The sequence below is a fragment of the Phaenicophaeus curvirostris genome, chromosome 4, assembly GCF_032191515.1.
Source record: "Phaenicophaeus curvirostris isolate KB17595 chromosome 4, BPBGC_Pcur_1.0, whole genome shotgun sequence".
Taxonomy (NCBI): domain Eukaryota; kingdom Metazoa; phylum Chordata; class Aves; order Cuculiformes; family Cuculidae; genus Phaenicophaeus; species Phaenicophaeus curvirostris.
The window spans coordinates 39,722,730-40,011,087 of record NC_091395.1 but is presented as its reverse complement, the minus strand read 5'-3'; the positions used below and the strand labels follow the sequence as shown (position 1 = coordinate 40,011,087).

The 288,358-nt window shown below is 38.5% G+C and overlaps 7 protein-coding genes and 1 long non-coding RNA gene across 14 annotated transcripts; 5 read left to right on the top strand and 3 right to left on the bottom strand.

Moving 5' to 3' along the window:
- Positions 1-21,998: 21,998 nt before the first annotated feature.
- Positions 21,999-37,697, bottom strand: GASK1B (golgi associated kinase 1B). The gene is made up of 4 exons (XM_069855850.1): positions 36,432-37,697; positions 29,237-29,451; positions 25,795-26,021; positions 21,999-25,522 (listed from the first exon to the last, which is right to left on the bottom strand). Exons 1-4 carry the CDS (start codon positions 37,426-37,428, stop codon positions 25,315-25,317), a joined length of 1,647 nt encoding a protein of 548 aa, XP_069711951.1. The 5' UTR covers positions 37,429-37,697; the 3' UTR covers positions 21,999-25,314.
- On the top strand, positions 36,190-42,262 carry LOC138720079 (uncharacterized). Its single transcript, XR_011337362.1, has 3 exons — positions 36,190-36,464; positions 39,292-39,362; positions 41,690-42,262. It is a non-coding gene; the product is annotated as an uncharacterized lncRNA (long non-coding RNA).
- A 3,548-nt stretch (positions 42,263-45,810) lies between these two features.
- TMEM144 (transmembrane protein 144) lies at positions 45,811-61,379 on the top strand. Its single transcript, XM_069855851.1, has 12 exons — positions 45,811-45,869; positions 47,613-47,809; positions 48,998-49,120; positions 49,517-49,616; positions 50,131-50,211; positions 52,117-52,198; positions 53,790-53,863; positions 54,799-54,917; positions 56,245-56,364; positions 56,854-56,951; positions 58,942-58,995; positions 60,073-61,379. The coding sequence occupies exons 2-12, from the start codon at positions 47,671-47,673 to the stop codon at positions 60,154-60,156; spliced, it is 1,074 nt and encodes a 357-aa protein (XP_069711952.1). The 5' UTR covers positions 45,811-45,869; positions 47,613-47,670; the 3' UTR covers positions 60,157-61,379.
- Positions 61,380-129,320: 67,941 nt separating this feature from the next.
- On the top strand, positions 129,321-184,361 carry RXFP1 (relaxin family peptide receptor 1). Of its 4 annotated transcripts, none has more exons than XM_069855846.1 (18): positions 129,321-129,665; positions 146,958-147,113; positions 160,098-160,199; positions 160,967-161,072; positions 162,378-162,449; positions 163,981-164,052; positions 165,059-165,130; positions 165,946-166,017; positions 167,212-167,286; positions 167,568-167,639; positions 168,641-168,712; positions 169,465-169,536; positions 170,665-170,736; positions 174,014-174,082; positions 174,318-174,547; positions 175,950-176,360; positions 177,689-177,907; positions 183,866-184,361. In XM_069855846.1, the coding sequence occupies exons 1-18, from the start codon at positions 129,617-129,619 to the stop codon at positions 184,165-184,167; spliced, it is 2,295 nt and encodes a 764-aa protein (XP_069711947.1). In that variant the 5' UTR covers positions 129,321-129,616; the 3' UTR covers positions 184,168-184,361. The 4 variants fall into 4 exon arrangements, with proteins under 4 accessions (XP_069711947.1, XP_069711946.1, XP_069711948.1 ...); XM_069855845.1 differs by having other exon boundaries at positions 174,011-174,082; XM_069855847.1 differs by lacking the exon at positions 146,958-147,113 and having other exon boundaries at positions 174,011-174,082.
- Positions 184,362-186,385: 2,024 nt separating this feature from the next.
- On the bottom strand, positions 186,386-187,310 carry C4H4orf46 (chromosome 4 C4orf46 homolog). Its single transcript, XM_069856559.1, has 2 exons — positions 187,158-187,310; positions 186,386-187,069 (listed from the first exon to the last, which is right to left on the bottom strand). Exons 1-2 carry the CDS (start codon positions 187,308-187,310, stop codon positions 186,914-186,916), a joined length of 309 nt encoding a protein of 102 aa, XP_069712660.1. The 3' UTR covers positions 186,386-186,913.
- A 451-nt stretch (positions 187,311-187,761) lies between these two features.
- On the top strand, positions 187,762-207,175 carry ETFDH (electron transfer flavoprotein dehydrogenase). The gene is made up of 13 exons (XM_069855826.1): positions 187,762-187,810; positions 190,371-190,517; positions 191,318-191,547; positions 192,455-192,536; positions 192,823-192,941; positions 193,240-193,317; positions 195,575-195,721; positions 197,404-197,544; positions 198,538-198,681; positions 202,670-202,838; positions 205,303-205,485; positions 205,830-206,051; positions 206,366-207,175. The coding sequence occupies exons 1-13, from the start codon at positions 187,777-187,779 to the stop codon at positions 206,527-206,529; spliced, it is 1,860 nt and encodes a 619-aa protein (XP_069711927.1). The 5' UTR covers positions 187,762-187,776; the 3' UTR covers positions 206,530-207,175.
- A 143-nt stretch (positions 207,176-207,318) lies between these two features.
- PPID (peptidylprolyl isomerase D) lies at positions 207,319-223,194 on the bottom strand. The gene is made up of 10 exons (XM_069855827.1): positions 223,062-223,194; positions 220,792-220,932; positions 220,228-220,334; positions 215,149-215,337; positions 214,288-214,410; positions 212,571-212,677; positions 209,850-209,991; positions 208,232-208,318; positions 208,104-208,146; positions 207,319-207,546 (listed from the first exon to the last, which is right to left on the bottom strand). Exons 1-10 carry the CDS (start codon positions 223,144-223,146, stop codon positions 207,458-207,460), a joined length of 1,113 nt encoding a protein of 370 aa, XP_069711928.1. The 5' UTR covers positions 223,147-223,194; the 3' UTR covers positions 207,319-207,457.
- A 9,164-nt stretch (positions 223,195-232,358) lies between these two features.
- Positions 232,359-283,708, top strand: FNIP2 (folliculin interacting protein 2). 4 transcript variants are annotated; one of them, XM_069855837.1, is made up of 18 exons: positions 232,359-232,539; positions 255,244-255,370; positions 258,718-258,852; positions 259,915-260,015; positions 260,098-260,169; positions 260,822-260,922; positions 261,074-261,163; positions 262,299-262,370; positions 262,961-263,090; positions 266,280-266,481; positions 267,021-267,109; positions 267,966-268,112; positions 268,240-268,409; positions 271,622-272,945; positions 273,456-273,612; positions 274,778-274,978; positions 278,612-278,727; positions 279,912-283,708. In XM_069855837.1, the coding sequence occupies exons 1-18, from the start codon at positions 232,445-232,447 to the stop codon at positions 279,988-279,990; spliced, it is 3,408 nt and encodes a 1,135-aa protein (XP_069711938.1). In that variant the 5' UTR covers positions 232,359-232,444; the 3' UTR covers positions 279,991-283,708. The 4 variants fall into 4 exon arrangements, with proteins under 4 accessions (XP_069711938.1, XP_069711940.1, XP_069711937.1 ...); XM_069855836.1 differs by lacking the exon at positions 232,359-232,539 and adding an exon at positions 248,252-248,821; XM_069855839.1 differs by lacking the exon at positions 261,074-261,163.
- Positions 283,709-288,358: the final 4,650 nt, after the last annotated feature.

The following is a 288,358-nucleotide window of genomic DNA, read 5'->3' as shown; positions in this document are numbered from 1 at the left end:
CAGCAAGAATATATTTGATTAAGTAAATTTTGGTTTTAAATTTTCTTTTTTCTCCTCAACATACATTCAATGTTGATGAGTAGTATTTATATCTTTTTTAAGCTTGATTTTGTTGCTTTAAATGACTTTTTGCAATACATTTCTACCAACCATTGCACTTCTAAGGCAATGGACTTCAAACTGCTTAAATAACCACCAGAGGATATTATGAATACCTGCCTATTAAAAAAACTGAATTATATTGAGGTACTTCTGCATGTAAACCATAAGCAAATAGATCCCAGCTCTAGTTTACATAGTAATTTTTCTCTTAATAGGTAGGAGTTATTTTAGATATTTGTTATTCGGAATCTAGGGGCTTACAAATCCAAATACCTAAAAACTATAGTGACAGAAAAAGCATTGAGATCCTTTCCTCTATAGAGATCAAACACAAAATATATTTCTAACTCTGCAGCTTCCTAATACCCCAAGAGATTTTTTCTTCATTAGCACTGACATTAATTTTCCAGCAGCTGGGGTAGGGTAGGTAAAATACACATTTGTCTTCAAAAACCTCATCACTGCAGTTTAAGATAGCCACTTGTTTGAATCTCTAGTAAATGATCGGTTATGACAAGTAGCCCCTTAATCAGGAGCAAATTATAACAATGACACCACTTAGCTTGTGTGTCACTCCTGCCCCTTTCACCTCTTCCTGAGGCTACTAGTATTCCTGTCATTTTCTTTGGCATACATAACAGACAATTCATTATTTTTTGTTCTGTAATCCCCAGTAGATTCTGGGAAAAGCATTCATCTGCATTGTGTGGGCATAAAACAAATTATCAGCAGACAGGCAGGCATCATTAGCAACCACCAACATATGCAGGTTGAAATTTATACTTCTATATTATTTGGGTAATGGTTTAATGTCAAAAGAGTATTCTTTTTTTCATTCTTACTAACAAGGTAAAGTTTCTATTTTAACTTCCAGAGCACCTTTCAATGAATCACAGAAAAATTCATTCATTAGATAAATTTGAAGTTGCTACAATGCTATTTGTTTCAATCCAATGTGTGTGTTTGATAAATAAATGTATGAGCTTATAGAAAAAAAGTAAAATATTCCTGTTTCTTCTAAGCCTGTTCATTCATTATGACATAGTTAATTCTTACAAGAGAAAGTGAAAAAAATATCCATCAGTCATAGACCACTCATGCAAAAACTGAAATATAGATTTCTGAGGGGGTAGACAGAAATACAGCAAATGTTTGCCAAACTCAATCTTATAACAATAGTCCCTTAAAAACTTCTTTAGTTAACAGCTCTGTTTTCCAACCAGCTATTAAAGGGAGTTACTTTAATTTCAGAAGTTCTTTAAAATATATTCCCTTTAAAAACTGCCTTACTGATCCATAAAATATATCCTTCTAATGTAAATCTACAACTTCACTTGTCAGTACTGGATACTTAGGGCAAAATTATAGAAACCAGTAATATCTAAAATAATCTTGGTATACCCTTCAGTTTTACAAATGCCAGTGATTTACAAGCTTCTTGAGTGAAAGGCAGCATCCAGGCCACAATTTCCCAAAGAACCCATCCTATATAAGTACGTCTAATCCTTCAGCATCTTGTGTCTGCTATCTGGGTACGGAAGGGAAGAAAAAGGACAACAAAATGGGAAGCGAGTGTGGTAAAGGACAGTTTCACAGTGAGACAGAGCTGAAGCTGGCAGGAGCTACTGAAGAGACACAGGAGCACATCACTGATGTGAGAACTGAGAGCTATGCAAAGTCTCATGAGCCTTTAGTCTTTGTTCTCTGCCAGCTTGACTTCACAGCTGTTGCAACTCCAGCACATGCATGATGTGCAGCAGCCAGAGAGGAGTTAACTAAGGCCACCGAATCAAGGGTTGTGCTGCTGTAAACACATGAACACCATGATTTAGGGCTCCCTGCTGAGGTGAACACAAGCCAGACGGAAGCATAGAGGAAGAAAATTCCTAAAGGAATAGGATGTGAGTGCTAGTTAATTACCAACTTCTCACTTTGCAATTTATCACCAGATTCTGACCCATTACTTGTAATTTTTAGAGCTGTGGAATCTTGTGAGACAGTCTAATTTTCAGCCGCATAAACCTGTAAAATTCAGACCTTTCCAGTGTCACAAATAATCCCAGCCAGTGAATAATAGTACTCTTGTATCTGAGTCGACTGATCTAATTATTTCTTGTGGCTTAGCAGGTATTTCAGACATTCACAATTGCTTACACAAGGCATCACCTTTTTAGTATGAAAAAGCAGTGCAAAAATTTCACATGATTATTTCAGCTCAGGCTGAAATATTGCTGGCTTAATACTAGTCACACATTTGCAATTCACCTGACTCTTAAATGTTTCTCCCCTCCTCATCCTAATTACTGCTTTTATGACTTAAGGTGCTGCTTTCCCTTGGACTCAAAACACTCCAACTCTATGATCAGTTCATCTAAGGGATGTCTCACATTAGAGCTAGCTTTCTTTTAGGTGTTCACATATCTTGAAGTAACCTTGAAACACATAATAATTCACAAATAATGATGTGTAAAATCCTCGTTCTTATTATACAATCATAGCAGAAAGACATGAAATATATCCATAGTACATCCATTGTCTCTGCGACAGATTTAGACCTGCTTTATGAAAATTTAGGGTTTACTTTTTGCTCACATAATCTGCAGCAGTTGCACAAATATTGCCCACAGCTTCAGCAGCATCTATAACCTCTCCTGACTGTGTCTGACCATGATCATGTTCAGAAAGAAAAATAATGCCTATTTTCCCTCCTCTTCTGTACTATCTAGAGATGAAATCTAATAACACAATAGTTACTAAACGTCCACCAAACAGAATTGCTGCCCCCTGTCCTTCTCTACCCAAATTCTTGATCTAAACAGATTAGAGAACATCTCTAATGTCTTAATAAAGCTGTGTAAGTGTTTTTATATAGAGCTTACAAAGTGATCCATGTATCATTGAACTCCTGTTACCTCTGAAGGATACAAACACAGAATAATTCTACTTTCCCAGCTTCTTTATAAAACGCTTAGTTAACCTCCAACCTGAGGTTCCAGGAGAATGAGCAGTAATAAGTTACAGGTAGAAAATAAGCTTCAATTTTGATATTTTAAAGAGGACTCTTTTGGTTTGTGGTTTTTGTTTCCAGCATGGGGATGCTATGCTGGAAGAAGGCAGGGGACTGGCATTGGGCCAGCAGTGCCACCTGCCTCCAACTCAACACGCAAGTCATGGGATCTGAGAGCTGGGTCCCAGCTCCCCACTCTGATGGAGCCTGGAAGTAATGTGAATTAGCTCCCAGGTACAGCCCTGGCACTTGGCAAAGGCCAGTGCTGGGACTAGTTTCTGTCACATACTAAGCTAATGTGGTACATGTGCTGTAACATAAGATACATTGATTACCATTGTCAGGTATTTTGTTTATTATGTGCTCCACAATCACCATTGGTGCAATCCTATTGTTCCTAGTTATATTCTTACAAGCATATAGATTCACTGTCCCCCAGAGTTCATGGGCTATGACCAGTTATCTTATCCTCACTATGCTTTAAAAAGGAATGCTGCTCTGGGGTGGTTTTTTATCTTTTTTTCTTTTTCTTGCTTCACACCCTTCTTCCTGAAATTTTTCCAGATTCTCCATACCTTGTCTCTAAGGTAGTCCACTGAATTCAGTGTGATACTTTAAATTCAGAGGAATTAGATTAACACAGAGAAACACAGCCTCATTGTTTTATCAGCTGGAATTCTGATACAAGCACCTCAGAAAAGATTTGCAACTATATTTTGTTGCAGCCACAGCGTTCTGCAGACTCAGTTTGGCTTTGCATTCTTCCTCAGATTTAGGCTTTTTTCTTCACTTCACATGAACATAACGCTTTTTTTGAGAGATATATACAGATAGAGATATATATAATCCATAAACACTACTATCTCCTCCAGAGATTCGACTTTAAAAAATTATAACATCAACCTACTTATTTTCTACATAGTAATATTATTTTCTGTTGATGCCTGTTAGTCCTAGATTCTTTGTGTCTCTTCTTTCTTTTCATTGCTGCTTTCATTGCTTCCAATCATCATTTACCTTTCAATTAATTGTGATTATTTTATATCTTATTTTAGATCAACCATTACAAATACATCACATTTGAGAATTAACAATAAATTACTGAATACAAACATCTGGGAAGAATATAAAGCACATATAAATTGCCTCCTCATTTGCCTTACAGTTTTCAAAAGGGAACAACTAAGGCAGGAATTCTCACAACAAGGACTTTTAAGAATAGGATTATACTTCACTCTATATGTATCATCCCTGAACCTGTTCTTGAGATATTTGGGATTTGTGGAAAAAAATCCCCCAAACCTCAATGCCCTAATTCCAACTAATGAGCTGTTTTTCTGGGATAGCAACAACTCATACACTAAATCAAAAGTAGAAAACAGAAATTAATATTCCCAATGAGCAGCTAGAAGTGGAATGAGATTCAGAAAAAGAGATTTTTTTCCGCCTGGGAGAAGGAGAATAAGGAGTTGAGTAGAATGAGAATGGTAGAGACTCATATGTATTTATTTTTCCTCATGACTCAAAATGGGGAACTAATGCTGAGATACCCAACCAACTCAGCACCCTACTATTTGCTTTCCAAAAAATAATCTATGCTGAAGTGAGCACATTGTGAACAACAATAGGTCACTGAAGGCATTAATAAGTGTTGGTATGTGCATTTTAATCTGAAAACAAATAACTTGGTTATCTCAGAATTTTCATGCCTTGAATCTATCCATAGAGGTGGAAAATTAAACTATAACATTTGGTCTTACCTGTGTGGCAAAGTTTTTTCAGCATGAGTTATGCTATGACTTCATGTCAAAAATTAAGGCAGGAAAACCATATGGCTTGTGGCTTTAACTGCCATATTTCGTTTGGTCTTACCCTATGTTATTTGAAGAGGAGTTTTAGTATGCACAGCTGTGCACCTTGGCTCCAGTGGTAATTCTGCTAATATAACTGGCAAACTTCCTCTTGCAGGTAAAACCTTAGTTTTCCTAGACCTGATGCGTGAGGAACAGTCATGGCTTCAGGAACATCCTGAAACTGCCACTCCAACAAATCTTGCCCAAACAGCATTTTAAACTATCTACTGGGACATAGTAAATTGCTAGCTGAATGACACATTGTGATCATTCAATTAAAACAAAAATAAGGTAATTAAGTGAATAGCATTTATGTAGTGGCCTTTCATATTTTGCAGTTGTAGCCTTCTTACAGGCAACAAAAGATTTGTGCATGTTTGAATGAGCACAGAATTTGTGTGAAATATTTACACGCAATGAATCACAAGAAAAAAAATTTTCTTTCCATCTTCTCTGGCAAAAAAATTGTCCCTGTGTACTCTTCCTATACATTTAATATACATCCTTAAGCTTATCCATGCTTTTCAATGTATTATACATAGTTCACTAGACCACTAATGAACTAGCTACTGCTTTACTGCTTTTAAAATTTCGGCGGAAAGAAAATGTTAATCACCAGTGTTAACATTCCTGTATTTTTTAATTCCCTGTGAACAAGTCATTACAGTATGTCTGATTATTCAGAACAAGGAACAAACATTTCCTCTCTGTGAAGAATAGGAAACAATGTTTGGAGGACAATCAAGTCAGATCTCCGTGGAGAAAAAAATGTAGCAACAGGGGAGAGACTTGACATTTTTCCAATTAAAACAAAATAAAAAAGTATTTTCATCTGAAGAAAAAAAATCAGCTCATGTATTCACCCGATCTGACCTCTTTTCTAAAGATGTATGTTATTGTAAAGTATGTTTAAACATCAAGTATAACTGTGAAAGGAAACCAAAATACTAGGAGGTTTGGACTCTTAGTATTTTGGACTCCTTTGGACAAGTATTTTGCTTTAATCTTTGAAATTCTTGTTTGCATCTGCATGCCACTGTAAATCATGTTTTAAGTTGAACATAAAAAAATGTATGAGATACAAAGAGAGGACATTCCCCTGCTTGGAGCACACATGAACAAGCACTGCCACCTGCTCACAGCTGTAGTTTACGTGGGGGAGTTAGCCTGGGAAATAACATCAGCAAAGGCAAAGTGACTGCTCTGACCACAGCCCAGCTGTGGTCTTGTAAACATCAACAGTTGTCTTCTCTAGTTGGAGATTTTAGTTTTATTCAGTATTTTTTCCAATATTTATTAAATATCAGGGGGAAAAAAGGGTGAGACAAATGTGTATGGCAGTGGCACAGGCACTGATTCTATTAATATGACACAGTTTGAAGTCATATGTGTGTGTATGTATGCTTCCTGTCACTGGCCTCATCTAATTGTATTTCATACTCCAGATTTCTGTGTATTGCACAGTTCTTCCCTTTGGACTAATAATTAAATCTTCAGTGCAGGGCCGTATGTAATTTTGTTGCCACGGCTGCTAGGGAGTCACAATATGGTTCCCCATTTGGCCCAAAGGGAGGAAGTAATTTATGCCAATTTTTAACTGATGAACAATACTTCCCTGTGTGTCAGCTCACACATGTGGTTTGTGCATCTGGGAGCTAAACACAAGGTTTAAATGTTCCCACTTGCACTCCAAACAGCAGAAATTTGATGGAAATTCTTCTTCTCGCTGTTCTGTACAGCAGCTGCGCTGGTCGTCTCAATGTTGCCATTAAAATCCCTGGCCCAGTGCTCCCTCTCTGGCCCCAGAACAAGTGCCACAAGAACACTGACATTTCACTACATTACATTTCAGATGCAGTGATGTTGCAGGAGCTTACAGTTTTAGTATTAGTTTTGCCCTTTTGGATGGTGTTTCCCAACTTGCTGACCAACAACAGAATCTCAGGGAAGGGAGACTTTTTTTTTGTCCCTCTTCTCAAAGCATATTTCTAGATCTTTTTACTAAGAAAAAAAAAGGCTCGAAAAAAATGAAATACACACAGTTGTTAGGGCACAGAAAACAGGAGGTTGCAGGAAAGACTTTTGAATTCACTGTTTTTCATCTGAACTCATTTCCATGGACAAAGTCATGGTTTTTAGACATCTGAATCGAGCACTGCTGAAACAGCAAATGCTCCTTGCACTCTCTCTGCATGCTTAAAGCTGACATATTTCTCCCACTGCACTCCTAGTCTTTATGCTTTCTTGACAGGAACAGCAGAGCCACTCTGATCTTAGCATGTCCAAAATCAAGACACGAAGAAAGGGCAGGAAGAAAATCAGAACTGTTTATTCTAAGACATATTGCAAAGGAAAATGCAGTGAGTGGCGCCTGTCAACAAATTCCTACCCGCAGCTCACAGAAGACTGAGGAAATAATGTTCTTTAAAAGGCTGCATGCCTAAAAATTTCCACAAACTGATAACCCGTGAAACTCATTGCCATTAGATGCCACAGGGCCTAAAACACAGCAAAAAAAAAAGATTAGTGCATATAAGTGAATTCAAACACTGACATGTACAAGGAACACAAAGAAGCTTAGGAGAATTTGACCTGGTGAGCAGGAAGGTGTGAAGTAGTACCTGCAGTATGTAACGATTATGGGGATTTTTCCTACAGAAAATAATGCTTCATTGGTGCTTGCCAAAGCACCCAGCCATGATCTGACACCAGACTGAGCTTGTTGATTAATATATGTAGGATAACCTTTCTGGCACATTTATTTAAATTTGCTGGTCACATTGTAGCTGAGTTTCAGAATTTATGCCGTCCAGAGTCAGATAGTTTGTCAAATGCATTCAGCAAATAATGTTTACTGAGTTTCATGATGTATTAGAAAGCTATTATTCAAAGGAATGTTCTCAATGGTTCATTCAGCTCTGGTCAAGGCTCTGCCATATGGTCTGTTGTTGATCCATTTTGCAAATCCTCCTACACATGCAGCAAAATACCAAGGCATCACAAGAACAAGTTAACATTATAAATCTCAATCACCTTTTCACTTTGCTTGAAACAATGCTGCTGTTGTCTTATTTGCAAAATTCCTCCTGGGATATAATGATCTTTAATCCCAAAATATCACTGTAGTACCACAGAGATCTCAACTTTTACAGTTTGTTTGCAAAATTAAGCAATTAAGCTTGCAATTTAGTTCTTCAAATGTTTTTCATCTCAGAAACCTGATGTCTGGGGACTGCTTAATAAAACATAAAGAGCAAATTCTGTCAATAGTTGTTTCACATTGATTGCAGAGCAAAAGACTGATAACTGCATCATGGAGATTTAGCTGTACATTTATCACAAACTGTGGGAATACTCTTACAAGTTATAATTGGTATCCATTAATCATAAAAAATAGGTTAATTTATCTTTTTGCATTCCATCCAGGTTTTAATGCATATTATGGACTGGATTCTATCTACTTTGTGGGTATTTTCCATTTTAGCTCATTCCATTTCTCCAGTTAGATTTAAAAATCAAAACACAAGTTGGCAATTGTACAGTCCTTCATATCTCTGTAGTAATACTAAAAAACCCTACTTATTACTCAAAAAGTTAACTTCCATTTCCACTGGCACTGGAAAAGTGTTTCTAAATTAGCCTTACAGCAGAAAATCACTGCCATTCTCTTTTATTCTGTGAAGATTTACTGCTGGGTGTGCAGTAAATTCTTCCAACTGGTAGAATATTGAATCCACTGATCCAGGCCTTTTTTTTTTTTTTTTGCAACACTGGGCCTTGATCTTTTTGTATCTTCTGCTAAGTGTTATATATATTTGATCTTCTTGAATAATACAAAATTAAGACTGCCTACAGGCCTATAAAAGAGGCAAGGCTTAGTGAAAACAGTATCAAAATGCCAGTGACACTATTTCTAGTCTGGCAATGAGCCTGGCACCATGGACCAGTCAGAGCCTGTTGATTTTGGCACTAACACATGATAGAATTTGTCATAGGAATAGGCCATAAAAGATCTTTAAAAAGAAGACAATGTTTGCATTTGGTGTGTGATGGAATGAGAGGTTACTATAACAGTAACATCCAGAAAGAGAGCCACTATGGTCACAACATTTGCTAGTAGTATAATGAATGGCTGCATATAGGGCAACACTGCAGTTAGCAAGCATTTCCCACAGCAAAGGGTGTTTCAGGACTCCAGACATTGTATGAGAGCTTGTACAAAACCCTAAGGTATGGATGGAACAGAGCTTTCTACAGAAAATGCACAGAAGAATTGCAAAGCTGAATTTAGCCATGAGGTTGCAGGCCTGGGTGACAAGCCAGCAGGCCTGGGTGACAAGCTGGAGAAGAGGAGGCTGAGGGGTGACCTCATTGCTCTCTACAACTACCTGAAGGGAAGTTGTGGAGAGGAGGGAGCTGGCCTCTTCTCCCAAGGGACAGGGGACAGGACAAGAGGGAATGGCCTCAAGCTCCACCAGGGGAGGTTCAGGCTCGGCATAAGGAAAAAATTCTTCACTGAAAGGGTCATTAGGCAATGGAACTGTCTGCCCAGGGAGGTGGTTGAGTCACCTTCCCTGGAGGTGTTTAAGGTGCAGGTGGATGAGGTACTGAGGGGCATGGTTTAGAGATTGGTGGGAATGTTTGGACTCAATGATCCGGTGGGTCTCTTCCAACCTGGTGATTCTATGATTCTATGATTCTATGATTCTATGATTGATGTCATCCAGAGTCAGATGAGCTATCTGAGAGGATTTGAAGAAAAAAGATTAAAATCTTCATTAAACTTCATCTGCTGGCAAGAAACCCATGAGATGGTATCATGTAGAGGCCAGTCAAATCTAAATGGAGGCCTTGCATTTCAAGCCTGTTTAAAAATGGAGACAATGAAGAACTGTTTGAAACAACGGAGAACTTGCAAAATCTTTTTATAGTTTGTCTGGATTTTTTCTCAAAAGAACACTATCTTTATGTGAAAAGTGACGTGCGAAAGGGAAAAAATCATGCTTTTCTGTGTTTTCAAAGAACACACAAAGGTTCTGAATTAAAATATAATAAATGCAAACTTCTAATCAAGAATGCCTCATCTCTATAAGGATTATATGAAACATTTATTAGGATTATTAAACGTAAGTTATGATTTTCCTTTGTCTGCTGTTCAATTCTTTCAGGCATCTGGTGTATTTAAATCATTATGCACTTCACTATTTATTCATTGTCACTACTGAAAAATCTTTCTAAAGCAACAGCATGACTTCACTTTAGAAGCCTCTTAATTACAGATTCTTCTGGTATTTTTCTGGCTTTTTCTGGCATTAGCATTACCTCAGTCCCACATCCCATCTCTGCAGCACCAGGACATGAGAAGAAAACTACTTTATACAGGGCAGCTGGAGAGGAAGTGGAGATTGAGACAATAAGGCTCAACCGAAAGACTAGGAAGGAATAAAAAGCTTTGCCTCTTAGCTTCTTTTGCCTTAAAAAGAATTACACCTCCAATTTGCCTTATAGGACCTACAAGTCCATAAAGTGCCATAACTACCAAACAAAGGCTGCTATGCCCACTTTTGCCTCAGTGCACACACCCTTGAGGGTCCCTTCCACTCTTCTGCAAGCAAACTTAGCACCTCTCCATTCTACTGTCATCTCCCAGGAGAAACTGACATATTTTCATGTTCTCCTTCCCTAAACTACCTTCTGCTAGAGAAAATTTTACCTTGACTGAGATATTTTTGTATATAAGCTATACTGTATATATGCTGTCCCTGGCCTTGCGCTTTCCTTGGTTTCACTGGACCCACTCTGTTCCTCATGGCTAGGAATGGGGGCACAGCACTCTTTCCCTTGTAGTCCCTCAACTGCCAGCTTGCCTCCGCTTCCACAGACCCCTGAGATAAATGGCTAGGGACAATCTAATCTTCCAGTCTTCCTCCTTATTGCTTTCCCACTCTTAAGAAAGCAATTCTTTGTCTATGGATAGTAATGGGGACCTGCCTTTCAACACAATGTGTTCAGCTGGGTTGTGTTGAGATACTCTTAATCTTGCTCTTATCTTTTCTGCTTGGTTCCATTTTTGAGCTAAGTCCATGACAAGAAGCCTGGCCTAGATAAAAAATCCCATACATTATCTCATTCTAAAAAGGGCAGTTGTTTCCCTGTTTCTGTGTAGCTGGATGGTTACACAGATGCTGTGAACATCCTTCTGCGTGAAGCTTTTAGCTCTGGCATTGTGTTTTTCACAACTGAACACTCACTGTCCCAAAATATCTCCTTTATTTACACTGAATTGTTCAGCAGATTTACAAAGCCTTGCATTCAGTGTCTCCTTCACTTTCCAGAAGAGTAAGAGGCTCAGGAGAAGTTTTACTGACCTCTTCTGCTAAAGTGAGCAAAAGTTTTCAAGGATATGCTTTATGGTGTTCATTTTCCAGTGGCTGACTTGACTTGCCATGCTCCATTAAGACAGTCTTCTATACTAAGCAAGCCTCAGAAATGGAAAACTGTGTCTTACGGTAATTTAGACCCCACTCTCCCCCCAAATCAAGATTAATTCCTATAGGAGATGTGCTGGCACAGATCCCAGCAGCTGGGCTTGCACAAAGCAGCCTTTTTTTCTTTAATAGATTCTGGTGAGGTTTTCTCCCCGTCTATAAAAATTGCTAGTATTATCCTGAAAATAGAAACAATTGCGCTTTCCCTGACCCGATCTGGAGGAAACATAAAATAGCTCATTTTGTTAGAAAAGCTAATTAATTTATACTCTCAAAGTTCAGCACAAAAATTTTGTTGAAGAAGTATTTGGTAAAGCAAAGGAGGCCTCAAAAATGCTTTTACTTACAATCCATTGCATGACTGTCACCCATTCAGATTCCCAGAAACTTCTGAGAGTTTTCTATGACAACAATTGCACAACAGTACACAAAACAGACACAGGATTTCCTAATATTCTCTAGCTTCATGTTGGAGAACTACTAAAAATCCTATTTGCATGATTTTCTGGGATGCAAGGCTAGGCTCGCAGCATCATCACACTGCTTCTTACAATTGCTAGAACAAAAGCCAGGCTGCAGTGCTCATGCTGTATGACAGTTTTATTCTATACCAAGTATTACTTTCAGAAACAATCTCCCTTGTTGAGCAGGCAAAAGACTTTTAAGGATTTATTTAATTTTCATTTAATGTTTTTGTTCTGATTTTTTGTTTTCATTGAAGTCAACTTGAAAGTATTTATAAAGCTAGTTGGGACAGTTCAAACAGTGAATTCTACATGGCTGATTTATAGAAAAATAAACAAAACTTACCCTACTACTATAGTTACTTATCTGTCCTTTGGGATTTTTGATTTTCTGGGGGTTTAGGGGTCCCTTCCTCTTCCCATCTCCTTTCATGCCTCTTCCTCTTTGTGCTTCCCTTCCCTAATGTTTGTTATCAAAGTACAGCTCTATTTTGGATTTTACCTCTGTCTTTTGAGTAATTGCTTTTGAGGTATGTCTATAAACATTTGATTTGTAAGGACATCACTAATTTTATCCTAAAAGTTACATATATTTCAATCTCTTACCAGCTGTCTATTTACTGAATATGCTATCAAATCAGGATTAAGCAATTTAGAAGAAGAGGCTAACAAAGCATTCGATTAGACTATAGAAAGAAATATATACGTGATGTGTAGCTCCCTTTATTGTACTAAGCATTTTGATTTCTGAACAATGCAATCTATAGAAACAGATGATAGCTTTTAAGAAAAAATAGGAAAGATTTCACCTGCACAACTCCCATCAATCATAATTCAGTGGTGCCTTTGTTGCAGTTTTTTATGTAGTTACTCTTACCACAGGTCCATACATCAAGCAAAACCCACCATTTTACCAGCTGTGAATCAAAGTAAATAGGCAAATAAGTAAAGATACTGCCATCTAAATTATAGCCATAAGAATTAGACACTTAACTACACTTACTAATCTGTGCTCTTGCTGTTTGCATGGAGATGTACAGGGCACCAGAAGTAGAAGAGAGACCTGAGCACTTGTACACTAGCCGAAAACCCATTCCCAAATTCCCACAATATAGTCAGGTCTTTCTGCCAATATTTTGCATAAACACTCAATCATTCTTTTTAACTGCTTGCATCTTACTTTTGGGCTGAAAGAAAATGCCATGGAACACCAGATGTGTAAAAGCCATATCTCAGAAAAGCTCTACATGTAAAGTGAATCCTAGTTTGATTGCTTCCAAGTTAAGGAGTGTTTCCAAAATTCAAATAAAAAACATCTGATTTACATGTAATTTTTAAAATTCTCAAGTTTTTCAGTCCATCATTTTTCATAGAAGATCTTTTACGTAGCTGAAATGTTTTGAATGTGTGAGAAATTTTGTATATTTTAAGTCCTGAACTATATCAAAGCTCCAGGAAACAGGCCCATTTAAAAGGATGTACTTCTGTGTAGCTGTAAATAAACCATTTGACAGATAAAATGCCCATGACTCTGATGTTGGGCCTTAACACTGGTATTGCTAACTCCCAAAACACACTTTCATCTGCTCCCAGAGCTACAATAAAAAATAATCACTACAAGAAAGCAGCTGCCCATAGAAATACAGAAGAAGAAACCCACAGAAAAGTAGGAGATAAAAGGGAAATGTGTATTAACAGGACCCAGTGGAAGCACACAGAGATTCATTAACAACATTCTGGGCCCCTGGGGGCTTTGCTTCACAATTGCCCACACCTAAGACAGGAGATGGCAAGCCTCACCCATTCCAGAACCTGGCTCTGAGTCACAATGGCCTAATTAAATTTTAATGCTCTTTGCTGCAAATTAATAACTGCTTCACATATCTCAGAGAATGAACTGAAATCTTTTCATATTTTTACAAGTGAATTAAAGCTGTCTAATTGGATTGCAGCCTCAGGAATTGCAGGTATTCACCTGGACATCCTGTGGTGATTGTTTTAAAGCTGATTTGAAACTGTATTGTCATGAGTGTTTAAGAACTGCTATCAAATCCTAAGTCAGCCATAGCTCATATTATTTTTCATATTTTTCGATAGGAACATTAAGTTTGTGTGAAATTTTCTAATTAGCTTAAAAAATGTAACATCCTCATAAACTCAGAAGTCAAAGGGAATTCAACTGTTTTAGTGACATATTTTTGCTAAAATATATGTAAAATGGTAAGTAGTGAATGCCCCTTTTAAGAATTGGTTGTGTCATTTTGTAACAAATTAATTAATTTGATGTGGCATCTAAGAGTATGTCTTTGATGACAGAGAGTTCCAGCAAACTCTATGAAGTATTCTGAGGAGACAACATTGGAGTTAATGCTCACTTCTGCCTTTGCTACATTTTTCCTCTGTTGTGCCAGGCAGAAATAACTCCTATTTCATGATTAAAAGAATTTTGGCTCTTAGGATTCATTGCAGTGCTTACACATATATTGTTAGTGTACATTTTAAAACAAATGGGAAGATTTACTTTTCAAGTCCATTTTGACCACTCTGAAAATTGTTAAATGTTCAAGACGTTTCACAGCATCTGTGTGTCATAAGAAAACTCACCCACAGAAAACTGAGCTTTACCCAAGATAACTGCCTAGTTTCTAAATCTGTTTCATTCATTCATCTTTACCATGATTATAGACTCAGTTTGCTGCATTTCAAACGTTTGGTTTCAGCTTTGATTCCCTATTTGGAGCAAACTTCAGGATGATCTTACTCTATCTTTTTATCACGAGCCTGAGCCAACAGTTACTTTATTCCCTGGAACTGCTGTCATTAGGTCTTCAGGGAATGTTCTACCAGATTTGAAAGGAGGTATGACCTTTAGATAAAATAGCATCATCCAAACAGCCTAGACATTCTGTTTTAGCTAGAAATGTATTCTGAGCTGAAATGACATAAAGAACTTTTTTTTCCTGAAAAAACTATTTTGCCATACTTGATCCATACTACTATGCACTACAGAACTTCAGCATTGTATAAAATGTAGCATGTAGTTTAGTAGCTGTCAAACTTGATTGTGAAACCTCAACATGTAGAGAGCTTTCCTCAGACAAAAATTCATTAAATAATATACTAATATTAACGCAAGGGCAAATGATTTCCCAGAAAGCACGATTGTCCTTTCTCATGACCCACATTAGCAACTTCCAGTCTATCATATTGTTCTACAGAGGAGGCTGTTAAACTGTTTTAAATTAAAAACAGCTCTGAATTGTATTTGCAATATGCGTGAAATAACACTTCGTTGTTCGTTAAAGTATAGCTGATACAACAGTAACTACGGGTGCAAACTTCATGTGTAGATAAGACTATAAGGTTTTCATTTGCTTGTGTTCTTGCAAGACCCTCAGAGAGCATTCACAGGATGTCTCTGAGGGTAGATTTTGGATCTGGAATTAATGGAAAGATGTGTCACATCATGTCCAATCTATCAATTCACTGTTATTTACCATGCTTCTGAAAAGTTATAACTTATTTTAGCAAGTATAGAATACATTTCAGAATCATTAAATGTGCTGAAGACCCTTATGATAAAGTTACTGTAAAGAAGCCTCTATTAAAAAAAACACTAGTATAAATTAGAATAAAGATCCCATTAGGAATACATAAAAAGATAATGTGGATAATTCAAAGTTTCCATTTTTGTGAAATCACGCCCAAGGGTGTATTTAAGTATTGTTACGATTTCAGGAGGACCCAGGTAAACTGTGAGAGAACCTAGATGCAACCTCACATTACCTAATCCTCCATTAACTATGTTCTTTCCAAATTATATTGCTAGCCCTTTCTTCCCATGTGATTCATGATGTAAGAGACGTTGCAAAACACAGCATGCTGACTGGGCAATCTCCTAGCCAGAAGGAAATGATGAAAGCTGGATATCTACATAGAGGCTGGAGGAGATAAATCACCTATTTCCATTGGGAATAAGCAGCTGTGAACTTGGCCAATGTAGTAGTTTTCTAAAGGATCCTGATGGTTACAGGACCTTCATGGGCTGAAAAGCACTTGAATTTAAATCCTCCTCAGTTAAATAGTATGGGGAGGTCCCAGTTGTCTGGAAGTTAGCGAATGTGACACCTGTCTACAAGGGCCAGAAGGAGGATCCAGGAAGCTACTAAATCTAGCAAAAACTAACCATAAACTGTGTCGCAACACAATCCTATTGTGGCTCCAAGACTTGAGGCTGCTAGAGTGACCCCCAGGGATGGAGTCCAGGGGAGAGGAGACTAGAGCCACCTACACGAGAAAGTGTGGCCTGCCTCTATGCAGCTCAGACAGTGAAAGTTATCCAAAGTGCAGGACTCTTCCAGGATTTTGTCACCATACAGCAGCAGGAAGAGTAGCAGCTTATAAAAATTCTTGTTTGAGAAAATTCTCTTACTCTTCTTAAACATTTATCCAGTCCATAAACAGCAGAACAGCCATGATTTTGAGCTCTACAAGTTGTTCTTGTAAAATTGAATTAACATCAGAACACATTTTCAGATCTACATTTAGGAAGCATGCTTTTCTCTGATGATTTGCAGTCTCTGTCTGCAAGGTATATTTACGCATTTTTTGGCTGGACTTCTCCCCCACCAAAGAGGAATAATTATTTATTTTCTTTGCTAATTACTTTATTACCTATACATAAAGCCAGGGAAAGTGAATAGTCTGAAAATTTGACCCTAAATTATATGTAAAAGGCAGGGTGCCAAAAGTACTGAAACACATGTAAGTTCTGTTTGCTTAGCAGGAAAGGCAGCAATTGTGAAAGCTCGGGGATATCTACATTGAGCGGTAAAACTGAGAGCAAAATTCAAAGAAATCTTCGCACTAAGGCAACAGTGTAACAAAAAATACATGTCAGCTCTCCATGGTCATGCAGATTATCACTCAGATAAGACCGTGATAAAGGGTAAGAATTCTTTCCCAGTACGGTGTTGACACTGCATAAGCTTTAATCTGTTGTTCTTTGCCTTTCAGATCTCTTGCTTCAGAACACGAACACTAACAAGTTGACAAAAGCCGTGTTTGCACATTATAGCTACTTGCAAATTATCATTTCAAGTTCAAGTTTAGACATACAAGTGCACGAAGCAAAATGAAGTGAAAAGCTGTGATTTTAATGGGGATTTAATCTCTTTTGTTCTTCGACCTTTTGTGGCTCTCAGAATACATCAACACTTCTGTTGCATGAGTTGCCTTATAGGCTTAGCTCATGCTGATACAGCCAAGCAAGCATTCAAGTATGACTAGAAGTGCATGTTGATGGTATTTTGCACTCTTTCTAGCAGCAAGTACTATAAGCACTACCCAATAGAGTATAAATCCTGTGAATCAGCCCAGGCCCCAGCTGCAATCCCAAGTGCAGTGACTCCTGCAGCTCCATATCTCAAATAGAAAGCAACTTTAGAAAGCAATGGCTCAGGTAGCTGGCAGTGCACTGGGTCTCTGCAGAAGGCCAGAAAAAGGCAGAGCGGCACTGGAACAGAACTATAGCATCTCATAATACAACTTTTTCAAGTCTGATTATTAAGAAAAGAACAGATTGCAATTTTAGTGTATGTAATAGTCATTTTGTATTTACCCTTCCCTTTTAAGCTACAAAATTAACAACCCTGCAACGGAAGTCTCCTAGTTATAACTGCAACAGGGACTGAATGACCACAAAAGGAACCCACAGCAGAATGAACGAGCTAACTGAGGCCCTCTTGAACAGTGATGAGTCAAGACAGGGGCAGCAGTAATTTGTGGATTACCTATGTGATAACAGGTCTCACATTCTCTCACACCAGATGCTTCAATGAAAAAACAAACACCTTTTGGCTTCTGGGATTTCTCATCTCAATCTATCTCACACCTGTGCCTTCCTCTCAGAAGTTCAGCTAAATACACTCCAATAATGATACACATGAAAGAAATTAGGAAATTCTCTCCAGGCAGTTACGTAACCAAATTGCAACTACAATTATGGATAGTAGCAGTGATATCTGCTATAACAGGAATATTATATGAAATTAAAAGTTATGGTAATAAAAAAAAAGGTGTTACTTTTGTGTTTGAAATTTGAGAGATGATTGCTACCAGTGTTTCACATTATTGGAGATCTTAGAGAGAAAAACAAATGAGCATTTATAGCTGTAAAAGAAACTTGCATCTTGTAAGGATCAGACACAAAATAAAGCTGCAAGTGTACTGTTGGGAGCGTTTCAATTGAGTGGCTCAGCCCCAGAGGTAGGAAAGGTTAAACCTATTACATGGAAAGGTTAAACCTAGTACATGGAAAGAATCAGCAAGATTTAGGAGTATGCTGGGTTTTAAAAATTAGAGAGCTTTATGAGTTCAGTAACATTCATGTGACAGGCCAGTGTGAGCTGTGATGTTAGAATTGTCTATGTGATCATGAAAAAAGGAAGCAGAATGAGTGAACAGGAGTTTTGGGAGAGAAGTTACAGCCATGTGGGCTTGAGCATGCTAAGATAAAATTCCTCAGATGTTTTCCTCATACAGTGAGATTTTTAAGGCTACATCTTGTCATATTCAACAGGACAAATCCTTTTATCTTCCTTCATCATAATGCTTTTTTCAGGCACTTCTAGCTTCTGTTTGGGTATCACCAGTTCCTCCATGTTTACTGCAACAACACTAGAGCTGCTTCAGAGTATGCTTCGGTCACTTCTCAATTAAACTTTTTGACCACGTATTTCTTTTTCAGGAGACCTGAGGTAGGAAAAAATGAGGTGACCGGAAAAGACCCCGTCTCAGGTATTTGATATATCTACATATATCTGAAAATTAAGACATATGACCTGCTGTTGTTTCAGAATTCCCAAAACAGAGCAGCTTGCTGGACTGCCAGCTTTTACCATATGTCAGACATAGTTCTCACACTTCATAAGGCTGGCTTTCACACTGGTGCTATTTTCCATAACAAATTCCATTCAAATCTTAAAGTGTTTCACATAGCTAGCTGAACAATACCACCGATAAGGCATGCTCGTGCAGATTAACAGACCTCCATGGAATGCCATGCCATCTTTTCCATTGAAGGAAATACCGATAATGGTTGTGAACAGTGAATGCTAAAAACAAATGATTAAATAAGAAGTAAATGTACTGCAGAAGGCTAAAAAGGAAATAACTACTGAAACTGAACTAATTTTTACAGAAAGTCAGCCACTTTTTTCAAGATCTGATTAAGTTTAAAAATGGCATTGCTATATCCAGCATTAAATACAGGTAAAACTGAGGCGCTGAGGAGCATGGTTTAGTATTTGATATGAATGGTTGGACTCGATGATCTGGTGGGTCTTTTCCAACCTGCTGATTCTATGAAAACAAGGCATCATGGAGTAAGGGGAGGGAGGGAAATCTGCGTTTTGTGTGTATTTCATTTTTTTCAAAAGAAAATTGAGTGACTTGGCCTCAGAGGTAGGAAATGCTTTCGGAAAATCATCCTCAGGCATGAGAAGGTTGCTGTCTGCTTGTTGTCTTTTCTTTCATCACAGACACAGCAGACCCACAAGAGCTCAAGTATCCCCATCCTTGCAAATAAAGATAATTTTATATATTCTTATAAATAGGAAAAATTTTTGAACAGCTTACAGCATTGCAGGTGGTTGAACAGCCTTCAAATATAAGAATACATAGAATTCACTTTTAGATCACACCATGGGGGCCACCTAGCCCAGTAGGACAACTTAAACTGTGGCAATGTGAGATAAGCACTGAGCCTGAGACATTGTCTGTGTACCTTTTTGCCTATATTCCCCAGAATCCAGAATTGTTGTATTAGGAATGTTAAAGGATGAAAGCTTGCCTAATTCTTACAAAGACTGTACATAAAATTGCTGTCCCTGAATCTGTCCAATCCCTTTTGAACCTCCTGATACTATTAGTTTTCACAGTCCCTCATGGCAGCAAGTTCCAGAAGCTCAATCCCTGCTGTGTGAAGAACACTCTTTTATCTGCTTGAAAGAGAAACTAGTTTCACTGGGTGCACCACACTGATATTGCAGCATTTGTTGCACAGTACTTTCTGCATTTACCTAATCCATCATCATGAATTTGTAAACCTAAATGACCAGCCACTCCAGCTTTCTCATCTTCAAACTAAAGAAATCTCTCCTTACAAGATAGCTGTTTCAACACTTGGATCACTTCAGTTGCTCTTCTTTATAGGGACTCTTTCTTCTTGAGATATGGAGACCAGGGTGCGCACACAGTCCAAGATTTAAAAACTCTCCAAGGTTTTAAATAGCAACAGAGTAAATCCTTTACATTAATCCATAATGAAGTTCACCTGCCAGGTTTTTACCTGCTCAGTTTCATGAGGTTCTTCTAGAGTCCTTCACTATTAGCCTGTCATATGAATGTGCAAAAAATCTCAGTACCATTTTCATCCTTGGAAATTTCATTGTTCACTTCTTTGTGTCAGTGATGAAGATGATAAATAAAATCAATATAAACACTGATCGTTGGAGGACCCAATTGCTTGACCCTTTTCTATTCTGAGAAGATCTTCCTTTTGCTTGCCATCTTTCAGTCACATTTCAACCCACAAATAAAGAATTCTTCCTATACTATGGAAAATTATTTTTAATAATGTCATTTTTAAATATTGTTCTTATATTTCATGACACAGGAAAGAAGATGCCTCTGCACTGCTTATTTTATTTTTACTTCAAACACTTGCATTTGGCTAGGTGAAGGCTTTCCACAGAAATATAGGTGATCATTCTTCAAAGAAAACTTGTAGATCATGCTTTGACCCCGCAGATATTTGTTTAGAGAACTTGCACGCCAAGTTCTACACCCATCCCGTATCTCAGGCAACTCTCCTTCTTACTTGTTTGTCACTCTCCTTCAGTCTCATTTTGACTTCGGAGTTGAGTTCTCCAACCTCTAAGAATATGTATTAATCTAACTGTCTTAAAATATTTTATCTGGAAATGGGATAATTAAGTGGAATTGCAATGAATTTACATAAGTGTATCTGAGATAATTTAGCCTCAAGTATGAAGTAATGTACAAAAATAAATAACTTTTTAATCAAACAAATGAAATTACTCTGTGTGGGAAGGAGAATGTTTAAAAATGTTTCAACATCTTTGTGTTTCCTATTAGTCTCCTGGAAAAAATGTAAACTTTAATGACCAAAAGTTCTTAGGCTACTTTAACTCTGTGTAAGTCTCTTTTCCACATAGAGTTCAGTGTCTTTCTTCTATTTCTGTACTTGCTTATGGTCTGTTATAAAGTCATTGACCAATACTTCTGTTCTGGTATCAGTAACGGACATGGCCTTTACTGCTTAATGTTTGTGTAAGTAGGCATTATCAGAATGGCTAAAGAAGGCAGTAAATACTAATGCTGCAGTAACTGGAAGGTTCACAGCTACAGTGAGTCAGCTTAGTAAAAAAGAGTTACAAGTTTCATGAGTAAAGAGCTAGAAAATATTCCCACAGGAAGAGCTTCATAATCTGCTTTGGATTATTTCTCTGAAGAAGCAATTTCAAGGCCAGAGTTCTTACTAAAAAATATCTAATGATCCACACATCATATTAATATGTATTATGGTTTTCTTACTGCAGCTTAGGGATCTGAACCGAAAATCTGATGAAAGTATTATTTTGTATATTCCTGAACATTATATGACAATAGCAGCAGAGATTCAAATAATTCATTACTTGTGATAATACTTTATCACTCCTAATAAAGGACACATAAATTGATTTTTAAAATGCACAAATTCAATAAGAAAATGCAAATTCAATATCTAACAGAAGACTCAATAAAATCTAAGTTGATATCACTCTGGCAGTTTAGTTCAGATAAAACATTGCTGGTTTTCTCTGCAATTGTAAGTATGAAACTTTCAAGACATACAAATGTGTTAGCAAGGGAAGAGTTAATCCTTTGAGAACAAAAGTTTAATCCATAATAATGTTTTGTTTAAACTTCAGCTTGTGTATACTCCAAATTGGACTTATGCTCACAAATGCAATTCTACGTGTAAGCAGCAAATTGTATAAACAATTCTTTATTAGCCAAACTGACCATTTTATAGAAACAAGCCAAGCTATACAAACACATATATGTTTGTGTTCTCATATACACATACACATGAAAGTGTTCCCAGAATTGCTACTGGAATCTTGTCACTTAATGTACACTAGATGTGTACTTGCTCTTTTGAAACCACCGAATTTACATTTTTTTTTAATATCATTCACTACAGAATACAGACATAAAAAAAAAAAAGAAGTAAACCGCTCTCCAGTGTTTCACAAAACTTTTCATGTCCTCAGCTTCTGAAACATTTAAGATTATTAACTTGCTGGCAGGCTCCTGAAGAACTTTAAGGCATCTGTGCCTGTGCTACATATTTTAAACTCTATCTTCCAATGCTATGAAATCAGCAAACTCCCTGGACTTTCTTGGTAATTCCATTCCATGTGGTTCTGGCTTTCAGGCAGATACAAGAATGACATAATCGTCTTTTCCCACCCACGGGTTTTGGACTGCTGCCATGGGTTACACCCTCCCGAGTACTGTGCAGCGTGAGTCTTTGCCTGATCTCATACGCCCATAATGGAAGACAGCCCAGCAAAAACGACTGAAACACAGTTTCTTGGTTTTCTGTCAAACACCACCACAGGTAGAGTAAGGCTTCTTCAGGTTTTTTCCTATTGGTTTATCCTAGTGTCAGCTGGGATAAATTTAATTTTCTTCCTAGTAGCTGGTATAGTGTTGTGTTTTGGACTTAGTATGAGAATAATATTGATAACACACTGATGTTTTTAGTTAATATTATTTAGGCTGCACTGCAGGAATGTCAGTCCAACATCATGCTGTTTCAAAAGGAAGTGGACAGGTTTCCCAATAAACTTTACAACTGTTAGTGAAGGGAGAGTAGTTATCTTGAAAGTAGTAGCAGTGAATAAATAAGCTCTGCTAAGTTCTTCTTTTGTATTTTTTACTGGAGTATTTATACAAATGCACTCAAAAAGTACAGAATCCTTCATTTCTGGGAAAAAAACTAGAACTTGACTAGTATAAACTCACAGGCACTATCACAATCATACTTTGTATTATTAACAGTACTGGTTTCAAGTACCAAGCTCCACAGCAACAGGATAAACATTATGGAGAAAAGGCACTTTCCAGAATTTGTTCTCAGCATTAGAGAATTAGAAGCAATTTACAATCCAGTCCCACTGCCCGGTCTCACAAAGCCTCTCCTGACTTCTCTGAAGACTTTTAGTCTTAGAGGTTTTGTTTGTATAAGAAACATGACGTTAATACAGCACAGAAATCAAGGCCTCCAGATCTACGTAGTGCAATGTTAAGGCACCATTGTAAGGTGAGAGAAAGGGTGCAGAAGGCCTTATCCTAAACCTACCTATATTCAGACTTTTAGAGAAAGAACTATTCATTTGCCCTTTGGAAGGTGTAATGTGTGAAACAATGGTGCAGCTTGATCTGCTTTGGTAGTTTACTCTGGACTTACTGGTCCCTGCAGCAGTTCTGAGAAGGCAATGCCTGTCTGGTCCATACTGGACAGCACAAGGAGATACACCTATCCTCCCCTTTGTACTTCCTATGGAAGTCTAAATATCTAAATATTACTTTACTTTGGCACTATTAAAAAGTCCAAGGCACTCTAAAATGTGTCCTCGCAAAGCAACAGTTAAGTTCTAGGAAGATTTTACAAATTTAGCTGCCTTTTGCTGACAGACTAAAATAAAACATTGTTTAGATGACCAAGCTTTTAAAATTTTACTAAGTATCTTTTACTGTACCTATAATGAAATATATTTCTTTTAATAATGCAATTATTGCTAATTGCTGTCCTGACACTAGGAAAGAAAATCTGTTTCAGCTGCAGTGGAATTGCAATTTTTTTAAATATTAAATTCACCCATCCACATTAACATCAATGCAAAACATTTTAGTTTGTCATTAATACCATTACATGAGCACTTTGAAAAATATTTTAAACTCCCTATATTATTATTTTACGCTCTATACTTTTTACCATACATAAAGAAAAGAGTAGCTATAAAAGTATTCAACTTATGCCTTTATCTCATGGCAAGAAGATAATAGATATTTCTCTGGAAAGATAGTAAGACTATTCTTAACTAGACAGGTAGAAGGTACATGTCTTGATAGACTGTATCAGTCGATATTTTATTTGTAGAGCAGATGAAGGTTAAGAATCCAAAGTGAACATCCAGCCTTCTCAACAGTCTTACCTGTGGGAATACTTGATGCGAGTCATCAGCTAGAATCATCACCCCACAGTGGTCAATCTTATTTGCAAAACAAAGCCTGAATTGCTGTCTAGAGCTAAGCACACAGCACAAACATTTTCTGTGCTGAATTTAAAAACACTCACGTCCTTACTAGGTCTACTTTTTCATAAGATTCCTAATTAAGAAAGTTGCAATAACAAAACGTGTATGCTTATTTAGCAGCATATTCACACAAAGCTAAAGCTGAATTTCTTTTTTAAAATAATGATAATAAAAGACAATTTTATGAGTAACACCCAGTTAATCAATACACAAAACATACCAGATCATCCACACACATATCAAAATAATCCGTACTGAAAATAGTACATTGCAATGCGTAATTCATGATGAGCTGATGAACTGTAGTCCATATTGGACAGGTAAAAGCTCTATTTGTCAAATTAATTATTATTGTTAAAGCCATGTTCTCCTCATACTGTTCTTAAATTTCCTTTGTGTCCAAGGCAAACACCTCTGCCTTTAAAAGAGCTGAATTTAGTCCTCAAATTTCAAAAGATAAAAATAAAATAAAACAAAAGAAGCCTTTGGAAATGTCAGCATTTTAGTATTCATAATCAAAAAGACAATTTCCTCTACTAGATATGTTTCAGTAGGTAGATGTGATGACAGTTTTCAGCAATGTATTAAGTTCTTACAAACCTCTGTTCCCATTTAAATTTGCAATAAATCTTTTACTGACCTGCTTGAGGGAAGTAAGAGTAATCCAGGCTAATGTGCGGAACAATCCTGTTGCTAATTTTCAGTTTAACAGAAGAAGTGTTCATGGTACCTACCTAATAATACATTATTTATTGTACCATCTGGTTATTTTTCATTTAATTTCGCTATGATGTAGAAGAGACTGAACAGCGTTGAGCTGCACTTGACATTATTGCTTAAATTAAATGTTGCTTTTAAACCATATAACATTTTTTTATTTAAAAAGAAGCTTGAAAGTTTGGAAAAATAAAAAAATTAAATAAGCCTATGAATTAAGTCAATTTTACTGTCAGTTTTTGCCTCATACAGATTTTTTAAAGAATGTCTCTCACATGAAACAAGACAGTTTCATTCATTCATAGGCAATACTTTGGCTCCATGTGCATTTATATAAGTAAGTAGAATTTTGGACCTCCTTTCTATTACATCAATAAGCTTTTCAATTCCTTTTCTGCCTCCTTGGCTTTCCCAGTATATTTTGTCAAGGAATAAAGACTGAAGCAGCTTTTCACGTAAGCGCTGGCTCCTCAGCACTGAAACTGCAGATTCAGGGAATCTGGAAAAGCACAAAGAAATTCATCAGTTTTACCATCACTTTGAATTGCAAAATTTATGTTGTGGTTTAGCAATCTATTCTATGAATATAGACTGTGATTCAGCAAAGGAAGTTCAGGCATGCCTAATCACATGCATGTTAATTATATCTTTTACAGCAGTGGGTTTACTCATACATTTTCAGATGATAGCTATTCCAGTAACTTAGCGTCTCATGCTCAAACTCGGAAGAAATTATCAATCTTTTTACAAAATTAATAACTTAAAACTTACTCATTGATTCCTTGCAGTATTTTGAAGTCAAGATTGTCCTCACTTCTGTCAAAGAAACCCTTATTATTTACAAAGGCCAAGTGCCTTGGGTCATGCCTTCTCTGAACTATGTGTGTTAGGTCAACAGCATCCTGATCACCACATTTCAGCTTCAGTCCTTGCTGCATACAAGAATCCTCCCTGAGAGGTTTGAATCCACAGCAGTTTCTGTCTAGTCGATTATAGATCTAAAACAAAGTACAGCAGAGTGCCAAGTGAAAACAATATAAAAGTATTTGGGGCAAAGTGTCAGGGTAAGACATCGTTCACTAACAACAGGTGACAGGAAGCTCATAAGCTCAGAAGTATGATAAAAGTCAGTAGTGAAATGGCAGTGAAGACCCGTTCCTATACTTCACGTACTCAGAATGTGTATTTTATCCATTTTATAGCCATGATTTCTTATGTTAGTAGAAATTCTTTGAAAATAATTGAAAAATACCACTGTGTAACGGGAATAACAAGATGCTGAATACAATTCTATTTTTTTCCAGAAGGCTGTAGGATTTTTTACATTTTCTCTGCTGGAGAACAACAGAAATAGCACAGCCTGACAGACACAGAGGGTGTCCATTTTGTGGGATCTATTAGAGTAATAAAATGCAAAATAATTGAAAATATTAGTAAGGGGCACTGCAAACCACCAGAAGCTACAAAATGCAAGACGAGTGCATTTATAGTCATAGAGCAGCCTCCCTGAGTTACACTGTGGTATATACTTTAATAACATGATGGTCAAGGCTATTTATTCCCATGCAAACTCTCACTTATTTATTGCATACAACTTAGCTGCAAGGAATACATCTGGCCTAACCAGTAACATAAATGTTAAGCATCTCTTCTGATTTAGTTGTTTATGTTCCTTTTCATGAACCATGGCAAGAACAAGGCACCCCCAGAGCAAAGAATGCCATTTTGGGATAACCATCTAATTCAGGAAGGATAAATCACTCCTTGAAAGTGTTCCTGACCCTGTTGACTAGATGGGAGTAAATACACAATATTGCCAGAGCCCTGAATGCACAAATAGGCTTTAATTGCTTTGAGCAGCAACCCTGGAACCTCCACATACACGTGCTCTGCTTGTGGGCCCAGAAGCCCCATCTAAATTCAGGCTGGCACCTCAGCCCTCCTCTGAGCTCTGCTGTGCATGGGTGGTGGTGTATCTGCTGCTTTCCCTGCTCACTGATGCTCCTGGATTGCTATACATAGTACCATGGCCACTGGTCTTGGTGGCAGTGTTTGTTTTGAGCTGTAAAACGCTGAGGAAAGGAATGGATTTCTTCCTCCTTTCATGAGCAGCATTCAGCGCCTGCTGGTACTAGAGCCCTTCTTGCTTGCAGTGTTCTAGTTCATGGGATCTCTCATTCAAATCACCCAAATGCTTTCCCAAAAAAATGAAGCAGAGGCCTTCCACACAGACCCCTCGATGTACAGCCCTAACTCATCTGCATCGCATTTCATTACATTGATTAAATAGAGGAGGAGATCATGCTTTTATGGACAGCTTCTTCATTGTATCTTGCATCATTCCAGTATTAAAATACAACGATGAGACATTCTGGAATGTTGCTGCAACCTTACTAGTTCAATACTGGTTTTCACCGTATATTTATGTGCACGAGAGATCCAAATCCCCAAAATTAAAGAAGTCATTTTTCATTTAACTTCCTTCTTTTACTTGATTACTTCCAGAAGGCAACTGAAGGTCAGATATAAGCATTTTTCAGACCACTCCTATGTTGTATAGCATTTGAAACCACCCATTAGGAGCATCTACTATGGGCACCAAACCCATTCTTCTGGGAGAAGTATGTTTAGCAGAGAATACATTTCATCATTATTCTTTATTTCTGAATGACTCGTGAAGCATACATTTTTTTTTTAACTCAGAACTCTTGGATTTTTTTGGTTTAGAGTCTTGATTTTCTACTGCTGATAAACTTTGAAGTTATGTCTCATAGTATCCAGATAAAATTTTAATCTTTAAGAACCATAAGACCAACTTTCACTTACTTTCTAGTATGCACATTCTTGTCTGATAGGCAACTGAAAGTATAAATCAATCTGATACCCATTACTATTATAAGAGTAATTTGTTTCTTTATTTCATGTACAATTCAATCCTGTTATATCTTATTTTAACTGACCTCTCCTTCTGGATAATAGAAGTTCTATCATGAAGATTAAAAACTTGCCTTAAGAGACCTTAAAGTTAGAAATCATCATGGAACTTACAATAATTTTCAAACTATTCAACAAGAAGACAATGGCATGAAAAAATATACTATGACACAAGCTATAATATTCCTATAGGGGTATTACTGTTTAGCATCAGAATAATCCACATATGACTTTATATCAGCTTCTAAGAATTACTTACTTGTAGTGGTACTAAAGATGGAGTTATATGACTAGTGACTATTTTTATAGAAGAATCAAATATTATGTTTAACATAACAAGTCTGCCAAAATGTAACACAAAAAGAAAAATTTGAAAGCATCTATTCATCCTAGAACAGGACCAAGAAGAACAAAGATGGGCTATGTATTATCTAAGTCATGGCTTTTATATTTCAATAAACATAGCTCTGTGAAAAGCTTAATTATATGATCAACCAAACACAGTGCGTAAAATTAGTGCTTGCTGCAGTTTTAAATAAACAGGTAAGTGCTACAGGAGGCTCAGTCACCCAGACCTGTCTGGCAGGCGAGGACAGTTGGGAAAAGGGCCATATCTCCGGAAGCCATAAAATTAGCTTCCAGCCAGGTGATTCAGTTCAGTCCTTATTAATACGGGGAGCGTATTAATATTCTGCTACATAACTGCTGTATCTGTAGACACACATTATGATAGCACTGGGCAAAGCCCTAGTTTGGTATTACTTGGAGAGCTAATAATTATGTGTAATACCTAATTAAGGAACAGCAGATATATCATTCATCAGTTGCCGCTCAACTCTTTCCTTACTCAGTCACTGGCTAGATTTTTTAAAAGAAGGAAAATGAAACATTGCAATTGTTTTCTTGATCCATATTTCAGTTGATCAAACCCACCTAAATCACTCCCAGGGGCTGGAGACACACAGGAAGGACCACAAAGTAAAAAACAGTGGTTTGCAGTTGTGAACACGTTCAAGAACTATGTTTGGAGAAACATAGTGTCAAGGAGAAAGAGTATGCCTGCCTCAAGGTACAGTAAATCAAGATACCTCTAGACAAAATCCTTTGCTTCCTCTTTTAGAAAATGAGTCATCCAAGTTCCTGATTCTTTCCGTGATTATAAGTTGTGTTATGGATATTTTATTCATAAGAAACAACCAGAAACACCTCCTTTTCTAGGAGCCCCAAGTGTGCTCACATGGCTTTTGAGGCAGATAGTTGCATTCAGTAAATGTTTTACCTGCAGAAGAAAATCAAAGAGCGCCATCTTGGACCACTCATGATGGTGGATTTCAGTACAGCCCCACTCAGCTTTGGGAACTTTACCATTCTGCCAGCATTTCTGTTTCAACAGCTGCTGATATTGTCCCCAGGTTAATCTCACTGAAGAATGGGTATTATTATCTGTTGGACTCAGTGAAGGATCCCAGAGAATAACAGGACAGGCTTGACCATCTGAAAAATGAAAAATGGTTCATCAGTATAGGGCAATACTGTCAGACTTACATGACTGCTCTTCAGACATTGCCTAAGCATCAACAATTACATTGTACAGATGTGGCAGGAAGAACGTCCAAGGAATAATAACTTGACATCCTTTGGTTAATGTGGCCTTATTCCATGTATAAAACCACCCACCGCAGGAATGGAAGAGTCACAGACATTATAAACACCATCTGTGTACAGAAGGCTTTCTCTGTTGGAAACAACAGATTAATGTACAAAATCATATACTACACCAGACCAATAAAAAGTAGACTAAAAGCCTACCATGCCACTGTGAATCAACAATTTCATTTCCCTATGATTCCACTGAACTGACTCATGTCAAAGTGTTTTTTCAGCATAATGGGCATAGGAACACTATAAATCCTATACTCAAAGAGGGTTTATTTTGTTATCTTTAGTATTTTAGGCCATTAGCATACAATTTCGCAGCTCTGAAATTATATATAAGAATACTAGAGAGGGTGAATTTAGTGTGAATAAACAGCTTGATAAGTAATAGTTTTTTATCTGGGTATAACGAGAACTATTTTTTATAGCATCTATTTTGACCAAATTTTTTAATTTTTCTGTGTAAAGAATGTTCTGCTTTTCCCTGAAATTAAGCTAAGGGCCTTAGCTTTGGTGAATTCAAGTGTTCAGAATTCTCAATAGAAAGAAAAATTAGCAAAGAGTTAAAAATTAGCTTTCCCAGTAAAAGAACTGATAAATATATTTCACCCAATATCAAGTAACAGGCATATCTACCTCAGGAAAGCGGAACTCTCTTTTTCATTGCTGACACAATACTGCTGCTACTTTAAGCTTTCAAAGACCTAGGACTGACTGTGACTTGTATACACATTAGAACAAAGCAATCCTTTATACTGTTGGGCATAGAAAAAAAGTAAAATATGTCTCAGTACAGAGAAGAAGGACCATTTAGTCACAAAGCTGCTATTTACTAAACAGCAAGTGTTGGAACACATAGAATTCTTTAAAATTTATTTATATGTTCATTTTGAAGTTCAATAGACCTAAACCTCACACTACTGCACAATTTATCACATAGTTAAATGGAGTCTAAACTGTCTCTTTGTCTTCCACATGGGGCCAGAGATGTATCTGAAAAGAAGCTTTCAGAAACTTGCATGAAAGCAACAAGATCCATGGCACCTTCTCCAGAGGCAAATCACACAATGAATAACACATAGAAAACACATAAGGTTGGACTTGAAGATGCAGTGGGTCTTTTCCAACCTGGTGATTCTATCATTCTATATTCTACATCAGTGCCAACGGCAAGGTAAAACCTGACAACACAGATGTTCCATCTGTAAGCAGCAAGAATTGCTAAAATCAGATCTCCATAAAGCTGAACCAAAAAGCCACTTGTACAAAGGATGCTGACTGATCTAAAACAACAAGTAAGAAATTATCTTTACCCATACTTCACAGTGAATCATCTGGCATTTGCCAATAGAGCAATAGGCCCACACACAATCAAGCCCAAGAGAAAAACACTCCTTTACAAAACTAGAAAGTACTCAATCTTCTCTCTGCCATGGTTTGTACATACAAGGTAGACCTTCCCAAGCCAGCCAAATGTGCATCTCTATCACCTCTTTAACTTCCCTCCTAGTTGTCCAATGTTTCCTTAGGAATATAGAAAGTGTCCTTCCACTGCCTTGCTCTGTCTCCATTACCTACACTGTAGATGACTTTAGCCAGGTCATGTCAACTACTAGCTAAGCCTCTTTTCCAAACAAGTTGTAGAAAGCATTGGGAATTGTCACAAAAAAAGGACAGCTTTCTTCAGGACTAAGTCTGATCTATTATTTTTATATCTCCAATAACAGCTTATGTAACTATTCATGAATTCTTCCACAAATCAAATACATAAGCAGTTGCCTAACAAAACAAACATCTCCTGTCTACCCAAAAGCGACATGACAAACAATAGTAATATAAATACTTGAAAAATATTAATAATATCTTGTCAGTTTCTATTAAGACACAAAAGCATTTTTAAAAGACCAAGGCTAAATACAGGAAATGTTTGCATTTCAGAGGAAATGGGAGCAGAAAAGATGAGCCAAAACAAAATCATTCAACTCCGTAACATAAAATGAATTACAGGAATATGAAACAGCAGCTTCAGTAAAGAGCAATGACTCAAATTTTCGACATTTGCAGGAAAAACATGAAGGTGCTAAACTAAAGCAGACAATGGTCCTGATTCATAGCTGCATGAATTGGCACAAACCCACTGAATCAGTCCTCTTCTGATTCAAACCTCAGGAGAGGGGCTGAAGTTAACTGAATGGTGAAAAGTAAGGCCTGGCTAAGAATCAGAGTTTTCAGTTTGATGCAGCCAAAACTGAGGAAATTAAGCAGGCTTCAAAATAAGTCCAGTGTATTATACATGTGCTTGTTCCTAATCAGCTTTATATATTACCAGAAAGATCTACTGCTTTACTGTTGCTACAGCTGCACTGTATTGAATCTTGCCCAAAGCTGATTAACTTTTTTTTCATCTGCCATTTTAGGTCAATATAATTACTTGACTATCTAAAGATGATCTACAAAGTCATATGGGAAAGATTTTTCAAAACTTGCATTAGAACCAGCTTCCTAGTAATCCGTATAGATTTTTAAACATCAAAGTACTTCAAAAACTTTCTTAGGCCCTTAGGAGCTACTGGCTCAGGATATCCTAAGCTAACACAGATGAATCAGAGAATCACAGAATGGTCAGGGTTGGAAGGGGCCTGTGGAGATCACCTAGTTGAAACCCCAGCAGCTTGCTGAAACTAGACTACCTCATGGTACTCAAATTGCTTCATGTGCAGTTAAGTAATGTATCACTGCAAAGCTTCTTCAACAGAGGCATCATCTTAGTTATCCACATATCACATCACTTCAAAAATAGTCTGTATGCTACTTAACCACAAAATTGCTCTTGCAAATGTTACTCTTACATCTTGTGCTCTAACTTGTACCTACAGCATTTTTTCTAACTTCCTTGAAAGAACGTATTTTCAACCACACCCATGAAAGCATCACTAAAAAGAGCAAATCTTTCATGAGGTAGACAAAGCCCTTCATCAAACTCCTCATTGTAAAACAGTACAATTTTCCATTGCCACATTTAAAAGAAACAATTTAGTTGCCCACATACAAGCAGGAGTCAGTAATTTAGTGTGGAAAGATGAGAGAGACTAATATACAGAGCATTACTTGAATTTTAGAGTGTAAGATTAAGTCCTGAGGGAAAATACAAGAGACAGAATCAGAAAGCAGAGAGAAGATAGGCCATTTATTTTCCCTTTCTTCTCTCTGCATCTTATTTACAATGTTTCTGTTCTACACTCATACAGATGTCAGAATTAAGGAATGCATGAAATGTGCATCAGTTGCTCTCTACAATATGGACTGCATTATCGCTTATACATGAACTTCTCTACCCAACAAAATATTGGAAATATGTTCACTGGTACCCCTCTGAGAGGTACAACACAATGGTGTAAATTGTTTGGGTTGACAGAAAACAGGACAGATAAAATGAAGCATTTTAGAGCATTCTGAATGCATAAAGAAGCATTAAGTTCTTCTTATTGTTTGCCCTGACATTAGTGATTCATAATATGTTTTCCTGATTTTTCATAGCTTTTGGTGGGATGGCAAGGGCAGGCTGATAGTGCAGGGTATAACATGGAAAAACCCATGGCTCTATCATCACATAGAGACCAGTAAAACAAAATGACAAGTACAACCAGCGGAGCTTTCTATCACATGCCATTCATCTATTTGCACTAAGCCAACCATGGAAGATGTTACTCAAAGGAGGTTTCTTGCATATTTTAGTAAAAGAAGTGTTCCTGAGCAAATAGGAGGTTCAATCTTTAGCTTTAAAAAGCCCAACTGAATCAAGCACACCTTTACTTATTCTTCTCAGCAAACAATAAAACACGTTTAGCCAAACTTACAATATCAGAAAACCATGGAGAAAGAGGGATGGTTATCAGCATGCAGTAGTCCTTCAGCCAGTGGTACAACAAAACTGCATAGCAATAGCTGCGTATTTTGTAACAAAAGGTGAGTAAAGAGCTCAGTCTTCTTACTACTATCCAAGAAGCCGGAGTCCTATCCCTACAGCTGCCAGTTGCAACACAGGAGCAATCCTGCTCCAGCCCACATCATGCAGTGGTAGCTCAAGCCCACCATTCTACCCTGCAAATGTTGCTGCTGAGCTAGAGGCAATACATGCAGTTAATTTTCTTAGCTTCGTGGGCAGATTAACAACAGTAGGGCTGTAATACCAAGTAAGGTCACTTACATGTTTCTTGTTTCTCAGGGTGATAAAATAATGAAGATTCTCAATCCTATGTATTAATGTGACTATCTCAAGACACAGACACGCAAGGGTCAGCTTCCATTTCCTCCACAATATACACAATTTTATGATTGTTTCTTGTTGACTTACAGGCTTATCCTTTGTTTAGAGGAGGTTTGGAGCTCTCAACATCTTTCAGGCCTTGCAAGTAGCAAAGAGGGTAATGAGTGACAGCTTGTGCATGCCCAGAATCATCATATTTTACCCTGTAAAACTGAATTCAAAAAGGCCTTGTCCACCTGTACTCCTCAAGCTGTTCAGTCAATTAATTGCAAAAATATGAGTGGAAGAACTATCATACCTGATTTTTCCATGATGGAAAAATAAGAAAAACTATTTTAAAAAAGCACAGTCAACTCTTAAAAGGGTTTGTAATTAGCTAGGGAAGGCAAGTGCAGCAGACAGAGGACTTTCACACAGTATTTTGCTAGACCTTAAAAAAAAAAAAAAGTGGGGGATTTTGGGAATAGGGGGAACAGAACCTGTATAGGGATTTACTAAGCATTTTTTTAAACTGCTTTTGACAAAATGAATGACAGTTTTGAAAAGCCCATTTTTTAAGATTTTAATGCTACATCAAACATGTCTTGTTAGATCACATCACAACTGAGGCAAGCTAAAGGGATGTGTTTTGCAGAGACATGTCAGCCCAGAAATTGTGTACATTCATACATAAATGCACAGTCTCTAATCCTGTGTTGTTTGCTTTCCCATATGAATAACCATGATCCACACGAGCCGCTCTGTAAAAAACTTTACAGTACTTTTACGAATTTTAACTTAAATGCATATAGGTTATAGAAATGAGCTCACTAATTATTTTATATTATTTTCAAAAAGATATTTTTTCTGCTTTTTCTCAACATAGATGTTTTCCAGATTCTGCCAAACACAAGCATGTAAATAGTAATGAACTCAAGCAGATATTAGGCATCTAAGCTCTGGCATATTTCCAGGCTAAAGAAATGGAGAGAGACAAGGTACAGTAACAGCTACAAATGCTCTATTCACCCCTTTAGCTGGAAAAAATGAAGTGAGACCAAAACAATATTATTCCTCTTCTCATCACCTAGCAACATTCTTCTTGCTATAGGAACATAGACAGCTAGAAGGAAAAGAAAATTAAAGAGGGCAGAATGACAGTCTCTGTCCCAGACAGACCAACACATACTGTAAGGTGACAGATACTGAGCAACACAACGCACAATTAGCCTAACAGCAGTTCTTCAGAGGCTTGTAGTCTGTCAACTCTGCAGACACATTGTGCAGAGTTTCTCCAACCAAACTACCTTAATGCTTCATGACAGCTCTATAGCAATAAATCTTGTTCCTAAAAATAAACTAGACATAATGTATCTTCCATGCTCTGCAAGTATGAATAATATTCAGAAACCTCCAAACTGTTGCTCCTCGAGATTCATTCACATTGTGGTATAAGCTGCCAAAAGGAAGGTTTACAAAGTAGGAAGAAATCAGAGACTCCTGGGTCTTCTTCCTGCTGTCAGACTTCGGAAAGCTATTCTTGCACTGCTTCTATTTTTTAAAAAAAATGCAGACTGTTATAAAAATATTTTGTGCAAGCTAATTTCAGCAGCAAGAGAGGAACAGCAAAAACATAGCTAGCCACTTTAGCAATGATTCATTGAAATGCAACACAGTCCTTTTGGACTATGATTTCTGACTGTTCAAAAATAGCACTTAGGCTGGAGACATATTTAACAAGACAGCAATGTTAGAAATTGACTTACTTCTAACTCACATTACATGTCTGAATTCTATCTTTAATGTCACTAAAGAATAAAACCCAAAATTTTAACTGAACATTTTGTACTAACAGGTTGAGATATTTACTGTATATATTTCTTTGTCATCATAATACCTAGATGTGTGCAATGAACCTCAAAATATACAGCAGGATTCACTGAAATGTAGGGTTGTTTGAGTTTTCCTAATTACCAGGGGAGATGGAAGCGTTTTTTATCAGTTTTTCAGTTCCCAGAGGTATTAGCACCATGAAAGCAGCAGCAGTTTCTGCAGGAAGCTCCCCTGCCTCTCCGAGAAGGTTATCTGACTAAATACGTACCCTGTCTCCTACCATCTGTTTGAGAGGTGAATTCTTGTGCTCATTTTCAATAACATTTTATGAAAGTCAAATTTAAAAGATGAGAAAAAATTAAGAAAATAAAAACATCAGAAATAACCATCAAAACACAGGGTATTCTGCAATTTCTTTCACCAGTTTCACTTCAGACAGTCTGCATGTCATGTGATCTATGGATAACTCCTTTTTCTTCTCATTCCAGACTCTGGTGGAAGAGAAATTGTTACAGCCCTCAGCAGCTCAATGGTATTTGATACAAACTTTGGGGTACTGCATCCTTCAAATAGGATAATTGCACTGCAGGAATTAGATACCAGCTTTACTTCCCTGTAACAACAGGTTTAATTCTCAGCCTCACAGGAGAGGCTCCTGCTCTCTAGTTAACACAGGAGGAGAAAGGAAAGGAAACCTCAGCACCCCACCTGCAAGCGGAAAATCATAGGAATATCTTACCTTGGAAGAGCGCCGATCTCCTGCTTACTGAAGGTAAGCTCCTGTTGAGCCCCAAGATCCTGTCCAAATGAAAGGCAAACACCTCACTCATGTCAAGGGGTCTTTTGACAATGCCACAGCGCCCATGGTTACAAGCAGTTCCTGTAGTGCTGGTATCCCTTGCAAATATTGCCAGGACTGCTTTGTGAGAAGGTACTTCTTGGATGCTCTCTATCTGAGAATCTGCCAGCATGCGCATGTTTTGGATGTCATCTTTACTCAGCCAAGAGGGAGAACTCTCACTGTAAATCCTTATATTGCTTTCCTCAGGCTGGTGCTGTGCTTGAATTCCTCCAGAAATCCCCCCAGGTCTCCGGTTACCCCTCTCCCTGACTGCCATTTCTTTATTCCTGCGTTCATTCAGTTGGTGCTTTCTTGCCTCCAGAGATATTGCCGCTCCCATCGCACCCACAGCATGCGTGGCCTGCCCCAGATGTTGGGCAAAGACCGCTTCCTGACCCACAAAAGTGGCTTTTGGAAAGTGCTGCCCATAGGACAATGGGGTTGCATGTTTCTTCCTGCGCTTTGGCTTCACCGTGCCTCTGATATTGGCAGGCTTACTACGCTTGGACCGCAGAGTGATGTAAACGACATTGGGTGGCAGCAAGGTCCCATTGCCACCAAGGTGGCGTTCCTGGAAATCGGGTGGTGACAAGGTGCCATCCAGTGGGATGCCCAGAAAAGGAGTTTGGGCTGCATCTTGGAGACTTCTGGAGCTAATCTTTCGGTGTCCTCCTTTGTGCTGGGGTAAAACATGACCCACCTGACTAATGAGGAATCCCAGGTAGATCACGCATGCAATGCCCACTAGCAGGTTCCTTCTTGTCCTTGGGCGCCTGCAAGTCCAGAGCCTTAGCACCCGTGGGGGGCACAGGCAGCAAATAAACAAGTTTTTGATTGTACTTTGCTGATCAAAGGTGGTCATTTCTCTAGTGAATCCACATGATGAAAACAGCATAAAGTCTTCTGTATGTTCCAGCCAGGATGATGATGATGCATCATTTCCCTTCCCCAATTTCTATTTCTCCTTTTCCAAACAGTTTCCAGCATGGGTGATGGGCAGAAGTTACTGATATGCCTGGGAATGTGTTTAGCACTAAGGATGCTGACACTCCACCTTCTCAAGCTGTTAAATTCCTATCAACCACCACAGGGTGGTGATTGGCTTCAGAGAATGAATGGAGCAAGCTACGTAAGCAAAGTTTACTGACTTGTAGTCTAAAATATCTGAAGTATCTCCCTTGCAAACTGCAAAAAGAAAAGAGCAGTAGCACTTCATTTCATTATTCACATATGGCATCTGTGGTTCTATATTTTTAAGAGACAGAAGTTCTAGATGAGACAACCCAGAAATTTTTCAGGATACATCTTTCACTTTTTCATGACAGTATAAATTAAACACCAAAATCATGAAATATATGCTATATTTGCAATCTTAGCTAGCTGTATTCCAGCATCAGAAGAAAAGCTTGTCAAACCCAGATCATTATCAACTTTTTCTTATGAGATAAATATTTCAATAAGCTTCATGTTATGGAAGTGCTGTAAATTATACAATATTAAGTAATTATAGCAGTTAAATATGCACATGCTTACTAATAGAAAAGTACATTAGTAGTGCCAAATTCCCTAGCTGAATATGAATATAGTTCACATTCATAAACACACATTAAGGATGAAAGATGCTTAATTCTCTTCTCTCTTGAAGGCATAAATCTAGCCACAGATTTTCAAATAAAATGACAGTGGCTTATAAATCCTTTCAGGGAAACAAAGATGGAATAAGTGCACATTGTATACATACTGCTGTAAAAATACAAAATATCTTACCTATTCAGCTTGACAAAGCTTCGTTCTGGTAAACTCCTCAGGTTAATAGAAGTAACTTAGTAAAAGCTGACATTCTGTAAGTATTCTAGCACATATTTCAGTTTTAAGTGTGGTTCACATTTAGGTATTTCATTCCAAGCTAAATCCTGTCTGGAAGCTAACTGTACTGAGAGGTGGCTTGCATATGAACTGCTATAAACCAAAAAAAAAACCAAAAACCAAAGCAACAAACCAGCAACTTCTCATTTTAAATACTGTAATGAAAAGTCCTGAGAAGTTGCACCTTCCAAAAGTGCATTCCATCCATTTCTAACTCCTGAGGGCCCTCTAGTGCACTGCATGCAAATGTACTGAAGAAATTCCCATTTTCCTTGTTTGGGATTTTATAAAAATTTAAAATAACCCCCCGACCCTTGAATTATAGAACTTTCAGTAATCATATGGTGCATTGATGAGAAATGAAAAACAGACAGTGTCTTGTAAAATGCTACTAACATGCTATTAAACAGCTTAGGAGTGTTTCCTATTCCTTTCCAAAATAAGGCATAGCATAGCCACGGTTCAGATGGAAAAGTTGAGGCAGAGAGAAGTTAAGGTCTTGTGCAGAGTAAAGCAGTGAGGCACTGGCAAAGCTCTGACTTCTGACTCCTTGCCTGGTCTAAGCACAAAATAATAAACATGTTTGTTTGCTGTAATTCAACCTAAAGGAGATATTCTGTTATCCATAATTAATACTAAGGGGAATAGACAGTTAAAGAATTTTCTTATGTTTCAGATGGATCCAAACTGAATTTATAAAACATTGTGAGTGAATTTTTTCACTGGCCATAACTTTACTTTTTGTCTAAAATTGTACTATTGATTTAAGCTTTCAGCATCTGTGCCCATTACCAGGAAAAGAGCATTCATACCACTTGGTTTTTTTCCAGATCTGAGTTCTTGGAGGATATCTTGCTGACCACTGAAGTTCTCTCTTTTTTTTTTATTTCAGATTTGACTGAAAGTATATATCCCAAAGAAAGATGATTAATTCAAAAAGCTCCAGACAGCTGTATCAATAAAGTATGTAAAGATGTGGCTACTGCTGCTTAACATTTTTTATACTTTAAAGGAGTTGAAAGAGATGGACATTAAATCTGCCTTAGATGCTTGAGGGTACCTCTGAAAGGTCTGGAGACATTATTGGTCTCTACAACTACCTGAAAGGAGGTTGTAGAGAGGAGGGAGCTGGCCTCTTCTCCCAAGTGACAGGGGACAGGACAAGAGGGAATGGCCTCAAGCTCCACCAGGGGAGGTTCAGGCTGCACATTAGGAAAAAATTTTTCATGGAAAGGGTCATTGGGCACTGGAACAGGCTGCCCAGGGAGGCGATTGAGTCACCTTCTCTGGAGGTGTTTAACGGACGGGTGGATGAGGCGCTGAGGGGCATGGTTGAGTGTTTGATAGGAATAGTTGGACTCAATGATCTGGTGGGTCTTTTCCAAACTGGCGATTCTATGATTCTATGAAAGATGATGGGTCATTAATGAGAGTTACTAGCTTTGCAGCCCATTTGACCAACAGACACTGTATATGGCTCACAGTGAGAACAGCCTCCTATATCTTACCTAGCACCAGTGCAAAGTGTGTGCAAAATATCAGCAAAGTTATATGGCTAAAACCAGGGTAAATAAGGGTAACTGGGCATTGCAGCCTGAGAGCAGAATTTCACCCACAGTGTGTATTTACACGTACACAAGAAGAAATTCTTTGAAATGTCTTAGATAGGCTCCCCCTTTCAAGGAGAAATAATTAAAAAAAAAAAATTACACCACCTGGATTCTGTTTTGACTTACTGCTGATTTTGACAGCACATAATTCATCATGAAGCTTTTATTCTGCTATATGTCTTCCAAGTGTCTCTGATTTTTTTTTTTTAGTTTAGTTTTATATTGATAATGGCACAGAGTTGTGTGAGTTGGAAACACATCACACTGCAAAGGTTGTTTTCAAATACTCAGTTCTTGCATGTGGACAGTACCATGACCTGTCCTTTGCAAACCACCAGTACAAAAACACAGTACATTCCAGTTACTAAGAGTTTTCCTTTGATATGACATCTCTCTTAATTTAAAATTTTGGAACCTATATAGTACTCCTACTAAAACTCTTTAAGGATTGTCTGGAGGAAATTACAAAAGGATATGGAGAATTGTTCTTCACTTCTCATTTCCTATGTAGCCTAGAATTAAAATGTGGTGTACACAGTAATGTACGATGTTGACAGCTGAGGGGTTTTTGAGGCTTTCTGAATGTGATGATAACATTTCCTTTATCGTTCATGTTCAGAAAGGAGAATTCATTCTTTAAATGTTCTTTGGAATGGATGGTGGAAGGAAACCAAGTAAACAGGATTCAATACCTTGCTAATTTGGCATGCATTTACCTCTAATTTTATACCCTCACTACAGGGCATTACTGAGCTGAAAGGGTACTTCCTCTGTGGTCAGAAAACATTCAAGACAAATTTTATGAGAGAATAGACTGAACAACATTAGTTGTCTAACCAAATTCTGGCCTAGGTCATTGCACTTTGCCTACCTATATTTAGCCTGTAATGTTAGTTAGATTCTATACTTATTCCTTGCTCTAAATTATACTGTGGTACTGCCATCTGCATCCATTAAACTCAACTTCTAATGTAATTTCTTTATATACCTATATTTTATGGCTAGTGTTATCCAGTCCTCAGTTTAGGAACACAGGAACATCAGAACTAATATTGGAGAATAGCATTCTTGACATTCCTAGATATATTTGAAAATGTAAATGGATAACTGAATTGCAGATTTGCAATTATTTTCTTCCTCTAACTCCTGAAATTCACCTCCACCTATGCCTACATTTGTAAAATAAATCGGACCATCTTGAAATTGCAGGAAGGACTGTTTCCCAGGTTGCTGCTGATGGTGCTGTACAAGCCACAGACTAAAGCAGCTGGTGGCCAGCGGCACTGCCACCAGCCTTCCTAGCAGACAGTCTCTGGCCAAACTGCAGGAGATGAGTGGACTGAGCCAATGACCACCAAGCTCCTGCATCTTGACCTATGTGCTGGCAACCTCAAAGAGCGTGATACAGTTACTTAAATGCTCTGCTCCATTTGCAGACTTTTGAACACAGGAAGACTATAGTAACCCATTTTTTACAAAGTAACAAAAAATCACTGATTTACCAGAAAGTTCTCAAAACTCCTGTTCACATCGTTTACACACCAATCATCTCTCCTACGCATCCTTCTATAGCTTTTCAACTGTCCATCCTTCTTAATCCTACCAAGCACAGCTTCTTCCTTCTTATGTGAATTATTACTTATGTGAATTATTGCTTCTTTTTCACAATTTATTTTGTAGATGAACTTCTTCCTTCTTTAATCTGGACTAAGTACAGCCTTTTGGGATAGCAAATACTACAGCTGGAGAACTAAAGAAAAACACAGAGAAAAACACATAATGATACAATATTATTACTACTACAAAAAATCTACCTAGCAGCTAATATGATTCTCTCCAAAATAGATTGGGTGTCAGTTTTTACAAGTATCAGTTTTGTATTTTAAAGCAATATATCTCCTATTTCTTCATCTACCCCTCCTTCTTGCTCCATTCAGTCACTTAATGTTTAAGAGATATGGGACTTAAAAGATTTTTTTTTAGTTTTCCAAGATGTTTCAGTTTGGTTCTTCCCACTGCAGTTATGACTGCAGAAGTTGCTATGATTCAGCAAAGAGCCAAATATTGTCTATCCTGTTCTGTAGAGCATTTTGCAGCAAGAGACACTCTTTCAGTGGTCACTTGTCATATTCCTAGAAGGCTTTGAAATTTTAAATACTAATGTTGCCATTTTCCATTTTAGTAAACACTGTGCATTCATGGACTTCCTTTCCCATATATTTTTCATCTCCAACAACCTATGGTTTCAATAAAACAAAACAGCACAAATCAACAAATCAGTGACCTTTCAACTGCTGAGTTAACAAGAAAAACAATGCTCCAGACCAAGTAGGTTCCAAGAAATAGTGAGGAACAGATGAAACAGTGAGGAATAGACGAGTATCAGTTCAAGTGCAATAGAGACGGTAATTAGAAGTGATGGCTGATGACTCCTCTGAGATACATTCTTCCAAATGAAACCAGGGTCAGGATTTTTGGAAAACATTTTGTACAATATCAAGATGCTTCTAAAGCCAAAACTCAACACCTCTCTTTAGCTCTGGACACTTGAAAGGATGCAATTTCAGGCTAGGCTTCTCATTGTGTGCATTCTTGCTTCCTATGTGTAAGCACTTCATGTAAAAGATTAATATTTTTTATAACATTTTCTTTCTTTCTCACTAAATGTAACATCTAGAATCATATTGCCTTTAGAATAAAAAGCCCTTTTTTCCAGGCTACATTTGTGATTATCATATGGGGTGTTATTCCTCTTGGAACAACTGTTTCCATAGAGACTTTCTATAGTTCATGTCTCTTAATTGTCACACAGACAGACATTCACATTAAAGTGATTCATAAATGGTCCCTTCCTAGCTTTCCTTACTTCAAGAGACTGAGAACTTGTTCTCTGGAGAAAAACCATATGCCCTTAGTATGACTAATGCAGATTTGATTTGCAAAATATAAGCATTACTTTAGAAGGCTTCTGCTGTGTTTGTAAGGAGATCATTTTAGGCTGCCATCTGGAAACTGTACTCCAAGAGGACAGAAAGAAATGTTTGCTTTGTTACTAAACATGCTGACTAATAGTCTGCGCTTTAACTGATCTGAGTTAAATCCTTACAGGGAAATCTGACAAATCTCTTCTTGACATTGTGCAAAACTTTTTTTCCCCACCCAGTTTTGGTTATCAAAACACCACCAGCATTTCCCAGAGCAAGAGGTGACTATTTTTGTGGTTAGGGAAAACTCCCACCATGTACCAGCTGCCCTGACTTGGCAGGGAGCTTCCCCTGCCTTGCTGGGCACCACAGGGTAGCAGCAAGGCCTCGAAATGTCCCTGCTGCCCTGAGACACCGGCCTCAGGAGGGAGACAGGAGCCATCATAAGGCCACCGTTTCCCCTCTGACAGCAGTCCTGTCTTCACACCACACCCGCGGTCTTGGGTGCTCGGTGCCTACAGAAAGTTTGAAAGCAAGGTGCCTTTTTTTCTGTGGGTGGCATGGTAACAACAGCAGCTTATAATGTTCATAGAGTCACAGAATGGTTTAGGTTGGAAGGGACCTTAGAGATCATCCAGTTCCAACCCCCCTGTCATGGGCAGGGACATCTCCCATCAGACCAGCCTGCTCAAGGCCCCATACAAGCTGGCCTTGAACACCTCCGGAGCATCCACAGCTTCCCAGGGCAACCTGTGCCAGTGCCTCACCACCCTCACTGTGAAGAATTTCCTCCTTCTGTCTAGCCTAAATCTGCCCCTCTCCAGTTTAAAGCCATTCCTCCTTGACCTATCACTACAAGCCTTTTTAAACAGTCCCTCCCCAGCTTTCTTGTAGCCCCCTTCAGGTACTGCAAAAATTGCTATAAGGTCTCCTCAAAGCCTTCTCTTCTTCAGGCTGAAAAACCCCAACTCTCTCAGCCTGTGCTCATATGGAAGGTGCTCCAGCCCTCTGATCATCTTCATAGCCTTCTATGGACCCATTCCAACAGTTGCATATCCCTCTTATGTTGAGGATTCCAGAACTGGACACAGCACTCCAGGTGGGGTCTCATGAAAGCAGAGTAGAGGGGCAGAATCACCTCCGTCGACCTGCTGGCCACGCTTCTTTTGATGCAGCCTGGGACATGGTTGGTCTTCTGGGCTGCAAGTGCACATTGACAGCTCATGTTGTGAATGTTGGTGTCGTCCTATGCAAGGACAGCAGTTGGACTCAATGATCTTTGAGGGTCTCTTCCCTCACTGGACACAATTCTATGATTCTCTAAAATGCAGCCTCAGCAGCCGCCGTTTAAAGACCAGGGAGGGGGACAGGGCTTTTATCATGCTGTGGTTGCCTAAATTTACAGAATTACAGGATGATCTGAGTTGGAAGGGACCCAGGAGGGTCATTAAGTTCAACCCCTATCATAGCCTCACAGAGTCATTGAATGGCTTGTCCTGGAAGGGACCTTAAAGATTACACAGCTCCACCCCCGCCCGCCATAGGCAGGGACACCTCCCACTGGTTGCTCAAAGCCTCCATCCATCCTGGCCATGAATGCCTCCAGGGATGGGGCATCCATGAATCCTCTGGGCAACCTGTGCCAGCGCCTCACCACCCTCACAGTTAGATTTTTTCTTCCTAATATCCAATCTTAATCTCACCTCTTTCAGTTTAAAACCGTTACCCCTCCTCTTATCCCTGCATAGGTCTATCCCCAAATTTACACCACGTGTCTGAGCTTCAATTTACTGTCTCTTGCTGTCTCTCCCCCAGGACGCCCACCCCCCCCACCCCGCTCCGAGCCGCTCAGCTCGAGAGAGGCTCAGCTCCGCCCTCCGCCCTTCACCCCGCAAGCTCCGCCCTTCATAGAATCATAGAATAACCAGGTTGGAAGAGACCCACCGGATCATCGAGTCCAAACATTCCTATCAAACACTAAACCATGCCCCTCAGCGACTCGACCACCCGTGCCTTAAACACCTCCAGGGAAGGTGAATCAACCACCTCCCTGGGCAGCCTCTGCCAGGGACCAATGACCCTTTCTGTGAAAAATTTTTTCCTAATGTCCAGCCTAAATCTCCCCTGGCGGAGCTTGAGGCCATTCCCTCTTGTCCTGTCCCCTGTCACTTGGGAGAAGAGGCCAGCTCCCTCCTCTCTACAACCTCCTTTCAGGTAGTTGTAGAGAGCAATGAGGTCACCCCTCAGCCTCCTCTTCTCCAGGCTAAACAACCCCAGCTCTCTCAGCCATTCCTCATAAGGCCTGTTCTCCAGCCCCCTCACCAGCTTTGTTGCTCTTCTCTGGACTCACTCCAGAGCCTCAACATCCTTCTTGTGGTGAGGGGCCCAGAACTGAACACAGGATTCGAGGAGCGGTCTCACCAGCGCCGAGTACAGAGGGAGAATAACCTCCCTGGACCTGCTGGTCACACCGTTTCTGATACAAGTCAAGATGCCATTGGCCTTCTTGGCCACCTGGGCACACTGCTGGCTCATGTTCAGTCGGCTGTCAACCAACACCCCCAGGTCCCTCTCCTCCAGGCAGCTTTCTAGACAGACTTCTCCTAGTCTGTAGCACTGCATAGGGTTGTTGTGCCCCAAGTGCAGGACCCGGCATTTGGCCTTGTTAACCTCATGCCATTGGACTCAGCCCAGCGGTCCAGCCTGTCCAGACCCCTTCGCCCCGCGAGCTCCGCCCCTCCGCGCTCCGCCCTCCGCGCTCCGCCCTCCGCGCTCCGCCCTCCGCGCTCCGCCCTCCGCGCTCCGCCCTCCGCGCTCCGCCCTCCGCGCTCCGCCCTCCGCGCTCCGTGCGGGGAGCGGGCGGGGCCGGGGCGGAGCGAGAGGCCGGAGCGGCGCGGGGCGATCGCGTTGGGGCCTCGGCGGGCGCGGATCAGCGGGTACGGGCCCAACTCCGGCCGCCGCCCCGCGGGGGAAGGGAGGGTGTGTTCGGGGTCCCGCTGTCCCGCTTCTTAAAGCGTTTCTGTCATTGAAGTCAGGGCAAGTTGTTCTAGGCCTTGTCTGTTCGAGCTTTCTCTTGAAGGCTTTAAAATGGAGTTAGCCTTGGATCTGAAATTTAGACAAATCTGGGCCGAGCGCTCAGAACTGTGCGGTGTCTGCCAGTCTCCGGCAAAACACACTTTACAGAAGAGGCTGAAATACAATGAAAACTTCCTGGAGAAGTTTATCCTCTAGGTAGGCAAGAAAGACGAAAAGTAAAGGAGAAAGGATAGTAAGACTAATGGAAATGACCTGTGCCATTGTAAATTCATGGTGTGTCTTCTAAATGTCATCTGTGTTTTTTCAAAGTACTCATGTTAAAAATATACCAATGTCTTTCAAGAAGAAAAAAATGATAGAAATTAAATGGTTATACTACTTGTGGGATTGCACTTTTCACTTCCTAATGCAAATAATTAATTTTGGCTGGCGCTGGTGGCCCTGCTGAAGCTGTAGATTAAAGTACAACCTCAGCAGACGCGGTTCTAAATGTCCTAAAGGATCTGGAGAAGGTTAAGACGGGAGGGTAAAATAAGATAAAAGAACACACAGCAGCTCAGCTCTTCCTTTTGTGCAGAGTGTAGTCACAGCACCTCTTACAAGACTTTGCAACATTTCTGCCAGCTTTTTTTCTCTAGACGTTAGCTAGTCTGCCTAGACTGGGGAATGTCCAACTTCATTAGGCTCTCGTTTGATTCAGTATGAATAGCATTGCTTCAACAACAGGATTGGATGCATATCCCGATAAATATGCCCCCTTATAGTGCATTAAATATCCAGTTGCCATTTTAAGTTAAATTTCCAAATGCTTTTGTTATGTGTAGTCTTTCAGTTATGGTTTTACGGTTATGTATGCAAAGATCATGTTATTTTGGTTGTCCTCAGCGCCACTTTATCTGTTGAAGTCATAATACATATCAAAAGTGTAGATGTGATACTTCTGTTGGGTACAACTCAAGAGGAATCTCTGTCTGGAAAAAAAAAAAGGAAGGTGTTACGGGGTGGAAAACAATTTTCCCCATTCTTATTATAGTTATGTGAAATGAATGAAGAAACCTTAGAAGCGGCTTCTCCCACCAGAATAATGAATGTTTATTCATTTTTTTGTATCAGCTTGAGCAATTCCAATAGTTACCTTATGATCCTGTATTGATCCCACTGTAATATGTATTGATTCACTGTGCCTGTTCTTGGCTTCTAGGCAGTGGGACTGCAAATTGCTGTAGCTTTTCCTGCCAATTAAGATTTTGCTTAAGCCCTGTTTTTTTACACAGCCCAGTGTCACTCCAGTTTGGCTACAAGAATAAGGAATATTCTGATACAGCATTTCCATAAAGTGTCCGGGCTTCACAGAGGCTTCACAGGTCAAAGTCTTTATAACATTTGAGTGCATCTCTGTATTCATGATGTTGTATGTTTTCAGACTGGTTTTTGAAGCTGATTATGTAAAATACCATAGTAATTTTTTGTGCATCTATTCTTACGTTACACTTCATTTGTGTTTTATGGCAGTTTTTCATGGGATTCTACGGTATTCTTAATAATTCTTTCTGGCTTTTGAGAGATTAATAAGCAGGGTCCTCCTTAGTTTCGGGTTTCTGAAAGGAATACTCCACACCTTTAATTCCATTCTCTGGTTTCAGAATCTGTCAGGACCTGCAGCAAAAACCTCTGCAAAAAAGAAGCACCTTCAGAACGAAAATGAGCATCGAGAAAGCATACAGTACCTTTAACATCAGCAATGGAACAGATCTAGCTATTGGCTTTACGTCTTCTGCAGTAGCTGTCCTTCTGTTTGGAACAAACTTCGTGCCTGTTAAGAAATTCGATACTGGTGATGGTAAAGTTGTTTGTATTTTTTTGCTGGTTGTGGGGGTTTTGCTAGTGGGAATAATACTTTACCAGCAAATACTAGAGTTTCTGTAGCGAGAGTTATAAATATCATCACAGGCTTGATGCATGGAGCATGTTTTAATTTTCTTTGCTATTGTTTGGTTATAAATCAATGCTATATTGGTTCAGGATGTAGCAAATCTTTAAAAGAACCTTTGTATGAGTTGTTGTGCACTTTAGCAGTGATAATGTGTATTTCATGAACATTTAACAAGGGAAAGAGAAATGTCCTTTCTTTTACCCTTCTGGGGAATTCTCAGTTATATCTAGTGTTATTTATTCTATAAAAGTTGTTGTCTTCAATTTTGGACCTAACACAAAACCCCTCAAAAACTGAATTTTTACTGCTTTAATGTGATGGCTCACGAAGTGGAAGCAGTCACTTCTGTTTCCTACTTGGAATTTTATCACTTTATTGAACTAGATTCATATTATAGTTGCACATTTATATGAAGCATAGTCCATTACTCGATCCCTAGATTAATAAAACTGCCATTGTGTTACTGCAATGATAATGTCTATATTACAGACTGGATATAACCTCTCTTTCTTCATTGTGCTAAATATGGTCCTAACAAGACAAGGCTAGATTTTAAAGCGGCAGTCTTAGCTCAGCTGGCATAAACTTAATTGATCTGCCCAGCTGACCCTTAGTGAATACACAAAGGTAGCAGAGATCTGTCCAAGCTTCTTTATCATCCTCAGTGTCCTGGATTAGTGGAAAAGACTTAGCCCTGAGCTTAGAAGGAGTTTTCTTCTGTACAGTGATCTGTGTTCTCTGCCAGTAGGTGTTTGCTACTAGAAGTTTTTAGTAACCGAATATCCTCTTTCTCAGAAGCCTGTCAAAATTGTCACGTGTTTGAGAATCAGGGCTTCTGTTAACTTTGTCCAGCAAAGTCTCTTTTGCAGCAATGTATGGAGAATGCACAGTAAGGAGAGGTTGACAGAATTACACCACCTCACCCTAAAGTACATCTTTTAAATACATTGTGACATAATTCTGTGAAATTCACAAAAGAGGTGGCCACCTTTCAGTTTTTTTCTGTAGTGTTTTATCTAAAACATTGTACATTAAGAGATTGACACATACAGTGTTCAACAAGTTCTCTGTTGTTTGCATTTGATATTTCCATAGGCATGTTCTTCCAATGGATTCTTTGTGCCTCCATATGGATTATTTCTTTGTTGGCCAATTTAATTCAGAATTGCCCCCGATTTTGGCCTCTGGCTATGGTTGGGGGTTTCTTGTGGGCTACAGGTATGAATAAAGAGATTCTATTTCTTGAAACACAAAGTAATCCTAACTCTTTGTAAAAAATAATGATAAAAATGTTTCCATATATAAGGTAGCAGTTACTTTGTAGTTATTTGGCATTTTTAGTCTTCATATTAATGGAGTTTTAACCTTAGAGCAAATATTATTTTATTATGCTTCTTTTATAAGCAGCAAATTCACACAAACATAACTTTTAAAATGGTATTGAGGAAAAGTCTATGCTCACTATATTTAGTTTTAAAAACTACTATTGCCTACTAGTTTGTAGTTTCCTAAATTTCTTGGCATTCTGAATAGTCACAGAATCTAAAGCAAAAATATGCAAAATTGCAGTCTAGTTTTTAACTTATTTTAGTTTTGGTTTTTTTGTATTTTCAGGCAATGTTACAGTTGTCCCTATTGTTAAAACTATTGGCTTAGCTCTTGGTCTTCTGATATGGGCTTCTTTTAATTTGCTGACAGGTTGGGCAAGTTCAAGGTGAGAACATTTAAGTCTTAAGTAATACATAATTAATGTTGCCAACTCCCCATTAATAACTGCACTGCAAAAGCTATCACAAATAAAGAGGATTTATCATATACATAAGATCTTTTCCCCTTTCAGTGGAAGGTAGTCAGGGAAATTATTTTATACGTTTCTGTTTTCTCTGTCTCAATAGGAAGAAGAATGCCCAGTGATATTTGTTAACATAATTGAGTGAATGATTAATGTAATGTAAAACTGGTAGACTGCTTGTATTTCTCGTACCTTCTATGGTGTGGGCTGGTAAAATAATTCAACTTAAAAAAATCAATGTGAAATAAATTAGTTTAAAGATTATTTTTGTAAAGTAGACGTAGCTTTTTGCAAGTCAACAGAATCACTGATCCAAGACAGCAAATATAAACTTAAGCAGAATTATTTGTATGAGTAAGGATTTCCAAGACTAGATTATGATTTAACTATTTGTATGCAGTCAGTGCAACTAAGTGAAATTGGTTAAATATTCCAGGTTTGGTTGGTTTGGAATTGATCCAGAAGAGGTGTCAAGACCAATCTTAAATTATATTGGAGCTGGACTTTCACTATTGAGGTAAAAATTTGTTCTTACAGTAAATTTCTTTAACGTCAAATCTATATTTAGTAACCACAAGGACAATATAACTAGAGGGCAAATTTAGTGGAGTATTTTTTTCAAACTGATTTGCTTTAGAATTCTTGAATTATTCATACCTAACTGGTTAGTGTTTTATTTCAGGACAGAAACATAGATGATATCCAGTAGTGAAACAGTTATTCATAAACACAGAAATATATTTTTTTTATGCTGGTAGGTGTGTTCAAGGCAAAGCAGTGATGCATTAATTGTCTCCCTAGCCAGGTTATTGAAGTGGTTCACTTCCCCGAATTTTGTGAGAGAGGGAAAACTCACTATAAAAATCTTGGTAAGAAAACCTCTGTGAAATTTCTGATCTCACTTCACTGTTTCAGTGGTACAAAACCTTCCCCTTAGCTGTAGAATATGCCCCAGGACCCCTTCCCAGATCTTTCAGCGTCCATGAAAAGCCAGCGGCTTTGCATTATCTCTTGTTCTTAATAGTTCCCCATCTTGTAACTCTTAAGCCACGCTTAAAACAACTCCCAGACAGTGGATTCTTCTGGGGTCTTCAGGTGGACTTCTGCTCTTATTTTTTGTTAATTATTTGTGTGAGTGCACATTTTGGTCAAAACACAGAGGAAAGAAGGTCTTCATTATACAGCAGCGTTCTTGCAAGTTCTTTCTAGGTACATAATGGTGGCCATAAATCCCAGGAGCAATGGGCTTGCCATAAGTGTGCTAAGCAGCAGATGAATAGAAAGCGTTTAGGAAAGAAGGATGTTAAGAACATGGAACCATTCTTCATTGCTAGGAGAGTGCTGCTGCCTTAGATTCATGAGTTTTGCATTTGCTCTTACTCTTTCCTAAACGTTTGCAGCTTTTTATGCGTTACCGTTCTGTGTAGTATGTGATTTTGTGAGGTACTCGCAAAATAGTAGCAGTACTTCTATTCCTGCCTGATGAATTCATTCAGCTCACCACCTGCTTCCTGCCTATTTCTGAGATACCATGGAGGAGTGATCAGCAGGGAAAAAGATCGTGACTAAACGTGTTTTCCTGGCAACCTACACAAAGCCTGTGTACATTGCTCTGCAGAGCTCAGAAGCATGTATTTTGTTTTAGCCTCCTGTGTGGAACCTGTACTTGTTTGCCTAGTTGCTGTGGAGGAAGCTGACATCCTTTTATATCTGTCTCCTCATTCCTTCAGCAGGAGGTGAATAACCCTTCAAATGGAGGCGTTCTGTGTAAACTATGAGAAGGAATTCCTAAATCATTAAAATATCTTGCTTAAAAATAAAAGCAGATCCTGCCAGTTTTAATTACACATATTTACCTGACTTACTGGAGCTGGGGTTAAAAGTGGTAATGTTGCCCTTTCTTTTTATTCTCTTAGTGCACTGGAGCAATACTGAGCAATACCCCTTCTCCCTCTAAATATGCATGAGGCCCTGTAGGAGCAGTAGTCCCTCACTCACATGTGATAGAGGACTAAAATGTAATATTTTTCCTTGAGGACAGAGCCAATTCTCTGCAGGTTTAAGTCATCCTGTATAGAATTTTCATGCAAATATTCTTTTTTGTGTGGTTTAGTACAAATGGCGCTGTTAACTAAAGCTTAGTATGTGGTTGTAACTGCATCCTGTAAACAGGAGACATTTCAATACCATGACATAGGAGATCTATAAAGTGATACAAAGACTAATTTGTTTACTTACTTTCACTTAAGTTGTTTATTAAGACTGTTAAAAGCAACTGCATTTTAAAAATATTTTGAAGTGACTCCAGGTCAATAATTAAAATAGTGTAATATGCAATCAAATACAATTTCTGTCCCTGGACTCTAAATGTTATGTCCTTATGAATGACATGGTATTTATTAGTGTTTTTTTCTCTTCTGAGTGCTGTCATATTTCTTGTTATAAAACCTGAAGTCCAGAGTTCTTCATCGTCATTAGAAAGCACACCTTTACTGAGAGAAAGTGTAAGTACTCTATAGTTGTTCTTTTACAGCATTGAAAGTATATATCCATTTAAAAACAGACAAAAAATTGCTTATTTTTAACCAGATTTGCTCGGATTTATGGTAAACTACATAAAACTACATAAATATGCATTGCTTGTATTTACTTTGTAGATCTTGTATATCCAGTTGAATGTGAGCAACAGAAAAGGCTTTCCTAAATGTTCTTCTTGTGTTGTCAGCTTTAAATGGCTTAAAAGTCCTTTTTCGTTATGACGGAAGTTACATAAAAGATAAGGTGTATTACTTTTCTCTCTGAGAAGAGGAAGCAATTTTAATTTAAACTTAACTATGAAACTAGGAGGGTGCTTAAATGAAAGGCAACAGGGTGTTTAACCCTTACCCAACAGATTTGTGCTACATTAGAGAGGCGGGAGACTGTCAGGAGTTGCTGATTGTAAGCGTCAGCTGTAGCCCAGTTTGGACGACAAGGACGGATGCAGAATTGGCTGTCACTCACAGAATCATAGAATAACCAGGTTGGAAGAGACCCACCGGATCATCGAGTCCAACCATTCCCACCAATCACTAACCCATGTCCCTCAGCACCTCGTCCACCCGTCCCTTAAACCCCTCCAGGGAAGGTGAATCAACCACCTCCCTGGGCAGCCTCTGCCAGTGCCCAATGACCCTTTCTGTGAAAATTTTTTTCCTAATGTCCAGCCTAAACCTCCCCTGGCGGAGCTTGAGGCCATTCCCTCTTGTCCTGTCCCCTGTCACTTGGAAGAAGAGGCCAGCACCCTCCTCTCCACAACCTCCTTTCAGGTAGTTGTAGAGAGCAATAAGGTCTCCCCTCAGCCTCCTCTTCTCCAGGCTAAACACCCCCAGCTCTCTCAGTCACTCCTTTAGAAGCCCAAAGTGTGCAACAGAAGATGGAGAACAGTAGGCTCCTGCTACCATTGTACATTACTGTTGTGGGTCAGTGATGCATCAAAACCCAGTTGCTACCTGAACAGAGAGACCCTCAGAGTTTTCTAGCTGTTCAATGCTCACTAGAGGTTCTAGTCTACCAGGGCAAATCATAGAAGGCAGTCTGCAGGATTAGAATAAAGGGATGCTGCAGTTTCTTTATGCTGCAGACAGGGGTTTTAATTTCCGTGTTTGCAGGTAGACTGGTGTTCTCACAGTAACAGCAGAGCTATCAACAAAAGGCAAAAGCAAATCACAAATAAAATCTATAGGTTAAATCATTCATCACATTTGAGGAAGGGTGAAGTTTGAAAGTCAGATCTACCTGCATGCAGATTTAAAAAAAAATGCTAGTGAGTCCTCTATTGTGTAGTAAACACAAAATTCATATCCAAATACATACCTGTAAGCTTTGAGGTAGGTAGATCCTACCTAGGTAGGTAGATTATTAGGGTTTTTTTTGTTTTTTTAAAGTCTCCTTTCTTCAAAGTATTTATGTAAATTCCTTTTGTTCCTCCTTCTCTTCTATTTTTATCTTCTTAGAGCAAAACTGTTCTACTTAATACAATGTTTGAGATTTAAAAAAATAAATAAATAAACAAGCAAACCTAAACTTGAATGAGAACTCTTGGTTTTTTTACAGTCTATTAATGTTTCTGAAGATACCTCTGATGACTTGTGGTTGAACAGACTTGCTCCAGCAAAAAAGAGACTCATGTAAGTTATGAACAGTTGTTTTACTGTTGCAGGCCAAGTAGCCAGAGAAAGTAGTTAGAGCAGAATTTATGTCCTGTGATTGTCCTAGCACAGTCATGCTATAACACATAATATTTTTTGAAGTACTGTTATAGTGTACATATCTGTGTATGAATAGCTGCTGTACTAATTAGATTATTTCCTTCACACTGCTCAGTGTGCTTTACCTTACTACTTATGTATTAGTTACTACTACAAAAGAACAACATTTGCAAAGTAAATAACAATAGCAACTAAGTAATTACAGAACTGGATTTTTATCACCTGGTTGATTAGCAGTCCAGCATAGGTAGATTCTGTACTAATGACATACTTCCAGGTATGGTTTCCAGGTGAATACATCCAGAGAAGGTGTGGTAGTATGCAAGGAGACAGAAGTGCTCCAAGGTGGACACAGCAGCTAGCAAGGGACCAGCATGGGGAGTAGAGAGAGCCAAGGACATGTTGATATGGAACCAGAGAAGGGGACCATAGAAGCCCCTGGCAACCGGAGAAGGGGACAATAGAGAACCTGGGAATGGTCACAAAGAATATATAGACCGCCACAGTGAAGCTGAGGGTGGGAGCATTTTAACTATATTTTTGTTTGTTTTCTCCTAGCTCTGCTTTTAGGAGCTCTTAGTTAATATCTCTTGTTGTTAATCTAGACTCCAGGCTGTTGAGGCAGGAATTGTCTGTGTTATTTGTCTACAAACTACAGGAAAACTAAGTTACTGAATTGAACAATTTCTGTACTAGTAATAAAGGTGTGCTAAAATGTATTATTTTTGTAGTGCTGTTAGCAATTTTATTTGATATACGGTCTTTAACTGCAATGCTGGGCTTGTCTTAAGCGTATTGTCTACTTCCCTAATTAATGTTAGGCTATTTCCTCTAATTTTTTTTTGTTTTTAAAGAGGTTGTAGCCTGGCTGTAGTAGCTGGAATACTCTATGGTTCCAGTTTTGTACCAGTACTCTACATCAAGGACCATGGAAGAAGAAATGAAACCATATACTCAGGCGCAAGTCAATTTGGTAAAGGCTAATTAATTTCATCAGTATCTTGTGGTGTCCTGCTTTTGTAAAGGCATAGAGTGAAAGTCTTGATATGCCTGGGAAGGTACTGTGACAACTTATCAGTTCTGCATTATGTCATGTGTTGTCATAATCACAGTACTAGCACTCCCTTTTTCCCAGAGGTGAATTACACCATTAAAAGAACCGTGAGAAACAGCCCAGAGGATGCCATTCTTAACTCATCTAATTTAATGCCTAATGAAACATAGCTAGCACTTTCAAAATACAAATTTCATATTCCTGGAACATGAGGTAAACAAAGACATAAGCTGTACCAATTGCCCAATTAATACACCAGTAAAGGAAGAGGAGAAAGTTGCTCATAATTTATGAGCAGATGTGGTCTACAACAACATAAGTAATTAAAAATTTAATAGTTATTTAAATTAAAACCTTTTAACATAAGCCTAATCACCAATTTCAAACATTTCCCCAGAATCATGTTCTTTAAGATTTAGTATATAGTCTATTAGGTAATACCAGTAGCAACTTAAAAGCAGTGTATTGCTGAGACTGCATAATGTTGCCATTAAGAAATTGTTTGTTATGTCACGTACAGTTCCTCTCGAACACTGCAACTTATATATTCCCCAGCTAGACAAAATAGATATTATCCTTGCTGTAGCTGCCTTTCCAGTTCAGGATTTACAACTCCAAGGAGACAGAGGTCGCCTTTCTATATGCTTCTGCTTTGCAATGTTGGAAATATTCTCATTAGCACATAACAAGTCCATAAAGGATTTATTATTGTTAAAAACTATAGTGATCAAAATTGTCATACATTCTTCAAGATAAAAAAAGGACAAAACTGTGCTGTGTTTAGCTTACGTGATACATGCTGTTGTCTTATTCTTAAACGTACAGAAAAGAAACAAGGCTAAATATAGGAATACAAATGTAGATAATCAGGAGAGAATGTAGTTATGTAAAACCCCAAACCCAGTTTTGTAGCCTCACCTGAGAATTTTCTTAAATTTTTACTAAATTAATGCAATAGTTTAACTATTAATAGATTTCTGAAAATAACAACTCACGAAAATGCATAAAAGCTTGTAGTAAATGCTGGGGTCAACACAGCGGTAAGTTAACATTTAATATGTCTGTGATTGACCAAATCCATCCACAGTCAGACTGGCAGCTGTGTTCATCACAATCACCATTGGATTTGACTTGTTAGCAGTAGTGCTAGATGTGTTTTCATCTATGTGAATGCTATCAGTGGAATAAATTTAGTTAAAATTAATAACTGATCTATTCTAATACAATTTTGTAATTTCTCTTTCAGATTTAGATTATGTTTTTGCACACTTCAGTGGGATATTTCTTACAAGTACTGTTTACTTTTTGATCTACTGTGCAGTCAGGAAAAATAAGCCTAATGTTTATCCCCAAGCTATATTGCCAGGTATGACTTTTTTAAATTAGCAGTTAATTTTAGTTACTTGTTCTGACGATTTTGCAGTGATTAGTTTGAGCTTTGTGTGGGAATTGCAGTTTGCCTTTCAAGTCTCTTCATTTGACTATTTGTCTCTTTTGAAAGACCATTCCTATTAGGTTAATTAAGTAAGATTAGGATACAATGATAAATTTGTTCTAATCAGAAATTAGAACAAAGTGACATTGCATATGGCAGATTTTCAAAAACTGACTATGCCAGAGTAGAGAGCACATTGCCCAGAAAATTGTGAACCATAATTAATTTGCTTCTTTAATTGGAGGAGCTGATTTTATCTTTTGAGCTTTGGTTTAGATTATCAGAGCCAGCTTGTTAAAGTATTTAACATACCAAGGTACACACGTGCAGTTTCTATATTATACTATAAATATAAATGTTTCCCAAATTGCTGTCTATACCTCGCTGTGCATGTTTTTTTATTCAGATTTATTTTTCTAGGGTTTGTTTCTGGTGTGCTTTGGGCAATAGCCAATTGCTGCTGGTTCATAGCCAATCACTATCTCAGTGCTGTCGTCAGCTTTCCAATAATTACTGCAGTAAGTATATAAAAAAATAAAATCTGTGACTAGAATTAGAAGTGATGGGTTTTTTTCCCGCATTTGTGGAATTTAGTTGAAACGATGATGTATCTAGCACATTTTAATCAAGAGTATACATTGCCTCTTCCTCTGCTTGTCTGTGCTAGCCTTTAGTTTTTTAGGAAAGTACATGACTGTTACAAATACCATCTTGGTCAGTGGTAATCATTAAAAATCAAAGAACTGAAAGTGTGAGTCTTCAGGTTATGTAAAAACCAAAGCTCTATAACCAGAATTATGTCAATATTAAATAGTAAACTGAAGTGATTAAAAGGAGGAATGTCTAATGCTTTCATCCCAGCAAGTACAAGTGGTTTTATTTGTGATTTTTATCATCCAGTGCTCATTTTGCTTAATTAAGTCAGGTATTTTTACTTGAACACACAGAACAGATTATGTATTGCTGAAAATAATGGCCTTATGCAAATTTGGCCTGTTTTGTCTGTTTTACTTCTATTTCTGATGAATTACTTTTAAAGCACTGTTAATTTCCAGAAACTGCGTAAGTTCCATCACTAGGTAAAAATAAATTTTGCCTTTACTCTCTTGCCAAACTACAAGAGGGTATTGCAGAAGTGGATAACTTCTGGAAAATGAGAATTCATAAATATCAAAAATGAAGTTCTGCTGAACAGCTGTATTTTGGAAGCAAACTAATGAAACAACATTAATAGGGATTAAGCTTTGCCTCAAGATGCAGTAAATGAGAATAAAGTCTGCAGTATGCAGTATGCAATGAAAGAAAAGACTTGGGATCATTCTAATTAGTAACTGAAGGATTAATGGAAAGCAGCTTTAGTAACTTAGTTATCAGTATGCCTAAAGGGAAAGGGTATAAACTCGCAAAATGAAAAAATTTAAGGACAGCACTGATGAGAAACTGCCTATCTGGACCACAGGTTCGTAACTGCTGCTTTACTTAATCCTTGGGAGAATTTTGGACAGCTGTTCATCACATCCTTTTAACAATTTGTTTCATTTTTAAAATGCATTCCTGTTGCAGCATACATTGTCTAGAAAGTGAAATAACACCTTAGCTATTATTCAAATAATAGTTGGCAATTTCACTAGGAAACGGCACCCACAGATACACTCAGCATGAGACACTGCTTCGTGCTGGTCTAAATCTATGTCCTATCAGCTGTACTGAAGATGGAGAGAGGAAGATCACTGTCCAAACATCTGTCAAGCATTTCTGAGAGCAGCTCTAATCGAAAGCATTAACAGAGCCAGCTTTTGCTTCATATTCAGATAATATTTTCTCTTCGGTCATGAAAATTCATGTCATGACTCCCACAGGGGAAAAACCGTACTACCAAGAGCGGCTGGAAATTATCATTGTGTATCACTTCTTGCTGTTAGCTAGGAAATCTGTCCGACAACATCACAGATAATCAGTAGTTTTCCTGACCTATCTGGCTGGCTGGCTTTGTGCTGTGTCCGGATGCCAGTTGTACGGGAAATACATTTATGTTCCAGTCTCTTGATATCATACTGAGTGATAAAATCAAACTTTGTCCAACTAGTTACTCATGCTAATAAAGGAAATGTTAGGAATATCCATGGTAGCTGCCAATAAACCTGAACAGTCCTCTGAAATGTGATAACATTGTGAGCTGTAGTTTGGACTGAAGTGAGGTGTATTACTTGGAGCTTACTAAAAGAATGTAAACAGCCAGTGCAGACGCCACACTGTAATTTGGAAATAAATTGTGGCGTCTCTGAGAAAACAGTCTCTTGCCTCTTTAGTCCTTCCTGAAGACTTTGTTGTGTATTGCTTCATAAAGATTTCAGTGGTGTTTATACTTTTGCCATGAGTGCTGTAATTATAAGGAATGGGAAGGCCTAGATTTGTTATCCAAACAAAATTCAACCACACTCAGAACAATAATGAGAAGGCGGCACATTTTAATGAAATGTTGTAATGTACATGAATCTTATTCTTTAGGGTCCTGGTCTTGTTGCTGCAATGTGGGGAGTCCTCGTATTTAAAGAAATCAAGGTAATCTTATTAAGTCTCTTACCTAGTCTCTTTTTGCTTGTTTCTAACCCTAGGAACAGCATGAGTTGATATACAGCTGTATCTGTTAGGGTTTTGCCCCCTTACACTTATTGCATAACAAAGCTGAAAGTCCTATCATGCAATACTAAGTTTTCCAGGAAAGATGAAGAACTGTGAACAATTCTCACAGGAATGAAGACTTGAATTCCATAATTGTGTATGCAGCAGTGGGAGTAAATGAAGACTGTAGCAGGGCCAGGAGGCAAGATGCCAACCAAGTAGAGCCTGAAAACAGTTTTTATTTGAGCCAGTATTTTAAGTGGGTGCGGGGGCATGAGCAGTTTTCCTCATAATCACGTAGACAAGTAGACTCAACTTTTATGGTAAGATTCACCAAAGGACCAAAAAATGAGACAGAGGTTAGTTGCTAATTACAGTATAATATGGAGATTCCTAAACTGAAATGGCAGTGATTGCCTAAAATAGACTTATTTACTGAATTTTAACATATGTGGCAGAAACTTTTTTTCTAGTGGAATTTGAAGCACTGAATGCTAGTAGATTCCCTTAGCTAATCTGTCCTGGATACATAGATACCTAATTTGCGATTGGAGATCACCTCTCCCAGTACTTTTGGTGACAAAGTAAAATGTGCTAGGCATGCTTGGATCAGGAACTAGAAGTTTTCTTTCTCTCCCACTGTGGATTAATGTTGCACCGGAAGACCATCATGTTCATTATCCAAATCTTTGTGACTCACCAAATCTTCCATCCTTCTCATACATTTTAGAATAGTCTCTGCGTAAGTGCTCACTGCTTAAAAATAATCTGAAAATAGATAAAGTCCTTTACAACTGCCTTTAAAAATTGTTAATTTTGTCAATATTTTACTGTCTATGCTATCAATTATTTGTATTAAACTGTTTTGAAAAGCAAATAGGTTACAAACACTATATGAAATAAAATTGTAATTAAAAACATACCATTTCACATAAGGAATTTATTCATTTTGTCATAAAAATTGTGGTGTGTGTTATGACAAAATATTTTTCTTTTTATCCTCCTTTGCCTGTCCAGGGCCTGAGAAACTACGCATTACTCTCAGTAGCGTTTTGTATCGTTTTGGCTGGATCGCTCTCCACGGCTTTTTCTAAAGTTTGAAAGGATCTTCTGGACCAGTAGATGGTGCTACTGCTTAGTATAATCAGAAAGGCAATATTGGTATATAGCAATACATAATAATTTTCAAAATATATGTCCAACATTTACCCTAACTTGCTTCAGGCAAGTAAAAAGAAAACCACTGCTAATTTTTCCCATTGGGCGTAAAAGAAAATCTGGAAAAGTTTGTTTCTGCATTTCTTGGAACAGTAAGAATATCAAAGGACTTCATTAAATAAAGCTAAGTGAGTTTATAGGGGTTTTTTTTTCTGCTTTTGATACTAAATTTCATGTCATTGTAAATTGCAGTTCACTATTGTAATGGTGGATAAAGGGTTTTAATTCTTCGTCTGTAATGCTGCATGCATTTGCAAGCTGATTTATTTTATTATAACATTCTTTCTTACTTGAATATGAAAGAGGTCTTGGAATATTCTTTATGGACTGATAATCATGAAGATGTGAAGCATAATTTTACTTAGAGATATAAGTCTATAAAGTCATCAGTTTACAATAAATTTTATCTTCAGGAGTTTTAAGGAAATATAGAAAAAAAAGTTGCTGTAAAATAAAGTACTTGTGTTTCCTGATAAACTGTTTGTTTAGTTGCAAGAACATTACTTAGAAATCATAACCAGGATTCGAATAGTTGGGGAAGGTTGGTTTTTTTTATTTAAGTTGTATGGCAAGTCAACATTACATTTCTGTAACTTGTGGTATTGCAATATGAGCCAAATATGAGCCTAATAATTTTGGGCATTTTCTGAATACTTACTTTTCTATGTAGCATATTCATATCATATAAATTATGTTTGGGAGTAGCATGAAGCATTATGCCAAAACAACCCAATCCTGTCTACTCATAGCAAGGTCATCTCTGTGTAAATCACGTTGTCTAACTTGTTTCTTTAAAAAAAAAATTAATAAAAGTAGGTTTCATAACATTTTTAGGCAAACTGAACATCTAACTATCTGTCCTGCTAGAAAGCCCTTATATCCAAAGGAACTTCCCCATGAGGTATGTTATGTCCACCATTCCATGACCATCACTAACCTTGAGAACTGTTTATTTTCTCACTCATGGCAGCTAACCTTTATATATATAGGAAGCATGCTGTCTGAGCCTTTGCTTAGTCTTTTCTTCAGTATGTTAGACAAACCCAGCTCTTGCAGTCTTCCCTTGTTTGTAGTGTGCTCATCATTTTTCCCTGCTCTTCCCTGGACTGTTACTAAGTGGACTGCCTCTGTCTAGAAAATCTAGACATGGCAGTCAGGATACAATCTTACAAAATCAAGAAGAGCAGCAGTAGAATTTTATGGGTTTTTTACACTATTTACAAGGTCTATTCATAGTTACTCATCATAGTAAGTTACTTTTTGCCATCACAGCTTGATATTGTTAACATGTTCAGATGGCAACTGTAATTTCTCCTTTCTCCCTTCCACCCTTCTTTATCTACTATTTGTTAGATTTGATCTTAGAACTCTTACGTAGCCACTTCTTTCCAATCCCATATTGTTTGTTCCTACCCACCTGTCAGAAATTGGTGTCTTGACAGGTTTTTACTTAAGGCATTTCTCTAATTTTAGTCTGTGTGTTAACTCTGCCCTCCAACAAGTTGGCAGCATTTTCCAGCAAGATGCCATCCACTAATTTAATAAACATACCCTCTAATCAATGAAATGCTGCATGATACTGGCCTTTGCTTTTTGGACTCTATTGCAATACTTCTTTTCACTCTGACATGGAACAATTGATTGCTCTTATGAGTACAATTTCCCTCTGTCCTACTATGGTTTTATTTAGATTGCATTCTCCCAACTTTTATATATCATCTGATACAATTGTTCAAGCCAAGATACGTGATGTGTACCACCCTAATACCTGGTATTGGAAAGAAAACAGGACAGTTTTCTTACCTGGTATTCAAGTCAGACACGATTTCTTGACAGATCTTTGACTGTTAGTTACCTAGCCGTTATTCTGATGACTCAGACAAGGAAGAGTAATTTGTTCACACGTTTTTGAAATAACTTGAATTAAATTGGACATTTATAATTTCCCTGGATATGTTCCCCTCCTTCTTAAGAATCACAAGAACTCCTGTATTCCTGGAATACAGCCCATGCCAGAAAATTACTGATAAAAATTGTCAAAACAAAAATATGGTGTTCTTAGAGTCCTCTACTTTACAGATATGCTTTGAAATGTCAGTTTTTTCCTCAGTCAGTATTAGCTCTTACTGCTGTGTCAGTGTTTGCAGTTGTGTTAACATGACTGTAATCTTTTTACTTGAGAATGAAAGTAACAAGGGTGGTGGGTACTTTAGTTTATAATGTCATTGCTGAATAGTGGCATATTATCTCTTGTTTCCACACAGTTACTGACAAAAAATACTAGACTTGTAATTCACTATTTTGCTAAAATAATTACAATACAATACAATATTGATAAAGTTAGTGTGATTACACCATCAGTCCACTTCAATACACCAATGCAAGTGCTGAGGAAGGATCATCAGTTTAGTTGACCTGTAGGTCACCTTCCACATTTAGTTGAAGTCTGCAAGCATAGTCTACACTATTCAGGTATCTCTTCACTACTTTATGTTAGGTGAATTACTAATGCCTCAGTATGGAGAAATAATTGGGAAACATTCAGCCAGAACTCTCAGTGAGAAGAACCATTTCTGTATGGGCTTGGACAGTGAACTAGCTTGCAGACACCACTGCTTCCAGGCTAGAACTGGCTTTTAAGGAGTAAGATCCATGTTGTACAACAGGTTTCAGGCCCCAGGCATCCCTAGAGCACCTTCAGAGGAGAACAGGAGCAAGCAGAAACAAAGGTCAGACGCTCAAGAGATGCAAGAATGTATGGCATAGTTAAAAAAATGAGCTCAACATCAGAAAACCAAGGATGCCATTTTAACACAGTAAAACTCTGGGAGGAAAAAGGAACAGGGGAGCAGACAAAGCTGTGTGACGGTGTCATGAGGTTTGGTGTTTTCTTGTCATCTTCCACAGCTGGGAAAGCCACAGAAGAGTCAGTGCAGAGAAGCTGTCATGCAATTGCTGGTTGGCCTGCACCAGCTGTGCGAGGAATGAACTAGTAGGATTATTCAAGCCGAATTACTGTGGGACCTACTTTACCCCTAACTTTGGCCACCTGTTTCCTTCCTTCACTACAGCAAAGTGCCATGAGCTTTGTCTACTGCTGCAATATGCTGAAGCTTTGTTTTGTTTGGTGCTGTGAGTATCCTGAATTAATGCGTTTTGGGTTTTTCAGATTTTTAGCCCCTAACTTTTAGTGATGGGACAAGCTGGTTACTGATGCTGTAGTGGAAATGTTACGACAGCTTAGCAAGCAGAAGAAAAATTTTTCCTGGCAGTGCCTGGTTTTACGGCCTTAGTTCAGACTGTCTTTTGCTTGCTGCATTTGTTATTTGTTGTGGTTTTAAGATAAATCAAAATGGACAATGAGACCTGAATCTGCTATACCCATCCCTTATTAGAGGATTGGCTCTGACTCATGGTTGTTCAAAAAAATGAATCTGGCTTATTGGCAGTTGAGTGAGATGTGTTTATGTCTATGGTTTAGGTTTAAACCATTACTACATGCTTCAGATTGCTTTAACTGAAGAGTCCTTCTAATGTTATCTCAAGTTTCTATTATCTTTCTTGAGGGATGCTATTAATTTAATGTCTGGTATGGACCCAGCACTCATCTGCTGGATGAGATTACAGGGAATAGTTGAATCTTCCAAGACAGGAGCACCTTTACATTTCCTGGGTTTTGTTCCAGGTCATTGGTTGTCTGAAACAAACCAAAAAAAATTAAGTTCTGACCATAGCAGTTGCCATGCAAGCATATGTAGTTCGATGCCGTTCTACAATCTATATTATAAAGCTATTGGATGTACAAACTTAATTGCTGACTGCTAGGGCATTAATTAAAATTCTTGTTTGCAAAGCCTCAAGCATGACCTTTATTAAATGCTTTCTTAGCAGATATCCTATTGGATTTGTCTTGTCAACAGCAAAAAAGAAAAAAAAAAACCACCTCTTGCAGCTCTTTTCTGTGAAAAAATCCCTTGTGGTAATTCATCTGGATTTATACTCTTAAGTATGTATTTGTTCTGAAATATTTTCTTATTACTTTCACTTGGAATATATTCGATAAATATACCATTCATTTCTGAGATTTTCTTGCTCTTCAGGTTTCAAGTTTGAAGTTACAATGGTACTTCCTTCGTGTTAAAATGCTGGATTAACAGATATCTATTCAAAGAGCTGCTTATACTAAACAGTCTGGCAACAAGTGAGTCTAATAAGAGAAAATTCTACAGCTAATATAAATTATAATGGCTTTGTTTATGTCAGCATGTTTCTGTATCAGTGTAAGAATTAACACAGCATATTTCTAATTCTTTCCTTTTTGAGGGGAGTGGGGTAGGGTGGGTTAAGTATTTTTTTTATGGTATAACTGAAGAAAAAAAAAACAAAAGTAGGACCAAGGTGGAAGAATCACATTTCTAGGAGGAAATTATACTTTCAAATAATGGTTTGTGTCCATTTAATAACTTCTGAGACTATATATGTGCTTGCTTTAAGAATTTTTCTCTAGGAATAATTGGATGTAAACTAGACTTTAAAATATAGGTAGACTGGGAGTTTCCAAGTAAGATTTTTGTGCAGTATTGGGAACGAGGGGAGTCCATGTCACCTTTTTTAGATTACCTACCTGTTTTTTCCTTTCTCTATTTTATTATCAGTTAATGTTCTGAGACTTGCTGCCTTTCTTCTATATTTTTATTCCTTCATATTCTTAGTTTTGAAATAACAATTTCTACTAATTTAAATATATTAATTCCTATGTCTTCAAATGTAAACAGTGAAAACTGGCATTTTTTTATCCCTATGTAAATTTTTATATTTCATCTATATCATAATTTTCATTTTCAACTAAGATTTAAGACAGAAGTTTTATACTGTGTTCTGTAATTACTGAATGACTGATGGATTCCTCTTTAGCTATATAAAATGCTGATAGGTAGTGACTATGAAGTGTTGTATTTCAGATGATACAGCTGAAGAGATGGTTCTTACATTTTATAAAAAATCTAAAATATATTTTGTCTTTAAAGTAAACACTGAGCAATTCTTGTACCTCTTAGAGCATCAAAGTTTGAGAGTCTAACTTGAGAGAACAAATAAGACTCAAAGGAAACGGCACCTGCGTTAGTCCTGCTAAAATCAGTTATTCAGGCAGTTTGAAGCCACTGTGCATTTTCAGTTCTGTAACTCCTAGTGATCTTAGGATTTGGAATTACATAGGTACTAACGCAATAGTAATGGAATATGTTACACTTAAGAGATACATCAGTTATTTCCCGTGCCATATTTCATGCTGTGGATCTTCTAAAATAATTTCCTGTAGAACTGGGAGACAAACCATACTGTTCCCAAGGCCAAAGCAAGGAAAGGGTGAGGAGGGAGAGGGTCGTCACCTCATTAGGAAGAACTGGTGGCAGTAATGTTTCTGTGCCCTTTGGATTGCTGCAGTGAAGGAAATAACTCTGAGGTAGTCTCACTGAGCCCATAGGCAAGCTTCAAAGGACATTGTTTAGTTTTACCATTCATGAGCCAAAGAAAAAATATAGCCTCTAACTGGTAAGTCATTTTTCCGTTTTATTGGTTGCAGATGGAGGCTGGGGAGAGGAGCGCTTGTTCCGGAGTTGCAGAATGATAGCTACTCCCCGTCTGTATTTAAACATCTGAGCTTTGATCCTAGCCAAGGAAGAGCCCTAGGAATGCGGAGGTCACAGGCTCTTCACAAATCCCGCTTAGGAGAAGGACTGATCTGGTACTTTAACTGGAGAGTAATATTTCACATCAAGCATTGCAGTTCATTTTGCAATTGATTTTGTGTAAAATTGAAAGGTTGGAACTTGATGTATAAAACAGTATCATGATTTGTGCTCCTGGAAGCACACTACTCATCAAGTTCAAAGGAAATAGTTTAGACTGTTAGCTTGTTGCAAGTCCTCCAAATGTATGCATAACTTCATCTTCAAATTCTGCTTCAGATGTTTATGTCTAGCATTTTTAAGTGAAGTTGAAATTTAGTTCATAAATCCATGCAAAAGCTATTTCTAGCTAACTGTATGTGATTAAAAAATGTTCTCATTTTAATATTTTTAAAGGTTGGCGACATTTCATATTATGTAATGTTTGTAGTACAAACAACAAGATATTTCTTGCATTTCTAACTTGTGACTCCTGCGACATACATTGTATTAATATTTTCTTGGCTTTCCAGAGGCTAGTCACCATAAAACTTTCTTCTTGCATTCTTCTAACTTTGCAGACGTTGAAGTAAAATGCTTGCCTTTTTTCCTTCTCCACTGATTATACTTACAGTTTCGAGCCTGATATATTCTCTTTTATAACTTAGTAAGCACCAATCCATTCAATAAAGCAATAGTGAATTTCACAAAAAGGAGGATAAGCCAAACTGTGTGCAAGGCATGTACAATCTTATGGTCATGCCATGCTATTGTTTAGCAGATCACACTTTTTGTTCTAAATTACTTTTATTTTGCAATATTGGTTCATCCTCCATATCCCCTTTGTTTAAGGGAAATGGTGGTACCATGAAGGCAGGCTGATCCAATTAATAGACTTAAACCACTGGGTCAGGATTTCACTTGTGTTTCTCATAATGTGGGTCATGTCAATTTAAGATGCTGCCACTACCCAACTGTTTGCTAGTAGCAGACACCTTGCAGCAAAACCAGTGGATAGGATTGTGAGGGTTTACTGTGTACTTACGGGCAAAAAAATCAGTTACCTTGACTTGCTTCTCTGTGAAAAGATCATCTGAGGAAATTCTGGGAAGAGTGAATGGCACCTCAGCCTGCCACTTTGAGAAGTGTATGTTCCTGCTACTTTTTATCTGATTGTTGTGATAGAAATGCTGTGTCTTAAAACCCTTTTTTTGTTTTGTTTCGTTTTCCTTTGGTGAGAAGGTTTAGCATATATTTTTACCTGAAGATAAGCAATTTGCAAACGTCTGTAAATTTGCTATGCCTTGCTGAGCTTGCAGATTTGTTTGCTGCCTGTCCTACTTAGCCCTATTTCCTTGCCTTTATAGCTAATATCTTGAGTTTACTAGAAATTCAAAATCTTGGCTGCTGTAAACATGTTTTTGCATATGATTTGTTCTTTATCAGCTATGCCTTAGATGTTGTGTATTAAATATTTTCTGCTGTTTGTGGTTAGGGCTGTTTAAAGATTTGATGTTTGGTGGTTTCTTTCAGTTTTAAGTCATCATGATATGTCAGTGTAATAACTGGATCTGAAAATGCAAGAAAATATCTATTCACTGACTCTCCATGAAATATGGCCTGACCAGGATTTGGAGACTACTTTCATCCAAAGCAACATGTTTGAACTCCAGCAAATGGATTTCTGCATAGCTGAAATGCATAAAGGACTGGTACACCATGAAATTGCTTCTGAAAATTTTAAAGGAAGAGACCACTACAGCAAAACTGTTCACCTTTGTCTTAAATTAATTTGTTATGTCTTCATATCTGATGCTAGAAGCATTAGCTTTTAGATTAGTGGTGACTTGATGATGGAAACCAATTCTGAATATCATATTTTAGGGCTGCCATGAAAGCATTGCAAAGAATGTCACGGAGCCAAGTGACCAAGTTGTGTATATCTGCAAAATACAGTGACACTAAAAGCGTAAATGTCGGGATGTGTGTGTATAGGCATGTAAGGACAAATTCTAAATTAGATGTTTATAATTAAGAAACATCTGGATATTGCTGCAAGTAGCTATCTGAAAAAGTCAAGTCAGTGATTAGCAGCAGTTGAAAAAATGCTGCCATTTATTAAGCCAAGAAAATTTCTGTGTTTACCTTATTCCAGAATACTGCTACAACTTGAAAAGTGTCATTCAAAAAAAGTGTCATCAAACAGTAGGAGATTGAAAATCTTATAAAAGTAGATTTTTATTTTACTATGTCATCACTGTATAAATAGCAATACAATGTAATGGGCATGTCGTAGTAATACTGTAGGAGTTATACTATATACTATACTAGTTATACTCAAATTAAAAATGTAATTAAGTAATCAAAAACTCTTTTAGACAAGAAATTAAATTTTCCATTTGGGTATGAGATTGCTGGTATTGATCAGCAACGTTTTGGGATTTAATGTGTCAGAGTAAATTTTCTGATTTCTGGTTGTTTTGTTTTCTTTCTTGTAATGAGTGTGCTATGTAAAACCTGATATGAAATAATACTCAATATTGATTTTTATTTCCCTTACTATAATAGATTGTCTTGATTCTTAAATGCCAAGAAAAGAAAGAAAACAATCATGTGGAGAAAAGACAGTACAGTGACAAATGCTAGTTACTATGCCTATTTTGTAATCAACACAATTTATCTCTTGATTCTTAATCTACTTGTTCTGAGGAATGACCAATAAATACTGGCAGACAGGTCAATTCTGCCTGAATTTTCCTGCCCAGATAAATGCCTAACAGCATGAAATAACAGGAGCAGAGACTCCTGTGGTTAATTGTGCTCTTATAAATCTTATTATATTAAAAACTTACTTAACTACTAAAGAAGGGATCTATGGTTGCAGTACATATTTTTTCTGAGTCAAATAGAAGCTGAAGATGCTCTACATTAAAAGCTAAAACTGCTGGCTATTGACTGAAAATACAGAGGTACAGGTCTTTTCTTTGCAAAGGTTATTGTTCTCCCCCTGAAGTTAGCTAAAAAGAGAGGAGAAAGTTCTTTCTGTTGTAAAAGAAGTTCATATATCAACAGTATTCATAAAGCATTGGTAAACCTTGATACTGCAAGTACTATTAACTCATGTTCAATCTTTTCAGTTTTCTAGATGGAAAAGAGGAAGGTGCAGATAATACTAATATTGGAATATAAATTATCAGATCATTAGATTTTTGAATGAGTCATAAGATATGAGTTACCTTGAAGGCATTTTATGCCATGTCCTTTCGGCAGATTTGTTTGATTTTTAGTGTCTAACTACTAAGATTTGACATATCCTTTCTCGTTCAAAAACATCATCTTAAGAAGAATATGTGTTAAGCTGCTGGCTATTGCTTCAGAACTTCTTGAAGTCATAGATTCCCAGATGCATTACTCTGCAGGATTTTCCAATTCAATAACTTTAGGATTATTTAGTTCACAGAATCACAGAATAACCAGGCTGGAAGAGACCCACCGGATCATCGAGTCCAACCGTTCCCATCAAACACTAAACCATATCCCTCAGCACCTCATCCACCCGTGCCTTAAACACCTCCAGGGAAGGTGAATCAACCACCTCCCTGGGCAGCCTGTTCCAGTGCCCAATGACCATTTCTGTAAAGAATTTTTTCCTAACGTCTAGCCTAAACCTCCCCTGGCGGAGCTTGAGGCCATTCCCTCTTGTCCTGTCCCCTGTCACTTGGGAGAAGAGGCCAGCACCCTCCTCTCTACAACCTCTTTTCAGGTAGTTGTAGAGAGCAATGAGGTCTCCCCTCAGCCTCCTCTTCTCCAGGCTAAACAACCCCAGCTCTCTCAGCCTCTCCTCATAAGGCCTGTTCTCCAGCCCTTTCACCAGCTTTGTTGCTCTTCTCTGGACTCTCTCCAGAGCCTCAACATCCTTGTTGTGGTGAGGAGCCCAGAACTGAACACGGGATTTGAGGAGCGGTCTCACCAGTGCCAAGTACAGAGGGAGGATAACCTCCCTGGACCTGCTGGTCATGCCGTTTCTGATACAAGCCAAGATGCCATTGGCCTTCTTGGCCACCTGGGCACACTGATGGCTCATATTCAGTCCATACAAAGTATGCATTTTCAAGTAAATTACAAGTGCTCTTACAGTGAAAAAACTGAACTTCTTTTTCAGGGACTTCAGAAAGGTCTTCCCATTTAGGTGACGCTCCCTTAGGTTTTTATCTTACTTGACCCAATGCCTTATTTCTTCATTAACACAGTACCCGAAGTTAAATTTTTGGAGTTCCTTGTATACATATTCAAAACTAAATAGTATTTTATTGCTCTATACTTTTCAGATTTTTCTGATGTTAAAAATTACTTTATTGCAAAATATACATATATTTGTACCTTTATGAGAAACGAATAGAGATAGTTATCCCTATATTATTTGCTTTGAATAATTATTATTACAAAGGGAACTACAGTATGTGTCTTACTTGTTTCTTCTTAAAGGAATTTTTGAATTGTCTGCTGTGGTATAGAATAGCTGTGCAAGAAGACTTGAAAAAGAAATATAAAATAGCACAGATGGATTCAAACTTCTCCTGACCTTTTGCAAATCAGGGACAAACCCATCTTATGGGTTTAGGATCAAACTTCTTAGGTGATCCCTCCTCCATGTAATTATTGAAATCAAAACACTAAATCTGAACAACTGCCTCAAAAGTCAACTCTCTCCTTGAAGTGTTAAACCTGGACCTATCTGTAGTGTTTCATGACAACATGGGTGGTAGTACCACAAGTTAAAATGTTTACCTGTAATCAGTGCGTATCAATTACAAATACTTCACATGGCACCATGAATGATACATTAAAAGTAATTATTATTACTGCTTTACACCCTGAAGAGTAATATGGTAGGATTTGAGAAACAAAGTAATTTTTGCATTCCTCCATTTCAGGGCTGGAAGGGTCCTGTGTAGAAAAGTATTCCAGGATCCCTTCTGTCTTTTGTGAAAACTCATAACCAGGTAAGTAAAACATGAATGGTCATATCTGGTCTGAGAAGAAAGATGACCATTCACTATGATTCAGAGCTGTTGTGCTGCTTCAACTTCTGTACCCTCAACTTCCGTCAAAATACCAGACCAGATACCTCACCTATGGGATAGCAAGATAGAAGTGACACAGAAAGCCAAGTATTTTATTGCCTTTATGTGACTTTTTTTTTTACTTTAAAAATGTTTATTTTGAAGGAATGAATAATTCCAAAGTACTTTGTACAGCTTTATTCATTAAAATGGAATATCAGGGGAGAGGATTACTTAAACTCAACACACAGAAGAAATTCTTGGCATGGCACATTCTTTTCTAATGTGACATAAAACAGTGTTTCATTGCTGTGGCTTAAATTGTATAGGAGGCTTACTTTGTCGAAGTTAGTTATATAGATAGATGTTGTTATTTCTTTAGGCTTTGTATTTAAAATCTTATTCACTGACATAATCACTGCATAGCCCTTTGATGAATACACTCAAGGTCTTCCAGCTGCACAAGCTTTAAGCATTCTACCATAGCTTATGTCACAACAAGTCAGTGTCTGAGCTGCATTTTATTTAGCTATTTATTTCAGAGATGTATTCAAGGACCTTCTAAGACAGTAATTAAAAGTGAATTTTCAGGTTGATTCTTTCTTTCTTTCAGCCTCCAGCAAAATCTATAGTGAATATTTTTTTTTTTCCTAACATACTGGAACGAAAACATTACTTATGTACGCGTTTTGAAATGTGAACAACCACTTGATGAAGGTCAAATAAGTAGAAACTGCTAAATGGGGGAGAAAAAAAAAAAGTGTTGGAAATCAGAAGTCCAGTATGCTTTGTAATTCAGTATTAGTTTTACATAGTATTTGGAACAGCTTTTAGCACTGATAGTTCTGCACCACCACACACAGACACACGGGTTTCTTTTTACCCCAGTGTGGTCAGAGTATGGTTAGAATTTTTGTAGACTCTGGCCCCTATAGCCAAGAGCAAATGAAGATAATTTGCCCAGTAAAATTAATTCAGAGAAAAATTGCTATTCATAATTAAAACTAAGCCTTTCTTAAAAAAATATGCTGTTCTGGTTTGTTGCATCTGATATTGTGTTTTCTATAAAGATAGCGTAAGGCTCAGATTTTATAGTGTGGTATACACAGAGCAAAAACCCACAACCAGGTAAATTGCTCAGGCTAAAAAAGCAACCAGGAGCACAAGGAGAATTTGCAGACTTGTCAGATGTTCGCTGTCCCTGCAGTAAGAGCAAAAGACAAAGAAGCAGACACAGATCTGCAATGGAGGTTGTAATTTGTAGCTCAAACCTTTTATTCCTTTCTGTAGAGGAATTTCTGAGTGTGCATGGTGAGGGGAGTCCTCTTTCACTTATCTTTTTATTGATAGGCTTAACTGTTGTTTACCAGCAGGAGATGAGAAACCTGCCTTTGAATGAACACTAAAATTCTTCCTTCTGTAACAGATATAGTTAGTCATCTTCGCTGCTGCCAGCCAAGATGCTGAGCTTCAAAAAGGCTGAAGCCTGTGATTTTCCTGACAAACATGTCAGGACAAACTGGTGCAGCAGGTTCTCATGCCATGAAGACACATAATTTGAAGTTTCCATCTCCCAGGGCACACAGCAGAAGTGTTTATATACCACGAGCCTGATGAGCCACACTGGTAGAGGTTAGAGGCAGGGAAAAGAGATCACCAGTAAAAACAGAAATTAAGGAGAGGTACCACATAAGATATTTTTTTTCATCCAGCAAACAATCAAAATCATTTTAATAACTGCAAATTTTCAGGAAAGACTTGTCACCTGAAATTAGAAACTTATAGCTTACCTTTATTGGGCTCTTAAATCTTGAATTGTAATTACAGAAATAAGGTTTCTTTGTCTTGATACTATGTACATTATCCATTCCAGTCCCAGACAGGAAATCTTACTGAATTTTGCTAAGAAAAAGGTGTATTCTACCTTAAATACACTGTATGTTAGAGTTGGAATAAGTCTACAGCTACAAAATACAGTATCATCAGAAAAGACATGGGTAATGAATGTAATTCCTTGTAAAAGGAATGACTTGTCTGAACTGTAACATTATACTTTCTCTATTCCATCAGTAAATCAGTATTTTATATGTGGTGCAATTACATGAGTATGCAAGTTCTCCATCAAGCATGCAAAATTCTGAAGACGCTCAGTTTAAACCATGCAGTTCCAGCCCTGTTATTTTGTAGTGGTTTGAATTCAGCTGGGATTCTATTACACCTTGTGTTCGGGCAAATTAACATCTGAACAATTTTCATTGATCTACAGAGTGATTCATTGCTAGCTACAAAATCACAAGTTCCTCTGGGAAGGCTTGATGTTGTTAAAGTGAAACTTGCAGTAAGTGCAACTGCTGAGATAATTATAATTTGAAACTTGAAGTGTAAGGATAAATTCAGTACAAACACAGGGAATTGAGGTTTTGAGACGTTTAGTTGAATCCATGCATAATAAATAGAAATGCTGGCATGCTTATAAAATATTTTTTTAAAATCCAAATATAAAATAAACAGACAAAAACCAAACCTGCACAAGCCTTGGCTGGGTTAATATCATCAGGAAGGTAACTGACAAAAATAAGTATGCCTCCATTACACTAAGCAAGTAATGAACACAATCATCTTTTTCTCCTAGCCCATTATGTGTTACTCTCTGAAAACATAGTTGCACTTTTTTCAGAAATATTGTATCTAGCTGCACCATGGATCATTAGGGAAAAAATAGAGTTCGTAAGCTGATAATGACAAATATTAGAGTAAAATTTTAGTTTTGTAAATAAAGAATCATCTGTTCAGCAATGTTGCTTTTCCTGCTCTTAACGTTTGCATCATAAAGATAGTAGAGTTTTCTCATTGGTTTTGAGAGTTTTAGAAATCTCCCTTTCTCAGACTTTCCTTAGATTTTAGTTTTCTATTATAAGGTGTTCTGATGAAACTAAGTCCAATGTTAAGCTGAAGTTAAGAAGCTCACAAATTGGAGCTGTAGAAATGTTGGGTTAGGGGTTTTTAGGTCCCTAAAATGTTTCTAATGAAATATAGGACAGCTGCTCCCACATAATAAATTAAAGCCAATTCCTTACAAAATTAATGTGGAAAATAATTCAAGCCTAGAATTTTAATTGCATACTTAAAAGTCAGATACTTATCTATTCAAATTCTGTACTGTGTCACACAACGATTTGCAGCTAATGCTATCTGTAATGTTGCAGTAGGAGGTACAAAGAACAGCACGATGTGCTGTATACTCTTCTACTTCTGGAGCAGAGGTGTAAGTGGGACCTGTTGTGTATCAATCAGGTGTCAGCAATGTAGAAAACTTTCTAAGTAGGGTATTTGGCCCTTTCTGGAGGAGTTTCTTTCTCAAGCAGGTTGCTGGCTTGATTATTTCTAGTGGCAAAGCCTGTGCCGGTGAATGTTATTTCACTGGGTGAGTATCCTTGGTTCTAAAAGTTGTTCTCTTTAAATAGCTTAGAATTTTCTGTTTAGGAAGAAATGGTGAATCCTTTCAAAGTAATTCCTGATTTACCCTCTTTTATGCATCCTTCCATAAAGAATTTTAAACTGGAATGATGTAGACTCAAGCCTAAAATGGCATGGTAATTCTTAAATTCCTGTCCTTGGATCTCTTCTTCCACTATGTAGACACATGGAACATGACTATTTTTAAGAGACTACCTAGACACATCCTGCCATTTCAAACATCAAACAAAACGAGATATTTCTCACTAGTGTTATAATTTATTTTTAGTTAGGAAATTTATATGTTTTAGCTTCAAATGCTGCCAGTAGCATTGGCAGTTTTATCAAACTGCTTATGGTACTTCCTAGACTAAAGAACCTGGTATTTAATTTTACTAAAATTGTAATAAGGTAAAATAATTTATTTAATGATTGCACTGGGAACCATAGCATACTGGGAAGGTAAATTTGCAAGAGAAATATTTCAGACTTTCCTATATTTGTGAAAAATGTAGTGCTTGAGACTACACAGATACTCTTGATTTTCAGGGAGAACTTTGTGTAAATTCCCTATGTTAAATATGACAGTCTATTCATAAACAAATTACACTCCAACTTTTTACAAACACCAAACTACTGATCTTGAAAACTAAGGCCTTCTCAGAGAAAAAGAGGAACATCACCATTAATCCATTAATGGCCATTAATTTCGATACCCGTGTGATATGTCTTCATTTATAGAATATGGTCTGGAATTAGGCTATACTTGAGGCTTAAGTATAACCTAATTCCAGAAAAGGGAGATGGGACAGTTTGTGAGAAGTGGGAGAAAGGGGGAAAGTGCTGAAGAGAAAGGCAGACAATAGTTAGAAATGGGAAAGAGCAGACATGAGAGTAAGAGAAGAAGTATAACAGAAAGAATAAACATCATGGATGGAAGCGTAAGAGTAGAAGGAGGGAGCAAGCTAATAGAGACGTTATATATACAAAGAACAAAATTAGAGGGATGAAAAGGGAGCAAAAGGTGTATGGATACAGCAAGGAACAATGTTATAAAGAATAAAAAAGAGGGGGGTAAAAAAATCAGGAAAGGGAGATGAGGAAGGACATCTTCTACACCATTATGAAGCAGAAGAACTTAAGAGTAATAATAGGATTGCTCAGTTTTGATATAATGCAATAAAGCAGTGCATAGGTTTATGAGTGTTTGACAAAAAGGAAAAAGAAAGGAATCTATACACTTCCCTTGTACCATAGGTCTGCTTAAATATTTTAGAGGTTTTCAAAATAAAAGAAAACAGAGAACAAGAGAAATCATATACAGAGTGCTAGATGTAGTTCCTAGAAGACCCAGATTTGACCTGGCCAGTCTTTGTACCACCTAGGGCTCCTAGGTGTCTCACCAGCATGTGAGATTAGGGACCTCCTAATCATTTTATCTTCAGCCACTGAAGAAACCTGGGGGAGGAAAAAAAAAAAAAGTAGGAAAATGTGAAACATATCAGAAGCCTGTATTTGCAGGTTTTACATTATTTAATACAACAGTATTTCTGTGGATGGGGACAGAAAGGGACGCTGGCCTGGGAGTGAGCAGCAGGGAATGCTTCTCAGAGCATCCATTTAGAAAAAGTCAGGCTTCAGTGTGGCCTGTGTTTCCTGATGGTCAGTTTCAGTGTTTTTTTTGTGGTTATTACAGTGACATGAATGTATTGTTGCAGTTCACCAAAGAAATAACTGACTTACTCTCCAAAAATACCAATTATCCATGTTTTATCCTCCTTTCTTTCCTTTGATTACTTGAAAGTTGTTTGAAATTAGATTGAAGAAATAAATATTTATAAACATTTTAATTCAATTGTGCAAATGAATACAGAAAGCGAGAACCCCAAAATACATCTGAGACAACATCTTTGTGTTACTTCTCAAGAATACAAGGGAAATTCACAACTGAGAACTAGTATGAGTTCATTTGCAACAAAAATTATTTCTGATTTTTATTACAGAAAGTAGAGGGTTATCCTCTTTATGTTAGCAATACATCTCAAAGATGAACTTTGATTCTGTTCTACCATTGCATTTTTCCCTTCTCTCTTTTTTAATCATTTTTCCAGGCCTTTTGTTTTGACAGTACCAGTTTTAGGTTTTTAGCCTCTGAAGTGCAGAGCTCTCATAAAGCTCTAGGTATCTCCACCTTTTCTTACTTAGAAGGTCCAGACAGTGTGCTAACAGCATGCTGGTTGTCGCCTTAAACCAGAGGACCTCAAACGAACCCTATGTAAAGTCTCATTGACTGGATTAACATATGGCACTATATAGTTATAGATCAACAAAACAATAATTTTAAATTGCGTTCAACAGAAAACAAAGAAGTGGTTACATCTTTTAGCAGTATATCATCTTCTGCTTCTTGCAGTTAATGTTGTTTACTGTACAATAGTTATACAATTTCTGATATGAAAAGCAGTAGGTATGGAAAGAAAAGACTTCTGAATGAAATCTTCATATGTCTCTAGTAAAAATCCCTGAAACAAAAGGAATGATTTCTGTAGCATTCTGAGACTTTGGGATCATCCCATGTCCTTTTTCCTTCTTTCTTCTTCTTGCTTTTTTATAATTCAAAAGCAAATGCTGGCACATGTACTTCTCCAAATCACTGCAAAATGCATTAGCTTAACACTCCCCCTTTACTGATAAGTTAATAGAGCAGCCTTAGACTGCTGAGGGGTGCAAAATTATGTAGTCCTTGTTGAATTTAATTATGCCCCCCTGAAGTCCTTACAATTGACAAGTTAGACCAGCAAAACCTCATTTTTCTCAGTAGAGCTCACATTACCATTTACCACATCAGTACAGTGTGATGGCTTTGATACACCTTCATTTATACCAAGACTGTTTTGCTACTGCAATACACAATTATGCTTACATAGTAATGCACTACTAAAATTGAGAACACTTAAGAATCAAAATACATACTATTTCTCAACCTTAAAAAAAAATCTATGTAGATAGAACAATATGCTCCATTGTGAGCAAGTTAAGCAAGAGGCATGTTTTCACTTTTCCTTTTTTATATCTGTTATCCTCAGCTTAGTTTAGAGAATTTTTATTTGTTGTAGTTCCCTATTGGCATTTTTGTTGTTATTTATATTCATGGTTGTATTTTAAAATTTATTTCTTTAAAGGAGATTTCTGTCAAAGAGATTGTATCAGCAGGATTAGCTTCTTTTCCTTCATGCTTTGAAACAAAGTTGGCTTTGAAAAAATCTGGTTACTCAAAGCAAGTTAATTAATCTTCAAATGCATATTTAATCACACATCCTATGCATTTCAGCACCGCTCAAGCATTAAGTACATTATTCATTACTTTTTGGTAAAAGATGAAATGAACAACATATAAGATTTGGGAAATACGAATTTTAATCAAAAGTACATTAAAAGTATATCATCTGGGATCTGCAAGGCTGAACCTCCAGATGATTGGCTTCAGTTACATATCAGCATGAAAGTGGGTGAACATTATTATTACCTGACAGCTGCTCTGTGTCTGATGTGAATGAGCTACTAGTCACAGTTCACATCAAGCTGGCAAGTCTCTACATAATAATTACCACTGAGTGCCACAAATCTGCAATTTACTTGGGTGGCGATTCAGTCAAGAGATCAAAGATCAAACTAACAGCAGAGGGGTGAGACACAGAGGCAGGACAATCAATGTGTGCTGCCTTTCCCTGTAGTGTTTTTTTTCCTCCTTCAGAGCTAATAACTTAGATGTTATAAAAAAAATCAGACAGAAAATTTTTGGGGAACTTTGAAAACTCTTAAGTTAGATGCCTCTATTCAATTCATTTTAGCAAAGTACTTTCAAATTTATGTCCATTACCAATGTATCCATTTACTTAATTAATTTGCTTTAAATAGGGGCATTTCTGCTAATGTTTGTTCCTTTTTTGCCTCCTATGATCATTCTACTGTTTTAAAGAGATAATATGAGTTTATTGTTTTTAAAAGAAGCAATTTCTAAACTTTGGATCTGGCTAAAGCAACTGTTAAAAAGCATGTGTCTGTTTTAGAAAGGCAGTTACAAAGTACTTTCATTCCCTTTACCATCTTTTTTTTTAAGTATAGCAATTTTCTCTGACACTTTAACTAAATAACAGGCATTTTTTATTTTCAGCTTGATGACAGACTATAAAAAGTCAGCTTTCAGCTGCTCCCTATTTTCGTGTAAAAACCTCATACCATTTTCCATAGCAACATGCTATGATGTAACAGCTTTTGAATTATGATCACTGCAAGAGACGATGAATAAGGAAAGTCTCACAAGCAAAGTAAAGCAATAGCAAAACACATTTTCTTTGTACAAATATAGTCTGTTTCAAAATGTTTCTATGAGCAAGTTTTCCCTTAATAAGCATTGTACTACAAACATATGACATTAGTGGTAGAAGATTGCTCGTTCTCAGAGCCATGAAATTATTTAAATTGACCATTTCTTAACACAGCTGCTCCTTATGAAAGAAATTAACTCTCATGTAAACATATGAGAAATGAACTCTCTCCAGTACCAGCTGGAAAAGAATTAATTATATTCTCATCCACCTGTAGAGCCCATTAGGCTATTACTTATAAATAAGGCACCTGACAAGCATAAGACTTCCATCTTAAGGTTTTTATTTATAGAATAGTTCTGCACTTAATGGGTATTTGTGAGTAACAATCTTCTTAAAACAGGTTGTTCAGTTTCAGCTCCTGGAAACTGCACAAGCCATCTGCTGACTGGTAGGTATTATTTAGAAGATAATATGGGTAATTTGGGTAATGTTTTACTATTCCTTTTGCCTGCTTGGAAGACGGAGGTATTCAGTTGTAATATCATGTCTAAATTCTGCTGGGAGCCTCCTATATTTTACATACATATTGCAAAGAACCTGAAAACTCTTTGATGCACACCTATAATAAACAAAAAAGTACTGACTCCTATGACTTATTTCCTACTGTTTCTTCAAGAAGAAATTAAATCTTTCAGGGTACAAATTTAGAATGCTTTTAGTATTCAGGCTGCTTAAGATGGGAAAGGAATGACTGTTTCATAGGTATGACATTTCCTTAAAAACACAAAAAAAATTAATATAAATAAATGAAAAATGCCTTATATTTTAACAAAAGAGAATCAGCTAGTAATAATTAATTGCAAAGCCACTCTGAATCTTGAAGCTCACGATTCTGCTGAATCTAAAGGGACTGTCATTGGAAAGATATAATGGAAGAAAAGCTTGGCTCAAAAAGGACAGACTATGACAAGGATAAATTAAACAGAAGTCATCAAACAAGTTTTCAGTGTCAGTTTTTGCTGCTTATATGAAGGGATACACTTGTCATAAAACAGAATTTTTTTACAGAATGCTTTTCCACAATTCTAAAGAAATAGGAAAACTAGTGCTGTATGAAAGCTAACAGGCATAACCAATACGTTAATTGTCACAATGTTTTTTTTTTAATATAGTGCCTTCATTTCATTTCATTTCTTTGCCTTCTGTTTAGTCATGTATTTTCAAGCACATGTAGTAGAAAATTTGGATTTTAAAAACTAAAAGCTTTTTGTGAATACTGAGACCAAATTATCGAATAATTTGAGCAGATGCACAAGATTGTATCTATCAACCTTGGTCATTACTTAGGAAGTCTTTTGGAAGTGGGTTATTTAACTGTTTATGGAAAGATTTATTCCATCTTGTTCTAAAATGGCTGCTACTGTCCCTAGAGAACAAATAGGAAAAACTTACATTTATATTTGCGTACTTATAAAATCACTTATTCTCATGTATGTATTGGACTTGTGTCTGTTAAACTATGTAAAAACAAATTAGTCTTGCCAATTGGAGCTAAGCACTGCTTCTTCAGCAGCACCCGGCAGCAGGACGGTGAGTTCTGTGGTGGGATGGACGTTTTGAGGCGGTGGGAGCTTCCCCGAGCCGGGAAAATCCCAGAAAAACGCAGGCGGGGGTCCTGACAGCCCCACACGCTGGGCCCGCGCGGTGCCTGACGGGAGGGGGCGGTCCCGGCGGCCACCGCGGGAGATTTAAACGGGCCCCTGGGAGCACCGAGGAGTGTGGTAAAGAGGTGCAGGACAGTTCGAGCGGGCAGGGCGCAGAGGGGACCTAGAGACTAGACAGAAGACACCAAAGACCACGGTGGTCACCCGGCAGAAGATTAAAGCTGTTCCGTGTGCTGCAGCAGGCAGGATGGAAGCTGCCACCCAGCCAGAGCCACAGTGGGTGCAGGCAGCTCCCCAGACCCTGGGCTGCAGGCAGTGCCCCCTCCCACACCAGCTCGTGCCTCTGGTACTGGCTCCACTTGTGAAAGCTGCGCTCGAGTGGGGGAACTCCATCGTATGGTGGAGGAGTTAAGGGAGGAGGTAAAGAGGCTGAGGACCATCAGGGAGTGTGAGAGGGAGATAGACCAGTGGAGTAGTGCCCTCTCACTAACTCAGCAGCCTGCTGGAGCTGGTGTGTCCAAACACCATCCACCTGCAAACTGCAAGGTTGGGGGAACAAGAGATGGGGAATGGCAGCAAGTTCCTGCCAGACGAAGGAAACCTGCTCCCCTCACCCAGACAGCAAAACCCCACATCCCCCCTGGTGAGCAAGTACCATGTGCTGCAGGTAGAATCCAATCCTGAGAATGAGGATGATGGCTCCCACAGCCTGGAATCTTTCCCTAGGCCGCACCATCCTCATAAAAAGATAAAAACATCCTCCATTAAGAAGAGGAGGAGGGTGATTGTTGTAGGGGACTCCCTCCTAAAAGGAACAGAGGGACCCATTTGCAGACCGGACCCACTCCACAGAGAGGTCTGCTGCTTACCAGGGGCATCAGTGAAGGAGGCAGGTAGAAAACTTCCTTCCCTGGTCCATGAGACAGACTACTATCCTCTGATAGTAGTCCAAACTGGTAATGATGATCTAGTAAACAGAAAGACCAAAGCCATCAAGAAAGACTTCAGGGCCTTTGGGAAAATGATGGAGGGCTCTGGGACACAAATAGTATTCTGCTTCATCCCAAGGCTAAATAGAGAGGAGCTGGAAGTCAGGAAGAAGAATTCGATTACTGCCTGGCTCCGAGCCTGGTGTGAGGAAAGGGGCTTGGGTTTCTTTGATCATGGGGTGGCTCACACACCCCCAGGCTTTCTTGCTAAGGATGAGACACATGTGTCTCCTAGGGGGACTAAAGCCCTTGCTAAAAACCTAGCTAAGCTCATAAATGGACCTTTAAACTAGATGTGAAGGGGGAGGGGGTTGAGACCAGGCTAGACAGGAGCAAGCCTGGACATGGGGCACTGGTGATTGGGAGAGGGTGTGCTGGAGAGGCCCACCAGTACCTCACCACACAGAAAGTGGGGGAGAACACACCTGAGGGTGCTAAGGGAGATACAGGCACTCTGGAGCTAGCTATTCCAGTTACCAGGCAATTGGGAATGAACTCTGTTCCCTCTAAGAGGGCTGAAGGCTTGGCAGCTCAGCTGAAGTGCATTTACACCAATGCACACAGCATGGGGACTAAGAAGGAAGAGCTGGAAGCTGTCATAGGGCAAGGAGCCTATGATGTCGTTGCCATCATGGAAACGTGGTGGGATGGCTCATATAACTGGAGTGCAGCTATGGTGGGGTACAAACTCTTCAGGCAGGATAGGAAGGGTAGGAGAGGAGGCGGGGTAACCCTCTTTGTAAGGGAGGACTTGGACACTGTTGAGATGGATTGTGGTGATGAGGAGATTGAGTGCCTGTGGGTTAAAATCAGAGGAGCCCACCAGAAGGTGGATTTTGTGATGGGAGTCTGTTACAGACCACCCAGCCAAGGAGAAGCAGCTGATGAGCTCTTCTATAAACAGCTGGGGTTAATCTCTAGATCAATGCCTCTCGTTCTTGTGGGAGACTTCAATCTTCCTGATATCTGCTGGAAGTACAATAGAGCAGAAAGGAAGCAGTCTAGGAGGTTCCTGGAGTGCATGGAAGACAACTTCCTTGCACAGCTGGTGAATGAACCAACAAGGGAGGGTGCCCTCCTGGACCTGCTGTTTGTGAATAGAGAAGGCCTTGTGGGGGATGTGGCAGTAGGTGGACGCCTAGGACAAAGCGAACATGAGATGGCAGGGTTTTCTGTTCTAGGTGAAGTGAAGAGAGTGGTTAGCAGGACAGTAGCATTAAATTTCCAGAGGGCAGACTTTGAACTCTTCAGAAGGCTGGTTGGCAAAGTCTCATGGGAGACAGTACTTAAGGGCAAGGGAGCCCATGAGGGCTGGGAGCTCTTCAAAAAGGAAATCCTAGCAGCTCAGGAGAAAGCCAGCCCCATGTTCCGGAAAAAGAGCCGGCAGGGGAGAAAGCCATCTTGGTTGAACAGAGAGATCTTGAGTGGTATCAAGAAGAAGAGAAACGTTTATGGGCTCTGGAAGAGAGGACAGGCCTCTTGGGTGGACTACAGGAGGGAAGTGAGATTGTGTAGAGAAAAAATCAGAAGGGCTAAGGCTCAGCTAGAAATTAGATTGGCAAAGTCTGTGAAAGGTAACAAAAAATCTTTCTATAAATATATAAATAGCAAAAGGAGGACTAGGGAGACCATACAGTCCCTATTGGACGCAGAAGGAACAACAGTGACAGGGGATGAGGAAAAGGCTGATGTACTTAATGCCTTCTTTGCCTCAGTCTTTAATTGTAAAGAAAGTTGTTCCCTCTGTGTACAAACCCAGGAGCTAGAGGAGCAAAATGAGGTTCCCATGATCCAAGATGAGGTGGTCAGAGCCTTGCTAGTCCGACTAGACACCCACAAGTCTATGGGGCCGGATGGGATTCATCCAAGGGTATTGAAGGAGCTGGTGGATGTGCTGGCCAAACCCCTTTCCATCATCTTCCAACAGTCCTGGAAGACGGGAAGTTCCACTGGACTGGAGGCTGGCTGATGTTGTGCCCATCTACAAGAAGGGTCGCAGGGAAGACCCAGGGAACTACAGGCCTGTCAGTCTGACCTCAGTGCCAGGGAAAGTCATGGAGCAGGTGATCTTGAGTGCTATCATGAAGCACATGCAAGAGAACCGGGTGATCAGGCCCAGTCAACATGGGTTCACAAAAGGCAGGTCTTGCCAAACTAACCTGATCGCCTTCTATGACAAAGTGACTCGGCTGCTGGATGAGGGAAAGGCTGTGGATGTGGTCTTCCTGGACTTCAGTAAAGCCTTTGACACAGTTTCTCACAGCATTCTGCTTGAGAAACTGTCAGCCTCTGGCCTGGATGTCTGGCCCCGGAGAGTGGTGGGAAATGGAGTGAACTCCAGCTGGAGGCCAGTTACAAGTGGGGTTCCCGAGGGCTCAGTGCTGGGTCCAGCCCTGTTCAATGTCTTCATCAATGACCTGGATGAAGGCATTGAGTGCACCCTTAGCAAGTTTGCGGGCGACACTATGCTGGGTGGAAGTGTGGATCTGCTGGAGGGTAGGGAGGCTCTGCAAAGGGATCTGAATAGGCTGGACTGCTGGGCAGAGTCCAATGGCATGAGGTTTAACAAGGCCAAGTGCCAGGTCCTGCACTTGGGGCACAACAACCCTGTGCACTGCTACAGACTAGGAGAAGTCTGTCTAGAAAGCTGCCTGGAGGAGAGGGACCTGGGGGTGTTGGTTGACAGCCGACTGAACATGAGCCAGCAGTGTGCCCAGGTGGCCAAGAAGGCCAATGGCATCTTGGCTTGTATCAGAAACGGCGTGACCAGCAGGTCCAGGGAGGTTATTCTCCCTATGTACTTGGCACTGGTGAGACTGCTCCTCGAATCCTGTGTTCAGTTCTGGGCCCCTCACCACAAGAAGGATGTTGAGGCTCTGGAGAGAGTCCAGAGAAGAGCAACAAAGCTGGTGAGGGGGCTGGAGAACAGGCCTTATGAGGAGCGACTGAGAGAGCTGGGGTTGTTTAGCCTGGAGAAGAGGAGGCTGAGGGGAGACCTCATTGCTCTCTGTAACTACCTGAGAGGAGGGTGCTGACCTCTTCTCCCAAGTGACAGGGGACAGGACAAGAGGGAATGGCCTCAAGCTCCGCCAGGGGAGATTTAGGCTGGACATTAGGAAAAATTTTTCACAGTAAGGGTGATTGGGCACTGGAACAGGCTACCCAGGGAGGTGGTTGATTCACCTTCCCTGGAGGTGTTTAAGGCACAGGTGGATGAGGTGCTGAGGGGCATGGTTTGGTGTTTGATAGGAATGGTTGGACTCGATGATCCGGTGGGTCTCTTCCAACCTGGTTATTCTATGATTCTGTGATCTCTCAAGGTTTTTAAACATTTACAATAGAGTTACTGATACCAATACAGCCAGCGTGTAAACATTAGCTATGAGGTTGATCACAGGCTTCCTCTTCCATTCTTTAATTTACCCAGACAATCAGTCGACTATTTCCTTTGCAAATGTATTTTCATTCTGCTCCTCCTCCTGTTATCAAATGAGTAAACAAGTTTATGCCGTTTATATAGAACGAAGGTGCATTCTGTTCTGTTGGTGACGAAGACAAATGTGTTACAGAAGAATCCTTCAAAGCATCTCCTCTTTGGATGAAAGCCCAGAAATATGATAACTGACTGTCAAAAGTGCTGGTCGGATCTCAGCCCTCTGTGGCGAACTGTTCCAACAAACAGCTGTTAAGCTAAGACCATATTTTGAATGACTGAGAGGAAAAAAACATCATTACTTCCATCCCTACAAACTGACTGGAGTATTGGCTCAGATTAAGCTGTTGCTGTGCTCTATATTTATTTATGTAGATAAAATCTGATATCAGGAAGATCTTTTTGTCCTTTCTAAACTCTCTTGGTAACACTTCAGACGGAAGACTGTAGTAGTTCTATACAAATAAAAGCACCAAACTTTTTTTACATTATACTTCTTGCATTCCCAGATCATAATAAATGTTAATATGAATCCAAGATTCCTTAGCCAAAACCAATCTGATAATATTTTGCTTTCTTGCAGAGCTATTTATATGCCTTCTCTTTCTGATGCCAAATGTTTTATATAGACTTCCATTAAGGTTAACAGATATAAATTGTACAGCCTCATTCCCTTTCCAGTAAGCCCTGACTTAAAAGTCTAGTTCCATAGGCAACACAAACAATACACACTTGCTCTGTAATTCACTACAGATAAAGGAAGGGGGGAAAATAAGAATTTGTGTTAATACCTCCCTTTGTAAAGCTGTATGTAAAAGTATTACTTAAGAATTCTGCATTGCTTGGGGCATATTAAATATAAGAAATATTTTAAACTGCTGGTGGCCTTTCTAATAATTTTCAAGTAGTTCAAATTGCTCCCGCTAAAAGTATACACAGGAGAGAGTACTTCAATTTTTCAAGAATGTACTCTAGAGTATAGGCTTTATACAAGTGCTTCTCAAAAGGCCACCTTGCCCTTTTTACAAGATAAGTGTAATAAATATTCAGTTGCTAACTAAATATTACTTGGAGCATGCTCTTCCTCTGTGCTATGTTGTCTCTGGATGAAGAGTGTGTTACCTTTAATGCCATTCAACGCTGCGTTCTCCTTGTATTGTGGTTAGTAAAAGGGTCTCTGTTCCTGCAACAAAAAAAAAAAAAAAAGAAATATCACTGATATCTTTGCTTCTTCCAGAGTTTTGTGCTCAGCTTTGGCACAGAAATAAATCTAAAGTGTACTCCTTCCCACGTCAAATGAGTATCTGAAGTACTTCTAGAAACTTGGAGGTCTGCTAGAGATTTTAGTGATATGGATACATCTTGCTTTTTGCTGTAGGAAGTAGTGAAACACCCATGCTTTCAGGAGTGGAAGAATTAGGTCACTTTGACGGATTTCAACTTAATCAAAATAGACCTTTAACTCTACATATTTTCATGCCCAATAATGGTCTGTAACTAACTAATATAAAGTGAGAAACTGAGTCAGATTTTGCCCAGTACTGCTCTTGACCCAGACCTTGATAATAATTTTATTTCTAGGTCAGGACTCGTGCAACAACTTGAGCTGTGTGATGTTATTCTTCACTTCTCTCATGTAAAATTAGCACGGGTGTCTTTCATACTTCTCAAAGCTTTTTTCACCTTTCCAGATCCTCAATTACTATTGAAAAGAATGGGAAAAATCCAAAAAGACATTCTATAAAATAGAGGTCTGGAACTCCAGTTATATATTTACTAATTAGTTTAATTATCCTTACAGTATCAATATTGCAACAGACAATGGGGCAAATTTTGTGAGTCCTTTTTCATATATGCTTTTGCTTACCTTTACCTATAAGCTATCCACTACATTTTGGAACACTCTTGATAAGCACTTTATAGTTCAATTACTCATCTTTTAGATGAGTTGCTAGGAAACATCGCTACTATGCAAGTTCTGGCTTTCCATAAAGGAAATAAGAAAGGTGCAAATTTAGAAGTAGCATATATAATGAGAAAATAAATTCTGTATCAGCAGTTTAGTACATCAGAGAAATGCTTAATCGGTAAAGATACAAAGAAGGATTGTTCAAGCCATGCAGGTACTCAACCAAAGCATACTTTCACATTTTATTTTAACTATATGCTAAATAAAACTGTTATTCAAGAAGAATACAATCTTTACCTGTATCTTACCTAATGCTGGAACAGATCTAGGGATATTTGCACCACAGGTGATGCCATAAGGGTATAACAGTTTCACAAGATTATTTACACAGAAACAATATCTTCCTTGTTGCCAAAACCCACCATTGAAGTAGGATAAAAATGTCTTAGTCGGACTCTGGAAGAGTATTAAATACTTTGGTCTTCTCCTTGTCCTTTGTGCAATGCCAACAAAGCCGACTGTTTCCTGAGATGAGCAGCTTAATGCAGGTCTTATTCTTGCCACAGAGCTAGACTATTGATCACTTTTCTGTTCTTAGAGCTGGAGAAGGCTGTTATTTAGAGATTTTCTGAGAAAGTAACAAAGATGTAAAATCATGAATGTAAACAAAGCAAAACAAAACAAAAACCCTGAACCCCAGCATTTACCTAGCAAAACTATGTTGACAGTTACTTAACAAGTGCTTTATTTTAAACATATTTGAGCTAGCCCCTTCTGCTTCAAGAAGTATGTCACTGTTTGTTATCGCAGAGGAGAGAATATTGGCACCACTGTACTACAAGATAAGAGTGAAAACAAAACTTGATATATCTCCTTCTGTAATTTAAAGTGTAAAATACAAAGAAATTTAATAACACATATGTTATAAAATGGGCTAACAGCAATACAATTAGCATAGTCATCTAGATTCTCAGTATAAGTCAGCCTAACTTCATTATTTGCAACAGTGCTGGATCAGTCCAGCTCACTCTTGGAGTGTAAGATTTAAAAAGTAGGTTGAGAATAAATTTTGGCTTCTGTTGGGTCAGAGTTTCCCAGAATGTGTTTTCTGCTCTGAGAACAGAGTAAGACTGTTTTTAAACAGCTGTTGATATGTATCATTTAATGAAAGAAAACACAATATTGCCTTAGACTGAGACTTCTAGGAGATATCATGCCTAAATAACTGAAAGGGGGGAGAGGGGTGAAGGCATCCAAATTACAGGAAATTCTGTTTTCTGTGAGGTTTTCTTACTGCTTGTTAATCTGATGAGAAATGTAAAATATAATGTGGTAGACCTTGATTCCTGAATTCTGTGACTGTCAACAAAAAATTATGCAGCATGATTGGTCTCGAGGGTTTGGCTGCAGAGGATAAATTAATTTTTGCAGACACAACAGTAAAACCTAAATCTGAAAGAGGCCTTGCAGTACCTTTAAACTAGCTTGATGTTTGGTTTTTTGTGAGACTGTATAATTTACTGTTTGCAAGTGAATTTTCATTTTTGTTAGACTATCATTCAGATTCAAAAAGGAGAGAAATTACAAATTTTAGTTTTCTTCCTTTTATCTGAGGGCTGGCTTAAGGCTGCTCTGATCCCAGCCCAGTTCAGTTCATTTGATGGCCAGCTTCGGGAAGCCCATTCTAAAGTTAAGGACAGCTACAATTCAGTGATAGGGTCGCATCAAAGGGTGTCCACAAATCAGAACTGGAAGACCATTGCATAGCAGCGACTGTGTGGGCTGACTGCCTGCTCCTTAGGAGTTTTCTAAACACTGGAAAAACCCAACAAACAGAATAAATAATCTTCTGGTATACCATCTGCCAGTATACAGATAATGAATTAATCGCTAGAGAAAATAATAATTTGTGATCTATAACATATGTTGTAGAAAAATGCTTTTCAGTCTATGGGCCATTTTAAGGGCATCCGTGAAAGGTAACTGCTTTATGGTAGGCTTGAATTTGCTGTAAATTGTTTACACCTTCACTACTTAGAACTTCACAAATCAAGAACTGTTGGATTCTTCCATGGAGAGATTTTATGATGCAGTGAAGGGGCAATATGCATGAAAGATTTTAGTCCTAGATCAAGAAAAAATAGCACTCCACAAGCACAATACCATTGCTAGCAAGTGATTTTGTATGTAGATGCACATGAAAAGCTATGGCGGAAGAGTTTAAAAAAATATAGCCTAAAAATCTGAGAATATAGCAAATGTTGAACTCCTAAGGAATAATGAAAGGGAAAAAAAGAATAAAGTAATGAGCAATGTATTCTTCTTTAGGTGATTTCTTGTTTATTCTCTCCCTTGTAAACAGAAGCAATTTATTCCCTACAGCTCTGAAAGGTTAGTCACTTGCAAAATAAGAATGTGGAGAGTAGCTAAATAAAAAGAAAAATGTCAAATACCTGGGGATAAAACAAAATAACAAAGCAAACATTTTTGTGTTTTTTGAATTGCTGGATATTGTGTCTTTGTGCATTAAGCATATTAGTTTAAACAATACATTACCTTTTGCATAAGGGGAATGGTAACTGGATGTGAAGACTATGACCAGTATTCAGCTTTCTAGTGAGCTACCACAGTACAACAGACGGTGAGCTCCTCTACTGCTGGAAAATACACTTCTGTGCATGCTCAGCAACAGGCAAGCACCAGCTAAATTCTTTGCCGAGTTGCCAAGCTGTGCAAGTAAGTTCTGCATGAGAGGACACTCAGCAGCTTAATGGTAGAGTATATTCAAGGTTATTATACCACCCCATTCCTGCCATCTCACTGGGCTAGGAAAATTAATTGGATCATTACAGGTAGAAATCTGTTTTCAAAACACATCGTTTCTCTTCATAGCAGCCTTGTCTGGGTCTTTCCGAGATGTTAAAAGGAGTGGTTTTCAAAACTTGCTCAGAAATCCTCAGGGTGGATTTGCACCTGGAAATTGCAAGCATTATCATCTAGAGACATTCAAGATGTAATATTCAACCTATAACTTAAGGACAGAGGGAAATGAAGAATTTTTCAAGGTCTATGACAAAATTCCTGAGACTTAGTCCGAGATTTCTCTTTTCAGTAGATTAATGTATTTACTTTAGCTTTTCCAGGTGCTGGACACAGAAAAATCAGTACGTTTCACAGATTTTGGATATAGGGCCCAAGAATGAAAAAGTATTTTAGAACTCTGGCTGATTATTTCAGAAAGTTGATTTCAGGTTTCTGTAGCAAAATATGCTGAGAGACTTCTGATTTGCAATATGCACATTTGCTGTTGTATGGAAAAGTCTGAAGACTATTTATTTTATTTTTTTGTTTACTTTTAAATTATTTTCTTTCTGCTAATTTGTTTTGTGCTGCTTTAAGTCTACATGAATCCCATGCCCAAAAAGCATGAAAATTTGGAGAAGAATTTTTGTAGAAGTGAAGATTTGACCTCTGTGTTCTTCTGTGGGGTTTTACCACTTTCTAATCTACAATTAAATGATTGGAAGAGACTTCCTTAATGGCAAATACAAATTTAAAGAAAGACATTGTTAATCATGTTCTGATTACACACTCTAATCTGCTTTGTAAGTCATGTTCTTGCTATGTGTTGTAGCCTGCTTTCATTCGCTTGATCCCTACAGATCAGTTAGTGTTTCTGCACTCCAAGCCAATCCCAAACCAGACAGAAAGAGAATGAGGTTCTGGCTGCAGACCACTATGTGGCTGACAATGCAGACATTTAAATAGAAAGAGGATTTTCCACGTAATACATTTTGTGATGGAAACCAGATTTATTGCTTAAATGACCTGACCCTTGTCAAAGGTGGGCCGGATTCGATTAATTTTGTTAAGGATTTCAAGTCCTAGGGCAGCATGTCCATTTGATACAGTAATGATCTGTCCTATATATTAGATGTATCAAAGAAACATTTAATTAAAATGCATACATTCTGTATAATGTAACAATAGAACTAAGGCCAATCCTGACTCCCAAGGAAATTATCTAGGCTAAACAAAAGTTATTTTCCCTCTACACTGTGTAACAATTTCTTTATTAAACTCTTAAAAGCATTTTATGCTTTGATGTTTTGCAGCCTTTGGCTGACGTTTTCATCAGACATTGTCCTTCCTCCTAAGGAATATGTTCTTCATTCAGAGCAAAACCTGACACTACTTAGTAATTTATTCCTGTTTTAAATTAAGTGTATTTAAAATGTATCAAATTGATACAAATTATAGTCTTCCATGCACTTCATGCACAGGATAGAAACAGCACACACTGCAGTGCTGTCAGCTTTTCTTTATTACCCTAACCTAGCACCTGTGAGGAAAGGGGCTTTGGCTTCTTTGATCATGGGGTGGCTCACACACCCCCAGGCTTTGTTGCTAAGGATGGGACACATGTGTCTCCTAGGGGGGCTAAAGCCCTTGCTAAAAACCTAGCTAAGCTCATAAATGGAGCTTTAAACTAGATGTGAAGGGGGAGGGGGTTGAGACCAGGCTAGACAGGAGCAAGCCTGGACATGGGGCACTGGTGATTGGGAGAGGGTGTGCTGGAGAGGCCCACCAGTACCTCACCACACAGAAGTGGGGGAGAACACACCTGAGGTTGCTAAGGGAGATACAGGCCCTCTGGAGCTAGCTACTCCAGTTACCAGGCAATTGGGAATGAACTCTGTTCCCTCTAAGAGGGCTGAAGGCTTGGCAGCTCAGCTGAAGTGCATTTACACCAATGCACACAGCATGGGGAATAAGAAGGAAGAGCTGGAAGCTGTCATAGGGCAAGGAGCCTATGATGTCGTTGCCATCATGGAAACGTAGTGGGATGGCTCATATAACTGGAGTACAGCTATGGTGGGGTACAAACTCTTCAGGCAGGATAGGAAGGGTAGGAGAGGAGGCGAGGTAACCCTCTTTGTAAGGGAGGACTTGGACACTGTTGAGATGGATTGTGGTGATGAGGAGATTGAGTGCCTGTGGGTTAAAATCAGAGGAGCCCACCAGAAGGTGGATTTTGTGATGGGAGTCTGTTACAGACCACCCAGCCAAGGAGAAGCAGCTGATGAGCTCTTCTATAAAGTGCTGGGGTTAATCTCTAGATCAATGCCTCTTGTTCTTGTGGGAGACTTCAATCTTCCTGATATCTGCTGGAAGTACAATAGAGCAGAAAGGAAGCAGTCTAGGAGGTTCCTGGAGTGTGTGGAAGACAACTTCCTTGCACAGCTGGTGAATGAACCAACAAGGGAGGGTGCCCCCCTGGACCTGCTGTTTGTGAATAGAGAAGGCCTTGTGGGGGATGTGGCAGTAGGTGGACGCCTAGGACAAAGTGATCATGAGATGGCAGGGTTTTCTGTTCTAGGTGAAGTGAAGAGGGTGGTTAGCAGGACAGTAGCATTAAATTCCCAGAGGGCAGACTTTGAACTCTTCAGAAGGCTGGTTGGCAAAGTCTCATGGGAGACAGTACTTAAGGGCAAGGGAGCCCATGAGGGCTGGGAGCTCTTCAAAAAGGAAATCCTAGCAGCTCAGGAGAAAGCCATCCCCATGTTCCGGAAAAAAAGCTGGCAGGGGAGAAAACCAGCTTGGTTGAACAGAGAGATCTTGAGTGGTATCAAGAAGAAGAGAAACGTTTATGGGCTCTGGAAGAGAGGACAGGCCTCTTGGGTGGACTACAGGAGGGAAGTGAGATTGTGTAGAGAAAAAATCAGAAAGGCTAAGGCTCAGCTAGAAATCAGATTGGCAAAGTCTGTGAAAGATAACAAAAAATCTTTCTATAAATATATAAATAGCAAAAGGAGGACTAGGGAGACCATACAGTCCCTATTGGACGCAGAAGGAACAACAGTGACAGGGGATGAGGAAAAGGCTGATGTACTTAATGCCTTCTTTGCCTCAGTCTTTAATTGTAAAGAAAGTTGTTCTGTCTGTGGACAAACCCAGGAGCTAGAGGAGCAAAATGAGGTTCCCATGATCCAAGAGGAGGTGGTCAGAGCCTTGCTAGCCCAACTAGACACCCACAAGTCTATGGGGCCGGATGGGATTCATCCAAGGGTATTGAAGGAGCTGGTGGATGTGCTGGCCAACCCCTTTCCATCATCTTCCAACAGTCCTGGAAGACTGGGGAAGTCCCACTGGACTGGGGGCTGGCTGATGTTGTGCCCATCTGCAAGAAGGGTCGCAGGGAAGACCCAGGGAACTACAGGCCTGTCAGTCTGACCTCAGTGCCAGGGAAAGTCATGGAGCAGGTGATCTTGAGTGCTATCATGAAGCACATGCAAGAGAACCGGGTGATCAGGCCCAGTCAACATGGGTTCACAAAAGGCAGGTCTTGCCAAACTAACCTGATCGCCTTCTATGACAAAGTGACTCGGCTGCTGGATGAGGGAAAGGCTGTGGCTGTGGTCTTCCTGGACTTCAGTAAAGCCTTTGACACAGTTTCTCACAGCATTCTGCTTCGGAAACTGTCAGCCTCTGGCCTGGACAGGCGCACACTCTCCTGGGTGGAAAACCGGTTGGATGGCCGGGCCCAGAGAGTGATGGGAAATGGAGTGAACTCCAGCTGGAGGCCAGTGACAAGTGGGGTTCCCCAGGGCTCAGTGCTGGGTCCAGCCCTGTTCAATGTCTTCATCAATGACCTGGATGAAGGCATTGAGTGCACCCTTAGCAAGTTTGCGGGCGACACTAAGCTGGGTGGAAGTGTGGATCTGCTGGAGGGTCGGGAGGCTCTGCAAAGGGATCTGAACAGGCTGGACCGCTGGGCTGAGTCCATTGGCATGAAGTTTGACAAGGCCAAATGCCAGGTCCTGCACTTGGGGCACAACAACCCTATGCAGTGCTACAGACTAGGAGAAGTCTGTCTAGAAAGCTGCCTGGGGGAGAGGGACCTGGGGGTGTTGGTTGACAGCGACTGAACATGAGCCAGCAGTGTGCCCAGGTGGCCAAGAAGGCCAATGGCATCTTGGCTTGTATCAGAAATGGCGTGACCAGCAGGTCCAGGGAGGTTATTCTCCCTATGTACTTTGCACTGGTGAGACTGCTCCTCGAATCCTGTGTTCAGTTCTGGGCCCCTCACCACAAGAAGGATGTTGAGGCTCTGGAGTGAGTCCAGAGAAGAGCAACAAAGCTGGTGAGGGGGCTGGAGAACAGGCCTTATGAGGAGCGACTGAGAGAGCTGGGGTTGTTTAGCCTGGAGAAGAGGAGGCTGAGGGGAGACCTCATTGCTCTCTATAACTATCTGAAAGGAGGTTGTGGAGAGGAGGGCTGGCCTCTTCTCCCAAGTGACAGGGGAGGGAATGGCCTCAAGCTCCGCCAGGGGAGATTTAGGCTGGACATTAGGAAACATTTTTCACAGTAAGGGTGATTAGGCACTGGAACTGTCTGCCGAGGGAGGTGGTTGATTCACCTTCCCTGGAGGTGTTTAAGGGTGGTCGAGTTGCTGAGGGGCATGGTTTAGTGTTAGATAGAAACGGTTGGAGTCGATGATCCGGTGGGTCTCTTCCAACCTGGTTATTCTATGATTCTATGAAATTATAGTCTTCTATGCACTTCATGCACAGGATAGAAACAGCACACACTGCAGTGCTGTCAGCTTTTCTTTATTATCCTAACCTAGCACCTGTTAAGCAAGATGATGGTTTGTCCTTTTTTATTTATATGTATACACAAAAGTCCTTCTTGCATCCTTTTGATATGGAATCTTGGCCAGCATCCTCTCCTCTTGTTGGTTTTAATAACATATTACCATGACTATCATTATACCTATTTGGCTGTGAACATTTATCAGCTTAGTTAAGTTTCGTACAGATGAGAAACTAATCCTGGAGGGTGATCCCTTTCATTCTCCTGTGGGCAAGCACCATAGAAAGGATACTGGTAAATTTATTTAAAAAAAAAATGTTAATGAAATTTGATGCTGTTCTGGGAGGCAATGGCTCTACAACGAGAAGACCAAGCGAATTTTGGAAGCAATATTGAATGGAATCCGTAAGATTACTTCAGAAGCAAGAGCAGGGTTAGGCCTGATACAGAGAGTCATGCCTCTGAATTTTAAGACTATCTTATGAAGAACATCAGAACAGTCTTCGTTTGAAAACCAACAAACACTACTTTTTGCTTTGGACATATGCATAACATTTCCAGATTGTATTGCTTTTGCGAGGATGGTGTTACAAATCTCCATTTACAAACACAAAGAGATTATTCATTTCTTCAGGCCAAAGGACACAATATTTTTGGTGGCAGAACTCAAATGTGCTACAGAGGTTTGTGACTGCTTAAAGAAATTGGATTCAGACTGCCAAAGGCCAAATTGCATGTCTAAGTGAGTGTAATACACTGGTCTTATGGCTAGATACCACATTTTTGTTTTCTAAGCCAAAACTATGCTTGGTCATTGTCTCTATTATAGTTACAGATAAGTAATATTTAAAATTTAAAATGGGCATCTATGTACTGTAGAGCATCAGACACTTATCAGATAGAGTATGGGATAGGTTACATGAGAGACTTCATTGCTCTTTCAAGCACTGTTAGTAATAAAGTGGCTTCATAGGTTTAGACTGCCATTTTCCACTGCCTTCTTGTCACATACAACCATGTAATATTATCACTACCGGACATATAACAAGTACATCTTGACTACAACTAGTTTTCTCATTGCTGCCATTTCTAACAAGTAGAGGATTCCACAACTTTTTTTCCAGCGTGGTTAGAAACTTCCTCTTTATATCTGTCCCAGATTTGCATATGACCACCAAAAGATCATTTATCCTTAAACTAGTACTGGTTTATAGCTCTTTCCCTTCTTTAGTGTTTAACTCAGCAGATATATCTAGAGTGGTTAAATTTATTCCCCACTGGCCTTCTTTTTTTTCTATGTTAAATTATCCCGGCTTCTTTTCTGTCCTCTTATGCAAACAGACTGTATATCCCTTCTGCTAACTGTCCTAATAGCCCTTCCCTGCTTGCACTGACATTGCATTAAAAATTACTGCCCAGAAAGACAGATAGACTTTCAGGTTAATATTTTTAATTTTATCTTTACGACCTAAGTGAACTTTTTCGGTGGGGCATGCAAACTGAGAAGTGGATAACAAAATATCAACAGTCCTAAACTGGACTCAATAATCTGAACAAAGTGTCTGATGTGAGAGAAATTGAGGAGGGCAGTGAGCAGTAATCTGGAAGCTGAACAGAGGAAAAATGGGTACTTCTCCTTTCTAAGGCTGTAATTCAACAACGGCAGTAGAGCTTCTGCTAAGCAGTGATCACAGGAAGAAGCTACCCTGGGAGGCAGGTTGTCTGTCTTAGAGGGAAGGTAGTGAAGTGACCTGAAGCAAAGTTAGAAAATTGAACACAGGTCACTTTCTGGTTTGATTTTTTTCCTGAGCTGAGCTACGACCCCATAAAAGATGAACCTTTTACAGTGTCTGGAGTGGAGTGACTCTATAAGGATTGTCGAGGCATAGAAAACATATCTGAAGGGTCAATATGGCTATGCAAAATGGCTTTTTGATGTTTAACATTTTTTTATAAATTCAAGTACACTCAAAATAATACGTCTTCGGGGATGCTGGATGGGGAGAAGATCTGAAACTGAACGTAAATAGTTATTTGGTCTTGTTTTTTAATAAGTCGAAATTTGTTGTAAATATTTTTCCTTAAGAATAACTCCAAAAAGAATCAAAACATGTTTAATTATAGTCCATGGTGTCATAGCCAAATTCTTAACTCAGGCTATTAGCATCTCAGTTTTCCCTATAACTTATACCAGAAGAAACAAACTTCCCAATCTGTCTTAAAGATCTTTTGAGCTCTGTTGAACTCTATCATATAATATACCAAAGACACATTGTTGAGGAATGTCTGACGTAACTAGTACGTTGCTTTGTGATGAGGGAAAAGATCTCTCGAAGGACAAGCATAATGTAAAATGAAAAACTATATTTTCTCATCCTCAGGATAAAAGACTTCCTTAAGGATTATGTATGTTTTGACCATTGATAAACCTACACTTTAATTTTCGGTATGTGATAAATAGAGTCATGTTCTAGAATTAGCCTGTTTATTGGCTGGTTTTATTTCTGTTGTCTATTTCAATTTCTTTTCCTGTTACAAGAATGTTACAGAGAATTTATTGTAGAACAAGTGACTAGTTTTTTTCATTGTCACAGCTGCTGCTTGTAAACGAAATCTTTTGACTGCTTTAAGTAAGTGCAGTAAGGTGCAGCTAGGACTTCTGCTGATGCATTCTAGATAAATATAGCATGAAATTAGTTACAGTCTGGGAGCTTAAGAGCTTATTACAGCTGTGCTAATGCCTCTGTACGCCAGAAAAGAGACAAACCATACAAAAGCAGAGCTCAGAAGTTGTGATGACTGAATTCTGGCAGCTGTTGGGCCTGCCCAAAAGTGATGCAGGCATCAGCTTGATCCCCACTCTTCCCCTCTGACAGTAGTGGATGCAGTACACATGGGAGTTGTTTGAACATCTCTATTACCAACAGTCTTGTTTCCTGCAGCTTCAGTTACTGTAGAAGTAAAAAGAAAAAATTGAAAAAAAATTCTAGTAAAGCCTGTTCATGTTGAGTGCCTCTGTGGAGGAGGCACCAGGCATATTTTCCGATTCTTACCTTTTAAGATAGCATTGGTTGCTGATTCTTCCCTACCACGCTGCTGTGCGTGATCTGAGAACACTAACAGCACTCCAACATTTTGACCTTTTCTGCTTTTCATTTCTGAAGAGCTAACAAATACTTCTTCTCTCATCCAAATAATTCTTTTCCAAGAATCTATCCTCTTTTATCCAAAGAAAATAAACTGCCTTCTTATTTTGTAAACTCTCATCATTTTGACTCCTCTTCTTCTGGACTCTATCTGTCCTTCTCTTTAAGAACATATTTCAAACTGGATGTCACCTTGGTCCAGTGAGGTCCCACCAGTATCAAATAGAGTAAAATATAAGCTCTTTCTTGCATGGTTATTAACGTACAGCAGAGTTTCATGTTGAGATTTACTTTGTTTGCAACATCTTATCTGCTTTGGATTTTTTGGTTCACTATAACACCAAAACAAATTTTCTGCCCTACAGATCCTAGTCAGTTATCTCTTCACCCTTCATCTGTGCTCCTGCCTCCTCCTGAAACACAGCTTTTAGTCTCTATTGGCTTACTCTTTCTATTTCCGGACTATCTGTCCAAGTTTTCAGTCATTATTGGCCATCTTCTTTCCTGTTTGCTCTATAAACATACATCTCTCTTGCTATTCAAGTGCTAAAGAATGGTAGGCATGTGAACCACCCTCCTTCCCATGGGATGTTGCAAATCATATTTTCTTTCCTTTAGGATGAGACATATACAGTAACTTTGTACAAATCTTTTGACTTGCTTATAAAATTCTCCATGACATTCTTATAAAGTCTTGCTACAAACAGGGTATAGCTAAAGTTGCATTGATCTTGATGAGTTTGAGATGGACCTTTCCACTTGGCCCCCTTCCATGGCAAGAAGGAGGAGATATGAGACTTCACTAAGACATAATATGTACAGGAATAAGAGTGCAAGAGTGCTCAGTCCCCAGAAGTAGGAAATAAGGCAAGGAAGGGAAGAGATCAATGGGACTGAGTTGAGACCTGCTGGTCACACTGAAGAGCATGAGGGAACTGCACAGACCGTGTAAGCAGGGACAGGGAACCTGGGAAAAGAATAGGGATGCTGCCCAGTGTGGGGATGGGGTCAGGAAGGCCAAGGCGCAGCTGGAGCTGAACTTGGCAAGGGAAGAAAAGACTGAGAAGAAGGGTTTCTACAGGTACATTAGTCAGAAAAAGGATGGTTAAAGAAAGCGTACTCACATGATGAATGAAAATGGTGACCTCATATCAACAGACAAGGAGGAGGCTGAGGTACTCAACAATTCTTTTGCCTCAGTCTTCACCGACAACTGCTCTCCTCACCTCATTTGTTTTTCTATAGGGATTTGTACCAAATCAGCTGTAAATTTTGAAAACCTAGCTGAAGGAATAATATTGTGCTTTTATGTATTCTGTCTTTCTGGCATGATTGTAACTTAAATTAAAAAGTTCAGACTTACATTTGACTGAAAAGCAACATGGTTAATTTCATTGAATTGAAAAACCAGAATTATTAGATTAATTCAAAATACTCATTGTCAACTGCTCAAAGTCCTTCAAATAAAACTGTAACTGAATCTGTACATAGTCCAGCTTTTTTAAAAAGGGAAAAAAGGAAAGCTTAAATACTTCGAACTTCACCTCCATTTCTTTTTTAAGTGAAAGTTTAAAGAGATTTTCCTCTTTGTGGAAACTGTATTTCTTCCCTCAGTGAAACTAGCAAGCAAGAATTGAAATGTTAGTTCATCTTGTTTGGCTTCATAAATCACCAATGAGTAATTTTTTTCTCAAGCTACTTAATTCTAAGTTTCACACGCAATATGCTGGGTCTGATGCTGAAGTAAGTCCAGGCAATTTAATGTTATCTTCATCAATTTTGTGGGGTTGGTAATTTAATAACTAAAATAACCCCATCAGAATTCTTGCATTTATTGTCCTGGCTTATAACTTTCCATTCTTTTAACAGATTAAGAGGACAGCATTTTTTTCTTGTACTTTGTCAAACATCACCTCAGACCACCATCACCACTAAAATTTCAAGAATCTCAAACCATGAAAGTTATGTCCTCTGCTTTGTTTCAAAATTGTTTTATGGGGTTTTAGCGCAGAGGACAGTTTCCTGGAAAAATGAATGTACATTTTTAGGCTGCTTTACCCTGAGAATGTTGAGGTCTAGTCTGAACTACATCACAGTTAATGAGGACAGTTTTCTATTACCTTCGATGGGGATTTATCTTGTTGCCCCAAACCTCCTCTTTCTTCCCCTAGAGAGAAGGGCTATGAGTATATATGCAATGTTATTCTCCTGTTTCCATGAATGATGCTCAGAGTTGTACTGCACCACTAACATATCATAGTAGTCTCCTGTTTCCATAAATGATGCTCAGAGTTGTACTGCACCCCTAACATTGCATAGTTCACTTGTTTAAGACTGAAAAATGTAGTTCTTGTATCCATTGCCTATCCTGTGTTTTGAAATAAAACAAGGAATTTCCTTCCACTGGAAAATAAGTAGCTCTTTTATTGCTGTTAATTTGTTGCAACAGAGTTGCTACACATTATTATGCATTGTTATATAATGCTCTGTTTTTATTATGGGAATTAGCATAATTTCTTCAAAAACAACATGCTACATAAATAAATTTATATAGCCCCCTCTCATTCTTGAAATGGATGAAATATGATGCTATTTTTGTTTAATTCAGCAGTTACGCAGGGATCTGAAAGAGTTCACTGAAAAAGACATCTCCGAAAAGGATTTGCTATTCCTAGCAAATCACACACTGCCCAGCATGTTTTGACATGCCATTGGGTAAACAACCAAATCAGTATATTGTATGAAGATGAAAATCTTCTGAAGCAATTACTCAACAAATGTTATGGCTCAAGAAGACAACTTGATCCCTGACTTTATACAAGGGTAGCGTTCTTTACAGTTGAACTAAAAAGTATGGCAAATAACTAGAGACTACGGTGACAGGTGTGTTACAAAATCAGAGTCAGACAAGCACATGTTATTGTTAAAAGTGACTGGGCAATTTCTACAGCAGCAAGGAAGGTCAGCTCCTCCAATAACTCAAAGCCATCCTGCTCACCTGGCACAGTGCCAAATGACTCACTGGTTTGCTATGGTCTTGCTAACTGGTTTTACAACTTCTTTGTATGAGCAGATTAATCTATGTGTTTCAGCCATTTGCCTGAGGTGTTTTTACTATTTCAAATGTGACGTCCCCAAATTAATACCAAAAGACTAATACCGGTCCTAGACAAAAGTGCAGATTTAGATGTATCCTAAGTTTCAGGGAGCGAGGGGCAGGTATCATGTTCTTTTGATTTTTCACTGCAGATCATCTGATTGCTGGCAAATTAAAAGTAATGCAAGAGATAATGTGGAACAACTAGTCTTGGAAAAGTTTTGTTCAAATCTCTCTGTTTAACTATTCTTCTTACAACAACATACACAAGACTTGTATCTGTTGTGTTTGTCTTTTCTGTCCCTTTTATTTTTTTTTCTTATATAGGCTCCTTTTGTTCTCAGCAGGAAATAATTCAAATTGCTTTCTCCAGACTTGGGTTTCCACTTCTGCTTAACTAGAAATCATACAAAACAATTCTATATCTTATGAGAAATGCACTCCGTATTTCAAATGCCACGTTTTCTCCTTAGCTAGAAAATACTGTGCTGTCGTATGCTGTGTTAAAATGCTTACTACTCTCATCTTGTCAATATCTACTTTTATTTGTCATTCAATAAAAGCCGTAAGAATTTTTTGCATGAAACTCAGACTAATTTGAAGATCACAGATCTTAATGCAAGTATGGTGGCTTTTTTCATGCTATTCAATTGCTTCTGCACTGTGAGGGTAGAGTTCCGAAGCAATTTCAGGAGGGGAAAATGAAAGTGTTAAAAACCTGCTTCTTACATATCATGCTGTGCAGAGGATCATCTCAAGAAAAATACAATCAAACTTCCTTGTGCTTATGAGATTGCACAACTAGCTTTATTCTTTAGAACAAACTAACTGGTTTCTCTAAGTGCAGGTGGCTTGCTCTGTGGGTTGTTGTGGGAGAAAAAAGCCATTGTCCCACTTAATTTTTAGTTCCTTTGGGACTGATATCCATTTGTCCTTTACATGTATATAACAGGAATATGAAGTTTTCCTTTCTTTTCAGTTACAATCTGTCCTAAAACAAAGACTCCATAAGCTAAACTTTCATGATCCATTCAAGGACCCATTCTGTAACTGCAATTATTTTCAACTGAGAGGCATCTACTCCTCCACTTTTGTTGATTGTCCTGATTTTTACCTTGAAGCTTGTAAGTGTTGAGTGAGAAGTGTGAAATGTAGGCTTAGTTTTAAAATCGGTTTGCCTCTTTTTTTTTGAATCTGTGATTTCTGAATACTTGGACTCTGAGTAGCGGAAGGAACAAAGGGTATTAAAAGTGTAAATCTGAACCAGTGTTCTGTCTATGATGGAAGTTACTAAAACCAAAAAACAGCTGAAAATGTCCCAGGCTTCTTATCCTAAAATTATAATAGCCTCTGGTTTTCTTTTACAAATAGCACTGCACTAAGACAGTGGTTATTAAAAAAAAAAAAAAAAGAAAAGAAACATGCTATGAAGTCCAAGCTTTTGGAGTTTTTCTTTATTTAAACGTGTATCCTGAACTTCTGTTCCTGGACATTACTGCATCACAAAACCATGCTGCTGTATATCCTAAAGATCACTGCTGACACTATTTCCCACTGCTGTCATGTTATGGGCACTCAGGGTTTGTAAGTCAGTTGTATATGTACATGTCAAGATCAAAGCAAATAAATTATTCACTGTTAGGCTTTAAGGATAAATTAATAATTTTTTTTATGAAAGTTATTTGAGTAACTTTTGAGGGAATAAAATTAATCATTCCTTACTCACTATGAAAACGCTCTAAGGAAATACAAAATATCTGTATGTATTCCCTGCATCATTTCCCTTATCATTTCTAACCATTTGAGACTGGTCAGTCATTGAGAGTCTTCTGTCCTACATGTAAGCCCATAGTGACTCCCTTCTGCAACCAGGTCTCTGCCTCTTGCCTGGTTTTACAGGCTTCCATTGTGAAACATGCCCTACTCTTTCATTCCTTTCCTATCACTTGAGAGTAACACCTTTACAAGTATCTCAAAACTTGAGAGCCTTGAATTAATAAGCCTTAAAATCTTGAATTTCCAGGTGTTCTCTTTGTCCTGTTTCTAAGGAAATACCAATGTTTTCTAAAATCAGAGTAGACTAGACAGATTTCACTAATTACTAATGCCAGAGTCTTGGTAACCTTTCTCTTTCCCTAGGCTGAAAAAGACATGACAAGTGTTTGACTTGATATGCATTAATAAATAGTGTTTTCAATTATCTAACAGTTTAATATCCTCAACTAGAACTTGTAAACTGCACACAGGTGTTCTATTTAACTGACAACTCCTACATGTCAACTTTCCGGTCATTTTTTTTAAACAGCATTCTGTTATCATTAGAAAAAAAAATCGTGTAATTTGATTTCACTCCACGTTTAACTTGATTTTACTGTGAATTATCTCAGAAGAGACAAGCAGCAGTTCTAAGTCCCTGCAAAAGAAAATGAGAAAAGATATTAAAATCACGTCTACAACATTTTAATGGGTAGATGGAAATGGGCTAATCACTCCAGTTCCAAGCCCATCAAAGCAAAAGCACATCAAGTAGCGGAGGTTCATAAAGCCTAGATAAAAATCCCTTTCTGTTAGTCTACGTATATAAATTTAAATTCTTAAATAGGCTTAGATACCACAAAGAAAATAGATTCAGCTCTGGGTTATTAACATGAAATATAGTGGCACATCTATTTATAGAAAGCAATTTCAATATCTACTTATCTAAAGTCAGTAACCAAGTAATTCAACTTTGAGACTCCTAATGGTGTTAACAGTGTGATTTGGTGAGTGTGGAGGGGCTTGTTTTTCTATTCTGCTTTGGGGTACTTTTGCAACATATAGGTGAATACTGGACTTCAAAAAGAGTAAATAAAACAACCTTTACTTCCATATATTCATCCAGAAAAGCAAGTTTGGAAAAGCTTTCTTGGAATTTTATGCAATAGTTTATTTATGGACATGATTATATCTGAATAGTCAGGTTATACATGAAAAACATATAAAAGAGATCTCTCTGCCACACTCACCTTAACTTTTCAAATTATCTCTATCATGGGACTTCTCAAAGATTGCAGCAAAGAATCTTTCCCTGCAGCTAAGAGCTGCTTGAGAAATGAAGTCATATGCACCTGAGATATATGTTATAGAAAACCTGAGAATAATTTTATCCATTTATCACAAGTACCTTTGAAGAACTTTGGTGTAGTAGGGAACTAATAGCTTATTCCTGCTGTCGCCAAGACTGTGTCATTGTTCTGCTGTAAGTGTTCAACTCCTTTTCATTTTGTAGTCAGAGGCAAAATGGTATGTCTTGTCTTCTAGTCAGAATAGTATTTTTCTACTCTTAATAGAAAAGCTCCCTACCAGTTCACATCTACAGAATTATGAGCACACACCTATTTCAACAGTCTCTGTAATAACTCAGCTGGATCAGACAATGAGACATGAGGGCAGCCTCCCCTTCGCTTTTAGATTTTTATGACATTTCATAAGAAGACTCTTGGGGAGAATTTTTTTTTAATTCATAAGTAGAGAATGCCAGAAACAAATTAACTCCAGTCAATGTGTATTCATGAACTCAAAACCTCGTGAAAGTCAGCAGGAGTATCCTCAAAGAAAATAAAAAAAATCATGCTGTACAGGTGAAAATTACCTTAAAGAAATTCTTTACTTTCCTTTTTATTCTATTTTAAGTAGCATGTTATTAAAGTCCTTCTGACAATAATAAAAAATAGCATATATTTCTTACTGTTTGAATGTGGCTATTGCCAAGTAGCTGCTTTCCTGCATTCCCTTTTATAATGCTATTTCAATATGCATACCATTTCCCTCTTATTAACTGCACTGTTAAATATTGTCATGCTGTCTAAGCAATCCACAGGGAACCTTGTTAAGCAGTGACATCCAAAAGACAGACTGCTCAAATTTCCATGTCCCCTTAATCCTCAAGCCTTATGTCTTGTATAGGTTTTTAATTAATTTTCTTTTGAAATATTCCTCTAATACTACATATGAAAAGAACACCTAGAAGGAAAGCCCTGAAAAAACTTTCATACGTATTTGCAATCTGCTGTAGATTTCTTATGTTCAGGGCCACTAACCTAGGAGGAAGTTTTTTGGTTATCTAACCAAGATTCTTGATCGTGCAGATACCTATATCACAAAATCTATCACATACTCACCAGTTTTCATCTTAAAATCACTTGGGTTCCCACATTTATACTTAATTGGAAAGCTGTTCTATTATATTATTTCTATTTAAACTCTTCCATACCATTTGTTAAGTATGTGTTTGCCTGCTAGTGTGGTTTGTTGGCTTAAACAGGTCTTTCACACCTTCCCAGTCCCTCATGACTTTCAACCCCAGCTTCTTTCTGTCTTTTGTTTATGAAGCCAAGAAACAGTCTCTTTTTTGCCTTTTTCTCCTAAGACAGGTTTTCCAGTCTCCTCATCATGCTCATAGTTTTTCTGTGTAACTGAATCTGAATAACTTGGATTGACACTTTGCACAAGAGTAACTCTGAGCAGTACCATCTATAAGAGCATTAATATTTTTCTGCCATACCAGAAATACTCCTTCTGAAGAAAAACTGTAGGTTTTTTCCCCCAAGAATGTACATTTCATTATTAATAGGGCAACTATGATCATCGTTTGCTTTTAAATAATCAAAGTGTGCACAAACTAAAGTTAGCTGCCATAATATCATTGAGTTCGTGAGGTTAAATATATTTTTAAATTTCTCTAAAGCCGCACAGTTAAAGGTTGGAAAAAATACTTTTTCATTCTCCCAAATCCAAATTTTTCTGCATGTGCAACTACTGACAGAAGACCTTTGCTGTATTGGTTTTGTTTAGGATGACCTTAATTTTGGCCAAATTGAACAAGGTTTCAGTAGCTATAGTTTATAGCATGCCCGAAATTGACCACAGGTTTCTTCTGCATTTCTATGAAAAAATAAGTCAATGTAACTTGTTCATATGATCTGAAATACCGAAACTTGATAGAAAAGACAACAGAGCTCTGAAGTTGCTGGGAACAGCTCTCTGCTGTGACTTCCCTACAAAGACTTGGTACAAACTAAGTTAGGACTGGTATTTTAAAAAAAAAAATCTGGTGAGGCAAAATGACACTGTCTACTGCCAGAAAAGCCTTTCAGAAAAGCAGCTTAAAACCTGGGAGTTTCATACAACAGAGAAAATGGCAACTACTAATTAATTTGTTTTCTATTAAATATGCAGTTGATTTTCTTTCAAAACTCTCAGCTACATTTGCTTCTAGGAACTTCCAGATAGTCTTGATTTTATTTATTATTATTTTTATCCTAATATCATGTTACTTTTTAACATGCAGCTTTTAACCACCTATAAACTGACTATTCATCTCACACAACTCTGGGGACACAAAGTTATTCTGTTTTCCTCATCAGATATTACACGGTGTAACAAAACACATTGTTTCAAAAATAAAATTATCTAAAAATTCTTACTCCCTCAAACAGGCTTAGTTTTTTTTTTCCTGACTAATTACTGGCCAATTGGATGACCATGAGTAAGTCAGCAGTGTTTTCTGTAGCTCTGTTGTAACTAGCACTTGTAGTGCAAGAATTACTGTCAGTTAGTAAGGTGTTGCTGAACCATGAACACCCCATTGGAGATACTTGCAGATACCCAAACCATGGGGGCAGAAAGAGGACATCGCATCATTGATGCATAAGGAAGGCCATGGGATTATATTTGGCAGAAAACATAGAATAGAGCTTGTAAAAAGGAAGCAATGCTTAACAGAAAGTAGAGAAGTATTTAAAGTATGAACTGCTATGAGTAAAGATGTGAAACGTAGGGAGACAAAGGAGTAATAAGTAAGGACTGAGTAAATACAATAGATGTAAGGTGCAGACAAACCATTTAGGTAACTCAAGGTTTAGACAAAACGAATGAAACTTGAATGAAGGAGGAATTTAGCAAAAGGTTTAAAACAAACTGTCATTTTGAAAGAAAATCTGTGTGGAAGAAGAAACTAATAGAAAAATTTTCAATGTAGGTTGTAAGCACAGCAAACATTTGAAGAGTAATTGGAGTTGAGTTTTCACTCCACAGGAAGTGTATGGTGATTTAGCTTGGTAAGAACAGGTGGAATGACAGAGACAGAAGCATTACTGGAGAAGATAACAACAGAGATTAATTATGTGTAAGAAGTAACAGGAATTCTGGGGAGATGGAAGCACACCTAAAACGTTAATTTGAAGAGTCAGGTGGTGTTAGGAGGAACAGCAGGTCCTGCATCTGTCTGGCACAGACAGTCCAGAGCCCCAGAGCTTGTCTTTCATGCAGACTCATGCGAAGGCATCGCCAGCTTTGTTTTCTGTGTAATTAATGAGGTGTTCTGCAGAAGGTAAAAGGAAGCTAGCGAAAAAGCATAAGGAAGGTGAGGGCATGAAAGCAGGAAGTCATGGGTAAGGGGACAGAACAGGAGAATATGTAGGCATTGGTAGAAATCTGGAGGAAGGTTGCAGGAAGAAATAAAATAGATTAAAACACACTGGAATAGAATGAATAAAAGAGGGGAGATGGGAAGGAACAACAGGTTTCAATGATAAAGTGTACTATTCCTATAAATACTCTGAGAACTATACGAAAGGAAAAAAGTACTCTGTGCTCTGGTATATGGGAGTGAGTTGGAGCTGAATAAAGGGAAAATTAGTCCCTCATGAAAAAGCAAATTTTTGACTCAAAGCATAGAATTATAATAAATGGTTTGATTAAACATTTCTCACTAGATATCTTGTACGTGCAAGATATGCGTAAGTCTTCCTTATCTACTATTTTGTTAACCAATTATTAACCTGTGAGTCTGTTAGATTCTGAGACTTGGTATTAAAAGGGAATAGGAGACAAACCTTATTTATCATGTTAATGCAAATGCTTCATGTAAAGCTTTCTTGCTGACAGTATAAATTGCAAGTTGGCCAAATGGCACCTCTGCCTGATCTTTTTGCTTTCTTCCTCCCTTCTCCCCATCCTTTTTAAGGTTTGCAGTCACACAGTAAATAGACACAGCAGAAGGCTTTGTTTATGAAGGCCACACTTTCATACCATCTTATTAGTTTCTACTGCTTCTGAGAATGCTTCCTAGGTGCTACAAAAGATCAATATGTTCTAAGAATAGTTCAATACTATTCTGGACCCTTGTTATGCACCCTTAGACATCCTACAAAGAGCAAGACAGTTCATTAGAAAGTGCTTTTAATTTTTCCCTTAGGAACTAGGGTGAATTTGGGAGTCAATATTGATTTTTACTTGCATAAATCCTACTTTTAAAATTCTGTAGTTTGGAAGAGGACAAAAAATATAGATTCTAAATCCATTTATTCTTCCTGTTCTAATGTTACCCCATATGTCAAATCATTGTGCTAAAATGAATCTGCTGAAGTACATATTTTCTAATGCTAAGATTTCCAATCTTTTCAATAGGGGCAAGAGAAAAGGAAGAGAAAATTAAATAGTTATCTTCAAAGCCCACCTTGCATAGAGCCAATACGTGACCTGAAATCTACTTTGGGGGAGTTGATGAGCAAAAATTACATCAGTTGCTTAGTGTCTATTACTTATGATAAAAGTTATTGAATCAGATAAGGAAATAAATGCAAATAAAGAATATAATACTAATGTTTGGTATGTAGACAAATGGTGTGATATGTGTCTTTTCATAACTTTGTTTTAAAACTTGAAATCATAGTATTATGCACAGACCCATATATTAGAGTATATGCCTATCTCCAAACATGCGAACAGTTCTATAGTACTTGAAGAATTCAGGACATAAGGAACAAAATAAACATTAGAATATACATAATACAAAAATATTTTCAGGTAAATGTTCATTGCAACCCCCTATCTTTATTAGTGAAGACATACTGTTAAGTGCAGACAGGCTAAATTCAGAGGATGAAGGAAAGTGAATATTGGGAGAGATAAATGTTATATCATTTATGTCCTAACCATAATATAGCAATCAGTAAGGTTATATTATAGTTCTTCAAAGTGAGATTATATGTTTTCTCTATAATCAGTTAAGTTCATTCAGATGAATTTTTCGTTCTAAGAATGCCTTTAACGTGCTTGAATATTTTTGGCTGAGGTCCTTGATATTCTGTTCGCTCGTGCACCAAAATAAAGCAAAAATCATAACTATCTTTGTACATCAGAATTCTTCATCACTGAACATCACCACCTCTATTCTATTAAAAAATGAAACAGTTAAAAGTGCTAAATAACATTCAAATTATTATCAGCACACCTGACAGAGACAATAGTATTAATATGATAATAAAATTTCTTGGCTCATTTCATAGACATCTTGCTGTCATTATAATCGATTACCATAACTGAGGCCTTTTATCATTTCAGTGCATAAGGAAATTCTTTGTTGCTTACAAGGTGAAGTATTTTTTACTCTCCCAGGATCATGAACCATATGGTACCAGTTTTAGAGCAATACAGGTGCTTGTGTGATATACAAGAAACTGGCAAATAAAATGTTTGGTTTTTCCTCTGGATATAAGAACAAAGGAGAATGGTAAATGAAGTTTGAAAATTTAAAGTTTTTTTAAGGCTTATTTGAACATAGAAAAAGGTCCTTGCCTGAAAGATACTTTGTAGATGACTGGTGTGGTAGAGGGATATATCACTGAAGACAAAGATGAGTCCTATTCAGCAAAAGACTGACAAGGTGCTACTGCATTTGTGCAGGTGACAAGGAAAACAGAAAACAAGCCTGTTATCAACAGAGGAAATACTATGGAAAGAGAAAGTTGGAACAAGCTGCAAAAATAAGAAAAGGTGTCTCTGTAAGATAATCCTGTTAAGTATGCCATTACTAATTAAGAAATGGATTTTATTGTTTTAAGGGAAGCTTGCACTAATTAAGATATGTTAATATGTACTGAAATGGATGGTGTTTCCCCAGAAGGGAAAAAAGAGAAGACTTATGAGCAGTGTTAAATGAGGCTCATGCGTGCAAGAAACTTCTGGCAGGTACCTAGAAATTCAGGAGAAAATGGAAAGAACATAGGTTTTTATATTGTCTGATTTCAGTCCATTGACTTCTTCAGAAAAAGTTCAGAAACATTAAACAGAATTTCTTGGATGAGCAAGTAGAAAGAGCTTTACTTTTCCTGGCCAAACTTCATGTTAATTATAAGAAAAACTCTGGGGACTGAAAATCTGTGAATGGTTTAGTGACAAGGTTATGATGTAAGGAAAAAAACCATTCAAGAAGAGTTTTGCAAGTCTAGCTGCTCAAATCATTGATCTATTTATTTTTGTTCTCATTGCTTTCATTGTTATATTAACACATTCTATAGCACTGTGGGATCTGTATATTTTTCATGTGCTACTTGAGTGAAATGAATCAAGGGAATGTCTGAAGTTAAAATTCCAGTTTAAATCAACTACTTTCATCGTCTTTGCCTTTATATAAGTGAAATTATTACATAAATAGAATATACTTTGAGATCTGGCAAAATCAAGAACAGGGCTAACTTATAGATGTGTAGTTCACAAGTTCAAACCAGAATTCTTCCTGTTCATCTGTTATGATAATAAGCTTTGAACATATCACATCTATATGCAAGCATACCCATGCCTGAGTCAGGATATCGGAAATCAGTGTTCTTTCCTTTTGAAGCAATATTTAGGTACTGGGTTGTTACTTTTTCTCACTATCAGTTTCATACATTCGTAAGATATTTCGCCTGCAAACAAAATGAATCAATCTAGTAAGAACATCCATATTGTTTGTACAAATAACTAATTTGAGATAATTGTGAGCATTCTTTCAACAGGCCAAGATCCTGTCTTCTGGAAAAGGTCAGCATTGCTATTCGCTAAATGGAGTATGGGGAAGAAACAGCAGCACCTCAGTTAAATAAAATAACTTCACAAATGTGGCTTTCATAGCGACCACTGGGCCCATCACTAAAGTCTGGCTGTGCCGTTGCGTAGAGGGTTGTGAAAAACTACTCCATTTGCAAATGTACGCTGCTTTTATTCTAATCACTTATAGGGACACTATATTACATCATTATATTGCTTCATATATCCAAGAGTATTTATCTTCTACACTATATAAATTTGTCTAGCAAAATGTAAATCTTTGAGTATCTTTGAATAAGATTTTGAAACAGCTTGAATTTCTGTTCCCTTAAGAAGATGGAGGAAAGGCAGTTGGTGTGGCCATCAGCCATAAGCAGAAGGCTTTGGGGTTGATGTTTTTGTTCACTGATCCCAGTGGCTGTTCTGCAAAATGCACGTTACCTCCTGTCCTCCCACTGTGCAGTTCACAGAAGGTTTTATGGAGTAGATGGGGAAATTGACTTTCTTAACTCCATCTCACTTGCCATCATGAGAGCAACAAGTGTAATTTTATTAAGGCCCCACATCAGTACTACCTATTCAGCCTACTGTAGCTGAGTAGTGTTACAGGAAAAAAAAAGACTTCTTGAGGATGTGCTTGCATTAATACCTAGAAGGTTAGGTGATAACTGTAGCTATATATCAGAGGCAAAATCAAACACTTTGCAAAATGTTCTGGTTTGACCTAAAGCAGAACCAATTTTCTAATGTTTCAGCTAAGCCTTTTTTGAGTAATTTAATTTTCTGAAAGTTAACTACATGTTTTTCAGATAGTGTCTGTCTCTAGAAGTGATAACACTTAAAATTTATAGTTGTCAGCAAAGTAACATGGTATTAGTATGCAGAAAGGCAATTGCTTATACTTATTTCTAGAGAAACCAAGGCCATCCTTGAGCTGGTGGAATGCCGTATGTGAAGAGAGCAAATAAGGGTCACACCTACTGGGAGGACTGGACAGGACAAGTGACTGAAAACTGACCAACAGAATATTCCATCTCATATGTGTCATACTCACTATAATGCTGAGGGATCTTCTTTGATGGCCAGCATCCAGTAAGGATCTTATCTATCCCTCTGCCCCTTAATCCAAAATCCATGCATTCATGAACCCAGTTTTCATATGTCGCTGAGTCCAGGCCAAGATCTTTCTATGTGCTTGCTCTGCAGCATCAGTGGTGTTGTATAGTCATCAACAGGAAATTTGATTTTTTATATTTGTACATATTTTCTTTTTAATATTATTTCCCTTTTTATTATTATTGTTTCATTAAAGCTGTTTTATATTTAGTTTCTGACCCATAGTGGTACTATGTGACAGCTGCCTGCATTTAACTGCCAGCCAAGCCAGGAGGAGGGCTAAACCATGGCACAAAGCAACAACTATTATTCAGATATCAGTCAAAGACAATTTAGAAAAGTTAATCACAATTAACATAATCACTTTGGTTTTAACAATATTCAAACAAATACAGAGAGTGTAATTATCAGATGTTCAATACTTACGGTTCATGATCTTTCATTTTAATTCATCTCTATTACTAGAAGTTGCTCTATGTGAAGTACATTCTGACATCAGATATTGTGCATTAAACAGTTATTAAAGATCTAAAAGAGGAAAATAACCACTAAATCAATGACTTAATGCAGCAATTGTCCAGACAACACAACAGAAACCTTATTCTAAGTAACACCAAGGCTGCACTGAAGGAAATACTGATTAGAAAATTTCAGTCCTTTTCCTGTTTGAGGGCTGCTAATATAATTAATCTTCTCCAATGACTTTGCTTACAAGTCAATGTACACAAAAAGTGGTTTAAAAAGGTCTTTCTTTTTAATGCCCTCACTTTGCATTTAAGTCCTACATGGATTTGGGATTTTTACATCCTCTCTTTCATGCTTCCACAGCGTTCTGAGATAATTTAATTGTCTGCATATCAAGGCAAGGATATGTTGCTGCTATTTAACATACAATTTTAACTAAGCACAAGCATATTGTCTTTATTTTAGAACTCTGTAATATTAGGAATATGTAAACAACCCTTAGTGTAGGTGTACTCTTGTAGACATTAACCTCATCATCCAGACTAAAGAAATTCTGTTAGCTTAGTGGCTTGGACTATTACTCAAGACTATCATAGGAAGAAGAGATAGAGGTTTTAATACCCATTCTGCCTTACCACAAGTATTAAAATTTTAGGAATGGAAAAGGGATAGGATTTCCTGTAAATATTGTATAAAAATAACAGATATCAGTAACAATAAAATGAAAAAAAAGAATAACACTATTTCTTTCTTGAGATGGTAATGGAATTAAAGAACTGGTGACCCACTTAATGTATGAGGGAAAGACTATGGATGTTGTTTACCTAGACTTTAGTAGAGCTTTTGCAATCATTTCCCATAGCATTCTGCTGGAGAAACTGGCTGCTCATGGCTCAGACAGGCATACTCTTTGTGAGGTAAACAGATGCCTGGATGGACAGATCAAGGAGTGGTGATGGATGGAGTTAAATCAAGTTAGTGGCTGGTCACAAGTGGTGTTGCCCAGGATACTTTTGAGGCTGGTTCTGTTTAATAACTTAATCCATGATCTGGACAAGGGGATTGAGTCTACCCCCAGTAAGTTTGCAGAAAACACCAAATTGAGCATAAGTGTTCATCTGCTTGGGGGTAAGAAGGCTCTACATAGGGATCTGGACATGCTAGATCAATGGGCCGAGGTCAGTTGTTACGGGGTTTAACAAGGTTAAGTATCCTGCACTTCAGCCAAAACAACTCCATGCAATGCTACAGGCTCAGGGATGAATGGCTGGAAAGATGACCAGTGGAAAAGGGCCTAGGAGTATTGGTCAACAGCCAGCTGAATGTGAGCCAGCAGTGTGCCCCGGAGGTCAAGACAGCCAGTGGCATCCTAACTTGTATCAGAAATAGTGTGGCCAGCAGGACTCAGGAAGTGATCATCCCCCTGTACTTGACACTGGTGAGGCCACATCTTGTATATTGGGCTCAGTTTTGGGCCCCTTGCTACAAGAAAGACATTGGGGTCCTGGGGCATGTGCAAAGAAGGGAAATTAAGCTGGTGAAGGGTCTGGAGCACATATCTTATGAGGAGCAGGTGATGGAACTGAGGTTGTTTTGTTTGAAGAAAAGGAGGTTGAGGGGAGACCTTATCGCTCTTTACAACTACCTAGAAGGAGGTGGTGGTGAGGTGGGTGCTGGTTTCTTCTCTCAAGTAACAAATGATAAGACAAGAGGAAATGGCCTCAAATTGTGCCAGGGGAGGTTTAGACTGTATATTATAAAAAGAGTTGTCCAGTGCTGGAAGAGACTGCCCAGGGAAGTGGTTGAGTCACTGTCCCTGGAGGTATTTAAAAGATGTGTAGATGTGGTGCTTCAGGACAAAGTTTACTGGTGGGTATGAAGCACTGTTTTCAAATAGTCTTGCACATCATGACAACATACATGCTATCCTGTTGCAACAATGCGATAAAAACCAGTTTTTCCTGAATTCATTAAACTGGTCTCCAAAGTTCCTGTACCAATGAGTCTTCTATTGCTTCCTTAGGATAATGATTACTATAACATTTGGTAAGAAAATTAAACTAAAGGGAAATTCATGTACTCCTTACAATATTGAAAGGTTGTAATTCTAGAAAGACAGTAAAACAAAATGAAGGTTTATTTCACATCTCTGCCAGAACCAGAGTATGTTTAGCTATTTAAGTCTTAGTTCATTAAGTCTGGAAAAATGGTGAATGGATCGATAATGGTGAATGGATCAATTCTGATTGCTCATCTCTACCACTGTTGACTTGCCCAGCACACCTGCAGAGAGACAGCATAGTGATTTTTCTTGATGGTGTTTCTTCAGATTTAGAATGGATTTGGTATGGATAATGTCTTCCCAGGAGAGTGCTGGGCTTTTTAACGAAGAGTGCAATACAAATCTGCTTTCCAGTTCTGCAGTTCATATTATTTCCCATCTAAGTACTAGCTGCAATTTCATGCTGCCAAATCTGATTGCAGGATCAAAGTCATAGTCACTTAACTTTCCTCATGGGATGAGTATTGCGCAAGATGTAATCTTCATTCAGCTATCCCTTGTACTTAATTGTGTTCTGCAAATAAATAAAATAAAAAAAAAGAAAAAAATTCAGACCTCCAGAATCTCCAGGGAACTCACTGCAGCTCTTTAAGCTAAAAATTTCCTCAGCTAAGCTACAGCAGCTCATGGCAATTTTCACCAACAGACCCCAATATTGTTTCAAGCAAACTTTAATACCATCGTTATGGTGGGTTCTCATGGGAAGCAACTGCCAATAAATCTTTTTGCACATAAGCCCATGTAAGAAATAAATAGGAACACCACATGATTACTCATTAAAAATCTCTTTTGACATCCCCTAGCATTAGTATAACAACAACAGCATAATACATTCACTAGCAAGTGGTATCTTAATGTTAACTAAATTTTATGCTTGGTTGTACTCTGAGGATGATAGCATTTTTCCTCCGTGAATTATATTACATCACTACTATTTTAATTGTTATTTTCTAACTTTAATATATAGCTGTCATGACTAACGGCTAGAAACAGAACGAGAAAAATGGCTACATAACATGAAAATACCTTGATTGCATACAATCCCGTGTATAATGTAAAGCTGCAGATTTCAGGGTAACTAAGCATAAGTTTCTCTTACCCTTTACTGCTACTTTCTCTCCAGCTCTAAAAAAGAATCAAAGTAATGTTTGAAATACAAAAAATTCTTTTCTGAGAAAATTGTTGTTCTGAGGAACAACATTAAGTAAAAATTATATGTTGCTTAAAGACTTAAGTGCACTATATAAACTTGAATATTATTTATTATTTTTTGTAAATTAATGACTACAGACTTTCTCACTGAGAGGATGAAAGCACACCGGTGCAGTCAGAAAAAGATTCAGTTGGAAGCAGGTGAAATTATATGGCCCTAGCAGCCAATTACTCTTAAAAAGAAAATAGAAACCAAAATGTTGTTATTCTTGCTTTCTTTTATTACTTGCTGTTAAAATAATTGTGTGCACCTAAATATTTTAAACCCCAAAATAAAATAAGTTATACTACTTAATGTGAATTTAGAAAATAACTTTCAAGATAACTCAGTCAATTATTTTCAAGCAATACGCTTAATTTAAAGGTAGTTCTATGCAAGAGCTTGTATCATTTCCAATACAAGAAGACTGAAATGTATAATACTTGCTAAAAAGGAATTCTTTCTTCAGGAAAATACATCTGTCATGTAAGAAAGGAGGCCATAGACAGAGAAAAAAAAAAAGATGAATCACCATAAGTATTCCAAGACAATTATTTTCATCAAATAGATTAACTCGAGCCAAATTGAAAGCAGCCTGGCAGACTTAATGTGTGGTGTTAGCAACAGTATTTGATGAGCATGAGAAAAAATGTAAACATAGTTAAATTTTACTTTTTGCTTTTTGGCAGTCTCTGGTATTTTGTAATGACAGTCTAGAGCTTCTGGAAAAGCACATATAGAAGCTAACTCTAAGTACCCTATCACAGATCCCTGCAGTCAGTGTTTACTTCGGAAAAATCCAGATTTAGAGCCTGGTCAGGGTTATATAACTCGATTTCACATTTAGTATTTGCAATAGTGTTAGGAGGTCTTCTAGGTATTGCTCTTTCAATTGTTACAGGGCAGATGATTTTATCCAGATGGCCTTAGTCAATGAAATTGTGGTAGAGCTATATACAAGCTTCATAGGCATTATGTGTGAAGAGGTTTTTTATGTTATTGGTGTGCTCGGTTCAGAGCCTTAGATCTCTTCAAAAACGCCTTGTGATTGAAGCCCAGATTTTTATGACTGTTGCTTGGAGAATTTACAAACTGGTTGGTCAGTAAGGATGCCAACATGAACTATATGAAGTAACGCTGAATATAATGATTTCTATTTTAACTCCATGTATGAACTGGCATTTCTTTAGCAGGACAAGCCTAATGGCTGTCCTATCATCTCACAATCAGGAACAATTATTCACCATTGGTGGCCTACAACATATACTCAGTCAGGAAACTGCATGAGGTTCAGTAGTCTCACAGACATATGGGTGAGCCTGATGCATTGCCTGCAATTGTTTTTACATTCCTACTATGAGGGGGAAGACCTGGATCTGTTGATTAACTGACTGAGTTCTCCCACTAATGGGAACAACAAATGTAGTGAATGCAAGAGGAGCTTCAGGCAGATGTCATGGAAAGTTTACCGCACTCATGAAAACCACTGAACAGCACATGACAATAGAAGTCAGAGGAAACCTAGCATGCAAGTGCTGGCAAATGTTTACTGTATGCTTGTGGCATGCAGCATCTTCCACAGTGTCCATATTCTCTACGTAAATAAGCCCAGGAAATCATTGTCCAATATAGTAAAACAGTTTTCATGTCTCAGGGTGGTAAAGGAAATGAGAGATGAAGCACACAAACACTGTCCATGCCCCACACAGAGATTTTAAATGATCAACTACCGTGTCACGTGCCATTTTGCCAATTTTGAAATATGGCAAAGCACATTGTACTAATATACTTCAGAGCTTTAAAGTGCCTGCTGATCATGTTTTTTATGCCCCTACAGAGAGGGAACTGCATATATATATGGGGCACACAGTATCTGGTTAATTTCATAGAATACATTGGCTTTTGTCTTTGCTGAATAAAATTTCAATTTGAAAGTAGCTCTCTGCTTGTTAGTTTGGAAACGTTGAGTTACATTTAATTGGCTTGCATTGATTGTTTGAAACTGCTTATTAGTTTAATATGGTGTTTTGTCAAAACTGTTAGCTTTCTTCTTCCTTTCAAATAAATGGAGATGTTACTACTAACATAGAATTCTATTCAACTTTTCCATTTCCAAATGTATACATGTACAAAAAGTGGGTTTGTAGCCTGTAAATTTACTGGGTTTTTTTTAAATTATACACAGAATTGAAACCTGAAAACAATGAAAACACAGAGGCTGACAGAAAAGCATTATTCAATTCTTCTTTATGTAGTGCTTGATCTACCTTTGTCCTAAGGAAATACTAATGATTTTGAATAGGAATAATGCACCAGGAGAATGAGAGGATGTGAGTCTACAGTATCTCTTACATGCCAGTAAGCATTTATAAAGGTTTATATGCAACACTGGAGACAAATAAATTAGTTCCTCTATTGTACAAAGGTTTTTCAAACCCACTGACCATTATTAGTGCTATGTTCATGTAAAAATAACTTTGCCAGCTTACTAAGCAACTAAATATTCTGCAAATAACACCTGCCAAAGTAGGGAGACAGAAAAAAAAACCATAAAACCAATTAATTAAGTGCCACTTGATTGCTTTGACTTCCTTTGGTCTCATTCCCAAGAACCTCTGCCAAAGAGAAAAGGCAAAACCTGACTAGTCTGCATAGTGCCTCTAGTTCATCTTTGGAAAAACTGCAATACTCAGGAGATTTGCTGAAAAAAAAATCAGCATCTGTTGACTGTTTCCAAGGGAAGAAACCACTCCCTGGAAGTCACAAGTTCTGCCTCTACCACTTGACAGTAACCCCTTCATCGTGATGTCATAACACAACTTTTGTATTTAAGTCTTTGAGGTGTATACAAACAGAAAGAGACTTCTTGCTACCTCATGTCTGGTTAATAGGTATTGTCAGAGCTCCTATCACCACAAGTTCTGCTTCAAAGCAAGTTTTCAATGTCTCTATTGACTAAACTAAATTTGTTTGTTCTATTTTTACATGAGCCTTGCCTGCTGGCTCCAAATAAATTACACATTCACACCTGAAGATGCCCTATCTTTTCTTCATCTCTTGTTCACGCTTTTAATTGACAACTCTTTTGAACTATTGAGTAACAATACCCACTAAGCTATTATGTGAGCTATACTAAACTTTAGCTTGTTATATTATGAAACTTGCAGGTTGTATATTGGGTTGGACTTCTGCTGAAAAGGACTTAAAAAGTCCACACTAAAAATCATCATCTTCTTTGGGGTGGTATTACTGTTCTCATGCTTTTAAGTAAAAAGTATTTCCAGATTCTCAGTGGCATCTACACAGCATCTGTGCATGAATGTGATTCTATGTTATAGAGTCTGCTGTGATACAACTATATATTTGTACTTGACAAATCGTATTTCAGGCTTTTATAATCCTATTATAATCCAAATAAAATATTCTTAGATGGAAAATAGTCAAAGTCTCTGATCAGGTAATAAGTAGTAAATGTATATTCTCTATTCTGAGATGTAATCTAGGTCTCCTGTATGGCATCATGGTCACAAATGAAAAAGTGTTCTTATGTTGTTGGTTTTGGCCACATGGATAAATGGGAAGAATTTCACAGGTTTTAAGTCCACAAGCAATAGCTGTAGGGAAGAGCGAATATAGCACACACAATTCTACAGAAATTTCACCCAAATTATATGTGTGTTGACTAAAGCATGGTTTATCTACTGCTTCCTGTGGTTATTTATTACACTGATTAATTATCCTTATTATTAGAAAGCCATGCGTTATTTCTTGTCTACACTTGTCTGGCTTTCGGCTCTTAACTGCTGCTTCATTTAACATATTTCTTTGTTATGGTAAAAGCCCATTAGTACCCAGCAAAAGTGACTCTGCAGGAAAGTGTTTGTATACCATAATGAAGTTAACTTTTTATCTCTATTTTGATAAACTATAAAGAATGACTCATGAAAGCTCCTCTATTATTTTTCAGTATGTTCTCAGCATATTTCTTTAGTATTTAATTCCCATGATTTTAGTTTATACAAACCATTAGGAAAGTAGGTCAAGTATTCATGCACTTGCCTGTTTGCAATGATAACCATTAACTTCTTTAATTGACTTAGCCAGACATTCAAAGCACTTTAGGGTGACTATCATTGGGCCAGGACAGTAGAAGGATATTATATCTGACTTATTTACATATACCTCAAAATGTTCTTTACTTTCTTGCCCTTTTTTGTTGCTTTTATGTTGAACACCCAATCACCTTGAACTTTTGAATGAAAACATCCAGATAAAGAGCATTAAACCCTCTAAAATGCAATTATACTTCATAGCCTTCAGAATACATTTATCAGTAAGCACAGTCCCAACCCTGTCCTTTCTTTTTAAATTATGTGTCCGACAATTTATTTTACTTCTTGACGTCCCTTGTTAGTTTCACCTCATTTTGTCTTTTTTGTTATCTGATTTTGGCCAGCATGCCTGAGCTACGGCTTTGTACTCATCTTCAACAATCTGATTTCATTTCAATTTCCAGTACAGTCGCTTCTTATATTAGAGCACCACAAAAAGTTACTGATCAAACCCAGCTGATATCTTTATTACTCTGCCTTTCTTCCCCAAGTACAGTATCTTTTGTCCATTTGTTTTAAATACGCATCACTAAGGAGCTGTCAGATTTCTTTGGCTTTTTTTTTTTATCAGTATCCTAAAAATGTTCACCCAAGAAATCTCTGATTTATGAAGTCTGCATTTTGAAGCCTGCTATCCATGAAGAAAATCTCTAGAAAAATCTTGTGGATTGAGTTCTTTTATTAAAAATTACTCAATCTTACATCCTGCTTGATGATGAGTTGTCCTAGAACAGATTTGACCTGTAACTCTTGACAATGAAAGGGGTTCCACAGAAACAGAAAGAGCAGATACTTCATTTAATGTCTTGAACCTTTCATTCATGTGAGCAGATTTTGAAAACTTGAGAATAACTGCTAACAGTCGACTGAATTTCTCTTCTCTGAATCCTGTGCCTTATGAACACACACAAAACCCTAGAATTTGCAATGGCTACCAAGAACTTTCAAAAATGTATTCAATGTTTGGAAGTCTAGTCCCTCAGTCATTTACAAGAATTTTGATCCTATAATATTTAGTTTCTAAAAAGAAGTAGAATAATGGAAGGATTTAATAGTAAAGGTCAGGCAAGAATAAATTAATCCTCACACAAGATTATCTACTTAAAAACCTTCCTTCAGAAATGTGAAGTGAGAAAGTGTTATTCTTTCATCCTTGTTGTTTCTATGTTTTTCTGAATTACAACTTTCCTGGGTTAGGTTTATTTGTAATTAGGGGAAAGTATGAAACACATCATGCAGCCTTCTTAGCCATGGAGGAGGAAACTGTTGATATTCAGGAACTGTGCTCATGCTTCTTAAACATGTTGTAATAACCATATTTTAAAAAAAAACCTTTTCATCTGGATCAGCAGATACTAGTGAGAAACTGAACTGCATTTTGCTGATGCAGGTAAAAGAAAAATGCAAACTATTGTGCCACCTATCTCAACAAATTAACCACTAACCTGATAGCTAAGCATCATGTATACTACACACAGAAAACAGAGAGATGGTATTTGGGCAGTGCACAGAAGTGCTTAAATCTCCCCTCATCCAGAACTGCTGAATAAGATGAGTCAAGGCATACAGCCCTGCTGCGGCATTGCCCTTGACTTTGCCTAATCTCTTTTGAGCTGCAGACACTATCAAGCTCCACTGCAAGCTGAGTGTCTGCTGAGAAAACTGTCTGGGCTGAAAGCAAATGCACAGACCCATGACCAGTCCATATTAACACACCAGGACACAAGACTGGTGGACACAAGATGAGAAACTGCTGTCTGTGAGAGATGACGCTGTAAGAAGCTGCTAAAGGTCAAAGATTTCATGAGAGGGGAAGGTTGGGGAACCTAGCATCCCCATGTCCAGGCTGGTCCCAGGTCTGATGGCACGCTCCCAACTGCTTCCTGACTTAAAGAAGTATCTCCTTCTCCCTGACTTAGAGATTCATCTCTCAACATCTGCAGTACTGTAGGATTTGCAAGAAAACAAGGTTTGAGTTTAGAGCAACACGCTATTAGTGAATGGTTAGAGAAAGGCATAAAAACATAAGTTCTTTTTGTCCAATGGTGTTTCATAAAGAAATATGTAGTCTGAGGTGAGGAAAAACTATTCATAGAATCACAGAATCACCAGGTTGGAAGAGACCCACCGGATCATCGAGTCCAACCATTATTCCAAGAGACATTCAGGGTAGCAAGCACTGCTTGCTCCAGACCTGGAGCAGGATGGCCTATAAGGCACATCTCTCTCCTCAGCATTTCCTGATGGCCACATCAGGAGGGGTCCTGCCTCAGACGGTGCCATCTTCACCTGTCTTCATCTCCCACATGTTTCACATGGCTGTGAATTCCTAAAGGATGCAGTGGCAAAAGTTTGGGCACTGTAGTTCTTCAGTGATGGCAGGGATGTAGCATCAGCTGTGACAAAATGTGTTAATAGAGTTGATGAAATGCAGACAGTAATCTATGTGACAGCTGAAGGTGCTGCTGCTAAGTTGCATAGATTCACTTAAGCAAGCTTTGCATTAGCCAGGATAATTGTTGTTGCACTTGGAAAGACATATCAATAGCTTGACTAGTTTTACACTTGAAAGAAAATGTAACTGTTCTCAGTTGCACCATTGTTAAAAACTAGCCATCTGATTTTAAAACAAAGTATATGCTTCTATGGATTCCTATCACATTTTAAAATCACAGGTTGCAAATACTTTTAAAAAAGATTTAAATTTTCCGTCTTGTTCTGTAAGAGTGCCAGTACACCTCTAGCTGTGCTCAATGTGGACAATATTTACAATGAACAGCTTCTGCTTAGGGGTTTGGATTTATACTCTACATTATTGGAATTTAATCATTTATGATAAAACTATTTCAGCATGCAGTTATCAGTTCGTCTGTTATAATAACTAATTGACGACTTTTACATATTGATAGAGAAATACAGATCTGCAGGGCACCAACACTGCTACCAAGGCATTTAAATGATGCATGGATAAAACATGCATAGATCAGAAATACAATAATTGTTGCTCCTTAGATTTTTACCCATCATTTCCTATTTAATTTTTTTAACATTTGAGGCAATTACAAAGTCAAAAAAAGGAATAATAACTATTAATCTGTGTTTCCTCAGAGGACTAAAGATAAAACCAGAAGGGTAGAAAGGTAGGTAGTCAAAAAACATACACTAAATTGTGCAAGATCAAAACCTGTAGAAATGTACCACATCTTTTAAGCAAGCAATAAGGGCTAAGCTAAAAAGAGCATCAGATTTTTGAAATCACGTAGCATATATGCAAGTATAATTCATTGTTAAATTGCTGCTTCCAGGCCACTGGAGACACAATTATCTTCAGGTTAAAGCACCTGCAAGTTTTATTTCACTTTACTTCAACGGGATACAGGAACAAGGCATTCATCTTCCTGAGTCCTCTGAAGACTTAATTTCAGAGCACACCTATACACCACAATAGAGTCGGCTTCCATACAAACTATAATGATGGACCCTGCTGTCACCTTCAACATAAGTTGTATCTGCACCAAACAGTACTGATCGTATTGCCTCCTTTCATGTTATAGCCCAACATTTAAAGTGGAAGATTTCATTTGATTCTCTTATGTCTTACAGGAGAGTACAAGGTATCAAGAGGAAGAGGATGAGCTGTTTCTTTTACTGAACTTATATTCCTGAACAAAAAATAATCTCAGACTGAACCACAAAGAGAGCACAAGACATGCGATGCTACTAGAATGCTAGTGATTCAAGTACTTGCCTAGGATTTTTGTCTTATCATTTCTACCACAAGGACAAGAGGGAATGACCTCAAGCTCCGCCAGGGGAGGTTTAGGCTGGACATTAGGAAAAAATTCTTCACAGAAAGGGTCATTGGGCACTGGAACAGGCTGCCCAGGGAGGTGGTTGAGTTGCCTTCCCTGGAGGTGTTTAAGGCACAGGTGGACGAGGTGCTGAGAGGCATGGTTTAGTGTTTGATAGGAATGGCTGGACTCAGTGATCCGGTGGGTCTCTTCCAACCTGGTTATTCTATGATTCTATAATATATTCTAGAATTAACGTGGAAATAATCTTGGGATTAAATACAAAAACAGTTTAAATGTGTTGTTTAAAGTTATCTCACTATCTGTTAAGATTATCCTTCATATTCTTAACAGTATTAGAACATTCAAGATAATTAGTAAAAAATATCAAGAGGAAAATAGATATTTGTAGTGTTAGTCAAACACTTGAGGAAAATACCAAATATCTTTACATTAAATGTTTATTTTGTAACACTGTCACTCAGTCTTGCAAACCTAGCAGTTTCAGCTATATTTCAAAAGAAAATCAGAAAACAAACAAGTAAAAACCTGGAGGTCATAACTTACAATGACTTAACCATGCATTCTGCAGTTACTCTGAAAATGTTTTCTCCACTGATATCCCTCCCAGTGCTTTAGAACTGTATGATTAATATTGAAATCAATTCTTCATTTTGTCTCAAGCTGCTTATAGAAATATTGACACTTTCATGCACAATTTAGATGGAGGAAAGGTAGAAAAGCTCATATAAATAAAAATAAATTCTGTTAATACAAGCTTCTTCACCCCAGGATATTAGCTGCTCCCAAACCCAACATCTTTCCTAGGTTCAGCAAGCAATTTCCATTTCACGCTTCTCAAAATCTGCAGTATTAGATATAGGTAAAAGTTGTACTTTCTTTGCTGATTGCATCTAATGTATATCTGCAGAAAACAACAAATCTAAAAAGCACTTCAAACAATGGACTCAAAGGCTCAATGAATGTAGGCCCTGGATATTTACTAACATTAGAAGAATGCTGTTTTACTGGTCACTTGTAATTATATAGCAATGACCTTTGCATTTCTGAATTTCACAGCTCTCTTCTGCTTTCGTCTCTGTTTTCTGTAGGCTGTTGCAGAAATACAAAATTTGAATTGTAAATTAAGTTATTACATAAAAGCCACTGGGTTGGAAATCATATCTACTCCACAAAAGATGGGTTCATTTTACAGTTTATTTTCTTCACAGCGGTGCAGTGGCAACCTTTGGATGTGGATAAACCTACAAATAAACTCTCAAATGCATTCTTGATTTCAGTGATTCCTACCTTTGCAGTGTCTCCTCATATTATATATTTGCACTTTAGTAAGCCCTGCTTCCTCATATTGTAACTATCCTCCCTTTTCTTCTCACTTCTTTTTTTTTAATTATTATTTCCACTTTATTGTGAGTTTATCCTACATGTCTAATTAGCTGTTCCTTTTCTTTAATCTCATTTAAATATTTCCTCAATTCAGTTTATACCTTGCAGGGAAAGTTGTGGGTTCACATGTGAATACATGGATGAGTAAGCAGTCCAGCAGGCTCTTGGAGTGCACTGAGGATAATTTCTTAATCCAGGTGACTGGTAGACAGCCCAACCGCATGACTATTTTGATACCACACATCTATTTCTCTGTGACTTTAAAGTTTACTTTGATAATTCTCTAACACAAAGACTCTCATAGCTGAGTTATCAAAACAGCTTGCCTCCCCAAAACTTTAGCAATTGCATCTTTTTAGAGTTCACTCTATCGAAGTATGAATTAATTGTCAATGATGGTATGTTTGGTAGCATCTCATATTAAAATATGTAAATATAATGCTAATGAATATTTTATGAACTTCACATTCAGCTATTTCTATCTGGGAAGTTTGCCTTTTCTTCTGGAAGCTTAGGTGCTGTAAACAAAAATTCCAACCCCCCAAATATGACAACAATCACATGGAAAAAGAGTCAGACTGAAAAATCACGATTACACATACAATTCCTGTGACATTCCTAAACATTATAGTAACTTACCAAAGCCATTAACATATACACAGTCATAGAAGTACTGCTACAATCTTAAATCAATCAACAATCTGAAAATGGCTGCGTAGGAAAAGATAACATAGGACAATCTTAAATGTTTATTTATTTGGAAACAGAGGTACTTTCTGCATTCCAGTGTCAGCTTTGAGTCAGGGACACTGGTGAGGTTTTATTTGATTTAGTCAAAACACTCAGCTGAAACAGACATCTGGAGAAATCTGGGGAAAATGAGGGAGGTCCTTTAGTTTGCTTTGCTCTGAACTGAGGCACCCTGGATATAAGTGTTAAATAAGGAATATATCCTCCAAAGTAACAATTGTCCTGTAAAATATGGTTGAATGGTTGGACTCGATGATCTGGTGGGTCTCTTCCAACCTGGTTATTCTATGATTCTATGATTCCATGATTCTATGATTCTATGATATAGCTGTCTTATTCTCAGTTACACTGTCCACAAAGTGTATTAATGGAGCTTTGGAAACAATGTAAATTAAATATAATTAAGCTAATCACTTCCTTTGCACAGTTAAATCGTTGGACTGTAGGATTTACGATTTAAATGATATGTTCTGAAACCTTCTCTGTACATTAATTATTCATATTGCTATGACGCAAAACCTAAAGTTTGGCCATCAAATGCCTGAAAAAGAAAGAGTTTCACTTCTTGGAGTACCGTTTCTAGATCTGAACTACGTGGCCTCTGTTACCATGGATGGCAAGATGGGCCTGGTTTTCCCATTAGAGCTTCATTTTACACTTCTTGTATTTCACTAGGACAGCAAAGCAGCTGACAATCTAGTCAGCATTCTCAGCTGGAAACGTTCTTAGCTTAATGAGCAAGTCTTAATTCTAAAGTCACTATTGCCATATATTTTTTTGTGGGTCTTTGATTTAGTGCATGAATAAAGCATCCTTCAAACTATTCTTAATTAAATCAAAAACAATTCCCACACTAGGAAAACAAATAATATCTCTGAGACCCATACTATGTAGCATTTGGAGCAGCATAACAGGTAGAGTTTGCATGCATATGTCTGCCCCATATAGACTAAAACTTCAAGATATATTTGCTCCCAGCTGTTCAGAATCTGCTTGAAGCTTATCAGCTCTAACATTGACTGTGGTAGTCAGAGCTCGAGGTAAAATATTTGTTAACCTCCAAGGGAGCAGCTGCAGCTTGTGGGTAAGTAAACATTTTTCTTCAAGACAAAAATGTTTTCTGATTTATTTCCACAGTAGCAATTATTTACAGCTTAGTTTGTTTATATTTTTAATGACATTAACGATGTTGATGATGCATACAGCTATGATTTGATTACTTGTGGGATTGCAGAAACTTGTACGCTTCTATATCATCCCTAATGTGAATTACAGAAAAAAATTACAACGTGCAAGAACTTTGCTAGTAATGCTTATCTGAAAGTGCCTCACAATTACCATTGTTTAATTCTAAGTCCTGCTTATTCAATTTCTAACATTTTGTAGTAGAAACATATCTTCTCAGAAATAATAGCCATAATTATTCGGATTTAGAGAAACAGTTCATTAATGACTTCTAAGTATTTGTGGTGCTAATGGTATATTGTTGGTTGAATGTTTGAACCTGGGGGGTTTCCCCCATACATGAGACAAATAGGTTCATACAGTGTTAAAACTGCAATTTTAGACCAACTTCTTAGACTGGTGCCAAAAACTGTAAAGACAGAAAGTCAAACTGTGAGCATTTGTCAGTAAACAGTAAAGAAGTCAAATAGTACCTTTTAATTCCAGAGAATTCAGTTTAACCTACTCGTTTCTTGGAACTCAGAGGTACATCTGCATCATAATCCAAACCATAATTTTCCATTGCTTTTATTTAATTTCAATTGTAGAATTGCTGTATGTAGAAATGCAAAAAATGTTAACCATCCAAATGAGATTTAATGTCTTCTCAAAGTGGTTTGAAATGTACAGCTGTACAGTGGTAATGTACAGTGGTACAGCTGTAATTCCGATGTGTTATTTCTTTGTTCCATAAGTAATTAGCATATAAAGCCTATTGTTTTCTTGAAAAGAGTTCTAAAACACCAAAATGTTATAGCTTTTTAAGTTTTAGACAGGGGGAAAGTGCTTATTGCCTTTCTAGTGTACAGAAGCAATTCTTCAAAGAGGTTAAAATGCTTTCAAGTAATGTGAGCCGAAACTATTTTTCAGAAGCTATTTCATGTTTTGTTCTAATAATAAGCTTGCCTCTCCTCCTTCTTCTGCTCTGCATTCCAGAGTTCATAATTGTGCATGTTTGCAATACTAGCTTCTTGGATTAAATATTATTACATTGAGAGAATGGGCTGGAAAGTGCTGGTGCTTTATGTATGGTTATTATGAATGTATAAGAAATTTAGAAGAGGGAATATGTCATTGGATTTTCTATAAAGCAAGTGTTCACAGCAAAATTAACTTTAGTGAGCATCCTTGCTAAAGGCCCTTGAAAACAAGGAAGGTTGGAAGGTGTTAACTCCCATTGGGGCAAAGATTCAGAAAATCTATATGGGTTGTATATACCACATTTTGGGATTTTCCCTGTTTAGCCTGAAGTAGAAAAGGTTTTGTAGCAGGTGTGACTACTTTTGAAGAAACAGCTTACTCGATTTATTGTATTATCAGATAAAAATAGTATATTCCAAAAACTTATATGGTTCCTACATATCTCAAATGGAGGTGACTAAGTCAGAAGCAGAAAGCCACATAAGAAACTACACTAGAAAAAAAACTTTCTCTAGAAAATCAATTCTGTCTTATCCTGCATTAAAGAAGTAGGGCTTTTATTTTATATTTCTCTTATTTTTCACATTCTTGATTCAGTTTCTTCCTCTTGTTCTTCCACCTTGGAAGCCCTTTTCAGCTTAAACATTAGACCTACAGTACCTAGATGTTAGATTAACTCTTGAATAATTGTTTAAAGGCAGTTGTGGTTTTAGTTCATATGCTCCAAAACAAGTCCTTGCCTTACAAAATAAACCTTTTGTAGGACCCTAAATCCATTTAGTCATTTAATCTGGTTTTGCGTGAACACTGCCTAGTACAGGTGTTGGTGCAGTAAATACCAACAGACTTTCAGGGGCTTCCATAGATAAGATCCATTTGGTTTAACATTTAATATATTTTGTATTGATTTATATTAGAAATCCAGAGAGTGACAGTTCGTAATATATGTTTTACAGGCAAGTTTACCATAGCAACAATGTAGGTTTTGCTTTTGACTATGACATAGATTTTTCTCTGTATTCATCACTTCATATATGCGTCCATGCATGTACGTTTTTCTTTAGTGTTAAGTGGCTTTCTTCCTTAGATACCTATTGTAGCTGCTGGCACGTTACCAGTGCTCCCTGACCTTTGTCGTCCTGGCAAGCTGGTGAATCTATCAAGCCTGTTTTAAAACAAAAATAAAAATTTAAAATCTGAACCTCTTTGAGGGCAGATAAAATTTTATTCCTTTTCTTGAGTTCATCTCAACTGACCCCCTCATTTTGAAATATGTCTTTCTGTGCTGATGAGTGTTAGCTTTCACATGGTGAAAAAGATCATTAACTGTGTAAGAGTATACCATGATCTACTTGTAACAGCAAAGTCAACAGCCAGGGAGGAATTTCTCAAAGTATACGGAGAGAGTCTGTGAAAAATCTTATTCCCATGTAGTTTATGTTTCCAAACATCCTTTGCTCTTTCAGCCTGTTGTCTTAAACCTTAGTCATGAAGAGTGGTTAATGTGCAAAAATAGTGACATGTTGTTATTGGAAATAAATTACATTGTACGTTTTTCTGCATTTCAGTGAGTGACACTGTTTATAAATTTCACTTCCCCTTATTTGAGAAACCACCAGGTTTCATCTAAACTATAGCAAATGTTTAGTTTTAAACAGATTTGCCTAAATAAAACTGTACTTTTCAGGCTTCTCACTGTATTGTGACTTAAGGAAAAAAAAAAATTGGACTATTGATGACAATTCTCCGGACTTGGCTGTGTTTTGTGCAGCAGCAGTTTTCTTGGGGCAGACCCATGTCCATGCACAACCCAGACTTCGCCTGCCGCAGATCAGACCCCATCCTGTAAAGGAGAGCCTAAAGAGCCAGTGTGCTCCTGGAAACTTTAGTGTCTGCATGTGTGTGTGCCAGAGAGCTGGGAGAGAGGGAGACTTAGCACAAAGGAGAGTACGGGAGGAAGGCAGGGGAGACAAGGGAGCTTGCTTCATGCACTGCTGAAGACTGTCAGAAGCTGATTGTATAAGCAGAGCTCTGGCTGGAGTGCAATTTAAGGGTCAATGTTCATTGACTTTATTCGTTGAACTGCTGAAGGACAGATATGACATCCGACTGCTGCTTCTATATGGTTTTGCTTATTGGTACCAAGGGTAAGTGTATCTGGCTTTTTTCCTTGTTTTGAACATTGTAAAGAGAGCTGATAGTGGATTTAAAAAACAAAAAAAACTGTTATATCTCAGTGTTATTTTACAGTTCTCCACATCAATTATTTCTTGACAGAATCAAAGTGTAATGCAGTCTCTCAAGGCTACTGAATACATATAAGGATCAATTTTTTTTTCCTTAATGCTTTAAGAGTTACTACTAGTGGCTATTAGCTGAAATTAAAAAATAGTAAACCACTTAAAAATTGCATAAATATTTGCTGTAAATATTTAATGTGGGTACATATAGAACTGAATTATTTCAGATGCCTCGAAATCCACATTTTAGACTTGGTTCAGTAGTTTGTAGTGATACTGTGCAGTGCTACTTTTATTGGTAGCTCTCAAAAGCTAGGCTGGAACAGGAATTTTTCAGGTAATGGGAATTTTACCCACTGATTCAGCATGATATGTAATATATCATACAAGATGAGGACTGAATTAAATTTAAGATTTCCTTCAGATGCAAATCCCTTCAGTGTGGTAGGAATTACACCTGACCTTCTGCTTCCTTTCATAATGTTCTCTTCATTCTATTCGAATACCCTGTTTCTAAGTGCTGCTTTTGACTCAGGTAAAGCTGTCACTGTGAAGCTGCTGATACTGATCCAAACGTTGGATTTCCTAATGCATGTTATTTTATTTAGTTGTAATTTTTACATTAAAAAATTTTTTTTGTTGTACTGCATCAATACTGAAATGATGTTTTATTCATTTTGTAGATGAAATAGTTACCTATTGCTCTATCAACTGTTTTGTTAAAATAATAGGAGTAGAAGGTTTAATTTGGCCATCTTGAACAATAGTTTGTTCTGTTTCCTGCTTTTAAATTAAACCTTTTTTTTTTGTTTACATGTGCGTACTGTGCTGATTAACATCAGATTTGTAAGAGATATTGCCCATGTTAGGATCTTGGGAAATAGAGCTCCACTAACAGTTATTTTTATAGTTGCAAAGCTTATTGAAATCTGTGGAAAAACTCTAAGCAGTTCTATTATGGTCTTGAGGAATACTTAATGTGTGAGCTACAGGTATGAAAAAATAGTGATATTAATGTATTTGGAATTAAGCAGGATATGATAATAGGATATTATCAAGTCTGTGAGCTTCATATGCATTCCTGTTATCCATGAGCAGTAATCCAATATTTATAGAGATAGTACTTCAAGGTATGCTGCATAAAAGCTAGAACGTTTCAAACAAATAAGCCTTTCACATTACTGCTTTCTATATCAGAGCAGTAAAATGTTGAAACATTCATGCAAGATGTGCAAATTATTATTTGTATAATTTCTCCTGGGTTAAATTAGTCTCAGCTGTGGAATTTATGAAACATTAAAATATATTCAGGTATATTTCAAAATATGATAGCAGATGAGGACTGTGAATGACTACAGGCCTCCTGGTATTATGCTTAGGGCTATTACTTTCTTAAGGTATTTATTGGCTCATCATACACAGCATATTACAATACTTCTAAGAAAACCACATGGATCATCTAGACTTGCTAGAAAAAAGCAGTGCACTCATAGATTAAAGCATGTGCACGCTTGGAGTCTCTGTCACCTTTTAGTGTTCTAGTTTGCAGCAAAATGGGGTCCATTTTAGTGCCACTTCTAATCTCACTCAGTGCACAGTTAATAGTTTCACTGCCTTTCAGAGTTTTAGCTGGCCATCTGGATTGTAACCACATTTAGAAGTTGGCTGATTTCATCCACAAAATAGATTTAAACTTCACCCGAGGCTTTAGGCTGACTGATACTAAAACAAACACTGCTAAAGTATAATTGTGCTTAGAAACTGAATTTATGGTTTGTGAACTGCTAGAACTTCAGTGGTAAAGTTTTGTTGGATTTGGGGTTTTTTTTTAATTTCTACAACTCACAGATGCTCCTAGTTCTTTAAAAAGTAAAACGAGAAATGTATGTCATACGAAAACTACTCTTGCCTGACCCATCCATATCAATTCACTTTATGTCTGCTTAGCTTTGCGTTCAACAGCTAGAGTTGCACATAAGTAATTCCAATAGCTGCTTTATTTTTCTCTCTTCCTTAAGAAATTTCATTAAACCTTTTTTAAACAAAAAGCTTTCCTTCCAAAATCCAAATAATCAAACTAATCCAAATAATCTAGCTTCTTATGCACCAACAACTCTCAGCAGTTTTCTTCAAAAACAAAGCAGCATCCATACCATGGTTTTCACCATCACAACAATATCAGTTGTAGCATGGAGAAAAGTAAATTTCAGACTCCATTTGTGGAACTGGCAATGTTGGATGGCCAGGACAAACATCTGCCTGGGTGGCTCACCACACTTGTGAAGCTAGCAGGTGTCTTGGGCACGTGGCAGCATTGCACTGGCTGCTGCCGCATCTTCTAAGTAAAATAACCAGCTGTAATGGCTGCAACAACAATAGTGCACATTTGTGTCTTTAGAATCACTTCTGCTAGCTTTCTGGGGACAAAAAACTATTTAATCCTCCTGGACTTTGGCTTAGTGACAGATTCTCAAACAATTCCTTCATCAGTCATTAAGAAAAACAGAAGAACATTACTATCTCAAACTATTCAAAGTGAATTCCAAAAGGGATTTGGCAAGCTCCTTGTGGAAAACAATTGCAGTGGTTACTATTTTAACTCTGCATGTTCTGTCCCCCTACCCAAAATTTTCAAATCCTATTCCTGCTTTTGCCACCAGTTCCCCTTATCTTCTATTCCTCTTTCTGTTCTTCTTCTCACATATTTTTTCAATTCCCTTACCCTCACTTCAAAATGCCAAGGAAAACTTTCTTAAAACCATCTGAAACATTTTAGCCCTTCTGGTGCTGCATGCACATGACAGCTGTTCTCAAGGCCAAGATCTCTTGTACCAAATGCTTTCCGTCAAATGTGGGAAAGAGAGCATCCCAAATCATTTGGATAAGTGCAACTTTCTGACTGTGAAGGATACTGCTCATTTTTTGTTTATATAATTTGGAAAAAAAGTTGTTATCCCTTCCAGATTTGTAAATAGGGAAGTAAAATTACTTCTATTTTTGCAGAAGTTCAAATAATTATTGTGTAATGATAATTTTTGGTTAATTTCTCTTTGCTTTCATTTAACTTGGGCATTAATCTGACTGACTTCCCTGTGGCTAGAAGAATAATGTGTATCTTTTATATCTATGCATAAAACAAAAATTAACATCAATATGATGTTCTGGGGAAATTTTACTTTAATATCAGTCAGAGAGTAGTGAAAACTCTACACAGAGTTCAAAGCCTAGTCACAGTAGTGTAAAAATTATTTAATGGATGTTCCTGGAATGGTGAGACCAGTGTGAAAACCATGAGAGGAACTGTTACCAGTAGTCTTGTTGAGTGTTTCCTAGTGGTGCCATATTTGAAGCTATCAAATTAGACTTTGAAGTGAGAGGTTCAAGGCAGGGAGCTGTAGAAAGCTCAGGGGATTAGGAAATTGTTGTGGCTATTTCTGAAAAAGAGGAAGGTGAAAATACATTGAGAAGGACCGAGCAAGGAGACTGAAAGTAGAGGCTAAAGTGAGAGAAGGGAGCAAAGAGGTGAGAGAAAAGGTTAGCATTACAGAGAAAGGGAAAATGGATCAGAAAGGCTATTAGTCTGAGAGACCAGAGACTGAGGAAAAGGACATGTGAGAATGAGTCAGCAGGGAACAGTGAATTAATTAAAGGAGAACAAGGAGCTCTGAGAGAGGTGTCAGAGGATGGTGAGACCAGAACTAGGACTCTATGTTGACAGGAGGGACAACAGGTGGTGAAGCTGGTAGTGCTTAGGCAAGAAAGGATGGAAGTGAGGTAAGCAACCAAGGCAAGGAAAAGATGAGACTGCACAGAGAAAGGACCTGTCCTTGGTGCAGTGAGCATTGTGCTACAAAGATAGAAAGAAGCTCAAGATTGTTCTGTTTCTTGCTGTTCCCTTGCAAAATGTCTTATCTTGCTGTGTAACACCTCTCCTGAGAGGCTGGTAATTAAGGGTACTGGATCACTCCACCCTCTCAAATGCCAAAAATTTAATCAGAAACCTATAGTGAACTAGGTTGCCTGTGTAATCTCTTATTCATTTGCTGTAGAAGATAGAGATAAAATGTGAATGAGGCTGAGGATTACAAAATGACAGCCATGTGAACTGAATTCTGCTATGGAAAACTGATTTCAGTTCCTCCTTCTTGTCCCTGACAGTGATGTTCTAAATGCTGCATAAATGGATAATAATTATATGGCAGAGTTTCTAGGTTGTTTTTTTTTTTTTGCTTGATCATCCTGATGTGGTTTCATTTCACAGCTGCCACTGATAACTCTAAAAACTCTGTTTTAAGTAATCTGTGAAGCTGATTCTGAAAATAGGAACCTAAAATTAGATAAAAACCACTTCCCATACATATGTTAATGTCTCAGCTCTCCATCTGAGCAATAATGCCATATTCTAAACTGTAATCTAAGCAATCTATGAGGACTTAAAACTGAAAGGTCCAATTATTGTAGCTGTATGACCAAACTAATGAGAAATGTAATATTGTAACTTCTGAGTGGTTAGATAGTAGACTTAAGCAGCAGGATGTCAGTGATCCCTTAAAAAACTCATCAAAGTGTAGGTGAAATGCCTGTAGTATTATGGGGAGGTGCATTTGCAGAAATGCATGAAATTTGAAGATACATGATGGATTTTGAACATGCATTTCTAATAACTGATGTTTGCGTACCGTTCTTATCATAGGGAAAAACAAGGAACTCTTTGGGAATTGTGTGATAGCTGAGACCAGAAAATAATGTATGATATAAAGTAGTGTCTTTGTGTGTGCGAAGAAGCAACACACAATATTTTGCTCGCTACCTGCTGTGTCTGGAGCCACTCACTGTAGCCTGTTGGGGAGAACTGGCTCTGGGAGGGAAAGTTGTCCCCGTAGACCTGATGTCAGTGGAAGAGGGTGGCTGGGGAGTGAGGAGAGACAGCCCAGAGGCAGCTACACCAGTCCTGTGGGACTTGTGTAAGTGAGATGACTTAACAAACTTTGTCCAGAGAGGACATTAAATTACCCAGTCCTGTGTACCACAGGTCATTGTGTTCCATCTGCACACCCTGTATCAATCCCAAGGCTTTGTTTGATCAAAATGTTTACTCTGAGTAAACGATGTTCCTACGGAGAAGAGCAAGTGCCACTATGATACTAAGAATGGTAGAACTTGTACAGCCAGACTGGGGCTTGAAGATGCGCATAGGCCTGTCAGGTCAATATTATTCCTTTCTCCTCTGTTCTGCAGAGAAAATAAAATCACTTGCTAGACTTGGGAGAAGAGTCTGCTTTTCCATCACAAGCATGATTGTCCATGCTGTGTTGGACGTGGGAAAAATGGAAAAGTTATTGGAAAGACTTTATTGTTGCTGGTTTTACATAGAAGTATATATTGTTTTCTGTTTCACTTTACTGTCTATTTCAGTTGCAATTAAAAAAATAAGGTAAAATAGATGAGATAGCAATAGACAAGCTCCTCTTCAGAATCAGCTACCAAGAAGAGCATCCCTTCACAAAACTTAAAATCTGGCCACAACGTAGTTAAAGCCAGAGTTTGTACTCTATGGAGAAAATAACAAGTTAGGTTAAAGATCAACACCCACCTCTCTACGATCTCCTTTCAGGCAGTTGTAGGCAGTGATAAGGTCTCCCCCATCAGCCTCCTTTTCTCTAGGCTAAACAACCCCAGTTCCCTCAGCTGCTCCTCATAAGGCTTTTTCTCAAGCCCCTTCACCAGCTTCATTGCTCTTCTCTGGGCACACTCCAGGACCTCAATGACATCAATTACGTTAAAAATTGTTTGAAGTACTGGGATAGGATCTTGTAAGATACAAACATTACCCTGATATAACTACCTTATTCAATCTATTAAAAAAAAGTGTAGCCAGATACTGATGTCTGGTAACAGACAGCTGTGTACCAATACTGTCTTCTCAGTCCCCTCTCTGATGCCACGGTGCAACTATTTTAACAGCCGCTTACAATTCCTGCTGAAACTGGGGTCCCATTTTTCTTGGCACCCTTCTGCATGCCTTGCCCTGGGAATCCCACAGTTTGAGTCATGTGGGGTGAAGAGAGACCCGACAGGAAGGTGTTGCAGGACCAGGGTGATGCAGCAGTTCACCCTTGGAGCAAATCTCTCCTCTTCCCACCCCTGTGTCCTGCCTCATATGCTACACTAGAGATGGATTGTGAAGTCACTACTCTAATTTAAGCTACGTATCACAGAACATGCTTTCATTTGTGTTGACAGTGAGAAAGCAGAATGTCAGGAACAGGCATCATCTTGCGTTGAATTAGCTGGAGTGGGGATGAAAGGAAGAGAAGGAAGAGGTATGGACTATGTGGAGGTGAAATCCACCAGTAATCCATGCAAATCACTGTTTAGCCAAACTGCATCTAAAATAGAGACAAACTTCTGAATGCGGTTTCTTGTTCTCTTTTCTAAATTGATTGGGAAAAATTAGTATCTATATAACTTAAACCAATGTACTGCTAATGCAATGCTCCTTTATGTATATTAGTAATTCTACAAAATCTAAATGTTTTCATCTTAAAATCTAGAAATCTTAATCTGCACGTGTTTTTTTATATAACCTGCAAAAGAAGAAATAAGCCAGATGTCTCTGATCATGGTTCAACCACCTAAAATTATTCACTTTAAGAAAGTCAGAAGTCCTACTAGGTTGAGATAATTTCTGGTTTATGGCATTTTAACTGGAGTGTCACAATTTTCAGCAGTGAGTTATATTTAATCATAGTAAAATATAGTAGATATTGGCAAACTTGTGGTTTTTAAAATGAACTAAATATTCATGAGTCAGAATCCACTAATGATGCATTTATTTAAGCACAGTATCTGCAAACTGATTTTTTCACAAAATAGTCCTGTGAGCTCTCTAAAATATTTTCAAATTATTTTACTTCAAAACAGAACAACACAAAGGATTCCATTTTTATAATACTTCAAGTAGGTGGAATCTTGTAGATTTATAGGGTGCAGCAATCTCCCAAATCTGAACTTGTAGTTCTATATTAAATTTAAATTCTTAGTAATTACAAATGGTTCTTTGTTACAAAAGTATGTGAGGAAATAAAATGTATCAGATAATCCTGTCTCAGGCTCATCAAGAAATGATATATTATTATTGTTATAAAACTAATCTTAAGTATGCTTTAGAGCTTCAATTTAAGTTAGGCTGCCTTAGTACCATTGCAAGAACTATCATTAAAAACCTTTTAGCCTTTAATAAAGGCACAATGAATGAAAAACACAAAAATGCTTCACATTTCAAACACTTTGTGTAGGGCTCCCAAAATACTTTTTTCCATTTCTCTGTCTGGAGTACTAGATAGAAAAATCTTGCCTGAGAGTATTTTGCAGAGATTTATTTAAGATTACGTTACTTGGGAGAAGAGGAAAAATATTGTGACTCTGAAACTGTGGCATGGCATGCAGCTTGCTTAATTCAAATGACCCTGTAGCAAAAGAAGAGACTGAAGAGCAAAAGAAGATGGAGAAAAAGAAAATAAAATTTCCCACTCCTACCTCCCTTTGCTTCTTTTCCTCAGTCTGTGGGCCCAAGTCAAATTTGCTGTCATAAACACTGCAAGATATTCATTCTACTAGTCTTTTTTTTTTCCCTTCATGAGAACATACCAGAGTTGGTATGAGGGAAGTTACAGCTAAGTCATGCAAATTTTCACTGGAGCAGGGGCAAACGAAAAAAAAATAGAAAAAAGGAAGAGATTTTTGCCCTTTTTGACCTAAGAAAAATGGGCAAAGTGTTATGATCTTTTAGATTGTTTTCTGTTAAGAGAAATTAAGGAGAGTCATGTAATTCTTTGTTATTCTGCTCATTTACAAATAATGTATTCTCAGAACATCATACGGTTCAAATATCAGCAAGTAATTTCCCTGTTCATTGCCTTTTTAATTTCATTCCCTTTTTCACTGCAGCTTTCTCTTCCAGCTTTGTACAAGTACTTTCTGTCTCATCATCCTGGTTTTCTTTTCACTTCCATGCATGAATTCACATGTACACAAACTCCTCTCCTGTATATGGTATTGTGTTACGAAAGTCACTTAAATTTGCCTTTTCTTTATGGAAACTTAAGAGATGTATTACAAAAGTACGTCATTTGTTAATTTAAATAATTCAGTTTTCACTAATCAGTGTTTCACTTTGGCTTAGTTTACGTATGGCTGACTGGATTAACTTGTACAAAGCAACAAGTCCAAAGTGAATTTCTTTACAGTAATCTATAATAACTATAATTATGTATTTAAATTCAGATGCTAGTTATCCAGAAGAGGTGAATGACTGTTATTTGAGGGACACTAATTTAGTGATAACCAGCTGTTCTTGATTCTCTTGGCTAAAGTACATTTTAAATTAGGTGCTTTCTCAGATTTAAAAAAAAAAAAATTAACCAAACCTACATTATCTTACTATTAAGCATATCAGATAGGAAATATATGTAAGTATCATGGCAAATTGGGCTAAATAATAAACTTTTTCCCTGGGATTACAATACATCAAAAATAACATTCCTACTGTGAAGCTTCAGAGATTTTTTTTTATACATCTTCATCATTAGCTCTTACAAATGCAGTGTTTCAAAGGACAAAAAAAAAAAACTTATTTGAAACTGATTTCTTTTAACTCTGGGGCTTGAAAAGCCAGCCCAAGCTCACTCTTTAGTGGCTGTGAGGAAGAATCAGCTCCTGGCAGGGGAGTTTTTCTTTATTTTGATAGCTCACCATCCCCTTTTCTGAGCCTTTCAGGTGGGATGGTACTGACTAGAACAGTCTATTTAACACATTTACATCGACACTTTCATCTTTGTTCTACATCTAAAGCCACCCAAACAAAACCCTAGTGTTTCATGTGTCTAGGTTTAGACTTGATATTGCTCCAGTATGAAAAAAATACTGAAACCAAAGGACTTACACCAATGCAAAACACTAGTGGAGAAGACAGCATACTTTAACGTATTTTCTGTTGGAAGTCATGTCAGAATACAGAGGTAGATCTTATTTCTAAACAGAAATAATACTTAGACGTCATTTAAATTCTATATATTTGGGGAGACAAAGAAAAGGGGAAACGAAGCAACAGAAAGGTTTGGTTTTGCTCATTAATTTAAGTCTTTGTTAGACACTGTGCTGAACCCCTATCCTCTGAGAATGCTCTACAAAATTTGAGTTTCTGTTAAAATTCTTTATACTTTGTATTATGGCTTTTTCAAAAAATGCCATCTCCTTCAGCTCTTTCTGTACATCAGAACCATTTTATTCTAAGTTCTTTGTAAGCAGAACAAAAAGACAAATTAATAAAAGGTATAAGAGCCAAATCCCCTGGCAAGGTGCCACGTGACCAGTCTGAATTGCTCTGCTGGCAGTTGCTGGCCCTGGAGCAGATTTATCTGGCAGTTACACAAAGGGGATCTTCCAGCACTATAGCTGGATTAATTAGACTGAATTATCTGTGGCATAACTCATAACTAACTTTAGTAATGTTGTGAGAGTGGAGTCTGTATTTTCCACAAGACAGTACAAGTCATCCCCTTTGGAAAATGTATCTAAAATGAAAACATTGTGAAACACACAGCAAGAAATAAAGGTACTATATGAAATTTAAATCCAAGATAGTGACCAGATTGGCATGTGATGTAGGCAGTCATAACAAATGCATCTTTCGTGTTAACATCGTTTACACTATATTGCATTTACTGAAAGCAAACCTCATATATAGTCAGTAAAAAACTTCTCTGATTCGAGAAATACATATTCCTGGAATGATATCTGATATGGCCTACTAAAGATAAATGTGCAATAAAAGTGAAAATGTAATTCTGAGCAACAGTCAAAATACAAAAAAATTCCTAGCATTTTAAAAATGAAGCAGTTGCGATTATTTGGCATTTTGAATAAATGGCACTGTGTCACTTGTACCAATTAGAACATAAAATTACGAACATAGAATCATAGAATAACCAGGTTGGAAGAGACCCACTGGATCATCGAGTCCAACCATTCCTATCAAAATGATTCATATGTTATTTAGAAAATGCTATAGACATCAGAGATGAACAATTAGCGGAGGAGGAGAGGAGCAAATTACACTAAAGGCAATGTAGTGTTAACAGTTCATTCATACTCCTGTGGGGATCCTGTACAGATGTTTAAATCTTTTAAGCCACTCATGCTTTGCCACGAGGGTTAATGCTAAAGTATCTATCACCACTAGAGCAAGGTCTGTTTTGCCCAAGGGGTTATTCCAAATGTTGTATATTAACAGCATTACACTTCAAGTGCATAAACAGTTTCTTTTCCCTGTATGAAAGAATCTATTTTCAATATGTTATTTATGGAAAGATTTTAAAGTTAGTAAAAACGTTTTCACTAGTATGAAATTCCTATTACATATTCACAGAATTTACTAGAAAGCATTTTCGAAAAATATCAGGTATATGAGAGTTTTACATGCTGAAAAAAATCACGTTCCACCTGATAAAGTTGTAATAAGTTAAGCATACAAATTTCAGCATTTTGTCCTGAAGTACATTGAACTAACTTCATCCTAGTTTATCATAAATTGCTAAAAAATTCCTTTTTTAGTGTGAAGAAGCTGAATAATACAGAACAAAACCAGGAAAATTAACGTAAGACTGAACTAAATAACATTAAATTCTAGGTATTATTGAGATAGACAAATTCAGACATCAAATTATTTTTTTCAAATAAGATATTTTTAAGATGTCATATCTTTTTTCTTTCTGACATTTGGTTCAATGCTTCTGGTCAGAGTTGGTCAACCACTTGTCATTACTATTCTTTGCAACCATTAATTAACCGTCTTTTTATTTAAAGGATTTCACAGTTATAACCTCAATTTATAGTCTCATTCTGATTCATCTTTGAAAATAAAGGCTGCAGGCCTATGAGGACTCCTCCTTTATACTACGCTAAAGGTTTTCCAAAGCCAGTTCACATGCCCTTCAAATAACTTTCAACAGAAGAGGAATTTTTTAATATGCTGTCATCTTGAATTATTGAGGCTAGCACAAAAATAATGGGCAAAATCAATTTCAACTTTAACACTCCCTTTGTTGACAACTTCTGTTTTAACTCAAGAAAATATTCTGGTTTTTAACAAGCATTTCAAATTAAAATTTTCAGTCTTCTCTTGCTCTAGCCCATTTCCCACTCTGACTAGAAGTACAGAAACTGAAACAGGAGGATGGGAAAAGTCACATCATCTGATAAATTTGCATCGGTCTCTGAAAAACTTGGGCTTTTGTAGGTAAAATAAATTCCCATCATAGAAAGTTTAAGTAGAGTCTTCAGTACTGCGATCATTCCTTGGCCCTTGTCATCTAGGGAGTCCTTCTAAAAAAAACAGTTGGATTTCATCAGGCCCAGTACTTTAAATCTGATAACTTAATCATAGTGAAGAAAAACATTTTAGCCTGTTTGGCTGGTGGAATTTGAGAGTCATTTTGGACTCACAACAGTTGTCTTCATGTGATTCAAATTTTTGAAAATACAAAAATAATTTCCTGATATTATGATATGCCCTTATCTAAACCTGTATGCAATACAGTTGAGACTGGTGTGAACAGCAATTACCAAGTGATGAGTATTCTGCTATGATTAGTTTAATTGCTTATGACTCAGTCTAATCAGCACAGTATTGTTCCCATTATGGAGTCATATCCACTTGTTTCTTGGAAGCTAAAAGTAGCTTGTTAAGTTCATGTTCTTCTACTGTACATATCTCTTATTTGGTTTTTCAAGCAGCATTCATGACCTAATCTCTGTTTTCAAATTTTTGTGCCATTTTTCAAAGAATGATTCATGAATCAATTTAGTTGGAATGAAAGACGTGTTCTTCTGGGAATATCTTGTCCTTGACTTCCCTAAGTGTGTTCCCTCTTTTGATTTCATTTTATGAGAACTCGAAGAGTGGCTGCCACATTCTTTCCCCAGTGTTTTTGCATCTATTCAACAAAGAAAAAAATGGCAAAGCAGCTCTTGCTTATTCCTTTAAAAAAAAGGAAAGCAGTGGTAATTTAATCTTATTTCTTAAAGACTAGCAGGAAATGTGTTATCCGCTTTCTTCAAGCTAGAGAAAAGATCACAGATTTCTGCCTTAGCAGTAAGTGTCTCAAAGCAGTAGGTCTGGGCAATCTTAAAAGGTGCGCACTGTGAATTCTTGTTTTATTTTCAGAAGTTTTAGAAGAACTGGAGAACAAACAGGGTTCCTAAGTGTGTGAATAGTCAGAAACATTTAATCTGCAGAATCTTGAACAATTCTACTGGGCAGAACATTATTCTGTATTGAGATGGCAAACATCTTGTCAGAAAGATGCTTGTTTGTGGTTTTGTACGTGTACTGATACCAGTTCAACTACTTCTTTTCTATGTGCTCTAGAAATACTGAAAAAATTTAATATTTACTCTTATCATTATAAGAAAATAAAATTTTGCTGGTACAGTATGCATGAAATAAATGTGTGAAATTATCTCCACATCACTGGAAGAGCAGGAGATCGTTTTCTGTGTGAGGTATACAAAGAAGAGAGTTTTGTACTTGGAGTATCCATAAAAGCAAAACTTCTGACATACTCAGGTCTGTCACAGTTTTACACTGTTCATCTTCACAACTGAGGCCTCAACTCTTAGTAAGTTTGCACCTTTAGTAATTTTGTAGACGACACTAAGATGGGTGGAAGTGTGGATCTGCTGGAGAGTAGGGAGGCTCTGCAAAGGGATCTGAACAGGCTGGACCGCTGGGCAGAGTCCAATGGCATGAGGTCTAACAAGGCCAAATGCCGGGTCCTGCACTTGGGGCACAACAACCCTATGCAGTGCTACAGACTGGGAGAAGTCTGTCTAGAAAGCTGCCTGGGGGAGAGGGACCTGGGGGTGTTGGTTGACAGCCGACTGAACATGAGCCAGCAGTGTGCCCAGGTGGCCAAGAAGGCCAATGGCATCTTGGCTTGTATCAGAAACGGCATGACCAGCAGGTCCAGGGAGGTTATTCTCCCTCTATACTCAGCACTGGTGGGACCACTCCTTGAATCCTGTGTTCAGTTCTGGGCCCCTCACCACAAGAAGGATGTTGAGGCTCTGGAGTGAGTCCAGAGAAGAGCAACAAAGCTGGTGAAGGGGCTGGAGAACAGGCCTTATGAGGAGCGGCTAAGAGAGCTGGGGTTGTTTAGCCTGGAGAAGAGGAGGCTGAGGGGAGACCTCATTGCTCTCTATAACTACCTGAAAGGAGGTTGTGGAGAGCAGGCAGCTGGCCTTTTCTCCCAAGTGACAGGAGACAGGACAAGGGGAGGTTCAGACTGGATATCAGAAAGAAATTTTTCACAGAAAGGGTCATTGGGCACTGGAACAGGCTGCCCAGGGAGGTGGTTGAGTCAGCATCGCTGGAGGTATTTAAAAGACAGGTAGATGAGGTGCTGAGGGGCATGGTTTAGTGTTTGATAGGAATGGTTGGGCTCAATGATCCAAGAGGTCTTTTCCAGCCTGGTGATTCTATGATTCTATGAAATCTGTCCTGAGTTCTACCTTTTCTCTAGTTTCTACATACGTAGCTGAATTCTTTATAAACTGTTCAGAAATGTTTAGACTTCCTTTACCTATCAGTCTACATTTGTCATATCTCCGAAGGACATCAGGTTTTTTTTCTGTTCGCTGTGTAAGATAATAATTTTGGCCTAAATTTACTCAATATAAGACACAAATAATTTATATTAATCAAGCCATGTTAGGGTTCATATTGATTGTTTATATAATTTGCTGATGGCACTTCTTTTGTATTATAGGGATTCTCATTCTTTTATAATACTAATTTGCTAGTAAGAAGCAAAGCTGAGATGTTCTTTCTTGGATGAGCTGTGAATGAGAACCTATAAAACAATAAATGTACCTCTGAAGAGTGATAATGTACATGGGTCAGAGACATAACCTGTGGATTAATAGGAGTACAAAATATTTTTGTTTTTCTTGATTTAACACCAATATGAAACAGCCAGGGGCATGATGTGATGAAATAATCATTAATCAATATTTTTTAGAGCTATTATAACAGGAGGGTTAGTTGCTAAAAAAAATGCACAATGAAACAAGAAATTGGAAATGTGGTTCAACTTTTTTTATAGTGGAAAATCAATAAAATGTAGAAAAGTCTACACTTTTAATTCTTCATCACAAAGATAGCACAATAGATCTTTATCTTGGCATGATAAGCTCCATTGTCAGTAAAGTTTGTATTTGAAAAATGAGAAACGTAGTTTTTTATTGCTGTTGTTTCAGTGCTATCTATATCCATTTTCCTCACATAAAAGACACCATTTTAACAGCTCTAATCCAAAAGAGAGCAATCTCAATGTTGTCTAGTATTTTACAATGGATTTTACTGTCTTATTTCCTGTCTACCTTTGTCAGGTTTGCCAAATGTTCCCTCAGAGGGTTGAGGGTTTCCCCATTTATAAATCTTCTATAATCTGCAGAATTCTAACTTCTGTCCTTTTTGGCATAAACAAAGTGATGTTAACCAGTCAATGGACAAAGACCAGTGCTTTCAATGATTGGACGAGGATGAAGTTGTTAATTGTTGATGCCTCGCTGTCATCTTTCGCAGGCAGATATTTACGTGACAAGGCAATCCAACATAACACAAAATGAATAATGCAGAGATTTACAACAGATATCATCAAGACTATAAATTTAGAGAATTCAAAACATTAAACCCATGAGGGATTATGTATGCTTTCACAAAGAATGATTTCTAAACTGTGACAGTAAATTCATTAATTAGTTCAGGGATTAATAATATTCGACTAATTAATAATCATTTTTGGAAAATGCATGAAAATCCACTGAATGGTACTGTAAGAAGATAAATGGCATAATTCAAAATTTTAACTACACAGAAATCAACCTTTTAAGCACAAAGTCTGAATATGTCTCCAGTATGTAGGGAAAAAGGCTTGACAAAATGGAAGGGAATGTTTGGTGGTTGGGTTTGTTTTTAAAATTTATGTTCTGTTTTTCCATATTGTTGTCATTTCCCAGGTGTTTTGGTAGTTGCTTATATTGTGACAAACTGCACTGAAGGGCGCCTCAATTGCCTGTGATTTCTTTTCACAATGTGAGACTTCAGACACTGAGTAAAACACATTCAGTTTGCTTAATACTATACTTGCATAAGATTTTTTGCTCTCTGTTTTTTGGATGGAACAGGTCAAACCTAATGTTCTGAATACAAGCACAGAGTGGCAGAGAGATTTATGAACAACATGCAAGATTGAATTCACCCTGGGTGTAGAATAAAGCCTTATTTTTGGTACCTACACATAGCAGGGGCAGGAACTTAAAGCAAAAGTCTCTGAGCAATTGCATAGGTGATACTGTTGTGGATAAAACCAAATCGGCTTTTCAAAATAATATGGTGTTTGGTAGCTGGAATACATGACTTTCTATGCTTCTGACAGTAAAGATAATTCTGTGCATATGGGAGTAACACAATATTTCTCTCTGTTTCCTGCAGATACTGCTCCTACATTTCAATTTTTCACAGTCATAAACATTGTCAAAAGTTTAACATATGAAAGCTCTTTCAGAAGAAATTCCTTATGAGTCTGAAGTACTTGATTCAATTTCAGGTGATTCCCATAGCCCAGGAGAAAAATGAGTACAAAAGCCAGATGTGTGATAACATATTCTTTGTTAATCAGAGAAAGTTGCATAAAAGGTTTATACTTTGTCATATGAAAATAGCCTGGAAAAATAGTTTCATGTTTCAAAAGTGGCAATTTAGTATCTAAACAAGCATCACATCACAGTTAATGAAGTTTCAATAGAGTATTTCAAGTGCTCTAAGACAGCACTGAAATTTAAAATATAAATTGTATCGGATTTCTTTTTTTCTTTTTTTGTAGCAGCATCCACTAAGTCAAACACTAGATATAACAAGGAAGTGATACTCTTTTTTGAAACTACTTCAAAAAATAAATTAGCAGGCCCTTGCAGAATGGTATTTCACAAGCTGGGCTTACTGAAGCTTTGGGAGCATGAGAAGCATTAGACAATGCTCTGTGCTGATGATGCCTTTCTCAATTTCTGCTGTATTGGAGAGTGAACAAATTGCATTCTAGAGTGATTTAAAACCTTCTCCATCTTATGCTCTTGGGAAGAAATTGGTCTTGTATGACAAGAAATCTAAGCTGGCATCCTGCAATCCATTACAAAAACAGCAGATCAGTCGCACTTACCGTGCACAAAGTGATGGTGGCAGAATTTGTCCCTCAGGGCTGCTGCAGGGATGGGTAAGGCATCAGACGTCTGCAAATGTTGGTAATCGAAGCTGCTGTAGTATAGAGAGCTGAGGAACAAAGGGCAAGTAGAGTCCTCCATCTGCTCTGTCTGTCCCTCACCAATGTCCCTCTACCTTCTCCCTCAGCTCTGCTCGAAATGAAATCCCTGTATTCTTCCTGTAAAGCATGGGCTTAACAGAACAGTATCTGTGTATCTGAATTTCAGACTGATAGATTCTGAACAATATCTCCATATTTTTTGACCAGGCTGACAGCTCTTCCAAAGGATTCATAATGACATCTTTCCATCATCTTATTCATTCTTCAGCAAAACTGCACTGGAGACTTGGTCTTTCTTTACTTGTTCTTTGATCTTTGATCAGTCTACTCCTAGTAATTGCCTTAAAATTAGAATCAATTTTTAAAAAGTATTTCTGACTTTGTATAAAGAGGACTTATCTGTCTGGGTCTAAAATTTCAGCACAAATTAATATAATCCATATCTGCATAGCTTATCTGGTATATTGCTATAATAAGTTAATTTCTAGTGCAAAGAGAAATAATCCTTTTAAACAGTTGCTGTAAGTAATTTGTCTTGTATGATTAGCATTTTCATCTTATTCCTGGGATGCATGGGGAGGAATTACCTGGTTACTTTATATCGAAGCAAATTTTAATTAGCTGATGATAAATTTCTTGACAAGTTAATACGTACTTAATACACTATTGTAATTGCATGTCCAATGAACTAATGCATATTTATCACTTGATATTCCTATTCAAGTGTAAATGAGTATTTTTACAAGCATAACCTCAATTTTCTTTAAACATCAACAGCGTATCTTAAAGTAAGCATATTCTTTTTGTTTCTATTTAGCTATCTGTGACTCTTTGGAAGATCATGTTTCTGGAAATGGGTTCAGGTGCCCCCTGGGCTACTTTCCGTGTGGCAATATCACAAAGTGTTTACCCCAACAACTTCACTGTAATGGTGAAGATGACTGTGGGAATTGGGCTGATGAAGACAACTGTGGTAGGTGGCTGAGACTTTTCTTTGTATCTGGCATCAACAGTCACTGAAATCCAGGCACTGCTCACATTAAGCAGGGTTGCAAGGTGTTAGCAGTAAGAAAGTTAAATGCAGAGGATACAGCAAATATTGGTTCTGCTAGGAAGAAACGACCACATTTTTGTTTGTATGTGTATGGTATCTGTTTATCCAATTTTATCCCTGTTTTGAATTTCTTTGCATGTGTCATTTTGATGTGCACAAACAGATGGATGCGATCTGACAAAGATTTCTTTTGAGTGAAGGTAAAGGTATGCATTAACGGAGTTTATGTTAAGCTTTATGTGACCTCTAAAGTTGGTTGGGAAATGTAGTTTAGAAGTATATTCAGATTTTCCAGAAATCTTTTATGTCTTAACTCAAGAGAAAAACTGTTAACACTGTGTGTGTGCTGGACAAGTTGCTCAGCTACTGGGCTTCAAGGTTTGGAAATGCCAAAGTCTGAGGGAACACACGCTGTCAGGCCACTGCTGTCTGCTGTTGTGACCCTTGTCACCCCTGGCCTCACTAGATGGTAGCTATAAACTTGCCTTGGTTTATAGTCTTTACCCCAGCTGCAAGGAATGGTCTTTGCACTTGCACTTAGCTGTCCATGCTACTTATTTGTGAGCATAATGCCAGCGCGTTTCATCTATGCTGAGCAGCATCTCTCGTGTAGTCCCTGGACACAGCTCAGAGGGTGGTACAGAACTGGGACAGTCTGGGAAAGGCCTCTATATATTTTGTGAGAAGACAGCTTACCCATTTGGCTGTGAGCTATGACCACAGGGAGAGAAAATCAGCCCTAGCATGGTTTATTTGCTGATATTGTCAGCTTACTAACAGCCTGGATCATTTCAGAGCTACCGATCCATTGTAGACGGGGACAATAAACTTCTTGTTCCTTAGTAGCTTGCCTGGAGCCATGGAGCGCAGCCAGATGCATGGCACCCTACACACTGTCTCCAGTTCCCTGTGGCCAAACAGGTGAACAGTCTGCCTCTCCCAGCCAGGCACACTTCCATCAGAGCTGGAAGTGAAGGGAAAAAGAATTAAAATATGAAGTGAAATTTCCAAGGTATATATACTGAAAGAATTTTTCTAAAAGAAATTTCAAACAAAGTATGGTGAAGGTATTTTTCACAATATTGCCAGCAAAGTCAGTGAGTTTTAAAATATTTGTTCTCATTGTGTAAACACAAAGATGATTTTTGTACGTATGCGTAGTACTTTATTCTTATGCTTATCAAAATTCAGCATCTAAGTTCATTTGAAATCACTTTTAATTCTAATCTCATCTATTGGATCTGCAGAATTTTCTAGGTTTTCTTGTCATTTGTTAGTGCCATAAACATATTTGCTATTGCTAGTAATCAATTGAAATCCTGAAGAAAATTGTCTATTAGTCTTCTGCAACTATTTTGCCCTATGGTGGCAGGGATTGCTGACAGTGGTGCTCTCTTATGTTTAAGTTCAAGCACTGTAAACTGTTGATTTATCCACGTTTCATTTCTGTATAGTACCAGAAAGTCTATCACAGAGCTTGCTAAAATGTACAGCTTGATCAAATGACAATTAGGATATACACAGTTTCATAACGAGATGTGCAAGACAGAATAGCCTAGAAGACAATTCAGCTGTGATACTGAATCCTCTTCTGGGTATAGTAGCTCAAGGATGAATTAGCCTCAATTTCTGAAAGCCTAAATTACAAAACATGAGGAGTCATTGTATTGACTTACTGGGAAAACTATGCTCTTAGTGGTTTTCTCATATCTTGACCCCTTGTTCTCATTTAGAAACACATGCCATGCATAGTACATTAAGGTTATATTCAGCCGTAATGTTGCGTCAAAAACTGGTGTTGCCGTCAACCTTTGCTGTTTGAATAAAGGAAGAGTTTCTTCCTTGCCTAAAAATAAAAACACCCTGATTAGATTTTCTGCAATGCCCCTACACTGTAGTAGTAAGTGTGAGGATCTTTATGGGATAGCTCTGGTTTGTGACCAAGGATCTTATTTAAAACCCAAGGAAAGAAACCTCATTGATTAACTCCCAGAACAACAAAACTATCCAACTATTCTTTCTGGTGCTTTTTCCCAGGACTGTTTCAGTATGCCTGCCTTATGCCAGCAATTATATCTGTCTCCTTCTACCTATGTTTTAAATTTACAACTAGTTTTCAGTTGCTGGTTACAAAAACTTTTGCTGGTTACAAAAAAGCAATTCAAAATGAGATTATTCCAGAGTAGTAATTGTTTCATGCAGCAGCACTGGAAATTTTAATCTCATCCACAAGGCACTCTAAGGAAAGCAGCTCAACTTTTAAATTCTTGCACACTTCCGTTTTGCAAAAGTTTGAATAAGAGCATTTTGGTGGCCAGTTTACAACATTAATCCCAACAAGTGTGGGAAGAAGAAAAAAACAGTGTAGACCCTCAAAGGGGTTCAAGAATACTGGGGTTTTTTTAATGCATGTATCTCAACTGCAGCTAGCTAAAGCAGTGCTTTGCTAGTTTTCTTCAGTAATTATAAAGCACTGTCTTAAGCCTACAGGAAAATGTTATAGTGAAGACTTGCACGTATCTTATGTATGTACCAGTATTATAACATGGTGAAACACAAAGCAAAAATCTGTCATGAACAGTAGTTCTTTCTGTAATGAAAAGGACAATACTGATGAAGAAGAAAAGGAAAAGCAAACAAACAAACAACAAAAGACAAAGCACACACCTTTTGAAAGCTGTACTACTGTTGATTTGGGGGGAAAAACAAAAAAAACAACCCCCAAAAACCCAAACAAAACCAAACTTGGTGCTCTGAACAAAAGGAAATCCAAAGTCCAGCTGTTTAGTATAAGCTCCTAAGTGTGCTGAATATTAACAGCAATTGCAATTACTGAAATAGCTGTTTTGGGAAACATCAGTAAATGAAACAAGCAGAGAAGCAACTAGCGTAAAAAGCACACAAGAGACTTACTTTGTAAAAGTCTTTAAACACCCTTGAAACAAAAAGTAAAGGGCGTGTGTGCAAAACAGACCAACGTGCCTCTGAAAATACTGCCACTAGTCATTCCAAGAATCTTACAGCAACTCTGACCCTTTCCTCTGTTAACAAGTTCTTGTTCTTCATTTAATTCCTATAAAGATTGTTGTTGCAATTGTTTAATAATTATGTGTAATAATTATTGTTGTAAACTTTGCAGTATTAATTCTTTTTTGCACTGCATCCCCGATAATGGCAAAACTTGGTTATAAATATGTGAAATTCAACCAAACCTTCATTGAGATATTTATTTTCAGATGTGCTGTAATCACTGTTCACATCCAACTCAGACATGTAAAGAGTGGCTTCATGGTGCCTTCTCCATATTTGCTTCCTATTTCACTTCCACCATGCTTTCCATGTCCAAATAGTATAATAAATATAAAACTGTGGCCTGGAGAAGCAAAATGACGTGAAATTAGGAACACAGGCAGAGCTGGGAGGAGAATCTTTGTCTCAGAATGCCATGCTAGTCCCTAACCTCGGAGTGCGGACATCCTGCTGGTCAGTTCAACTTCAGCATTTCTGCTGCTTCTGGAAAGGGATGAATTGTAGACAATATGTCACAGTAGAGTGAAGCCACCCATCTTTGAAAATTCATGTGCTTTTTTTACCCAGATGGGTTTCCAAAACTGATAAAATACTGTGTGTGATATCCTGATGGAGAAGAGATTGAGGCAATAAGGTAAACAGCAATAAGAGGACCAAGCTAGCAATATGTCATGCTCAAAGTGATGGGAATTTTGTTTTGAACTCTCAGTAGATAACCTAAATGTGCATGGAAAATACAGTCTTACATTTTGAACTTGACAACATTGTCTATCAAGTAGAAGTAGGTGTCTCTGCAATTAGTCATAAATACAAGATGTTAAAATAAAAAATATTTATTTACAGTTTCAGGCTTTCCCATAAAGTCTTATGGGTTTGAGGACTTCCTTTCTTAGGCTTGAGTGCAGAAGTAAATTTTTCCCTGCTGTCCCATGCTCATCCTTACTGAAACATTAAGTTCTTAAAAAAGCCAAGTGCCATGTCAAACAGTTTAGCCTATATAGCATGTTTCACTTGGAGCTATTTTTGTATCTATTAGCAACCTCCAAAATGTGTTAAAAAATAAAGCAATTTCAACATCCTTCTGTGTGCAATTTTGATTAAAGCTCAAGTTGGCAAAGCAGAGTGGATTTGATAGTGCTGTTTCCTACTGAGACCATGTTTGATTTCAAATGTAATGGCTTCAGCTTAATTTTCAAAGGAAAAGCTTTATTTATAGCTGTAAGATTTGGTTCTGCAGCTACATGATGTTTACAGAAGGGAGCTTAGAACATTTATTTACTTCATTTCTTTTTTAAATATGAGCAGGAAGGAGGAAGGACAAATACTAGGAATAATCACAAATTCTGCTCACCTAAGGCTATGGCAGTGTTGACATGGGAATTTCTCCTAAAACAAGTAAAGTCTATTTCCTACATTGAAGACACTACTGCTGTAACATTACTGTTTACTCATTTTAAATAATCTCTAGGCAAAGCCTGTTGAAGCCCAACATAGTAGGAGTGACCAGTACACATTCCCAAGTTCAAATTCACAGAAAGAAGCATGTTATGCCCTCCACTTTGACAGGGACACTGATAAACAATAAATAAATATATAAACCGACAAATAAAGGTAACAACAGTAAACAAAATCAGTGGTTGATTCATGCAAAACAAAAAATAACAAAACAGTAGTGTTTGTAATTTAACTTTTCACTAAGTCCACATGTGTTTTGTTATCTTAAAGTGCACATTTGTTTAGATGAACAATTCTGATGTGGAAAATTGCAAAAACATACAAAAAGTTATAACATTAATGTCCTCTATAAATTTGGACAGGAGGCGAGAAATGTTGCCAGTAATCATCTATAGATTTTTGAGTTTTTTCAAAATATCAACTCTCTGAGTAGCTTTAGGAAAAAAATCCTTAATCTGCTCCCTCATTAAGTATTTACATTTTTAAGCTTACATGTAAGCAATTTATGTTCTTTTAAAGTTCTCTGGTATGCCCTCTATTTTGAGGGTTATATGAGCAAACTTTTGTCCTAGATAATGGTCAGATTTCTCTGAATAAAATATTCCTACTATTACATGCAGTAATAAAAGAGTGATGTTATCAGTCTAACAACTTTTGTGTAATTATCTCTTCCAGATACATGACTGGGTCCATTATCAGTTTGTTGTCTTATCATGCTAATTACAAAATGGTGCAAAAATTATTAATGTAATTAAATTATAAATCATTGAGAGGGGAAACTCTGGACTTAATATCCTACATGGATGACTTGAAAGCATATTTTATGATGTCTTGAAGTATAAGCTTAAGACCTACTGCTTTATCTCTGACATATTTAGTGCTATATGTCAGCATCCTGTAGTTAGAGGTTCTGGAAAACCCTTGGATGTAAGGTACAGGTGCACTCACTTCTTTATAAACAGTCCTGCTTTCAGATTAAAATGTTTTTGCTAACTTCCATTCCTGTTTGTTAGTACCTAAACATACAGTCAAAATCTGTGTGGATATTGGATTTATGATGCTATGTTCTAATTTAAAGTACAAACAATCAGACCAATATAAAGTCTTCAGTCATACCACCTGGGCTTTTGACCACAACATGTCTTATAAAGCAAGGCTGAGGCTGGTAAGAACTGACCTTGACTGACTCCACTAAAATCACTGGGAAGGCTCCCACTGTCTTCAGTGAGCAAAGAATCACAACTTACCTAACTTAGGAAACTAATGAAAACCTCATATGTTTCAAAAAGAAATGTTAGTGAAGTGCTAGCCTTCCCAAGCAGTACTGTTCAGAATCACTGTGCTAGCAGTGATTTTTTTTCCTCCCACCCTTAGATGAGATGAAGAAATCTAAGTTGTGAACTCCTGCAATGTCACAGAAACAGAAGATATAAAATACAAGATCTTACCATGTATTCTGTGATATATAATTCTCATAAATAAATGCCTTAATTCTTCTTTTCTTAAGCTTAATTGGGAATTGAGTAGATAAGTAGATATGGTTCACGCTTTGTTTAAAATAAGGGTTACTGTCATTTCACGCTACTGAATAGTTTTTATGCTACATCTCAGAGCTGTTTGTCTTAGCTTTTTACTAGTAAATCTCTAGAGGAAATCATTGTGCGCAAATAACACAGGTATAAGTCATATCTAGAATAAAATGTATTTTAGCATAAGAATTGTTATGGCAAACACTGCAGAATTCTTATTGATTTTAAACCCAAAATCACATGCATTGGGCCTAATCACCTGCACCGCTGTAGACTGGATTGTTGCACTACGAGTGGGGCATTAAAAAAAACAGTGACTACTGTTACATATTCGACTACCACTGTACTTACTCGCAATAACAAAAGGGGAATAAAAAGAATACCATGCTAGGATGTTTCATTTTATCTTTTCTTCACAAGCATAGTCTTTAATTATGCAATAGTTAATGGAACTAAGTAACCTTAGCTATTTTAAGAGCACAAGTCTTAGTGTTTAGCAATTTGGCTTCTGGACAATTTTACTGATAGTTCTGCAAAACTGTTTTTTTGGCAGTTAAGCAATGATTGTAGTATGCCTGCATTTTCTTTTTAATTACAGTGTCATAGCTACATTTTTCCAGTCCAGTGAAGCAAGAACAGGCATGCAGATTTAATTTAAGATGTTTCTGACTCTCTGGAGGAGTTCTTCTCTGGTTAAATGCATTTACCATTGTGCTGCTCCCAGCCCCAAGAGATCTCTGAACAAAAGACAGCATTCAGGTCTCCAGCTGTAAACCTCACTTATAGATGTTCATTAAGCTCTGTCTAGCTCATAGGCTGAGAATCACAGACAGGTTTCTGAAAGAACTAAGGCAGGGAGCGGCTGTTTGAAGTCTTCCACCTATTTACCTCTAAAATCACAGATCTCTTCTGATACTGTGTGCCATGCAGTCATCAGGTGACTGGCTTGCCTTATTAAATGTTACAACATACTACCTTTTTTTTAAAAGGGCCTATAAAATTCAAAGAATGGAAGTATGAGCAATCTAGATGCCATGCTGGTTTTGTATGTGTTTCTTTGAAGGTCTATAAACTTGCAGAGAATTATTGCAGTTCTATAGATTCACTAAATCATCTTCTAGATTTTCATAGCAGGAATCTGAATTTCTACTGGGTGTTTCAAAGCATCTAAAGAAAAGATATATGTTTTAATATTACAAGATTGCTCATCGGGGATGAGAATTTTCAGAGTCTGTATTTCCCATTTTTGCCGCAGAGCATTGCAGAAGAGCTTGATGATTTTATGTTTCAAATTAATGCTACTAATAAGTAATACTATAGTTAGTCTTACCTTTTCATAGTATAACATTTTTTCCATCATACTTAAAATGTGAGATTTAAATGTATTGTTAAATGTATTTAAATGTCATTAAGTTTTTAGCCCTAGATAGTACATTCTATTTATGAAGCAAAAAGAAAAGAGTTGAAAGTCAGCAACAAGCTCAGAATGTAGCAAGTATCTGATAAAAGATCAAATTTTCAGGCTTTCATACATGCAGTTGCATATGGGCAGATTTTATTCTCACTGTCATTGCCATTCATCCCCAGGATATGGCAAAGAAATAACCAGGTTTACACTGATGTCAAAGTATCAGTAAATAGAATAGCTTTGCTGAAGTTCTGGAGGCCTTTAATCAATTTAGTTATTGAGATCTTTAAATAGTGTTGATAACTCAGAGTAAGTTCTACATTTCACTAGACTTTTGTCTCTTCTGGTCTTCACAGTAGTAGCTTAATGTTAAGGGTACTTTGAAGCAACACGAGGTTTTATAGAGGTATTCATGCTATTAGCTTATGTTAATCTATCCTGTCACATTTATTTTTTAAAAAATTGTGAGTACTTGAAGAAACAAAGAATAGAAAATTGGATTAATCTATATAGATTAAAAGTACTGTTATGTAAACTAGAAAACTTCTCTATTCAAGTGTTTCACGGGAATACAGCTACAACATAGAGATGGGCTTTTTTTCAAAATTTAAGCCTGCCTATTCTCTTAAAAGTTACACTGGCTTAATTATGTTGTTTTTAACTCAAGAATAAACTTGCATAATCTAGCCCATCCAGAGAAATGTAAACCTTGTTTGAACTGATTCTGTGATTGCATTGTCACATATAAATAGGCACTCTACGTTTAAAGTAATCCACAGGTACAAGGAGCATCAATATACAGTAACGCACAGTCTGGTGTGTGGCAAATTGTCTTTTCCCTGACTGGCAGGTGTCCAGTTCATAGGTTCTTCCTTTTTGACTTACTTGAATAAGATTTTACTACAAGGTGCTAAGCACAAAGTGCAATCATCGTGAAAGCCCAAACTCTCAAATACTCGGTGAAATGAAGTTTTACTTAACTTATTACAGCAAGAAAGGTAACAAACGATTAGTAGTGATTAACAATCAGCTAACAATAACAGCTTTACAGGCAATGCATCTAAATATTACTACAAGAAAATAAGTATAGTAATTAAGAAAGATACATCACCAATTGCCCTATCTTTATGCCCTTTTGCAGCGAAGATTTGGGAAGCCTATCCTGGAGAACTAGGGGTCTTATGCAGTGTGTCCATTCATAGCGGGGAGGGGTCTCAAAAGATCACTGCAAAAGGGTCCAGGTTTTATATCATTAAGTAAACAACTTACCTTATTCTAAAAGTGTGGGATCTCTGGTCTGCAAGTACACATTTCCCCCGGCCCCTGGAGCATGGCCAAGGCCTCAAGAGAGAAGATAAGGAGCAACTGGATATCTCTTATCTTTAAGCTAAGGGGCCTGCTGCGATGCAGCATTCCTACATGGTTCTCCTTTCACACATTGTTCATGCTTGTGCGGATATGTCACCCAGGGTGTTGATGGTCTTTTTCTTGTCCACTGTATGCTGGTGAAGATACAATTAAGGTGGCACAGCCCAATTCTACCGATAATGCCGACTATGATGCATTTTCTCATGCTCTTATGTATAGAGAATAGAATAGCGCAATCCTACCAATAATAGCAATGCAAGAAGTTACAATTAAACAGTACATATAACAATGCAATACAAATTATCCGTGGGTCACCTACATTGTTTTGGGCCTGTCAAACAGGCTCTGTCACTTGAAGTTTCTAAACTGAGGCTGTAGAATTTATTCACAGAGCCAAATCCTCCAGGCACTGCAACACTCCTCTTTGTAAAATCTCAGTGTGGTTTTGGTCTTACTGTAAACTATTAGATTGTGTCAATATGCCCCAGCACTCTGGAAAAGGGCAATTGTATTCCTTCATCTGTAAGCATTTCAAAAGGAATTGCGTCTTGTCTGGAAGATACAGGTTTTCCTGTAAGATATCTTTGTGAAAAGCCTCAAGTCTTTTATTATAGCAAGAGGAAGTATTTTGAACAACCGGCAGAAGGAAACATGTCTGCAGGTTGTGACCACCAACAGCAAAGGCAAAATCAAAGTGTGACACACTGTTGCTTTCAAATATCAGGCAGCAGTGCTTATGCATTTAACTGATAGCATTTCTCTGTATAATAAACCATGAATACATGGTTGAGAGAACGGGAAAGTCATATAGCTAATGCCTCGTTCATAAGCTCCATAGAAAATAAGAGAGGTGTCTTTAGTTGAGCAAAGCTGATACATTCTTGGACTTGACACTGAACTTATTATTCAAAACTGTAGCTTATTAGGATTAACATACTCATTCTCTTCCCATCAGAGATGACAATTGACAAAAAGAACAATTCATTAATGTGTAGTCAGATAAGTACTGTTTACAATTATTTATTTCACTTATCCCGTGTACAGAAAGATTTGCTGATGCCTTGTTTTCTCAGATCTCGTTTTTTACAGAGTGCAGCCAACATAATTTATTTTAGAAATGGCTCGGAAAAAAAACAATTTCTCATCTGAGCTGTACTCCCCTAAATGATAGATTTGGGATTCCTGGACCAGTACCATTAGTAGTCATTTCTAAAGTGTTTAGAGAACCTCGTCTCAACAGAGGTAAACAGGTCACAAACCTACCATACAAACTCTAAATGATCACAAAATGATTTACAATTCTGGCGTTGAGTCCTTCACCAAATGGCTGTACTAAATGTAGTTATTTGCACAATGCATTCTTCTGGGATTTGACAAAACAGTTTGTATAAAATAAAGACTGTCCCAGGCTTGGGCACAAAACTTGACCCAAAGCAAATGTTGCTAAAGGTCAAGAAACTGAATAACTTTATATTCAGATATGTCTTTTTATTTATAGAAAAAGGCAGAAAAATCAAAGCCATGAGAAAAGCTTGTTATTTTGATTTTACTGACCAGAAACTCCAGACAACTGGAATGCTTCCAGTACAAAATAATCTATCTTCTCCCTTCTCTGGGCCTCTTCCCTCCCCTTCTCTTTTATGGCCTCTTTGCTTCCTTGAAAACACTAGTGAACTGTCCCTTTGTAGTGAAATGCTCCCTTGTTACCAGTAGTGTAGGAGGCACTGCTCATGTATTTTCTCTCCAGATGTGAACCACAGTGATGGTCACCCGATGTACACTATTTGTCACATGGCAAAGCACTTTAAAAATACTAAAATGTGGAATAAAATATTCTCTATCCGCTCTTTAGTGTCAGAAGCACAGAAACAGAGAAAAATTATACTTTATACATTCATTGGCTAACAAGAGGATTAAAAGCTATGTCTTTATTCAGAATCTGCAGATAAGTAGTTAGTTGTCCAAAACTTACCATGAATGTAATTAAGAACTAGAAAGTCCAAATATATTTTGAAACTATTCCTCACTGAAAAGAATGTTTATTTGTTATGCATATACTCCAAGGATAATCTCATTTTTAATAATCTTTACAAATTTCTGTTTAAAAATGGAATGAAATATTCATTTCTTCATAGATCTCACCTCCTCTGTGTACATAGTATCCCTGCTATTTAGTTCAGTTCCTAGCTGCTAGGTCCAGTCTTGCAAATGAAAGTCAACGGATGTGTTTCCGTTAAGTATTTGGAAATACCAGTCGGGAAAAATCTTATTACAGCCCTAGCTACAAGACAGTAGGTTTATAAGGCACTCACTACTTGACAAAGGTTCTGTTCCCATCACTTCAGCAGTTACAGATTCCATGTTGCAGATAGTCCTAAGACTGAACTTCTACCGAATATTTCAAACAGAGAGTAGCAATATTTATGCAGGTTTGCAATACCCTTTCATTTTTTCCAAAATGCATTAGGCTGCTTCTGAATATCAACTTAATGATCTAACCTTGGCAAAACTGCTAGTGGATATAGGGACATTAGTTGCTCTTGAGGAAGTTAATAAAATGTACTTAAATGCCTTCTTTAGATAGGAAGCTGGCATTTTTGCAGTGCATAAATTAATTCACATTAATTTTTGAGTTAAGAAGATGCTTTACAAGTCTGTGTTTTCTCTTTATCGAGAAATATCTGACGACAAAGATTTTGGTTTGCTTTGAATCTTTTATCTTTTCAATTTTTATATAACAAATGACTAACTAGATAAGTGATAGTTTGCCTGAAGTTAATCTTTCGTGATCAGCATGTCTAGTAGATCTTTACAGCTTAGGCAGTGACAAGGAGGCACCTGTTAGAACAGCTCCATCTGCTGACACTGCACAGGCAGGCTTTGGGAGATTCTTTTAAGGCAATTTCCCTACCTAACCGAGAAAACAGTTAACTGAGTTGTAATGTGACATGAAAAATGAGAAACTATTTCAGAATGGGCAAAGTTGTACAGAAGTAAATGTATTTTATTTCTCCCTGCCCATTTTGAAGCCAATAGATACAGTAGTAATGCTTGCTTGAATATGACGATTTATAGAGAAATGTCCATGAAGAATGGTATTTGAGTATAACTAAACTATTACCATTTGAAAGGACCAGGAGGAAGAATGTTGCTAGCATATCATAAAAGTGGAACTAAGACCGTAGTGACTAGCAAAGCAGAGATATCCTCAGGTTTCTCATATAAATCTTGTTTGACAGTCAGTCATTGCAAAGTAACGCTTTGAACTACCACTGATGCTTTGACTGACCAGGTAGTAAGTGCCATCCTAAGGAGCATTTCTGCTATGGATGTGTATTCGTTACTTGAGATGCTTTAAACTAAAAGAATGTGGATGTTGTCAAAGCTGAAGAGAGATCTTTTTTGCAAGTTAATTTACAGTTGTCAGATATACAACAGACTTCCAAGAAACAGGTTTGTAGTTATTTCCAGCACCACAGTAACTGGAAATGCCCATTTGTGGGAAAGAACTGAAAGATCTACTCTTCCATTTTTGCCTTTATGGTCATAACCACCCTGTTCCAGTGCATCTATGCACAGTGACCAAACTGGAAATATGGAACAATGCCTTGTTTAAGAAGATGCATATTAAGATGAACTTAAACACACTGACTTGGACATGTTACACCATATCACTGTTATCTTGTGAGGCAGTGTTCTTTCTGTCCTTATCTAGATTTTCAGGAAAGAAATTATAGATTGTGATCGTGTAGCCGTTTGAAAGAAGTAGTCAAAGTCATAGTAATCATTTAAGCTTTGCTGGACAAAGTGACAAACCTGCTCATTTAAGGAGATAAGTTAATATGGTTGCCTCTCATTTTTAGACTCTTATGTAAACAAAAAATTCTGAAGTGAAAGGTTATACTTTTTTACAGCAACTGTCAGAAAAATGTTGTTGTAGGAAGAGGTTATTATACCTTCTATGCAGATCATATCTCTGTACACACCTGTGATTAGGCAGCTCTATAAAGGTAAGGTCGTACTCATACTATTGAGATGAAAATTGAGGCAAAGAAACTGATGTAACTAAATTTCTGTTCTAATGTGTCTTCTATTTGTGTTTTCTTTTCTTAGAAGACAACAATGGATGGTCTCTGCAATTTGATAAACATACAAAGGAGAAATATAATAAACTCAAAACTTTGTATGCATTTCAGATAAAGACACTTGAGTGCTGTAAGTAATTACAGACGTTATTTGTGCGAATATTATTGATGATTCCTAGAAAGAAATAGTTAGCAAATATGCCTATCAGAAAGAAATACAGTGCCGGTTTTTTATAGCAAAACAGAATTAATGTCTCAGATAAGCAAATGCATTGAAGCTAATTTCAGTTGCATCAAGAATGATTCATTTTTTGCCAATTACAAGAGCTGTATAAATGTTTGTCTGAATGTATTAATACAGCTAGAATGACCATGAATATGCATCTTTCAGAGTGAAATAAAGGTGATGTTCCTCCAAATTCACTTCTTGGTACATCAAGTGATTCTTGCAAACCTCCTCCACTTCTGTGTGCACTCATCCCTTCGAATAGATGGGGCATAAAGGGGCCAAAGACTTCCTGACCATTTTCATCCTGTTTTCAGTTGGATAGAATCGTGCTCATTCTAGTAAACGTAAGAGGACTGAATAATTTAAAAAGGAGCCACAAAAAAAATCTGAAAACTGCTACTATGCGAGATTCCTGTATATCAAGCAGAAAGCTCAAGAGCACAGAGGTCAGGAGATAACATAATTTTTTGTGCCATTTTATATTTATTGTTAGGGTCTCCCCATGTCTAAACCAGTTTGTAAAAACAAATGCCTTAATTTCTGTTTAACGCAGCTGGATATATCTGTCTTTGTGCTCATTGTTCTTTCATACCATATTTCTTTTCTCTCCATACCATCACGCCACCCATCCCACATTTTGCCACAACCACATTCACTTTCTGACACAGTGGCTGGTGCTGTGCCAGCAGAGTGTACCTGCCAAGGGCTGGAGATCTTCTGTGATGCTGCCAAACTGCGTGCTGTCCCATCAGTCTCTTCAAACATAACCATAATGTAAGTAGAACAGAAAAGTGGTCACTTGCTCTGTTAGGGTTGACTACCAAACCTCCAACCCTTCCACAGCCACAGCCTTATAATTCTTGAACTCTATGTGAAGTGATCATTTCATGTTTGAAATAGTGACTTGAGCTAGCAGCAGTTTCAGGAAATCTAAAGAAATCTTCAAAATAAATGTTTCCTTTTAATACACAATGCTTAGGATCTTTTTATTCTTCTGTGATCCTGCCAACATTCCATAGTCCGTAGTCCATATTCCTGCCAACGAAATCAATAACTTTGAACTTGGTGGATCTAACTGCTTGAGAAAATCTTTTTAGTTCTCATTTGATGTTTCTGAATACACTATTATTTAAAAGGATTTAATCTGGGATATCATCATAGAGATACAAAGTTGTAAGCCAAGCCAAACTTTTTGAAGGGATCAGGGAACGTTTGATATAGCTTTTAGTTTGCACATCACATTTGAGAGGCCATTTTCTATGTGGAGACCAGAGGGCAGCATCATGTGTCCTTAACTAAGGATCTCCCCAGTGGTACGGATCTTTCTGTTTGGTACCAGCTTGCATGCAAGGGTGGATGAGGTTCTCCTGGTTGGGTCTGTGTTTGAATATCACAATACTTCAAAATGAATATTAATGTGATTATCAAATATACTAGATGGGGCCTTGGGCAGCCTGATCTAGTGGGATGTATCCCTGCCCATCACAGAGAGGTTGGAACTAAATGATCTTTAAGGTCCTTTCCAACCCAAACTATTATATGACTATTCTATTCTATGAATATTTAAACTGGCTGTTGGTTCAGGGTCAAGAAAGACTTCAAAAGTAAAGGCCCAGCTCTAGCTTCAGAAAAAGTAGTGAGTTGGTCCAGCTTCCAGGCTAGACTCTCTTCCAATCTACCTATGCCCTGAATGATTTTTCTTCTTGACAGGACACTTGAGTTGGTGCCAAGTGGAGGTGAGGACATAGGGACACATGCACTGGGAAATAAGCTTTATATGCATTTGAGGTTTGCAATAAATCTCTTGCTTTACTTTATACTCAAATCTTTATGACTGTTAGATTCAACTATTATTTTTATTTGCTCTGGAGGTGTGGAAGATTATTTTTCTAATGAGAAGGTATTTGGCTCACTGTGTAAACAGGTACAAGTATTCAGGCAAACAGAGGTAGCATACTCAGGTAGTTTTATGTTGCTTTTTTTATTTAACAGTGTGAAAGAGAGTCTTATTTAATAACAGAAGTGACAGCACTGTAGGAAGCTGGAGAGTAGTTTTATGGTGTGCATTCATTCCTACAGGTCTCTTCAGAGGAATCTGCTAAGGAAACTTTCTGCTGACATTTTCAAGAAACACCAAGACCTTAAAAACCTGTAAGGGAGTGCTTCAACTTAAAATATCTTTTTAGTGCCTTAAATATTCATCCTCTCCCTTGCATATATACACACACACAGAGCTTGTAAGTGGCAACCCTTAGTTTATAATCAAAATTCTGTTTTGTCTTACCCTTCAGTACCTGATCTAATTGTGTAACCTATTTGGATCAAATAGCTTGATTTGACATGTCTGTTTTTGCAAAACCATAATTTAATTTTTTTATATTGACACTTTTATTCAGAAAAATGCTACATTTTCATTCTGTCTGGAGGAAGTTGCATTTATGATACAAGTAAGATGCCAACTTATTCCATTTATTTTGAAAACATGTTCATTCACATGGTGCTCAGTTTTACTCCTACTTATGCCTGGTGCCAATTTGGTAATGCCTCAACTAGTCAAATTATTACAGAAACACAATACAATGTTATGTTTTATGTTGTGTAACACATATGTTGCTTAAAAATTATCACCTTTGACAAGTTTGTTTTATATGGAATTAGTGAAACTAAGAATTAAATGCAAAAGTCTCGAGCAGGGCTCCCGTGTCACTGGTTCAAGGCACTTAGTACTTCTAGAAAACTTATTGGAGTGTAACTTTTATGGAAACTGTGCTGTACAGCAGCACCATCATGTGTTCAGTAAGTTAAGTGCCAGTATGAACTTAAAGATGGGTTTTTATTAAAAGGCATAAAACCATATCTGCCTGTTCAAAATATTTGTTTCTAATATTAATTTCCCACCTTTCTGATTGATAGCTGTACATTTTCAGAAAACTCTTGAGCAATGTTGGACACTTTTGTAAGAGCCAATGTTAAATTTCTTATTGCTTTTTAATAGAAATGCATCTGGATGCTTTATTAACTGTAATTAAAAGTCTTTATATTTAAATATTATTCAGACAATAACACTGTAATGTTTTAAAATTATTATTTATTATTTGCCATTTTTAGTATTTTTAACTCATTTTTTCATCAAAGTAGATAAAGGAAAAACAGAAAGAAAAACATTAGAATTCTATAGTTTACAGAAGATTAGTAAGATTTGGTTTGCGTTTTTATTATTTTATCTTAAAAATGCAGAATTTTGAAAATCCTTTGATACTATAAACAGAAAATTCAAAAATATATTATAATTTGACATTTTCAATGCAATATTTTACTTGTAGCAGGGTTCTGGCTAAACATAATGATCAGGTCACACAGGTGAGAACTGCAAGGCTAGGACCTAAAACAGGAGTTCTCAAATAACCACTTTGTTGTTCATGTCAGTTAAACCAAGTGTGCTTTTCAGTGAATTTTGTAATTCTGCTGGGGAGGTGGTCGTATTTCTTTTAAAATACCTTTGCAGTCTTTGCAGCTATAGCTGTGAAATTGTTATTGTCAAATTTAAGGTGTAGTAAGTTTGAAAGCTTCTTTTCAAATATCACCATGTGCATTCAATTTAGTTGATAATTTTAATTGGTTGTTTATGCTTGCTTTGACTTTGCATGCTTAGAGAATTGTTGTTGGGTTTGTATCTTCTAAGGTATCTTCAGAATAATAAAATCAGAGCTGTATCTGAACGTGCTTTCAAAGGTTTATACAACTTGACAAAACTGTAAGTATTGCTTTTCAAATGTTGAAATAAAAAGCAGCAGGATTAACTCTCAGGAGTCACTAGGGTGGCCTTATTTGATTCCATGTTAATAAGTTGCAAAGTGGTCCAAATCTTTAGCTTTATCCAACAGGACAATACTTTGAAAATACAAGTGAGCTCCATGCTTCATTCCTAGTCCCCAAATCCTCAGAATGGAAGAAGGGGACAGTAGGGTAGTTACCTTGCAGAAAGTCAGAGAGTGAAAAAGGAGTAAAACAAAAGTGAGAGCTTGTGACACGTGAAAGCTTTTTAATGTTGTATTTTGGTTTACAGAAGCAAACCAAACCAGTACTGGTAATGAAAATAACTCTTCCTTTTTTAACTACTATTTTGCAGCAGCTTTTTGAGAGGTGTTTCTGACTTTTAAGGATAATGCTCAGTGAAAGAGCTGACACATAAATTGCATTGTTTGGTTCAGGTTTTTGTTTCTGCAATGTTTTTAAAAGGAAAATTGTAGAATGCTGTAACTCTTACTTTTCCACCACACAAGTGTGGCTGATTATCTGTTATTACAGCTGCTGTTATTACCTTCCCAGACCATTTACAGTGTACCCTCCCCCTTCATTTCTAAGCCTTTCTTTTTCCATGATTCTGTTATCTACATTTATGACTAACGTCCTTAACAAAGACTGAATGGGATCCAGGGAACATTTATGAGAAAAATCACTCCACAGAAAGAAATTGAGAAGGGGCTGAAATATGACAATGTGAAAATATTCAGCTTGTTGTATTTTCTTGTATTGGAGACAAAATGTTCTACATAATCGTTCTCGAAGTCCCCACTAGAGAGAGTCCCATCCTGCTGTATAAGAAGGGCATGAATATTACTATAACAATAAGTTAGAATTATGGAAATAATTAGTGGTATTCTGATAAATTATCAAGGAAAAAATCTTAAAGCTAATTTTCATGTGTGTGACACTAATTAATCATTCCATTAATTTCTCTTTCATTGGTCTTGTTTTAGATACCTAAGTAACAACAAGATAACGATTTTGAAGCCTGGTGTCTTTGAAGATCTCCACAGACTTGAATGGCTGTATGTTGTTTTCTTATTTGTATGTTTATTTTTTCAAGGAATAATTAAAGCAAGACAGAGAAACATTCGGATTGTTTTCAATTTTGTGCATAGCAATACCTTATACTAGATAACAACTAAGGAACTCTGTGCAAGGTAAAAATCCAATTGACTTTGGTGAGAGCAGGAGTTAGTTCTTGGGCCTTAATGATTCCAATGACTGATGCCTTTTACAATACTAAATAATCATTAGTAGTAATTGCTCGTTACAAATTAATACAATAATTCAGGTACTATGAAGCAATAGAAAGATAATTTTTGGGGCACATCTGTACCTGTAAATAGTGCATGAAATATCCCAGCCAAAATGACTATCATAACTTGAAATACTGGTTTATTATTGCTTTTCAGACAGATGATAATGAAATACTATTTTGACTCAATAAAGCTACTAAGAATGAGCAAATAATACCATGCCTAATGTTTCTCTCTGCATTTGGAACTGCTAGATTGTCACAGAATACTGTTACATGGTGCTGCTTGTTTTCACAGAGAATCCATTTAAAGTGTTTTGATCAAAGAATTTTAATAAAATTCAAAGGAAAACACTAAATTGAAAGTAATTAATTCCTCTTAGTCAATTTTTTAATTAAATAATTCTGAAAGGAAATTAGTTTTATATATGCCCTGACCTGTTAAGTAGTGCTTTAATTTTTTATGTAGTTTTAATGGGCATTTGAAAAAATACGCTTCAAAGTATGTTACTTTTCATCGTCTGTTCAATTTAAGACTGCAGTCAATTATCAATCTGATAGATACTTTACTGTCATTTATAGGATAATTGAAAATAATAGGATACATCGGATCTCTCCATTAACATTTTACGGACTCAAGTCACTTATTCTCCTGTAAGTACTGAATAAGAATCTAAAGTGTTATTTAGAAGAAAAGAACATAAAGGGCATATGTATATATAAAAATATCTTCCTAACAACTATGCTTGCACACAAAGGGGTTCTGGCAACATGCCTGCAGCTTTTTCTTGCCCCCAGGCAAAACACGCTCGAGTAGGAGGATTTGGGCTGTGGAATTATAGGGACATGGTGTCTGGGAAGTATAGGGACATAGGTGGTAAAACTAGTAAAAACACAGCATCACTGACAGAGCAAGGACGCAACAGCTATAGTAATGGTGCCAGTTGCCCTCCCACAGTGCAGGCAAGGGCCACAAAGCTCCTGCCCGCTGGCAGTAGCCCAGCCTCGGTCCCCAAATCCCTGTCCATAATCTGCCACTGCCCTCTTCAGCACCAAAGATGAGGGATTCTCTTCCCCTGCAGCCTGAAGGGAAACCCCCCTCCACATCCCACTTCCTCTGTCACCCACAGAAGCTACATGTTATGACCAAACAGTCAAAATATAATACTTGTAGTGACTTGCTGTGTTTTATTTAAGTAGCTGTGAAGTGAACATCTTTCTTTTACTGGGTAATTAAGAAGGATAAAATACTGTTCTGCAGGGTGCCACAGGGAAAACATGTGGAAGTTTAAGAAAATAATACTACCTTCAAGACTATGAGAAATGAAGCAAGCTCTGACTGCCTTTTTTTCAGAAATACAAACAAGGGGCTGGAGAACAGGCCTTATGAGGAGCGGCTGAGAGAGCTGGGTTTGTTCAGCCTGGAGAAGAGGAGGCTGAGGGGAGACCTCATTGCTCTCCATAACTACCTGAAAGGAGGTTGTGGAGAGGAGGGTGCTGGCCTCTTCTCCCAAGTGACAGGGGGCAGGACAAGAGGGAATGGCCTCAAGCTCCACCAGGGGAGGTTTAGGCTGGACATTAGGAAAAAATTTTTCACAGAAAAGGTCATTGGGCACTGGAACAGGCTGCCCAGGGAGGTGGTTGATTCACCTTCCCTGGAGGTGTTTAAAGCACTGGTGGATGAGGTACTGAGGGGCATGGTTTAGTGTTTGATAGGAATGGTTGGACTCGATGATCCGGTGGGTCTCTTCCAATCTGGTGATTCTATGATTCTATAATGATGCGACTGTTTTTCTATTCTGTAGCTTTTGGCAAATATAGTCAGCTGTTCTATTTCTCTTTTTTCAGAGAGATGATGAATAATTCTCTTTCTCGTTTGCCTGATAAACCTCTGTGTCAATTCATGCCAAGACTAAACTGGCTGTAAGTCTGCCTTATTTCACTAGAAATATACTAATTTATTGTCTTCGTACGGCACTTATACACCACTTCTCCTAAGGGGATGCTGGATTTTACATAGTGCCTGCTGGGCCACTGCAGGGTTGATGATCTAAAGTCATCAATTATGTAAGAAGAACTATTACATGTCTCGTTCCTACTGTTTTCTGTGCAGTTATGAAGTTCTAGTACTATTTTTCTTTGATTACCTTAGAATAACTCCCTGAATTTATTTCACTGATCGATGTTTTATTTTTATGTACCAGAGACCTTGAAGGCAACCATATCCATCATGTAAGAAATGTCACTTTCATCTCCTGCAACACCCTAACTGTACTGTAAGTAATAGAATATGCTAGCTACCTAGAGTGAGCTGTGCTTGTGCTGAACATCCAACTGATTCATTACAGCTGATATAAACATTTCATGAGTAACATGGTTTTAAATGAAAGCAATACAGAATAACCACTGTTTACATTTATAGCAAAGTTCAGCATTGATATATGCAACTAAATTGTACTGAAGTAATTCTGGCAGATATTAATATTTTGAAATTTTCATTCTAACCTTTGCTTGGAAAAGGAGGCAAAAATCTATTAAAAAGCAGCAAACACACAAAACGCATAGCTTGATTCTTCATTTTTAAAGAGGTTGATTGGCTGGTGGTTTGGCTGTTTCATCATTTCTAGAATTTTGCCCAAAGTTTCTTCATTGATGATGTCATTATCTTCAGAAAATCCCTTCCACTTCTTGATTGATTAGTAGGCTCCACAGTACTTGTCACTTTCAATTTTTAACTGTTTCGCAGTACCCATCTTCTTGGCTTCCCCTTTGCTTTTAAAATCCAAGTTGATCAATTAACGAGCAAGCTCTGGGCAGATGAAATACAAGTGAAGAAAAAGTTGCACAGCCATGTGTCTGTGTCCTAAATGTGGTGAGGTCACAAGCCTTCCAGCCCACTTAATCTCCCTCCAGCCCTCAGTTAATTTATGCCAGCCTCCTATGGTGGTGGAGGTGGTGGTGTATATATATAGACACAAATATGTGTATATGTATGTATATGTGTTTTTATACAGATATATACATATATGTCTATATACGTGTGTGTGTGTGTATGTACATATACATATATGGGCACAAATACCTGCATGTATAGGCAACAAAAGTTTTTTATCAAATGGTAAAATGGTAAACTTCTAGATCTGATTACCTTGTTAACTGAATTGGGTAAGTATTTGAAGATGCAGAGAAAAGAGAATTATTAAAGTTTATAAAATGTTTTCTCAAAAACCGTATAGATGTTAAGAAGCAGCAACATAAGTTTGTTTTGTTCTTTCAGGGTGATGAGGCAAAATAAAATCAGCTCTTTAAATGAAAACAGCTTTTCTTCTCTCCAGATGTTAGATGAATTGTGAGTAAATCTTTCACTTGCACAAGTCACAAAGTTTTGTAATTTATATTGCAAATATCATTTATCATAAATTCTATTTCAGATAACATGCTCTGAAGACAGCATCCATCCCGAGGTTTTCTTCTGTTTGTTTAACAGGGAAGGGATAGTAGATTAAGTACCTACTCTGTATAAATAATATTGGGGGTTTTGCTCACAAGATCATTATGTTCCCTGGACAGAATACTATTAATTGATCTTACATCGCCACAATACAAGAGTGTGCATGTCTTCAGTGGCTTTAAGACCAGTTTGCCAGTTTCACTCAGACTGAGGCCTTTACTCCTCTGTTCACATGTATTAGGAAAATAGGGAGCAAGGTAAAGAGAAGAACTAAGGGTTAGAACTAAGAATGTGCCAGTTAGCCTGTGTGAAAGAATTCCCATCACAAAACACAATGTGTTTATTTCCAAGCTTCTATAATCCATGTTAAGAGTATGTTGCTTTCTTTTTGCTGTAAATAAAATAATAATATATTATGTATATAACAGCATATCTGAACTAACTAAACAAAGGGAGATCTGATAAATCTAGCTACCCACCTTGTTTTAACAGCATTTTTTTTACAGTCTAGGTTTCTGATGACCTACACAATAAATAATATCTTATTTGGCAAACCAATTAAAACTACATTTTGTAATTGCAAAACTGTTCGGTAAAATTGCTAAGTGTAGTAAGAACTTACTGTATTCTCCCTGTCGCTGTTTCTGCAGAGATTTGTCTAGCAACAAGATTGAATCACTTCCTGCATATATATTTAAGGACCTAAAGGAGCTTTCCCAACTGTAAGCATTCTTGATTATTGTTGTTATTATTATATATGAATGCATATTACGCATTTGATATGATGATTTCAGTCATGACTGCTGGGAAAAAAAAGAGCACCTTTGTCTGTATGCATCATTTAAGCTCTGCCTAAACAATACTTATACAAAAGTAATTCTGCACAACACAGCTTTGTAAAATATGTGTATTTCCACTTCCCAAAAGACAGCAAGTTTAAATTCTACCTTTTCCTAGATCTTGTTAGTATATACAAAATTAGTTATGTTAGCTATATTGTGAGAAATGAATAATGTGATGGGAGTGTTTAATGGCATATTGAGATATGGCTCTAAAAATAGAACATAAGCACGTAAGAGCATCACGTAGATGCCTTAGTTTTAATTGCTTTTTTCCTGTGAAGGAGTTCCAAAAAAGCATAAGGTATTATAAAACCAGAAAGACAGTCACTTTTTTTTCCCCATGGCGCGTATATAAGCAAATTTCTCAAATGCTATTACTGGAAAGTCCCATTGTTGCACAATCCAAAAGAGGAACTTAGTCACAAAATTGAAAACCTATCTGGAGGAGAGGAGACGCTATGTGGAATAACGTATTTTTGTGTGTTTCTAGCATCCTTGGGAACCATCACAATACACTGTACACATGTGTACAATATGTACACATGCAGCTGCATTTATTGAGTTTGCACATTTTAGTTAGAACATCAAAATGAAAAAATAAGGAAAAGTTATAGAGAGAAGAAAAAGAGGATGTGCCTAGAAACTACCTTGCACAGAGCAGAGCATCTAATGCTAATGTTTATTTTTACATTCCATTGCCTTTGTCTCTTAAACGTTTATGAATGATTACAAAAAAATAGATTTTAGCAACTAGCAAAATCAATTGTAATTTATTTCTAAATGCATGCAGTTCAGCTAGGTTCTTTTACTTGAAACACAAGTCCGGGAAGTTTAATAACTAAATATTTCTATAGTCAAAACCTTTAAGGATCAGGTCGGAGAAGGCAGTTGTGCATGCGTGTGCCTGTGTGTGTCTTTGGCAATCGCATGCCTGCAAAGCATCTGACTGCTCTTTCCAAGCTGTAAGGAAAATGTAAAATGTTACTTATGTTTATGTTGTATTTACAGGAACCTTTCTTACAACCCCATCAAGAAAATACAAATAGACCAGTTTGATTTTATAACTAAACTCAAATCCCTGTAAGTGTCAAATTTTTATGTTTTAGCTATATTTTCTCTGTGATTATGCACATCTTCTTCAGCAAGACATGATCTAGAATGTGTTTTGTAAGAAACTGTGCTTGAAATGTTTTATAGTTATGTTGATGATCCTCAATAATTAAAGCCTGGAAAATAATTACTAGCAATATGCAAAATTTCCTTCTTGAAAATGCCAGTTTCTCAATGGAAATTTTTCCAACAAAAAGAGTCATAAATTAGGCTGAGAGAAAGACATTGTCTTTTCTGTTATTACAGAACAAGATTAATGCAACCTTCATTTGACCTTGCACAAATTGTTCACAGGGCTTAAGGGTTGTGCAAGGTCCAGTTGAGGCTATTAACGCCATGGGCAGGTATCATTAAGATATGAAAAGACAGGAATTATAAAAGGATTTGGTACATGTACAAGTTTGGGTAAATATTTCCATTCTTACAGAATCTACTGTTAGCACTATGAAAAAAAAAAACCAAAAAAAAAGGTATGATTCAGCTGCCATGTCAGGTTATCCTCCCTCTGTACTCGGCATTGGTGAGACCGCTCCTCGAATACTGTGTTCAGTTCTGGGCCCCTCACCATAAGAAGGATGTTGAGGCTCTGGAGAGAGTCCAGAGAAGAGCAACAAAGCTGGTGAAGGGGCTGGAGAACAGGCCTTATGAGGAGCGGCTGAGAGAGCTGGGGTTGTTTAGCCTGGAAAAGAGGAGGCTGAGGGGAGACCTCATTGCTCTCTACAACTACCTGAAAGGAGGTTGTGGAGAGGAGGGTGCTGGCCTTTTCTCCCAAGTGACAGGGGACAGGACAAGAGGGAATGGCCTCAAGCTCCACCAGGGGAGGTTTAGGCTAGACGTTAGGAAAAAATTCTTTACAGAAAGGGTCATTGGGCACTGGAACAGGCTGCCCAGGGAGGTGGTTGAGTCACCTTCCCTGGAGGTGTTTAAGGCACGGGTGGATGAGGTGCTGAGGGATATGATTTAGTGTTTGATGGGAACGGTTGGACTCGATGATCCGGTGGGTCTCTTCCAACCTGGTTATTCTGTGATTCTGTGATTCTGTGGATGTGGGACCTTTACAAATAATGTTGAAGAGTTTAGGGGGAGTTTTGTGGGTGTACTAATCCAGCAGCTCTAACATGAATTCTGCTAGCACAGCTTTTCTTAAAACTCTTCAATAGTGCAGTGACTATCTTGCAGAGCTGAAATTATCCCCAGGTAGATTTAAGTACATCTTTGCAGGCCATTGCATATCTGGAATAACCAGCTGGATAGAGTACAGCATTGGCTCTTGTTGGTCATCATTTCACAATCATAGACTCATAGAATAGCTCAGGTTGGAAGGGATCCTTAAAGGTCATCTAGTCCAACCCATCTGCAATAAGCAAGGATATCTTCAACTACATCAGGTTGCTCAGAATCCCATCCAACTTGACCTTAAATGTTTCCAGGGATGGGGCATCTACCACTTCTACAGGTAACCTGTTCCAGAGTTACACCACCTCCATTATAAAAAAATTCTTCATCATATCTATTCTAAATCTACTCTTTTTTAGTTTAAAACATTAACCCTTGTCCTATCACAACAGCTTCTACTAAAAATGAAGATCCAAAAAGATATGTTTCTTTGGACAGAAGCACAATGAGAAATTATGATTTGACCCCTGATATGTAGCCAGTACTGCATGTGTGTTTGTTGATAATTTCAGCTTCCTCACAGTGATTTGGCATCCAGTGGCCAAATTCAGCAGAATTTGGTTTATAGTTAACAATCTGAAATTACTAAATCTATGCAAGTTTCATAAAAACAAGCAGCTGAGCACAGAAAAGAATAATTAATTACCTCCATAACAGTCAGGCTACAGCATATACTTTATTCATTGTTTATCAAAGAACTCATGTAATTCAGTGACTATGGCCTTTCATGTTTTTAAGTTAGAAAGCTGTTGAATCTTGAGACAGATCTACAGGAAAGTGTATATTTCAGCAGTTTGTAGAACACCAGTTTTCTCTTTGGCAGTTTGAAATAGTAAGAAAAAAAGTGAGATTCATGGCAGTGCTAACACACTTCTGCGTTGGGGCCTTATTTCTTGTCTCCTAGCAAAACCCCTGCCCATCAGCTCACAGCAACTAACCTGTAGGACTGTTACTTCTCTCCACTCTTACCTAAATGTGCTCAGAACTCACATGAACATTGCATATAAAGTATCGAACAGTGAATTCACCTAAGGCTCCTCAAAAGGAGAACCAAAGACTTCTGACTGGTTGCACATCTAACTAGTGGATGGAATCACAGAATCACACAGAATCGTAGAATAACCAGGTTGGAAGAGACCCACTGGATCATCGAGTCCAACCGTTCCTATCAAACACTAAACCATATCCCTCCGCACCTCGTCCACTCGTGCCTTAAACACCTCCAGGGAAGGTGACTCAACCACCTCCCTGGGCAGCCTGTTCCAGTGCCCAATGACCCTTTCTGTAAAGAATTTTTTCCTAATGTCCAGCCTAAATCTCCCCTGGCGGAGCTTGAGGCCATTCCCTCTTGTCCTGTCCCCTGTCACTTGGAAGAAGAGGCCAGCACCCTCCTCTCTACAACCTCCTTTCAGGTAGTTGTAATGGACTGGAAGAATACAGAAACTGAAGTTCTGAAAGGGCATCTTACACAGTTACACTTTACTGATATAGCACTGTAGGGGAAACAATAGAGCTGCTTTCAATATGTATTAAAAAAAAAAAACTAAAATAAAAAATCTCATCTGTGTCACAAGAAATTCAATGTCTTCCTTTACCTGCCATGTTCTGTGCCCCAGCTTCCTGCTGCCCTTGACACAATGAAGACTGAATTCCTGCAACATTTTATTTGTCTAGAGCAAAGCAGTGCCTGGGATAAAAGGCAGAGGGGATATGTAAAATATTACTATTGGAACAAGTTATTGTTTTCCCAGAGATGATGAAAGAATATCAGTAGAACAATACTTGGGAAGGGCAGCATAATAGAGACTGCACTACTGAGAGCGCTAAAGAGCCTCCTTTGTGATTTTGGAAGAACGAGAAGTTACTTAGAATTAACTGCAATTTATTTTATTCCACTTTAGCTTTTATGCAGACTTTCCATTCAAGCTTCAAATAGATGACAGATTAGATGCAATTAAAGTTCATCATCAGTTTTCTATAATCACAGAAGCACAATTAAATTTTCATAAAGTTTGTGCTTTTGCTAGTAAGTTTCTATGGCCTTTTACTGACAGTATATTGTTTACAGCAGCTTGGAGGGCATTGAAATTGCAAACATCCAGGGAAGAATGTTCAGACCCCTGAGAAATCTTTCCCACATGTAAGTAGATTATTCCAGTTTGCTTTGTTTGGTATGAATTTTACAATTTACAGAACACTGGATAAGTGAAAACAAATGTATGAAAAGCAGCATATGAGAAGTTGTCAAATCTCAACAGTTTTTAATTAATTATTCTTCTTTCAGAATATATTTTCTGAGTAGTTACTAGAGAGTTTTGATAATCTAGCAACCAAACTAGAACCATCTCTTATCTGCTTTTCTTTCTCACAACCAGATACTTTAAGAAATTCCAGTACTGTGGATATGCCCCCCATGTGCGCAGTTGTAAGCCCAATACTGATGGGATTTCATCTCTTGAGAATCTTTTAGCAAGCATCATACAAAGGGTTTTTGTCTGGGTTGTATCTGCCATCACCTGCTTCGGAAATATTTTTGTTATCTGCATGAGGCCTTACATCAGATCAGAGAATAAGCTTCACGCCATCTCAATAATGTCTCTCTGCTGTGAGTACTGCATGTGTAAAAGAATATTGGTTTAGTCTGCTCATTGTGTGTATGATATTTGTTGTTATAACACAGTGATGTATTTCCAGTATTGGATTTACTGATCTTTTGTACTGTTGCAAAAGACATTACAAAATGCTGTACCTTATGCACTAGGAGGTCTTGCTGAATGCTGCCTTTGGCAGCTGATAAATTCTAAGGGTTTCACATTCAATTTTAATGTTGCAGGTATCGTGTCAAATTTCCACTTCTTCAGCAAGAAGAAATAAAATCCTAAATTTTTCAAAGACCTATAATCCTAAATTTTACTATGCATTTTTGAGTAAACAGATATCTGTTCCATAACCATCGCTGGCACTGAGGTCAGGCTGACATGTAGTTCCCTGGGTCCTCCTTCCAGCCCTTCTTTTAGATGGGCATCACATTTGCTCATCTCCAGACAGTTGGGACCTCCCCAGTTAGCCAGGACTGCTGGTAAATGATGGAAAGAGGCTTGTTGAGCATTTCTGTCAGTTTGCATATAAATATTGCATTCAAGATAGTTATTATATTTTTTACATAAGCAAAAGCTTATTTAAGCAAATATAGGAAATCAATCACTCCTAGATTCCAAATATTCTGAATTAGGGGTTTTTATTTTAGTCCTAAAAGCAAGACAAGTTTATGGATGAATTATTTGGCATAACAGTCGCTGCAATCTTGAGTACCCTGTCTCAATACAGGAGTCTATAAGTATTTCACAAATGCAATTAGTTGCATTTTGAAAAGTAATTGTCAACAACATACAAAATTATTGCAATTGTCTAAATACAGAATGTCAGTGATTTTGACACTTTGTTGTTTCCATGGGAACAATATGAATACTATGCAAAACTTCTAGCCAAAATAGCTGAGAAGCCTTCAGCTCTGTATTGATAGCTCTTCTTCCTTTACTAGTCCTAGAAGACCACGCACATCAGGTTTGCACTAGCATAAGGTGGACAAGCCTAAACTTTAATCCAGCAGATACACCCCACTCAAAGCAAATTATCTTAAGCTAAACGTCAATATCAAAAGGAATAAAACCTAATTGAAAAAGGGGTGCAAGACTATTTCTATAAATGAAGCCACATCTTTAACTACTTGCAAAACAATTTTGTCTGAGCTTCAAAAAATCAGATTGGAAACAAAATGAAGTGCAAAATGACTGCGCAAATTTTTATTATTTTCTAAAAAAATATACTGCCTTAATTGTAATTCACAATACCATTCCAACTATAACATTGATTTCATATCTATATATTAGCCGATTTACAAGTGGATACTCCTGTATATGTGTGTATGTCTGGTTTACAGCATACATATACAGAGAGAACGGGAAATTCAGATGTGCAAATAATGATGTTAAGCACTGTGCCCACAGGTGCTGACTGTCTGATGGGAATATATTTATTTGTGATTGGAGCTTTTGATCTTAAATATCGTGGAGAATACAACAAGCATGCTCAGCTGTGGATGGACAGTATTCATTGTCAATTGGTGGGATCGCTGGCTATTCTGTCTACAGAGGTGTCAGTATTACTGTTGACTTACCTGACTTTGGAAAAATACATCTGCATAGTTTATCCTTTTAGGTGTTTGAAGCCCAGAAAACGCAGGACAATTTCCGTTTTGGTTCTTATCTGGATAATTGGGTTTGCTGTTGCGTTTATCCCACTAAGCAATAAAGAATTTTTCAGGAACTACTATGGCACGAACGGCGTCTGTTTTCCTCTTCACTCAGAACAATCAGAAAGTTCAGGAAGTCAGATTTATTCTGTTGTCATTTTTTTAGGTAAGTTGCATTTCTTCTTTATATACGATTAGAGCTGCAAATCAACTTAATTTTTGGACATGTAAGGTAGCATTGCTGTGATGTTCGCACCTTGTATTTAGATGCTCCAGTAAGCACTCAAACACTTTTTCCAGCCTGAATATTTTACTATACTAGATAGATACTTACATATTTTTAAAGGTGTGAAGGGCTGAAAAACTGGAAAGAAATTAATGAACACTAAGTTTGTGAATGAACAGACTTCGTAGAGCAATGATAAGAACAGAGAACCACTTAGTTTGGATCCATTGGCTGCTATTTGTCAGTTGTCAATGGATGAAACAAATACCAGAACAGAGGCAAAAAGTCAGATGAAGACCAACCCAGATTTTCCTGGCCATTTAATTCTATGGGACTGAAGTGACAGGGCCTGATCGACAGCCCTGAAATTATATGTATGACCCATGGACAGTTTGTATTCCATTGCTATGCGCATTGCTCAGTCTGCACATTTCCACATTGTACTGTGGAATTTCTAATACACAAGAGTGTGATAAAGTGTTTCATTATCAGTAGAATTGTGCTGTGTGAAAGAGAGAGGAGCTGAACAGGAATGTTGTGTTTCGACAGCCCCTTAGCTTAAAGATAAGAAATATCCAGCTGCTTACTCCTTTCCTCTCCTGGGACCTTGGCCACATTCTTGGAGGAGGAGGGGCAGTAAACAGCTGGGGCCAATCTCCACTTTTTGGGGTGATGTAATTTGTTTGTTTAATGTAGAAAAGTTAAGCCCCTTGCAGCAAGGGTTGGGAGACCTCCGCCACAGGTGGATACACCACGTGATTTCCCAATTGCCTCTCCAAATCCACGCTGCAAAAAAGTAATCCCCCTCCCAGCGACTGCAGATCTGAGTGACATCAAAGCAATTGGTAATAACCACTGTACTTATTCTCTTACAGTAATGATTAGACACATTGCCTTTTCAAGCTGTTACTGTTAACTTTTAATCGATCACTACCAATCATTTGTCTTCTATTTCATTGTAATAACTTGAGTAAGAATTTGATTGCACAGAGTTTGGGCCTTTATGATGATTTTTTTCTAAGGGCTCCTGAGTATTACACAGTTTGGGCCTCTTCTGATGCTTTATTTTTCTAAGAGTTCCTTGATTTCAGAGGGTATTTGAGAGTTTGGGGGCTTTTATGATGATTTTGCTAAAAGCCCCCTTTCCGGTAAAACAGCAACTAACAGTTTAGGTGAGACAATTTTTCTTTAATACCCAGCCTGAAAATAGGTGATGTTGAATTGTCATTATCCTGTTAAATTATGACTAATTTTAATTTCTTAAACAGGTGTAAACTTGGCAGCTTTTATCATCATTGTGTTTTCCTACGGGAGTATGTTCTACAGTGTTCACCAAACAGCTATAACAGCTACTGAAATTAGAAATCATATTAAAAAAGAGATGATCCTTGCTAAACGTTTTTTCTTCATCGTATTTACCGATGCACTATGTTGGATACCCATTTTTATTTTGAAACTCCTCTCTTTACTTCAAGTAGAAATACCAGGTACATCCTTTCTTTTGTGTTTCAACTGTGTCTGTATGAAGTGTTGTTATTACTTCCAATGAAAAAAAGTTTCATATATTGAACTACATTACTGTAATGAAATTTGTTACCTATCTATATATATATGCACAATATAATGAACTACATAGTTTTACCATTGAACTATCTTACTATAGCCATCAAAGGTTAGTTACCTTTGAGTTAAAAAAAAAAAAACCAACCAAAATTCAAATAATCCATCTGTCTCCATAGAATATCTATAAAATCATAGAATCATAGAATAACCAGGTTGGAAGAGACCCACCGGATCGTTGAGTCCAACCATTCCTATCAAACACTAAACCACGCCCCTCAGTACCTCATCCACCCGTGCCTTAAACACCTCCAGGAAAGGTGAATCAACCACCTCCCTGGGCAGCCTGTTCCAGTGCCCAATGACCCTTTCTGTGAAAAATTTTTTCCTAATGTCCAGCCTAAACCTCCCCTGGCAGAGCTTGAGGCCATTCCCTCTTGTCCTGTCCCCTGTCACTTGGGAGAAGAGGCCAGCACCCTCCTCTCTACAACCTCCTTTCAGGTAGTTGTAGAGAGCAATGAGGTCTCCCCTCAGCCTCCTCTTCTCCAGGCTAAACAACCCCAGCTCTCTCAGCCGCTCCTCGTAAGACCTGCTCTCCAGCCCCCTCACCAGCTTCGTTGCTTTTCTCTGGGCTCGCTCCAGAGCCTCAACATCCTTCTTATGGTGAGGGGCCCAGAACTGAACACAGGATTCGAGGAGCAGTCTCACCAGTGCCAAGTACAGAGGGAGAATAACCTCCCTGGACCTGCTGGTCAAGCCGTTTCTGATATAAGCCAAGATGCCATTGGCCTTCTTGGCCACCTGGGCACACTGCTGGCTCATGTTCAGTCGGCTGTCAACCAACACCCCCAGGTCCCTCTCCCCCAGGCAGCTTTCTAGACAGACTTCCCCTAGTCTGTAGCACTGCATAGGGTTGTTGTGCCCCAAGTGCAGGACCCGGCACTTGGCCTTGTTAAACCTCATGCCATTGGACTCTGCCCAGCGGTCCAGCCTGTTCAGATCCCTTTGCAGAGCCTCCCTACCCTCCAGCACATCAACACTTCCACCCAGCTTAGTGTCGTCTGCAAACTTGCTAAGGGTGCACTCAATGCCTTCATCCAGGTCATTGATGAAGACATTGAACAGGGCTGGACCCAGCACTGAGCCCTGGGGAACCCCACTTGTCACTGGCCTCCAGCTGAAGTTCACTCCATTTACCACCAGTCTCTGGGCCCAGCCATCCAACCAGTTTCCCACCCAGGAGAGTGTGCGCCTGTCCGGGCCAGAGGCTGACAGTTTCCGAAGCAGAAAGCTGTGAGAAACTGTGTCAAAGGCTTTACTGAAGTCCAGGAAGACCACATCCACAGCCTTTCCCTCATCCAGCAGCCGAGTCACTTTGTCATAGAAGGCGATCAGGTTAGTTTGGCAAGACCTGCCTTTTGTGAACCCATGTTGACTGGGCCTGATCACCCGATTCTCTTGCATGTGCTTCATGATAGCACTCAAGATCACCTGCTCCATGACTTTCCCTGGCACTGAGGTCAGACTGACAGGCCTGTGGTTCCCTGGGTCCTCCCTGCGACCCTTCTTGTAGATGGGCACGACATCAGCCAGCCTCCAGTCCAGTGGAACTTCCCCAGTCTTCCAGGACTGTTGGAAGATGATGGAAAGGGGTTTGGCCAGCACATCCACCAGCTCCTTCAATACCCTTGGATGAATCCCATCCGGCCCCATAGACTTGTGGGTGTCTAGTCGGGCTAGCAAGGCTCTGACCACCTCCTCTTGGATCATGGGAGCCTCATTTTGCTCCTCCAGCTCCTGGGTTTGTACACAGACAGAACAACTTTCTTTACAATTAAAGACTGAGGCAAAGAAGGCATTAAGTACCTCAGCCTTTTCCTCATCCCCTGTCACTGTTGTTCCTTCTGCGTCCAATAGGGACTGTGTGGTCTCCCTAGTCCTCCTTTTATTATTTATATATTTATAGAAAGATTTTTTGTTATCTTTCACAGACTTTGCCAATCTGATTTCTAGCTGAGCCTTAGCCCTTCTGATTTTTTCTCTACACAATCTCACTTCCCTCCTGTAGTCCACCCAAGAGGCCTGTCCCCTCTTCCAGAGCCCATGAACATTTCTCTTCTTCTTGATATCACTCAAGATCTCTCTGTTCAACCAAGCTGGTTTTCTCCCCTGCCGGCTTTTTTTCCGGAACATGGGGATGGCTTTCTCCTGAGCTGCTAGGATTTCCTTTTTGAAGAGCTCCCAGCCCTCATGGGCTCCCTTGCCCTTAAGTACTGTCTCCCATGAGACTTTGCCAACCAGCCTTCTGAAGAGTTCAAAGTCTGCCCTCTGGAAATTTAATGCTACTGTCCTGCTAACCACTCTCTTCACTTCACCTAGAACAGAAAACCCTGCCATCTCATGATTGCTTTGTCCTAGGCGTCCACCTACTGCCACATCCCCCACAAGGCCTTCTCTGTTCACAAACAGCAGGTCCAGGGGGGCACCCTCCCTTGTTGGTTCATTCACCAGCTGTGCAAGGAAGTTGTCTTCCACACACTCCAGGAACCTCCTAGACTGCTTCCTTTCTGCTCTGTTGTACTTCCAGCAGATATCAGGAAGATTGAAGTCTCCCACAAGAACGAGAGGCATTGATCTAGAGATTAACCCCAGCTGTTTATAGAAGAGCTCATCAGCTGCTTCTCCTTGGCTGGGTGGTCTGTAACAGACTCCCATCACAAAATCTACCTTCTGGTGGGCTCCTCTGATTCTAACCCACAGGCACTCAATCTCCTCATCACCACAATCCATCTCAACAGTGTCCAAGTCCTCCCTTACAAAGAGGGCTACCCCGCCTCCTCTCCTACCCTTCCTATCCTGCCTGAAGAGTTTGTACCCCACCACAGCTGTACTCTAGTTGTATGACCCATCCCACCACGTTTCCATGATGGCAACGACATCATAGGCTCCTTGCCCTATGACAGCTTCCAGCTCTTCCTTCTTATTCCCCATGCTGTGTCCATTGGTGTAAATGCACTTCAGCTGAGCTGCCAAGCCTTCAGCCCTCTTAGAGGGAACAGAGTTCATTCCCAATTGCCTGGTAACTGGAATAGCTAGCTCCAGAGTGCCTGTATCTCCCTTAGCACCCTCAGGTGTGTTCTCCCCCACTTTCTGTGTGGTGAGGTACTGGTGGGCCTCTCCAGCACACCCTCTCCCAATCACCAGTGCCCCACGTCCAAGCGCGCTCCTGTCTAGCCTGGTCTCAACCCCCTCCCCCTTCACATCTAGTTTAAAGCTCAATTTATGAGCTTAGCTAGGTTTTTAGCAAGGGCTTTAGCCCCCCTAGGAGACACATGTGTCCCATCCCTAGCAAGAAAGCCTGGGGGTGCGTGAGCCACCCCATGATCAAAGAAGCCCAAGCCCCTTTCCTCACACCAGGCTCGGAGCCAGGTATTAATTGAATTCTTCTTCCTGACTTCCAGCTCCTCTCTATTTAGCCTTGGGATGGAGCAGAATACTATTTGTGCCCCAGAGCCCTCCATCATTTTCCCAATGGCCCTGAAGTCTTTCTTGATGGCTTAGGTCTTTCTATTTACTAGATCATCATTACCAGTCTGGACTGCTATCAGAGGATAGTAGTCTGTCTCATGGACCAGGGAAGGAAGTTTTCTAGCTACTTCCTTCACTGATGCCCCTGGTAAGCAGCAGACCTCTCTGTGGAGCGGGTCCGGTCTGCAAATGGGTCCCTCCGTTTCTTTTAGGAGGGAGTCCCCTACAACAATAACCCTCCTCTTCTTCTTAATTGGAGGATGTTTTTATCTTTTTCTGAGGATGGTGCGGCCTAGGGAAAGATTCTAGGCTGTGGGAGCCATCCTCCTCAACCTCAGGATTGGATTCCACCTGCAGCACATGGTACTTATTCACCAGGGGGATCTGGGGTTTTGCTGTCTGATTGAGGGGAGCAGGTTTCCTTCGTCTGGCAGGAACTTGCTGCCATTCCCCATCTCTTGTAACCCCAACCTTGCAGTTTGCAGGTGGATGGTGTTCAGACACACCAGCTCCAGCAGGCTGCTGAGTTAGTGAGAGGGCACTACTCCACTGGTCCATCTCCCTCTCACACTCCCTGATGGTCCTCAGCCTCTATGTACAAAACATACTTGAAAACCAAGGCTGAATTGTGTTGGCTTTTCTCACTAATGGCTTTTACGTTCTGTTGCCTAAATATGGCTCAGGGCAATACAGTGGGTTTTATGTTGATTTAATAATACAATTGTTATTATGAAATAATTTTCTTATAGAAACTGGTACTTACAGTTCAAAACATTAAGTTACATAAAGTTCTGTTCACATTCTTCATGCTATGAATATATTCCCATGTAAAACCAGCATAATCTAAAAGACTAATAATTGCACATTATTTTTTTCCTTCTCTTTGCAACACCGGTACATGGCAGAAAACCAGCTTCTTTATGTAGGGCTTGTAAACCCTCTTGGAAAGAACTTGTGGACATGAACAGTTCCATCAGCAATAGTGGATTCAGACTCAACATCACAATAGTACATTGGCAAGAAAACGTTTTAGGACTTCGTCTGATATGCTGACCAGGAGTGTTGGGAGTCACCTTTTCAGAGTTTTTATTTATGCTTCAAATGTTTGGAAGTTATGATGATTATATCAAATAATTCAAGCTATTTCAAATTTTCTATAATGCTCCTTCCTGAAGTCATCAAACTACCTAAGAAATTTTAAAGAAAATACTGTGACAACTAGAAGCAGATGTACTCTGAGTCAAGAAAATTTGAAGGAATTTTGCTGAACCACAGAGTTATCTTGAGTTCAGCAAATGAATGTTCCACATTAGATAGACCAGATCAAACAGTAATTACTCATTTCATAACACTAAAGACGTTGCAAAGAGCTGTCAAAGTTTACAGAAGTTTTAAACCCCATCTGAGAGTATTTCTGGTTTTTTGGGGATACACTGTGACAGCTTCTGAACTACTGCATGTTTCTAAAACTGCAGAACACATTACAGGCATCAGTAGGAATGTATTGATATTGCAACAAAGTCGTAAACCCAGAGGTGGGGGAAGGGAGAGTAAATAAAGTTTTCTGTACTGCTTAAAACGGTTTATAGTTGTTTTATAAATCAATGCAATGGAGTGCACCCACTAACATCTTTTAGCATTTTAATCCTGTCCCTTCACCTGCCCCTCAGGTAACAGCTGACTTATCTCCCAAAGAATAAGGGCGAGAAAGGGATGCTGTAAAAATCCACACAGACAACTATCCCAGCAGGAAAGCAGGAAACCTTCAAAAAGGAAGATGGTGTGAACATGGAAACTCTTACCTCACAGGGCAAGAGGAGATAATGAGAATGTGTAGCATGTCTTTTGTTGAGGGAAGAATGGAGAAGTCCTGGTGCAGAGGGGGAAAAAAGCCTTTGAGGAGACACAGGGACTGTAGGAGATTGCTTTGTAGGAGAACACCCTCAGGACTGGATGTCACCAGTCATGGGAAAGGGATGGGAAATAGATCACAGGAAGGAAGAGATAGGGAGCAAGGCAGAGGCAAAAAGTATTGAGGCAAGGAAATGGAGTGCAGCCAGAACAAGAAGTGTGTCAGGACAAACAGGGAGCTGTGGTACATAAAAGTAAGGGGGATAAATGGAGTTACTGGGAGACTAGAAAATGTCAGGCTTTGCAGGGACTCCTGAAAACAGATGGAGGTAAGAGGGCAGTGCAAGCATAACAGTGAGAAGAAAAGTACCTCTTTCCATATGAACACGCATGACCACCCCTCTCACCAGGAAGCTGTGCCGCACAGTCATCAAGTGCTTGTATTAATTAATGGGTACAAATGCTGGAATGCATATTACAGCTTCCTTTCTTTTTCCCTCCCTAAGGTACCATAACTTCTTGGGTGGTGATTTTTATACTGCCAATAAATAGTGCTTTGAATCCTCTTCTCTACACTTTGACTACACGACCTTTCAAAGAAATGATTCATCAGGTTTGGCATAATTACAGACAAAGAAGATCCAAAAGAGGTAAAGGCAGTCAGAAAACGTATGGTCCATCATTCATTTGGGTAGAAATGTGGCCAATGCATGAAAACACGACAAAGCTAACGAAGCCTGTGCTTTGTACAGACTCTTCTGACGCTTCAGTGACAACACAGTCAACAAGACTAAACTCATACACGTAAATACACTTTGAATCTTCATGGTGACATCTGCACCGTTAGCTTCACATCTGTGGGCTTACTGCTTTACAGCAATGAGGAAAATGAGGCAAGTATGACACCTGGGCTCACGTGAACCAAAGCAGGAAGAAAAGGGAGCAGTATGTCTATTTGAAGGTAGAACTGACATAAGAATGATTTCATCATCTCACAATGGTATGCGACATTTTGCCAACTTGTCCAAGATCAGAATGAGAAGTCAGTTGTTTGGGATTTTCCCTCAGAAGCCAGGAGTGTGACAAAAAAAAAAAAAAATTGTTATTTAAAATATTTAATCCCAAAAAGATTGTTTCAAAATCATCAGTCTTTGGGGGGGAAAAGTTACTTTCATTAAACTTGTTTTTAAAAAGTTCCCCATTTCAACAGATGATTTCTTTTTAAGAGTTTACTGGTTTAGTTATCAAGAATCTTTCTCCCCAAAATCTCAGACTGGCTCTATTTAGGCTACATCAGCTCTGAAAACTTTAAGGAGCAACAGCCATAAGAAAAATATTTACATTTCATAAACTGACCAGTTTATTTTATTTGTCAAAGCCAAAAAAAGTGAAGATTTAACAATTTACCAACTATTTATCTTATGTAAAGTCAATCCTGAAATTGTAATGATCATTCTAATTCAGAAAGAAAGAGCGAAAGAAAGAGTGAAGGAAAGAAAGGAAGGAAGGAAGGAAGGAAGGAAGCAAAAAAGAAAAAAGGAAGAAATGTGTTTTTCTCACCCGAGTGTCCCCCAGCTATAGCTGGTTAAAGTTCTCCCTTCAGAAGAGCATCCTTCCCTGGAAAGATTGGATTGAGCATCCCAACATCTTGAAGCTGCTCCTTTCCTGTTTCTTGAAGGGTCCCACAGGTAGCTCCCCACAGCTTGCAGACTTCAACAAATTTCAGTATTAAGATGTCTGTCTCTGTACATGGAATAACAGGAGATGGCCAAATAGAAAACTGTCATACTTAATAGGTGCCATGATATCTGCGTTTTAATCACCTTGTGCATCTGACTAGATGCATTACGGTTAAAATAATTTAAGGACCACAGCCATTCAGTACTTTTGGGGGCATTATTTTACTTCCCATCATTACAAGGGTAAAAAAAAAATCTGATTTGAAATAATCATCTAAAGGCACTTCCTTCACATATACTTACTGAAAAGAATCTTTTCCATCCTACTACTATTTCCAGTTACAACTAGTTTGTTTGGTACCATGCTCACACTCCAATGGCCTAGAAGCCCACAAAGATAAAAGAAACGTTTCTTTTACCTTGATTCGAATCTTTTTAAAATGAATTTAAAAGATACTTCCAGTGTTTGCACTTAACTTCTTAATGGCGTAAGAAGTAGAATTGAAAAGAAGTGTGACTCACACTTCAATTGTTTACAGAATTTTGGATTATCTTGAAATAGAAGATTGTTAAGCATCTTGTTTTCACTAGTCTATGTTTTATTGAAATAAAGAATTATCTGCTGAACAAAATGACTTCTTTTCCAAGTTGCTTAGCAACATTTTGGGTTGTGGGGTCAAAAACAGCTAAGTGAAATTGTGCCACATGGACTGCCTTTAACTGGGGCAATTAGAACTCAATTTAATAGAACTTGCGAATGCTGAGAGGCTAAGCCTTCTCAATGACTGCACCTGCTTTTGATAAGATAGGCAAGGATGTCTGTCCTTACCATTACTGCTGTTTTTTCACTTAAGTTGATTACAGATATTTTCAATGTCACATTTGTTTCGATGAGTAAAATAAGAATATTCATTATTTCAGATTTTTTTTTGTAATATCTTTATTGTTTTGATAAGAAAACTACAGTTTGTCTTTTAAAAAGTCCTGCTACCAGTAAAAATAAGGCTGACTAATAAATCATGGTACGGCCAAGTTCTCCTGCAGCCTCCCATTGCATTTCAGTGTTGCTTCTATCACATTGCTCTGGTTAAGGCAAAGGAGTTTCAGCACAGCTATTTATAATGGGTTTACAATCTTTCAGATCAAAAGGCTCTGGTAACAGTAAGCTCTAGTCAGACTAACCAGTAACTGCTTAAGACAAAGATCTAAAATAGGAGCAAATACTCAAAAAACTCTAACGTGCTTCCTGAAAGATGGGAGAATGCATTTCAGAGAAGCTTTTACTTATAGATCAAACCAGACTATCCTATCAGTAAATAATGTTGTTAAACTCCTACCATACAGAGGTACACGGTCCATCATAAGGCACTTTATTACAACAACAGACAGGGTAAATTTGTTTATTACAACAAAAGATATGGTAAAATAGTTTGCAGTAATCAAACATCTTAAAGTTCTATAGAGATACATCGCAATATTGCTAAAATAGTAAGGTTTGGGATGCGGGACTTGGCTGAAGTTTGTAGATAAGCTGCAATTTGCCGTCTTCATCCTCAACACGAATTAAAAGGAGGGAATATAGCAAAACTGTAATTAGTTCAGCGAGTTTCTCTGGAGCCGGTGGTTCCGCCGGTGACAGCTCCGTGAGAGGCGGGCTGACGATGCCTCCCGGCAGGACATCGCTTCCTCGCCGCTCCCGGAGGCACCGGGGCGAGGATTCGGCGTGTGAGGTCGCTCGAGCTGCGGCGGCAGAGCCCGAGTCACGACCGACGTCCCGAAACGGAGTTATCTCGCTCGGTGACTCACGCCGCAACATCCCGGCGGGTCGGCGCTCCGGCGGGAGGGCCCGAACGCAGGCGAACTCGCCGGGGCGGGTCAGCCGCTGGGCTTGAGGGACTCGTATCCCTCCCGAAGCAGGTCCCGCCAGGCCCGCAGGAACCGCGCGTTCTCCGAGCACCTGCTGGCGAGCTCCTCCACCTGCGCCGACACGGCCCACGCCGCCTCCAGCAGCTCCGACAGCGAGCAGGCGGCCTGCGGGGGCGGCAGACACGGACGGGTCGCCCAGGCCCGTGAGGCGGCCCCACCAACCCCCCCACCCCCCGGCCCTCCCCGGACTCACGTCGCCGATCTGCGTCTCCACCGCCTCCAGGCGCTCCCGCGTGCCGGGCGGCGAACCCTCGCTCCGGCGCCGGTGCCGGTGCCTGCGGGGCGAGGCGGCGGGACACACCGCGCTGCCCGCGGCGGGAGGCGGCGGCGGCTCCGCCTCGGCCATGGCCCGCGCCGCCACGCGACCGCCCGCCCCGCGCCAAGCCCCGCCCGGCGCCCCAGGCCCCGCCCGCCCCGCGCTAAGCCCCGCCCACCCCGGGCCTGCGCGCTGAGCCCCGCCTACCCAGTGCCCCGCCTACCCTTCGCTAAGCCCCGCCCACTCCCCGCAGCCCACCCGGCGCGGAGCCCCGCCCCAGCCGCCCGCGGGTGAGGCTCGCGGGCTGGCGCCGCGGTGCACCCCGGGAGCTTTCTTGCGTCTTTACCCCGCCAGCTCCCGTTCAAACGTTAGACGACGGAATCGTTCCGCGCCGCGAGGGAAGCCGGGAAGGGGAGGGGGTGGTCTGGCGGCGCGGGGTACTCTGGGAGGTGTAGTCCCGCGGGCGGGGCGGGGCCGGGCCGGCAGCTGCGTGCGCAGGCGCGGCCGGCGGGGTCCGCGCGCGGGGGCGGCCGTGGGGAGCGCCGGGGTCGTCGCGATGCTCTGGTCGCGCCGCCCGTGCTTCGGCGCAGGTAACGCGGCGGGTCGCCCCGGGGCAAGGCCGGGCCGGGGCCGGGGCCGAGGCCGAGGCGGCGGCCGGCGCGGGAGGAGAGCAAAGGTCGCGGCGGGACGGGGACGGCGGAGGGCGGGGAGCGGGTGTCCCGGGGAGGGGAGGGTGGTGCTGGGCGCTGCCTGCGCCAAGGGGTGAGGGCGGGGTGTGGTGTCAGTGTCACCGGGCTGAGCGGTGCAGGTGACGCGGCGCAAGGACGGGGTGTCATCCGGAGGGAGCGGGACGGGCTGGAGAAGCATGTGAACCCCCTGAGGTTCAGCAAGGCCAAGGGCAAGGTCCTGCACCTGGGCCGGGGCCGTTCCCGGTTTCAATACAGAATGGGGGATGATGTGAGGGAGAGCTGCCCTGCGGAGAAGGGCTTGGGGTGCTGGTGGGTGAGAAGCTCGACATGAGCCAGCAGCGTGCGCTCGCAGCCCGGAGTGCCAAACGTGTCCTGGGCTGCATCAAAAGAAGTGCGGCCAGCAGCGCGAGGGAGGGGATTCTGCTCCTGTGTTCCTCTCTTGTGAGACCTCATCTGAAGTATTGTGTCCCGTTCTGGAATCCTCAACATAAGAAGGATATGGAGCTGTTGGAACGGGTCCAGAGGAGGCTACAAAGATGATCAGAGGGCTGGAACACCTTCCCTATGAGGACAGGCTGAGAGAGTTGGGCTTGTTCATCCTGGAGAAAAGAAGGCTCCAAGGAGCAACCTTCCAGTACCTGAAGGGGCTATGAGAAAGCTGTACAGTTTACAAGGGCATGTAGTGATAGAAGTAGGGGCAACGGCTATAAATTGTAAGGGGGCAGATTTAGACTAGACATTAGGAGGAACTTCTTCACCATGAGAGTGGTGAGGCACTGGCACAGGTTGCCCAGGGAAGCTGCGGCTGCCCCGTCCCTGGAGGTGTTCAAGGCCAGGTTGGATGGGGCCTTGGGCAGCCTGGCCTGGTGGGCGGTGTCCCTGCCCATGGCAGGGGGGTTGGAACTAGATGATCTTTAAGGTTCCTTCTGACCCAAACTATTCTATGATTCTTTCAATGGCGTGCATGCCTTTACCGACGGCATGATTGTAGAGACAATGTGCTGACAGCACGAGCTGCAGGAGGGTAAGGTTTCCTCTTGGAGGTTGCTTCATGCCAGTGTGTCCTGTCACATTCCTGGTGATGAATGCCTGACCAGTAGTTGGACCTGCCTGTGTGATTATCCGCCATATTCCAAGCAGAATGTCACTTCTTTTGCATGGGTGTGAAATAATTGATCTTTGTTTGCTTTGTAATATGTAGTACCATCAGTTCTGCTCAAATAAAAGTATCTCAAAAATAAAGTTTTGTTGTCATGTTTTAGTATGCAAGTATAGATGTAGTTGTTCTCATGTTTATAAAATACACTGCTTGTTTTCAGATCCTGTCTGTTGCAGGTAGGGGATAATTAAGAGTCATGAGGTGGTGCAATAATAGCTTTTATGTTATGTTGATTAAGTCCAAAGCTGCAGTTGAGAAACCCACATAGGTAATCTTCCTGTAGAGAATAGTATCCTGAGTGTCGCTGTGCAGAGTTCTTATGGAGGATGTTTGTGCTGGCCTTGCACATTGCCATTCTCAACGGAACATTTCAGTCAGGGATGTTGGTCATTTTACTTATGTAGTTTTGCAGAAATGCTCTGCTTTAAATGCAATATTCTCCTTCACCCGTGAAATTAGAGAAAGGGAGTCCTTAAAGGAAGGAAAAAAATCTGTCAAGGTGCATTAATTCACAAACTTTTTAATTATAACGAATCCTGGTGCTAACCATACTAGTTTTCTGAGTACAAATAACACATATCTTCATAATTTATTTGTGAAAGAGGAAAATTAGAACAAGAATGCAATATGTGATAGCCCTTCTGAACAGAGTCCTATTTTGATCATTTTAAGCTTTCATTTGGTCCATCTGTTTAAAAAGAAATTCTGATTTGTGCTTGTAACAATTGGTGTATCTGCAGCAAGGACATCTCCTCTTACTTCAACCAAAGGTAGAATACTTGAATTTAAGTCTACGCTTCTGTTGCAGACTGTGACATTTACTTTAGATGAACTGTTTAGTAGCAGTAGCCCAAACTGTGTGCCTCGACATATGTTGAGATGTCAGAAGAGAGGAGCTTGTGTGTCCTACCTCTTCAGTTGTTTGGTCGCTTTAAATGAAGTCTGAAATAAATCTTTTGAAGTTCAAAATTAAATAGGAACTTAAAATGTGTTTCACCTGTGTGCATGCATGAAATCCTATGTCAGCTGTCAGAAATGGCTGGCCAGTGTACTGAGTGGCATTATATGAAGAACAATTAAAGTAAAAGCTGTTTGCTCTTTCTGGTTTTATTGGGTTTTTTCTGATATAAAATTATACAGCACATTCCTAACTTGAAAATTTAAAAATCTGTGTTTATGGTTCCTTATCTTCACATCATGCTGTAGCCCCTGAGGGGGAGAGCTGTCATATTTGTTTTGCCATTTGTGTCTCTGAAAAGTTGAAAAATACTGATTTGGCAAACTTGTTTCTTATTTTTGCAGCACGTCAGTGCTTTCATGCTCTAAAGTTGATAAAAAGAGACTGCCTTTCATTGCTGCATATTGCAAGATGTGCATCTACTTCCTCTGTGCCTCGCATAACTACACATTATACAATTCACCCTCGGGACAAGGACAAAAGATGGGAAGGTAAACAAAAAAATGCATTCCTTAAAAGCTCGGAGTTTATTACTATTACTGCTCAATTTTGAAGACACTGAAATGTGTTGCTGCTGTTTATAGAAATTCTGTACTCTTAAATACGGTACTAATATTCTAAATGAAATTTATGCTTGTTATCTCACTAGAGATATCTTTAATGCTATAAAATGGGATCAGGTTAAACTTGATCAGTTATGTAAAGAAAATATATAAGCAGCTTTTACGCTAGTGACTATTGCAACAAGATTTAATTCTGTCAGGTGTGTGTCTGTTGAATTCCTTTCACCTTTTCTTGTCATGAGAGTTTGTGAGAAAATATGATTAGTGAATATCTCTGGGTATTCCAGTCGCTACATTCGGCAAAGTTAATGACTTCAGTTCCAGGAAAGACACTGGTTACTTAGTGTAAAATAGTCACAAGTTCTAACTAAGGGCCCCTCCCCCATCATTCTCTCCCTTACCTAGAATTTCACTGAGTGTCTTTGATACAACTAGCCAACTGGACTCTTAAGTTTAACATTCTAAAATGATATTTATTTACAGTGCATAGAGATTGAGTATGTGTTTTTATGGTATATCTCCTTACAGCTTAAAAAGAGCCAATTTTATATTGGGATGCAAATGTCCTCCTTCCAAGGACTGAAGTGAGGATTCTGTTGAATATTTGGCCTTTTATGCAAATACTTCTGGGATACCTGCTAGCCTGTATCACAGAACAAGGTTTAGTGAGAGACAGGATGAGGGAAATGGGAGATTGGTTTATGTTATTATCTTTTCTTCTATTAAAGGGGTAAACATGGAAAGATTTGCAGAGGAAGCTGATGTTGTTGTTGTTGGAGCAGGCCCTGCGGGTCTTTCTGCAGCTATTCGACTCAAACAGCTAGCCGCTGAGCATAGCAAAGAAATTCGTGTTTGTCTGGTGGAAAAGGCATCTCAGATTGGTGCACATACACTGTCTGGTGCTTGTCTTGAGCCAAGGTCCTTAGAAGAACTCTTTCCGGACTGGAAGGAGCGGGGGGTATGTACAAGCATATAAACACTGCAATTAATTGCTAGCTTGTAATGAACTCTGTGTCTGATTCATTCTGGTGTAACTTAGTACCTTGGTACCATTGGAACTTAATGCCTTTTCAAAATATGTTGATCTAACAGAACAAACCTCCCACCTTCTTTGTAGTCTGTTTTCTCTAGTCTGACAATGTAAAACTTTTAAGTCTGCACAGATATGCTCAGGTCTTTGCTATGTTATAAAGTAGTTTTATTGCTTATACACAGTACGTCTGGTGCTTTTGGAGATGCACTACACTTAACTGCATTTGTGCAGAATCCAGCTCCCATGCACAAGCAGTAAGATGGTACATTCTTAGCCATGTCAGACTTGTTGCTTTTGTACAATAGTTCTTCACGGTCTTGGGAAATTGTGTGTAGTACACTGATTTTTGTACAGGCATAGCGGCATAATGGAGGCCTAAGATGCTTTTAGAAGGGAGGACAGCAGGTGTTGAGCTGCCGTCTCTGCCAGAACAGCAATCTGACCTGCAGCTGGCTGCCTGCTATCAACTGGGAGCTGCAAGTAGTGGGCTGCCAACTAGTTATTTTGTCTTACTGGGCTAAACATGCAAGTTGAGCTGCCTTCTTTAGAAAGTCTTAGAATACTGATGTAATACAAACCTGTGTACAAACTATAGAAGTCATTTGCAAGTCCCTGTTCAGTACTTCAATGGATGTGTTAATTCCTGCCTGATGACTGCTTCACTGGGTACTTTATCTTATGCCCTATGATCCATTCCTACAAAAGTGCGTTATTGAACCTTTAATTGACTGCCAGTCCCATTGTTTGATTTCATTTGATTTGTTGGTTTTGTTGGATTGGCTAGAAAAACATAACTCTCAGTATTGTCTCTATTTTATTTTCTTTTTTTTAGGCTCCACTTAATACTCCTGTAACTGAAGACAAGTTTGGAATTTTAACAAAGAAATATAGAATTCCAGTGCCTATTCTTCCAGGTAAAGTTCGGTGAAGTGCCAGATAGTCATCTTTCTCAGTATATTTTTCAACTTTTTTGTGAATGAAACAATGTATTTGTTTCAATGTAATACAGCAAGCATATGTAGAATTTAAATAGCTTCCATTGACAGGGTACTTGTAGATAATGGCTGTAGATAATGGCTGTGATAACGCATGACATTACAGTGAAGATAGTAGTTGTAGAAGAAAATACAGCATCCTATGTGTACAACTTCTGTTATTTTGTTTAGTGCTCTATGTTTATGTATGTGTTTTTTTGCCTAGGACTTCCAATGGTTAATCATGGAAATTACATAGTACGTCTGGGCCACTTTGTGAGTTGGCTTGGTGAACAAGCAGAAGCTTTAGGTGTTGAGATTTACCCAGGCTATGCAGCAGCTGAGGTAATAATGACATCAGTATGCATATAAAAGGTGTCTTTTGGAACCCTCTTCACCCTACTCCCAATTTATTTGTACATTCACAACATTCCTCTTGAAAGAAGTGTATTGTGAAAACTCCCTATCAGTGTCTAAATTCCTTGGCCCAGATCCAGCAAAGTGCAAGTGGATCATACAGTATATTAATAAATTCAGAATCCTCCAGTTTGCTGTTAAAGACTTAGTGTTTAGAAGTTCAGCATTCGAAATTTTTATGAAGGGATTGAAACGATAATGATTGTTTCTTTAAATATTTCCAAAGGTTCTTTTTCATGAAGATGGTAGCGTGAAAGGGATAGCAACTAACGATGTAGGCATTCAAAAGGATGGAGCACCTAAAGTAAGTACCTGTCTTCCCCATACCTGGGGGTCTAATTGTGGAAATCGTGATATCTCTGCTTCTACTGCCTTTAGTCTTACTGCAGCCTAAGAAAAAGTATTACATTCAGTACCTGTCTACTTTCGCTTTCTCTAACTGTATATAAAATAAATTGATGGCCTGTGAAATCTCTGGCTTCGGAATGTTGTAAACAACTTCAGAGATTAGTAGAAGAAGACTTCACAGAAAGGAGGCTTGTTTGAGGGTGACTTGGAAATAATTTAAGGGTGCTTTGGCATGTGTGAATTCAGGAAACAAAGGAGAAAATTCCAGGAACTCCTGGAAAAAAAGGTAGGAAGGTAAAATGGAAAGCTGTTGTCTGTGTGGTAACTAGCAATGTGTGAGTGTGTTTCTGGCCAATTTATTTTCTTTGATATTTACAAATGCAGTCACATATGTTGACAGTCTGTCCCCTTGGTGGGGCAAGGTACATACTGGGTCTTTATACATTTTTGCGGTTTGGTTTCATTTCTGTATATATAGGGTGACTATGCTCCTGAAGCGTCCAACTTTGCCTGACTTTTAGTGGAATCCAGAACCTGTACTAAGCACATCACTTCCCTGTGCAATTTGTAAGGATAATTTGGCACCTCGAAAGAACTCAGAACAACTTTAACACAGAATTATTTGGCTACAGAAATTCTAGGTTCAAGGTGGGGAGGTTACTTTTTTTTTTTTTTAAGAAGTTTCTTACTAATGTGGAGTTTCAAAGCAGTATTTACTTTCACGTAAAAGTGTGAGCTATTCTTCCCATGGTAGACAGAGGATGAGAAAAAAAGTCTCATTCTTGTTTTAAGAAAATATAGCCAATGAAGTAGGAAGTAGTGGCATGGAAAAGTAATGTGTTTTTCCACTAGGATGCTACCTGTCCTCTGTAGGGGATGGGCATGCCTTTGGTTTCTCCAGTAGGAGGCGCAAGTAACACATACGACTCCCAGAGGTGCTAAGGGTTAACTGGGCATTTGATTTGATTTTAAAATGGGAAGGAACTATGATTTTTTTAAGCATCCTCAAAACCTAGTTTTTCTTTTTTCATTTCTTCTGTAAGAAAGCACCTATTAACTTCTTTTATGTACATAATTAGTGTGACACTACTGCAAACTTTCTGAGTATTCAAGTGTTTTAGCAGTCATTTAGGTCAGCTGATACTACCTGCAGTGTATAAAGGTTCAGGTAGATAAATGTAGTTTGTATAACCTTCAAGCAAGAATATCATCAATGTGTTTATACAGAGCCTAATCAAATAGACTGTGGTTAATGAATAGAGTTTCACCTTGCAGTCAGTGCCAATCGAGCAAAAATGCCAGTGGTAAAAATACATAGTAAAAAGTTGCATGTTTATTTATGTGTAGGTGCTGGAGAAGGTTGTTAATCGTGAAATAGAATTTTGTCACGTTACCAAAGTGTTTCAGATTCATAAATTTGTGATGTTTACAATGTGGAATAATGGTAGTGATTTATTTTAAATAAATCTACTTTAAACTGGACAATGTTGAACTTCGACACAAATCAAGCTTTTTTTCTTTTTTTTCCTTTTTAAGAAGCTTGAGTTTTTTTCCGTGCAAGGTTATATTTGTTTAGAATCTTGTATTCTTATATTGCAGATGTAATGTAGTAATATTCTCATCCAGTGCACTCATGTATGAAGGTGACATGCTTGTACGTTTATTACTCTCAATCTAGTTGTTGGCATTTTTAATGAGAATTTTTTTTTTATAATGATATTTAATGTTACATTAATTTTGCTGTATTTTTTAACATGTGAGATTGGTGTAATACTATAATAACTTTATTCTGAGGTAGTAGAGGCTGGAGTGATGCAGGTTTTTCTGATCTGGTGTGTCTGTCTAGTCTCTGTTCTATGCGTGTGTGTGCAGGGGAGGATGTTTTATTCCAACGTGACTTCATGAACAAAAATTAAAGCGTAAAGCTATAGGTTAAGATTCTTCTGTCAGGGTTCCTTTGCACCATGTGATTGAGTGGATGTGACATGAGTATCCTCTGATCTGGAAAAGGTTTATTTTTTTCAGTAACGACAGGTGAGTCGCTTTAGTGTTGTTCCACTTGAAACCCTTTACAAGGTTTGCCAGGGTGCATCATAGTTAGATGGAAAAGACGACTGAACTAGAGCCGTAGCTTGCACTGGTTTGTAGGTTCTGGGCAGTGCCACAAAACAGTGCACAGATCTAACTGCTGGTGAAATACTTTACTTTTGTAGGCTACCTTTGAAAGAGGCTTGGAGCTTCATGCTAAAGTCACAGTCTTCGCTGAAGGTTGTCATGGACATCTAGCCAAACAGCTGTTCAAAAAGTATAATTTAAGAGAGAATTGTCAACCCCAGAGCTATGGCATTGGACTGAAAGAGGTATCACCTGCATAATTTTAACAATTAAGGAAAATACTGTGAAGCTATAAGGTAGTTTCTATTTCCTTTCAAGCTAATTTGTGTAAGACATTGCAATGATAGAGTTTGAGTTATGCTTCCAGACTTCAGAATCTTTGCTATTCTGAGGTTGATCAGAGAAAATGCTCCCTAAATGTTATGACTATTTCATTTCAGGTGCTTCTTCTCTTCTATCTGTGTTATAACTAGAGGTACCTGTGAAGCCACTCGGTTAATGTCTTAATTTGATTTCAAATTATGTTCAGTTGTAAAATCTGTTTTCACTAATTTTTCTAAATGAGAGAGGGATTCATGCTGCCTCATTTTAGGGGTTTTTAATATCTGAAGAGTGGAGGAAATGCTTTTTATGGGTTTTCTGTGAATTAATTGGAGAAAGAAGAGCTGTTCCAGATGAGTCATGGTTCTTGAAACATTTTCTGCATGAACTTTTGTTTTCCCCAAAAATCCTTTCACTTTGTCTTATAAAATTGGGCTAGGGATCAGGTTTTCTTTTTAAAATATTTTATAGTCTGGAAATATTATTTAGGAAAAAGAGCTGTATTATTTAGAATATGTTCAGAGTTTGACTGTAAAATATTGTTTATTTATTACTTTAAGCAATTACTTGTTAAGTGATTAGTTTGCGCTTCTGTAGAGAATAACCATTCTGTAAATGTCCCTGTGTATGACATAGTCTTAGTTACAATTTCTAATACTTACGTTGTGGTTAAAGCAGGGGTTTGCTTCCAGATGAGACTGCCTGCTTTAGAAAATAGTACAGTTGATGCTGATGAGCTGATACCCATACTATGCACATTTCAGGTTTATTTTTGCTTTTACTTGTGACTAGCTCTAATCTAGTCCCATGGACCGAATGCCTTTTCGTGACTGGAATGCTTTAGGTGGGCTTCTGGAGCCCATCTTACAGTTTAGTTTCATATGAAAGGAATCCTGTTCATGCCTTCCGTGGCTGCTGTACAATGTGAACTTAAGGCACAGTAAGTGGGAGGAATTGGGAGTCTTGCTCAAAAATGTGCTCCTTAATGTAGTTGGTACTCTCCATGCTTGAGCTGATCTAATGGTGCTCAGCTGCCTTGCTGGCATTAGGCTGCACCTGGTGCATAACTCTGTGCTGAAGAAACATTTTGTGAAATGAGCAGAAAATTGACTCACTAGGGGCAACATGAAGGTGCTTCTGGGAGTCTACCACAGGTCAGATGAGTACATAAGATGTGTAGGAGAGAAAACAGAGAAGACGACCTGTTTGACCGCAAATATTTAAATCAACTCAGGCATATTGTTAAGCCTGACCTTGAAAAACTTGTGAAGAAATTGCAGTGAAAAAAAAGTCAATGTAAGCATTGTATTCCTTAGCGGAAATATCTATCAAAGTCACGGATATAAAGGATCTTATGGCTGAATGAAAATTTTTGAAGTCTCAGTCACATTTTCTGATGCACAACATTTGAGGAAAGAAAAGCATTAGGAAAGTCTTAAACGGTAATCCAAAGAAAATTTATTAGCTGGTATTTTACTGTTTGAATGTATGCATTGCTCATAGCAGTAAATTAATTTTCTTCTGTATTTTATTGTGTGATTGTCTCTTATTATGTTATTGAAAGGCCATTACTTTGCAATAGAAAGTAATTTTTTGATCATTTCAGTTATGGACTATTGATGAAAAGAAATGGAAACCAGGAAGAGTAGAACATACTGTAGGCTGGCCTTTAGACAGACATACATATGGAGGATCCTTTCTTTATCACTTAAATGAGGGTGAACCTTTAGTTGCTCTTGGATTTGTGGTAAGTGAAATTGGTTTTATCGTACTTGTTTGTTGTTATTCAGATAGGAGAAAATAATTTTTTTGTGTGAAAATACAAGAATTTGTCTTTGGACTTCTACACCTCTGTCAGTCTGAGCTGATTCTTATAGTAAGATTATCTTGCATTTATTTTGAAAATTGATCATTAGCTGTATCTACACAGGGAAGTAGATGCAAGCAGTACTCTAAAAGTAGTGAGCTGCCAGAGAAACCAAGGTACTGTTTGTTGCTAACTTGATGTATTTTGTTATGAATGAATACTTTATGTATTTTGTTCAAGTGAAACTTAGAGGAACCAGAAATAATCTCTTTCTCCGAAGAGCACATTTGACAACGTAAGTCCTGCTGAGAGTATGGTAAAGATGAGAAATGCAGAGTGTATCTTTGGGCAAATTCTCAAATATAAGAATAGTGGCCATCCAGCCAATTAGTGAAGTCTTTTTTTTTTTTTCCCCTCTGTTTTCCAATTTCATCATTGCTCCCCTGTGCTTTATTACAATGGCTTACTTAATTGGAAGTGAGAATTGACTCTGCTAAACTATGTAAAGAACTATTTAAAATGTGTAAGCACATGGACATAACTATCTAGAAATAATTATTTACCTCTCCTTCCAGCTTTTCTAGGGCCAAGAGGTTTTAAAACATGAATTTAAAACAAATTTTCTTGCTTATTCAGCCCATTAAGCAATGCTTAATCTAATTTCATTGTTTTATTTTCACGATAGATGGAAGGAGATTACAGTGAAGTTAAGTATTTTCAGTGCTTCAGGTTGGGCAGAGAATGGTTGTACAGCAGCAAATTCTCAGTTTTGTTTATACTATACTGTTAATAGAATTTATTTGATTCCAGAGTTGGCTCAGTATAAAATAGATTAAAGAAATGTGGTAATACACAATTGTTTTCTTTTTGAACTGTTGTTGACATTTCATACTCTATTTTCATTAATGTTGCATTTTTTTTTTTTTTTCCAAGGTTGGTTTAGATTATCAAAATCCCTATTTGAATCCATTTAGGGAATTTCAGAGGTGGAAGCACCATCCTAGTGTACAGCCTACTTTGGAGGGTGGAACAAGGATTGCCTATGGTGCCAGAGCATTGAATGAAGGTGGTTTGCAGGTAACTTCTTCCTAAGTTTTTTTATTTTTGAGTTCTCTGTAGCTACATATTTAGTGCTCTAGGTTGTATGCTATTGGGAAACAACTGAACTGTGGCAGAGATGAATTAGGCCAAAAGTGGTGTCAGGCAGAAGAGCCTTGTTATCTTGCTGGATACTGCCTGCTGAGATTTGCTAGACTTGGGCTCTGTCCTACTAAAAATCTTCTGACTTAGTCACTTTACTTTCTAAATGAAATACGAAGTAAATTTATATTAACTGTGTTAATATAAAGTAGAGTTATGTCAACTGTGTTCAGCAACGAAGCAGCTACAGATAATTCTTTTTTATGCCTGGAACCCTAGGGAAGAGAGAGGGTAGTGCCACTTATCTGCTGGTTTTGTGGGTTTGTGAGGGAACTTCTTTCACAGAATCACTACAGAATCACTAGGTTGGAAAAGACCACCAGGATCATCGAGTCCAACCAAGTGCTTCACCTAGTGCTTGAGCCTTAAGTCAGTGACAGCGTTGAAATTGCTATGTAGTTTGGCAGATAGAATTCTTCATCTCCTCAAGTACAGATACCTTTGGTATCTTTCACGCACAACTTTGAATTTCGGCTTTGTTGGGAGAGGGAATACCTCGTTCATTTTGCTCCCTTAAGCATCTAAAAGGTGATAGTTTAAAAGTGTATTAATCAAGACTTAAAGTCTTGGAAAGGGTTGGAACAGCTTGCAGGAGGAATAGTCTAGAATTTAACAGCTAAAATCCTTTCAACCTGCTAGCTTCTCATGTGGGAATCTGAAACACAGGACATAGCTATGTGTCCTGGCCTTCCAGACTCATCTTTTAGATGGTCCTTTCAGTCTGGAACTCAAACAAGCCTGAGTGTTCAGGACCTGCAGCCTGTGCCTGAGGCCATTGCGCTCTATGATCTTGCTACTTCGTCTTTCCATTTTCAACCTCTTTGGTATAAATGTGGCTTCCTGAAGTTTTTGCAGTACAAGTAAAATTTCCGCAGCGGCATAACTCTTGTCACAGTTTTATGGAGTCAGCCTTTGACACCAGTGTGCATGCCTGAGACTGAGTCATGTGGGTTCATGAAGCAAGATTCTAGATTATGCACATCATACACATTTAATCAGACTGCAGGTTGATTGCTTTGTCGACTCTGGAGTGGAAATATGTCATATCATGTTGTAACATGGCTGTGTTACTAGCTTATTTCAGAATCCATTGTCAGCCCATTATTAACACAGACAAGTGTGTCTGTCACAGATTGTCATTATTGAATTTCTGGCTTTTATGAAGTAGCCAGATTGTGACTTCAGTCATACTCCTTATACTGGTCAAAACATACGGCTGGAAGAGCGTGATATTTTTTTAAGCCACTTGCAGACGTGCTAACTTACATAGACAGTAGAACTACAGCTCTTGCGCTTCTCTGCCTAATCTTGGGACTTCTTGCTGGACTTTAAACAACCTGTCACTTACTTTGCACTGTTCCTAATATAAAAGAATGGTGTTTGTTTTAATTTCTTGTGGATAGAATTGTCTAGTAATCACAAAATCACACTCTAAATAGATTTTTTAATATATGCTTTCAATTAGGAAAAAGAGTCGCTTGGAGCTAATCTTAAAAATCTTCCTTCTTTTGCATGTGTTGCTTTGATTAATAACTGTAGCAGTGTGACTCATTTGCATTACCGGAATCCAGGAATATTTTCTTATGTAAGTCAATCTGTAGCTCCAGTTTTCATTTTGGTGACAGTATTGTATCGTATCAAATATGTGTATAAAGTTACCATCAATCTAAGCTTTTTTTTTGTCTGCTATAGATAACCTTATGACCATGTTCTTTAGTCTAACGCACAGCAAAGTGCTCTTGGATGTTTCCCTGATTTTGTAGCTTTTTGGGATCTGTGGAGGGAGGGGGACACATTTTAACACCTTTGTAGATGTAGTCTAATAATTTATTTATTAAAATTGTAAAATCAAGCACTTAAAATTAAGGAATTCTCATGTAACCTGTGTTTTGTCTCCATTTGATAAAAAACTTTGAAAAGGTTTAAGGGTTTTGTGGAAAAAAAAAAAGGTGTTGCTGTGGTTGAGCAACATATATTCTGAATATAAGGGAAAAAAGCCTTCATATTGATCATGTGCAAGTGTCAAACGTGAGACTCACTTAACAGCTTTTCACCCCTTAGCTGAGCTAAGGGGAGGACAATGTGGTGTTCCCTGTCTGCTGGGTGAAGGAGGACTCTGCAAGGAGTAGGAGTTTCTCCTTCTTCCTTCCTCCAAACCAGCCTTGCTTTGGACCCTCTGTTCACTGCCAGGAGGGTGGTGGCTTCTTGAGGTGCTCAGGTTGAAAGGATTTCACCCTGTATCTCGGGGGCGGAGAGGGAATGTGCCATGTGTTCCTTCAACTCAGTAAACTGACTGAAAATAGGCACCAAGTGCTATAGTACTAATAATGAGAATTACTAACAAAGCTGCAGTATGTTTAACCTTCTGCGTTATATGATGCATCTTATTTATACTTTGACAGTGTGTTGGTCAGTAGGTACCTACTAAGTGGAACAGTTGTTGCTGAAGAAAAGTACTTGATCACCATTTTACATAATTTCAGGAGTCAGTCGAGGAGTCTTTCAGTGCTTATGTCAGTGCTACAACATTGCATCCTAATAGATATGACAGAATAATTGTTTTCAGACAAGGGTCTTGTGCAAAGGGAGGACATCCTACATACCTAATTTCTTTGCAATACTGTTATATAGCTGAACTTAGACTTTTGACCACTGAAAAGTAAGTTAAAAGTTGTAGTTGTGTTTTCAGCTTAATTTACCTTTCCAGCGAACTAAGTCTATGATTAAACAAATTGCCCAAAACACAGGGGAAATGCCATGTAGTACAAGTTTTTTTTTAGTGACTGCAATATGAATATTCCCTTGGGTGAATATTCCCTTGGATGAATATTAAGAAAAACAATTGAACAAGCAGAAAAAAAAATCTGTAACATTTGTTTCAGATTATCTTGCATTCCAAGGGATGTGCTTTTTTTGACATTTTTTGCTTGTTTGGGGTCAAATTATTTAGGCTATTAAAAACCAGTTCTTTCAGACTACTTTTAATAAAAGCAGGATGCTAGATTGACAAGCGCTGCTCACTACTAAAGTCTGTCAGAGGAAGGCTGTGCTCATAACCTACCTTCAGCAGTTTAATACCTAGGATTTGATCATAGCTCTCTGCTCGAAGTGCTGTAGTCAGTCTGCATTTTGGAGCTGTTCCCTGTCTAAAATCTTAATCTCATTGGATGAAGGTGAGACTGTCTTAATAGTTGAGGTGTTCCTTACTTGATATAGGCATATAACATAGTATATTAATACTGTTTGCAAATTATCTGGCTGTGTTAGGTTTGTGAGTTGACTGTACTCGATGACATTATGCTTTTACAGAATGGGAGTAAGACAGTGAGTTTGCACCAACAATCTATTTGTTGTCTGCTGGGCAACTTGTGAAATAAGCAGGACCCAGGAAGGGATGAGGAGGGCACTGTGCAGTTTCATAGAAAAGATTTGTGGAAGAAAGCACTGAGTAACAAACTGTGAGAGGAGATGCCTACAACATACTAGGTTGTATGGGAACACAAATGTCCTTTTTTGTTGTTATTTAAATACTTAACTTCTTAGTGAAAAAGGGGAAGAAATAGTATTGGTGGGTGATATTACCACAGCTTTGTTGCAGATAAGAGAGGATAAGCAACAAGAGAGGATATAAGGAAAATGTTGTCTGAACATTATTTTATACTCAACCCCAGTACAATGTATGAATTCTTACTCACTATGCCAAAATTCCTTCATTCAGTAGAGTAACTCTGGTGTATTTTTTTATAGCGCACATGCAAGCCTAAAAATGTAAAGAACATTCAAGCCTCATGCCAGTTTCATTTCCAGAATGTTATTTTCACTTTCAAAAACAAACTAACCACTTTTCTTTGTATTTCCTCTTCAGTCCATACCTAAACTCACCTTCCCAGGTGGATTATTAATTGGTTGCAGTCCTGGACTCATGAATGTTCCTAAGATCAAAGGGACACATACTGCAATGAAAAGTGGAATGCTGGCTTCAGAAGCCATCTTTAGCCAATTAATCAATGAAAATCTCCAATCAAAGACGATAGGTAAGATCAGATCATTGTACTTGGATTTGTTGTTGCCCTGTGCTCAATTAGAATCATCAACAGCTTACCAGTAACTAAATGTCTGAAGGATCTAGCTGGAAATGCAAATAAATCATGAAATTAGTATGGTGGTTTATTGTTTATTTACTATTTACACTGTCAAATTGTTTAAGGAAGTAAGAAATTAATAAAGTTTTGCTTAGTTCTTCTTAAGTATTGATTGTACTGAACAAAAATATGCCTCTAACAAGCATCAGAAGAGTAAGCTTACAATTCCTGTGTAAGTAATCAAGAGTGGTATATATTTTGTTCCTATAAATATGTTAAAACTTAGTGCTTTATGGTTCAAAAAGTGTTACTGAAGTGACTGCAGAATCAGAAAGAAAAAAAAATAAAGGAACAGATTAAATGTAAGCAAAATAGGGTGAGAATTTTGAAGTTTCCTCTTCACTGTTGTTAGGATATTTTTTTTCCTTCAGTCCTCTTTGTCTGTCTTTAATTTTATAGACTTCTCAGTTTGAAACTACATGTGTTTCCATTTATATGTAATGCAAGCACATTGAAGTAATCACCTGATCCTGACTGCATTGTGGTGATTTACTTAGCCTTGTTTTTAACCTTAAATGTGATAACAAAGACTGTACAGAGAGAGCCCAACCGGAATTTCAGCCGTTCTGGAGATGGACACTATAGCCAGGTGCCACATGATTATTATTTTAGAAATTTCTTCTCTACAGTGGTGGATTCAGTCCTAATGAGCTGTTGTTAAGCTGAAACATGCAATACATGTTGCCACAGAGGGTACGCTGATCAGTTAAAATGCCAACTAGTGTAACAGGTTAAAATGCTTAGAAGCCATCTGAAACGATAAACACACTTACTGGGTAGTGTGCCACTCTTGTTTGGTTATGGACAGGTTTTATATGCTGTTTCCAGTTTTGCCAAGACAGTAGAATATTACAGCCCACTTTCTTCTCTGTGCATAGATAATGAGCTTTTCTCAGAGCCTGATGTGAGACAGAAAATATGGACTGAAGCATGTTTTCATGTAGAGACAAGTCTTAAAACTCGTAATTTAGAACATCTGTGCCTACTTAATAATAATGGAGAACGGTGAAGGGGAATCTCTCAGAAAATTTTCATTCATAGGAAATACTTTTTTTCCCTAAGATAATTACTTGGCTTTAACTACACTGCAGTAAAGTTGTTGTGCCAAGTGTGCAGTGTCTAGTATTTGTGAATACAAATAGTGCGAAACAAACAGTTGTGAAAGGCTGAGAGAGTTGGGCTTGTTCAGTCTGGAGAAGAGAAGTCTGAGGAGACCTTATAGTGACCTTCCAGTCCCTGAAAGGAGCTACAAGAAAGCTGGGGAGGGACTGTTCACAAAGGCTTGTAGTGATAGGATCAGGGGCAATGAGTATAAACTGGAGAGGAGCAGATTTAGACTAGACATAAGGAGGAAATTCTTCACTATGAGAGTGGTGAGGCACTGGCACAGGTTGCCCAGGGAGGTTGTAGCTGCCCCATCCCTGGAGGTGTTCAAGGCCAGGTTGGATGGGGCCTTGGACAGCCTTATGCAGTGAGAGGTGTCCCTGCCCATGGCACCGGGGGGTGGAACTAGATGATCTTTAAGGTTCCTTCCAACCCAAACTGTTCCATGATTCTATGAAACATATTTCATTAACTTGCTGTTAACAAAGGGAGGAAAAAATACTGTCTAGGACTGGCATAATCCATTAGGCCATAGTCGTAGTTACTGAAATCTGAATATTTGTTGCTGCATAACTTGTCAAGTTCAAAAGCTCTTCCTTTACAAGGTTAAAATTACGAACCTGGGTCTTGGGTCAGAAGTAACTGTCCTGGTCAATTCTTAGATTCTACAAACAAAGTAGCTCTTTTCCCACAGAGGTGCTGGTACAGCCATGTGGCTGTTTAGATTTTGCTGAGGTTTAAGGCAATTCAGTGCTGCTATTGTGGATCATTTTGTAGAATCATAGAATCATTAGGTTGGAAAAGACCTTTGAGATCATCAACTCCAACCTTGTCTTTTAAACACCTCCAGGGACGGGGACTCAACTACCTCCCTGGGCAGCCTCTGCCAGTGCTTGATAACCCTTTCTGTGAAGAAATTTTTCCCAATGTCCAATCTAAACTTCCCCTGATGCAGCTTGAGGCCATTCCCTCTTGTCCTATCACCTGTCACTTGGAAGAAGAGACCAACATCCACCTCTCTATAACCTCCTTTTAGGAGGCTACAAAGGAGCAGTAGATACCTGCTGATCACTGCCAACAAAATAGATCTTCTAACATGCTGGAAAACATTGCCTAGTATATTCCTAGTTTACTACGTATTCTGAAATTCTCATTTTGCCACCTTGCTAATAATTGCCTGTATTCAGCATTTTTTATTTCAAGGATAGTCTTTATGCACTGTAGGTACTTAACAAGTAATATGCTGCCTTAGGACTTGATGTGCAAGAGTATGAAGAGAACCTGAAGAAGTCCTGGGTCTGGAAAGAGCTGTATGCTGTTAGAAATATCCGACCATCCTGCCATACCACACTTGGTGTGTATGGAGGAATGATTTACACAGGTATATTTTATTGGCTACTGAGAGGAATGGAACCATGGACATTGAAACATCCAGGTAATTTCAGTATCTCGTTAAAGAAAACACTCGCTGTATATGTCAATCTTCCCTGGTCTTAGTAGAAGCTAGAGCAAATCTGGTCAAGTGGTGGGGCTTGAAGTGTAGAAATCGATGGTAAGGCAGGGATGCAGACTTTATGTTACCCAGCATATAATGTAAACAAAGAAAATAAAACACTCTTCTACTTAGCATGTTTCTACATTTCATGAAAAAGGCTCTCTTTTATGAAATATTTCATTCTGGTGACAGGGGAAGTTAAAATAGCTTAATGAAATTGTTCTTGAGTAACTACAAATTACAGGAATTCTGTACTGAAACTTATCCATTAAAAACATGTTTAGGACCAGATTTCGCTCAGCTCAAGCCAGCCAAAGACTGCACGCCTATTGAATACCCAAAGCCTGATGGAAAAATCAGCTTTGATCTCCTGTCGTCAGTGGCTTTAAGTGGTACAAACCATGAACACGACCAGCCTGCTCATTTAACTCTTAAAGATGACAGCATCCCTGTGAGCAGGAATCTGGCTGTATTTGACGGACCGGAACAAAGATTTTGTCCAGCAGGTAGGTAGTAAAAATATCTGAGCTATTTTTGCAAAAGGAAGGACAAAGAATACTTTAGGAAGATTCCACCTGGCCTGCTATTTACTTCACGCATTCTATGCCAATCCTCCTAGAAGGAGGTTCAGGTGCAGGTCTTAATATATTTTATATATTAAACTGTACTTTCATGACAAGATAATTAGTAAACATGGGAGAAGGCAGTTGAATGACACTAGTAATAAATTTCCCTCGTAATACTTGCTGGTAGGTAGGTAGAGCATACATGCAGGGGGAAACGGTTCAGTGAAGTGATAGCTTTCTTTTCCGCTTTGCAGGAGTTTATGAATATATTCCTCTGGAAACAGGAGAAGGATCAAGACTGCAGATAAATGCTCAGAACTGTGTCCACTGCAAAACCTGTGATATTAAAGACCCAAGTCAGAACATTAACTGGGTAGTGCCTGAAGGTGGAGGAGGACCAGCTTATAATGGAATGTAAACTGATGGGAAATCTTATTCAGTGATTTCTGATCACCAAAAAAATAAGTTGGAGTATGTTATGCTGCAGTGTAATTAAAGTACAGCACTGACTTGATTGTGAAAGAGTTTGAGACATAAAGTGCTATTCTGAATTTTAGGTATGACTTGCATTAAATGGAAATTTGGTGCCTTCTGGTTAAACCACAGCCTTATTTACACAGGACTTCTTTACAGGAGTTGTGTAGCAGGCAGAAGAAAGTTCTTCTTAGGACTGACAAAAGAACGTGGGATCTTGGATTTATTGCTGAAGTTCAGTGATAACAGCAGCCAGATCCAGAATTGTGGGTATGGTGAAAGACCCTTAAACAGAAGTATTTTCTTTCTCTATCTGGAGTGATTTACCATATGGAATCCTACCTTGCAGTAGGGAAAATGTATCAGTCTAGACAACTGTCACTGCTTTCAAGTGTTTACATTTTACATCAAATTTGTAGATAAGATTTTTGGTTTTCCCTTGATGATAATAGGGAGTACAACTGCAATACAACCTGTAAAGCAGTTTAAAAAAAAAAAAAAAAGTGTCATACTTGTATCATTGTATGTCTACCCCCATTTTCATTCCTTAAAAGAAATCAGGCCTTTTCCAATAAAGACTGTACTAGAAATTGCCTAACTTGTCTTGATGTGAAAAAAGCTTCTTAGGAAGCACTAGCTATTAAGCTGCAAAAACAACCCCAGCTGATGTACACAACAGAAACACACCTGATTTGCAAAACATGGTTATTACAGCTTAAAAAAAGAAAACCACTTCACCTTTGAGCAGTTTGTCTTTATTATGACTTTTGAGTTGTAAACACCAAAAACTGCAGTACAAGGCAAATAAAAAGCAGCTTCATTTATCCTTTTGCATGAGTTAGTGCATAGATTTAAAAGTTTAGAAAAAAGTATCAAGCGAACATTTTAGCATAAGCTGCCTTCTCTTTCTCCTTCTGGGCTTTAATCTTCTGCTTGATTTTGAGTGTTTCCGTCTGGATAGCTGCATGAAAACAAAGTCCACAATACAGTTACGCTAAGCGCTTTACATTAGCTCTCCCTATATGTCAAGACCAGGTCAGGCTGCTGCAATTCACCTATGTTATTTAATTTAATAGAACTGTATTTGATCTTCTATTAGGTCAGATACTAGCAGCAAAAAAACCCTGTCACTTTGCTATTACACCCAGTAAAGTAACCAGGTAGACAAGAGTGTAGCAAATTCTGTGTTGGCATCAATATTATGCTTATGAGCTCAAAATCTTATCCAATTAGGCCAGGGAATTAAGAAAGTTAATGAGACCCCTCTGAGGTGGTTCAAGAGGCATCCTTTTGACCTACATAAGCAAGTTGCCCAGTGCAACAGAAGAATCATGCTGTATAAAACCAGATTTTTCACCTCAGTGTGCTCTGCACTCCAGTACATCAGTGTTTAAGCTGTTAGAACCCTGCATTTTTGGCATCACACTTGTCTGATTTCCTCTTAAATGCTGCCCTGGTTAGTCTGTTGCATTCTTAAGAAAAAAGTGAAGAGTTTATAAAGAAACAGCATTATTTTACCTTTGTCTTCCGGGGCTATTTCGTGAGCTTTTTTAAGATCAGCCTTAAATGAAAGAGAAATATAAATTAATGTTCTCATTTAATGTTTAGATTTCTTTTTTAAAAAAATTAAATATTGTGATCATTACCAATGCTTCATCGAGATCTTTTATTCCCTGCCATCCTTGAGCCCGTCTGTAGAGAGCTTTAGTATTTGCTGGATCTATTTTAAGAGCCTGTAAATTTAATAGGATTATCACATTAACATTTCATATACTTCACAGCCTCCCATCTCTGCAAATCACACAATTCACACCAGCAGACAATCTCCCCAGTTGGTTTGAGGGTAGGCTGTCAAAACATGAACTGTATAAAAAGGAGTGCGTTGCTGCAGCACTGAACAGGAGCTAATCGGTTTTAATACCACTGTACTGGAAGTGGGCTGGGGGCTTTTGTGAAGGACAAGTATACACGAGCATAACATGGAACCAAGACTAACCCTACAGCTGGGAAACCAAGCGTGGGAGAGAAGAGACAGAGAGGTGGTTACAGAACACGTTCTAACCTGGCACAGCGAGACAAGGCTCAGATAGATCTAAACGTTTTCTCACCCTCAGTCAGAAAATGCCACTGTGCTAGCGTGAACAGTGTGTTAACATCAAGACAATGTGCCAGCCCACACCACTTCCTCTGTGAAGCAGTTTTTACCTAATAACATCATTGTGCTTCAGCATCCACCAGCCCTGGCTCCCTCTTCCCAAAGATCAAACCGGCACTCAAAAGGAACCCATTTTTTGTCCTTAGAAAATGTGATTATTTTAAAGAACATACTTTGGGGCAGGAGGTATGCGTTCCATAATGGCAAGTAATATGATTAATAATTTCTGCCTCTAATACTTCAACACTGTTTCAGTTCCTACCATTTTCTAGATAACTGATATCACACCACACCGTGGTTTTTTTAACTTTTCTTCTTTCCTCATCCCCCGTTTGCTCATACCGAGTATAGGTTTATGAAAGGTTTCCTTGTGATAATCAGTAGGCTATAAAGCAGGCCAGCTCTCTAAAGACCCTTCACACAGAGTAGCCAAGACTTCTGCCATCAGCATGAAGCCCTAGGAGATGCTACTTGTTATTCTCTGCTAACAGATAAGAACATTCTTTACTAGTTTCCTTCCAAACTGCAGAGGTTTACTGAATTATTTAAAGTTTCCTTAAATGAACTAAATTCTGTCAGTATGTCTGTCACTGTTCCTTTCAAGTCCTTTATCTTTCAATAGTTCCATATTTATTGTTTCTTTCCTTCATTCTTCCTTCCTATCCCCTGGTTTCATCTCACCACTAAGCATCCCTGAATAGACTTTAGATAGAAAAGTCACTTCAATTAATAAAATACAAGACAATCAAACTTAAAAGCAAGTAAAATGTCTTCCATAGAAAAGTATTCTTCTTTCGCTGAAGATAGTTTAACTCTTCATAATATAAAAACTAGTTCTGCTCTTAGGAAAGTAAACTGTCAATGGTAATGTGTGGGTTTTTTTCTGGCAAAAAGCCCTCTTCTGCTTGTTCCTAAGGAATCATTTCAATTTCAAAATCTTTCTAAAAAGCTACATACTGGAAAGTTAGTAATAACTTCACCATCAGCCTTCTACTTTCTTTACTTTCAAATCATAAGCTTGTCAGAAGACTCTTAATAAAAGCTTTGTAGCATGTCTCCATTTTTTACATAGGCCAATTGTTAATCAAAATACGAAACATTAAATTTACCTCTGAACAACTTTCAATGGCTCCCTCCCAGTCTGATAGCTTTAGTTTACAAGCGCCAATGTTTAAAGCACAGGTCAAAGCTACAGTCTTTAATTTTGGTTTGTCTGCCTCCTCTGCCACTCCTTCAGAAGCTTCTACATACCTGCAGAAAAACAGATTAACAAAGAACACATATTAGTGTTGCAACTTCTAGTTTGTTCTGCCCTTAGCTATCCTTGCACAGATGTGTGTAAACTGGCCTCTCCAAACTGGTATTTTTGAAAGCAGCTTCAATTCCACTATTACAAATATTTATTAAACTAAATACATAAGACCTACCCTGACAAAAAAAGATTAACTCACTGGCAAATGTTTTCCTGTAACTCCTATCCCTCCACTGTACTAAAAATATTCTTTTTCTTTGAGAAATGCACTATTCTAAATAGCATGAAACCACTAGAATTTCTCTCAATGACTGTTTATTCTGAAAAAAACATGTTGCTTATCAGTGGCAAAAAGTCAACACCACCACTGCACCTTCCATATTCATGGGAAGCGTCATCTATTCTTCAGCTCTCTCAGTAATATTTTAATAAGTTCAGGCATTTATGGCTAAACTCTGAAGCTAAATTTACTTTGTAAAGGAGAGTGGTTTATGAGCATTAGTATCTCCACCGTCTTTCCACTGTCTTCCTCCACGACTTTTTTCCCCTAAACTTCAACACTAGTTCAGGACTAAGCCAAATCACTTACTGCACCTGTTTCACAGGCAAACGGATAGACAAACTGTACCTCACTCTTCTTTGTTTACAATGTGCTCATGCTGTCAGTTTTTTATTTCAAGAAGCAAAGGTCTGCTGTGGATATAAAGCTCTAACTCTTTTAATGACCTACTTGATACAATTTTTGTCATTTTTTTTTTTAAATAAAATTTGTGCTTGCATGCATTCACATGTTAAGCCTGCCATGATTAACAGCCTTTGCAGATCAGTGCCTTTGCGTGCCCTGAGTGTTGCACAGTTTGTATGCAATTCTGGACCACAAAAATAAGCAACATTTAAAAAGTAAATAAAGACATTGTTTTTTCCATTTGCTGGGCATCATGCGAAAGTTGAGAACCAGGAGAGAAAAAGAAAAGGGTAAAAAGCAAAAATAGACTTATTATATCAAACTGTGTGATCTTCAAACAAAACACGCCTGTCATATTTATAAATTACACCAAAACATGAAAGACAGCAACCATTCTGCAAAAGAATTAGAGCTTCCATGTCAAAGAAATCAGTAAGATGACTATCAAAGGAGACAATAGGAACTAATGTATTTTTTGACAAAAAAAGTGTCAATTTTTGCATATAAAATAATTTCTAAAACCTCGTTAAGCAGCAATAAGACAAGAACAGAAGACAATAATGGTTACAGTTGGTAAGAAGACAAAAAACCAAATTTTGTCAGATGGTTTGCTAAGTCAGTTGTACATAATACATGGGAGATACTCTGGCAAGAGCTATTTCATTGCTATCAGTTCTGGGGAAGTGCCAGCCAAAGAGCATCATCATACATAAACTACTAGATTTCAAGATACAACAGGGCATGTCCACAAAAGTATGACCTATAAAGAAGAGCTGGAATGATCAGATTTGTTTACTCGAGAAAAGTAACTATCCTTTCCATCCACAAGGACAAGAAATCACTAAACAGAAGCTGTCTACTCAGCCTGGAAAAGCCTTCTTTGGGTCTGCTTCAGAGTGAGCAAGACAATTAATTGTGAGGGATGGCATAATTATACCTGATATTTATCTAAGAATGGGGGAAGGAAATGGACAGACACAACATAAAGTTCGTTAAAGATCTATTCCAGCCTTTTTTTTCTAAGTGACCTGAAAGATTTACATAGATATTCTATTTGCTTTGGAGTTTCTGTTGGTCTATGATAGACTTTTTGAGGGCAGCAGGAGATGTTGCATCTTGGGTTAGTATCTCTAAGTAAAAGATTCATTTTTATGCTTCATTAAGATGTAATTTGTTTGAAACACAGTCAGTTAGAAACTCAGCTGAAGTATTAAATATGCCTGACTTCTTTTTCTTTCATTCTTGTTACTGCCAGGAAAACAGCGATCAGATAGAGATAAAGGTCAAGGTAACAAAAAAAAAAACCACAAACTTTTTTCCTAGAAGCTCATATACATAAAGTAAAAAGTAAGAGAAGAAATGAGCAGTATGGAAACAAAAGCAGACACGATGAATTTGAAGGTAAGTCTCAATTATGCATGGAGTCAAGATGAGGGTAAAGAGCCGCACAAAAATGGAATAACGAATTAAGTGGACTGTCACATTTGGAGGTACTCTCTCATGAACTTACCAATTTCCTAAACCCACTATATTTTAGAAATTGGAGAAAAAGTATCTCCCTCCTTTCCTGACCATTAATTACCATGTATATTATTGTACTTTTCTTCCCAATTGTGTACCAACACAGCAAGAGTACTAAAAAAAAGAGCATTTAGTCAGTTCTAAACAATACCTCCTGGCCACAGCTCCTACCTAGCAATGAGAAGACGAATAAGTAGCTGAAATTCAACCAGATGTTTTCCAGACTAAGAAGGCTCTTTTTTTGAAAAAAAAAACCCAAAAACAAAAAAAACCCCAAACACAGCCACAGGCACTTCTAAAATGCACACAACATTGCTTGACAGCAGCATCAATTTGGCTTGCAGAATCTACCTGATTGAATGATAGCCTTACCGTAAACTTTTACTATATTTTTTAGCTGCCACTGCCCAATTCTGCGATTTGAAGAAAGTATTTCCTATATTCTTTATGTCTTCTGCTATGGCCACAATCTTGTCAACCTAATAAAATAGATGGGAAATATACAGTATGAATGTACTTACAAAAGAAGTCTTGATTTACTTAATATTTAGCAGTAAGATCCTATGTTCGTCCTCTTTCAAAGATTACTATAAACTCTCAGAAAAATATTCCAATTTTAGACAAATATTAGCTTCAAGCTATTCCTATAATTTTCTTTACTTTATATAACACAAGGGTCTGAAAGACTCAATTCCTAATGAGTTTTCTACAGTATAAAGGGTGAGAAAATAGCAGACAACACAGCAGTTCAAGTCCTTCCCCTAAATGATGCTACCCAAACAGAGCTATTCATAAAGGTGTTGACCATTGTTCATAGAAGACACATTAACAAAGTATTCAAGCAAGATTGCCTTATTCCTGAGAAAATTTTGTCTTCTGATTCTCAAAGCAGTATTGGTTAGCTGAACTTGCACGCTCTCAAACTGCAAGTCACATCAACACAATTCTCCATCTCTCAAAACACTTAAAACATCTACGGAAGGAGAAGAACAACTGTCTGTCCACAATGAAAATGAAATCCACAATTTCTGTTTCCAGAATGGCATACATTTCAAGTGTTAAGTTACCTTTCCAGTGGAATTGAACAGTTTATAATTACTGCTCTCTATACCACAGTTGTCTTAAGCTCTGTCAAATGTATATATTGCCATTTGCAATACTATCTGTTTACACGTTCACTCTACTAGAACTAATGATCCCAAAAAAACCCAGTCACAGCACAAGACCGATGTCACCATGGTTTCTATAGTTTCTATGAACAAGTTTAAAGCAGGCAGGCACTTGACAAGTTCAGTTCTGAACCACATCAAATGCTATCCAAAAACATTTTCACAAGCTAAAGTGCTTCTCAATAGCCAGATACAAGAAGTTTCTAGTTCCTACCTTTTCATGTTTTTTCACTATTCTGTTTCCAATTCTGTATTTGGAATCTACACATGCAACCCCCTTTCCTCCCCTCTCACAGAACACTGTTTGATTTGCACAGTTTGTCTATATCACTTTCATGATAAAGTAAAAACCTGCAGAAGAGCTGCTTCCACCAGTCTGCTCCCTAATTCTCAACAACAGGTCCTCCTTCAGTTTGAGCAACCTGAAGAGCAAACAACTCCTGGGAACTGAGATCCACTACCTCTGATGTAGCAACTATCTTTTAAAAAGGTTGACCCTTTATTATTTCTACTAGGTGAGGCAAAATCTTTTTAAGGGTGGATACTTAAAAAGTTGCACAGAAAAAGTGTGTAGGTACAATATTGTTAGTCATCTGCAGGGTGGAGTTCTAGTAATTAAAAATTGTCACTACAGCAATAAAAAAGTAAAAAGAAACAACAGAAAAAATAAGTGTAAGAAGAATAAGTAATTGTGGGGTTAGTTACTGGGGAGAAAATAAACTGCATTTAGCACTGAAAAAGAAGAGATAGCAATCCTCTCCCTCAGCATTCTTTCCTAAAATTGAATGTCACCACTGAATCAGGGCATTAATTGATTTTTAAGAAAAAAGGCTCAGTAAACATCATCACAGGCAATATGTCAACTCAGATTACCCACAAGTCTTGCATTCTGTAAAGTACCTTAAAAGAAAAATACGTACATCTTTCAAGTCTATATCTGAATCTTCAGGAAAATCTGGATGAGCATCTCCAGATCCATCCTGGGGAACAATTCCCCAGTCATCTCCTTCCTTGAGCTCTCCACATTCTGCAATGACGCACAACTGTAAAAATAAAGTGTAAACAGTAGTATTGATTATTAAAACAATTAAAAAAAAATTCCACAACTTTGACTGCTCTTTGAAATTAAGTAAAAATGGTTTTTCAGAAACCCATCATTAGCTTATCCTTATCAAAAGGCTTTTATCACAGAAAGCGTTGCCTTCAGAGGAGCAGCACTCCAAGAACACGCTTCACGGAAGGGCTGGAAGAAGACCTGACAGCAAGCTGAGCTGCAGCAAAATGCACAACATTGAAGTTATACTTACTATATTACAGAAGACATTTCTTTCTTAAACTGCCAAGTCTTCTAAAGTTACAGAGGTATTATTAACCACAAAGCAACATGACCTACACTCTCGACTGCTTTTCTAGAAATATACCAACTTCTGACATAAAACTCATAAGAATTACATATCACTTAGGTAGGGCTGTGAATTCCATCTTTTAACTTTGTCACCCATCTTACACTTCTAGCTGGGCATTTCCACCTTCACCATGATAAAAGCTTCCACCCTCACAGCTGTGTTAAAAATAAATATAAATTGATTCTTCGTGCAGGGGAAATTTCCAGCAAAAGAACAAAAGCTTCTTAATAAGGACAGTAAATAGAAATTAACACTGTTAGTAAAAATAACTGGTTAATGTTTAACAGGTCTAAACGTTACACCAAGCATTTAGAAGAAATGAATATACATCATATAAGAATAAAATCATTCGTGAGAGCTTTGGATTTTACTCGCCTTAGCAGGATTCTCTCCTTTTACTTCAACGTTTTCTAATACTTTAACTACACCCATTCCTTTGATCACTTGGCCAAACACCACATGTTTCCCATCCAGGTGAGGAGTAGGTACCGTTGTAATAAAGAACTGAGAACCATTTGTACCAGGTCCTGCATTTGCCATGCTCAGCAGCCCTGGTTTATCATGCTGCATTGGGGGAAAGACATATAAAAGATCTGTTATGAAACCATACACAAGATTCTATAAGGCTATTAGTACATATAGCAAGGACAGCATAACGACAACCAGACAGCTACGTATAGTTGGCAACTAATTTTACCTACCATGACTGAAGAAAGCAAAGGCCCAGCTCTGCATCTTTACTTGCCACCTAGACGTCTAGCAAGCAGAACCACGTGCGTGAATTGATGCTGACACCTGTCTGCTTCTTGCACGCTCAATCCCCTGCACAGCTGGTGAGTTCAGACAGATCACCCAAGAGATTTGTGTAGTTCCTCACTGGATTATTCAAGACCACTGGCCATCACTTAAACCACCTTTAATGTTACACTGTCAAGATGAGTATGTATTTTATAAGGGATAATCACACTAATTTATGTTGTAAAACCGTGAGGTTTAGGGGATTCTGGTTTTATTACTTAGAGGGTGGTTGGTTCTTTTAACTCCTTCACTTTCCTAGAGTACCAGTTTTTATACTGTTGGTATTTTAACCATCTAATTATTTTGGCTCATGCTGCTAGGCCACAAACTGACAATTTATTTAACAGCTCAGCCTGAGAAGATACTGTTTATCTTGTTTCCCCTGCTTCTAAGAAAGGTGATACTATGGGGAGGAGAGGGGGAAAAAAAAAAAAGGTGTATGACAGCACAAAGAAGATAGAAGCAGAAATTGCTATGGCGAACACCTCAAAGCTCAATGTGCAGTTGATCAGTTTGAGTCAAGTCTGAAACAGCTGTATTTAAGCATCTGGTTCATCCCTATAGTCTCTACTACTGTTGTTTTGAAAACTGTTTTCCCACGCAGTGTTTGGATTTCCATGGTAGTAGGGATAACACCTTGCTCGAGGTGTTCGCCCAGTCATATGGCACAATGAATCTAAATATTTCAACCAGGATTTGTCTCAGGAACTGTGGGAAAAGGCTGTACAGCTAAAAGTGCACCTCGCCAACATAAAGCTACCAGAATCATTTTGATTTTGTCTCTTCTAATCTTGAAACTCATCCTGGGAATTGGAGACGGCAAACGACAGAGAGGAAACCTGTTTTCACAGCAAGAGAAGGTATCAGGTAGCAAGCCTGCAGGAATGCAGCCTCCAAAACAAATATCTGACACTTTGTATTGTAGTTGCTGACAAACAGTCAGAAGGGGTTCCTCTATTGGAGATATTTGCACATAGCATTTGAGGCTGGTCACTGATTCACTGTCCAAGAAATAGAATAAGACCTGTAAATCTTACTTCTTTTTTTTTTTTTCAATTGCAGCTAATGCTAGACAGCAATGGTTTGTAAACAATGAGTCAAGGAACAATAGGCTCTGGTGTTGCCTTTCACTTGTATTTCTTCTTTTCGTTTGTGAACATTTGGAGGACAAGTTGGAAAGTTAGGAACAGCAGCCTCATGGTTCTGATCTTCACATTTCCATGCAACCTCATTTTGTTTGGGACCAAGTCTCAAAATTAGTTCCATTATCAGAGTCCCTGTTTATAAACAGAACTGTTGTCACACATGCATTTTCTTTCTATAAGTAAAAAAAACACAGAAAGATAGAGTGTCTTTCCTGTGATGGTCTCTGCTTGTCATTTTGCAATCTCATAAATATAGTAAAAAAAGTCAAAAAAAGATCAGATTCTCTGACAAATTCAAGGCTGGCAAAACTATGCCACAGTAAACAACACTGATTTGAAGACTGCGTAAGCTTGGTGTTCCACAATAGCACAGCTGGAAAAGTGACACCAAAAAAGGAGCGGTGGAATTGGTCTGACATGGTAAGCTGACTACTGACAAAGTCTACCAGCTTATTGCAATTTACAGGCAACCACACAAACACAAGAACAACAGGTAGTTCCGGTGACCTCGAGCATTAACCAAAACAATTCACTCTTGTCTGAGACAGTACTTTGAGAACACTTCGCAGGACTTCTAGATTAAGTGCAAGACCCAGTGAATGTATATGTAGTAGAGGCATTTTAACTCACACTAAAATCCTAACATACTTTGCCAACAGATGATGGGAATTGAGCTTCCAGACTCTATGAAAGATCCAAGTGAGTTCTTCAACTCATCCCTGGCACACTGACAACTTTTGCTACAGCTGAGCAGTCAGAGAAGTATAGCAATGGGGATCACTTGCATTCCATTCATAACTACCTCTAGATCTCACTTGATAGTACAACCAAAGAAGTAACAATAACAGTCTTCTTCAGGGAGCGAAAGATTCTGTGACAAGGACCAATGCAAAACGTTAAGCGGCAGTGCTATGAGCACCACCATAATAAGTGTCAAACTTCAGAGAACATAGAACCATAGAATGGTCTGGGTTGGAAGGGACCTTAAAGATCACCTAGTTCCAATCCCCCTACCATATTTCACAAATGTAATTAACTCCATGAAGAATGCTGGAGCTACATTTCCAGTTTTTACTCTGAACTTGGTAATGGACTCCGATGCCACGTTAGTGGAGGACTAACATATTTTCTTTTCCTAAAATAGTCTTTGTAGGCAAGCACAACTGCAGCTAGGGCTTTCTTCTAACCACAGGACAACAACGTCTCTAAGTTTTTTAGTCAGTGGTGTTGAGGAGTCATTCATCCACTTGGGTCAGAGCAACCCCAAGCAAAGCTATAGGCTTGGGGAAGAATGGCTGGTAAGCTGCCCAATGAGAAAGGATCTGCTGGTATTGTTCAACAGCCACCTGAATATGAGCTAGCAGTGTGCCCAGGTGGTCAAGACAGCCAATAGTATCCTGGCTTTATCAGAAATAGTGTGGCCAGCAGGACTAGGGAAGTGATTGTGAGCCTGTACATTGGTGAAACCACATCTCAAACACTGTGCTCAGTCTTGGGCCCCTCACTACACGGAGGACATTGAGGTGCTGGAGTGTCTGCAAAGAAGAGCAAAGAAGCTGGTGAAGGGGCTGGAGCACAGGTTTTGTGAGGAGAGGCTGAGGGAACTGGAGCTGTTTAATCTGGAGAAAGAGAGGCTGAGGGGAGACCTTATCACCCTCTACAACTACCTAAACAGAGGTTGTAGTGAAACAGGTGTCAGTCTTTTCTCCTAAGCAACAAGCAACAGGATGAGAGGAAATGGCCTCAAGTTGCACCAGGGGAGGTTCAGATAGATATCAGAAAAAAATTCTTCACAGAAAGGGCTGTCAGGCATTGGAACAGGCTGCCCAGGTTGAGTCACCATCCCTGCAGGTATTTAAAAGATGTGCACATCTCGTGCTTAGTGATATGGTTTATAGTGAAAGTGGCAGTGCTAGGTTAAGGGCTGGACTTAATGTTCTTAAAGGTCTTTTCCAATCTAAATGCTTCTGTGACTCTATATTTTATCACATAATAACACAATATGAAAATGGTTAATGCCAATGCTGGGAGTTGTTACACCTACAGCAGTGGGTGTCCTGGCTGAGGAGTACTTGTAGAACATATTATTTTTGTTGTTTCCAAGTAGTACTCCCATCCAGGTTTGAAACACAATTACTAATAGTTCCTGCACAGGGGATTTCTTCCAGCCACACAGCCCTTTACACACAGCTGAGAACAGAGATGAGCACTCAGAAAAATTATTACAGTTGCCACTTTTCTGCAGAACAGCTAAGTCTGCTAGCCAAATAATAGTCACAGTGTACAGGTAACACTTTCTGAGACCTTCAAATACTGTATAAATTGTAGGCTTAAAGTACACAGACCCGCTGTACGCTATGATGAAAAGCAGACTTCTTCCCTTTCTGTGATACCCATTTTTAAGGAAAGGTAGAACTAAAATGCTTAAAAAAATCACTTAAGAATACAGAAGGCAAACATTCCTCCTCCAAAAGCATAAAAAATAAGTCAATCTTATGTCAAAAGACAGATTCTGGAGATAACAATTGCATTTGATTTTGATGACAAAAAGCAGCCTGAAGAATGGTAATCAACAGTTGAAGGTTATGCCTTTGCACAAGAAACCAGAAAAGACACAAGACGTGTCCTGAGAAAACTGCTGATCAGAAGTTGTACTTGCTAAGTACTGGTGTCACTAGATGTTGATTTTGAGGACAATCACCATTTTAGAATTTCCTACTCTCGCAGCACAGCTCCTTCCTATCTTCCCACAGCTGGGCTGGCAAAACCGCTTGAGGGACTGCAGTAATGGTTGCTAACAATGAAATAGTGACCTCCTATAGAGAAGTGGGAATAGATAATGGGAGGGGGAAGAATTTCTGCTACCAAAGCCAGCCTCTCTTAAAATGACATCCTCAAATTGAGATCTTTGCATATTCAAAAACTTGCTTTATTCACAGCAGATTTTTCCAGCATTTTGGGTGGCAAAAAAGACATCTATAAACAGCCTTTCACTTCGCACATAATTGAAAATAACTTTCTTTTAAATTTTCCTTTGTATTAACTCTGTAATCTACCATGGATTCCCCATTTCTTAAGACAGGTATTTCTCACACTTAATCCTATGAATATTATTAGTATATGGAAACAAAAAAAAAAGCATAACATCCATTTAATGCTAACATACTGTATAATACTGACAAAATCCACTTTTTAAAAATAATATCCCTACTTCAATGAAAACTAAAGCATTGTTTCAAATTAATTTCTGATGGTGCAATTACAAGAAAATTTAAATGATGCTTGTCTTAATGAGGTTGACCTTACTTTACATGCATTCATACAAGTATTTGTTTTGTGTTCAACAAAGACTTTAAGGACAAGTTATTTTGGGGTTTTTTTTCTACTTTTCTTTCCATTGCTCAAAAATACCCTAACCTTGGACTAAAGAGCACTAATTCTGAACTTGAAGAAAAATGAAAGTCACAGAAAAGTCAAAGACAGAATAAAATCAGTATTTTCAATACAGTACCTTATAATGAAAGTTTTCATCTTCAAATTTTTCACCATATATACTTTCTCCACCTGTGCCATTTTGGTTTGAGAAATCTCCACCTTGCACCATAAATTGCTTAATAACTGTAAAAGAGAATAATTATAATATATAGCAGCAAGGCAGGAAAGGCACAAAGAAAAACAATTCAAATGTGATACTGAAAAACAATTCAGCAATCCCTGTCGCCATCACCTCCACCTAAATAAAACAAAACAAACATCTCTTATTTATCAAGTGTCCCCTATGTAATTCTTTTCAGTTGACAACATTTAATATTTAATTCTTTACCTGAAATTCATTTCAACCTATTCACAATTCACAGTAAACTAGTTTCACTACTACTAACTTCCTAGTAAATTTATAATTTACTATTGTCAATTTACTATTGCACGGTAAGAATATTTAGCCCTTAGGAGGATCAAAAAGTCAAAAACATACTTTCAGTCAAGTTAATTCTTAAGCAAGTGCTTTGAAATATTATTTGACATTATTTCAAATACTTCTGTTACGAACAGCAAAGCAGGATTTTGTAGAACTTACTTCTGTGGAAGGGACATCCTTTATAATGAAGAGGTTTTCCAGTGGTAGGCCCTGTTCCTTTCTCTCCTGTACATAACGCACGGAAATTTTCAGCAGTTTTAGGTACAATGTCAGCAAATAATTCAAAGACAATGCGTCCAACTGAAATGACAAGGAGAGAATGAGACATATTTTTAAGTCTTGTCCTCAGCATAGTGATGTGTTTAGCATTACAGGGCAAAGAACTTTCAGACTTGATTATTTTTATTTAATTACTATTAAATGTACATTTTGGGGTTGTTTCAAGGCATTCACTGGCAGTTAGATTAGGTTTTTAGCAAGGTTATTATCAACAATGAATTCTGCCAAAATCTACTAAAAATGCCTAATGCATTTTCTGCCAAAAAATGTGTGAGAAATCACACATAAATATATTAAAGTCAAATTATATATATTAACATGCATACTTATTTTATCTAATTTAACATAAATCTGTAGCTCATTCAATCAAAAATGAATACAATAAAAAAGACTGGTTTCGTGAAGATTTTTATTTGATCAGAAAGCTTATGCTAAACATGTACGCTAATGCTGCCCCTTATTTTCTTAAGCCCCAAATTTACTAGGACACAGTGATACTTAATGTGCACAGGAATGATGGCAATTTACAGTCACAAGCAATCATTAAATCAAAAAATGTACATGTTTTAAACTAGAGGAAGTGAAACTGGAGTAGCTAACAGATCCTGTAATAGTCAGTAAATAGATTCTGTGTCAAATTCTCATCCCTTCACAAATTGGCTTCTCGGAGAGCTACTTCTCACTACTAGCAGCCACTGTCAGTTGACGCTCCTGTTTTCTCATCAGCCTCACAGTCAATTAGTCAACATCACTTCACTCTACCAGAAGCTAAATGTAAATATATTAATTTTAATTAATACAGGAATGAAAACAAATGAGACAACTGAACGTCAATAAAAGGCAAATCATCTAACAGACTTTCTCCTTTTATTCTTTTTAGTAGCAGAATGACTGAGAATAGGCAACATCTTGACAAAAGGGCAGCATTCATCTCTACCCGTACAAATTCTAAAAACCTACGCTTTCAAATATTCCCCCAGCTTCCATGTGATTGCTTTCTTATTTCCATTTTGACCGTTTGCCCAGATTTTCTTATGACATCTGGCAACACTGTCAATGCCAAGAGAACAGCTGGAATCACTGTTTTGCCTGAACTTTCACCTCTGCAGGCGATCACTGCCCAGCGCACCCCAGGCCGGCAAACCAGGTCCTCAGGACACAGGGGTGGGTGCAGCCATCCACAAGTCTCAGCCTGACAAGAGGCTTGCTTGGGTCCAGCCCAAGCTCGTCTCACCAGCAGCATGTGCAGGCAGCATGGCAGGGACCTATACCAGGTGAGGCCCTGTGCCAGTCTGCTGCACTTAGTATGGAATGGTTCGGGTTGGAAGGGACCTTAAAGATCATCTAGTTCCAACTCCCCTGCCATGGGCAGGGACACCTCCCACCAGGCCAGGCTGCCCAAGGCCCCATCCAACCTGGCCTTGAACATTTCCAGGGATGGGGCAGCCACAGCTTCCCTGGGCAACCTGTGCCAGTGCCTCACCACCCTCATGGTGAAGAAATCCTTTCAAATGCCTAGCCTAAATCTGCCCCTCTGCAATTTAAAGCCATTGCCCCTAGTCCTCTCACTACAAGCCTTTGTGAACAGTCCCTCCCCAGCTTTCTTGTAGCCCCTTTCAGGTACTGGAAGGTCGCTATAAGATGTTCTCAAAGCCTTCTCCAGGATGAACAAGCCCAACTCTCTCAGCCTGTCCTCATAGGGAAGGTGTTCCAGCCCTCTGATCATCCTTGTAGCCTCCTCTGGACCCGTTCCAACAGCTCCATATCCTTCTTATGTTGAGGATTCCAGAACTGGATACAATACTCCAGATGAGATCTCACAAGAGAGGAACAGAGGGGCAGAATTCCCTCCCTCGCGCTGCTGGCCACGTTTCTTTTGATGCAGCCCAGGACACGTTTGGCCTTCCGGGCTGCGAGCGCACATTGCTGGCTCATGTCCAGCTTCTCATCCACCAGCACCCCCAAGCCCTTCTCCGCAGGGCAGCTCTCTCTCACATCACCCTCCATCCTGTGCTGGAACCGGGGATTGTCCCGCTGCCCCGCGGACACCAGCCCCGGCCCCGCCGCCTCCCTCTCCGCCCCCCGGGCCCTGGCCCCGGCGGGGAGGCCTCGGCCGGGCGCCGTCCTCGCTGCCCGCGCTCCCGCCCCACCTCGCTCGCCCCCGACGTCCACGTCGAAGAAGGTGCGGGGGTTGCCGGGGTTGCCGGGCCGGCTGAGAGGGGAAGGGTTCAACATGTCGCCGCCGCCGCTGAGCGCTCCGAGCGCTCCTCCCCCCGCCGCGGGATGGAGTCGGTGGGGGCGGGAGGCGGCAGGCGGCGGGCGCGGGTCAATGGAGGCGCCCCCGGCTGGCGTGCATCATGCCGAGGAAAATAGGCTCCTTCCTTGAGGATACCTGAAGGGGGCCTGCGAGAAAGCTGGGGAGGGGCTGCTCGCGACGTAGCGGGGAGAGGGAATGGTTTTAAATCGGAAGGGGAAAGATTTAGGTTAGACATAAGGAAGAATTTCTTCACGCCGAGAGTGGTGACGCGCAGGCACAGGTTGCCCAGGGAAGCTGTGGCTGCCCCATCCCTGGAGGTGTTCGAGGCCAGGTTGGATGGGGCCTTGGGCAGCCTGGGCTGGTGGGAGGTGTCCCTGCCCATGGCAGGGGGGTTGGAACTAGATGATCTTTAAGGTTCCTTCCAACCCGAACTATAATATGAGTCTATGATTCAATATATACACACACAGCAAAAGCCTGGAAAGGTGGGTAAAGACAAGGATTCTTTTAATTTTGCCTGGTTTTATGCTTCGTGAGAGAAATGCAGGCTTTGTGAAAAGCTGTGACCTGCAGAAATCCCGGCAAATTGTCAAAACTGACTGTCACCACATAAACGGAAACACTGCATAACTCCAGTCATCTTAAGGTCTGAAAACAAAATGTATTTCTTCCCGGAGTATGAACATCAAGATAATTGCTCCAAGGCAAATGATCTCTTTCAGCCACTTGTGTTGACCAAGAGTTGTGAAAACCATCAACAAACTTTGCTGGGACATCTCAAGGTGCAGAATGCCCAGGCAGACAAAGGGTCTGCGTGGCCACAGCCTGTGCTCACAGGCATCATGAGAGTGAGCTGTGTGTTGAGGCAAAAGCAGAAGGGGCAGAGCAGTGCTGGGATCCAACTCTTGCAAAAACTTACAGTCCTTCTAGGAATGCTGATGATCAAAATGAGCCTCCCTATTCTTGGACTTCTCTAATCCATCCCAGAAACCTCCACATTCATCTTTTATTCATTATATCCTCCAAAGGCTTTCTCTTCTAATTCATGTCATCTTTATATGTTTGGACTTGAGCTTCGTCAATCTGGTTTTAATCTCTCTCTCTGTATGTTTTCAATATCAGATGTGTCAAAGGGCAGTTCTAATTCCCAGATCGAAATAAAAGAGAAAGTAATATTGGTATTAATAGCAGTGCAGTCCATACGCAACATCGTGATCATTCCCACAGCCTCTGTACAGATGTTGAACAGAAGAGGTTATCAGTACCAAGTGCTGTTGCATATTGCATCTGGGAACCCTTAACAGGAGGAAAAGCCATCTGCTACCATCTGGGAACAGTTAGTGAGGAATCACTGGAACCACACTAAGGCATTTCTCTCTCTGAGCCAGGTCATGCTGCTGTTTCAGGAATTTCACATGCTCCACTGTGTCAAAGGCCACCAGAGCTTTGAGTCATCTCTAAGTCACCAGGCATCTGGTCATGGTCACTGGCTTGAGATATTTTTATCATTATGCTTAGCATAGGTGACGTGCAGTGGCGTAGGAGAAGTGATCTTAGTGAGGCAGTTGCTAGCCAAGTGAGTACAGTCTAGAAGAGATTTCTTTAGCAGACATCAGAGTAATGTGTGTTTTGTTGGGGGGTGTGTGTGTCCCCCGCAAGAGCTGCTGGCAGCTTCCTCTCAGGAAGAAGTAGTGATTCATTCTTCCAGGAGCAGACTTACACAGTCCCTGCAGTATTTTTCTTGCCAAGTTGGAATAGTCTAGATTCTTGACTAGTATTTCATATTACAGTAGTTTTTCAGAAGTCCCTATGTGAAAGATACTTTAGAAGTACAAATAAAGAGGCAATCCCTGTGCTAATTTGAAGATGTGAGCTGAACAAGAGAGAAATTGAGCAACTCTCAGTGTCAGCAGGAGGTTCGGGAAAATATGTGAGCTGAATATATATCCCTGAAGCACTGCAGTAGCATAATTACTATACATATTAATGTATAGACAGATCGTAAAATACAAGTATAGTCTGACTTTGTCAAGAATTTACTGAGTAATTTCATGTTCAAATTAATATATTAAATTGTGTGCAACACTGATAGATAAATAATCTCTTTCAAAGTCAGGCTTACTTTGTAAAGTCCTCTAAAATCTGTTTTCAAGCAAATTGCCTTTGTGATCCTCTAATGCTTTCTGATCTTGTAATTTAAAAATATTCCCTATCACCAAAATATCTCCATATTTAGACACTTCCAATAGTTTACGTAACAAATACTTGTAAAGCAGTGCATTAAGAATAGCCACTGTAACTGAATTGTCTGTTACATGCTTTAATTCAGAGTTTTATTTTCCTACACATAAAGCTTTGGCTACCCAATAAAATTAGTTTGGGTATTATCATTAGATAAACGTGTGTTGGAGATCCCTTCCACCAAGTACGATAATACTCCACCAAGTATGATACTCCAGCCTAATTGAACTAAAAAAAAAATCAGTCAGAGCAAAGGATGTGGATCAACTATGTCCAGCCAGTTATAAAATCTTCATTTCCACCTCTTCTTTCCTCCCTGACTATGGAAGCTATCATTGAGAAATGCATATATCATCCTAAAACTTGTACTCTGATGGAAGACACAATAAACAAATTTATTTCATAATTATTCTAGCCTGTCAAATAGCATTCATGGAAGAATAAACTGTAAAATAAAGATTATTTATAATAGTTGCTGATTGTGTAAGATGGGCAAATATGTACACATTCACAGTAGGATTTTTGCTTTTTCTTTCATTTTCTTTCTCATCTTTTCACCTCTAAATCTGTATTGATGCTGTGAAGAAAACAGAAGACTTTCATTCCACCAGAAGGTGAGTGCTTTGGCTCAGTGCAGAACTGCATTGTCTAAGGATATTAAAAACATTTTGGTTTGTGTAGGAGTAATTGTACGTTTGTGGGGTTTTCACTGGACTGAATTGTAGCTTCAGAATACAGCCCAATGGAGTATTGATGGGATCCACCTGACAAGCAATGGAAACACATCCCTCACCAGCTTTTCAGAACAGCTATCAGGAAGTTTCCAATATGCAGATTTTTGTTAACAGTCTTGGTAAGGATGCTTTCACTGCTTGCTGTGCAATAGAGCAGCCACTCAGCCTTTCCTGTACCGTGTGACACATAGGTTGCATCATGTGCTGTTCCCATGTGACCTGGCACATCCAGTGTGTCATCTTCATGCAAGAGACATCAGACAAGAGAGAGAAAAACAGATATGTTATCTTGGCAGCAGGCATATTTTTCCCCATCTTCACCAAGTCTTCTTGTACATAAAGCTGAATAAAGAGGTCCCAGATTAACCCCATACTGAACGGCTGTTGACTCTGAGCTGATCCCTCTAAGCTGTATTAAAATGCAATGTTAAACAAAGAACCATATGTTCTTGTCTCAAGATGTTTTGAAAAGAAAATTTTCTACACAAAGCTGACATAATATGACAGAAATTGAAAGAAAAGTCATGCATTTACTCGTCACTAATTTTCAGATACGCGGATCTCTAAGAAGAAATGGTTTAGCTAAGACTAAAGCAAAAATAAGCAGACTTTTAAGCTACATGTTTTAGATCTGCTTAAAACATGTTTTAGAGGCACATAAGCAGAGTTGCATTTGGGACCCCCAGGGCCATGAGAAGTCATGGCAGGGAGTGCCTGTGACTTGTGATTAACAGTCCAAGCCATGGCTTGCAAGAAGGAGAGGCCTGAAGTGTTAGCCACCTCTGGCCACTGTTGCCATAGTGCTGATGCGAGATGTCAGTTTTGTTGCTGAATTCCTGCCTTCACTTTTGATGCAAATGTATGTATATTAATACGATTTCATCTAAACATATAATGCTGTTTATCATAGTTGTCACTGAAAGCTAATAAAATATCAGTTATGATGATTATATTCTTTATTATGTAGAAAACCTTTTTGGTATGCATCTGATTTGGGTAGGATGAAGTCCAAGGTGAACTACTTCAGAATGGATTTAAAGACAAGAGTCCAGCCAGCAAACAATAAGTCCCACAAGGGATTTCACTGTTGAAAATCTGGGGCGTGAGGATTTCCAGCTAGGCTTTGGATAGCGTCCTTGGCAGGAGGCTTAGCAGTACCATCTATCGATGCTAATAACTCTGTTGTAGAGAGGAACCAAACCTGGTTCTAAACACGTGTTTGAAGATTCACAGGTACGTATATCTTCAGGCACTTCTGGAGGAAAAAGTAGTGTCCTTTTGCTTCAGGAAGTTTGAAAAGATAAATACGTAACAGTAGTGATTTCAGAGGACTGTAATTGCTTTCAGACAATCCCAATTGTCACCATATTACTTAATATTTATATTATGGTGACTGAAAGAAGACATCCCTTATCTGGCCTTCTCTCTATTTAAACATGAAAGACTTGAAAATAAAATGTTTCAGTACAGACACTAATACTTCCCAGTAATTTTGACACAGTTAAATTAGTATTTACCTTTTCAGCTGACTGTATGTTCTATGTAAAATGACAGTGAAACTACTTGTCTCTATTAAGGCAGCACATTTGTGGCACTGTTCTGGGCCTGGGAAAAGTTGCTGCAGCCGCAGTGCAAGCTGTGTAATGCTCCATTTGATGGAGGCTGAGAAAGCTGGTTTGCAATCCCAGACTCTCCATTTCTGTTGGTTTCTGCCCCTGCTTGCAAAGTAGAATACATTTCATAATAGGTTTTAAAGTTCTCTGTGGAGTAATTGAGGCTTAACATACTAAATAGTAATAATAGCTGTATGGAGAGAGAATAATTCTAGACATTTTTGATATAATATTTTACTTGGCATGTTTGAATTAGCAATAAATATAGCATTTTATTTATTTTACAGAATCCAAAATGTTGCTGATGCATTGCAAAGTGTAGCAAGATTTAGGTGCCTTCATGTAACTTACAAAGCGTGTGTCACCACACTAAGCAGTGAGTCATTAACAAGCATCCTGGATTAACCAATTTTTTGTTAAATCTTCAGAGTTTACCTGTTCTGGACTCTGGCTCCAAAGCCTAGTTCTGACAAGAAAGGTTTAGAAGCATTTTGGACTTGTGTGTTCAGGACTGAGAGGGATGGAAAGGAAGCACCTGTAACAGAACTCAAAAGTTTCATCCAGGTCTAAGTGACAGGGAGGCAAAGGGTAACTTAGGAGACTTGCCTTTTAACCCAAGGCTATAAAACCTAGTTCCTACATTTTCAGGAGAGAACCTTCAGGGAAATTTATGCTCTATGAGACACAGAAATAATTATCCAAGCATCCAGCTATTCCAGGATTTGAATGATCCTTGTTAAGTATTGACAACTTTCTAACAAAGTCCTATGTAGTTCTACATTAAGAACCTGGCTCCTTTTCTGACTGATGTTTCATCATTTACATTGTCTTTCTCTGCACAGGAGTCTGACCCTTAGTCAGAGTATTACAAATAAGGTTTTGATTCTTACATGCCACATTTTTATTTCCTGTCTTTCCTAGAAGACTGAGGGGTGTAGAAACATTATCTTGCTGCAAATGGCCTTTGCTTGGCAGATGGTATGGCTTTTATCTTTACATCTGCTCATATTTTGCATTCTTGAGTTAGTGAGAAATCACTGCATTTGCTTTGCCAGGTGTTCTCTATAGCCAAACTCTGTTTGGGATGGGACACTGACTGTGAAATTTATTTCATATTCCTTTGCTGATTCTGCTGTGTTTTCCACATTATATTTTTTTTTTTTAAGAAATAACCTTCAGAACATAAGTCTCAATGTTTTGTAATCAATTTCAGACCACAGTGACTGTCACACATGTAAACAGAAAATACTGAGAACTAATTTTGCACTGATCATCAGCCAGCATGTAGTGTACATTTACAGTGCCATTTTTGCTCAGACCACGTGTATTTTTGAAGAGGGTATCCCAGTTGTCCTCACTTGTCTTTGTCTTTCTTCACATTTTGGAGTGGCATCTGAGCATACGAAGTGGATCATTTTTGGATGAAACTAAATCAGACGTTTTTCAGAAACACACTCAGTATGCTCCAACTACTGGTAGTCGTTCTGCTCACAGGACCAGATTATAATTAGTCCAAAAAAAAAAACCACTGCAAATTACCTGTGATGTGGACACTGGGCTCTGTAAGACAACTGGTTTAGTCTATGATTCTGCCCCCACTGGTCAGCAATACTTGCTAATGCAGATGTAGCCATTTAGTGGCAGCCATGGTACTTTCAACTTCAAGTTTATCAAAACTTTTATGTGAGAAATACAGTCCAGTGCTTATTTCTGGAGCTGGATGCCTAGATTTTCATTCACATTGATAACTTTGTCAACTGTGGTGTCGTTCATCTTGTCCAGCCACACCCTGCTATTCCCTTCCCTTCAGTGTGCTGTCATCAGTGTCCTCTCACTTTTCTGTCCTTCAGCTTTGGTTGAGCTTAATGACCAGGGGTATTTGTTGATGATGGTGAAAGTAAAGAATCAAAAGCAGTAAGAGCATCCAAACTGAAAGATATATGTTGGGTATTCTGTCTCATGGGTAAAGTGGTTGGGAGCCTTCAAAACGGTGATCCTTTCTGAGAACAGACCTCCAGACGGGGCCAGCTGAGCATTACAAGATTCAGGCCGGTGTTACAGAGAGCACAGCTGATCAGACTATCAGGCCAGTAGGTAGTCATCTCTTGATATTTATTTTAAAGAGAAATCAGCCTCTCCAGCCACTTAAAGGCTGGCTCAAAAGCACCAGCATGCCCTCCCCCTCAGTCAACTATTGTAATGATCCATTACAACTATTGTAGTGATCACCATTCTCCATGTCTCATCTCTTGCTGGTTAGAAAGGAGCACTCGAAGTCGTATTCTCTTGTGGGTGCGTGGTGGTGTCATCCTGCTGGTGGGCAAAACTGCACAAACAGCCCTCTCCCCCATATTAAACAGACAAATGGAAAATCCAAATGACCTTCTTCTCTAATTATTTTGTCAATGAAGTAGATCAATTAAAGAAAAATTAATGAAAATAGGCACTGTCTCAGCAGAGCTACCTTCCCACAAAAATGTCCTCACTTGCCTTGTCAAAGACTGAAGTCAAAGTTCAGATTCTTCAAGGGAATCACGGTACTTATACATGTTTACGCCAAGGGTCTCTGCGTTACAGAGACCAGGACTAGAAAAAAAATCAGATTAACACTTTCCTGGACTGGTGACTGGAACTTGTGCGTGGAGCAAAATGAGGGGTGAGAGTTTCACAAAAACCCAACAGACTTCTGCCAGGCCATAGGCTTGGCTGTCGTGAGGGAGGAGAGTGTCCTGGAGTGGCTGTGACCATGGTGCTTTGCCATCAGCCAAACTGGGGAATGGCCCCAGCTGATGCAGGGGGCTGGCTTATTTGCACTTGCTTCAGCAGGCAAAAAAGTTGCCATAAATCACAAATATATAATCTATGTGTGTGCAGGTACAGCAGATGCATATGTACTTACATACGTCTATATGTATGCACACATGTAGCTACAGAATCATGGACTCATTAGGTTGAAAAAGACCTTTGACATCATCAGCTCCATACCTGTCCACTACTAAATTATATCCCCAAACACCTCATCTACCCCCCTTTTATACATCTCCAGGGACTGTGACTCCACCACCTCCCTGGGCAGCCTGTGCCAGTGCCTGATGACCCTTTCTGTGAAGAATTTTTTCCTGATGTCCAGTCTGAACCTCCCCTGGCACAGCTTGATGCCACTGAGTGCCAAGGGTGCACTCCATCCCCTCACCCAAGTCGTTAAACTGTCCTGTAAAATCATAGAATCTTAGAATGGTTCAAGTTGGAAGGGACCTTAAAGATCATCTAGTTCCACCCCCCGGTGCCATGGGCAGGGACATCTCACTAGATTAGGCTGCCCAAGGCCCCATCCAACCTGGCCTTGAACACCTCCAGGGATGGGGCAGCCACAGCTTCCCTGGGCAACCTGTGCCAGTGCCTCACCTCATGGTGAAGAAATTCTTCCTTACGTCTAGCCTAAATCTGCCCCTTCCAATTTAAAGCCATTGCCCCTAGTCCTCTCACTACCTGTCCTTGTAAACAGTCCCTCCCCAGCTTTCTTGTAGCCCCTTTCAGGTACTGGAAGGTTGCTATAAGGTCTCCTCAGAGCCTTCTCTTCTCCAGGATGAACAAGCCCAACTCTCTCAGCCTGTCCTCATAGGGAAGGTGCTCCAGCCCTCTGATCATCCTTGTAGCCTCCTCTGGACCCATTCCAACAGCTGCATATCCTTACATTGAAGATTCCAGAACTGGACACGATACTCCAGATGAGGTCTCACAACAGAGGAATAGAGGGGTAGAATCCCCTCCCTTGCCCTGCTGGCCACGCTCCTTTTGATGCTGCGCAGGATATGGTTGGTTTCTGGGCTGTGAGCACACACTGCCGGCTCACGTTGAGCTTCTCATCCACCAGCACCCCCAGGTCCTTCTCTGCAGGGCAGCTCTCCCCCACATCATCCCCCAGCCTGTATTGAAAATCAGAGGTTGCCCTGGCCCAGGTGCAGGGCCTTGCCGAACCTCAGGAGGTTCGCACAGCCCCACTTCTCCAGCCTGTCCAGGTCCCTCTGGATGACATCCCGCCCTTTCGGTGTGGCAACTGCACCACTCAGCTTGGTGTCATCTGCAGACTTGCCGAGGGTGCCCTCGATCTCGCTGTCAGTGTCACTGATGACGAGCTTAACCAGCACCGGCCCCAGTACGGACCCCTGAGGGACACCGCTTGTCACGGATCTCCATCGGACATACGATAAGCGCTATCAATACCCTATCAGTACGCCTATTACCACTATCATCTATACGAATTACGCACCAGGTGGATGCCGGGGGGACGCGCGTGCACGCGCCGCGCCCCCCCCACTCCCCGCGCGGGGGCGCGCTCCCCCTTGAACCACCTTCCCCCCTCCGCACCCCGCCGCCTCCGCCCCTGACCACGTGCCGGGGGCGGGGCCTCGGGGGGGGCGGTGCTTCGCGCAGCCAATGGGGAGAGGCGGAGGGGCGCGGCGCGGCGCGTGCCCGGCCCCCCCCCCCACTCCCTCCCTGCCCGGCGTCGTGCGGGCGCCCCGTGCGGAGCGGCCGCCAGGAGGGGCCGTCGCATCCCCTTCCCTGCGGCGGCGTGTGGGGGGGAGGGAAGGGAAGGAGAAGAGAGGATGCGGCCAGTGCCGCCGCCGCTCGCCGCCCGCTGAGCCGGTGCGAGAGGCGGGGAGGAGTGGAGGAGGGGGCGCGGCAGCATGGCCCCGACCCTGCTCCAGAAGCTCTTCAACAAAAGGGGCGGCGGCGCGGCCGGGCCGCACGGCCGCGCCCCGGGGGACGGACCCGCCTTCAGGTGAGCGGCGGGGGAGGGGATGGGGGGGGGGGGCGAGGGCCGGGGTCCTTCCGCGCCTTCCCCTCGTCTTGGGTCCCTCAGCCATTTTATAACCGAGGGGGACGCGGCGGGGGGAGCCGGGCCTTTTCTCCCATCGGCTGTGTGATCGCCGTGAGAACTCCTGCTCGAGTCTCACCGGGGCAGGAACGTTAAAAAAAAAAAAAAAAGGGGGTTAACAGTTGTGACTTTTTACAAAGCTTGTAATGACAGGATGAGGGGCAATGGATATAAACTGGAGAGGGACAGATTCAGACTAGCCATAAGGAGGAAATTCTTCACTATGAGAGTGCTGAGGCACTGGCACAGGTTGCCCAGGGAAGCCTTGGCTGCTTCATCCCTGGAGGTGTTCGAGTCCAGGTTGGATGGGGCCTTGGGCAGCCTGGGCTGGTGGGACGTGTCCTTGCCCATGGCAGGGGAGTTGGATTTAGATGATCTTTAAGGTCCTTTCCAACCCGAACCATTCTATGGTTCTATGATTCTATGACCTAAATAGAACTGCACAGTCTGGTGACCCACTGAGCATTAGAGACCTTTCACTGCTCAGGTCAGATTTAGTAGTTATTGCTGCTTCAGCGCTTGAATGTAATCTCCATCTGATTTTGAATTATTACTGTTCTCTAAATCATTGGGAACAGCATTTTGCGCATGCTGGTGGTTTGCAGCTTTGTTACTTTGGGCATCTGTTCTGCTCACAAGACCAAACTGGTCCCAGTGAGCAGAGTGACTGTCACATGGGTGTCCGGTAAGCTCTGTATCTTTTTTTGTTTGTCGTGAGTTGACTAGTCTTGTGATCAGATAACATACAGGATTGAATTGGAACCTGGGCTTTCACCACTGAAAGTAAGAATGGTAAGGGAGAGGAGTGGAAAATATCTCCATTCACAAAGTGCTGTAGTACCAAATATGGAAGATCACAATTGTGGAGCCATCGAGACCTCATCTGGAGTATTGTGTCCAGTTCTGGAATCCTCAACAAAAGAAGGATATGGAACTGTTGACACGGGTCTAGAGGAGGACTACAAAGATGATCAGAGGGTTGGAGCACCTTCCATATGAGGACAGGCTGAGTGAGGGGATTGTTCATCCTGGAGAAGAGAAGGCTCCAGGAGATTTTGTGGCGGCCTTTTGGTACCTGAGGGGACCCTGGAGGAAAGCTGGGGAGGGACAGTTTACAAAGGCTTGTAGTGATAGAACGAGGGGGAATGGGTATAAACTGGAGAGGGGCAGATTTAGGCTAGATATGAGGAGGGAATTCTTCACCATAAGAGTGGTGAGATACTGGCACAGGTTGCCCAGGGAAGTTTTGGGTGCCCCATACCTGGAAGTGTTCAAGGCCAGGTTGGATGGAGCCTTGGGCAGCCTGATCTAGTGGGACATGTCCCTGCCCATGGCAGAGGGGTTGGAACTGGATGATCTTTGGGGTCCTTTCCAACCCAAACAATTCTATGATTTTGTGGTTTCAAAGACTGTCTGTGTGGACCATGGCCCTATGTGTGGCCAAAGTTGCAAGTTCCTGGTGAAAAATGAAGTCGCATCTAAATGGCAGTAGGATATTTGGATTCTAATGCAATTCTTTTGAAAATGGTAGGGCGCGATATTGGTGCTGCAGTCATATTGAAGAAGGGTTGGTGAATTTCAGGAGGCTGTAAAGTCTATATGCTGTACTTAATAGTTGCTTCTTGTAGCTCTTACCTCACAAATTAAATATCTTCTTTATTTTGAAAGGAAATAAATATATTTTCTATATTTAAAGTGAGTGGCAATTTCCAGGTAGTGTTATTTTGTGCTTGAAATCTTACAAAGTATTTCTGTATCAGAGACTGTTGCTGTTAGTTCTGCTTTTATGGTTATTTGATTCATCGAGGATCTCCGTGAAGGCAGATTCTTTCCTTGCACAGCAAGTGCACCATCAAAATGAGTAAGATTGCTGCATCTAGAGTATTTTGTGAGGTTAGGGCTTGCATTCGTTTTCATCTCCTTCCTGTTCCTTAGGTCAGATATTTCACTCTGTTTTCTGCTGGAATAACATTTAAATGATGTGGCTCTTTAAACAAAAATCGTTATCATTGTTGTAAGTATTTATCACTCTTTTTACGACCTATTTCTCCCCATTCTTTTTGCAGTCTGATTAGGTTTTTTGCAAACAAGGTTAGTCAAGTTATTTGAAGCGTTTTGCTCATGGAGGGTCTTTTTGCCTGTTAATATTGCACTAAGGTTCTTCCTTAAGATTTCTAACAGTGCTACAATGCTTTTTCGCGCTTTCCAGGGATATTTTGATGACCTGCAGGAGTGTAATTATTTGCTCTTAGAAGCTTTACTAACAACACTTTTGAAAAAGCTTTCTGCTGAGTGGTAATTTGTTTGGAGACATGTGATTGAATCTAAGTAAAAGGGAGGACAATCTTTTGGTAGCCTCTGCATTGACTGTATGCTGCTAATGACTGTTAGAGGTGAAGCGGAGAGATCACTTTCTGTTCTAATGGCAGACCTACATTTTCAAGCATTTTATGTATTTTTATTGCCCCTTTGTGTTTTCGTTAGTAAGATCTCTCTGCTTTCAGTATGTCTTGCTGTGTTTAGCCCTCTTAAGCGGTCCGGTGAGACCAATAACAATCTGTATCCCTAGACGTTGAATTGTTAAGAGTGTCTGGAAAGCCTGAGTGTCTTCACGCACCCTCCTCACCTATAATTTGACAACTTTGTTTCTAGTTCATCATTAGGAAGCTTTGTGTTTTTCCAGTCTTCCTAGGAACACCAAGAGAAGTTCTGTTGCAGAAGGCCCTCAGCCAGGCTTAAGGTTTGCCTGTAGTGAGTACTGTATGTGTGTCTGTTGTCCCGCTTCCTTTTGATGGGAGCTAAAACTTGACCAAAAATCTCTGCTGCTTCCTCTTTTTGACTGTGAATGGAACAGTAAGCTACAGGGTCCATGCTGTTTACCAGGATGAGCTGGCACAGCCTCAAAGAGAAAGAGAACTGGTGCCTGTAGCTGAATGTGGAGCCACAGGAAATGGTTTCTTGGGTGCCTGAACATTAACATCTTAATTTGGATCAGGAACACTCTTTTAAAGAAAACCTCTCAATTATCTTCACTTACTGCACTTTGGCTCCTGTAGCCAAGTGGCTTTGATGCATAAACTGGATTCCTCTTGGACTGCATTAAATTAGAAAGTGTGCTCAGGTCACTAATGGGCATTCAGTCCCTGCAACAAGCCTACAGCTGGTCTGAAGTTAAACCCCAGAACATGTTTAATGTGGGTGTTAGGACCTTAGCACCATTTAATTCAGTCTGTGGATCTGGTCCTACATGTTCATGTAAACACAACCCTTACTTATTGGGGGAGGAGAAAGTAAACATGAGGTGTAAGATGTTAATGCAGAACAATTAGTGTAGTAGGGCTTTTCCTCCCTTCAAAATAATGGAAATGTGAAGTGGTAGAATGGTAGTAGTTAAAATCATAGGATATCTTAATTCTTTTTAAAAAAAGAGTAATTAGAAACCAGCTGGAGAAATATGAGTATTAGTGACATAATATTGTATTTGTTCTAAGCAGTTTTGTACACAGATCTTTAGCTTCTGGTTTCTATTACTACTGCTTTTTGCTTCCCTGAACTAAAAATATCTATATGTGTGTATATATATACACACACACACATACACACACCCTTTCAAGATATGCATTTGGGTGACTGTAGTTCAATGTATTTCTTTTTAGCCTTCAACACTGAGGAAATCCTAATTACTTTGTGTGTGAGAAATGTGTATTTATGTGGCTAAATTCCCCTAATATTTCTTATTTCCTTATCAAATGTTACTTTCCTTACAAGATCGATTTAGAGTATTTTCTACAGACTTTTTGAGTGCTACCCATGTCTTGTGCTCAGCAGAATGGTAGCTGTTACTGCAAAGGCAAAGCATCCTACTCTCCATGAATTTTAAATTTTAGTGATTAAGCAGAGTATTTAGTAAGTGTTTTCAGCACTAGAGTGTTTCAAGTGCTAAGCATATATTTGAGTAATATATTGGGGGGTGGCTTTAAGGAAATGGATATGGCTTGTGGATAACTTCACTGTACTTAAATTTATCACGTTTCCTCGGTAATTGTATTTACCTGATTCTAGAATGGGATTTCACATCAGTGCTTTTCCTGTACTTTTCAACATGAAAGAATGATGTTATCCTTATACTGAATACTAAGGTTGTACACTAATTTCAGTCTTTGAGAGCGTGTTGTGTTTGATTTTTTTTTTCCTGATGAACTGCCTATATCCAGGGAGGTAAGAACAAAAAGAAAAGCCTTGGAATTTTTGGAAGACTGTTTTTGCTGTTGAATGTGTAGTTTCTGCACTGCAACTTCTGATGAAATTTCTTTGCTATTAGTATGTTTAGTAAAGGAATATTGTAAAACAGAATAATTTTATGTGGGTTCTCTGTATAAAAAAAGAGGTTGTGTTATTTCATTTGTCTGAAACTTGCGAACAGGCTGTTTCTTCAGCTTTTAAGTATCAGCTGCTCTTTCTGATGTCTATAATGAAGCGGATGTCATGTTGTAACTGCAGGATATCTATCTGGTAACAGTTTGTTAGCTTTGGTATATGAGATCATTTGTTTGGCAGCTGATACTAGTAATTCCTTTGGTCATAGCGCTGAAAAGCTTGATGAGATCCTACTCACTAAGCATTATTTCACAGCATTTATTACCAGCCTGGCAATGTTCCACCTTCTGAAAAAGGAAAGAAAGCAGTACTGAGCTTTGAGTCTGCTTGCATGTCAGTTTGTTATACCTTTGTTAAAATGAAATATTCCCCAGTAAATTCTAGGAAGTCTTATTCAGTTTGTCTTGAGCTTCTTGCAGCTTTGGAGACATCCACACAGCAATAACGCTACTGAGCACCCAAGTGCATCTTCATACATGGAAATATCATTCACCATCTGGCTGCATCTTCAAAAAGCATTTGAAAATCACTATTTCATATGCTTTTGGAAGGGCAGTGCAGCCCTGGGCCAGATCTGAGCATGTGGGCAGGCATGGAGGGCCTGCACGTGCAGGGAGATGCACGCACATGCTGGTGTGCCTGCACATACCTCTTCACTGACAGCTGAAAGTGAGCTTTAAGGTGCAGTATTATACCTCTGCTCTTGCATTAGTCTTTCCTTGGTAATGAGAGGTAAAGAGTGAGTTCTGCAGAAAGAGATTTATTACAGTCTCACTCAAGAAAACAGGTTAGAGAAGAAGTTATTTGAAGTATGGTCTTCTGACGTGGAAACCACGTTTCCAGCCTAGGGCTGTTCTGTAGGAAACCAAACAAACCCCAAGTCCTGCTTTTGAGCTTTACAGGAACCAAGGCCATTCTTCTTTGTATTTCCCCTCCCCTATGCCTTCCATCACTGAACAACCTGTTTTCTCTAGTTTTGCTCTCATTCTCTCTTAAAGTTGCAAGAAGACAAGCCCTTCTTTCCACACCACCCCCCATCAGATGGCTAAAAAACTACATAGAAATGCATAAGCTGCTGGTGATCTGTGAGGGATGAATGTACCTTGGTTATTTAATTTAATTCCATGAAAAGACGTGTACTTGCCTGAATAATCAAATTTGGTTTACCAGTGGTTTATCTTATTTCTGATTTACAAGTAACTAATCCATGTGGTATAACCAGGTAGTAGTGTATTTCCTACACACCTGACTCTTAAATTGATGCACAGTTGGATAGCAGGTGTCCAATTCCTTGGTTTTTAGGGTACTTTTGCTGTTTACATGTCCAAACCTGGGTAGGTGAGTACTCTGCTGCATACTACGCTCAGTAGAAAGTGTTTTGGGGAATGGCAGCAATAGAAAAAAGCCTTAGAGATGCCTTATGTTGTTGGTAGCAGAGCTTCAAGGAGAGTGCACTACAATCTAAAGCAATGGTGCTAATGCTGTAGGGGAATACTTGTCTATTAATGTAAATGGGTTGATGTGAGTGAGAAAATATTGCTGCTTGGGGCTGAAAAATGTGGACATATGTTCATAAGAGCTGAATTCATAAAGCAGTTTTTTAAAAGCTGATGCAGAGCTGTATTGCCATTAGAGGCTGACTTCGTGTAAATTTATGTAAACTTACGTAAACTTTGTAACTTTTCTAATGTAAACTTAGTTGAAGTAGCAGAATCACTTTATTGAAACTTGAGAGGAAAGGAAGATGAAAGAGGTTTCACAAAAATGTTATCATTATTCATCAAGTTATCGTACTTTGACACTGTGGGTTGTTCTGGTGCATGTCTTTAGCTGTAGCTTTGGTCTGAACAGTAACAGAAGGCTGGAAGCCCAGAGAGAGCAGGTGTGACAAAATAGTTGGGGCTAGTAAATGGAATAATTGCTTTTAAGGAAACCTTTTTTTTCCTGGCATTTCAATAACACTGAAGCTGCTGAAGACTTTTTTTGCAAAGAAAAGTCTTTGGATTATTACTGACTACGTGTACTACAAACTTTGGTGAAGTACCTATTCCTTCTGACACTAGCAATCGTGTGATTTCATCTCTAATCTACTGTGCACCTTAGTGACATCCAAGGATGGCTTCTGAAGACAAGACTCAGTTTTAAAGCCATGTCTTGTGGTTTATATTTGTTAACAGTTGTTTCTAAGTACACCCTTGATTAGTAGCACATCTTGCATGCCACTTTGACAAAGTGTTGTAAGAAGAATGTTCTTATGATATCTTAAATATCAGTATTTTCAGTGGATACACTTGTTAGGTAGAAGATGAAGAGTAGCAGCGCTGTAGGGTGGTAAACAGGCTTGCTAGAGAGAATAAGCAAGAAAAGGAGGACTTTGAATTTGGTACTACTTGTGTGAAGACAGCAAATATGTCTGCACCTTTGCATTCACTTCCTGCGATAGTGTCAGAATGCTAATCTGATAACAGACAGATATGTGGCTGTTCTCCTTTGCCTGTCATGAATCATCTCTGTGTGTGTGCTCTGCCTCTGCTTCTTAATGTTCAGGCACAGGTTCTTCTCCATTATGCTTTCTCCTTGCCTTAACAGTGCTTGCTGCCTTGCTTGCCTCGCTAATTGGCCTGTTTTGTATGCATTTATGGCTCAAATACTGTAGTGATGTCATGTTTTTAAATAAAAGATTGTGATCGCAAGACCAGCTCCTTCACAGGCTGCAAGGCAAAGCATTCTTCTAAGGCACTAAAAGGACTGGCTTAGGAGTTTCAGTGCCTGCATTTTCCCCACGACAATTAGGGAAGGTACAGTTGCTTTTACATGACCACAGCTGCAATATCTGTTCTGTCACTCAGCATGCTTCCTGGATATTAGTGAGATTCTTGGAGTTGTACTGATAAATGAGCATGAGGTTTTTACATCACACTTGACTGTCTCGTGATTTTCCTTCCGTAGACTGTGCCGAAGTGAAACCTGAGCTGCATGTGATGTAATTACTGAATCAGTATGGTGCTTTCTCTGCAGTGTGTTCTCACCTCAGTGCAATTACACTTCAGCTTTTCTCCTCCACGAGGCTCAGTGGAGTTTCACAGGTGGTAATGAAATCAGCTGTATTAAGTAAACAATCTGACAATATTTATTTACCTTTCTAATAGAGCTGCTAATAGGCTCAATTTGATATTAGCACTTTCAAATTAGAAATCTGGAGGCTTTAGTGCTTTGTAAGAAGCTTCTTGGGTAAGAAGCTCTTAGCTTTTATTGTCTTTAATTTTACTGACTTTTATGAAAGAAAACAGTGGCTTGAATGAACTTGGTGCTCTGGATTTCTGTACAGAGTCTTTATACTGAATTCTGAATTTGGGTGTTATCCAACACCTGAAACTGGTCAACTTTTGGGATTGAGCATGGGAATGCACAGCTTCAGGGGTACAGAAAATCTAAGCAGAGTACATTAGGTGGGTTTTTTTGAGGAAGCCCCAAAGAGATTGATCTACAAACTATTGAATATGTAGTTCTAAACAGATTATTCTTAAACTGATATTCTTTCACTGAATGTTTATAACTTTATGGAATTTAATATAATGTTAAAGCCCTTTGTGGTCTGGAAAAGGCAGAGAAACTTTTTAAAATATACAGCTCAGAGGAATTAGCTTATGTTCAGACAAATTTTTGTGTTTTTCTGTGCGGGCATATGAGCTCGTCAGCTATTGCTGATTAGTTGATTGCTTCTGTCACCCTTCCTTGCCTTCCCTTTCATGTTTCCATAAAATGACCTTCTAAAAATCTTCATATCTGTCACTTTGCTCTCTTAACTTGCGATCTAAAAGGAGTTGTGCTTTAACGAGTTGTGTTTTAAGACAAATCCTGCCATTGGAAAGGTCATGGGCCTTTTTGTTTCTGAAGTCCTGACTTCTTTAACATGATCGGGTCAAACTAGCTGGGTAGAAACCTCTTAAACTGCTGGAATTGAAAGTTGGTGACCTCTAGTGCAGGCACAAGGAAAGAGGCGAGTTAGGTGTAGAAACCACTTTGCCTAGCTGTACAGCAGTGGGGTTAATCCATATGTGTAAGGCTCTGGTCTTGGCAAATGGCTGCAGTGATACAACATGATATTACATTCTCTCATGCTGTGCAGAGTCGTGCACAATAGTGAGGGTTGGAGCCCTCCTTAGTCATGGCTGTGTAAAAGTCAGTGATATAACAATCTCTTGCAGTAGTTTGTGTTGAGCTGTCAGATTTTATGCAGAAATGGTTATGGAGAGTTTATATATTCTAGTCTTCAGCTATGCTGAGAAGGTTGGAATAAAGAGCTGGGAATGGGTAGCCACTTCAGCTCACTTGGCAGACAACTGTGGTGAGATGCATCAGATTTCTTGATCTTGCCTGTTAGCCTGGAGGAAGGTTGGTCTCACATGCCAGCCAATTGAAACAGCTTCAGGAGTGCCAACCTCTGCTTTAGCAACTGTTAAAAGGAATTTCTAAATTTCAAGTTAGAGTTGGAAAACTGAACCTTCTCTGATTATAAAAAATATTTATGACATCTGACCATGGATATAAAGGATGCTTACGAAACACTAAAATGATTTCACATGTTCTAGAGTAGGTGAGTAATAACCGTTTACTTTGGTATTTGGAAACTCAAGGATGTCAGTCAGTCAGCCACTGTGGACTAGATCAGAGTACAGTTTAGTTCAGAAACAATTTGGATACTAAGATTTTTGTGTTCAGAAGTTTCTACGTGCAGTCTTACAGACAGAAATATATTTGGGAATGCTTTTGATAGAAATAAGAAAATAACGTGCATTTGAAAACTGGCTTTTGCTATTTAGCACTTTAGGGTGGCGCTTGGTAACTAAAAATGCCTCTGCATGGCTGGACTGCATAATGGGTCCAGGGGTAGGTGTGCAGTTAAGAGGAAAATGAGAACAGAACACTATTTTGTAGTGGGCGTGGGTTTTTTTGAAACAGTTGGTCAACTGAATAGACCTGTGTGTACAGTGATACTAGATCTGACCGATTTCTTTGGTCTGGAGGAAAAAAAAAACCACTGGGTGTAACATTTAAGATGACTTGAACCTCTGAATTAAGCAGCAGTGGATTTGCATTACCAAAGCACTGAAAGCTGGGTAGAATGTAGACTTCATTAGAATTGTATCCTTGGGCCCTCCTTAGACTAGAAAAGAAAGTGAGAGTTTTGTTTCTTTTTTTTTTTTTTTAAATGAAGTTGTCCTGAATCTGTAATTGTTACAAAGGCTCCTAATGAGTCTGCTTTGGTAGTCTTAATCTCTGAAGAAAATCAGGTCTGTCTTAAAGGACTTTCTTACACAAAATTTTACTGGGGATCATTGATGGAGCTTGAGCAATTCTTAGGTTATCTTGAGAGAGGTTTCTAATTTGTCTAAGTAAGTAATTACTGCATAAGCTTGATAAGCTTGCTGATGGACATTTTTGAAATTATCATTTGTTTCTATGACTGAATCTTCAATGTGTGAAGCATTTTCCTGTTGCATGACAAGGTTGCAGGTGGCGTTTTCTTTGATTTTTATTTTTATGTTTGGCATGATTTTCATGATTGACAGACTGCTTCTTGGCAACTGTATCTTAACATGTTACTGTGTTTGTTTGGCTATAATTATGTATAAACCTGATTGTATAAGCTTATAAGTCTAACAGAATTCCAGTATTTTTGAGAAAATATTTAGGATCTAATGTGAGTAGTTAGAGCAGTTGGCCTGCTTTAAGGAGGAGGCTTTTTCATAACTTAATAACTAGACATCGAGACCTGCGCAATTGGTGGTAAACCGAATGTAACTCTCTTACATAGTGTTTTGCAGCAAGGTTAGGTTTGCCCATGCCTGTCAGCTGTATGACTACAGTTTGTATGTTTGGTGTTGCATGTAGGGTTTTTTGCTGCAAAGGTATTATGATATGAATGATTTAATTACCCTGATCTTCTGTAGGGGGTCATAAGATGTGGCTTCTCCTTCCCTTTCCAGTGAAACCTGAAAATAAATGCACATAAGCCTTCAAGATTCAGTGCTGGCACTGGAAAGCTACCCTCAATGCTGCCTATGAGGGAGGGTTGAGGAAAGTGTTTTGGATAGAATAGACAAATTATCATAACAACTACAAGAGGAACAAAACATATTTTTGGCTATAACTAGTGAAAAATACCGGAGCTGATGTTATATCCGTTGGTGCTATCACTTCATTCAATCTAAATTGGGATTTCCTGGCATTCATCTAGACAAAGGCGATGGACTGTTCATGCTTATAGTGGGTTTCGGGTGCTCAAACATGGCTTCTTGTGGATGTTTCCTCTTTCCTTGCTGTTTTGGATAAATTGGTAAATTTTCATAAATATCCAACAAGCTTAGTTTTTCTTCATTCCCTTCCTGATTATTGCAGACCAACTTTTCAGTTACAATCTCTGTTTTAAAAGACATCTTGGTCTCGCAACAGTTTAGCATAATAACTTGCAGAGGGCTTTCCAATATTACATTAGCTGGTCAAAGAGACCTGGGCTGTTTTCAACTCTCAGCACTGCCAGATTGCCGCATCTGATATCTTTGATTTCATATGTTATGTGTTTGGAAGGATGTATGTAGAACCAGGTAGCTGGTTTTGTTGGGGTTTGGTTGGGTTTTTTTTTTTTCTTTTTTTTTTTCATCTGACCCCATCTGAATCCTTTTCCCTTGGAAGAAGGGCAGTGAAGTGCTGGGTAGTGCTTACCTCTAGCCCTGCTCAAGAGCATTCTCTTATACGGTGGGAGTGCGTGTTCAGAACAAGGATGAGGAGCAGATTTGCAATGCGTTCTGCAACCAGGGAGAAAGTACACCAGACTTATTTGATTGTAAAGTTAGAGAGAGAATGCTATGTCTTCTGAAATTTACAAAGCCCTTTTGAGAAGGGAGCTTTTGCATAGCAGAAGTGGAAGAAATTTGTGAAGAAATTGTTTCTGTTAATGTGTGGATGTTTTCAGTTACTTTGAGTGAAGGTGTTTGTTTTAGCAAAAGGAGTATTTTTCAGCTATCTAGAAATAAACAGAGGGGGATGCTTAGTATCAAACATTGTTCATATCTCTGTATCAGCTGGCATTAATATGTATTTACTTATGTCTAATAAATATTGTTTCTTAGTCATGATTTTTCATATGCTGAAACTACTCGTTTGAACAGAGGCTTGAAAGCAGCATACAGATCTTTTTTTTTTTAACTAAACTAAAAAAAAAAACCCAACAACTTTATAGAAGAAGGAGAAGGAACAGGAAAGGGCAGGCAACCAAACCCATGCCTCAGGACACCACTCTTAAGGTGTGGTGTTGATGTCTATGCTGGCCTGCTCGCATTTATGTAGGAGATATTAAGGTCCAAGATCTGACAGTACTTGCCTCCATACAATGTTGAAATGCAACAAGAACAGATACAGTGTTATAAACACCAAACTCTGTCTTATGCTATTGCTCCAGATTCTCCTTCGGATGTGCAAAGTGTAGTACTTCCTTCTGTTCAGGAGAAGGTGGGGAACGGTAGAGGCAGTAAAGCTGGTAGGATAAGAGATTTCTATTCATCTTGTTTTCTGGCAGAGGCAGTTCTCAGACGTGCCTTGGCAGTGTCTGTATTTAGTAGCTGTGTTCCTGGATGCTGGCCCAGTCACATGGCGCTGCTGGAACAAGTGACATGGGAGTGATGCATTAGCTGAGCCCCAGCACTGTGTGCCAGAGGAGGTGGGGTGGCCCAGCTGGCCGGGTGGCCTGCGCCCCAAAGGTCAACAGAGATGCTGGACCAAGCACTGCTTGCTCCTGTCTGGCTGCTGCCGTTTGGCTCTACCTGTTTGGCTTAAGTGAAAGCTGGGAATTGATTACTGGAGGTGCCATTAAAATGATAAATGTGGAAAGAAAAAAATAGAAGGAAAAAAGCAAGGAAAAAAAAAAGCAAAACTGCAGTGTTCCCACCCTTCCCCCCCAAAAAATACCTAACCCCACCAAACAACAAAAACGAACCTGCAAGAGCTCTAAGTGGCTAAGGAAACCTTCAGTTCTTTGAATTGATAAAGATTACTAATGATAAAGATTGAAACAACTTCTGCAAAATATTTGACTTAATTTAGGTAAACTGAGCTCTTAGAAGCTGTGGGGGTTTGGGAAGAAAGTGGGCCAGAAGGGGGAAAGTTGATTAGGACTAAGTAAGGCTTTCTGTACTGAGGAAAAGACAAGGTGGTGGATCTGGAGTGCTGTTTTTACTGCACTCTTTACCTTTCTTTGTTGAAAGTCCTAGTTTAACAAAAATAAACACACTTTTAATGGTAAAACACAGTTAATACATTCACTTTTCTATGCAGTTACAAGTCTTGAGATCTCTCTGCTAATGAGGCATTCAGTTTCTGGAGCTAGCAACTGAGAGCATTGTCTCTGTGCTATTTACGGTACTACTTCAAGCATATTGTTCTTCTTTGGTTTGTTTTGGTTTTTTTGTTTGTTTGTTTGGTTGGTTAGTTGTTTGGATTTTTTTACATTATCACTGAGACACTGTTTATAAGCCAATGAACAGTGAATCCAAATTTACAGAAGTTGGCTGAGTTGTGAAACACTGGTTTAATAGCCTGTTCTTGCTGTTTGTGGAAAGCTGATGTGTACAATTTATGGTGACTTGAACTTAGATAGATCTACTAGCCTTCATCACATGTGCATGGTTTTTGTGGTAATTTTTTGTGCGTATGTGTGATGGTATTGCTTTCTAGTGACAAAGATGATGAAAAATACTTCCAACCTTGAAAAATTCCAGTTTATTCTCCTTTCCCAAGTAGGAAGTCTGGAATTCTAGCTTACCAGTAAACAAATATATCCAGCGTTGTTTTGATTTTCATATAATATTATCTTTAAACAAAATAACCTTTCTGTACAGTGATCTGTTATGGTGACTAAATGATATTTTTGTCCACCAGAACCCTTTCTATAGAAAGACCTTAGCTGAGATAGAACTGCTGCAAATAACATGTTCCTTCACTTGTTGCATGACTAATCTTCAATGTATCCTGCCTAACTTGTGTGAAACTAGTAACTATGTATCATGCTTGAACAAGGTAGTTCATCTGAGGTTAATAGTGCTTTACCATATTAGGTCTACTTTAAATCATTGTGGAAAAAGAATGTGGCGTGGCATCAGCACAACTCTTCCAAATCCAAGGTTTTAAAAAGAAGAGGAGCAACATAGGGTTGGGAGGGAGGAAGGGAGCCTACATCTTCTGCATAAGCTATTCAACAGACTAAAAGAAGGAAATTCATCATTAAGCAATCCAAAATAGATTCCACTTCACCTTTAAACACATGTTTTGGCACTCATCCTGAATGTCTGAGTCGTAGGCATTTTTGCTAAGTGTATGTTTGTATGTTTTGCAAAAACAAATGCTCACTGAAACAGCAGGTATGACTCCAGTTTTCTGTTTTCCTACACTCCCATAGCCTGCTTCTAAAAGCTGTTTGGAAAATAAAACCTTACAGGGGGTTCTGCAGATACTCTGTTAGACTTGGAAACAGTGCTTAAGTTTTAGTGGACAGCTATAACTTATACAGAAAATTATTCTTATATGTATATCTCCTCTTTCTTCCACCCCAAATTTTCTTGCTGGAGTATTATCTTGAGTTGAAAGCATTTTGGTAATTGTCTTGCAGTGGAGGTGAACAGAAAATGACCTTCAAACAGAGCAGGTGACATGCTGTCACATAGGCTAGAAAAAGTGAGTAAACTCTGCTTCCCAGAGGATTACATCTAGAGAGCAGGTCATTTTCTTCCATGTTCTCTATTACCTACTTCTTGTACTCAGTGTTTTCCATGTGTGGGGTTTTTTTTTGTTCAAAAACTATTCTGTGGATTTTTTTTTTTTTTGTGGTAATTGCCCAGGGTGTTTTGGGATTTATAGTATTCTGCAGATGACTTCATCTACTGATAAGTAAGTGGTGTGAAGCATGTCTATTTAGTGAGCTTACAGGAGTTCCTAGTTGTAGTCTCATGGGAATCCAATATTGTTGTCATTTAACTGAATGTTTCAGAAATTTGTTTGGGGTTTTTTTTCGGTTTTTTTTTTGGTGGACAAGAGAGGACTGAAGGGAAGGCCATCAATAGCTGGTCTTTGTCACAGTGTAGGAGCTTGGCCATCTCTTGGTTGTTTCATTTTCACTTCAAGTTGACAAAACACTGATGTTTAGTGTAGTCCTTCTCAATGAGGTGAGGGCTGGGAGATCTAGAAGTCCTCTCCTAGAACATTTGAATAATCTGAGAACAGACCAAAGCTTTTCACTTGTTTTCATCACTTGGGAGGAGTGATTATGATCTAGTACTTGTCACTACTCTGGGAATCAAAATTCAGCTGCTTTTATTGCTGTCAGTTTCCCTCTGTAACTGAGCAAGTTGTCCAGCTTAACCTTGCTCTTGTTTTGTGCTTGACTTTAGTGGGTAGCATCTATCACTAGGTTTTGAAATTTTACTGTCTTTTCTAACTCTACTGCTGTATTTCTAGGTGAGCATTACGTTAAGTTATTTTTCCTTTATAATCTGGAAGTAACGCTATGGCTGTCATCTTATAAAATGTTTAATATTTTGAGAGGGTAGGAGGGAGCTCTTTAAGGAATAAATTATGAGCAAATGTGTATGGATAATTTTTTTTTAAGCGGGGATAGAGAGGAGGACTTTGTTCTGCAGAGGAATTGCCTTAGCCTGAATAAAATGTTGTATTCCTTATTTTTTTTAAAAAAAAACCTTACATTTTCTTGGTCAGAAGTATTTTATTAGATATTTTTGTCAACAGTGCTGCTGTTTTAATAGGCATGTGACTATAAGTTCTCATCAACCAACTTGATGTCTGTGGCAAACTTTTTTTTGATTGTTGTTTTCCTTTCCAATCTTTTCAAAATAGATTCTTGGCCAAAATTAAATTCTATTTGTCCATTAAAGTGCAAAATATCTAGTGTATTTCTTGGTATTTTTTTTAGCTGATAACCATATGGCAGTGACGACAGATTCTTACTTGCTCCTAAGCTGTATGAGGTTGCTAGGAGTTGTCAGATGACACTTGCTCACATGAGAGCCATTAGCAGGGTGTTGTAGCCTGTGTTAGCACAACCTTGCAACTCAGGGCGAGTCACTACAAAAGCAACTATGCTTTTTTTTTTTTTAAGAGGCCATATGGTTCAGTCTTGTGACTACATAATTGCCAGCTACCTAATCACATACCAGGAAACAAACATAGTTAAAGTCAATATTAGCTGTTGTATCTGCTACAGCTTTGTACCAGGCTTGGTAGGAAAAACCCTAGCAGCAGCAAGAGCAAGTCTAGGATGGCTTCGAAACTTGAAAGTCATCCCTGCTCCTCTGTCTGGAATAATTGCAGCAGTGCATTAACTACAGCTATCGTTCTGCATTAATGGCTTATAGAATATATGAAGATCTCTTTACCTTTTTTTCCCCTAACAGGAATTTCAGCAGACTATGTTCCTGTATAGGGAAGAAAGCTTATGGTAAATTTCCTTCATTAATGTTTGATCTATAGTAAAGAAATCTGCTTGAGGCTGTGTCTTTTCAGCAGGTATTTAGTTTCTTTGAGGGAGCCTTGCAGAGGATTTGTAGCAGAAGAAAATGTGTGGAGGTACACCAAAAGCTACAAATGGCACACGGGGACTAATAGAAAGAGCAAGAAACAGCAATGATGTGCCACTTGGAAATAATCTCTCTTGCACCAAATTGGATGAAAGGATTAGAAAATCTGTGAAAGATAAAAGTGTCAGCTATGTGAGCAAAGTGACTAGACTGCTGCAAAACAGGTATGCATGTAACTTTTGTAATTTTTGACAAAGAATTGACATTTGTAGTTGCTATTAGGTTTATAGTCATGTGTCCTGAAGGCTATATTGTAAATAATTGAAACAATTCTAATAGAAGCTTATTAGTACTGATGATGGTGCCTGATACTCCAGAAAGTCTTCCGTGTTGTTTGCAACTGAATCTACATTTTTGACTCTGTGTACAGATATACGTTTGTGTAGACTGAGGCATGAGGATAATTGCCTTTCTTTTCAGTTAAGGTTAAATAATCTTACCTTCATGTTATAGTTTTGTAATTAGTTTCCTTTTTTTTTTTTTTTTTGCCTCCTGTGTTAGTGGGTCAAGTAGTAACAGTGTGCAGAGCAAACAGGAGAGAATGGTATGAAGGAGGGGAAGGATGAGAGGGAAACGCTCTACTTTTACTTGTAAATGACCTCTAGATTAAGCATTACATCAAAGTGATCTGGCGTATGAATGCATTTCTTTTATTTCTTTGTGGTGTTTCTTTCAGATGTGTGCCAGCATGTCTTCAATGTCTGAGTCTCAATTGCTATGTACCTGTGATAAAAGCACAGTTCAGGGCAGATGTTTCAAAATTCTGTATTCAGGATTGCTGATCTAAGAAACAAGAGAATATAGATAGATATATAGACATATAGATCATTTCAGCCTTTTTATTTCTCTAGTCTATAGGTTTTGCACTGAAGTAGTGTGTGGTTAGTCACTTTCAAAAGTATTTTAGGGTCAGCTGAAGTAATTTTTTAATATAAATTAATAGGTCATCCTTCAGTTATTGCATACATGCTGATTATTTTAAAGGTGAACAAAAAGCTTTCTTTGGTACAGATCAAGGTTTGGAGATCTGTATTCAGTGAAAATACTGAATCAGGGCAGAATGAGACAAACCTTGTGACATTTTGCCAGAAACAAATGAGTCTGCTTTCCCTCAAGCATGAGAGATCTTGCCTCTGTGTCTCATATCTGTAATGGAAGAAATGTTGAACAAGCCAAAGGAAAGTAGCTTATATGTCAATTTAAGAGAAAATAAAGCAAACTTTCCAGGATATCTGTAAGCCATTCCAAACTTGTGGCTTGTTTTCAACAACAAAAAGTATCTGTTGTGTTTTAGTATCTTTAGTAGACCTGGTTTTCATGTTGTACGAACATAGCTTGATTTTCTTTTTTTTTTTTTTTTTTTTTTTTGACTTGAAGGTTATGTTTAGTTCAGCATCTTCCACATGCAGGAAAGATTCCTTTCAAGGTGAAGCTAGATAAGCTGAGCTGTTCAAACAGACTGCTAATGCTGAAGGGAGTTATCACATTACCTCTTCCTTTGCTTTCTAGCATCATGCTCTTGTCCTTTTTCTCCTTGTGCTGGCCTTGGCCTTTCCATTTCTTCTGGAACTGGATCCACTTAGGGAGTTAGTTCAGCTCACTAAGCAGGCAGAAAACTGACTCAGGAAGAACTGAGAAAACTTAGTTGATGTTCTAACTAGTCTTAATACTTTTTGGAATGTATAGAGAAGGTTTTCTTTCTGCCCATTCCTGAAGGCATATAGCTCCATGGATGAAGTGAATTAATGTAACTCATGCTGCCACCAAGAGGTGGAGGTTCCATGGCTGCCTTCTTCCTTCCTTTTTCAGCTATGTTTCTGATCAACTTTCTTATGCTGGAACATACTGCTGCTGCTCCAGAGAATTTGGTTAGTTTACAGAAGGGTCTAGCAATTACCAGAGCAGACATGAGAAATGGGAAGGGTCACGTAGTTACAAAAAGGTGAGAATGGTTATGTGGGGCTCTTATTTTTTTGTCAAATAAGAAAACATTGTTTGGTCAAAATAGTCACATATACCCTGAGATATGAACATCTGCGTAAGCTCATATGAATTTAATTCAGCTAATTTTTAAGAATATGCAGGACTGGGTGTAATGCATTGTTTTTAAGCCGAAGTGACACATTTCATTTAGCTGTCAGTCTCTTCACTTCTTTGCCTTTCTAAGTTGTAAAGTTATCAAAAACCTGCATTGTTGTTTTGAAGTACATTGATGCTCAGGTGGCTGAACCCCTCCCCGCCCATGATTTTATTCATTTTAGTGAAAGCTTTTGTTTTACAAGTCACTTGGCAGTATCTGTCCCCTCAGCATGGGTATTTTATCATTCTATTTTTTAAGTAGTTCTTAAATAGGAGTTGAATATGTAATATTTTTCTTGTATAAGGAGAATGAGGAAAGTTTTATACGAACAGGACTTAGGCAAATGTTGTTTCAGTTAGTGTTTAGCAAAGCTAATTTTTGAAACCTTTTTTAAGCTGAGTGAAAGAAGCAACAGTTGTTACTCAAAAGTAGTGGTTGTAGCACACTTACTCTTGCTAAACATTCATAAGAAGTATGAAGCTTACCCTGGGGGTTTTGTAGCTTTATCAGAAGTAACACTTTCAGCAGTAGGTATATATGCAGATCTACTTGTGTTATGTAACTGTCGCATAGGTTCCTTCAGTACTTGGGTGTGGTTGGATAAGCTGTTTCAGACAAACAGAGAAAAAGGAAACAATAGTAGATTTTACTAACTGAATATAAGGGAAACAACTTATTCTTGAGACATGAAGTAGAAAAGTGGGAGTGGCAATGAAGAGCTAGAAGGGCACTGTTGATATGAATAAACATCAGTATTTGTTGTTAATTGGACATGGAGTAGAGTGTTAGAATCTCACAATGTGGTGCAGCTGGAAAATTGTTTTTGTAAGTGCATTGAGGGTTTGCTTTTCAGTCCTGAAGTGGAAGCATTAATAATTTTGTTACAGAATTGTCATTGAAAAATAGAAAATTCAATCTAATAATGTGCAAACTCTGGTGCAAGCTTTTCACATAACACTTCAAGAATTTTTTTTTTCCTGTTGTCTACCTATCTCCTACAAATGCATTGTGAGGATTTTTTTGACGCCTTGAAGTTAACATTAGTTCATATTGTGGGCTTGGAGGAGAAGAGGAAGTGTCTGTCTCCCTCACTATTTATTTTTGGAGGATAGAAACGTATCCCTTGTTCAAACTTGGTGGTTGAAACTGATTAGTGAATTAACAAATAATTGGGCAAGGTGAACCTGTATGTATACAGATTGGCTGTGAGCATAGAAGCCCTTAGGAAAAAAAAAACAGACTAAAATATTTATTATGTATTTCAGATATTTTGGTCTTACTTTTTATAAACAACTGATAAAGAGTGAAAAGGGTTTTCTTCTTAGTCAAACCCTCTGTTTAAAGGAATGTTAAGCTATACAATGCAGAAATGTGGTGGTTTCTTTTTTTCATGAAATGATATTTTGTGCAAGAAAATCTTACCTAATTTTGAAAAACTGTGAAGAAGAAACAAAAAAGTGCATGTCTTTAAACATTACTAAATAAGCAAGAAGCTGATACAGAGAATAAGTAATGGTTTGGGGGTTTTTTATGCATGTGAAAACTGAGCTGACCAATGAGTTTGTGTACTGTCTGTGTTCTTCAACACTGTGTATAGGAGATGACTGAATGCTCCTACTGCCCCTGTTTTTGGGGGCTGTGTGTTAAGTAAGCTGGCTTAAATAATAAAGGGTGGAAGTACTGTAAGCTGTCTGCTCATCAGCTTTTGTGATGGGGAAAAACATCCCAGTCACCTGACTAATTTTGGGCCTGGTGCTAGATTCTGTATGGAAGTAACGACTATGGGTTTATATGCCTTTGTAACTTGTCTATAGATATGCTTGATCCTATCCAATTAGGCTTTAGTAGGATGGATCTCTTTTGTAGTGGGTAGGACTGTTGCAGGAACTGCATCTTCAGTCTGGGTAATTCAAAGCCAGCCTGAAAGCAAAGATTTCATTAAAACAGAAGTTTGATGTTTGCTTAGTACTGCAAGAAGTATTATCTGAAGTTACTTCCCTAGATTTAGTCTGTTACACATGTAAAGCTCTATATGATTTTATGTAACTTCTTAGCTTTGCTCTCCAGTACTAGAATCTGTTTGAAGCTCTGCAAGACTGCAGCATTCTAATTCTAGCATGATGTGTGGAAAAGGCACCTCAACAGGCTGCTAAATTGGCTTCTACTTCAGCATTTGTTATAAAACCCAGTTCACGTTTATACAGAAGTTAACACAACAAAACAAAGTCTGCTTTAGTGCAGTATGTGAGAGCTCACCTGTCCATAATGTAGCCTAAATTCATGCAACATAAGTATTCACCATGCTTCTGGCATCAATGGGCAGATGCAGGGCTGGATTGGTTCAATCTGTACTTGAAATTAATCCTTCTCAGTTTAGACTTGCAGTCCTGTTGTCTAACTATGGATCTTGCTGTGCCAGCCCTGGAGAGAAGACCTGTGGCCCTTTTACGAAAGCAGTTCCTTCAGGTGTTATCTGTTGCAGAAAGTGTGTAGTAAATAGGTCTAACTGGAGAGGTATCAGAGTATCTGGTACTGAAGAGCATCAAATTGCTGCGGCAGACTAGAATTAAGTCTTTTGATGGCTCTGACTTCTCTTGTGTTCTGTATAGCTGGATTTTCTAATAGCATGGCATAGGCACTGGGCTGAGAAAGTGTAATATACTTTTAAAACAGATGGTGTAGTTGCAGCTGTCTGCATGAGGTATGTAGGATCTTTGTTGGGCAACTATCAACAATAGTATGAAGTCTGATCTTATGCAGGTTGACTTAATGCTGTGATTCCCTCTGAAAGGGAAGACTTGTAAAGAAATCCTCCTGGCACTTCACGTTTTGGAGGTAATGTGTTACAAACACTTCCAACAAGTTTCCTCACTGTTGATGATGAAGAAACAGCCTTTAGCATTATTCCATGATCTGGCTTTGATGTGTAGTGGACCCTTGTATATGATGTACATAAATTATATTGCCATCAGAATACCTTACAGTGGAGATAGGTATCTGGCTTATTCTGTCCCAAGGTATTAAAAATATAATAAAACCTTCCAAATTGAGGTCTTTTGGCGTAGAAAAAGGTGCCTATTTAAGCTTATTTTTGTTTCTTAATACATAGAAAGGGGCATTGATCGCTGAACCATGCAGAAGAAATTAAGCTGACTTTACTTATAACAATTTTAAATTTGCAAGTCTCTGAGTATGCTCCTTGAGTAGTTGCCCATGGTTACCTTGCTGGCTAGCAGGGGTTGATGGTGTTTTCCTCACTATTGAATGATGGCTGTTAACAGAGAATGGAATAAAAGAAATAGCTTCAGAAGTTCTTGCCAGAGCTGTATAGAGTTTTTGTGCTCTTCCCTCAATTCTCTACATTCCTTCTCCATAGGTCATAGTTGGGGAAAATTCCTAAATGAAACATCCTTTCAGGTGGGAGATCAGTGTGGCCTTGACTGAAATCTGTTAGGCAATTTGTTAAACCAACCACTATTTATAACAGTCGTACTCTTACCCTCTAGATGCAGTCCATCCAGGTCAGGGATGAGGCAATATGTCTGAACACCAGTGCTGTGTGGCACTGCTTTATGCAGTAGTAGTTTGTTTCCATTAATTCCAGCTTTTCAACTGCATAACATGAAAAGCATTTTCTGTAGCTGAACCTGAGGCCAAACAAACCTCCATGTTCTAACATGGAGACTGACTCGCTTTGGAATCAGGAAATAAAGTCTCTTGCCATCACAGCCATGGTAAGCTGCATTCCTCAGCCTCCTGAAGTAGCCCAAGAAGGGAAGTCACATGCCATGTTGTATCTCTGAGGAACAGGCAGATTCTGGCTTGAGAGTTGTTTTAATTCAAGTTGAATATCAGTGGTATCTTAGTTTTATTTACTAATTGAGTTTCATCATAGTCAAAGATCAAATCTCAATCTGCTTGCTCTGTAAACTCTGGAATATCTCAGAAAAGATAGGGGAAAAATAACAGAGCAACAGAAACCTTGTCTTTCAGTTACAACAACTATGCTTTAGAAAAATTGGAACTTATATTGACAGGAATAGGTCAAAAGAAAGTGGGTTTGTGTTGTTTAGAGGAGAGAGAGAGATGAGGGAGGGTTGTAAGCCTTAAACTTGTGAAAGGCTATAGTAATCAGGATGGTAATCCGTTATTCTCTATTGCCACTGAGAGAATTGCACAAAATAGTACACCTGCCTTGCAATAAGGATGATCAAGACTCTACAGAGAAGGGAGTAAATTGGAGTTGTTAAGCCCTGGAGTAGATTGCTAAGACGGAGTCACATGTGGCCTTTTGGAAGATTGGTTTGGCTGTGCCTGCCTGTGTGTCAGTAATGTTGAGCTTAGGTGCTCCTTTGAGTTCCTTTTTTTGGCTGGAGTTCAGTGATTACAGTCTTGATACTTGTGAATGCTGGGTAAAAGATGTATTTGCCAAATACCTGTTTCTTCATTTAGATAAGCCTGCAAAGTAAGCACACTATTTTAACAACTTGTGTTTCTAATCTGCAGCTGGTCCTCTTCAGAGTTTGACTTGAATGAAATCCGCCTGATAGTTTACCAAGACTGTGAGAGAAGAGGCAGACAGGTCTTATTTGATTCCAAAGCAGTCCGCAAAATTGATGAAGCTGTGGTTCAGGTAGGAAATGCTAATTTTTCTTTTGATCTATTGCTCTTTAGTTTCCCTTCCCAAAAGCAAGAATTCTAATATGATAAGAGTCAATTTCTTAATCATACGTGTGATCATTCACTTCGTCTTGATCCTGTGATAGCTACAACAAGAACGTGTTAGATTGCAAAAAGCCTATGAATGCGCCTGACATTTAGTATTTATAATATAAATATGGTATTGAAACTTAGACTGGATTTGCTTTCAAGCAAAGCAGTCAATACCCCTTTAAACTAAGTATTTCCTTAGCCTTTTCAATGTTGACCAGGACTGCTTTTTTTTATTAGCCCTGGTTGTGCAGTCCCGTTGTTGCAGTGATACCTAGCATGTCTCTAAATGTGCTTGTCTTCCTTTGGTGTTTGGGTTAATGAAGTTGTTGGCTTTATGTGAATTAAAACAGTTCCACTTTGGGTAACTATGCTGTAATGTGTAAGACTGACACATTGCAATATATGGCCACGTAAGTTTTGGTGACACACGTAGAAGCAAGAATAGATGCTGTCAAGATGCAAATTCTTTGTGCTGCTCTCCAGGCACACAAATCACCAAGTAATGCTTCCAGCAGACTTGGATGATTTTTAAGACAAGTAAAGCAGTAGTAATTTCTGGTTTGTGGTTGGTTTTGGTTTTGTTGGTTTTTTTTATACTAGCTCTGTGTGTCTTTTCTACATTGAGTTACTTTGATTTTTTTTGTTTGTTTGTTTTGAAGCCTTCGTTACAATCAGGAAATCAGACTGGTATCGCTTATTGTAGAATCACTAGGTATCACTAGCTGACCTTAAAAAGTCTCTTCCAACCCAAAGTATTCTATGATTCTGATATGGGAATAGTTGTGACTTGTAGAAATTACTTATGAAGATAATTAAAAAACAGCAATCTCTATTTCACTCACACTGCAAATACGCCATTGTGCCAAATCACTAAGTCTGATGAGCATTATCAGCTGGTGACTGATCATCTACTTAAGGGAGCAAATGGGTCAAACTGGTCCCTTAAGCTTGCTCTCTTCCCTGCCCCCATTCAAGGTTGTTACTTTGTATCTAAGTTGGTTCAAAAGGCAGAACACGTGAGGAAGAAGTGTATTTCTGGCTTTATTTAAATACTCAAGTTATTCCACTTACTTGGATACTTTAAACTAGAAGTTAACTACACAATGTCTAATCAAAAACTCCATACAGCACGAAACAGATTTACAAACTCCCTCATGACACAGGCTATGTTTTCTAGCCAGATGCTAATCTAGGCACCCTTTTAAAAAAAGCCAAGGTACATTGAATGCTGTGAACACACAGGTGTTAAGTGATCTTAAATGTTTGCATTTGTTTGGTATGATATCAAACAGAGAGCCTAAAACTCTGTTTAAAGTTAAGGCAAAATTACTCTCAAGCTTAGTCCTGTTTGAACTGAAGTCAAGAAAGTGTGTATACTGTGCATTTATCCTTATATACAGTAAAGCTTATTCTCATTGAATATTCAAATACATAGTTTGTCTTTAAAGTATGCAGTAAACTTACCTATAGGAACTAGCAGGTCTATATTCCATTTAACCATCTCTGTTTAATGTACTGCATTTCTTTTCAGTGTTCTCAATCTAATCTTCCACTATTTCTGCAGCTTACATATATGAGACCATGTTTATTAGGCATTTTTTGTTAATAGCTCATTAAACATGTGACTACTTACAGTGGCACGTTTCTAAACCCCTAATGACAGTCCTATTGGGATTAGATAAGCAATGGCACTTAGATACTATACCAGGAAAACCTGCACTTTTTAATGTGCTACTAGGCTTGCTTTTAAATTGGTAAAGGAGCTGTTCTATGAATGTAGTTTAAACTCAACCTTTAAAAAAATGACAGATCATCTACTCCAATTTTCTTGGCTTGCTCTTCCTCTTTTTCTTCATCTTTCTTTTTGCCCATTTCATCATCTTGTCATAATGACTTGAGTATTCTAAAACTTGTGACAGTTACTGCACTGTGATATTCTACATGTTCATCCTAATATTTTTCTTGTGGAATATTAGATTCTAGTTTTATTTCCATTTAACTTCCTGTTATGGTTCCTTTCTCGCCTTGCAGAATCCGAAATATGTGATGTGAATTTGGCTATGGTTGCTTTTTACTAGCATCTAGGTTATTACTTGTTTTGCCTTCTTGCTTCTTCTTTCTGTAAGCTATCTAGATCTACCTTGTTGACTTAAAAAAAAAATAACATTTAGTTGATCTCTGCCAATGTATGTTCCCAGTGAGGTAAACTGTGCGGGTACAAGATGAGACTTATTAAAATACACCCAATTCCAATGTGCACCAAATGAATGAATGTTTACATTAATGCACATTCAAAATCCCTTAATGAGCATACATTTAGTTTCTTAAATATATAGAAGATGTGAAATAAGCATTCTAAGTCTAACTAGTTTTCATTGCTGTGAGGTTATAGTTTTGCTCCTTTCATATAAATAATTTCAAATGCACGTAAGAAGAATAATCAAAATAATATGGCCCTTTTGGCTGACATATTGTAGACATTGGTTGGAGGGGGTAGAAAAAGCAGCAGTTAAAGAAAACAAGAAACTGGTTAGTTTTATTCAAGAGAACTTTATTAAGCAAATCTCAATACAGCTATGAAACGTGTATGAATAGCATTAATGTCCTTGGTATCTCTCCAAGGCTTCCTTTATGCCTTTTTGATCAGTTCTAAGATGTTGTTAAATATAATGACATGAGAGTAAACTGAATCATAGTCATCTGGATTTAAGCATTCGTTTGCTACCTTTTCCTAATACAACTCCTTTGCATGTTTAACAAACAGATTGTATAAGCTGATAATTCTACCAAGTGATGCATTGTTCACCCCTTGTTTTTGCTGGCTGTTCTTCTGTTGAAGAAATCAGTTAATAAAGTGAGGAATGAAAGTTATATGTGATTTGAGGGGTTGATTGTGCGAATGACTACATAAATTTGTAAGCAACTCACAAGCTGAGATTTTGTGTGTATAAACTTTGGCAAATGTTACACAGAGCAATTCATAACAATTGGGAGCGATCTTCCACTGAAAATTTGACTAATTTCTGTGTGTGATACTATGAAAACTTGTCTGATATAATGTGATGTGATAGTTTTTTGCCTTCTCTGATGCTAGTCTTTTAAAAAAAATCTTGTGAAATTGATACATAATTTTTGAACCACATAAGAGTATTTTTTAATTTTTGTTGCTTACCTGTATTTTAAGAAAAATCTTGCTGTTATGTTTACAGATGGAAGTTCTTGTGTTTGCTTTAATGTTTTTTATCATATTACTCTGTTTTGACACAGAAAATGGCAGAGGATGCCTCTGTAAAGGCTTGTGTGAAGAACTGCCAAGCAAGCAATGGTAATAACAATATTTCTTCCCATAGTCCCTCAATAAGCTGTATACAACATATCAAAGAACAAATACCGAAGTATCAGGTAATGTTTATTACTTTTCTTGCTTTTATCCATTTTACTGAAGAAGTTTGTACGCAAGAGCTTTAACTTACATGAATGACTATTGTGCTTCTAGTACGTCGCGAGTTAATCTGATCCTTGAGTCATCTACCCTATCTTTAAAGTCTTGTAGAGTAAGAACATGCATACATCTTAATGTTTTGGTTTATCTTGGTCTTGTCATGGAAAGAGTTACAGAAGATATTTAATAGTAGTGTTATTTGTGAAGGTCATAAAAAGCACTATACCATTCTCTAATCTTGTTTCAAAATCTCTGCCTATGGCTTAGGTCAGTTCTGAAGAAGCTGTTAAACGTGGGGTATTAAGTCTCCAATTAGTCAATCCTACTATAACATGAAATTTTTCAAAGAACTGTGTTTTAAGTACTCTGTTTCTCAGTAAAAACATACATGTTTTATCTAGAATAGTGTAATTTGAAGCTTGTAAAGATTAAGGTAGAAAACAATATATATTTAACTAGAAGGCAAGTGTTTTCCTTCAGAATTAATAAACTTCTCTCCATATTTTCTATTGGTGATTAGTCTTTGAAACAGGATAAGAAATCATTCTGACTATACTTAGAAACACAGTCTTCACAAATGATTTTCCAATCAAGAATGTTTTTAAGAAGCTTCCAATAAGGGCAGAGGAGAATTTACCAAGAGGAGAGTTTAGTGCACAGGGATCCAGACTGTAGAATCTAAATCTTGTGAACACTTACTGGTTTCGTCCAACGCTCTGTTACATGGAAATGTTGCTGGACAGAGTGATTTATTTGGAACTGCAGTGGGTGTTTTTTCATCTTTCTTGCCTTTGGAGGTCTACCTGGAACATGGGTAACAATGCTTATCTAGCGAGCAAATAAGTCTTCTGACTGTACTTTCTTGTACTTGCACTCAGTGTGTTATAACTACACAGGCTTTTAGTCCTGGAAAAGCAAAACTTACTTGTGTTCATTCAAAATGTAGCGCTATGGCACTATATTAAATTGAAATAGTGTGAAAAGTTATTCTTGACTTTGCTCTTCCCATCTTGTCCATCTAGTACACCAGACCCGCCTCTGATGTCAACATGCTGGGGGAAATGATGTTTGGCTCAGTGGCAATGAGTTACAAAGGCTCCACCTTGAAAATTCACTTTATACGGTGAGTGTCCATTTCTGTGATGCACTCTTTCGTCAGGCAGTTGGAATTGGTGACTCACTGTAATGACTATTTATCCTTTCAGCTCTCCCCCACAGCTGATGATAAGTAAAGTCTTCTCAGCCAGGGTAGGAAGCTTCAGTGGAAGCAACAATAAGTAAGGAATTTTTTTTCTTCCCCATCCAATGCAGTTGTCTTTCCTCCTTTCTCCTTTTGTAGTCTTTCTGTCACCTTCTAAATTTGCCTCATCTGGAGTGGAAAAATCTACCAGAAAATCAGGAATAGTGGCTGTGGAGAAGGATTCTCTTAATAAAATGCAGCCAGGCCACTCAAGTTTTTTAAAAATAAAATCTCTCTGACTTTCTGCTTCTTAATTTGTTTAGGGCATGCAATAAACTTCAGAGATTAGGTGCTTTGGACAATCAAATCTTCTCTCTCTTTCTGCTACCAGAAGGGTGATGAAAAGGGGTATATGTTGAGGAAGCTTTTAGTCCCCCTACCTCACTTCTGTTTCTTTCAAAAATGACAAAATATGCTGTTTCTGATCTGTTCCCTTTTTCCTTGTCCCAAACATGTGAATAAATTGAATCCCAAACGTAGCATACAGAAACTGAAAATAGTTCAAAGAGGGAGCTTAAATGGAAAATAAATGCCTCTTCCCTTATAGTTTCAGAAAACCTACTGGTCATTGAGTTTGGTTGTGAAGTTAATCTTCAGCTGCCATTTTTCTGTAAAATGAGCCTAATTCTTAAGCTAATATTAATGCCTGTTGATCGTATCTTAAACACTAGCCTTTCCCCTTTTTTTAGCTTACAAGATAGCTTTGAATACATCAACCAAGATCCTAGCCTGGGAAAGCTGAGCTCAAATCAGAATGGCTTGGGAACCTGTCGCAGTGGAAGTAATTTAGGTAAATATTTCTAGGCTCTATGTCTTTCTGACACCATGAGGCCATCTGTTCATTTAATTTGTTTTTGTCCTGTGTCTCACTTTATTTTTTTTTTAAATTATTTTTTTTACCTTTTGCATTGCATTTTCTCTACATTGCTTTTGTTTCCTAGGTGTGTTACAGCTGTGTAGCAGCAAACTGCTGCAGGGTGTGTCTGAAGGAGGTCCCCTCCGGCTCATCCGCAGTGCTTCTTTCTTTGCAGGTTTGTGTGGAATGCCAGCCACAGTGTGACCCATCCATATGCACACACAAATCCAGCTCCTTCTGAATCCTTGCAGGACATACATAATTACTCTCTAGAACCAGAAAGGGCTAAAATAGTGGCAACAAATGTATCTGGCTTATAGTTAAACTTCATTCTTCCCAAAAATATAGCCAAATTAATTGCTTTTTGTTCATGTTACTTTTCTAGTTCCTATGTTTAATCTTGGGGGTATTTTTATGCAATATTTTTAATAATAAATGAGCCCTTACGTTTCTTAGAGAGCTTATGTTTTCCTGGCTTATAGCTGATTTCTTGCTAGTGCAGGTGTCTTGCTGGTGTACAGCTTTTTCTTCTCTTATCTCTTGCTACTTTTGTAATTTGGTGGCAGATGTTCAAAATTAATTCTTGAGCTAAGTCTGGAAGTCTTTAAGGTTCTTCCTTTAACAATATGAATTTCTTTAATTTTCAAAGCTTAAAACTACATAAAGTCTCCTTTTACAGGCATACTGATGACCCATGCAGGTGGGTAGATCTTAGGCCTAATTTACTCTGTTAATTGCAAAAATATGAACTGGAATTCCAATGCCGTTTCTTCACAGCCTTTGCAAATCTTGCATGCTCTACAATTTGAGTGACTCTACACTACTAACACTTCAATGTAATACAACATGGGCTGAATAGGTCTTACTGTGAGGCTTTATGGGTAGTACATCTCTGCTTGGGGTGTGAATCAGAAACTTGATGGACCTCATATTTGAGTATTTCATTATAATGTTAACCTCTATAAAGTGACAATCTTGGACACACAAAGAAATGTCAAGAGTGAAGATGGGGGCACCACCAGCCTCATTTTCAAAGCATATTTTATTTCCAATAATGTAGAATGCATTCAGTTTCTTAAACTTCTTAGAGATGTTTTTAGATTGGGGCAAATAACCAAATTCCTCTAGTAATATGGTCCTTGGTATGGCAATAATCTTTGCTGCCACTTCTGCTCATGCCACACTACTTTATTTAGAGTGAAAGTACAGGATGTAACTTTGCTGTTTTATGACCTTTAAACTTAAACATTTTTTTAAATGCTGACAAATACTGTGATGAGTTATGTAACGATCTGATCTGTTTGTTTTAGCACACAGCACACCTGTTGATATGCCTAGCAGAGGACAAAATGAGGACAGAGACAGTGGTATTGCTCGGTCAGGTATCTGCTATCCGTCTTATTTGCCAGCTTTCATAATTATGTTACAATTCTTTGGTGCAGTGATTCACCTGAAATATAGGCACCTTATGATCCATAAATAGCACTTTTTTTGGATCCACTAAGTGATTGTACTTATACTTTTGTCCCAGCCCTTATGCAAGAATATTTGTAATGATATTCTTTGTTTACAGTCATCATGTTCTGGGTTCTTAACCAATTTATAGCTTGGAGAAGGAACTGGTTGGAGTCTTTTCTAAAGCAGGGGAAGAAAAGACGCTTATACAGTGAAAAGCAAAAGGAGACCAGGAGGTCTGTCTGTTGAAATGGGACAGCAACACCTCTTAGGACAGAATGCTTTTAATGAGAATAAGATGCCTTTTAGTGTGTTGTAGTAGGGAGCACTCTTTAAGAAAAGAATGTCCTAGGGTGGCAAGATTTATTTAAAATAATTCTCTCCTGTTGCAAGTTTTGTGTGGAAAAGATCAGCAAGCAAAAGCAATATTTGTGGGAATTTGATTCCAGTTAGAATATAAAGATATTTAACTAGTGCTTTATGTAATTCAGTGTATGTTTTCTTGCCTTCTCGGCAGCATCTCTGAGCAGTCTTCTGGTCACTCCTTTTCCATCTCCAAGCTCGTCATCATCATCTTCTAGCAGCTATCAACGTCGCTGGCTCCGAAGTCAGACAACCAGTTTAGAGAATGGAATTATTCCAAGATGGTGAGTGCAACATTTTTCTTCTTACAGCAGCTGTTCGGCAGTAATTTAAGCTAAATGGAGCTTAAGCCTCTTTTATTTAAAAAGTCCTGTTACTAAATACTTTCAATTCAGTCTAACTCTGCATGTTAAATAAGATTGCTTGTAAGAAGAAAGATCAAGTTTTAGTTGACTCTGAACTGCAAAGCCTGATTCAAAGTGTATTTATTTTTATTGAATGTATAGGCTGTCTGAAGACATGTTCTGAAAAGTAAATTATGTTTTTCCAAAGGAGCAGAGAATCCTGTTGAGATGAAAGGGACTGTAACAACACTGCTGCTATAATTACGTTGTAATATGATGAAGTCTGACTAGTGAGCAGTTACTGAAATTTTGGAGTAATAGCCTGTGACTTCTCTCTTGGCTCGTACAGGGTGTTCCTGATGTTATTTCTGCCAAAACAGGAACTGGAAAGAAAGAGCTGTGATCAAAAAGCTTGGCTTCTGTTTTGGAGTTTTGTTAGCTTTTGTATCTCAGTGGCATGACAAAGCATGGAATGCAATTAGACCTTTCATAGCCAATAAGCAAATTCTTCCCTTGTCAGTTGCAAAATATTATAGCAAATGGTTCTTCATTATCTGCTCATACATACCTGCACCCAGGGACAGCATGAAATTAGGGGAGAGCTACAAGAAATTCCTACTATTTGGTTTCTCTTCCTCTTTGCTGTTTTTAGTTAAGAGAAAGTTGTCGGCTAAAATACGTGGTCAGTAAAAAACAAAACCAAAACATTTTTGAAAAGACTTCTTTCTCTACTGTCAACACTTAAACCTTTTTCCTGGATAGTCTGACCAGATCATTTTTAACATGAAGAATCATGCAGAGGTGCTAATGTAACAGTCGTGCTTTCTAAATCATGCTTGCAGTTTAGAATAAGCTAGCAAACATTTTGCTTTCAGTAAATTGAAGTACCTTTTAGTGTAGTGTCCTAAAGAAATAAGGCTGGGATTAGTGCATGCAAAAAAGTTAAAACATTTGGAGTAAGATGATTTCAGCCCAGTTTAAGAAGTAGCCAAAGTGTCACAAATAGAAAGTTCCTCAAAATGTTGCAAAGTAACAAATCATTTGGAGGAAAGTACCCTTTTTGGGCTTCTTATTCACTGGCGGGAGTAGCTTGTGTTTATTCCACTTTGGAGAATCTATTGTAGAGAAAGATGTTGGAAACAGGACATTAGTAGTTCTACTATCTAGAACTACCCTTGATTTGGGATTCTTTCTAAGCCAAAAAGTCTCTTCAGATAATTTTCTGATTTATTGCTTGAGAAACAGTGAGCTCCTGGTTGAACACTGATTTGTACAGCTAAGATTCTACAGTCTCTATGACTGATGCTTTAAGCCAATAGCTCACAGAAAATGAGATGTCTTGTTGGAATTCCATGTAGTCAATTGGCAGGCAAGCTAGATGAGCAGCTTTGTTGAAAAGCGTTTTCTCACAGACCTAAATTCTTCAATTTCTGTTCCTGGGAAGCAGTACAAAGCTTGTGATGTTTCTTAGATGCTGACTGACTGTCCTTTCCCAGCTTCCTTGGGAACTTCTGTCTGTGCATGCAAGGTCCTGAAGTTCAAATGAGGTTATGTTTTTGTCATGAATTCTGGTTTCCCACGCACTGTTTTTTGCTAGGATTTTGTGTATTGTTATTCCTGTATTTCTGGACTCGTACCTCTATGATGAGAAATTTGTGTATTTAACTTTGTCAAACCAATTAAACTGTAAACCACTTGTTTTTAGAATGAACTTAGAATGAATGCTTAGCATTCAGGCTTTCCTCTTGTTAACTGTTTCATAGTGATTGATAAATGCTGCAAGCTCCATTTCCAGATAATTCTGATATGAAATGCCTTCAAGCTTTTAAATACTGCTCATTGATACTGCAGTCTTAACTTAAAAAAGACTTCAAAATCACACTATTTCTGTATGAGCTGTTGTTCTGAATATCTCCACTTACATTCTAATGGCTTTTTCTTACCATTCTCCCCTGTAATTTCTAAGTTGCTTAAAGCAATTTTTCAGTTAAGATTCCTTGCAAAAGAAATTTTAACCATACTATTTTACTCTGATATATCTACTTTTCAAAGATGATTTTTTTCAGTGAAGTTGATGAAGAAAATTTAAGCAAATAAAAAAAAAATTAGTTCTGTAAATCCAGTGACATAAATATGTAGCACTGCACTGCAAGAATTTATGGAGGAACAAGATGAAGGGATTGTCTCCCTTTTGTATAATCACAGAAAAAAACTTATGCTGGGCTGAGATATCATCAAAATTAGTTGGATGTGCAAAGGTCTAGCTTGGAACTTAGATCAGTCAGCCAAGTTCCACAGCAAACTGAGTCCTGAAAATATCCAAGAATGGGGATTCCACAGCCTCTTGAGACAGTGCCCTCCAGTGTACCGATCATATTCCTCCCATTTGGCTTCATCTGCAGACTCACTGAAAGTGTGTTGTTGATCCATAAGCTGGGCCGATACTGAAGATACTGAGCAGTACTGATCTCAGTATCAACCCATGTGTAAAACTGAAGTATATCGAACTTTGAGCTAGGTGCACATGCAGGCGACAAGTTTGCATTTTCACAGTAATCACTAAGTGGAGACATTTTATCTTCAGTTAAAATAGAAGGTTTTATTTTCCATGGTTAAGTGCCTTAAAACATCCATTTTAAGATGGTGGAACAGTGTAGGTAGGATGTTTCCCAATTTCTCTGGGAATTTCTCTGAACAGCCATACAGATTGAAGAGCATCGTGGACTTACTGCTGAGCACCTAGGTGGGAGCTTGAGTACTAGATGCCATTCACAGATCTGAAATTACCTTTAACTTTTTTGCTAACGATTTGGTGTATTGTATGTCCATTCCCTTTTCTTAAAGATAAATCCAGAAGGAGGAATTTTGTAGCAGCTCTGAGGAAAATGTTCACACTAGTTTAGAAGCTGGCCTCTTTGGGGGTTGCCTTACTCCTATCTGAGGAAACATAAGTCTTTTCCATCAAAATATTGCATATTCCCTGTTCAGAAACAGGTGACAACAAAGTCTTACGTAGTTGTTCAAAGTAGACATAAGGATTAATTACCTTCTACCATATAAAGAGGTAAGGATAGGGGACGAATTATCTCTCAGTACACAGGTCACTGTCCTAATGAATCTATCTTACAGGTCCACTGAAGAAATGTTTAGTATGGCTGATGAAAGCTGCAGCTCCAATCCTGCAATGGTTCGGAGGAAAAAAATTGCAATCAGCATAATCTTTTCTCTGCCTGAAAAAGAAGAAGCACAGAGAAACTTCCAGGATTTCTTTTTCTCTCATTTTCCTCTTTTTGAATCTCACATGAACAAGCTGAAGTATGCAATAGAAAAGGTACAGGGTATTAGTTTGGCTTAGTGTGGAAAAATGTGTCAAATGGAATGAAGTATTCTAGAATCTGATAGATGAAGAGTGGGAGAAGATGTGTGGTTTGAAGCTTCCTTCCCTCTTTATCCATGTAATCTTAATCCTGAGCCCAGTGTAGGTATTCAGCCTTTGCTGAAAAGGAAGTGTGGTTTCTTTTCTAGTCAGAAGAATGGAGAGTGTTAGTCTAAGAATGGTTTTTATATTTTATTGAGGGTTTCTTGACTCCCTGGAGACTGTGGAAATGGTTGTTGACCTTTCATACAATCACTCAAAGAGAAATGTGTCCATTGATGTCTTCCCCGTACTCTCTCAAAAATGTTCTCTCTCCCCATGTTCAGTCTTAGGGATGGGTCTCTCATGAGGTGGTGGGAGGTTGGCAACAGTTGCTGTCGTGCGTGGCTGTAGAGCACTGGGGCTAGATCTTAATTATTTTGACATGTTAAGAAACCTTGAAAAAATGAAGAATGTGACTCCTTTAAAAAGCTGGTTTGTGTCTTTTCATTAAGGCCATGATCTCATGTAGAAAAATAGCAGAATCCAGCCAAAGAGTGCAGGTTTATATCAGTCGTGTCATGGATGCCCTGGGAGAATTCAGGTGAGTTGATGAAATTCCAAATTACAAGGAGAGCTCTTCCCATGCCCCTCTAAAGATTTGTCACTTCCATTTACAAACAGCTGAATGCAGGGTCTTGTAACTTAGTCTTGAATTTAGTGTGAATGAATTTTCTGTGTTGGGTATTAGGTAAATGTTTTTACAAAACTTTAACAGAACTAGCTCAGCCATTTTCAAAATGAGAGTAAAAGTAGTTCTGTTGAACTTATCTGCACCTGCAATTGTCAATTAAATTCTTTATGATCTTATCAAGAATTGGCTTCTGCTGATGCCTGTGCAGAGCAGAGGATTAGTGATTGTATTTGGGCAGATAATTGGTCTACTTCTAGTCATAGATGCCACATAATGTAACTGATGAGAAAGCTGCTGTCAGAGGCTTGATTTATGGTATCTTAGAGAGGAAGGAAGGGCCGGAGGCCAAGAAGGGCAGCCCAGGAGAGAGAGACAAGGCTTTGGTGGGATGGCGTTTCTGTAATGTCTGGAGTGTGGAATCAAATCTCTGCAATGAATAGAATGGGTTCTGTTCCCCCTCTAAATGATTACTGAATTGTTTCTCTGAATACAAATACACAGAAGTATGCAAGAAAGGGAAAACACATATGTAATTCATATGAAGACACTAAGTTACTGGTACACTGAGTTAAACAGACTAGTTTTCTGGGACACTAGTAATTACTGTACCTGGAAAACTGTTCCAGTTCGTTTAGTCTCTTAGATTCTACAAAAAACCCAAATAAATAAAAAGCTATGAACAAAAGAAGAGGAGATGGGCTACTTGTATTTGCAAGATGGAAATGTGCCTATTAACACTTACATTTTGGGAATTTTGTTTGAGCAGAGTTACCATCTGGAACCTGTATTCTGTTCCAAGGATTGCAGAGCCTGTGTGGCTTAATATGATGTCCAGCACCCTGGAAAAGAATCAGCTCTGCCAGCGTTTTCTTAAAGAATTTACATTTGTAATAGAACAGATCAACAAAAATCAGTAAGCTTCCCCCACTCCCTTTTTCTTAAGAAAAGGCTTGGCTGCTTCCCAGTGCACGTGGTTAAGTTAGAACATTTAATGGGATATTCTTTTGCTAATGTTACTTTGGTCATATTCTTTTTCCTAGGTTCTTTGCTGCTTTGTTAACCGCGGTGCTGACATATCATCTGGCTTGGGTCCCAACAGTAATGCCGGTTGACCATCCTCCCATCAAAGCCTTCTCTGAGAAGCGCACATCACAGTCTGTGAACATGCTGGCAAAATCCCATCCGTACAACCCTCTCTGGGCACAGCTTGGTCAGTAGTAAATGGAAAGCTTGAGACTTCTCTACAGCTAGCACCTTCCTGCATGCACTCCTCTTGTCTGAGAGCTACTTGTGATCCAGGTCACATTTGCTGATTTGCCTTGCTGCAAGCTGGGGCAGAGTTACCAATAGATGTTTTGCATCTGGTTAAGCAGAGCATTTGGAGGAGTGTATGCCTAAGTGTTCTCTGTTTTTCCTTGATCCCTTTATGTCATACTCTGTTATGCTGCCTGGTTAAGTAGCTTGTACTCTCTTCATAGTTCTGTACCAAGAGCTGTGAATGATCTGAACAGTTGGGGAATAGCAAGAGGGAACAGGCTGGATAGTGGGGAGTTTGTGGTTAAAACTGTCTTGGCTATCCTTTTATCCCATTTCTAACAGAGCTAAGGTGGGGCACCAAGAGCAGAAGTCGGGCAACTGGCTCCGTTCATTCAGAGCTGTGTGAGTGGGCTTGGGCCAAGATTTTCTGTCTTTGTCTAGCTCCTCAGGCTATTCTCTGATAAATATTTTATAGCCTATAAGTTGATACAGTGGATTAAACAATGGCTGTGAAATGGGTAGATGACTGAGCTGAGAGCACAGTGCTGTTAGTGGTAAATCCTTGAAAGTTCCTCCTCTTATAGGCATCAGCTGTGGATTTGGCATCAGGTCAGCCTTAACTTTAACTGTTATACTATATTGCCACATACCATATATGCACACTAAAGCAATAATTCAACTTTTACTGTGCTGCTGGTCATGGTTGTGTTTGTTCTGAGCAACCTGTGAAACCAAGAGTTGCCACTTTGGCAATGTAGTTGCAGTAAAGTGTTTCCTGGTTTAGGATGTCTTTAAAACGTTATGGAGAGATGTAATGGATTAGACTTGGAGGGGGAAAATATAAGCTTGCTCAGGATGTAGCTGGGCCTGGGGATATGCCTTCAGTCCAGACGATTTTTATAAGGTAGGCAGTAACTTTTGTGGTCTCCGTCAGGAGCCACCACGGGTGAGACTGATCAAGAACTGTTTCTCTTTGCATCTTCCCAGGCTGTATGTTGCTACCAGAATTTCCCTAGCCAAGCTCCAGGTGCCTGAACTCAAAATGCTTTAGGGTTTTGTTCTTAAAAAGTGCAAAAGCCACTGTCGGGTAGTTGCAGTAACTGATAATGAAAGTAAGATGTTGCCCTCTGCTGGTCTCTTTCTTTAGAAAGGGAGGGGAAAAAATGTAAAAAATCATGTGGCTTAGTACTTTGAAATGGAAATGACTTTTTATTAAGGAAAGGATTTTGATGTACCTGTCTTTCTACCTTCAGACCTTCGTTCAGACATATTACATATAAATAACAGTTGCATGGTGTTAGAACTGCAAGTACTGCTATCAGGAAGACGTAATAGTGTCAGTTAAACATCATCTTCGATCTGCTGTCCTTAGCAGTAGGCATTAATATGTCTTGATGACCAAAATTTTCAGTTTGTACTGTTATTAGTAATGGCTTTATATAAAAGTCAATTGTGCAAATGAACATGAAGCCTGAATCTCATTTCCATAGCAACTATGCTCAACTTGAAATAAAAAGATATCTTCCCATTTCCTTTCCAAAATGCTAGCTCTTGTGGCACAGCAAGCATTGAGGTTAATCCCAGCTGAAGCTTACTTTCTATTACTGAGGAATGATTTTGCTGGAATGTTAGGCTATGGGGCTGTCTGCAAAGGCGTTCTTAACTGGGAGAAGACTGCACACTGGTGCCACCACACAGCAGCCTCCCCAGTGCAGTGCTGACATCATCTAGCAGATGGCAGATCTTAGCAGGGGAGATAGTAATTCCATTGCCCTCACTCACTGTCTCATTGATACTTATTTTGCAGGAATGTGGTGAGGAGCTTTATTCCTTTTATGTTTTGTATGGCAAAGAGGAGGCTGGCGTAAATGTGGAGTTAGGGGCTTTTTTTGCCTGCTCCTCATATTGATACCAGAGGTTCCGTTGCCCTTGGTAGAAACTGTCCTGAAACTGATTATAACTTTCACTTAGCGTTGCTTCTTGAGGTGTAGTTACAAAATCCTGGTGGCAACATTTGAGAAGCCCTAAGCAGCGATTAAGCGCCTAAACCAATCTGGTAGATTAGCAGGTAGCTGATGAAGTCTCAAGCCAGAGAAGCCTGCTTTTAAGGTGAACACCAATGGTGCTTAAAGAAAGTGGATTTTTGGGGGTTGTCTCCCATCTGCTGGTCATGTTGGCCACAGTTTGGTCAAAGATACATAGTGGGTGTTCTCTAATGGGTGTCAGGTAAAGACAGCCGAGTTAACTGAACCTGGTAGCACGCATTTCTTGAATTAACCCATCTAGGTGTGATAGAGCATGTAAATGTTCCCTTGTTAGCTATCTGTTTACTTCTCCCAGAACTTTGGAGTAGAAACTTCAGCTGATAGAGGATTATAGGTAACTGGAAGATAATTACCACTCTCCCAAACAAATGTGTTGAAAGTAGGATATGAGCTTTAGTTCTATTAAAATAGTTCTTCAGGATAAATGGGCTAGCAAATAAGCAGTTCTTGGTTCAGCACTCAGATTGTAGTACTTACCTATCATATGGTAGTTGTATTTTTTAGTAGTGAATATGTTTTCTAGTTCTCTGCCACTCCCTGACAAACATAAATGCTCGTGTTAGTAGGGCTGACTCCAAGCACGTAGAAGTGCCCAATAAATTAGTTACATGCCAGTTTTATTTTCAGAACCTTGTTCATTAATCTGATCATAGAATCCATTTTTTGCTTTCTTGATATCTTGGTCCTGGAAATGACAATTTAGATTTTATCTGTATGAAAATTTCTATGTTTAACAGAAAAAGTGATCACAATAAAACAGAATAACTTTGTGAAAACAAATGAGTTCAGAGTTTAGCTGGATCCATATTCTCTTCACCACTTATTATGTCAATTTCTAAGTCTTGTAAGCATAATATAAGTAAAAACTTTAGTGGATTTGAACAGAAAAAACCTAAGTATTAGTGACTAATCCCTACAAAAAAACCACCAAAACCTGGTACAAGCAGGTATGAGAAATGTTAGAGGATTTATTTTGTTCTTTATTTTAAACTTCTATGAACTTCCTATGAAAAATTAACTGTCTGATGTGTGTCCATAGTAAGTGATATTTCAAAATGTGTTGAATTTAAACAGCATGGCTTATATTGCAACCAAATGTGAAATTTGTTTTCCTATCTAGGTGATCTCTATGGTGCCATAGGCTCTCCAGTTAGATTGACTCGAACTGTTATTGTTGGAAAGCATAAGGAGTTGGTGCAGCGCTTGCTCTACGTTTTAACTTACTTCATTCGCTGCTCTGAGCTGCAAGAAAATCATCTGATGTGGAGTGAGAAGGCGGGGGAAGGAGAGCAAGTCCTAAATGGAAGCAAGATCACAACTGCACTAGAAAAAGGAGAGGTAGAGGAGTCGGATTATGTGGTTGTTACTGTTAAAAATGAACCTGCTCTTGTGCCACCAATCCTGCCTCCAAAGAGTGATGGAAGTAAGAGCAATAGTACTATAGAGTGGGCACATGACGCAGAAAGCACTCATGCTGTCCCAGCCTCCTCAAAAGAAAAGAGAGAAGCAGTAGGAAAGGGCAGTCAGAACTCCGAAGCATCTGTTGACTGTCCAACTAGCAGTTTCCACAGAGGAGCAGCTGACGGTAGGAAAAGAACAGTCACTGATACAGGAGCCAGATCCTACCACTGTGAAGAGCCATCTAAATTGGAGGATTTGATGGATATGAAGAAGACCAAGAACCAGAATGAGAGAAAAGTAGAAAAGCAGTTGTCTAGTAGGTCATCTGCCTTACCTTGTCCTGAAAGGTCTGGCCACAGGAGTTCACACTTGGAAAAGGTCACCTTTCAGATTGGAAGTTCTACATCACCAGAGTCAGACTTAGAAACTCGTAGAAGGGAAGTGGAAGAAAATCTGAAGGTTTTCAGAAAAAATCCAGAGGTGATACACTGTGCCTCAAGTTCCACAAATCTGTCTGTGGATTCTCCCCAGAATCAAAAAGAAGATTGTGAAGCTGCCCTTATACCCTTCAGTAAACACAATGTTTGTTATTCACAAGTCTCACCTTGTGAGGGGAAGGACACTATGCTTAACCAACATATGGAAAGTAAAGGAAGTGAAGTTAATTTAGTGAACACAGTATCTAGTAAACCACTTTTGCCCACAGATAGCATAGAAACTGTAAAATTGCCAGGCCTGAAAGAAACTAGGTCTTTATGCTCTGGCAATCTGGATAACTATTGCCCTGGTTGTGTAGAAGCAGGTTCTGATGTCAAATGGGATGCCCCTAAAGTAGGTGCTAAAGATGTCCCCTATGGGGATGCTGGAAGGAAAATTCCCTTCAGAGTTGAAGGGGACATTCCAAGGAATGAGAGTTCAGACAGTGCTCTTGGAGCCAGTGATGAAGAAGGTGATTGTTGTATCCCTGACGCTGATGAAGTGCATCAAGATAATGTCAACAAACAACTTGAAGAGTTTGCAGAGGTGGAACTTCCTTTACCAAGGTAAAAAAGTGTAAATTTAGAACTAAATGGAGTCAAAAGCTGTTGCTACTTTAGAGATGTAAGAAGTTTTAAGTCTAAAATCCTCTGGGATCTTGACTAAGTTCATTGCAAGCGAATCCATAACAGATATTGTTGATGTGGTTAGTATTCTTGTAAAAATACTTGGCAGAAAGAAAACCAAGATGGAGCAGGTTTAGGTAGTTTTGTGACAAAGGCATTCTTCAAATGTCTAACAAGGTGGTCAGATCTTTTAATATAAACTGCCTGAAACATTTGATGTAGTCATGTGGACAGAATATCTGAGGACAAGTGAAACTTCATCTTTGCTTAAACTGATAACTTCATATTTGACAAATCAAAGACTGATTTGAAAACTTCTGAGTTTTACAGGCATACATGCAGCTTGCTGATGCTTGAGCAGGGGTGATAAACCAAACATAGCATTCCTTTAAAATCTGAATGCAGTCCGTCAAGAAAGAATCTTACCTGCTTTGTATTTCTGTATTTCAGGTCAAATACAATCAGCAGTCAATACGTGAAAAATTTTGGAAGGTCGCTTCTAGGTGGTTACTGTCATACGTATATGCCTGATCTAGTGCTACATGGAGTAAATAATGATGAAAAACTCAAGCAATGTCTACTAGCAGACCTACTTCATGCAATGCATGTGAGTTAAAGTATTATTCTGAGTTATAGTAGGAGTTGTGATATTACTAAAATCTTCATAAGCAGATCCTTTGAAAAGGTCATGTTTGTTTCTACTTCCCTGTTCTTAACAGCCACACTCAACATACCTTCCTTCTGGAAAGATATAAACCCTCAATTCATTATGTGCAATGCTTGTTCACACAAGAATCACCTGTGCTTTCCTTTATGCTGTTTTAAGTTTTCTCTTCAAAGATAAACACAAGGAAAATTGCAACTTCAAGTTACAAACAAGAGAAAAAAATTTCAAACTGCTTGTCTTCAGTCACAATAGCAGACAATTATTTGTATTTCATAAAAATAATATGCAAGTTGAAACAGCTTCTTTTGCTTCTTAGTGGTATGTGTTCTCACCAAGATGAAGTGATGTGAAGTCTTATGAAGGTCTACATTAGACAAGGCTGTAGCAGAAATTATGTACAGACAACTCATTTCTGTAGTAAGAACATTGTCATGGTCTTACTCTGCTTTAGGTACTCCTAAATTATATAATTAATTTATAACTAAACTTTCACTAAAATAAGTGTGTGACCTTACTATGCATTTTAAATGTTTATCTAGTAATTGTCAACAGCTTCACTAGAGCAATTAAGAATCATCCTGCTGGAATGAGTTAACATACTGTCCGAAACAGTGATGTGTGTGTAACTTCTTTTAAACAACATCAGATTGGTTTAATACAATACTGTCTCTTCATGCATACCCTGCCTTGCTTGTGCATAGTGAAATCCCTCACATGTCTCTGAAACTTTAAATATACTTTCACCATCACTGAATCAGTATAAATATTTCTCTTCATTTTGGAAGAAAATTATTTTCTCAGGGAAGGCTGTCAGATCCTTGAAGAAGACAATATGGAAGTAGTGATTTTGAAGCACTAATTAAAATCAAGTGCCTTGATTAAATTGGCACTTAAGTCTTGACTAACCCAATATTGCTGAATGTAAACTCTGTCACTGAAGTTGGTATTCCTTCGTATTTCTGAGATGCCTTTGGTTTCCTGTTGGGCAAAAACATTAACTGGATTGCTTTCTTATTCCCTGACATAGTTTGAATAAAAGTTGAACCTTTTTAGTTGTGGGAATGTATATGAAAGTGTCACAATGTTTTTATTATGTCTGTTGCAGCATCCAGTGCTAGATGAGCCCATAGCGGAAGCTGTCTGCATTATTGCAGACACAGATAAATGGAACGTACAAGTAGCTACAAGCCAGAGAAAGATGATGGACAATATGAAGTTAGGCAAGGATGTTTTGGTTTCCAGTCAAGTATCCAGTTTATTGCAGTCTATTTTACAGCTTTACAAACTCAACGTCCCAGCTGACTTTGTAAGTATCTCTTGACTGAAGACTGAAGCTAATGAAAAATTGCTTACCTTAGGTAGCAGATAGTTTTGTACACTGCATTGCTGTACCAATGAACTAATACCTGAAATAATGCAGAGCTGGTACAACTTGTTTAAAAGAATATGTGCTACAGTCCAATAACAGATACTGTTTTATCTGTAATTTGCATCTAAGATCGGATTAGACTTAACTACTCCAAGATACATACCTTAAAACTAAAATTACTTAGGCAGTTTTAGCATGATCCTCTGTTTGACTAGAGTTCTTAAATTTATCTTTAACTTTTTTGTTTATATAACTTATGTAGACCTCTACACTGCTGAACCTTCTGTCTGCCCAAGCCTGTTTCTAGCATACAACTTCCTGTTCTTAGGTTTTCTATCCAACCCCACACAGTGAATGCCTCTTCTTTCTCCTCCCAGATAATTTTGCCTTTGTGTGTTTACTTGACCCTTCTGTTCTATGCATATTTCAGCCAACCCTGTCAGCAACTGCTGTCTCGGGTAGCTTTGCCAATGTCTCTATAAGTTTGATGGGAGGACACCAAAACCTGAAAATGCTTGTGGATGTGTGGGTTGCAGCAGGGAACATTACTTTGTGATATTGCATACTCCCTACCCCACAGCTTCCTTTCCTGTTCTCATTGGTAGTGGAGTTCATCAGAGCAAATTGGTAATGCTGGTTTTGCTGATTACAAGAAAACTATACCTACCAGTCTGATAGCAATAATTGTAATACAATGTTTAATGCACAGTTGTAGAGGAGGAAAGATGGGGTGTTTTTTCCAGTAGTCACCCCTTTTTCAATAAACAGAGTTGATTTGCCCTTCCCCAAATAGCTTTGAGAAGCTTTGTAGGAAGCCTGTGTAATGAGGTGCTAAGGGGCATGGTTTAGTGTTTGATAGGAATGGTTGGACGCGATGATCCAGTGGGTCTCTTCCAGCCTGGTTATTCTATGATTCTATGACTGTGCTAGCAGGTGGATGAGGAGTATAGAGCTAAACAGTAACAGCTGGAAATATTAGTTGGTACTATTTTGGATAAAATTAGTGGTATTGATTACACTAAGTCAAGGGCTAGGCAAAATATGTGTGTACATTGTCAATGTCTGTGGATTCTGGACATTTAAAAAAAATGAAATTTTAGATAAAATTATATCCTAACACTTGCACAGTTAATACCTTAAATTCTGGCATTTCTAAACTGAATAGTTCAACTGAAATGTTCTTTTCAGTGTTGCCTTGCTGTTTGTGTATGTAATTTGTGCGTTTTGTGTGTGGGATTTTGGAGGTGGAATCTTTTTCAGGATTTTTTAATTTCCTTTTTCTTACAAAAAGGAACAGGGAGTGACAGTGCTAGAGTTTGTAAATTTTCTGCAATCCACTTTAGAGACACTTTGTTCCTTATATTGGAGGATTTTACTGCTTCCTGCTAAAACACAGGTGCATGGAAGTGAAGTATTCCACTAAACTCTAGGGGGAGAAGTGTGACTTTGTATTGTAGTGGTTCTGTTGATTTAAATTTTTACAAAAAGATGTACTAAATATCCATCAGAGATGAGCATAATGCAGTGTGCTTGAAGCTTTCTTTGAGTGTACATTTCTTTACGTGAAGTTACTGTTCAGATGAATAAGTTTTTGTTGTACAACAGAAAAACAAAACCTAACTTGAAACTAGAAGAAAGGCAAGTGGTGATATCTATCTTGTGGCACTTCACACTTTTTGCTGCAGAGAGCTATGCAATGTGCCAGGGTTATAGGGAAGAGATGAGTGTAACTACTGCGTGTCAGCAGTATGTCAAAAGTCTTACCTGCACTTTTAAACTAATTCTAAGCAATTTTTCTAATTTTAGAAGTGACTTGACTCTCTTTTTTTCCATTTAGTCAATGAGAAAAGCCATAGAGGAAGCTAACCTAAAAAAACCCAAACTTTTGTACCTTGCTTAAAGTGGACCTTTTTAACAAAATGGATTAATGCGTTGAGATTATAAGGAAAGTTCTCTTGATTCTTTACTCGTGTTCAGAAGGAGTAGATAATCTTATATAAAGAACCTGTCATTTAGAATAATGTTGGATTCTTCCTTACTTGCTCCTTCACAGCTTGGAAAAAAACCAAATTCATAATCCTTTAGCATGAGTATAGAGATTCAAATTTATTGAACTGCTACTTTATGAGAAAGGGCTCAAAGGCTTTTTGTGAATGTTTCTTTTTCAGCAAGAATCAATGTATTATGATTATAATGATTTGAGTGAAAACAAACTGCTCTCAAAAACTTTTGCCTTTCCAATTTGGGTGTTGTCTTATTCTACTACTATGTAGCATGTATTTTAAAATGATTCTTTATCTCCCATAATTAAGACTGGGTATAAGCTCAGAGAATCTTTTTTAAAAAAAAATAATCTTCGTCTTGCTCCAGACCATCAGAAAAATACATGGTGGTCCACCTATCAGCAGGAGTCTTTTTTTTTCTCCTCATTATTTTTTAATTAGGAAAGCTGGTTTCACAGGATCTCATTTCTAACATTTATGGTTTTTATTCAAGTTGAAAAGATGATGGCCTGAAGCTATTTGCTGCTACTGTTTCTGATTGCTGTCTGCGCCTGCTGGATGATTATACACTTGATAATGTGAGGTTCTGCATGTGCTTCCTGCTTTCATCTCCTGGAGTTTGGAGAGCTGAATTAATTTAACGTTTTTGAAGTGGTCATCTCTGTGGAAAGAAGGAATATATCAAATGGAATGTACCTTTTGTCCTAGAGCAAAATACCTGATATGACATCCTACCTACTCACCTTTTCTTACCCAAAAACTCCTCTCTCTTCAAAGCTAAGGTTCATCTACTCTCCTGCAGCTGGTGTGTGAAAAATTACCATGTACCACATGACTGTATTTAAAAATAACGCGCATGTCTAGCATGCTACTGATGAAAGAAAAGGGGAGTGATTAAATTCGTATTTCAACTTGAACTATTACCTTCTGGCAAACAGCATCAAATGTTTAAGCAATTTTAAACTAGAAGTACCTAGGACTAATAAAAACAAATACCCAAAAAAGATTTGTAATCTAGCTTCTCCAGTAAAGTAGTAAGCAAAAGAGCTCTAATTTTATGATGAGTAAGGTAGACATCTTCCACTTCTTGAATCTTAGTCTCTTGAATGGCAGAGTGCTAATTTTAGGAACTACTGTCTCAACTGAGTATTTCAGAAAAAAATGACATTGATTTATGACAAAGACATTTTGGTCCAAGTATTCTGGTTTGATTCTTAGTAAGATGTCTTGAGTGTCTTTGAACCTGATTACAACTATTTAAGTCAGCAGAAATACTGTGGCTGACATGAGTGGGAAATGGATGTACTGTTTGTGCAACAAATTTGCCCAAGAAAGCAGGAATGTCTTGGTTCTTTGAAGAGAGTCCTCTTTGAGAGCATAGTGTAACTTCTTAATGTTGCTAGCACAGCTGTAGCAAAACCAATTGCCTCTTCAGAATTTTGAAGTGGAGATCTAGTCTTAAACGTGTTCCAGCTAAGATTAGAAGCTAAAATGATACGGCTACATTTCTGTAAAATTTGCATGCAATTGCTAAAGCTGTTCTGAGATTTTTCGTCTGTATTTACAGTGTATAATGCATCTTGAGGATAGACTACAAGAGATGTATCTCAAAAGCAAAATGCTTTCAGAATATCTGCGAGGACATACAAGAGTGCATGTTAAAGAACTAGGAATTGTACTGGGGTAAGTACTGCAGATATCTGTCTTAACCAATGGCAAAACGTCTCAGTTTCTGAATGTTGGTATCTTGTTCCCACAGGGACTTGCTTTTTTTCTTCATATTTAGTGCTCTTTCTTGTGCTTAATGTGTAAAAGTAGGTTCTGCTGAGCCATCTGGAAATTAAGAGATGCAGTTTGAGAGCAAGAACAAATCACTTGTCATTCTTAAATAATCAGAATGAAGAAAGTTTGCATTTTGATCATTAGGAGGTTATCCACACATTCATATGTGTTCTTTCTGTCTCTGTCTCCTTAGTGAAAACTCTATCTCAATGAATACTTGAGAATTTTTCAAGGTTAACTGGTGCAGGTGTACCTTGAGGGAAGAGAGGTTCTCAAAAAGCAGATGTAAGAAAATAGACAGATGTCCTGTTTGGAAGCTGTCTTCCAATAATAGTACTTGATTGGCATACAACCTTTAGGGATGCATCTGCTGACAGTAGAAGAGGGGAATGGGGAAGAAGTAAATACACGTTCCCAAGAAGATGATTTTTAGCACTCACTGTAGGTAAAACTTAATTTATCTAGACTGTTCAAGATTTAATACTGATAACTGTAGCTGTAAATAGTGAAACCCTGATATAAGCACTTTTCTTGGGGGGTGTGTATATGTGTATAAATACATATAAATATATACATATGTTATGGCCTCTGAGCAGCTTTACATTGGAAGTTATTTGAAGCTGAGCATTACGTTTGAGACACATTGCTAGTATTGTTATTGCAAAACAATAATTTCAGGCCTTGCTCATTTTATGAAAGAATGTGCCACTGTATGATGAAGACGTTTAGTGCTTTCTTAAACTAGGTACATCGGTGCTTACTGACTGGTAAGGCTACAAGCTAAGGCTTATGATTTAGCAAATAAATAAGTGGTTGTTTAAACTACAAAAGATTATATGCCAGAAAATAGGATACTGTTGTCTTTTGATTTAAATAGCATACTTCTTGGTTTTAAACATTCTTACCTACCTTTCCTAGTATGTTATGAGTAATAGCAATTAATAATAGTTAAACACTCTGTTATAGCAAGGCACTTCCAATTTCTTTAAGGTAAATGAAAAACATCTTTTTGTTTCTCTTCTTTTGTGAAGGTGTCTGTATATTTTAAAGTCTCTCTCTTTTTTTTTTTTTTCTTCAATTTCTAGGATTGAATCCAATGACTTGCCTTTGTTGGCTGCTATAGCAAGTACTCATTCCCCGTATGTTGCTCAAATACTCTTATAAATTAAAAAACTCAGGATAGTCATTCCCTTGAAGTAAAATAAAGAAAGTGGGAATGTTGAATGAAGAACAGAGTTGCCAAACACTGGTAAAAGGGGAACACTGAGGAAAGCAAGTGTTGACTTTACATTCTACCACCTTCCGATTCTGATTTCAACCAGATGTTTTATCGGAGGACTTCAGTTTACATAACGTAAAAGGCATTCAGGTTTTTTTTACAATCTCACTTCGACTTAAAGTGACTGCATCCTTGCATTTTATTTTTATTCAAAGGACAAAAGTTAACACTATGTGGCAGACCAGAACCTGCCATCCATGACGCTGCTCAAAACCGTGAAGTAAGAGTTAAAAGAACAAGTGGGTTAGAATGGATTTTGTAATACTACACTTGTGAGTGTTGTGTGGTGTATGTTTCACTGCTGTGGAGGAGGAGGAGCTGTAAAACTATGTATATAGTGTTCCTGTACACAAGTGGTTTAGGTGGGACATGATTTTCTTGCAGAGGATATGGATGATTTTCTATAGTAGAAGGGATGGGCTTGGAACAAGAAACTTGGATTGAGCAGCCAAATGTTATAGGGGAATGAAGGTGTGCATGAGGTGATGTGACTTTTCCCTTAAGGACTAGAGCTTAAGAAAGCTGTGGCTGCTTCTGTTTCAGTGAGGAGGCGTTCAAATGAGCCCATGCCTAGAAATGGAATAGACTTCTGAGACAGGGATTTTGTGGGAAAGCCTTATGGAATTTCTGCTACAAGTTTACATTTGTTGCCGATGCAACTTCAGTAACTTTTGAATTTCTTTATGACTGTAGTCCTGGGAACTAAACCTGTGTCTTGTGTCATCACGTATTACTATCTCCAAGGAGTATGAATTTGACAAACTTCTGCATGATACCAGTGCTGTTAGTGCGTATCTGTGCGCACGTACACCAAGCTGTTGGCACAAACTGAAGACAATCTTATCGGAGAAATGAAAGACAACAAACAACCCGCCACCAAACCTTTAGCAAGAGTATTACTTTTTTCCAGGTACTTGTTGTCCCTCTAAGTAGGAATGAAAGAGGAACATTGTCTGAAGTAAAATGAAATGTAGGGGGCAAACCCCAATACTTGATATTGCTATGAATGTTTGCAGTTCCCCTTTTTGATTCTACAGGAATCTTGAACTATCATCTGGGTGCCTTTCCTTAATAGGTTAACTACTCTGAGACCAGACACTACTTCTCCACTAGTTGATACTTGCCTCCTTTGTTTCTAGAAAGCAAACTAAAATTTTGTATTTTACTGTTTTCATGTGGTTGATAACATGAATGTAAAAAAAGAAATTACTTTTATTGCATAAAGCACTGTTAAGCTGGATGTGAAACTGTGGACCAGACATGAAAGAACAAAGGATCAAACCAAACATTCTTAAGGAAACAGAAAACTCAATGTTGGACCATTCTATTGTGAGCCAGCAGGGATGAGGTGTCTGAAATTGTAAGCTTGCAAGCAAATTGCTAGCAACGCAGTTGCTTGGGAATAGTGAGTTCTAATAAGATACTCCAGGTCGCTGGTTGTGAGTTCTCCTCATTGGTGAATACAGATTTTTAACACTGAAGGGACACACTTTTAATAAAAGTGTTTTTATTTCCTACTACCTTGATGTTTGGACTTTTCTACAGTAAACTTTCAATGATTTGAAACATTGAGAAGTGCATATTGAGTTGTTTAAATGTGATGGGGTCTTGATTAACCTTGTGTTGCTTTTTGAGGGAAATATGTAGACTGACCTACTGTAGAGAGAGGCTGTTTCCAAGTAGAGGGATATTTAGTATTCTGTTACAATCTTCTAAAGTTGTTCCTTTATATTCTGGGTTTCTGAACTAACATTCCAGATGTTTCTTTTATCACATTTTCATACTTGTCCCTAGTATTCTGCCTAAAAAGGCTAAAATCTTTCTGTGGTTCAGATTTTCTCCTACTGTTTATGGTTAAGCAAATTTTTCATATCTTTGGTCTGAATTCTTCTATCTACTGGGAAGTAAACTTACCTCTGCATAAAGCTGTTAGCTCTCTATTCCACAAGGTTAAGACGAAGAAATAAGCATAGAGCAAGTCATGTATTTTTAAACTAGCCCTGTGATGGAGAACTTGTAGGAAGATTAACTGTTTGCCCAAGTGTATATAGAAATCCTTATGTACTTTCTCTATTTCATGTCACTCTTAAATCATAGTTGAGTTCATTAAGTCAATTCCAGTTCTCTTAAAGTATTGGGTTTTTTTCTGAACAGATTCTGACTCTTCTTCAAAGACATATGTGCTAATGTGTGTTTTTGTTGTCATGGAGTGTACTAAGGATGTCAAATATCAACCATCATTCAATAATTTCAAGAGTAATACCTTGATCAGTAACACCCAATTTCACTACACTAACTATTTAAAAATAAATAAATTTTAAAAAATCGTCCTTTAGACAAGACATCAAATTAACCTAGGGGTGGCATGTGAGCCGATAGTCAAAAGCACTTGGATTTTCTTCAGCCTAGGCTAAAACAATATAGTTCTTGCTGCTTTCTCTAACGTTTTGCTGCTCTTCAGAAATTACATGATGAACTACCCTGTTCTCACAGTTTTAGTTTTGGGAGAAAGAAAATCCAAAATGAAAGTTATTACCTTTAAAAGGCTGTAGACTAAAGAAAGATAAATACATGTTTTCCTCTCTACCAAATGTACTACCTCAGTTGAAAGGATTCCACCTTCTAGGGCTTTTTTGACTCTTAAGTCTTTAACTTGTTTTTGGTAGCATCTTGCTGTTTATGTAAATTAGTGTGGCATGACAGGGCAGTAAGTATTTACAAATGTGTTCTTAGACAATTTTAGAGCATGTTTCTGGTTTTATTTTAATAGAATGAAAAGTGATATGAATGTACAGATTTGTTTAGAATTGATAATGTAGCTTAATTTTCAAATATTCCAAAGTTGGTTTTATCAGTATTATGTAGGTTTTTGTAAACTTAAATACACACTTTCTTGGTTAAGTGGGAGTGCACAGTCTTTCCAAAATCCCACATAAATGCAGTTTACACAGTGCAATTTAAAGAATGTATACTTTTTTCAGGCAAGGCTAAACCTTTATACACAGAGGGGAAGAATGAACTGCTAAATTGTAGTATTTAATCTAAATGCATTCTTTAACCCCAAACAATACCCAGATCTAAATATTTTAAGTAGGTACTCTCTGAACTAGTGTATACAACTTTCTTCTGCTCAAAAGAAAGTAATAGACACTGATTCTCAGATTCTGACTTTTAATGGCATTCTCCAGAGTTATAGATTGATCCTCCCTGTTCCCTTCTATATGCATCTTTACTCTTGAAGTCAAACCTTTTTAGACACACCAAACTGTTATATATGTTTACACAAAATGGTCGCTTACCCCTCAAGTGTGACTTCTACTTCAGTTAAAAGGACCCAAATCAAAATCGAGTCTGAACTGTTAAATATATTTTAGATTTTTTTTTTTATCATGAGGTCAAGTGGGCTAATTTGACATACATAGCAGTTTTTCCATAGTAGAAAAAGTGTGTTGCTATTGCATGTTTGGAGACCATAGGCTTTTTTTGGAATGACTGAATACCAATGTCAAACTACATGGCTTTTTTTCTTATAGTGGTTTATGTATGCTATCATTTTGGTCTATTTCTTTGTGGCATTTGGTGCAATAAACTTTCTGAAATTAATGTAAGTGGTATTTGGTATTTTCTTTTTTAAATCTTAGTTCTGAAATTTCTGTTGTTGTTGTAGCTGAGATATAAGTGTGGGGACATCTGATAACCCATTAGTGGAGTAAGTGCATGTTGCAGGAAGAGTCTAACAGGAAGGCTTCACAAAACTTGGAACCTAAGTGAACACTGTTAGCAAATTTGGAAACTTTATGCCATTTTATTTATACAAACAAGAACTCTTGAAATCTGAAAACTAAGTATTCTACTGCTTATTGGAAAGTTCTTATTTACAAAAAATGGGAAAGAGATGATCAACTGTAATTATGCTGAACATCTTTGAACAGGTCTGAGGTATGGTCTGATTTGTAGGGTGTAAGCACTTGTCTCTAGACCAAAATATTTTAGGTTTGCTTGTTGGCCAGGTTAACAAGGATTAGAAATAAAACAAAAGCCTAGCTACTTTGGCATCAAAGACTCTTTGCAGTGCTCTGCATACAGCTTCTGGCTTTCTGGTCTGGCTGCAGTAATTATCAACTCTGGAGCATTTCTTTTCTCATGTTCAAAGATGTTAAATGTTTGTGTGCCCACACTAGAAAGTAAGGAAAAGTCTGCATTGCCTGCTATGACTCCTGTGTAGCGTGTGCTTCTATTGGTACTCCTGAACAAATGGTGAGCTCTTATACAGGTTAAGCAGATTGGATGTTTAGGCAAATGAAAGGAGTTTTTGTGTGAAAGTACATCAAATGATGGTGCTGTGGTGAGCTGTAACCGCAATCCAGCTCTCCTGCCAAATTGTGTAGTTGCTTCCCTCTTACTAAGTCTGTGCTTTCATAAGGATTGAAATGATTTAACAGCAAACCCCCTTAACAAGAGGAAGACCCTATTACCCTGTTTGGTCTTTCCTTCTGTCATACAGACTTCATCTGCAAGTTGCTATTATGTAGCTTGCTCTGTTCCTCATTCAATTACTCATATCCAGGTGCAGCATGCTTGCAGCAAAAAGGCTGCTGATAGTTGTCTGCTGGGTTAATGAGTTGAATTTGGCTCCAGTAAGTGCTAGTGTAAGGGCAAGGGAAGAGATGGAACCCCTCAGCTAGGAACAAGAGAGAAAAGGAGAGAGATTGCTCCATGTTTTTGATGCTTGTGGGCTGTTGGACTGGCTCAGCAGTTTGTGTGAGGCAGGAACCTGTGCTTCTACCCAGGCTTTGTAAGACTCCATGAGCCTCTTTTGTTCCGACTTCACTACTTTTCAAAAACCATAGTTAAGCTTTTGTTCATGTCAACTGATTTAACTTTTTTCTAAAGGACTCTTAGCCAATCTCTTTCAGAGTTCATATGACTGAGACTGTTGCAAGTCGGCAAGTGGCAGATGCACAGGCTGACTGGTATAAATTGCCAAACACTGGGAAAGGGTTGAGACCTGTATTAGTAAATACTTAATGTGGTATGGCTGAGAGGGCTGCCAGTGAGCTTTTAAAACTGATGCCTGTAAAAGAGAAAATACCTGGATTTGAAAAACTCAAACTCTGCATTGAAATTCCATGATTTGTTCAAAAAATGTGACTTGAAACTATACAAATATTAATAATGAACAACTGATTGGACCATTTGCCCTCTTACATAAATGGCAAGGAGGATCATAGAACTGATGAAGAGATTTCCGTCGTATGTAATGAGGACTTCAAGGCTACAACAGGAGTAAGTAAACATGAACTATATTATAAAGTAACTAAGTCTTGTGACAAAATTCTACTGTCTTTCTCTCTGAATGAAAAAGTCATATAGAATAGCAAAGCCTTCTGCTAATCATCTGTGCACCACATTCTTTGCTCCTCTTCACATATATGGTTGAAGAAAGCACAAATGAATATATAAACAGTATTTTGGACATAGAGGACATACAGCTGAGTGACAAACCATGAGACTCTGACCTATAGGGCTTCTGATCCCCTATAAAATTAGCTTAAGTGGCCACATGCTAGTAATCCACATGCTGGAAAATGACTCTTTTAATAGTTGCAGTCAGTTGGCTGCCTGGCACAATCCCAAAGCTAAAACAGTTTAAGCTGTACAAGTAGAGTAGTATCTTGTCTCGAAATCCTAAAGGTCAACACAAGGCTGAAGTGCTTAGGAGTGACAGTCAAGTACTTAAAAATAAATATAATCTCATAAACTGGATTTCCTTTGTTTGGAGCTACAAGAGAGATTCCATTCTGGTCTGGCAAAATGGTGTTTGAGAGAGAGCAGATTCCCCTGAGGAAGGAGTTTCTCACTAAGAAAGCAAGCTTCTGCTCCTACAGTCTTTTGTTTGTGGCTGTGGAAATATAAAGTGAGACTTGGGTTTGCTTGGTGTCTTCCCAGGGAGTGGTTGTGCTCGCCGATAAGAGTGCTGGGGGGTCAAGCGCTGGGATATTTGGCTCAAAAAGACGTTTTCCTTTCCCTTGGATTGAATTCCAACCCTATATATTACAAAATTGTTTCAACTAGGTCCTTAACTTCAATTATTTTAGCTTTATTTTGCTACATCATCTCTTTTTCCTTAGGCAAAATGTGCCTGGGGAGTTTTCCCCTCTCTTCTATGTGTTACTGTCACATAAATGTCACATTTTTCATTTTCTACAGTGTTGCATTACCTTATTTTTCTTTATAAGATTTGTACAGGTCTTGTGAGCGTTAAGATGGACAAGAGTCCTAAACTTGTTCACTTTAGCTTTGAGAAATGCAGAGGTTTTTACTTGAGCTTTTTTGTTGAACTATTTGTGATTCCCTAGAACGTGCAACTTTTTGAGCTTGAAACATGGCCACCCCATGAACCTGGTTCTTGCATCGTGTGCTTGTACAGAGCAGTCTGCCAGCCAGAGAAGAGCACAGCAAAAATGGAGTTAGTGCTGAGTAAAAACTGACTTTTTTCTTCCCCTTTGCCCTGCTGTTTACTATAATTATATTTCTCACCAGGGTTTGATGTCCCTAGCACAGAAAGGGTGACTGAATCCAAAAGCTTGTTGAGCAGTCTCTTCTGCATGCCTACATGATGCGATCCCCAAAGTTAATGAGGAATTATCCTCTGTCAATGCAGTACAAAAAGGGACGTGACTTAGACGTTGATGTTTCAAGTGAGACTGTCAGGCCTCTGGTATTTAAACCATTTGTGTTACACCAAGCTATGGATACACCCACCCCAAAGGTAGACAGCTGCCTTTGGTTTTCTGTGTGCCATTTTCTTCCCACAAGAATGCAGTTGCTTCTCCTGTTGCTCAGCAGTGGATAAACACCAAAAACAAAAGATGCAAAACCCATTTGTAATGTTGCTAAATAAATTCTGAGTGTCATAGGTAATTCGTTGGCTAGTGGGAGTGGTTGGAGGAGGAGGAGTGCTTTATTATATGCTTGAGTTAAAGAAGTTCTGAAGAAGACTTGGTGGCTTCCCAGATGTGAGTCCTTATGCTTTTGATAGACAAGGAAGTTCGTAGCTCAAGAACACTGTTCTTCTCTTCAAAAGGCTCCTGAACATTGTGATTTTTAAACTACGGTGCTGCTAAGGAGCTAATCTAACTAATTCATGTCTGGAATCATACTAAACATTACAGAAAAGCTGGCTTGTTTCCTCCTCCTCTTGCTTCTTTTTAAATTAGTATTTTCCACTTTTCTTCTAAATATATGAAGTTTTTTCTGTGTGTCTATTTTTGTTGCTAGCAACTGCTCTGCCAGCCCCAGAGAAGGCTGGTATGGACTGTGCAACTTGTGCTGAGGAGATTTCAAACCTCAGTCTGGTTGAAGACCTAATGGTTGGGTTGTCTTATCCCAGGATGCAAAGTGCTTAAAGGAGGAACCCTTAGAAATCACTGTCACAATTTATCTGAGCAACAAACTGCACCTGCAGATCATCTCACTGCTGGTTGCTGCATATTGCTAAGTGTTGCTCTTTCCCTAACAAAAGCAGACTGTGCTAAAAACCACATAACGACAATTCTGCACAGAGTTGAGCTTGTTAGAGGTCTGAGGTGAAGTCCCTTGGCAGCATCAGACCACCCTCTGCAATTGTAACGCATCCAATAGTTTGACAAAGTTTGGTGCACACCACTGCCCTTTTTCTCTATGCTGTGATGCTGGGCTGGGTTGCATTTTAGTTGAGGTTGAAACGTGACTGTGAACTTGACACTGTGGAGGATTTGCCCGAGTTAAACAGTTTTACATGCTTTGTGAGGATGTATAGCATAGAGTGTCCTGATAGCACAGCTTATCAGTGTAGTACAGCCGCATGCAGAGATACTGAGGTCGTCTCTGGATTCACTAAACCTGTCTCTAGTCCCTCTGTAACGCATCTTAGTCTCAATACCATGCTGAGTTTACCACACTGATTAACTATTCCTAATTCTTGATTAAGCCTGGCTGGTGACAGGTTGGGAATTTTTGCACTGTGTCTATGGCTCAGCATAAAAGCAGCTCGTGTTTGTTTTCTCAGCATTCTGGTAATTACCACCCTTCATTACAGAAGGACAAGGTGATCGGCCAAAGGTATGCGGGGAGGCTGTGGCAAAGCTTAGTACCTGATCTTCTGAGTCCTAAAATAGCACCTTCATGATTGCACAGCTCTACCGGCCAGGCTGTGCTGGAGTGGGGCAGAGGTGGGATGCACATGCCTGCCTTTTCCATTCCCAGCAATTC

Bases quoted from the DNA above. Each gene is read 5' to 3' on its own strand.
- ETFDH (XM_069855826.1), top strand. From the start codon at position 187,777: ATGCTCTGGTCGCGCCGCCCGTGCTTCGGCGCAG. The intron at 192,537-192,822 runs GTAAAGTTCGGT...TTTTTTGCCTAG, and splicing joins TCCAGTGCCTATTCTTCCAG to GACTTCCAATGGTTAATCAT. The intron at 193,318-195,574 runs GTAAGTACCTGT...TTACTTTTGTAG, and splicing joins AAAAGGATGGAGCACCTAAA to GCTACCTTTGAAAGAGGCTT.
- RXFP1 (XM_069855845.1), top strand. From the start codon at position 129,617: ATGACATCCGACTGCTGCTTCTATATGGTTTTGCTTATTGGTACCAAG. The intron at 147,114-160,097 runs GTAGGTGGCTGA...TTCTTTTCTTAG, and splicing joins GGCTGATGAAGACAACTGTG to AAGACAACAATGGATGGTCT. The intron at 161,073-162,377 runs GTAAGTAGAACA...TCATTCCTACAG, and splicing joins TCTTCAAACATAACCATAAT to GTCTCTTCAGAGGAATCTGC.
- FNIP2 (XM_069855836.1), top strand. From the start codon at position 248,637: ATGTGTGGAGGTACACCAAAAGCTACAAATGGCACACGGGGACTAATA. The intron at 263,091-266,279 runs GTGAGTGCAACA...TCTATCTTACAG, and splicing joins AATGGAATTATTCCAAGATG to GTCCACTGAAGAAATGTTTA. The intron at 272,946-273,455 runs GTAAAAAAGTGT...TCTGTATTTCAG, and splicing joins GTGGAACTTCCTTTACCAAG to GTCAAATACAATCAGCAGTC.
- TMEM144 (XM_069855851.1), top strand. From the start codon at position 47,671: ATGAGCATCGAGAAAGCATACAGTACCTTTAACATCAGCAATGGAACA. The intron at 56,952-58,941 runs GTAAGTATATAA...CTTATTCTTTAG, and splicing joins GCTTTCCAATAATTACTGCA to GGTCCTGGTCTTGTTGCTGC. The intron at 58,996-60,072 runs GTAATCTTATTA...TTGCCTGTCCAG, and splicing joins TCGTATTTAAAGAAATCAAG to GGCCTGAGAAACTACGCATT.
- C4H4orf46 (XM_069856559.1), bottom strand. From the start codon at position 187,310: ATGGCCGAGGCGGAGCCGCCGCCGCCTCCCGCCGCGGGCAGCGCGGTG. The intron at 187,070-187,157 runs GTGAGTCCGGGG...CCGCCCCCGCAG, and splicing joins TGGAGACGCAGATCGGCGAC to GCCGCCTGCTCGCTGTCGGA.
- GASK1B (XM_069855850.1), bottom strand. From the start codon at position 37,428: ATGCTGTTTTCATCATGTGGATTCACTAGAGAAATGACCACCTTTGAT. The intron at 26,022-29,236 runs GTAAAACATTTA...ACTTTGTTTTAG, and splicing joins TCTTTGATTTTCTTCTGCAG to ATCTATAATCGACTAGACAG. The intron at 25,523-25,794 runs GTAAGTTTTAAG...GTGCTTTTCCAG, and splicing joins ATACTGCAAGGAATCAATGA to ATTCCCTGAATCTGCAGTTT.
- PPID (XM_069855827.1), bottom strand. From the start codon at position 223,146: ATGTTGAACCCTTCCCCTCTCAGCCGGCCCGGCAACCCCGGCAACCCC. The intron at 214,411-215,148 runs GCGAGTAAAATC...TTATTTTTACAG, and splicing joins AAGGAGAGAATCCTGCTAAG to TTGTGCGTCATTGCAGAATG. The intron at 212,678-214,287 runs GTACGTATTTTT...CTATTTTATTAG, and splicing joins CAGATATAGACTTGAAAGAT to GTTGACAAGATTGTGGCCAT.